General features: G+C 42.5%; 1 protein-coding gene across 1 annotated transcript; it reads left to right on the plus strand.

The window, feature by feature from the left end:
- Nucleotides 1–906: 906 nt before the first annotated feature.
- Nucleotides 907–150,423, plus strand: ofcc1 (orofacial cleft 1 candidate 1). The gene is made up of 24 exons (XM_076721595.1): nt 907–1,039; nt 75,066–75,196; nt 79,616–79,686; nt 80,075–80,250; nt 83,530–83,634; nt 84,279–84,362; nt 86,461–86,685; nt 87,001–87,098; nt 88,498–88,578; nt 88,884–88,957; nt 90,199–90,322; nt 94,745–94,987; nt 98,602–98,750; nt 98,976–99,090; nt 99,879–100,194; nt 106,426–106,517; nt 108,296–108,441; nt 120,761–121,012; nt 123,687–123,939; nt 124,346–124,509; nt 127,808–127,967; nt 144,532–144,729; nt 149,992–150,130; nt 150,350–150,423. Exons 1-24 carry the CDS (start codon nt 907–909, stop codon nt 150,421–150,423), a joined length of 3,603 nt encoding a protein of 1,200 aa, XP_076577710.1.
- The last annotated feature ends 137,935 nt before the right edge of the window (nt 150,424–288,358 follow it).

Consider the following 288,358-nt stretch of genomic DNA (forward strand, 5'->3'; position numbering starts at 1 on the left):
GTGACACCGATGTACAAGTCACTCTTTCAGGTTGCTGCAGCAGCACCACAGATCTGAGAATCAGTCAATATGAAGCCATACAAAAAATGTGCCCAGTTTGTCGATATGCTAACCTCTGAAGTTTAGTTTATGTGTGTACAGTTTATTTATTTGAATACATGGAGGAACTTCACAGTCAGCTCGAGCAGTGATAACAGCTGTGGTTGCACAGACAAAAACTTCCCAATATGCAGAACATTTCGCAGAAAATTGAGGGAAAAAGACATCACAGCCACAGCGAAACAAAACATCAGTGATGTTCGCATTGAAGATATCCTCTAAACAAAATGAAAAAACAAAGCAAAACATTGCAGATCTCATGGATTATCAGTTCTGCACCTGAAACCCTCTGGTTCTAGCCGGCTTTGGGCTAATGTGCATATCACTTATCTTTTACACTCTGATATTGTTAATCTGGCTGTGGCTCTAACGTGAAAATTAAATAGTTTTCTTTTTGGATCTGAGTGCTTCTTTCATTTGCACAATGAGCTTTGTATTTCTTTTTGTATGTTTTTCTTTTATGCTGAAATTTTGTGACATACGTGCATCACCTCAGAGGTCTCTTATCAACGTAGTTTCACATTGCACATTACAAAAAGTACAGTGCTTGTGTTGCGTTGGGGCAGCATTTGGGCTCAATGGCAGACATGCACACAGGGAGTAAGGGTAAAAATAGGAATTTATTGAATGAGCAATGAGTGGAGACTCCAGGTACACAGGACACTCATAGCTGAGAAGTCCTGAGAACAGCAGGTGAGGTACTGAGGTAGTGGTTCAGAGATACGCTGCAGCGCACAGAGCTAAGGTGGTGTGAGTGCTTGAGTTGAGGGCACGTGGTGGTGGAGGCACAGGTGAAACAAGGTGGTGATGGTTGAGGGCTTGAGGCCTGAGGCAGAGGGAAACAAGAGGCTGGGCAGCGTGGTGGCAGAGATGCTGGAGCTGGAGATCGGTGCAGAACTCACTGAGCAGGAAGGAAAAAGACAGAAGAGATCAAGTGCTGGTGATTAACGCGAGAGAACAAAACCTGAATATTCACTAATAGTCGTAGGTAGCGCTGACAAACGGCCAACTCTGCCACTAAGCAGCAAAAACAATCTGGCAGCAAGTCCTCTGCAGTCCACAGTCTTTATGCTGTGCTTGATTGTGATGAGTCCCAGCTGTGTTGGAGCCAGCTCACAGCCACCTGGAGAGCCACGCCCAGCTCTGCCAAAAAAGGACACACAGGAAACAAAGCCCCACACACCTCTCCACAGCACACAAGAGTTTTCCAAACCACCACAGTTTGTCCTTCTCATTTTTGAGCCATGTCCTCAATAATAACTTCACCCACACCGGCCAACACAGTGAAGTCATACTGAAGCAACCACTGTGGCCACAGAGCCCCTCTTCTCCGATCGATCAGCTGATTAACGCTCATTACTGATTGGCTCTGAGCTGATTGCGTCCCATCATCAAGAAATCACCTCTAGCCCCAAGGCATGTGTATGTGTGTGTTTGTGTGAGTGCATATGATGGGGGCTGCCACAGCTCACTCGATTACTGGGAGGTGAGGAGGGGTGTAGAGGGGGAGGGTTTGACCATCACAACACACACACACACACACACACACACACACACACACACACACACACACACACACACAAATGCACACGGTATCCAGGGTCAAAGAGGTGTAAACAGAAGGCCAGAAATCGTACTGCATGAGGAGTGAGAACATTTTTTTCTTGCAACAATCTCCATTGGTCGGCCACTCCTCTACCCTTTCTCCCTCCCTTCTCTCCCCCTCCCTCCTTCCCCTCCTTTTTTTGGAGGCAGATTTGAGCTGGGTCAAGCAGAAACGCTAGCCCAGTTTCCGCTGCTATGGCCGATAAGGCATTGTACCTTGGCCCAGTAAACAATAGGATGCCATCTGTCCATTAGTGAGAGCACAGTGTGAGAAGAGAGGAAGAGAGAGAGGACCCATTAGTGGGTCCAATGTGAGGGCAGCTTGAAAGACATGAATGGGAGAGGTCCTCAGTGAGGGGTCAAGCAAGTTGATGTAGCATTTTGGCTGCTGACGAATGAGGAACATTTCCATAAAAATGTTTCAGTTTTTTTTTTTTTTTAGCTGTGATTCAACCAGATGCTCATTTCATGAAAAATGAACAATAAAAACAAAACAGGTCTCAATATGAAAATAACTTCACGATCTAATTCAGAAGGTTCCGCGTGAATTTGGTCCTAAAATTTAGCAAAACCCATTCATCAATAATAACTCATCACAACCCCGGGCCCCTGAGGCTTACTCAGGTAAAGAGAAGACCACAAAGATGGCCGGGGGCGATGCATGTCTGCCTCCAGCCATGACCCCAGAATAACCACTGCAAAATATCCCCAGAGGGTCAATTACAGCTGCAACTAACATTCAAAAGGGAAATCAACGTTAAAGATCTTCCATCACAATAATACCAGACACATCAAAAAGAGTCTCACTGTAGTCCAAGGAGAGACATCACCGTCAGTCATGTGATTCTTTTGGTGATGGAGACATTGCTTATATGTGGCTGCAATCAAAAGCCTGGTGGTGTGGGAGTGCGTTATGTAAACTGACTGAGTGGGTTCTAACTGTAAATGAGCACATTTCAGGGCTACAAGAACAAAAACATACAGTTTCACAAAAACATCCCATACATCAACTGTTTTATTTACATTAAAATCTGTGTCCTTTTGTTACAATGCTCAGTACTTTTTTCAACGTGTTTTCAGAGACAGACCTTAAATGTATGATTCTTATCTATGTTAAAAGGTTTTTCCCCATAATAATGTGAGGTTAGACCCTGCTCCCTGGCTCTCACAGTCTTCTTATCCCCTTTCTCTGTCTCCCTCTGTCTGTACCCATCGTCTGCCTTCCTCCTCTTTTCTATCCACAGACATTTCTGTGTAACTCCCTTCTCTCTCTCTCACACACACACACCCAGGGATCTGCTAGAAGTGGTAGCTTCAGAGCTTCTCATCAGAGTGAAGGAGTAACGGGTACAAATGTCTGCTCTTTAGATGACACTGTGCGGTGCAGTCCTGGCACTCCAGGGACACTGTGAACGAGCTGCGAAAGGAACTGATCTGAAAACTGTTGTGTGCGACTGTGAGACTTTTTGAGAGTGTCGTGTGTAGATTTGAGTGTGAGCGTGCAAGTACATTCATGCATGTGATAGATGTCTTCAAACTGTATGTTTGTACACACATGCACAAACTTGGACTTTTGTGCATGTGTGTACATGCTTTTTTGTGCCTCGGACTGACTGTGGGGGGCCGCGCACACATCTCAGTTCCATCCCTTAGGCAAAGAAGTCCTTCCACAGTGTTTTCACTAAACAACCTATTTCTCTCTTAGGTTGTAATTCTCCCCAAAAAGTGTTGTTTTCTGCTGCTAAAATCTGACAGGGTGTAGTACACGCTTGAATCATGGCACACCTTGACAAGCCAAAGGTTGATTGAGCAGAACTGTACGAACGTTAAGCAGTGTGACACTGTAGAGGAGCATACAAGCTCAGCTAACACTCCACACATACATGGATATGTTAAAAAGGTCATAGGAATGGATTTTGTGACTGAAAAGCCACCACAGCTGCGTGAACCTTATTTTCTGTCAATGTAAAGTAACACAAGTCATGCTAGGTACTCAAGCAGGATGTGCAGAACTTCAGAGAGAAAGAGGTAGAAAGGGGGAGAAATATGTGTTGAGAGTAAGCCTGGAAAAGACAACCTGACAGAGGAAGGGGGAGAGACGGAGAGCCTGAGGGAGGATGGGGAAGGAGGGGGAGGTGGAGGGCTACCTGCTGCGAAACTTCAAAGTCCAACCTGTCACCTACATTATTTGACCTTTCACCCTCTACAAAACCCATCATCATATTATTGTCCCAGTGTGTTGTATGTCTGAACCACTTTCTGGTCAAAAAATTGTTTCTGAGGAAAATGGAATGCTACCAAAGACTTAGGAGAGGACAGGAAGAGGACAGAATTTGGGATCTGAAGCTGTTTCTCGTCCCTATATAGATTTACATTTCTTTATCTCTTTCTTGCTCTCGGTCCGGCCTTCTCTTTTGCTCTATTTTCTCTCTCTCTCTCAATCTCCTTCTATCTATCTTCTAGTGATGGTGGTAAAGAGAAGATGCCTTAAAATGATTAGAGTTAAATAAACGGTGGTGCGGCCTCAGGGCCTGGAGGCAGAACTGATGTGAAATCAGATGCTATCAGCCAGGTGAAGGCAGGCTCACCTGGCTCCACAACAACAACATGAATAATTGCCATGCACGTGGCTGAATTATCAGGATTTACATACATTCTTCTTAAAACCAGGACAGGGACCGGGCAACCCTGAAAGCGTGAGAAAAATTCAAGGCGGCAGCTCAACTTGCTTTCAACTCCATTCGAACCTCCCACTACCACACACGTACCCTAACATTTACAAAAAATACACTATCAGCCCTGATCAGATCAAGTCTTTGGCCGGCTTATCAGCGCAAACAATATGTGGACAGATTACCATAATTGAAAACGATCAATCTGCTGCAAAGCTCTATTTTTTTCTCAAGCGCAGTTTGCCGTAGAGATATTCAGATTGCTGATAATGGAGCAACAAAAGCCGTGCAGGCTGACGAGCTGCAGAGCCACTTAGACGTCTAAGAACATTAGGATACAGCAAAGGCAACTGAAGTGGTGCCGCGTCAGCTGCAAGCAGGTAAATGTGTACAACGCAGACTGGAAAATGGCAATGCATTCTTACATGTGCTCGAAAAAATAAATACATATGAAGCCTTTCAGAGTGCTTTAAAACATAGACTTGCATGAAAGAACACACACACACACACACACACACACACACACACACACAGTTAAAAATATTTCAACAGCTTTAAAATCCTTTATAAAACCATAATAGTTCTCCTGTTTGTGCGCCTGCATAATCAGTTTTTATAAGAAGGTAATCACTGATGATGTCTGATATCATGCCTGGTTTGTCATCTATCTACTTTGTGCGTGTGTGTGTGTGTGCGCATTGTGTGTATGTCTGAGGTCATGCCTGGATGGCTATCTATCTTTTTGTGTTACAGCGCCTTAGGGGAGATGACTGAAATCTGATAAGCCAAGCAGGAGCGTAAATACCTGACTGCTTTAACATCACTGCAAAGAGGACACACCTTGACGTGTGTGTCTATGTTAATGTGTGTGTGCACGAGTGTTAATCTTTATAATTTCCTGTGTCAGTGGCACTTTGCACCAAACTGGTACGTACATGTTCCATGTGTGTCCAGGCCGTGTGTGCACGCATTTGTGTGTGTGTGTGTGTGAGAAAGCACGCCGGAGACTCCACTTGATCTCATAAATGTCGTCTTTTGTTCATTTGGTGATACTCATCAGCAACAACACACCTGCCACAAACAGTGTGTGCACAGCATCTCTCTTTCGATCTTGCTTCTATATACGCTGCAACTATATCCTCAGTGTAACAGTCACATCTGTGGCTGTTCCGGTTTAAATCCTGATCTGAATGAACCAGTCTTCACTCCCACTTTCAGAACACAAACAGAGCAAAAACCTTTGAGTGTTTGAGCGATAGTGATGCATGCACAGAAAATGAAATGGAACACATTCTGTCTTAGGCATATGTAGGCAACATCTTCGCCTTTATTTTACAGTCAACAGTCGAGCGTAACAGCATGCATGACGCTGGCATCTTAGATTTGCTTTAAAACGTGCTCTGCTGAAGTGACTAAATCTCTTAAATTATATGCCGTGATCGAATGCGCTTGTGTGTGTCTCTGCATTTTCCTTCTGCAAAACAGAAACAATGTCTAGTTCATGATAAAGTTTCAACACTTTGTGAGCCTCTTTGTGCTTCATTGGGGAGTGCAGGAGAGCCTCATGTCTTAATAAAGCAAACATGTGGCAGAGGGTAACAAGCATGAAACCACACAGGGGCAGGTTTTTGCATTTAGGTGGCAGCGAATGAGAAATTTTCATCATTCTTTTCCAACAACTTGCTGCCCTAGTGAAGACTCGTCCAACTCCACTCTGCTCCAGCAGATCTGTTCAGTGGTGGATAGGCCATGACTGGTTATACTGGGCAGATCTCCAGTGGATATTGCTATGAATGAAATAAAAAAAAAAAAATGTAATCAGCTTTGCAGCTTATACAAACAAACGTTAGTTACTGCTGACAGTACAAAGTTGACTGGTATTTCACTCTCTTTCTGCAGACCTGCAACAACACACACGTGTGTGTACATCTAGGTGTGTGTATGGCGGTGTGTGTCTGATTGTGAGTCCGGGAAGTAAAATCCAGTGCCTTTTGTTTATCCCCTGCTAAGTGTCTAAATCCAGGGGAGCAGGCTCGGGCAGGCTCTTAAGACGGAGACCTTTCTCATTCAATCATCATTGGCCGCTTTGATGTGTGACCCCTGCTCCTCGCGCTGGAAGAGGAGAAATGAACAGCTAGGTGAGTTCAGACAGTCTTACTGTGGGCCACATGTAAGTGCACACAAAAACACACCCACACATATACATCCATGCATATTGTATGTATAAATATACAAATGCATGCTCATGGTGTCCTGTGGACACATATGTAAATAATCACACACGTCTATGCACACACATGGCTCTGGCTGGCATAGTCTTAAAAGATAAATCCTGTTTTTTATATTTGTAGTCAGATGGTTTATCAGCCTGGGAATCATCTGGGTTTTTAATTGTTTTAAATCACAGCCACAAACATTAGTCAAGGGGGCAGGAGATAATTTCTGGTTCAAATCACCTCCAAACTATTTAAATGAAAAACTCCTGGTTGGTTTAACAAATAAAGATAATGAAGAAACTCTGAACTGAAATAAGCTTCAGTTGCACCTTTGACTCCGTGTCATTTAGAATCGACCCTGACTCCATTTTGCAAAAGTCTTAGTGTCTCACTCTGCGATCCAGTTTTACCTGGTTCTCTGACCCCTCTCGGGTCAAAAAGTCAAATGGTTACTGCAGGAAAAAAACAGGAATTATCCTCTAAACCCTCTTTCAAAGCTGCAGTCATCAGTTTCTATCCAACAACTAAATACTTCTATTCTTCTCTAAGACGCAGAGATGCAGATTGGGTTTGGAGACATTAACTTAGTGCTGAGGAGCAGGATTTGTGGGGGGACATCTCTGCCTCTATCTCTGTCTCTTTCTTCACTACCTGACTAAGGCAGATGGGACCCGAGTATTACTGCGGCACTTGAGCGTGCGATGATGCTGATCCACTCAGAATGTGAACCCGACCTGCACCTTTCACACCCAAAGGCAGCATCCTCCCTTTTCGAGCCAATCCCATGACACATTTGCACGCTAAAGCCTTGCTATAATCTACCTTGGCGCTGTCTTAGACAGCAGCTATGTCTAAGAGCGTTTGGTGCCCTCAACCCCCTGTCATCAACTTTGTCATCTTTTCAGCTGACAGCTTTAAAGCACCCACCTAATCACCCACCCATAAACCCCTACCTAGCTCGTTCTGGACCGAATCGTGTGCGTGCCAAGTGTGCCTCTCCTTGCCGTTGCAAGCTGTGTCTTTGTATCAGCATTACTGAGGATTTAGGAAAGAACTCGGGGATGCCAGCGCACTTGATGTTGTTACGGAAACACATGTGGATAGTCCATGTGGCAAAGAGACACCGCTGACTTTTGTTTACATCTCTGCAGATGGCGTGAGGAACAATGAGGATGTATTAAAACCACATTGTCGATACATGCGAATGTCTGGCATGAATCGGGGAGGATATTTTCAATACTTACTTTGTGTTTGCTTTTTAGCCCTGCATCTTTTTTTTTTTTTTTTTTAATGATTCCCATGTCTGGCCCCACATAAAGCACTGGAACTACTTTTCTGTTGAAAACCTTAACTGCACAGTACTATTTAAGGGCATTTAGTGGTTTGTGGCAACTGACTCTAAATTGCAAAAACATTTGCACGGCAATACTCCCTCGCCTCGGAAAGTAGTTTCTAGATCAGGGTTTTATTGTGTTTGTTGATGACTGCCGTCTTTTTATGTGTTTTGCTCCATTGCTTCACTCCCTGTCCATTTTGGAGGAAAAAACAAAGGGAGGGGGAAAAAAAAACCCATTCCACTTGTTAATTCGCTGATCTCACCAACAATCGATTGAGATGCGTTTGTCACTGTTACGGCAGATTGAATGGCCCAAAAAAGAACATGGAAGCAGTAAAAGCAAGGAGGGTTTAATCTGAAGTTGTGAATGACAATATTGATTTGCCTTTGCTTTTTGACAGGCAGGATAGCGACTAAGAATCAAAGGTAATGGGGACCAGAACTGTCACAACATGCTGTTTTTCTTTTCTCCCCTCTGTCTTTCACTCTTTTCCATGTCTCTGTCTGTAGCTGCTTTTTCTCCTGTCTGTGGTGTGATATATTTTCAATAGCACATTGATTTTTATCAAGAGGAGAGTCTGTATATCAAGGACTGGTAACTGTTCAGTATCCTGTGCCATACATTGTGTGTGCAAGAAAGAGAAAGAAAGTCATTTTTCGGGAAAAATGTCAATTAAATTCTGTTCAATAACATTTTATCACTCTTAAATAATAGCGTAATAACAACGATGGTGCCCATATAACATAGCATCTACTAAATGTCTACTATTGATTTCCTATCTTACTGTAGATCTAATGCAAAGGGATCACAATAATCAATAAACATTAAATGTTACCCCAGTCTCCACTAACAACTGCCATTAACTTTAATTCTAATGCACACAAGTGTCGAAGCAGAGCAGAGCTCTGTGCAGCCTGCACCAGAAGGAAGCTCATCTCTGTGAGTGAGAGTAGAGGTATTTGCCTTTAGAGGGCCTTGTGGACACATTAAGGCCTATTTGCATGTCCATAACGCCAACAGAGAAGCCCATCTCTGCACTTCGGCTCAGTGGAGCCGTAGTTTTAAATATTGCAGGGAAGCAGAGCATTGAAAGCTGCCTGACTCTTTTACAGAACAAGTAATGAGTCCCCACGATAGCTTGTTTTGGATGATTTAAAACACTGTATTAACTGTCCACATGAGGGTTCTTTGCAATTCTTCTCTTGAAAGAAAGCATTGCCTCTGTTAGTGCTTTAGCAACTTGTATATACATACACACACACACACACACACACACATATATATATAATTATTCCGACAGGCCTTTTGAAGACAAATGTCCCAAATTCCGCGTTTTAAAAATTTAGAAAAGTTTAACAGGAATTCAAGACCAACCTGCGATACGCTTAACTGATCTCAGCGTGGCATCTCTGACTCTTGTTTACACAATTATGCAAAATTATGGCCTTTCTTGACCATTGGCTGAGCCCCTCCTCAGTCGCTTTTTAGAAAAATGTTACCCTTTTTTTTCCCCTCTTTTGTCCTTAGCACCACAATTAAGGGCCACGGCTCTGAATAACAAAACATGGGCCCCTCCTTGCAAGGTAGCCTGAGGTTGTGTTTACACGCCAGGACATCAAAGGCATTGCTGAACTTTTCCAAGCCCCTCCTGCTCAGGTAGTAATCCCAAAGTATAATCTCTTTAAAAACTGTAAAACCCATTAGAGTGACACCATCTAAATCCTCACAGAGAAAGAGAGAGCAGGAGAGGGAGCTGGAAAGTGAACTTTGCGGGCCTCCGAATTGTGACAGACGCCTATCAAGCGGATTTCTAAACGTTGCGAGGGAGAAGAGAGATGGCATGTTTACTCTCAAAATTTCCTGGGATATATTTGCAATAATTGCCGAGATGGATGGTTGCTTCCTGAGCAAACACGCTATAGGTGGTTTAAACAACATAATGTGTGTTTACAGAAGAGATGTAATGGTGTTAATTTGGCCTAACTGACTCTAAAACAACAGCCAAGCTAGTTAAACAAACAAATCTCCTTAGCTGCCCTGCCTTTAGGGGGATTCACAACATAATTCAAACTCAAATAAATACTGGAGAATGCCACCATCCTATGTATTTGGGATACAAGTGCAAGTACTACTTCAGTATGATCTTATTAGCTGTTTATCTTTGCTGTCTTACAACATTCCAATGAGACAGTTATCACAATAGTTGTACTAAATTAGGCCTACATGTGTGAATAGTTCTTGTCCATAACATTTCCCAGCCATTCATTGGCCAAAGAGGTCAGCAGTTGGCACATGATGTCATGGACGTGCCGCTTGAAGCCACCCACTTCCTGTCTTCTCCCTCCTGCCGCCCCTCTGGTTGTATTATTCCTTTCTCCTTCTCTCACTTCCTTTTACCTTGTCTCTCCTTTTCTCACTCAGCCTCCCTTTTCCTCCTCTCCCTCTCGCTCACACATGCACTCAACCTCACCTTTACAACACATTGCACCTTTCACAGAAATACACACACACACACACACACACACTCACACACAGACACTGTCCAATCATCCACTCCACATGCAGCGGGCAACTTTCTAAAAGCCATAAATCCTGCGGTGAAGAAATATTCCATTTCTACGGCCCCTTGCTGTGTACCGTCCCCTGGCCCGGGCTCGGCCATGCCATATCACAATCAATTCCATAAGCTAAACTGGGGTGTAAGGTGCTGTATGAAGGTCAGACAACCCACTTTGACTGCCTTCTGAGCGTGAAGCACTTACCCTCCACACCATGTCCAAACTAGCTGCCAAGCGAAACCTTAATATACCACCTTCCAGCACTGTAACTCTCCCCTAGGGTTCACCCAACACAGGTCTTTGAATGCCAGATCCTGAAAGCAGATACATTTATGTATTGATTTTTATTTTGTGTATCATTAAATTTGACCTTTTTAGTGCCAAACAATTACAGGATCCAGCAGAATTTTATTCATCAGGGTGAGAGCGCCTTACGCTACGGCAGACTAATGAAATGATTTTAGGTGGGTTAGCAGCTGCTTAAGGCAGGGTGACCCACCCCATTTATTCAATCGTAAGGGAAACTCTGGGATATGTTATTGCCTTTAGATGAGGAATTAATTTACAAAAGACATTGTTGAATAATAAATGACTGGAAAATTACATTTTATTGCAGGTTTTCAAACTTTTTATGTAGCTGTGGTCAAGAGGGTAAACTCAACAGATCAGAAGTGTGCAGTTTTGACCTGCTGATTACAGTATTTGGTGAAAGGTCAACATCGGCCTTTGGTTTTTGACCTTTATTCCCTTTATTTTTATTATCCCTCCTCAGTTTACCCTCTCACTGCTGTATATCTCTTGCTTATCTTTCTCCCTTGCTCTTTTCCTTTGGACCCTCAGCCTCTTCGCACATCTGTTCTACATACCTGTCTGCATCTCTTTCCTACCTTGTCCCAGTCTCCTTGCCCTCTAAAGCACAACTGTATGCAATGGAGAGAAGCACTGTTTTCCTCCATGTTCTTGATTAAACCAAGCCACAGAGACAGAGACGGAGAGTATTTTATTTAATGAGCGTGACGAACGCAAAGGTGTTCTCGTAAATCATCACATGGTTTACAAACTCAATAAGTAAGGGCTTCCTGCCTCAGCCAGGCAGGCCAGCGCACACCTAAATTATTAACGAAGCTGGGGGCCCCAGAGGCACAACTTTGATGATGTTATAAACAGGGGAGAGGACAAGGTGCCTTCTCAGCAAAAGATTACAGGACCTCCCACCCCCCACCCCCCCCCCGCCCAAATCCCAGACCCTGATGCACTCACTCCTAATTACCCAACTCAAATGATGAGAGGGAGATATAGAGATGGAGATTGAAACTTGACACATTCCTTCCCTCCACACTGGTCTGTAAACTAACTGAGACTGTACACTGGTGCTTGTGCATGCATGTGGGCAACCCAAACGTCCTGCGCTCATATTAAGTAATAAAAAATGCACCTACATTATTTTTTTTCTCACAGATCTGTATATATTTGTAAATCATGAATATGCTAATGTGGAGTGTGTTCATGCAAATTTGGAGCAAGGCACCCAAGACGATCGCACCAAGTTCCTCTGCCAGAAATTTTTTCGTCCCTCATAGGATAAATTTGTCTCTGGGCAATACTCCATTTTTAAATCCAAATTCATCAAGCTTTGATAATAGCTGATGCAGCATTTCATTGGGTTAGGTCGGGGAAAATGGTGGAAGAGGAGGAGGGGGGCAACTGTTGGTTAGGAAATACGCTGACCAAGTTGAGGTAATGAAATGTGAGAGACTTTCCTGCAAGAATAGAAATGGAGAAAGTGCATGGATTTAGGAATTGAAAGAAAGAAAGAGAAAGCAAAAATTGGAAAACCTTTAAAATAATTAAAATCAACATGCTGAAACACCTGATGCATGCATCAATATGTGGTTGTTTTAGCACACAGGACAAAAATACGTGTAAAATAATCTGCTTTGCATCCATTGCTTTCTGGTGTTATCCACTTAAAGAAGGCTACACTCTTTGTAGGCCCAGTTGCACCATAATGTTAGTAAACTGAAAAGCGAGCGACGGCGTCCCTGGTGAGCACGAGATGGAGAGGTATGATTTCCCCAGTGCAAATATGCTCCAAATTAAAAAACCAAAAAGAGGTCCCCAGTGTCTTCGCTCTAAATCTGATAGCAAGTCAGATGAATTTGTCATTGAGCAGATGATAATGTAGCGATTCCAAACTGACTGTTGGCCGTAACGAGGTCCCACATAATGCTCGTGTTTGTGTAAAGAAGTGGAGAGTGGCTGCGAAGCTAGTGCAGCCAAAGAGTGGATAAAATGGCGTAGCTGTATGACAGGTTGCAGATAGAGATAGTTTTGATAGAGTACGTTTATATAACTTACACCAAACCATTCGTCTGGCTCCTCATTTCTGTAGCTTAGCTTTCCTGCTACTTCACTAAAGGAACATCTGTTCCTTTCAGAACAAATGTTGTATTTGGTTGATTGTTGGGAAATAACTCAAACAGGGGATTCAAGTAAATGACAGCACTTGATGACATAATAGCTTGACACTGAACATTGTTGATTCATGAATGCCAAAGGATCCAAGGGTGGAATTTGCTGTACCCGTGAGGCAGCGACGCATAAATCACACTGAAACAGAATCAGATTTCATTGTGCTTTTCAATTTGATTACTGTGTGGAAGTGCTAAACACAAAAACACTGCTGGCACAGCCACAAAGACGTGCTCATTTCCAGCAAAAATAATCTGAAAATAAATCAGCACATGTGTTTGATAACGTTAATGCCTCATACTTTTACTTCCTCTCCTCCTCTGTCCCTCTCACTGTTCTGACATGTCTGTCTTTCAATGTCCTCTTTCACAAGGATACAAACTGGCGAGTGTTGGGATGGAAACAAGTGAAAACATGGAGAAACATGAAGAGGCCGTGTGACAAAAAGATAGTGACACGTGTTGGAAACAGAATTAGTCTTTCTGAGTGTCTCACATGTGACAAGTTCTAGATCAGAGACTGGGAGCGAGTAAAGGCCGATGCCATTTTCCCTCCTGCGTCGTCCATCTGTGGGAGTCTGGAGCGGCAGTCGTCGTTCGACACAGAGCCATCTGTGAGGGGGGATTCAACCACGCACCAAGCCTTTCGAAAAACGCACAGAGCATGCTTTCATACGTTTCCCATCACGGTCAAGCAGAAAATTGAGAAAATCGTGTCAAAGACGAAACACTTCCCAACCTCTGGTCTTGAACTGTGGCCGAGTAGGGGAAGGCAGCGTTGAGGAGTCATGGTCATACACGTGGCCTGATCGCTGCATAGCTCTGGAACACCAAAAAAACCCAGATGCCCCAAGGGGGTTTGGTGGCATACGAAAGTCTCTGTCTTTCTGTTCTCCCCTCTCCTTTCTTCTTGAAAATAAGCGTGGCTCTTGCATAATGGCATCAGATCAGATGACTGGCGGTGAAGTAAACATCCCAGTCTCTCTTGTACTTTGCGTGTTGCTCCTTTTTCATGCTTCCACACTTTTCTGATTTTCTCAGGCCAAACTGCGTTAATTCCATTCCCTCCTGTGGTTATATGCTTTAATCGTGATTGAACAATTACGCCCTGTGTGTCTACATGTGCGTATGAATTTGTGTCTGTGCGTGTGCCCATGTGCCTTTTTAAAAAGAGGCTTCAGTTTAACCTCACTCACAAGAACGTTCTGCATTCATCACGTGTGGCTGTGATGATTTCTAAATGACAGATAATGTGAGACAATTTGAGAAAAACAGAGAGATTGGAGCACTTGCTTCTGTTTTCTGGAGTGCACGTTACAGAAGTTATGATTAACCCCCGAGACGTGCATCCTCAAGTCAAGACAATCCCACTACAATAAGTCATCTGTTGAATTCCAAAATGAGGCTGATGACACAGATGCTAAAGTATGCACTCTGGGAGGGAAGTGATGTCACCGCTGCCTACTAAAACTGTATCTGTTCAAATCAAATTAGATCTACTGCGCCCTGGCACATTCAATTACCCGAAATACCACCAAAGACGCTGCCATGATTTGACATCTGCAAGAATAAATGGAGTGCTAACAAAGTCTTTTACACTGAGAGCGAGTCGGGCAAGTAGACTTCCTGTCTGAGCGGGAGCGGCCGACGGTTTTCCTCATCGTTGTCTGGGTCTGAGCGACTGTACATGCCATGGATATGATGATATCGCTTTAAAAAACAGAATGAAAAAATGGCTAAATTGTTGCCTGTGTTTCCTTGTCTGTTCATGAAAGGGACAGTGCTGTTCTCTGGAAATGAGGGGAATTATACATTTTTACACAATGACATGACACATTTTTCTCATATATTCTTTTACTTGCATATTATTCAACGCCAAAACAGGCAGTTAAAGCTGAAATGCTGACACTGATTGAACAGACAGAAATTCTTCTTGTTGTTCTACTTAACAAATCCAGAAAAAGCCAGTGAGCTCAGACAGATAAGCTTTTGATCATCTCAATCAGCTGATGCATTGATCAGTTGTCATTGTAGCTGACTTGACTTCCCAGCAGTGACACTGTGCACCTTGGGCAGGGTTAGGTGTGGGGGGGCTCCACAGCCATAATTAGCTTGCCATCCAGGGGAAAGTTAATATTTCTCATGTTGAAGTGAAGCCTATTGGTTTCCTGGACAGGCTGTAATGGATAACCCAGAGAGGCCGGCGTGCGCCGCACACACACATGCAAACGGCAGCACACAAATGAAAACGCAAACACATAGGTCCACTCCCCGGGAGGCCTACAGTCAGACAGACAGTGACACACAAATCTATCCCCATTCCCCACATGACAGACCGGCCGGCTGGCTGAGCAGCTGCCTGATCAATAGTCATCAGTGACCTCGTCCACTTGGCCGTCACTTAAACAACAAGTGTAAGACACAAATTCAGCATTTCTGCATCCTTTCAATGTATGTTTGGTATCTAGCACACATTATTATATATGGACATGAGTTCAAAATCTCGGTTTGGATGCAAAAAATCTTACCGGAATTAAATGTGCGTGCTTTGTGTGTTTGGACATCACAGTATTGCTAAATATGCATTTTTACAGCAACACTAACAGGGTGTCAAAATACGGTAATCAATTGTTTGCTTGGGTCACTGATCAATCGTCACATCTGCCAATCAAAATCTAATTATTCATATTTTACAGTTATTGCATGGACAGTCAGGCACACATGTACCGCACCAACGGCTCAGTCAACCAGAGACTCCATATGATTTACTTCAGACTGAGACTGTTGGATTCTTTGAGGCAATCCTGCACATTAACAATATTCTTGAATCCATACTTAAAGAAAAGATGGGCAGTTTTTCTATGTGTATTACCCTGAATGCTGTCACTCAATGCCTGCCTTTGTGGTAACTGTTAAGCAAAATTACTGGACTCAATGATGCAGAGTGAGGAAACAAAAAAAGGAAGATTTATTTAACAAGTCCATAACACACTCACACGGAGGAAAAAAGTGCTTAACAGGGAAGGAATCAGGACAAACTGGCAACCAGAGGTGAAGAAAGCCAGACTTACATAGTGCTGGTCTGACGAGCCTGACGAGCCTGATGTGCAGCAGGTGTGCAGGTGATTAGGCAGGAGGAAGCAGAGAGTGTAGGAGACCAGGTCCAGACTCAGACAGACAGGGGAACAGACAGACAGACAAATAACACAAAGGGACAGGGGGAGAGGAAAACACTATGGACAGACAGGTGAGAAGATCAAAAAAGTAACTGAAATAAACTTAATTAAATATTCGTTTTGCAGATTCAAATTTAATCTCTGTGCACCTCCCATAGATGACCAAATAAAAAATGAAATGATCCAAAATCCTGCCACAGTTCCTTTATAAGTATAGTTTTTTCCCCAAAATATGTATTCCAATATAGCACATCCACATAAAAGAGAATAAAGGAAAAAACAATCCCAAATTCTGCTCAAAATAAAACACGTGGTTGATCTTTGAAAAGCAACAGGCAGCAGGGACCCGGGGAGCTAGCAGTGGCACCACAACAACAACAAACAAATGTTTGCTGATAAATAAAACATATTCAATCAAAGCATAAATGCTAATGAAAAGAGAACCTGCAATCACAAGAGCTAAACGTGCGAGCTCTGGCACACACAAAGTGTGAGAGAGAGGTGTTAATTGCTGTGCTAATTAGGTCCTGATTGCATTGCTCTTGTTTTGCACTTGCAGGTGATTAAAATTTCAACAGAGCACATTATTTGGCACTGTTAACAGGTGCCAAGCTGAGCACACAACACAAACACAGAAACACACGCGCTGTCATAGACACAGAAATACTGAAACACACACTTGATCGCACACATGGCCACGCACCCCCGCATACACACACACACACACACACACACACACAGATACACGAATGCTGCAATAAAGGGTCATTATTAGCTCTGTTCCCTTTTTCTCTAAGCTGCCACATCCAAGCAGCAAAACATGAACTTATTTATTTGTTTATTTTGTGGAAAATCTGACACATGGATTTTAAGTGGAAAAATATTTCCTGTAATACATCAGAGACACGACTGTCAGAAAGCATATGCAGGAAATGTTGTACATGCTCCCTTCTCAGGCAATATTACAGCCAATAATATTGTTGTTTTATGGTCATTTATAGTGTTGTTGGCTTTGTTCTTTACAGCTGACTGTATTATTCACATTGAATTTGTCTTAATTACTAATCCCCATTAAAGCTGTAGGCCATGTTTTCCTCTTTTATCCACTAAGAAAGTTGCTCGTAACCGTTATGTATTTCTGTCAATGAATCTGACAGCAGATATGTTTTTATTACAGATTTAACATGCAAAATCAGGTTGCAAGTTAAATCCAGGTCGAATCCAAGTGTCAGGTTGCAAAAAGATTGAATTTGTCTGTAACACTAGGTATGGTTATCATTGTACATAATAAGGATACATTTCAGTATTTCAGTATTTTATTGAAGTGATACATGTTCCCATGCAAACACGCATTTAATCAAATAACCTCAAACCAATTGACACTGGCTGAATCGGCGGCCTCTGGGGCCCGGAACAATCATGCAAAAAAAAAAAGGAACAAAATGCAAACAGTCAAACATGATTATATTGTTGAATAGCATGTTGGGAGACTGGGATCTACGGTGCCCCCTCACCACAGTGGATAGCAGGAGGTAGCTGAACAGCGACTGGCTGGCTGGCTGGTTGACAAGTCTGGGGAGGAACTGCTGTTGGGACTACTGTTGAAATGACAGCGAGCGGAGAGCGTGTGATGTGTTCTGTTCCAGAACAGTTGAGCGGCTGTCCCCATTGAGGCAGGAGTGAGTGTGTGTGTGTGTGTGTGTGTGTGTGTGTGTGTGTGTGTGTGTGTGTGTGTGCGTGTGTGTGTGTGTGTGTGTGTGTCCCTGTATTGACGCAGGGCCTGGGAAAATCTACATCTGTTACTTGAGCAGGATTGCAGGGAGATCTGAACTGTCAGAGTGACAGGCTACTGTCTCCTTTTTCTCTGTGTGGTATCAGCTGTCCATCTATCCATCTATCCATCCATCCATCCATCTATCTATGAGCAGTTAGACAGACATAAAGGGAACAGCAAGAGCCGATAGACAGACAAGCTGTGAGGCAGACAGACAGATAAATATGACTTAATGAATGACGTTTGTTTGTTCTAAAGGACTTGGCCTAAAGCTGCAACCTTCATCACTGGTGACAGAAGAGTTACTCACACAAGAAAAACTACCAGGAGGCACGAACCCCCGAACTTCAGAGGCATTTTGTTTTAGTCATCGTATGTCAATGTATGTAACGTCCTCCATAACTCAACCTTAAGAATTTAACAATGTCAGAGCAACTTTAAAAGAAGATCTGTATGGCCTCTGATGCACTGTGATTGTTGCTGTTATGAATATTGATTATGATATAAACCAAGACATTAGGCAAACGTTTAATTTCCAAACACCATGGAGCCTGAGCGAGGACATAAAATTCATGGACACGTGGCAGCGACAGCATTAAATTTACCATTTTACTAAACAATCCTGATTACTTAATGTGATGCTTTTTACTTGGGAATCAATGAAGAAGACACAGTGTTAAGCATATGGACTTCACTCAGTTACACAACTATATTATGCAGAGAAATGTGAAGCCATCTCTTTTCCACAGAAACATAATTTGTGGGAATTATAGTAGAGGTTTTGGTCACTGGAGTACATTTTGTATATGAACAGATTAAGAAATTTGTCTTTTTAGTATGTATTTCCATAAACACTAATGTAATGTTGTAGGCTGCAAACGTGATCATTAACTTGAGGCAAGCAGTACTCTTTGGTCTTAATTAGCAATGCTAGCAGTAGTAACAACACTGGGCTTATACAGAGCTGTTTCCCCCTTAATCTGTGTAACCTTATACAGCACAGCGTGATGCAAAACCTAATGGTAAGAAAAAATGCAAACAAAGTCAATGGAAATGCACAAATGAACAGATACAGAGTTATACTCCACTTTTAAAGGGCAAAGCTTGGTACACCAGAAAGCTGCATGTCTAATGTCCAGTACTCCTGAGAGACGTGTTAACACATAAACAAAAAGTAGATGTATTTTGCATGAATATCATGTACATGCTTACATGGATACATCAGCTGATGTACTGGCTATAACAAATACTGGCTTTACTTAAATATAAGGCCTAATAGGTTAAACTACTTCCAACTGCTAATCCTCAACCAGCCATTGTCATAGTCTCATTGTCCCAAATTTATCCAACCCCATCACTAAGCCATATGCTGATGGCTGGATGAATTTCCCGTGACCAGACCACTCCCACCATCACCCTCAGCTTTTTTTGAACTGCAGTTTTCTGCCACTGTCACTGTCACGACATACAACAGTTGAGTTGCAGGGCTTGAACTCTGGTAGTTATATAGTAGAGAGGAAGAAGTATGAATAAGTAATCCCGAACCAACCCCCCCCCCCCCCCCCCCCCCCCACACACACACACACACTGCCCGAGGTCCCAACCAGCTGCTTTGTCTTCCAGAGAGGCCACAGTACTGGACCAGGACACCTGTCATTCTCTCACGACTGAGCGGAGGAGACAGAGAGAGAGAGAGAGAGAGAGAGAGAGAGAGAGAGAGAGATGGGTTTGTGCTTTGCTTTGACAACAAATACTGTTGTATTTCATGCCAATAAGGAATAGAACTGAAGTGAAGTGTTTTAAGTACGTTTATGCACATATGCAGTTAAAACAAACAAGTCTTGCTTTAGGGGTTTAATGTCATATGCGTACATAGGCTACACTTCTAGTATTCATGGTACTTATCAGGTGTGTTTTTCATGTATAAGCTTACAGTATATTCCCAAATGCTGTTAACCGAAACTAAACGGCCACTTTTTTTTTTTTTAATCTTTTGTTGCAGAGAGAAACCAAGGCATGATGACCATTTCTTGGGCTGTTAAAGCTCAGAAATCACACCATGAAATGTGGTAGTCCTAAAACAGCTGCTTCTGCATTTAAACCTCATTTTAAAAGAGTCAGTGTTTCAGTTTTATTTGAGTTTTTACAAGAATCTGACAGCTGGTTTGACAGATACTGTAGATATGTGATTTACATGTTTTATATATTTGTATCTGTAAAGTACTGGAGATGCAATAAACTCAGTTTCTGTTCCATAAACACGTTAATGTCCTCAAGAACCTGAAGATGGTGAGTGAAAAACAAAAACAAGACCTGACTTTACACATCTAAGCAGAATGGGTGTGCTGCAGAGACTAAGGCTAACACTACCCACATATCTTTTAGAAGCAATAATATTCTTTGTTTTACACAAAGTAACATGTTGGCAGATAAAGTTTTGTTACCAAATGAAACATTACGATTCAGAAAGTTTCTGCTCCTCCGTGGTCATTAAACATCTGTGCACTGCTTGCTTTCGCTCAAAGAAATGGAAGAAGCAACAAGAAACAGCTGCCCTATATTTGCCCCAGAAACTTTTAACTGCTGATAAAGATCAATGGCACTGCTGATGATATAAATTCTGAGCTGCTAGTTTGTATTGATCTGGCTGTAATGCTTTTGGCTCTCAGGATGGCAGAGGGAGCCAGCAAAGAACTTCGGGAAAGGGAAAAAAAAATTAAATAAAGATTAATGTTGTAGGCCTACTCATCTATAGTTTTGATAAAGAACTCTTCAAGCCAAATATACATGGCTGCAGGAAATATGGGCTTCAGAGGTGTCTGACCCTTTCAGAAGAAAGAAGAAATGATAAGACAGCTCACGAGTTCTGGTAGACTTTGACATTAGATGAATGTTAGGAATTTGACTAAAATAATGGTTTGTGCTTAAAAATTGTTCACAAACCTGGTGCAGGTGTGCCAGAAACTACAAGAGGAGCAGCCGAAATATATATTATCTGTGTCTTGTTGCAGGGGTATTGATTATATGTGTAAAGTTCAATTCCTGACTGGAAAATCACACCCATTACAATACAGGATGATGTTTTTGAAGGTCATTTGGCCTTTAGTGATAGTTTAATGTTTTGACTTGCAGTTTTTTTGTATTTTAGCCACAAATGTCTGCAGGTAGAAGGTCAATTTTTTTGTGCACGGCTCACTATTTGCCTTAAAAGAAATCAGCAATGCACATGAGATATTTTCATTCCAGTCCATTCCATTCAAGTAAATAAGTTGCGTTTAGCCAAAGTATTTGGCTAAATATAATATAATATAAGTATAAATATAGTATAGTATAAGTATTAAGTAAAGGAAACATAGGTGAAAAGAAAAATGTCTCCATATTCTGACATTCACAATTAGACATGGACGTTGTTGCACTGGTGTGTAGGGAAGCACTGATCTGGTATGCTGCATTGGCACTGGTACCAGGCCCCTCCCTGTGTCTTCCTCCTTCCTAAAGCCATCCTCTACCGGACACTTCGACTGGAAAGGGTTAGGGGTCGTTCTACAGGACAATCAAAATGTGTAGGGAGGGGTGTTTTATATCTTATATCTCCAAAACACACAAGCAGCGGGACAAGTGGGGACCGGTGTCCTCCTAGCCTCTTTACAAATAGGCATCATTGTGTAGTTTAGGAACATTACCCCCGCCCCACGCACTTACACAAACACAAACTGTAACTCCCCACCCATGTGTCAATATTAGTAGAATTGTTGTTTTGAATTAGTAGGTAATGGGAACTCACCACCAGCTAAAATGGTACACTATAGCATTGTCTAATTATGACTCCTTGGCAGAACACGGGGCTTTTATCCGCAATCGGATAAGTTAATTGGCAGCAATTACCCAGCCATTTACTCACAATGCAGATGTAGAAATTGTAGAACACTGCCTGCACCTGGATATGCTCGACAGTTGAGGATTTCAACTTTCCAGCACGCACACACACCTGAAAACACACCTGAACAGTCAACGCTGAGGTAATCATCGTCGTCACAACCCCCTCCCTCCACTCCTCTCGTCTTCTGTTCGACTTCTATAACTCATCCAGTCATTATCCAGCATTTGATATTCGCTCTCTTCCATTCGAAGTAACAGGTTGAGTTTCCCCTAATTGGGGTTGAATAATACCAAGGCGATTTACGAGCGCTTTCCCCCCTTGTGTCGCCAGTGCTGCAGCACAGATTCTGGTTTCATCCCGCCAGAGGTTTTTGAAGGTATCATTTCTCTTGACTGGAAAAGGCCCCTGTTGAGTTGTCAGGCTCATTGCTCAAGGTGCGCCCTGGGTTTCAGGAGGGCCCGTGCTGACACATTCATAAATATGACACCTTGTTTTGTCCTTCTGGCGTCTTTTTGGTTGGCGATGGCCTTTGAATTGGAAACAGGTAAGCTAATAGGGCTGCGTCTGATGCATGGGAACCGTGGGCTTTGGGAGAAGGCAGGGTGGCCCGAGGCGACACATGACAGGCAGATAATGACTGTATAGCTGTCAAGTCAAGGATACCTGTCTGCCGGTAAATACAGATTTGCCTTTTTGACATCATTTTTCCACCTCCTGGAAGATCAACTGAATGCAGCTTTCAGACTATTTCAGACTAGCTATCAGACACATTCACACACACACACACACACACTCAAATGCACATGCATGTTCCTGCACTCACACACAGGCCAACGCACATATACATGCTGACGAACACACTCATACACACACAACTGCAAGCAGGAACAGGAACAAAGGCACTCTAAATGTATGCGCTTATAATTGTGATTTTCTGCACCGTCCAACGTTCCCACGTAATGCTGCATGTTTGGGAATGCATGGACCGACTTAATATGATTCTATTGTAGTCAGGCATGAAAGATACGGAGAATGTGTGTGTGTTTCTACGTATAAATGTACGTGTGTGTGTCCATGCATGAGCGTGTGTGACTGGCAGGCCGGCTGAGGCCTGTGTTTTGCGCGTCGCCCCGGGGAATGCAGGTGAAAGCAATCTTGGTCCGTGAAAGCCGACGAGATGTGCCTTTCTGCACCCAGAGAGCTGGCGAGCTGATTTCTTTTTGATAGGCTCAAGCCCTGACACCAGCCCCCCGCCTCCCCCACCTCCACCCCCACCCCAAGCCCCACATCACCATCAAGCAAGGCCACGGCACTGGTCGTTCACATCTCAGCTATCTATTCATTAGCTAGTTGTTGTACCATTTTCTGTAGTGCATGCGTAACGCGATTCACACCCATAAACTGAGCATACTGTATACTATGTCTATCTTTCCCATAAACCACACCAGTTTGTGTGAACAGTCTTGCACACACCACAAGATAATCTCTTCCACTCTCCCTGTCTCTCTCCACAGCTGCCCAGAAGCCAGAGCAGCCAATCCGCTCAGTGCATGGCTGAAATGACGAAACGCAGCCTAAATATACCTCATTTGTTTACTATTTGGTTTCATTCCCTGCATGCAGAATGATTAGGAACAAATCATGTTCGGTTTTAATCGAGAGGTATTTATGGCTCGATGTGTGTGCTGGGATGGAGAGAGCATTAGGTCTAATCTCATAATAGACCAATTGTGTTAATTCTGTCTATGGAGCCAGCACTGGCTGTAATACAAAACAAAAGTCACTCCAGTGAGCAGTGGGCAGCTGTCCATGAGAATGCGAATTTGACTTATCGGGCTGGGTGTATTCTTTTGGGATTTATCATTGAGAATTAATGCTGATCTGTTTAGTATTTGGTACTGAAAGCAGGGCTTTGGAGAAATGATTATGCTTGTAATCAAGCTGGGGATATCATGTCTGAATGTGTGGTCTGTGGGTACTGCTTATCCAGACTGGTATTTTGGTAATCCAGTGCAATGTGTACCTTTTGTGAGCTGTGTGTGTTGCAGTGTAGCCTCTTGGGTACAGCTCAAACAAACCCATGAAACCTCTCCCCAGTGCACACACACACACACAGACATGGACAATGATGGTCTCTCTCTCTCACACACACACACACACACAGAGAGAGAGAGAGAGAGAGAGAGAGAGAGAGAGAGAGAGAGAGAGAGAGTACGTCCCTAGGGGTGAAAAACACTGACACTTATGACAGTTTATTATACAGTGACACTGCCAGTGAGCTGGGCTAAACAGATTACAATCTGTCTGAATACTGCCAGTATTCACACAGTCGCTAAAGACTCACTCTGCAATCTGAGTAAAAAATAAAGTGTTGCCCCACCACCAAAAATATGCATTTTTATCACTTTAAAAACAAAAACTTGATGTTGAATGAAATCTGGGTTTTTTTAAACATTCTGGGCCAATTATTATATCAGAAAACTTTAAATCTCACAAATAAAACATCTACATCTGTATCATTTATAATGTATACGTCTTACAGGCAGAATGCTTGCACACTGTCATGTTACGGTAAACTGAAGCACTATTTACATCCTAAAACTTCTAACAGAGGCTTTCTAAAGAGAGACAACCCTGCACTCTTCTTTCTTACAGCCATGGCAGTCAGTCACCGATCTCGCCAGCCAGCCAGTCAAACGATATCAACCTCTCTAGCCGGCCCGCTAGCTAAAATGGAAATTTGCGTTAGTGCCAGCAGTTGGAGACTGTTGGGGGACTTAGCCTTCATACTGTTGAGATAAAGTAGCAGGCCTAAGCCTCGCCTGGTGAAATGACATATCCCCCCACCTTCCCGTTCCTGTACAATCGCCATAATATTGTGTTTCTATGCTGGGCCTGTAACCTTTGATTAAATTAGTCCAGTATTGCCTCGGTCCTTTTCTAAACTGTAGGCACTGGAGAGCTACTTAACGGACCCTGTCCCTCGGAGGGAAGAAACTGCTTGAGCTTACAAGTGTACGGCCACGGAAATATCAAACCCCTCTCACTCAGATCTCTCTTTCTATCCCTCCCTCTCTCCTTCTCCTTTCTCCTTCTTTCTCTCCACATTTCCACCCTTTCGCCCTCTCTCCTTGTCTTTCCTGTAGCGTCTTTCCTCCGTGTGTCTACATGTTTGTATGTGTGTAGGTCTGTAAGTCGATCCATCACGCCCTGTCACTCTCCAGGTGAGGCACGTATTATAGGATGTCAAAGAAAGAGCAGCAAAATGACATTTTGTTGTTGTTATTTTTCAAGTCTATGAACTATTGGTGCTGCACAGTGAATGACAGCATAAATGAACAGATCAGAATTGCATTTTGCTCAAGGAAGTGGGATTAATGTGGGGAGAAGGCAAAAGAGACATGGCATTGGTCAAACGTCAATCAGGTGTAGACCTCGGTTAAATGAAATGGCACTTCTCGTCCACATTCAATGTGTTATTTACTGTACAGAGGCAGCAAAGTTTTCCTCAGGGGTCCCATATTTCCCTTGTGATGTGTATGACTTCATAAATTATACAAGGATTTTTCCCTCAGCCTTTCACTAATCCCATCATAAAGCTTACAAGATTTTTTTGAAAACTTTTTTCCCCAGTTGTTTCTGAAGCACAGTGCCCTCATTGTACGGTAAAGTAAATTATGTACAAAATGAAACCCTGCAACACCAGCTTAAGTAATTTTTATCATCATAATGGGTGCTAGTGTTTGTGCTGATGAGCTGTATTAATCTGCTGACAACTTAAAAATGATAAAATCCTAGCTGTAGCTAAGTCAATCTGAAATGAAAACACATTTTTGCTAAGAAATAAGTAAATCCTTTGTGTTTGTTTGTACTTATTTAGTCAAAATGACCAAAAAGAAGATATTTAAGCTCTATTTTTTAAATTGCTTTTACGGTGGCATCGCCTTCTACATTAATGTTCTCCACAGGATGTGAAATTTTGGTTTTGGCTGACACTGTTGGCAATACCTGTGTGAGTCGCTGCTACAAAGAGATTGTAAAATTACTTCAATTCCAATGGCCACACAGGTAGTTAGCACATTGTTAGCCGTTGACCATCTGTGATCAGCTCTCCTCCATGATGTTAGAAACTCCATGATGACATCTGAATGATGGAGTCACGTATGGAGAGCTGAGGTTGGGGCCCGCTGCAGAGAGTTTTGACAGTCGGATCATTTCACCACAACTGGATTCATGAGAGACAGCAAACGTGATGTAGACCCCCTGATTTGTGGCACTAGCATGATACTGAGTCTGCAGGAGCGACCAATGACTCATGAAGTGTTGAAATGACAGTGGGAGTAGTGGGAAACCGGTGTTAACATTAGCAAGCTAAGCTAAGTTAGTTAGCCTGTAGCTGGCTAGCTTCTACTTTCTGAGTGGAATACAAATCGGTCCTTCAAATTGGCCAATACGATAAAAGTTTAAATTGTGAACTGTACATAAATTATGTGGAATAAAAAATGTTTTTTGTTTTTTTAAATCAAAGTTTGTAGTCTTTACAGGGCTGTAATGTGTTCCAGTCAGTAGAAGCTGACTGTGTGTCGTGGTAACAACAGCCCTCAGTTGTCAGATGACTGTTGCCACGGGAAAACCCCACCTATAGACCTCAGAGTTTCCACAGATATGCACAAAAAAAGGTTTCATCCTGTTTTGCAAAAGGGAAAAAATGGGCACAATAGCTTCAGTATCATTATAGTTTATATTTCCTTACATCAAAGTGAGGAGAAGTGAGATTTTGGTTTAACTTTAATTCACTTGACTAAAGAGGGAACTTTACTGGAACCATTCAAAGGCTTCTCACTGATTCTCCACTTTGGTGCATTCTTTAAAACACCATTGTGGTTTTTGTGATACTCAGCTGTATACAGTTTCTGTCAAAATGTCTCCATGTGAATGGTTCACAAAGCTCTGAATTTGGCAACCCCCTCACCCCCCATCCCCCCATCACGAATTGAAAAGGAATACTGACACAAAATCAAATACCCTGCATTAACCTACAATATAGCTCGCAGTTATCCTCTTCTGATTGAGTTTGTTTTTCTTTTCTGACCAGCAATGAAAGCTTCCTCATATCTGTCATTGTGGTTACCTTCCCACACTTATCTTGCTGATTATTCCTGTCCGTAGGCCAGTTGGTACAGGAAGGAATCACTTGTCAAACCCCTCTGAATGACTGCATGAAGAGGGTGTGTGTAGTAAATGTATTTGTGCATCTCTGATTATGTGTGTTTTTGTATGTCTGTGTAATTAAGGATGGTGTGTGAAATCTAAAACTCAAACAGGATGCACACATAAATGACTTGCAGCCAGTGTTGTTGTCTCCAAGTGAAATTAATCACCCTGTCAAACTGTGGTGGTAAATGGCTAATAATAACTCTGAGTGGTGAGAGGATTCACTCATTTAAAGCGTGAGAAAGGGAGGAAAAATACGGAGGTGAATTACAAGTTAATCAGACACTGAAACTGCAGTGCAGGATATCTCGGGGAGCATTCCACAGTAGGGTCTCCATCTGAAAAGTGTGATATCTGCTCCTGCAAGATGACTGACAGCACAAATGTCTTCACTTGACATATTCCGAGATAATCATTTTACAGGCTGCATATCCTAGATTCCCTATTGAATGATAGACTTCAAGAAATGATCGCCTGCAACCTTGAATCTGGATTTTTTTTTAAACAACTCTAAATAACCTTGGTAAACCGTTGAATGTGTATTCTGATGCATCAAACATGCAGAACAACTACTTAAGGTTTTAATGATGTAATATTTCCACATAATGCAAACCCCATAAAGCACTATACTGTCACTCATGGCACAAGTCCAACTACTGCTTATGCTACACAGGCATGTGCACGTGTTTGGATACACACTGGGGACCTGGTAGAGTGAGATGGAGCACCACCCGCCTACAGATCCCTAATGGGAGGTCTACGCACCTGGGTCCACACACACACACACACACACACACACACACACACACACACACACACTGCTCACACGTCATATTTCATGTCAGTGGGCATTTGATTGCAGACATGGGATACCACAACATGACAAGGTGGAGCGGGCTTTTTCTACAAGGTGACATCACAGCACATACGACGAGATCTGCCGTGTGTGTGTGTGTGTGTGTGTGTCTGTGTCCATGTGCATCTGTGTCTGTTTCCATGCCCACACTTTTCACACATGTCAACACACAAAAGCCACATGGGAGGCCATTGAAAGCTGCAGCAGCTGTGGAATATGTTCTTCAAATGGTGTGTGACTGCGTGTGTGTGTGTGTGCGTATCATAGCATTAATATGTGTGTGTGCGTGTGTTATCATCTCTGCTTGTAGGAATAAACGGCACTGATGTGTCTCTGCGGGGAGCTTATAGAGAATCACTTACCTCTCTGGTCTTACTGTAGCGTAACAATGAGTGACTCAGTTCTTCTCTCTGTGTAGTATCAGGACAGGGCAGGAAAGATGGAATCACATAGCTGTTTAAAATGATCATAATGCTTGTGTCTCAGATGGTAAACACAGGGGAGTGATGTGAAGGTGCCTTATCTCGAATTAGCCCCTGCTGGACACCGTACACTCAGAGTGTGAATCTTAAGTAATGTAAACTCCCACTCTTGTTTCTCCACTGCCTGGATGGATAATTGAAATAATACTAGTTCAAACTTGACATTATGCCCATATGGTGGCTACAGCTGATGTAATTAAACCTTGAGCTATTATAAACCACAAACTAACTTTGACATTGCACCATATTTCAGTATTTCTGTCTGATGTATTTTGTCCTTTCCTTTTCTGGCAGATTATCCAAAAACTTGTTTCAGGCCTTTCGCTTCTTGCCATAAGCAGGTCCACTGTGAGTCTTTCGGGCTTTAGTTTGCACCAGCCCGTTTGGCTTCCTGCTGAAATGGGATGTGTGTGTGCGCATTGGTTCTCACCCCTCAGTGTGCGTGTGTGTTCATGTGTGTGTGTGTGCATGGTTGGCTCCCTAGCCTGTGTCTAGCCTTTGCGGCACGGGCCAGGGCTCTGCGGCTGCCCCGGGGCCACCATTGTCCCCGGTCTCCACAGCCCAGTGGCCACAGATGTTCCCCGTTTGATACCGTGCTCCTCACACATACTCCTCACTCCCCTAGATGTGTGGGTGGCCAAGCGGGGCGCCCTGTTGCGTGTCACATTCGCACGCCATTGGCCGCCTGGCGCCTGCACGTGACACTGAAAGGGGGAAGCCATCGCGTCTACAGTTTTAATCCCGCCACCATGCATAATGGAACAGAAGTAGCCCCAAGTGGAGAAGGAAGCTTTGCATGAGGAGGTGTTCATAAAAGGATCATGGGAAAATGGGGTGCGAGAGGATAGAAGGAGAGCAGAAGCACACTGAGATGTTGTTCAAAGCACCTCGAGGAAAAGAAAAAGACTTTGGAAGACAAGTGACATCTCTCCCCAGTTGTGCTTCCGTATCGTGTGTGTGTGTGTGTGTGTGTGTGCATTGCATGTAATGCATGAGGAGGGATTGATCTGGAGGTTCAGTGCGACAAACAAGGCGTTCAAATTGACGACAGATGCAACGATGAACGTCAAGAGACCTTGGCATCACAGCTGAAGAAAAAACAGTGCTCATAGGGAAACACTGATATGCTTGCTTTCGAAGCACAAATATGACACACATGCACATAGAAGTGTTTTCCTCTTCCTCTGTACCATCATGTAAAGATGAGTGAGCTTCTACGGTTCAGGGTGAACGCTTAGATAAAAACTCATTTTAGTTTTAATTATCCGGGGAAGAGCCTTGTATTCAAGTGTTGGCCACGAGTAGTTGTGAGTTTGTGTTAAGAGCGTTATTTCCTTTCCCGTCTGACAAAAAAAAAGTAGGTTTTCAGAATCTTTCATTGCTATCAAAGTTGCATATTGCTCAAGTTTTCGCCAGAGAAAATACAGGTGAAACATGTATATAGTTAATTATGCAGTTCCTCCTGAAAACACGTTTAAGTTTTACCTTATCTCCTGAACAATCTTTTATCAGCCTGCTTGCTCACAAACCGAACTGTTTGCTTTAGAGTTTCCGTTTTCCAGTTAAACAACTTACATACAGTGTTTGCTGATGTATGATGACAGGATTTCAAAAAAAACCCTGCCGCCTCTTTGAAAGTACAGACTCTACAACCGGTCCAGGAAAACGTCACAGACAGGCAGGTGCCTTTAGTTCAGTAATCCTGGAACGCAAAAGGCCTCACTGGTCATTTCTTTGTCTGAATGTGACAGACGTGAAACATGCTACACCAGTTTGGTTATGCAACAGTGTCCATTAACCTGTCACTTCAAAATTAAAACGCATACCAGAAAGCACTGGGAAATTGAATGGCAATTGATGACAGGCCTGCTTATGAGTTCCACTGCGCAAACTTCAAAAGGTTCAAAATTTACTGAGAAATTTACAACGATGACAGATGTGTGAACGCACATGTTGAATTATTGCATTTTATGGCTTGTAGTAGCAGCATTGCCAAAAAGTGTCGGCTAACTCGCAGTTGATAACGTGACAGGTGACAAATGATGAATGGTTGCTCCTTATGTAATATAGAGTTTATGTTATCTTTTTGATTCATTATCAGTGCATCGGAGAGATAGAGAGTGAGGACGACAGAGAGGTGGTCGTTTGAGAACGAGTTTGTGCGGAAAACGAGAACTCGCAGGGACGAACGCTGACAGAAACACAGAGAGAACAAGTTGGATAGAGAAGAAAGAGCTGCCATTTTCTCCTGCTCCAAGACACAGCTCAGTCTTAATCAAAATCCCACACAGGAAGAACACTTGAGTAGCTTAATCAAAGATCAGCCTGCTCGGTATTAATAATAGAGCAGAGTGCTGGAATGGAGTTTTACTTATTCAAGACTGCACTTATTCGCCTCATATACCTTTAGAGTATATTAGGACCTGGGTGTGGCAGGAGGGGGAACTGAAGCTAATAGGGTTGGCAGAGCCTTTACCTGTGTGTCTGTACAACAGGCGACCTTCCAGCCGCATACTAAGTGCACTGTGCATTAAGCATGCTGCATAATATTAAAATGCTCACTAGTGATTTTAATTCCACTAGCTGTTGTTTTGTTTCAATTTCCATCACATCGTTGTAAGACTTGCGCTTTTTTTAGGCCCCTATGTTAAAGTAAGTGTTAATTGTTAACATGATTACGAATGAATTCAAGTTCTTTATTTGTTTTTGAAAATCTCATAACATCATAACGAAATGTTAATTAACATGCAAAATGTTTGTATTTATTTATTTATTTATTTTACAAAATGTTCAGTGACAATGTGTTGGTTATGCTGATAACACTTGGTTTAGGTCAGGAAAAGACTGTGGTCTTGGCTTAATGCAGAAAAGATCCACAGTTACTCAACGCACGAGCTGTGATTACTTTATTAATGTTTATGTGAAACCAGGATCTTCCCTTAACCTTAGCCAAAACTAACCCAAATCCTGGTCCTCTGTGCCAAAGTCCTGTGCTTTGTATACCCACCATCCAACCTCCATCACAACTTGTGGCGTGGTGCACTTCCAACTCTTTAAAAAAAAAAAAAAAAGCTACCTCTGAAGATATTCCAAGCAGCAGTTATATTTGCTCCTCCATCTGAATTGGTTAAACAAATTAGCATGATATAAACATCATTTCTAGAAGACGAGGTTGGATTATTTGGTGGTCATGTTTGAGGCAGGATGACCAAATGAGCATATTACATGTCAAACCTCTGTTCCCTGAGCTATGCAGAGGAACAAGAAGTCCAAACCATAGATCTGATATGCACACTGCATGGATTAAGGCTCAGGAGCACCCTATGCACCCCATCCAAAAAGGCACTATTGGTAAGCACAATGCATGTATGTGGATCCTCCAGTAGACAACCACTGCATTAAACCGTTCCTGCAATGAAGCTGCAAGAAGCAATTAGCTTTCATGATGATTGACAGGGTCTGTTGCCTGTTTTGGTATTGTAGCTGGCTAAAAGCATCTGTTTCCACACTTTCCCAAATGCATAACTCATGCTATCGGATTATCTGTACATCTAAACCCCCACCCCATTCCCAGTTGCCTACACCCACCTCTCAGCTGCTCCCAGAGAGAAGAGATGACACCTCGCAACATCACACCTGCCTTCCCCAAGGGCAACATGGCTTGGGAAAATATCTGAGGTAGGCTTGACTTTCTCTCTCTTGACTCTCTCCCTCCCCGGTTTGCTACTCTAGAGGTGTTTTTGGAGTTCGACTCAGACCCCAGTAATCTAGAAAATACCGTGTTTTAACAATCTCATGACTAGTTTTCCCAGCCAACAGTCCAACACAACGTATTGGATGTTCAAAATAATAGACTTGCCCTCCAAATTGTTTCTAATTTTAAGAAGGTGACCTACATCTTGTCTGGGTCAAATAGAAGCACTTTGTGTATATATATATAGCTCAGTGTTTCAAATCAAAACAGGGTTTTCTAGTGTGTTTTTAAGATAATCTTCCAGACAGGGCTTTAAGATATGCACAGTCTTATTTGAATTCGTAATTCTGCATTTTCCTCGAAGGTTATTTTCAATAACTTCAAGTTGTGAACATGAGGCTTTACCTCTTAAGGCCTATAATTCCTTTGAAACAAAAGGCAAAAACGGAGGAATTTACAGGAAATCAAATATCATCTATAGAGCCATGTCTGGTCATGTCACTCCAGGACTCAGATCTAGGAAGCTAGAGACAAAACATGCAGGCGTTACATAGGATTATTGAAGAGAACCTGAGCAGACAATAGCCTGTACAGATACAGTGGGACAGAGATTCGTGCGGTGACAGCAACAATGGACATGTGTGGCGTGGAGATAGGCAGGCATCAGCTAATTAGCTCAGTGGGAACACCCTATTGTCTCAGGTTTGGGACAACTGCACTTCAATGGCACCTCACTTGTAGATCGGTACGGCGCAGACTGGGTTCGATGTGGCTGGGCTATTGTTGAGCTAAATGCTATTAACTTTTAAGCCGAGCGACACATAAAAGTGAAGCTGGTGTAAATTACAATTCCCCTCCACATAATCCACTTGCTGATGGAAGACATTACAGCGGCCTTGTGTCTTGACAACAGATTACGGCGACGGCTTTACCCGAGCCCGCTCGCAAACAGGAGAAGCCACAGGATTTCTGTTTTTATCCGCCCCATCCCTTCTTCATCTTCTTTCTCTCCCTCCCTCCGTAACTCCCTCCTTTTCTGTCCTCCCGTTCTCCCATTGATCTCACAGTGGTATTCAGTATCTGCCAATGGTGCATGCCTGCAGGGGGGCCACCAAATCCATTATCAGGTAGGACAACAGTTTCCACACTGTTTCACTCACACTGTATACTATATAGAGGGAGGGAAGGAGGGAGAAAAGACAGGGAGGAGAGATGGGGGGAGCTGAGGTTTGCAATAGCTTTTTAAACCAGATTATGAGCCAATGGAAATATAAATGAAACGCTACAAACAGCTGTTTATAAAGACAAGTGTATTTTAGACCACATACTGCACAAGGTACCCTTTAGCATTTGTATGAGACGCAGTGGGCTTTCAGCTAACTCCAATGAAAACCCATCCATGGCAGTTTTAGACTCTCAGAGCATGGTGTTGGAGTGGACAGGTATTTTAACTTACATACACTGGTGAACATCGGTAACGTGCTTTATTTATGGTGCGTATGTAAAGTAACATATAATGTACTTATTTTAACCCAAATGATGATCTTTTCCTGAACCCAACCAAGGTGTTTAGGTACCTAAACGTTAACAAACTGCGACCGTTTCGTGACATTAACCACACATTAGAGAGGCTTTCTGGCAGACAGGCTTTGTGACAGCCATGGCTTTCTGGCAGGCATCTCATACTAAAGGGTACCTTGTGCGTCTGTATGACGTGCCGAGGGGCGCGACAGTAACATCGGCAGTTGGCAACCAAGGAATGAAAATGGGATGGTATGTGCTATAGTGTGATCCTGCATAAAGGGAACATATAGCTTAAAAGCTCAAAAATAGCCGACAGGGATTTACATACATCTTATGTTTGTATCTCAATGTTCTCACCACATTTTCAGGCTTAACTTAATTACCAGTGTGGTATAGAGTAATAGATTATCAGGACATGTCTGCACAAAAAGTTGAGTAAGATCAAATTACTTAAAGGGGTGCGTGATTTATTTTGACACCTGAGCAACTCAAACTATTACCTGCATGGCTACAGACATAAGATTAAATGAAGCATAAGCATAAGGAATGGCATGTCAAGTAAGTGGCTGTTATCGCATTCCAATAACCGGATATTAGAAGACATAGCTCATATTTTGAGAGTCTTTGACAACTCCTTGTGTCAGGATGAAACAAGGCAATTTACGCAAACAGTTCCTGACTTAACTGCTCCACTATATTCTGTCCAGGAGAGTGTGTGTGTGTGTGTGTGTGTGTGTGTGTTTTTGTGTTAGGTGGACAAATTAGACCTCTGTTAATCTCTAGAAACGTCACTTCACCCAGGCAGAAAGCTACATCACAGTCTGGTGCTGTGGGTTTGGTGCTGCGATGGGTTCTGCTTGTTGAGACTGGCCAGAGACTGGGAACACTGAGACACCACTGGCAACTGGCAGCATTTACTAGATCACACACATGCACACACACATACACACACACAGGCACACTGTGGACTAACCAAGGGGCCAGTGTAGCAGTAGTGATGGCCAGTGTGCCAGTCTGAGCGTGAGTGTGTCTAATTCCCGGCTAATGTCGTCTACCCCCCAGGTCCACTGTCCTTGGCTGCCTGCCACTCTCTCAGTACTCACTACACTCCTTTAAAAGCCTTTCAAGGAAAAAGACAGGGGCATAAAGCGAGATAAAAAACAGATGGAAAGAGAACAACACAAGACCACTCTTTTTTTTTCAACATAGATATGAGGCAGGTATATTATCTGAGCAATATATAAGGGAATGGGTAATTTAGAGCATGAGGTCTAACCTGAATTTTTCCACCCCTGACCCTTAACCTTTGACCCTCAACCACTTTCATAACCTTCATAACATGTCCCATTATATGATTAAAGAATCTTACAGAAATCCTTTCATCTTGCTCTGCACCTATCTATGCCATTGCATCTTCGAGCTGCTGGTAGGTTTCGCAGTGCCTATATACCCACATTTATACGAATGTGTGTGTGTATGTGTGCCATCAGATGTGTATACTACTAAAGGCCTTCGGGCCCTATGGCTTAGTGACATTGTGCTAGAGGCTTCCCCTTTTGAAACCTGATTCCTGGAGCAGAAGCTCACAGATAGTCGGGTTGGGTCAGCCTGGGGGCGTATCACAGGCTACAGCAGGGTGAACCAACCAGTCAGGCCTGTGTTGCTTGTTGTTTTGTAGTGTTTTGCTGTGTGAGCGCCTGGCTCCTTGACTCCTAACTCCCCTCACATATGCCCACTCCTCTGTCCTGAAGGAACATGGACACAAATGAGCTTGCAAATGCATGCATATGCACAAGATATATCTGTTCACATATACTGTACAAACACACAATCCAGATGATATATTCTTTGCCTTGCATCTGGCTTGCTTGCATCCTGTGTTGGCATTAACAAGACGGGTCCAGGAGCACACCTATCAAAGTGTGTCATCTACGGCACCCAAGGCCTTTTTGAATGTGTCGCTCTCCTCCCTCTTATTCTCTGGTTTTGTTCTCTCGAGGAATCCAGAATAAATATGCCCTCTAAACTATTTGAAACATATTGTCATCACATTCACCCCCCAGATATGCATTTCAAGCAAAGAACCACAGGCATTTTTTTAGGAGATGCCAAAACATAAATGCTGCGCTTCAGGTAATGGAATAAGAGGGATATATTTAGAGCAGCGACATCCATGGTGGAATTTTAACACTTGACTCATTCATTTTTTTCTCCATTTTCACTTAATTTGAATTTGTGTTATCTACTGTTTGATGGCCCTAGGTTGCCTGAAAACACAGGCCATCTGCAAAGACAAGTATTTTATTTTGAAAGCGACAGGCTAATTTAACCATGATAAACACTGTTGGGGAAAACTGGAGCAAAGCAAATGCTTTTTTTTTTTTTTTAAGACTAAAGGTCAGATTCACACTCTTCGCTGTGTGAGATTTATTGAGAGAACTCTAAAGAGCAGTGTCAACATCACATAGTGCAATTTTGAAATAATAATGTTCTGTTTTATGTCACAGTCCAACTATTCTTCAACTATATTGAAGTAGAAACCTAGTCTTACATGGGTGTTGACAGACCGAACAAACTATTCTGATTTAACAAACAGTAAAAGTTGCACTTACGATGTGGATACTGCCCATGAGATATGTGGACTTATGATGAATCTGGAAAAAAATGCAATGATATCAAAATTCATCCACAATCATTATACTAACATCCCTGGGCATAAGTCATGTCTTGAAGATAAAATATTAGAGTGTTATATTTAAAGGTTAATGGCCATGGCTGTTCATGTGCATGTGCATGAGCATGTGCATGCGTGCTCTTGTGTGTGTGTGTATATGAATTGAAGTGAATATGTGCAAATGTCTGCTGACGTGAACATATCAGGCAAGACAGATGAGGGTGACAGATGTGAGTGTATTCGTGCATGGGTGTGTGTGGGAGGAGGAGGGGGGGAATTCGTGTGTGCATGATGGAAAAATGTCGAATAGACATGGGAGCACAATGACTGCTCTTTGAGTTTCATCCTTCTCCCCATCACTGCCTTCATCCCTCCTCCCCCCCCACTTTCCTAAAGGCACAAACTCTGCCAGTTGTCACCTTAGAGTATTGCAGGCCCGGCTGAAGCACTCCACTCCTCGGGAGGAGAATGTCAGCCCAGGCTCGGGGCAGTTTTGACAAACAGAGTATATATTGATACATGATAAAGTATGCTAGAAATCACCCGACTGCTGAGGGCTACTATAGTTTTAATATCATCATTTGAATTAACAAGCATTCTGTGGAGAAATAATGAGCTTTCATTATTCAGAACATCATCCTTACCCCGGCGGAGACTCGCAGGGCTATTAGTGCTTGAGAACTTAATGAAAAGAAGATAAAGAAGGTTTGAGATAAAAGTTTGAATGGCCACACTCGGTAACCAGAGTTAAAATTTAATGCGGCCCCAGTGGATGACGGATGAGCTTCTTATCTGGGGCCTGGGGAACGGGTAGACAGGGGATCCACTTTTGAAGGTGCCATTCTGGGGAAGGTGAAGAATGTGCCCCCCTCCCTCTCTCTCTGACAGGCCCAGTGTGGTGTACCAACCCGGGTGGACCCCCCACCTCTCCACCCAACCCAACCCAACCCATATATAGCTGTATGTCCCCTGCACTGAAAGAGCACTTTGAGATTTGGGACCAAAAACATTGTTGCTTTGCCAAAAATGATATCCCATTAAATTAACTTGGATTTGATTGCAAAATATGTCTGACTATCATTGTGCCCAAAGTTAAGTCTGCTTCACTTCCTCTCTATAAGCTACGGGTACAGTGTATTACATAATTAATGATTAGTTATCAACAAGAACAGATAATTGATGCCCACAGGAGTTGGTAGTTTAAGTGAAGACAGATCAGCAAAGACTGTAAAAAAAAGTAAAATATATATATTTAAAAAAAAAAGTAAAATCTTCTCATCTGTTCTATCTCATTTTTCACAACTACTATCTCATTAATACATGCAAGACTGCCTTAGGATAAAATCTCTTCATTCAGCCAACCCTGTGGTGACGCCTTTTCTCCAAAACAAGTATCGTGTGCTCCATTCCTTCAGTGTGCTTTGGCTGCAGTGCATTACATAACTGATGTACACGAAGTTGTCAAGGCGTGGAAAACAAATGAAGCCTGAAATATTTTCATTTTAGCCCAGCTAATAATAGTCCTGAGTGATCCTGCAAAGTGTGTTATTACAAATCTGACTACTACCTGGAGGATGATCTGTCGATAGGGAAACATACAGATGCAACAGTGCAGTAGCACACTTGTAAACACACAATACACATTGAGAAATACACACACACACACACACACACACACACACACACACACACACACAAAAGGAAAAAAAAAAAGACAGCAGCATCCACTCCTGGAGTCCCTCCGCTTGATGCTGTGTTTGTCCCAAGGGCCTTAAGGGAAGTATGTTTGCTTGCTGAACCATTGTGAAGTCTCCAACAGACATGTCTAGCTTGCTGCTGCGCTGTGCTGTGCTGTTCTCTGCTGGAGGAGATCTCTGTGAATGGGAGGGGAATGCATTGATTTGATGAATGAGTGCATATTTGTGGGAGTACTGGTGGCCAATGTGCAGTCTGGTGCGAGGAGTTATTTCTGTGGCTAGAACTTGACAACAAAGCCTTTAGCTCTAAGCGCAGACTGCAAGAATTACAGCTCAGTGAAAAGCTAGCACAGATGTTATTTTCTCACATTGTCTTTATCTCGAGGATAAGAGTCTCTTAGTGCGGCATCTCTAACAGTTTGGCATGCATTCAGCATTTCATGCATTGTGTTTTCATGTAAGTTTCTGAATGTATTAATGTAACTGTTGATTAAACATTAAGACATCATCTGCATAAAGAGAAACCTTTTACACTTCCGTTGTTGGATCGCAAAATCTCAGCTCTGCAGTGCTGAGGCTTAAGCAGCTGGCACAAACCTCAAATAAGGAAGTGAAAGTAAAACCAGTGTGTAACCCAGGCGCAGAATTTGGATTTTACAGCATCTTCCCGTAAGCTCAAGTGTCTGAGCCCAAAGTATTTCAGGCTGTGTTTCCATTTAGCAGTGTGTTGCACCTTGTCCCGTTCCCATACATCAAAACATGCACATATGCTGCCAATGTGCCTTTCAGTTTATAAAACTCTTCAGTTGACCAATATAATCTTTTTAAAATAACCAATTAATACTTCTACTAGGACAATAAAGTTTGACATCAAACCCAGGTGTTTTATGGAAAAAAGTAAATATCATTTGAATCCATTTTGCTCCGCAACTTTTACTATTCGTAGCCATGATGTGGTTCCTACTTCAAAGAAATGGCTTAATTTTTTAAGTTCCCATAAAGGTTCCGTATCCACAATGGCAACTCCATTTATGGTGGCCATATAACTTTAATTAAACACACCCATGTGTTGGCTGGTACAAGCACTTAACACAGAACGGCAACAATATGACCTGGTAAAAGACATATGAGGGAGAAGTGGGAGACTCAAACCTCTCTAGGGTTTCATGAGTTAGCTAGTACTTAAAGGTTAATGCTCGTCACATTTGGAATCCAAAGATGAAGAAGAAGTGGTTTGTGGTTTCCCTAAACAGCCAAGAATTTCTTTTTGTCGGGAAAACCAGTGAGTTTATGAAACCATATGTTATTCCAATGGTTTTTGGTTTTCCTAACACTAAAGCACTAAGAGCATTTAAAGTGTAATACCTAAACTTGAAAGGAAGATAATCACTGTAGGAATCCATGATTCAATCCATTGATTCAATCCATGTTATGCTTTCACTGGAACAAGAAGAGTAACTAAGTTTGGCATGTATCTAAAACTTGGATCATGCAACTAGTATTTGTGACAATGAGCATTTTCCCCCCAAATCTGATAGTCAACACCTGTTATACAGGTGACAACTGTATGCTAAACTTTCACAGCCAGTGAACCATTAAGACATGACCAGTAACAACAATGGCCCCGAAATGCAGGGACTGCACAGTGTATCGACAGCGTTATAATATATAACTTCTGCACATTTTGTCAAGAGTTCCTGGTATTCAGATGTTCATTAATACCTCTGAGTGCTGAAACATATCAAAGCCTTCTGTTATAAAACATTTTCACAAGGGTTAAATGTGACACAAAACAGCAGACTTGTATTAACCGTATTTAGTAATCTAAAGGAATTTATAGAGGGCACAATACTGCTACATTTACAGATTATCTCAGCCTCTTTAATTCAGTTCTATTGCATCATTTTTATGGGACGGGGCAGGGATAGCCGGAGGGTAAGGCTGGGGGATGGAGAGGAGCGTGGTATAAGTCCTGTGCAAGTATTCGCATGCCCAGAAAGCAGACAAGGATCATAAAAAATGGCTCACTAATCATTTCAATACAGCACCAAGGCAGGCAGGAGGATGGCTTCATGCACACAAGCACACACATGCATGACAACAGGTGTTATTCATGCAACGTGAAGGGCCACTGTGAGAACATGAGATAAGATTAAAGAGAAGAGTGAGGCGAAAGGAAGCCAAAGAGCAAGAAAGAGAATAAGTTCTGATCCACCAGAGAGAGGAAGACAAAGGAGAGTCTGAGAGACGGAGTGATGTAACAGCATCACACATCAGAGCCCGTCGAGAAGAAGGTGGTGTGTTTTTACAAGGTGAGTGTGCCTGAGACGTGGAGACACCTCATTTAGATAACTGGAGTAGTGAGCTGCTGTCATCTCAAGGGGAATCTTGCTCCTAATTTCCCCTGGAATCACAAACAGCTGTTGTTTAAACTAGATCACATCACTGTCACATGGCTGCAGGGGCCTGGAGTAGTAGCTCTGCCGCTACTCCCGACTGTCACCACCCGATAGCCATTTTTAACGCTGATCCCTTTCAGGTATTTTAATGTTCTCGCTGCCTCGTGAGACAGTGGGGGTGGAAAACGTTGCAAAGTGAAATCTGAGAATGAGAAATATGCATTTCTTTAATAAGCTCTGACCCAAGTCCAAAAAAGGATAAGCCTGCAGTCCGAGTCCTGCTAATAAAGATGGGATCTGTTTTGTCTTCTTTATACTTTTTCCCTTTCCTTCCCGACCCAGTGTGTATGGGCCCCGTCTCTCTCCTTTCTTTCCCAGGATCCCACGCTCGTGCCATGTGTTGTTGCTGATCACAAACATATGGTTTAATTCATGCAGACGGCGGGCAGACATAACAGCAAACACGGTCAGAAACGGTGAGAGATTTTTTTTTTTTTTGGAACCTTTTATCTCCATTCTTTTTTAACGATGAACCCAAAACTACTATTTTGTTACATGAAACATATGTATAAAGTATCTACTCCACAGCGTTTTCACTGAAAAATAACAACAGTCTGACTTGGGTAAGTTATGACGCAAGATATGAGGCATTCTTACTCCCCACAAAGGAATTTTATAGGGATTCCATTATACTAACTTTACACATTGCCTTAGCCGAGGTTGGGTAATTATAGTGAACACCTAACATACAGTCAATCGGCTTCTCTCTGCAGATGTTCACCAATCCCATACAAGTAGTGAAAACATGCACTGAGAGTGATATTCAGACTGGTGCTCTACTTGGACAGGAAACAATCTAGTTTAGATGTTGTACAGATTGGGAAACCCTTGGAGGCAAATTTCTGAATTTTGATTCTGGGCCTTGCAAATAAAACGGACTTGACTTTTGCTGACTGCTGAAAAATAGCAAGGTCGTTTTTACCACACAAAGATTATTACAGTGGCGGACTTTTTACAGCAACGAAGAATTTTACCTTAAGAGGCAGAGTATTTTATTATGTATAATGATTAGTTATTTTATTATGTCTAAAAGGGCAAATTGTGGCTTTAAATCTGGTTTTGGCCCCAGAAATCTGATCTCGATGTTGGAAGGTTATTTTCCCAGGTTGGAACTTCATATGAGAATATTTTTTTTTTTTAATCCAGTCATAGAAAATGCAGTGGAGATCTTTTTTACCTTACCTCAGTCATGTATCAGTAACCGTTCTAACAACTGTGTCCTCTAAACAATACTCCACATAATTATGGTGTACTCCAGCTAGCCTAAAGGCTTTACTGGAAGCATGACTTGTATTTACACATCTGACAGTTGAGAGAGAGCAAGACAGATGCAGAGAGACAGACAAAATGCAAGTGTGTGTGTGTGTGTGTGTGTGAGAGAGAGAGAGAGAGAAAGATGGCGGCGCCCTCAGAGTGATCCTCTGTACACCACGCTTCAGAAGACAGACACGAGTGTAAAGAAGCCGAAATGTAAATGAGCGCGTCCATCCATCCAAGGCCGCGCTCAAAGCTTTTACACGTGTGAACTTTAAATACCACCCACCCAGCTCTTTCCCACTGCCCCTATATCAGTCAGTGCCTGTCTTAAGAAAGGGCAGCGGGCTGAACTCTTTACTCATTGATTATGTGATTATGCTGGCTTAGTGCATAACTACGTCATTCTGCAGAGAGTCTCATGAGGAGTTCTTTTCCAGCACTGTGATGGACTGTGTGTGGGTTACTGTGAGTGGGTGTGTTCTCTCACATGTTTGTATGTATGATCAGCTACTGTTCATTTCACCTAACTCATCAGTATTGTGAGACAGGATCATCGACTTTCATCCAGTTTTTCTGATGCTACCGTGATGTGTTTAGTTCTGGCAACACGCCAGCTAATGTATTAAAAAACTTACATATTCTCCGGGATTATTTTGAGAGCTCAATTCTGTCTTTGAATCTCGACCCGTGAACTGAAAAACATTGTTGTTGTGTGTTGCTCGTTCCCTCCCTATTGTGTGGGATCTCCCCGCTGTGCTGATCACAAAGTAAGAGACAAATCATCAGGTGAGTCAGAGGGAGCAGCATTCCTTCATCAGCAGTTCCACTGTGAGCCTAAGAGTTACCACACAGCTAGACCCACATACATGAACACACTCGCACACACACACACCCACACACACACACACACACACACACACTCACTCTGCAGGTGTGCCATAAATTAAGTGCATGAGTAACTGTCTAGAAGAAGGAGAGAAAAAAAAGCAGTCCAAAGAGACATAAAATGCCAGCACACACTCGTAAACAGATGTCTGAAGGTCTCCCTCACACATACACTTCTTCGTACTTATGCAGCAATGTTATGTTTTTATGCAGAAATGTGTGCGTGTGTGTCTGTCTGTACAGTAAAACTAGTAGGAGCATTATACAGGTTTAGACAAAATATTGTGTCCCAGCAAGTGTTGTTTGGAAAATTTGGTTAATACGCTTATTGAGTTCTATTTTAAGACCACCCAGAATTGCATATAGTTTATGGTCTGTGTATATACAGCTTTAGGCCACTATTTACCGCGAGACAACACAACTGGGAGTCTAGTATCTTGCTAAACACATAAAAAATGTAACAGATAACAGAGGATGTTTTTTCATTCCCTTTTCATCATTTTGGTTTTGAACCGGTGGCCTTACTCACCTGTTCATTGCATGCGAAGAATGCTATTTGTGCACATTGATGGAGTTGAGAGCATGCATGCATGCATGCTCCATCGCATGACTTGACTCGCATGTTCTCAGAAGGCCTGTCTATGCCGGTGACACAGAAATAATTCAAAAAATGGCTTCCCGGTTGCATTCACTGAGGAATGTGGCAGATGGCAGTGGCAACTTGACAGTCCGGTTCTGCGTCGGTGTGTGACGAGCCAGACCAAAAGGTCACAGACTTCAAAGCCTGGAAGCAGCTTCAAAACAGAGCTCTGCACCTCTGACAGCTACATAATATTTGTGCAAGTGTGTGTGTATACCTGAGTGCGTGTGTCTTTGTGAGTTATGAGAAGGGGAAATTTTGGATCGTGGGTTTTAATGAAAGCCTGCCAAGAGAAGTGTTGCTTTGTGTTGATGGGTCAACACTTTGATAATTATATGTTACTGTAAGGGGGGCTGCTTAGTGAAGCAAAGTTGTGAGAAGAAGGATCTATTCAACAGTGAGTTTTTCCTTCATGCGAGCAGTCTTTTTTTTTTTTCAAAGTTGCTGCCCCAATTTTTGCATGTGCATATTTAATTTTGGAACAAAATTGAGAGGGAGGAAGACTGAGAGCTGTGCTGCACTTGACATCCAATGACCTACTGCAGGTTTGGCATGCTCTTGCTCTTGGGAAACTTGATTGAAAGACTCAAAGGAATGTGAATCTGTGAATGTGCGTGGGTTTGTATACGTAAATACTCATAGCTGCAGCCAAGGAAGCTATTCTTCACAGACGGATGCAATCGATACACAGACATCAGCACTGACTCGCTTTGTCTCAAAACTCTGCAAAGTCACATTTAACTTGGGCACTCACTTTATTTTTTTTCGAGGACTCTGAGAAATTAATTTGTAAGCCTGACACAAATAAACAGCTCATGCATAAATATGCCCATAACTTTAAGACAAAAGGGGAACAGCTCTATCTTCGTTGGAAGGGGGGATTTCTTTCCTTATCAAAGCAACACAGGGCAAGATTAAAGAGTCAAAATCCTCCCCACGTGTTTGTAGTGTGTGTGTATTCGCTCCTGCATGCCTGCCCCCGGACGTTCTCTCTCCTTCTCCTCCCTCCCTCTCGTCACTCTCCCTGTAGCATTAGGAGCTAGCTGCCAGGCTCTCCTCTTTAGCATCCATCCATCCCTCCATCCTTACCCCTGGAGGAGTCTGCATTAATCAGTCCTTTTCGAAAGAGGTCCTGCTGCAGTAGCTGTTGTGTTTCCTCCCATTTGTTACCATGCAGATGTGGCCTACAGTGAAGTCACATCAATCCTTATACAGTGGAATTACACGGCCAATCAATAACATTCAATAACAACAGGCCATTTGCCCATCGGCCTGTCCACTCTTTCATCCCACCCACTGACAGTGGCCTCAAGTTTGTATGCGTACTGCATAGGTTATAGATTACAATAGGAAAACACCAAAAGTACTCACAAAACGAAGCAAAACACTTTTTATGTTGTTTTGTATCTAATATTGTGGGGTAATCAGAATCATCATGGATTTACTTCTTCTCAAGGAAAAAGCAATACAAAATGTTCATGTATAGTTCAATCTTCTCCCAATAATACAAGAAACAGTCATTTATCTGGAGAGGAAATGTAGCGGAGTGATGAAATCAGCAAAAATCAAAGAACCTGTGTAAAATTAACTCTGCCTGAACACTTCTTTGTTTAACATAATAATACAAATTAAATATCAGAAAGGCAAATGACAACCTCAGCATGAAAGGGTATTATCTGAAATTTCACCATATGGATATAATTTTGATCAAATGTATGTACAATAATGGTTTAGTCTGAAAAATGTTTCCACCTGCCAGGATAATAAGATACATCATGGATTTTTTTAAAGAAATGCTCTCTTGACTGACATGTTTGAAAAGCCAATTTTATAGGCTTAAAATTGAGGCAGTAACCACCAAAAGTTAATAAAAATATTTTAGACTGTGTTCTTAATATTCTGCTAGTGTTGTTTACCACAGCAACAGGTACAAACTAGATGAGTTTTGTTCCTTAGTAGTCAGTGACATTGGAATATGTCAGCATGTAACTGAATAAATGTATAGCTGTGTATATTTTGTCTTTTCATAGATAAAGCCAGTATTGCAGCAGTCATTGTTCAGCAGTTTACAGTGCAGTGAAAAGATTCACACTATGAAGAGAAAAAGGTGTCAGTCCTTTTCTTGAACGCGGGATCTAAAAAATCAGAAATGATTCAAATCACGAAAATTAAGTGGCAGCCTGAGAATAGACAGAAAAAAAGAAATCTTTTATTCCCATTTTATTCCCAACACCTTTTGAAACAAAAATGTCGATTTACTTCAGCTTCAGGTGGAAGACCCACATACATTTGACACAATTTTATCACAAAATTAGCACGTCATTTAACGTAAACACAATAAACATATCACTTCCTCTTATTATTGCCCTGATATGTAAATTTACAAGTGTTCTGTACTAGCCTTCAACTCTGTGCTACACTGGGTCCAAATCAAGCTGTCAGCGAGTGTGCCAATGTGTCCAGAGGGCGTCACCACACATACGGTACTGAGCTCCGAACAGACACCACTTCATGCAGCGGGTTTACGGTGGTTGCCAAAGGCCAGAGAGGAGAGGAAAGGAGCAGGGAGGGCATATGTGGAGAGAAAATGTGGGACAGAGAGATGCAACAAGGAGGTGAGGAAGAGACAAAACAGGAAAAGTGAAAGTGGGAATGGGAATGAGTATACTGAAGAGAGGGAGTAAGAGAAAGGATGAGAGAGTAGGTGGAAGATGGCAGGAGGGCAGCATGCAGATTGCCCAGGACCTGACTGGCATATTCTTGGATGGCTAACAGACGGAGAAAGGGAGAGAGGAGGGAGGGGTTGGGGAGCCGGGGAAAGTTAGGGCCCTCAGGATGTTCTGTCCCACTGCCAGCCCCAGAAGTGTGGCTGGGAGATAGCAGGCCCACGTGCAGTGGTGCACCATACACACCAACACACACACACACACACGCACACACATGCACTGACAGTGACAGTAAGGAGATGGAGCAATGCACGGATCAAGATGGATAAGAGAAAGTGTGCTGAAAAGATATTCTGTAGGTATAAAAATACCAACAGATACTGTGGAAAGGAATGTAGGGGAGACTTTTCAAGGTCTGCTTGATTGACTCTGCATAAAAAATACTCAGTGTGACATTATTCAAGTGAGGTGAGCTGCTTCATTTCCAGTCATTACTCAGAATTTGGTAAACCCAGACTCCATCTTTTCACAGGGAGCAATATGTAGCTGCATCTTCAGTCAGGTCAGCTGCCTTTCTCTGCTTTACTTTCTCTATCTGTATCCTCCACTCTCATTGGCAATGTAGAGTGGAGGAGCTTCAGGCCATGTGTGCAGGTTTGGGCCAATTATAGGGATTCTCATCAGTGCTGGGCTGCCTTTTTGCTGTGGGCTCAGAGCACACAGACCAGCTGAGGGTCCACATGGGTCAGCCCTGTACTCCTCACATCTCTACGCAATGAGCATACCTGGGAGATGCAGCACTGCTGGTTTGGCAGATCTGATATATAAAAGACAAAAAAAAAAAAAAAAAAAAAAAAAAGAGAGAGATGAAATTATGCTCTTTGGGCTTAGATGTAAAAATGTGTTATTACTTTTCAACACAGGACAAAATGTTGTATTAGAATTCAACCAGTAACAAAGGCTGTGAAAATAAACTGAAGCAGCTGAAAACTGTTGAATTTCTTCACTTGATACAGCTAAAGACACGCTGTAGCCGACAGTATATGGATATCACTCACAGGCTTCGTGAAATTGGACTGAGCATCTGAATGAAATAAAATAAAACCTTCAGGAATCTCTTGCAGGAATCTTCAAACTCAGGAATCAAAACACTGACTTCAGCATGCATCTGTTGAGACACACGAAAACATCCTGAAAAAGACACTGAAGCAGGAAACTGTTCAAGCTGACAACCAAGCATTACCAGGAAGTTTTAAGATGCACCTTTGCACATCATACGTAGCTCAGCACTGAACTGCATCTCTAGCTGGTCAGCTGTTTACTGGAGATGCAACAAACATTACTAGTAATGCATTTCAGCTGCACAGCAGTGCCATCCAACAGAAGCAAAGTTGCACAAGCTTCCAGAGAAAACATGATATGGTGGAAGGATTTCTTGGAAATGAGGCCTGTAATTTATACAGCCCTCTTTTTACCCGAGAAGGGAAAGTAAATACGGATACCTGGTGAGTGAGGCACAGCATCTGCAGACGATATGGTTAGTGTTGGACTGCTGTCATGCACTGTCCTTAACTGTGTGCTCACATCTGCAGAGATAGAGATACTGTAGGAGGACTGTCAGACATGCACGCAAGTTCAAAAAACGGTGAACAAACTTTTTTGTGAGGTGTTTGGTTGCTTGTGCATTTGCCAGACTGGCTGAGAAAACTGAATACCCTACTGATCCTCTGTGGTTGAAATAGAAATGTGGAAAAAAGGTGAGAACAGTGAGAATGCAAGACAAAATTTCAAATGTCACACTGCGTGGCGTTTGGCTTCTCCCTTTGAAAAAAGAGGTGACCCAGTTAGAAAGAGTAGCGCAAATGTTCATAAATTGTCACAAAGCTAAAATGATACTGATCAGAATAAGGAAATAACCTCAGAGGAACACTTGATAAAAGCATGCGCAGCACTATAACAACATTATTCCGATGATTTCTTCATAGAGCTGAGAAAAACAAACATACGTAAAGAATGCTCTCCTCATCCACTGGATGGCTTCACTCAGGTTGGGTTTAACTTCCTCAATTTACCCTCAGGTTAACAAGGAGGTTACTGCACCCGATGTAAGGTCTATACCAACAGCAACAACAGCAGTACTGCAAGTATACACTTTATTCAGCTATACAGTAATTACCAGCTTGGAGGGAAATTCGGCTGAGAAACTGGATTAAGCATGACCGAATCTTCTTAAGTGGTTAGAAAATCAAAGCGCGCTGAATGTTTGCCCCATACACATTGGCTTTGGGATGAAAGGCTTGGCCGAGGTTCGTGAACCAGCGTCGACACCAGGAAGGTTTTTTTTTTTTTTTGTCAAATTATCTGCTTTTATAGTACCAGAACTTTGAACAGTGCTGGTCTGTGTGTTTGCTGCTGAAACAGAATCTCAAACATGGCCTGGAACTGTGTGTCTTGGAGAAGGAACCAAACTTGTGGCCTGTTTGGCGCGGTTGCAGCAGCGCAGCCCTGAAAGTGGATTGTGCTGGTGCTGTGGATTAGCAGAAGGCAGCAGCAGGCAGTGTGTGTGTGTGTGTGTGTGTGTGTGTGTGAATAAAGTATGTGTACATGTCTGTGTTGGTGCTGGAGGCTAGCGTGTGGTGAGGAGGGAGATTCGCACCTCCATGCACGCTGCTGAAAACCTGCTAACCGTTGCATTTACAACTCTCAGTATGGTGAGGTAAACACATTTTTAGTGAACCCCCCTCCTCTCTCTACCTCTAGAAGATTTTTAAAGGAAAAGCAGCAAAAACATATCCAAAATAGCAGTGCTATAGAGGAGGGACTGTCTTTGCCCCTAAAACAAACATTTTGGATTGCCAAATGATGCTTGTCATCCAAATGCAAACATTGCCTGATACCATCGCATCGACTTAAGCCTGTTGACAAAATGGAGAGAAATCTTGCGAGGTCACCATCCTCGCAGAAGCTTGCATGTAGCATGTCAATGAGCCCACTGAGATCCTGCTAATTCTTAAAACACTAATTTAAGTGCTCTCAATTTTATTAAAACCATAATATGAATACTCACGAGTATTTATCTCTCTCTCCTAAGAGGAGAAAAATGAATATCAGACCCAGATTTCTATCCCACAATGCATTTGGGGTTGTTAGTTGAAGAGGAGAAAAGGCAGACAGGGGAAGCTTTAAATCTGTGTCAAAAAGAGAGACATTACGCCTATGCAAGATGTTCATTTAGGAAACCTGGTGTGAAGGTAGGTACGTCGGTGGCCCATTAATTACAATAATCACATCGTAGGTGTTAGAATAATTCATTAACTCAGATTTAGTTAAGGCTTCATTTAATAAGTCCTTGTTGGTCAGGAGAATAAGAGACAGGAGAGAGGAAGGTGGGAGGGAGACAGAGATAGAAAGAAAGAAAGGGAGGGGAAGCCAGAGAGATACTGGGTGCCTATTAAACCACAAGGCCTGGATTGTCAATTTGTGTTTGAGCGTTCCACTGGGGGAACTGTTCCATCCTTTTTAAGAGATATATCATTTTATAAAAGACCAAAGGGAGGAGAAAGGAGACAAAAACTGGGGGGATGGAAGGGAGGTACTGATACAACGGAGGGATGGATGGAGGGAGTTATAGAGGAGGGGTGGTTGGTTAGGGAATCAGTTTTGCCTACTATATTTAACTGACCCATAAATCTGTTTTTAAATTCCCCTCCATTTAAAAACGCCCAGGCGAACTGAAGAGAAGTGAAGGCAAGGGAAGGGAGGAAGGGAGGGTTTTTCTTTTTCGCGCCGGCTGTTAAGTACCACAATCCATGCATAGCTGGCGCTACATTTATCCTAACAATGTAATTGGTCCAGCTCCCTTGGCTGGTGGCTCAGTTACTGGCCCTCCCTCAGGCCCCCCAATGTGTGTGTGTGTGTGTGTGTGTGAGTGTGTGTGTGTATGCGTGCGCAACCAAGACCCTCCCTTCAGCCCTCAAATGAAAAGAAATCCCTGGCTTCCATTGAGACAGAGACTCACTGGGGGGCATGGCGGCTAGGCTAACGTGGCTAATGCTAACATAAACTGTACACACCTGCTAACAACCTCACTGCAGGGCTATGAATGTGTGTGTGTGTGTGTGTGTGTGTGAGTGTGAGTGTGTGTGTGCGTGTGTGTGGATACTAGGAAGCCGGTTGGGAGTGGGGTTGTGGATTGCACCATAGGCAACAGATGAAAAGCAAAGGAGGCGGACTCACACAAACACCAGTGCATACGCACACACATACACAAGCAACCCAGTGCAACGCCACCCCCCAACCCTCTCCTCTCTTTTTTGTCTTTCTCTCTGACATGCGCATGTACAGTACACACACACACACACACACACACACACACACACACATTCACAGACAGCCACACAAACACACACACACACACACACACACACACACACACACACACTGCATTGAGCCTCGGTGCAATTACGAGGGAGAGGACAAAAGCTTCACAGACAGAGACAACATAAGGGTCTGCTCGCTGTTTCACCTGGAGCCAAATATCTAAAGCAGAGGGGAGTCAGAGAGGAGAGGGAGGTGTGGGGAAGCAGGGAGGGCAAGGGGAGGTGGAGAGAGAGGTGGGTGGAGGAGGAAAGGATAGGGGGACGAAAGGGGAAGAGCAGAGGAGAAGGGTGAAGAGAGGGTAGAGCAGGTGGTTAATCGCAACTATTGTGACGTTGGAAAGGGATTTTTTTTCCATTTTGTCGATCATTTTCCTTTTTATTCGAGTTTTAACTTGTTGAGATTGCTTCGGAGGAAGAATTTGAAGAGATCAGAGACACGGTTGAATTGGGGAGGTTACAGATTAAATTAGGGGAGCTAGATAAAAGTAAGGAGTGAAAATGAGGAGATGATGAGAAAGGAGGCTGGAGCAGCAGAGGGAGGTTCAGCAGAGAGGATAAGGATAGATGTCGGGTAGGGGTGAGGAAAAAGGGGAAGGTGAGACAGTGGAAGAAGGGAGAGTTGCGGGGGTGAGGGAAGAGGAGGAGACAGGAGCTGCATAATGAAGTGCTGGGCTAATTTGGAGAACTCCAGCTGGCTGAAGCCAGAGGGCCTGAGCTTCCAGAACATCTGAAGCACCTTAATGCTGCATACACACACACACACACACACACACACACACACACACACACAATACTACAACTCATACAGCAACACGCATGCGATATCTTTGCAGTTGTGCAAACATACACACTTTATACACTGAACATCACATACTGTCTTTGACCTGCACCTGTTTTGCAAACTAACCTCAGCCGCACACACACACACACACACACACACACACACACACACACACACACACACCCTATACACTACAAACACTATAAAACATCAATACACTGGTGTGGTGTGGCTCTGTGTGTGTGTATGCCTGTGGTGGTGTTTCAGTTGGGGATTAATAAGGTCGAAGAGTTGGTTGATTCTCTTTTGTGTGTGTGTTTGTGTGTGTGTGTGTGTGTGTGTGTGTGTGTGTGTGCGTGCGTGCGTGCGTGCGTGTGTGCATGCGTATCAAGGATGAACGCTGGTATCAGTTCCCTTTTAGCTGCTGCTCCACAGTTATGCGTTAAGACTTCCCATGCAACCTGTACATCATGCATATTTACGAGATATAGGAGTAAACATAAAGCCATACCTCCCATTCATATAATGACCTGTATGTGGCTCACTGATGACATGCATACACCTCGTCTAACTGACACTGTTCACGTGATGATGCAGTTTTGTAGAAATAGCCACACATAGTGAAGAAATATTCAAATATTCTGCTTCTACTGTATGTGTAAGCAACACGGAGCTGCATGCCAAAGTGAAGGCCTGTGATGACTAAATGACTAAGTACTTAAGCTCGTTTTATCTATTCCTGTCAGACACGATGTCACATACAGCATATTTATTTATGGATTATTTACAGACAGTAATGGCAAAAAATAACAATGATCGTCACTCACCTCTGCTGCTATAAATAGCATCAATCCTACTATAAGTACTTATACAGCACCTCTGAGCACTGCTGGCACTAGTATTTCTATTAGCAAGCTTTCTGCTGTTGTTACTACATTTCAATCATGATCAATACCACTATTAAGCAACTATTTCTGTTGTTGCCAAAACTGCTCTTTTACACAATGTGTTTTTAAATCCAGGTGGAAGGCAGAACGCACAAGCCAGCATATTAGATCCAGAAGATTTGGAATATAAAAGCTGAAAGTTTATAACACAGAGAATTGAAGCCTACTGCTGTGTGTTTTACAGAGTCCACACACATGTCAATTATGTTGTTATGGCAACACCTTACAAACAGTGTCAGGTCAGAGTTGTCAGTCACGCTCAGCCATTGGTCCCCTGATGAACAGAACTGCCACTGTTTGCCTTCAACATATTGTCAACCACATCATGAAGCTTTGAGCGGAACACGAAGTGCACGGACGCGGAGTAAAATTCCTTTTCTCTGAGGCTACATCACAGTAATGGCTCAAAACACAGCTGGATTAGAGCCTCTCAGGTTTACAACCATAAGGTTTCCCATCTGCAAAACAAAGCCCAACTCTATTTTGTTGCCCTCCTACATTTGGTTAACCTCAAGCCTTTATGGTTACCTAGGGGTGGCTCAGGGTGATGGCATTTGACTTAAGACTAAAGCCAAAGTGAAATGCTGACTAATCTGTAACATCTGGCAAATTTTATAAGAGGGAAGAGAGGGAGAAAATGATGCCAGGTTGGCAGGTGGAGGACTGAGGAGCACACACAGTGTGTTTATATAACCACACACACACATACACACACAGACATACACACAAGCAGTGACTAGTGTTTCCATTGCCAGGGTGTGGTGGCTTCTGATGCCAAGCAGCTTGTCTTTGTAGAAGTAACCATTTTATGGCCAAGAAAGTTAACAAACACACATTCAAGCCCTTGTCTCCATTACTGCATGCAAATACACCTATGAACACACTCCTTCTGCAGTCCCAGTGTACATTTCACGCACACACACAAATGAATACACACACGAAGCATTCGTGAGGTGTTGCAGACTGGCCTGGGCCGTTTTTCAATCATCGCCCAAGACCTCACTCCCAGTACACCGTGAGTCCCAGACCTGGGATCTGTCAGCAACTCAAATAGTCAAATAAATAAGGCGGACTGTTTGTGTGTGTGTGTGTGTGTGTGTGTGTGTGTGTGTGTGTGTGTGTGCGCCCACAGCACAGGTCCATTCAGTTAAAATTCAGAGGCCATTCAATGAAGTATGAAACAACAGGCCCACAGATGAATGCACAAAATTACTGCTAGAATTAACATTTCAAGTCATAGCAGGACAGTCTGGCTTTGGCAGGAGACTGTTTTATTTGGGCGAGTGCTGAACATCAATATGTCAGTTTGAGAAAAGAGTTTTCTTCCTGTTAAATGACACAACCTCCGTTTGTGAGATATGATAAAAGTGGCACACAAGAATGTGAATGTGAAGTTGGATCCCAACTGAGTGTGTGAATTTGTGCCCTTGGTTTAGGTTTCATTGAGGCTTCCACACGCGCTCATAAAACCATGGACGTACGCTTCTCCAGCACAGACACTCTACCTTCCCAACACACTGAATTACTCTGATAATCAGCAGAAAAATGAAACTGCTATGACACACAATACAACATGAAAAGGGGGAAAAAAAAAACATGCAACACACATTAACACAGAGTTTACTCCGTGTTCTAAGCTGTACCATGTAGCAATCACACGTGTGGTGCGCACCGGGGCGAGAGGAACGGCAACAAATTGGATTTCCCAAGGATGATGGTGTGATGAAAGATTGTGTGTTTTTCTCATCTACCGCCAGTGCTGTTAGAGCGCAGCATGATTAAATAAAACCTTGCCCAAGTTTCAATAAACGCATTATAACAATTGCATTTCCTTGACAAAGATTTAGGGACTGGTGTGATGCGATTGGATTACTGGGGAACATTGAGCTTTTTTAATGCTGTTTTTGCCCTGCCTTAAGTTGAACGTACACCTCCACTTGAGCAAGTTTAAGGGATTTCTCTCCTCTCAACATGTGGTTAGGGACACTTTGATGAAGATGATGGAGGTGGCTTTTGCTCACCCCCCTCTCTTCCCAGTCTTTATGCAATGGAGAAAATAAATGGCCAAGCTTCGCCTTTCACAACAGCAGGAGATGCTGATGTGTGTTCATCTACTGTTGGTGATCAGCGATGCATGATTGTTTAGCTAATTTCTCTTAGTAGCATCACATAAAGTCAGACTTATGCTTAGAGCTTTGTTGTTCCTGATGGATTACATTTGTATACATACCAAATGCAGAGAAATAATGGTAACTCCCGTAGAATTCCCGTACTGTGTGGTACAGGAGCACTGCAACACAACTGGTTGCAAGACCATACTCGTGTACTATATACTGCCAAATGAGTATTTATCTAAATAGTAAAGACAAATGTGAATCATAGCAGACACAATGCTGCAGAAAGAATTGAAGTCTGATATACTGGTGACTAACAGGTGAAGGTGACGCATAGCTACATGTGGAGATAGAGAGTGAGAGAGAGAGAAAATGACAGCTAATAACATCAAAAGTAGAGAGAGAGAGAGAAAGAGAGAGAGAGAGAGAGAGAGAGAGTGTGTGTGTGTGTGTGTGTGTGTGTGTGTGTGTGTGTGTGTGTCATCTACCACCGTGGGAAGACGCATAATGCTCATCATGATTTAAAGTCAACTGTCAGTCTTTTCATTGATTTAACCCCCAGTGTCAGGAGACACATACCGGTAAAAACACACTCAGGTATGGCCCAGCGCTACCCATCTGTGATTCTGGCAGGTGGCAACAAGCCGGTTAATAACGCCACACCTTCTTTTTTTTTTTTCCCTTCACCCCGCACTCCTCACACACCCACGCAGACACACACATACACTCATACACACACATAGATTGCACACTGATACAGAGGGTTCACTGGAACACAGTATGAAAAGAAACACATCTGTTACTCTCAGCAAAAACTAAATCCTGTGTTGTTAACTGTTTGCATGTGTGTATGGAAGAAGTGTAGTATTTCTATAAATAAAACACATTTTTATTTTTACTGCAAGTTTACTTTTACTTTGACTGTCGAAAGACACCATTTTATTTTGATTTCTTTAAGATACTCACCATTTAATTTAGCCATCTGGAAATACATTTGCTTAACCTGCTAGACCCCATGTCCAGCAGTTGAACACAGGTTACCTCAGACAAACTACAGCAAACTACTACGACAGCAAACATGTCATTTAATCACCAGAAGCTGACAGCATCGCGTAAAATTAATGAAAAGTTGAGGCAAAGTCAGCCAACACAGTCTTCTGGATAAGATCTGACTAAAATGACACACTAATCTGGGTCACCATATTTTGCATGGCCCCGTTTGAGGGGAAGGTAGTGGAAACCAAAGTGAACAAACTAGCATTCTGTGTAAATCATTAAGTCTTTTTATGTAAAATTAAAATCTACTAACATCTTGTTGATGCCAAGTTTCTGATGGGGTGTGACGATGTTTTTGCACACGCTGGTTGTCTAGTGTGATAATATTACCCAGAGGCAGCCTGTTATAGAAACCTTACCTTAAAGCAAAATGGCAGACAAACAGCGGAAGTTTACAGTAGACGAAAGTGTTTCCTGACAGGTAATATGTTGGGCTTCTGCAACCTAAACTACCAATGGAATACTGAGCATAACACAAGCACTCACTCTAACATACTGACTTCATAAGTGCAAATATAATGACTGGCAAAATGTCCATGCTGCTGCTGTGCTGACAGTCTGCAGAGTGAGCGTAGTTAATGCACAGGTACTAGTCAAATATCAAGATGCCACTCTGTTGTGTTAAGTGCTATTAGAAAGATTGACCCACTGCAAACAGTACTTTCGAGTTATATAACCTACTCCCATAGAAAAATCCAATGCAATCATCTTGTTCCCTCATTGTGGTGACTGTGTCTGTAAAACACACTCGAATGCAGAGCGTCAAGGTAACCCCAAGGTACCGCATTATCATCCATCAACTGCCTGGCATGAGCTGGCACCTCCACTTGATCACCAAAGCCTTGTCAGCGCACTCAAACCTCACTTCTATCTTTACTCATTCAATCAAAGACTGTTGGATGCAGACTGACGGAGTAATGTGGCGATGACAGCCAGGCAGACAGGAAAAAAAACAAAAAAAAAACAAAACAGAGGGATAATAACAAGAAGGATGGATGGTGAGTCGACAGTTTCTCCGCCAAAAACACAGTCAGGTTAATGGTGCAACATACAGACTGGTTGCTCAGCCAAGATGCTGAAAGACCAATAGAGTGTTCAACAAAAGAGCAGATGACGATGCTAAAAGAGGCACTTCGCTGCTACCCCGCCCCCCAGGAACTGTTTGGGTGACATGCCTGCTAAACAGACAGTTAATCATCCAAATGAAACCTGCATGCTTTTAAGTCTCAAACTGACTTGACAGAGAAACGCTGGTGAAAAATATGCAACTGTTATTATGGTTATTTCAACAGGCAAATATGCAACATTATGGAATATCATGAAAAATTGACATTGAGTAATGACAAAAACATGCAACAATATGCCAGTGTGGCAAAGGGTGCTGTGTCAAATCATTCCCAACTCAAGTGACATGCAGGTTCCTCAGCGCTAAATAAAAATAGAAAGCTGAACAGAATTATAATGAGAAGCGATTGTTTTATTAATGTTTTGTCTCTTTTTCTCTCCGTTGGAGGCATCCTGCATTCTCCTCAGCATAGCTCACAGTTCTTGCACTCTCTCCTTGGAGAGAAAGTCAAAAGGTTTTTCATTTATCTCAGACCGAAGACAAAGCACAAAACACGACTCCCCCGAGAGACCCACGAGGAAACTGCGAACACCTTGCCCCAAATATCTGATCTTGGAGGAGCAGAAAATAGCATGCACGTATTTGTTTGCCGGGACGAAGACTTCCCTCATTCCCCAGACGCTGTGTTGTCATTGAACATTTTGCCGCTGTGTGTTAGGCATATAAAAATACATTTCGATTTTTATTGGGGAAAGAAAACATGTCTCAAGAACAAAAGATAATTGTATTGATTTGTTCAGCATGTGGAGCAGTTCAAAATGTGTCTGTTGGTAATGTTTTGAGCTCTGAGATTGTGAATGTGTGTTTGTATGCGCGCAGGCATGTGTGTGCATTTGCTTGCTAACTGGATTGCGTCAGTTTGTGTATGTCGTATTGACTGAGCTCTCGTCGATGCTGGGTTTCAGGTACAAAAAGGATAATTGGGGTTTTAAACATGAGTTTTAGAAGGAGCTTTAAGGTATAAAAACAAAGATGAAAGATAAAGAGATGCAGGCAAAAAGTTTTGACCTCATTCTGTAGGCGTGTCTTAAAGCAGCTACAGGAGTTTTAACTGGTTATGAAACAGGTGACGGGTGAAAGCACGAGTCAGCCTTGGTCGGTCCTTTTTTGATCCTGACTTTCCATGCAATCCAATGAACAAGTACAAGATGGGGGATTTAAACACCAGTACATACTGCGCTTGCATTTGGTCTTTTAATATGAAATAAAAAGGCCTTTCATGGCTGCCTTCACTGCGGCATTTCATGTCTGCATCTGAACACAGTCTCTGACAACAGTTAATCAGAGTCACCAAGAGGAACCGGTAATGTCAGTTATGGCTGATGACTCAAAGAAACGTTTCCTCATCTATAGGCAATTACTCTGCCTCACTCTTGCTCTGTCTGTTGCTTGAAGCTATGCTAAATCAGATAGATCTGCGCATTGATAAAGGCAGCTACTGGACTGGAACAGCGTGAATGTCCACAGAAAAGCCAAAAAGCAAAATAGTAATTATGCTTTCTTTTCCCTTCATTGTATAGGCTGTTTGACTCACAAGCCTCATTCTCACACATAAAAGCACACATACATGTATGTAATAACAATAATAATGAGCACCTTGCTTCATTTCAATACTGTCACATGGTTGTATTTACATAATCATGTGAAATTGCTATAGTGATCTTTTTTGTTCTACCAAGGAAGAAGAAGCTGTTCAGGACCGAAACAGGATTCAAATAAATAAGTAAATAAAGAAACCAGGGATTTGAAATCCATCTGTTGCAGGCAAAAATCAACCTTTAGCTGATTTTCTGTCCTGTGCGAGAGAAAAGAAGAAGTGAGCAGGAAAAGTAAGAAACTCTCCCTCCTAACTGTCTTTGCTTTTTACCTGGAGGCAGTGTTTGATGCAGCAGCAAAGGCAGGCTCTCGCTGTGTCCAGCATACACAATGTGCAGTCTAGCACAGTTGTTGTGACTTTCCGGACAGAGACGTAGACACTATAAGTTCTGAAAGCATTCCTGACCAAGCATTCACTATCTGTAATGAATTCTACCTTTTTCTTCATTTCATCAAGCAGTTGAAGCAAGTCTGCATAAAAAGCTAGAAAGCTACAGTGCAACAGGTGTCAGATGTCTGCAAACATCACTTTACTGCCGCAAAAATATTTAAACACGGATGGTAATAGAATAATTGCTACAGAAGAGGAGTGCAAAATCCTCCTCAGGTTCTTTTGGAGGAGACCCTCGGGGATGCCAGGGGGCAGACTGCCAACCTCCTCCCAGGGATGGTGACCTGCAGAGGGAAAGGGGAGCAATGGACCTTCAAAGGCAGGTTAGTGGGAGGGATTCAGGGAGCAGAGACGACCCACGCCTACAGTAGATTAATGCCAAACCCACACGCATAAGAAACCAAGCAGAAAACTTGCTGCATTTTAGCACTCATACATAAATGTAGTGCACAAAGACATGAAAGCACCCAAGCTATGAAAATCAGAAGTATCAAGAAGAGCACATTAAGCTGTGTATACCTGAACACCAACACACATGGGACAGAGAATCTCACTTATTTTCACATTCTGCACACAGCAAACACAAAAAAATCCCTCTCTTCCTCTTTCACCTACACACACACACACACACACACACACACACACACACACACACACACTCTCTCTCTCTCTCACACACACACAAACGCTCACACACAAGAACTTTCAATCTGGTTATCAGCCTTGGTCTCTTGGCTACAGGGCTTGTGGGATAGCCCTGCTTCTTGGCAGTCATTTCTAACACAAGCTGGAAAAACAGGCTTCGGGTTTGTGTGTGCGTGTGTGCATCTGACTCATTCTGTATGTGAGAGTGTGTTTTGTTTTTATATGACTGTGAGTGTGCTTGCATCTTAGGCATGTGCATTTTATATGGGCTTTTGTTTGTGTGATAACTTGTGTCTGCATGCCTCCGTGTACATGCACATTTGCTTATGTGTGCAGATTGTAGGAGGCAAGAATGGATCTATAAATAAATAGCGACTGAAAAAACAGTAAAATAACAAATATATGAGGAGAAAAAGTTGGAGAAAAAGAAAAGAATGATCCAACCCCAACTTGACATGCATGGTCTCTAAAAAATGAATTCACCCCCAATGACTTTTTGTACGTGCAACAAAAGGATTTCACAATGTTCTTATGCATGGCTTTTTTCTTTTCTTTTCTTTTTTTTTTTTTTTTTTTTTTTGCTGTTCCTTCATTTTTAATCAAAGTGAAAAAGAAATTTTAGATTTATATATGAATGTATAAATGACAGAAAGGCGGAATCTAAATTTTAAAAGAGTTCAATTCTTTCATTTTATTTGGGCTAAATTGCCTCAGGGGCAAAAAAAAAAAAAAAAAAAAAAAAATCTTTAACATTTCATATTATGTTACTCAGACCCTGCCTTCACATCGTACAGAGTTTCTATATCTGAGTTATTGTAATTCTGTCTTTCAATATTAGCAGCTTTTATACATATTTGAGAGGGTGCATTGTATATTAATATACTATAGAAAAGAATAGCTCAATTTGTCAGATCGTGGTAACGTAACTCGTGTAATTAGGGTCCTGATTTCATTTCTGAGGCAAAGTTTAAAAGTATATCTGTTTACATCTCACTGACACGTTTTCCCAAGAACTCCCACATGCACTTCTAACTGCTGTTTTTACTGCCTCCTGTCTGGGCTTTCAGGTCACCTCTTACCTTTAATTGCCTCCATCTGTCCATCCCTGCCTGCCTTCATCCAGCTAATCACGCTTCCTATTTTACTTTTTGGGTCGAACACGCCAAGAAAGCCTAGGTTTTCTCCCTTTTGTGTGGTTGACTAATGAAATAATTCAGTCACTATGAGAGTTTGGAAGGCTCTCTGGTTCTGAAAGGGTCTGTATTTGCTCTTACCACCGGGGTATTATAATAGGCAGGATGTTGATTACAATAGTTAAGTATTGACATTTCCTGAACCTTACCCTGGGAATTCAAATGGAGAAAATATTCTCAGGTTCATGAGGAAGAAGCCAGGCCTGTGACACATTTATGGGCATCATTGGGCATAAATAATACGGTTAAAGTTGGGAAAGAATGCTCTGAACTGTGGGACTTCAAGGCAGGAGCCACAGGCCTGGGCAGGCGAACAATTCGAGGATCCTGATTCAGATCCTTTGTAGAAAACAACTTTGCCACTTCACGATCATTTACACTTTCTGTATCTGTTGTGTATCTAACCACAACATTTTTTGTTGTTTACTCACTCTACCACTCGCTTTCCTACATCATGTCTCGTCTCTCTCATAATCCTCACTGTCATCTACAGATTCAGATTTAAGCTTCCATTTCATCCTAGAGGCCACTGAAGATGAAACGTAGCTGCTAGTTTTGCTCATAAATGTCTCACTAAGTGCTGATGTGCCAGAAGCCCTCCTTAACTGGTTGACTGCTGCCTTAGCAACCTTCTTTGCAATACCAACACACACACACACACACCCTCTCCCATTCTTACTAGCACATTTGCACACAGAACTTGTACCCCCTTAATCCTAAAAAAGCAGATGAGTCGCTTTCATATTTGATTTATCTAGAGATAATATCATTGGTATGCATGATGTTGAGGGCGGGGGTGGGGGGGGGGGTGGGGGGAGATGGTGAGGCAACCTCCCTGCCAGCCAGTCAGCCAGTCAACCAGCCAGTCAGAGAGCTAACACTGCTGAAAGGCAAAGAGAGGGGACTTACTAATCCCCACCTGCTTGTCAGGAGATCTACAGGTACCTGCTAAGGCAGCCAGCCTGGAAGAAATCTTGGAACTGAGTCAATGTGTTTTTGTGCGTGTCTGTTTGTGTACATTTGCATGAACAAAGTAGTGAGTACAAAAGAAACAATTCATGTTTGTATAGAGAATGTTAGTAAGACAGTATCTGCAAAAGTGTGGGAAGAGCGTGTATGTGTGTGTATGCTTGAGAGCAACAATATGAGTTTGTGAGCTCGCAAATGTCTGCACCAAGGAAACAAACAAACAGAAGGGATAGGACGTTTTAATTTCAAATACATAAAGGTTGAAGATGAGCACCTCCCACAATAAAACAGGTTATTGAAGACTGTAATGACCTGGGAGGACTGACTACGTCACTGCCGCCTCAGACAACTGTGCTTTGCTGCACATTGTGTTCACTGGCTTTTGTCCGCTACAATCACAGGAAAAATGCAACCTGACCACCAGTCACAGGTGATAATTATAATATTACCAGAAACACCCATTCGCACACTCACAATACAGGCATACTCTGCAGCTGTGCATCTGACTGCAGCTCATGTTGACTCACATGCAGTTCAGCACTATAAAAGGACATCACTTCCTTTTCCTGTTACGCAAAACCCTGAACAGATCTGAACCAACTCCATGACAACTGAGGCAAGACTGTGAGATGTAAGCAATGATAAAAGCCTGTAAGTGGACTGTCAATTAAGATTATTTTGTGAAGGAACTGTGAGGATTCCATAGGAAGTGATATGAAGGTCCTGTCTTTAAGGACATCCTGTGCCCTTCTTACTGCTGTTACAGAGCGATCTTCACTGGGAAAAGAGTTTTTCTGAGTGCATTTCTTTCCATATAGCTGTTGCATATGTCACTCAATAAAGCCATTTTTACACGAATGTATGCCTGCATATACTTGTTGAAAAATCCACCACACAGGCCAGGAGTCTGTGTGCAATTCATCTCCACTGTCCAAAACTTGAAAGCATTCAATTAAGATTTTGGTGTGAAATGCGGTTGCATAATTACAGCAAACAGCTCTAAACTGCCTCCCCTTTAATAAACCAGGTTAGTCTGAAAATCTCCTTGACTCAAGTTGTTTAATGACCATAGCTAATGCCGCTGTGCTCTGCCCTCTCTTTGTCTTGTCTGTGTAGCCAGCCTAATCGCTGCTGACAGTCAGCTTTGCTCTTTTATTAGCTCTGCGTCGCTTGCAATCAGTGACAGTGAAGTCAGGCAGCAGGAAGGGCTTGTGTGAACTCAACACCCACTCGGACCCAACGTTTAGACACACACGCATGCACACACACACACTTGCAGAAATGTGTGTCAGTGCATTTTCACAAACAAACTTGCACTCTTCCTAAGCCAAGTCAACAGGCACACAACCTCTCACATGTGCACACGCAAATGTATATACGCAAACATTTGCTCACAAGAATGCCTATAAACCTCACAAAATGCACACACAGGCATGCATGGACAAAATTCTCCATGCACACACACACAGATACACAACTGCTTTTAAAATAATGAAACAGCCTCGACTAAGCAGCCACTGGCCTCACTGTATGTGGGTCAGGCCCATGCAAAGCTGTATTGATTTTTTGGCTGTGTGTCTGACTGTGTGCCGCCATGTTAAAAAGGCTGAATGCTAATATGACAGCTAGCAAGCATAACTAAAGACACACACACTCATTCACAGATGAGAGCTTCCACAGTTTGCTAGCCTCTTCTTGTCAGTGCCCCACGAATTGGCAGACAATGGACTTGTTTGATAAAGAGGAGGTCTGACATTCGAACGTGCAATTTGTGAGCGACGGGGCGGGAGAGAGGGACGGGGGTGGGGAGGGAGGGTCAGGAATTCGCTTCACTCTCTTTAAAGAATGTAGCGTCACCCATATGTCCGTCTGCCCTGGTGCATACTCGATGGAGTGGAAGGGCAGGGATGGGAGAGTGCTCTCTCCCTTTTTCTTCCTCTCTCTATTCCTAGTCTATTTTGCAGGGCTGACTAGCCTTTCTCCCCACTCTGGTGCAGAGCAAAAGCTTAATGCTGTTTTGTCTATTGCATTAAACCGTGCAGTGGCCATTTAGGACACTATGTAGGCCACAGCAGAGAGAGATGGCTTTAAAAACCTGTGCCATCCATAGCTGAGGTCAGAGCGGCGCATAGCTCAGTCACAGTGAAATATTTTAAAAGATGAAATGTCACTCATCCTGAATAGCCAGCATCCATGGTCCTTTGCAGTAAATGTGCTGCACGCTCCATTTAAGTGCTTTTGAACGAGCCCTTATTAATCCCCTTAGCTGCAGGTTTGCACCTCATATTTACCACAGCTGACCTTTTGACCCTAGCCACTGGCTAACATCTAATGTTGAAAATTGGCTAATTTGTGAAATGGCAGAATTTGGGGGTAAAGACCACTTAGAGCTAATGGCTGGCTCATCTGAATATAAGCGGCATGCTTAGGGGAGGGCAAGCACAGGGCAGCAGTGCTACCAGTGTTGGTGAGGTGTATTTGCAAGAATTGCCCATCTCAAGAAGCCAGATATTTCTCTCCCTAACATCAATCTGGATAGCTAAGACTTTCACTGCCTCCATTATCTTGCCATTTGTTATCCTTGTATGCTGTAGGCCTTTTCTCAATTACAGCCATTTATGGTTTCTGGAGTAATTACATCAAACTCGAGTCAGTTACCTGTAAGGTGTGTTCTACTGTAAATTAATTTGGAAGTTTCAGTCTTACTTCCTTTTCATTTGGTAGTAATGGGCTGTACTTGTTCTTATGCAAGACAACCAGAGGGCTGAATGAATTCTGAAGCAGGAAACTGACCTCACGAGGGAGGGAGACAGAATTTCAAGAGTTCAGAGCAATTTCCATTAAAGCCGGGAGACAGAACATGATATGTGACAAACGATGCCAGGCAGGCATATTGTGCCAAGCCAGTACATGAAGAAAAGCTTACTAATAGTCAGAGCTTATTGTCTCTACGTATGGACGAATTCACCACATTGTGAACACAATGATTTTGTTTTAAACATTATATTTTTGAATTTACTTCTGGTCCATTAAATTGCATACGGTGAATTTGTAATTAATAGGTTGAAGCAAAAATGGTCAAGAGCCAGTTTTCCCTGAGTTTTTTGTAACGAACAGCAAATGAATACGGCATCCCACTATTTTTATCAATCCCGTGAGACCGTTTTGGTTGTCCATTAAAGATATATAGTCAAATATAAATTTCCAAAATAGTTATAAGAAAAGAGTTCAAATTCTTTTAGAATTGTTACGGCACATTTTCGACGAAATTACACAAAAATGTGCCTGGTTCCAGCTATACCTGAGAAAACTCATTTATTCCTACTTTCTCCCCTCTCCGCTCACTGTAATTTGAGTATTGAATGTTTCGCTATCTGTGTTACCTTCAGCATATTTAGCCAGCCCTTCATTTGCACTCGTCTTTAAGGCTAACAGCTTATTCAGCCTGTTTATGGATGGCCCCTCAGAGCTAAATTAATAGAAGAGGCTTTGGGGACCAGAGAGGAAAGTCATAAGCAAGACTGTAATGCTCATTTGCAACGTAGAGGCTAATTACCAATTTGCCACTCTCCAATCTTGTTTCATAATACGTTCACGGCTCAACTTCTTTTGTGTTTTGGTGCCTGCGAGCGATGTATGACTTTTATACAACAGAGGATGCTTTGCTTCTGTCTTCTTTATAACTTCATGTGCTGGAGATATTGAGCTCTTACACTTGCCCCACACAGGCCTACATCTAACACCCGCTCATGTGAGAACAGTGCTGTGATTGCCTTCAGCTTTGACTGCGCTCTCTTTGGCTGCAATTTTTGTCTCGCGGAGAAAGAGAGAGCCAGAGATGACAAGACACATTCAAGGGAAAGTGCTCAATTGAACATCAGTCAATACTCTAAGTTGCTCCACAGTTATAAAGCTCCAAAAGGTGCTTTAGCATTGGTGCTCTCCATTTAAAGTGGGTTTTATGGAGATTCAGGAGAGATAGAGGAACATAAACTTAGGTAAGAATTTTCTAAGAAGGAATGTAAACAATAGACTTTAAAACCCACACTACACTTAAAGGAATCACTATACAACCCAACTAACAAATATTGTGTCAATTCCTAACACAGACCGTAGTCTGAGTTCTGATGGATGTTGATCTGAAATGTAGAATATGACGAAAACAATTAAAGAATTAGCAAGCCCGAGCTACACTAACATCATAATTCAACCGCATTAACACTGACTTCTGCCTTTTATGTACTTTTCATCTCCGCCTAGACATCTTCCACACAGGAACTGTTAATGCCGTTCATCTCACAGCAAATAGACTGTTCACCAACAAAGTCAGTGGATTATATGGCTTTAAGAACTATATTCTTCAGAATCTAGCTAGCATTAGTTTTTGTGTATGAAGCTTCAAATCTTCCCCGCTGAAAAAAACTGCTTAAACCAGCTTATGATGGTTGCAGGTTTTAGCTGGTTTGAAGCTGGTCTTGATGGTTCACCAGGCTGTCAAAGACCAGCAGGGGTCAGTGTTCCCGGTTCATCGCCCACTGTGTTCCTGAACATGAAAGAGCATCTGAGACAGTGTCGTTAGCTTTCCTGCGTTGTCAAGCTTGTCCACAGGTGAATTAATAATGATAATTATGATAATAAAAAACTGAAGCTTGGAATATAAATTGAGGAAGAGGAGGGATGGAGAGTCGGGGGTAAGTAACTGGACCTTAAGGTTTCTGTTCATGCTGTTAGCTAGCTAGCTAGCAAGCTTTAAGAGGCCTAGCTTAACTCAGGCTACTGTAATGTATAGTTAGCTGGCTAGCTCTGTCACCATTTATTAGCTTAGCTATTTCAGGTACACCAAGTTTAGCCTCTTTAGCCTCACATTTACACTTAGAAGATAGGTGTAAATTTAAAAAAAAAGACTTGCAATATTCAATAGAGAGATCACTCTCTTGAATATTGCAAGTCTTTTGTTTCCTGCTGTTTTGGCTAAAACTAAAATAGCTTAATTATCAGTAATTTCTGTTGCTTGAGGCTTGTGTTTTTTTTATGCTGTACAAAAAAACAAAAAAAAAACAAAGCTGCAGTAAACCTGCTGTTCAACATGCTGTATAACAACAAACAAGGCTCGGTTTGTGCACGGATTTCTGGAAGCAGTGACAGTGGATTTGTGGAGTTAGCATTGGGACATCAGTTGCTACTGTTGTCACTGTGGTGGTGAAAACGCAATTAGATTACAAAATTGTAAATGCTGAAATATACAGTATTCAGTGTGTTAAAACATGAGAAATGAGAAAGAGGAAAAGAGAAATACAGTGTTACCTCAGTTAACTTATGCATCTAAATGTGTCCTTGCTTTGCCTGTCCGTTAATATGTCAGTGCACACACAGTAGTAAACTTAGTGTTGAATCATTAACTGTAGGAAATGGATCATTAAAAGTTCAAAAGAGATCTAGGTTAAACTCACAGAGTGAACATTATACCCTTTAAAAACTTAAAAGGCAGGAGGCAGAGGACGCACAGTCTATGAATAGTTCAATGAGCATGCCCGAAGGGTCAACGTTGCGTGTCCATTGAAGACAAGCTGGAGTGGAGTTGGTCATTGAAGACATTTACATTTCAAACATTCTCCTAGATATTTAGACAGACGTGTGGGTTAGCTTGTGACCTGGGAGATCAGGGCTGATCTCATTTCTAGCAGCTAGGTGCTCTTACAGCAGGAGTCCATTCTGGACAAACTACTTCCTGGTCTGTTACTTCAAACTGCCTCATATCCTTGTGAGTGATCAGTAAATGAGCACGCTTATAAAGCCTCTCTATGGAGTTTCCTGTAGAAAGCATTAGTTGTTCCTGCTAACACCAATGCTTCAATGAGTATGAGTTTTACCAAAAAGTAAAAGAAAAAAAAAAAATCTTGTTCCATGTGGCTGCTTATCAATAAATTCCATAAATAAATGTCAAGGCATATTTTTTGACACTTATCAAAAGTTAGATTTTACAACATTACAACAGTAGCAACGTGGTTCGTATACCTGCCTGTGACTGACAGTTGCACTACTTACAAGGCTTTTAGATGGCCACGAAACTTTCCCAGTTATATAAAAAAGATAGAAGCCTGTGTATATAGAAATGTAAGATCAGAATTTAAATATGACTCCCGAGGTGCATTTTGGTAAGAAACATCCATTCACAGAGCTTCAAATGCTATTATGTGTGCATGTGCATGTAATGGCAGGCCAAACTTATAGATTATCCTGTTGATTAACTCTGAATACAGTCAACAGCTTGATTTCATTTGAGAATTCTGGGCCAATTCTGGATGAATCTACTAACTTTGGCATCACTTTTTATTCCCAAGTGCAATGTTGAAAGTTTTGAATTTGCTACAGCTCTGATTGTGTCTCTCATAAGGCATGAAACAAATCTATAATAATTATAACTGGTGGCTGTAACACACCACCAAAAAGGACTACTACTGCAACAACTGCCACTGTTACAGAAACAATCCTACCGTCTCGTGCCACCATTTCCAGAGAATTCAAACGGTTAAGTAGTTAGGGGCGCCGATAATCACCCTGCTTTTCAGCAAATGACAGGCTTGAAACATCGGCTTTATTGTCAAGTCAAGAAGATGAATGGAGCTGCAAACTAACTGAATTAATTTGGCTGGCAAAACACCCTCAATTGTGAACTTCTTTATTTAAAGCAGAGAAGCAGCAGATGTGAGTTTAAGAGAATATAAACTCTTAATATTAAAACATTTTAAAAAGCTTTCCCATAATGTAATTACTTGTCTTCATAAAGGACTTTTGCCATATTTTAGCACTCCAAATAAGATAATAAAGTGTAACATATACTGTTATACACTACATAAGAATTACCAGAATAAAATTTCAATTGATGAGATCAATGAATCATCAGTATCTCCCAGTTTTGTATTTTGAGTCATCACCATGCGGTTCTTGCAACTGATAGACTCGAACTCATCAGTTCGCCCTCGTAGCTTAACGTCTCTGACTGTATTTCATAACATATACATGCCGACCCTTGGCGCCACTGACACACCACCGCCCGTGGACTCTTGATCTTTAAAAAGGGATCACAAGACCTTCGCCGTGGAATGACATCACTGCATCTCAGAATGAATGACAAAGAAAGAAAGAGAATGTATTTATAGCACAAAGTTTCATCCCGACAATTGTCTAACTTCCTCAAGCGTTTCATGCGTGAACTCGAACTCAGCGTGCTCATCAAAGGGCAGTTTCATTGCCTGTCACAAGGCGCATAATAAATCCTTGTGATAGAGGAGTCAGTTACATGCAAGACGGCCATTGTTGGTCAGCAAGATGTTTCTCAAACATTCCCCTCTTGCTCTCAATTTCTCTGAGATCATGCCCTAATGATGACCCTAGGCCCACTTTTAATCACTATTTGCATTGCCCTTTAAACAATTATTCCACTCCCCTGCACAGTTTTAACTCTAGAAGCATGAGATGGATTCCTGTGATTGTTAACTGCCTTATAGACACAATCTTTTGGGGCCACGTCAGCTTTTCTCCTCTCAAGATATGATGCATTCAAAGGATATGATGGAAAATTTGACTTCTCCTTTATGTATTGCTTGTGCTGTATCATGCAAGGCAAGCCTCCTTCCACAGCATTTGCTCCCAAGTTTGACAGAAGCAAAGTTGAGGCTTACAAGAGTTTAAAAAAACAAAACAAAAAAAAAAGTGCCACTCACTCCCACTCTGACGAAGCCGCGTGAACTCTGTGGTCAAAGAGAAAGCAAAGCAAGTATGAAAAAAATAACTTAAGAAATTGAGAACCCAAAAGTTGAACTAAACGATACATGGACTCCTGATTAGAAACCAGAATCCAGAAACAACAGTAGTGTTCAGACAGAGCTACGCCATACCATAATACACACATAGTGCATGCTCAGGTCCAAGAAATAGGTTTGGAGTGCAGCCACATTCCTGTTTGAGTAATCTACATGTGAATAATAAAGTAGCCTTCAAGGTTTATGTATTTTCCCCTTCACAGTCGGCGTTATTAATAGCCTCATCTCTCTTGCTGCCTTAAATACGAGATGAAATATTTTGACATGTTCAATGCAGAGGGAGGGGGGGTCGAGGCCAAATAAACATTTGTTTTAATTAATCATTTGATTGTGAATTAGAGGTAGCTTTTCAGCCTACTGGCCTCTCTCTTTAACTCTGACATCACGTTGAGTCAAAACGTCTGCCGCTGCCCCTGTAAGTCACATGTGTGTCTATTTAGGGAAAATCTTTACAGAGATAAATTATTTTTGAGCAATGAAAGATGAATCTCCTGTGTTTTCTTTGACCTTGTGAGCAAACTACAAAAAGTGGAGCAATCGATCGCTACCCTCTGAAGATGCTGCAATATTGTATTTTGGAATGAACAGTGAAAAAAAAAAAAAAAAGGAAAAGAAAGAAGTGAAGCCAGATGAACAGCTGTATTGAGATAAACCGTCACCCCATATGCTGAGGGAAAACAATCTCTGCACATTATGGAGAGTGAAGATGAAAAAAATACACTTAATCAACTAACATTGATATTACTTCTGGCAATTAGGAGCATGCTGGTAATGATATGAGTTTTCAGCTGTAAATAATTATGCTGCCTGCGGGCCATACTTTAATTCTCGGCTGTATCTATAAACAATAATCAAACCAACAGCAGCAGGCTAAAAGTTGGAGATTTGTGGTTTGCAGAGCAGCGGTTGAGGAGCAGCTTATTGGAGCCCTGTGGTGATGCCAGTAGTCAGGGTCACCTTCAGGTGCTCTCTCATCTGTACACCAGCGCGCTAATGCGCAGCTCTATTGATCAGTCTGTGTGCGTCAACACATGCACATACACACACACACGCAGGTGCACAAAAAGCACATTGATATGAGCTCATATCTAGTAGCACATACATGAACACAAGGTTACATGTATACATAATTAAGCAGCTCTTATACATATGTACTGTATGTACACACACGTTACACCTTACATAAGAGGGTGGTAAAAAGATGCTTTAATGCCGAATTTGCTAATTACACCACATGCATGTGTTGTTTATTTGTACAGCTGTTATTTACCAAAATAACACTACAACAAATTTAAATGAGAATATTATATAGTATGTATCATATTTTTCTACACTGCTGCTGCTGCATGCAACGGCTTAAAAAGAACAAAAAAACTTGAAATACAAGAGTGAGACTTGACAACTAACTTTTACTCACTGTCAAACAGGAAGCGGCAGCGTGCTGATTGTATCAGGACTAAGATGAAGTGCATAATTAAGGAAACATATGAAAGCCGGCGCTGGGCCTGAGATTAATTAGGTGCGTGTCAATACCCTCATCAATATCCGATTAACTAATGACACATGGCCCAATGAGGGCTATTGATCTGCTCCAAGTCTGCTGTGTTAATAGGTTGAAGCTGACATTCAGTGGGAAAGCTGACAGAAAACTGCGAGGAGAGTTTCGCAGCATGCAGGGTGCAGGGCCCTAAACACAGCAAACCCAGAGACGTCCCCTCAGTCATAAGTAGTCAAATCACATCTGTGTAACACGGTCTCATGGGATTCTGGTGATTGCTGTGACCACAACTGAACTTATTCGGCTTTGCTACAATTCCCATCCTTTTAGTGATAATTAAAAATGACCCCAAAGGATCCCCCTCCCCAAAATAGAAAAAAAGGGGACTCAATCTAGATTAATGGTGATGGAATGGCCAACATCATAAGTTAGCCCCTTCATGATAATGATTGTAATGATAATAATGAACACTTGGATGAAGGATGAACAATCCCCTGTCCTGGAGTTGAATCCCTATACAGGTTAATTAGTAAAGATAACATCATTAGCCACTCTCATGCCTGCACGGAGAATTAATTGGATAAGATGGAGATTTAGGTCTATATTTAATCGCATAAACGATCAACGACAGCTTAGCCAGGTAATGGGAGGTCCAAATTGGTGGGCATCTTATTTAGATCACATTTAACCAGCTTAATGAGCAAAAAAAAAGATCCCAGTGGTTTTTAATATAGGGCCTGTGAGGATCCCCTTTGCACGCACTGCATTGATCAGAATGTGCATTAATGATGTGTTATTGTGCCTTGTTAACCTCTGATTGTTGTCAGCGTTATTGGAGGAGAGACTGTAATATGGGTCACTTGAATGAACAGAGCAGAGTTCACAGCATGAATCATAAACTTTACACGGACTGCATTCATATAGCATGCATATATGCTCACAACACATGTCAAAATTCATCCATTCACATACGCCTCATGGATATGACTTTGGCCAAAGTGCACCACGATGGTTCTGAGCTACACATTCAGAGATGCTGCAGTATTTTGATCGAGAACATTCGGACATGCAGACTGGAGGATTGAACCACTGACCCTCTATGAGTAGAAGAGCTGCTGTACCTCCTGAGCCACAGCTGCTTATGTACAGCATTGACTCAATATTTACAAAACAAATGAGGACTACTCATTGCTATGTACAATCTCTCTTCCCCAGCTGAAAAGGCCACAAATGGCCTTATGGCTTCGCAGTCATATATAAAGCACAGTCTGACTGTTGGTTCCAAGGGAAGCATTCGTTGGAGTTCATGATCTCTTCTAAGGGGGACATTACTGTTAATACGCCTTCTGCCAAACATGAGCGGGCCAATCCGCCGGGTGTTTTGTACCTTATTCTTCACAGCAGCTGTAAAGCTTGCTGGGTTGTCTTTGGCTGAGAAATACATTGTGTGCAGTTCCCCGCTAAATAATGCATGTGGGGAAACTTTTGTGTGAATTTTCATATACATAATGGAGGATTACAAAACAGTGGGAGTACTTTACCTTCAGTTTGGGGGAGTTGATTGTAATCGGCGCAGAGAGGTGATAAAGCAGCCTGTGATATCTCTGGCTCTGGTTAAACAATAAGTGAACGTCTCTTTGAAGGAGTGCCACGCCACACTCCCCATTAATAATGAAACATCATTTAAAACACAAACAGCGCTGCCATCTGGTACATGAGACACACAGATGAAACTTTTTCATGGCACAAGTCAACGGTTACTGTTCTGGTAATGGCATTCATTGAGCCGTGTCAGATATCTCTCCTTCCTCCTGAATTTAAACAACACACAGCTCCTACTTTTAACATTCTAGTTTTCCTTTTGCTTAACTTCATTTATAACATGGTTTATCCAGCAGGTAGAAACCTGAGATCTAGTGGATTTTAAACATTTGAGAGGTGTATCATTTAATTCTCCTATACTTTTTGTTTCAGGAAGTGAAAGTGAACACAAGGAGGTTACCTGACACTGTGTCTACCTGGATATGTGTGTGTGCATGTGTGTGTGAGGGGAACTGCGTCATCGTCACCTTGGTGACTGAGGTGTAGCTGACCATGAAGTGGAAGGATTCGGGCCTCACAAGGTAACATACCTCTTAATCCTAAACATAAACAATATGCATGTTTACAGTTACTAATCTAATGTGCAGTTGTTTGCGATAGATTTGGTTTAGAGTGCAGTAAGATCGAATGACATACTTTCATATCTAAGCTGTATTTACAAAGGAAGAGGAAGAGGAAGAGCACTCATAATTCCCATATATAAAATGCAACAGGCCTGCATGAATTCACTCAAATATACTCCACTGCTGCTCACTGGACTCCTGATATATGCCTTTGTAAGTGCACTGGAAAGTGCAAAGAGTACATTTAGAGTAAGTATGCATGCAAAATGTCTCCACTGCCGAGCGAAGAAGAACCAGCCTGCCCTTTTTCTACCCTTATTGTCAGCTGTGTCAACTCCATGTCTTTAGGGAGACTGGCTGTTGTCAGACACTAAGAAAAGGCCTCTGTCCACAAGCAAATAAAATATTCTTTGGTGCACGGTGCCCTGTCCCTCGGTGACTATTGAATTACATCCCTTATCCATGTTCGTGCAGAAGAAAAAGAATGTCAAGCGAAGATTTCAGGTCGCACTATGCCATAGAAGAGGGGAAGTGCCTTGTCTAGTGCAACACAGACCCCACTGTCATTCTGGATTAAGGGTTGATTGAGCTTAGCTGACTAGATGACAGAGGAGCTGGTCATTCTCAGGGCAGGAGAGGGAGACGGAAAAAAAAAAGAGTCAAATATAGCGTCGTGTCATTTTAGATGAACAATGTATAGACTTTCTTTCTGAGTAACTATTGTGCAATTTATTTTGTTAATGCAACTCATTATTTAGAGACTTCAGGCATAATAAATAACAACTTTCTCATTCACAACACTTTCATTTATGCAAACTATACAAAGTTTAACTAAAAAGGTCAGGGGATTTTAGGGTGTTTGGCAGAAGGCCAAGAAGCCATTTGTTAAGGGAGGTATTACACAAAATTTTGCATAATTTTGAGAACCTTTGAACACTGGTTTGTGCAGAAAGAAGGTCTAGAAGAAGTCATGGAGTGGCATCTTTAAAAGTTGAGATATTTCAGCTCCAAAAATTCAAAACAGCAATCAATTGACAACAGTTTGGTCTTTCTGCGCTTAAACTCTGACCAGATCCTGGCATGTTGCTGGGATTAAAGCAGGAAACAGCGCTGTGGTGTGCGGGTCAGAAACAAATATATTTGCAAGGAAACCCAGTATAGATAATGTAGCTGCGTGCTGACTGGTGTTGGAAGTGCGCGCTTTCATGAGTGTATTGCTCATGAGATAATTTAACTCAGCAGTGAACTCATACACGGCCATCTCTTTGGACTGATCCTAACTCAAGTCCAGCAAGTACATCACACTCTGCAGGATCTCAGGGCTGTGTTGCACTTACTGTAATATATTTGCATGTGACTTTTGACAGAAAGCCTGAACCTCAAGCAGAAAAGTGAGTCAGCCATTTATGTGGTTAACAATGGTGTTGGCAATCTCATTGGTTAGGGAGCCAGTGTTTGGCAGGAGGCGTGCAGTTTTAACAACTAATGTACTTATTTTTCTCACAGCATCACAGTTTTACAGCCTGGCTAAAGCAGACACATGCACGGATGCATGCGCAGCTCTATTAGTAACCCAGAAGTTCAGTTCAGCAAATGAAAAGCAGGGCTGTTAGGGTGTCTTTAATTCAATAAAATACACATGTAAAGGAAGTGCTGCAAAGTAGCTCTTTATCTAAAAGTATTATCCCTCTTTTGTGTAGCTGGTGATAAGCGCCATTCGACACAAATAGACACAGCTGGAAATATAGCTAAAGAGTTTTAGTCTCCACAGTTGTTTACACAATCAAGTTTTTTTTGTGGGCCGTGATAAGGTGCATGGATATCCTGTGGTCTTTGCCTAGTTAATGTGTACGGACCGCACACTGGCTCTACTTTCACTGAGTTATTACGCAGAGTGTAATTTGAAACAATTACAAAAACACTGGCCCACTTGTTACAACACTCATTTTCCCTCACATATACAAACCACAGATTCAATAGCTTTACATGTTTTTCAATCACACCCAGTGGAGCAGTGTTCAGTGTGAAAAAGTATAGCATTTCATCCTAGCTCGCATGGTATGGGATAATCTTTCACATTTTGCCTGGGGTTTGTTTTGCTATTTCAGCAGAAACTTGTGCAAGCCATGTGAATTACCATAGGAAAAGACGATAAAAATACCAAATGATATTGTATCAGATGTAAATGAATAAACTATTTGAATAATCAGGGCAAATAATTTGTTATCTGTGATAATAAATGGTGTTTATTGTCCTTTATTCTGTGAGATGCACTGCAGAGATAACAGTTTTAAACACACAAGCTGCAGGGAGGTAGTGTAACACTGCATGGAATGAAGGATTCTGTGCTGCACAGTAAGCTATTAAAAGAGCTCTAATAGCATCAACAAACTTTGAATTATAAGGCAAATTTAAAGTTTTACTTTTAAGTCAATAACAGATTGTCCTCGTGTGTGGTTCAGATTCCTGCGAGCTGTACAACTTTAGATTTATCTTGTTTGTTTTGACACATTTCTCACCGTATTTTCACACATTCTGTTTCGCAGGGCTTGCCAGAGTTCAGAGATCGGGGTCGGCCAGTGATGATCTTTCGCAGTTTGTGGAGATGGACACCTTAAGTAGCGTGAGTACAGTTTCACTTCTGGCCCCTCATAGCAGCGTAGCTGAACACAAGGAGGTCAGGCCTTGTACCTCCATCTCTCTCTCTCTCTGAAGGTGCTGCTGCAGTCTGACCATTGACATTTAGCATTCCTCTGCGCTGCCTCTGGGTTCTCAATGGGGGATTGAGGGGTGCAGAGGCCAGTGCCTGGTTCTCAAGGGTAAAAACAAAAAGGCTCTTGAAAATCCCAAGGAGTTCCCATGATCCTAGGAAAGACCTTGATCCGACCTGTGTTAGATTTCCATTCCACGGATTAGGGCACACAAAAAGTACATATTTGGCTGATTTATCTGGTCTTTTGCTCAGGATTTTGGACAATGAATTGCAATGTTTCCATGACAGGCACTGAAATATCTGGCATGGTGATTTGGCAATAATGACAATTTGTACAAGTTTGGCAGTTCGGCCAAGGAAGATTTATTTTTTGTTTATAATCATCCTCTATTCATGGTCTTCACTGACATTTCTAAGCCAGTGCAGAAGCTTGTAGTGACATTTTATGGTGGAAAGTTTTCAAAGTCATTTTTCAAGGTTTTTTCCAGTAACATACATAATCTGTTAGCATCAAAGGAGCACACATGCATAAATAATTGACTAATTCACTTAAAGGGGGCCAGCGTAGATTAATTAAGCTTGAATACTAATTATGTTTTCTGTCTACACCAACTGACGCGGTTGTTGTTTAATAAGAAACTGTTTGGTGGGTCACAATTACCGTGCACATATAAGGCTGCTCTATAAATTAAGATGGTTTCACATTTTAAGGGGGAGAATTGGCTTTGCATGCCTTTGAAGCAAAATGCTAACCTTATCTTTAGTGAGTTGAATAAGGTGCTTTGTAGATGTTTTCATTATACTTATGACATTTCATTAATATGGCCGTTTTTAACCCTGATAGATAAAAAGAGACTGTAAACATTAAAAGCAAATCAAGACATTTTGACTGGCTTTTATTGATTCATTGATTCATTGAGGCATTCTGGCTCATCTTTATTGTCCCCTCATTTTGTTACAACCCGTTATGACATACATTCACACATATATCTATATTAAGTCAATTTATTCACTTTAATTTCCATTCACATTCTGATGACACTAAGGAGCCCGCTGACAGAATCGCCTGAGAACAAACACAAACCTAATATCTCAGATTCTTGAGCACAAATTAAAACTCAAGGAAGAGACAAAACATGTCCAGGGATCTGTGCGTGAAGCTCGTAAAACTCCTGTCATTTCCAGAAACGCTCTTGTCCTTGACTCCTATGCCTGGCGCACAGGGGCGCTTGTCTGCAAATGGTAGCTTTAAGTAGCTCTGTGAAGCCGAGGTTTTGCTGTCTCTGCTCCCCTGGCAAGCAGCGCGCGCAGGGACAGAGGAAGACAGCTCAAAGCTGGGGCCTTGTTTACAGCTGCGTGGGGAAGAAAACAGGCAGACGTAAATGAGGGTTGACGGTTTCATGAAGCACAATTGGTTGATGGCAGATTCAATGTGACTGGGCTGAACTGGGCGATGATCCGTACAGTATGCAAAATTCACTTTCTAGCTGGTCTGTGCCCACCAGCCCCTAGCAGCAAGCGGTCTTCCCCAAGCCCTTCTAGCTATGCCTTTGAATGCAACAAGAACTGAACAAGGCATTGTTGTGCTCAATTCCTTTTGACAACAATCACATTTAAAAAAGAAAGAAAGGGAAAGAAAAAAAAAGTCATGGATGTTTTTTTTTTTTTGTCACCAGTTCTAAATGATTTTGCATTCTGTGTGCTGCACAGGAAAATGAGGAAAGTGTGACAGTTTAAAGGGGAGGATGCCTTCAGATGACAAGAGAATGAACTCAGGGGCTGCTGTGTTGTGCTACTGTATATGCATGTTGTAATATACCCACATTTCTTGGCATGTAATATTGGTGCAGCGTCATAAATTTAACATATTTATGTGCAGTGTGACTGGCAAATGATAAGAAATCTTACCCTGCACTGGGACAGTTTACACAGCTGCTATCGCTATTCTGAACTAGCACTGAACAGCCTTTCCAGCCTCTAAAAATCCACTTTACTTCATGAACCTCTGTGATACTTTTTTTCTCCTCAGGATTGAATTGTTGTTTATCGTTTTAGAAATGCAACATCTGCATGCTCCATCCAGTTATGGCACATTAAACAACAGTCCTTGTATTACAAGGAGCATGCTGTCAATGTCAGTGGGGTCTTGGGAGCGAGATGAGAGCCAGGCATTTTTCTTAGCTCTCAAGACAGAGAGGCTCACATGGCGCTGTGTGGATTAGATTTTTAGTGACAATGACCCAAAGCTTTAGGCCTGGGGTGTATGTACTGTACTCCTTCTGTGTACTTTCCCTTGTGTGTTTTCTTTTTTTTTTTTTCACTGAAACTGAACTTAAGGCAAGAATACATTCATAGTAATCAGAGGACTTATTGACATTTGCAGGACATGGAGCTAATTTACTTTGCATGGTGAAAAACAAGGGCGCAGCTAGAAATGAGACCAAAACAAAACGGTGCCCAGAGGAGAAGTAATATGAACGGATGTGACAATTACATAAGGAAGAGAATCAAACAGGCAAAAAAAAAAAAAAAAAAAAACTTTTGGAGAAATAAAATCTCAAGTCATCTTGAAAGTTTATGGCTGCTGTTACAGTGCAGCGTTGATGATATTCCAGATTATTCTGTGCAGTAATTAGGGTGATAAACAATGCATTTGTATAGCCTAAGATAAAACTTAATGTGATTTCTCCTTTGATTTTTGCTCATCTCTGCAAAGTGCCTTTAGCCCAAAGGGCAAAAACAATAATTTGCAAAATAAAGAGCGCTATCCTCCTTCATTATTTTAATATGATAATTAATTACTTGAGCAAGAAAACAGATCAATGCCAACAATAACTTTCACAGTATGTGCTATTAAATGACTGAACAACAATATTACACTATCAAGTAAAAATAGAATTTACAGTAGAGGTATATTATTTCCAGTTTGTTCATTAAGGCTTTCAGAATTAGCTGTGAGGTTCCAATAACGATCAAAATTTTAATACCACATAATGAATGTAAATGTCATGTAGCTTATTTAAACGGCCGCTTTAGTTTACAACACAATATTGTTAAACAGGCCGGGTGTAATACAAAGCAAATGGTGATTGTGTGCAATTTTTTTTATTAGTAAAATTACCTGATTAATTTTCCCATAATTGTTTCAGGGACTTTCTCAATTTGCATATGCACCCAAACACTATTTGTCTCGCACAAAAAGGTGCGTAAAAGTGGAGAGAAAACACAAGAAAACACAAGGAGACCATGTGCCGAATCTGCCAGTCTCATACTCCACAGTATGTGAAACTCAGAAAAACTGATTGGTACCCAGTCGAAAAGAAAATGGTTTTTAAATAAGTTACAATTAGATAAGCATTAATCTCAGTGGTATAAATGAATGTCTTGCTGTAGGGCTTGTTGAATGTAAAAACAGATTTACAAAAACTCCTCTTACCAGATTGGTCTGGAAGTAGTCCTTCTCTATTTTAATTGCACTGTCATTTAGAGTTGAAATAAGCCCCCCACTCATTCTGCCCCTTGATTTTGCCTTTGAAATTAAATATTGTATACAAATACATGCTGTTCATGGGCATGAGCACAGTTCATCATTGAAATCTGCATAAAATGATGCTTAAAAAGCTCCATACGCTTTGAGCAACAGAGCTCTTTTATATGGTGCATTCTTATGTAAACATATCCATAACCAAAACAACTGCTTATGTCTTTTACCTCAGCTTTCGTATTGTTCTGCTTGTCCGCAGAAACGAGAGAAATGTGGGACTGCGGAGTTTGTTCCACATACTCTTGATTTCAAAGGAACCCATACTTGCTTTCATACATTCCTCCTTTCTGTTTTCCATGCCATGCCATGCCATGCAGACCACCTACAACACTATGGCCAAATAACGTTGACTTAGCATGCAGATAGATAGATTTATCTCCAAGTTTCACAAAATACAGGGGACCTGGTATTTAAAGACTGTTTTTCTTTCTCCTTTTGAGATTTTTTTTTTTTAGGTTGAGTTCATGTGAATGGAAGTAATGAGGAGTGTGCCTGGATTTCCATACTCATTTGCACACCAAGTCTGTGTACTCTGATGCAGCCTGTGTAAAAATGCATAATTTTCCAGGAGAGAGTGTTGTTGCCCATTCGTTTTAGAAACAAGGAGGAAGTATTTTAATGTGACCTTCATTACACATTCATGTCAACTTTTCTTATCTATTTATGATTAAATTCTTTTCCACTCCTGTTGTTCAATTAGTGCTTGACCCCTTTAGCGGCGATGTAAATTAAATGACATTTTAGTGTCGTCCCATATTTAAAATACTGCGTTAGTTGCGGATCATAAATGATGATCTTCATTCTGCAGCTAATTTATTCATTTAACAATTTCCCTCCAGAAGTTACAGCAGAAGGCTCTGCAGCAACCTAAGCAGAAGAAATCCAAGTCGGCTGAATTTCTGATGGGTGAGTCCTGCTTGATGAGTTATTGCTCATAATTTGTGTAAGGATTAATTAACTAATTACAGACAAATGGCTTTGGGCTAAATTTTGCTCTTGCTTGTCAGGGCGCAATTTGTAATTATTTTAATCATTTCTTCTTCTTCTCTTTTTTTCTCCTCCTTTGCAAGATTCTGATTTAATTTTAACCTAATTGTGTTTTAGTGTCAGTCGAGTAGGATGCGCTTGAACATTTTGGGGCAGGGAAATCACCAATAACGAAAAGAAAAACGGCTGTCATTAAACGCGCTTTGTTGCTTTTTTTTCTTTTTACGAGTCGCTTTGACCTAACTGTTGTATTGCCCCTTCATGTCAGTGTTTGTATTTATATTTATGTTTCTACTTATTTTGTCAGGCAGAGAGGAGAGAGCCGCTCTGGTAGGCATAGAAAACCCAGCCTTCGATGGAGGAGGAAGCACCGAGCTTTCCGTTCCTCCGGTTTGGCTGAGGAGAGAAATTCGAGGTGACAGGCCAGATAGCACCCTTGCAGCTCACCAAAAAAAAATGGAGCTGCAAGCCCCTGCCAAAGAAAGAGGTGAAGCTTCATTCTTCATTAGCCTCAAATTTGTTGACAGTAGATGTGTTCCTGATCTAACCTTTCGCTCACTCCCTCTTTCTTTCTCTCTCTCTCTCTCTCCATTTGGGGGGCCCTTGGTCCCTGCATTCCAAAGCAAGCGTGTCCTAACAAGCAACCCTCGTATAACTTCTTCCTCTGCTGGAGAACGCTACAGTAGTGGGTGTTCTATCTCTATCTAGAAGTACCCTCGACACAATCAGCCTTGACTCCCACTCTCGGCTACATGCCTTGTGGTGGGCTGGAGTCATAGGAGAGTGCATTTACATACGCTACTACGCTACCAAGCCGATCTGCTGTCTGTGTGGTGTACTCACAACGCCCCCGAAACACGGCTTAAGGCCAATCAGGCATACGAATATGCCCCCTTATAATTCAGTATGTCAGGGAGAACTCTTGAGGAATGGGATGGTAAATTAGGATGCGTTCAAGGTTGCGAGCGTGCCAGTTTTCTCAGGGATGAGTCACATGTTAGATTCTTGATTTAATGTGGTTTATTTTGCTTTTGCTGTGCATGGCTAGTAATTATTATCAATTATTGTCATGATGTTTTATGCACAAGAGGTAGGATTACACTTTGCCTTGGTGCGTGGAAGTGACCAGAAAATGGACAAAAAATATTTTCCATCAGGTCAAGAAAGTCAGACCGTAAACATATACAGTATGATATAGTGGACGAATGGTAAATCTGAGCCAGTGGTTAATAAAAAAAACTTTTGCATTAGCTGACGACAGCGGTCATTCCAAACTCACTTCAACAAATCGATCAGCCATTGCACAAGTCAGAAGCCTTATGTCACATTTACAGTATTTAGGTGTCGATAGCAAGGAAAACATGGATGCCGTCCAGCGTGACAGTGAAAGTCTCTTTTTCCCTTGATCACATCCAAGATTCAAGACTGATGGCATGATGTTCCCTCTGTTTAAGGGAGACATATTTCGCTGAGCGTAACACTGGAATTGGCAATGGGATCATCGTCTTGTGATGAAGTTTCTGGTCAAAGTCTTCTTTCCGTTTAAGAAAAAGGCTAGTGAAGTTTCTTCTCCTTCGAGTACATTTCTGTGTTTGTTTGTAGGAATTTTTAATTTCTGCATCAAAAAGTTGAATAGAAAAAGAAATTTTTAATCATGGCGTAGGTGTAAAAGCAGCATTGCAGGAAATTGTTATCACCCACCAAAACATGACTCAGCTCAAAAGACAAATAATGAAATGAAACATTTTCATAAGATTTTCTGTAAACATCGTGTTGTCTGAGTTTAGATTATTTGGACATTTGGAAGGAAATATAACTATTGGTAGCTAATTTTTGCTGTGATTTTGTTACAAAAAACTAAAAAACAACCAAAACAGAAAAGAAATCAGTGATCTGTTGGTTTACACACTGCAGTCATATATTCATGGTTACATTCCACCACAAAACCCAATTTAAAGACAGAATACTGTTCATCAAATTAAGAAAACAAAACCACGGCTAATTCTCAAAAAGCTGTTTTGACTCTACAAGACTTTCTATCTATAGTGCACCAATATAGACACTTTTTTCAACATATTTTGGCATGCTGATGATCAGAGATGAGTTAAGTTGCTGATGTTTCTCTCTCCTTTTTTATTCTATTAATTGGAAATGCAAATTAGGCCTCTTGCTAGGCCCTTAAAGCATACAAAATGAACTTAACCATATGGTAGTTTCTTGATATTAGAACTCAGGAAAATGTGATGCAAGTCTCAAAGGGCATTATACACGTCTGCATGTGATGCTATGTATTTTCTAGGTTTAGAACTTTGTTTCTTTGTGGTATTTGCAATGAATTATGGATTTACATAAACAAAAAAAAATCCAAAATCAAATCACTAGCATGCGTAACAGTTCAGTGACTCATGTGCCTTTATTGGAAGATCGCAAAGGCAGATTGTTCCGTGTTTGTGACACTTCCATTTGGCCTTTACTAAAATCTTTCATTATCTCTCACTCTCTGTTAACATTAACTCTGGCTGGCAAGAAGTGCAAGTTATTGATATTGTGCATGTAAGAACAGCGAATTGAAATTTTCATTAGGGAGATGAACTGGAGGACAGCCAGACTATTTAGGTAAATCACAGATATGATTCAAACGGCGATCCACGAAGCTAGCACCATTATGCAAATTTGTGTTTGAAAAAAGGGTTTCATAACCTCAGAGCTATTTGCAGAGAAATTGTTCAAACTCTCTGTTAACGATGTAGAGGGATTTAACATGTGAATTTCACAGTCAATTTATGGCACCGTTGAGGAGTCATACTGCTGCTCCTCGTTTAATAAGTATTTCAGTCTGACTGTTTAACTTAGAGTAAGGACAGAGTGGGGAAACCTCGTGCACATATTTCATATGAGCACGAAAGGATCCCAGTGAGCTTTTTCGGGTACTGCTCCAGTGGGCCAGTGGTGTTCCTATACAAACACACTTAGTCACATTTTTATGCGTCCGAGCGCCGATACCCTCAGACATCTATAAAGGCAATCCTTGTGTGGAATATATAACATCATTTAATGCACCATGCATATTTTTGCCCCACAACCTGAGAAATACAAGTAAAGCAATTTATATTGGAGTGAAATATTCAAGGCCTGTAATGAGAATGATTTGGGGTTAAGAAAGCTGCTTGGTTGGGTGTACCCTTAATAGAAAGACCCTGGAGCCATTGGATTCCCATAAACTCTGTGGAGCAGACTTGATACCCATAGGTCAGTGATTGCTAATAAGAAGTCAATGAGACATGGGCTCAGGTTATTTTTCCTTTGGATCTGCTCCTCCAAACTTGCCCGGTCCTCTAGGCCGCTGACCTCGGAGTATTTAGAAGGTATTGTCTTTGAAATTCCAGGTACTTTTGAGCTTGTAGACTTTCTCATTAGTTCCTTTTGAACACGGCAAACATATGGCAGTTGTATTTAAGAGATTGCCTGCCGTGACCTTTTGCGGCATGCTAATTAGGCCCCAGAGCACCGCAGGCCGTGGAGAGGTGCACTGAGAAACCCAGCAGTTTCTTTCCCACTTCTCTCTCTCTGCCTCTGTACTCCTGTCTCATCTTGGCGCTGCCTTATCTGGTAGCAGCGGCTGCCCCTGCCCTTCGTCAGTGTGGGTTTCAAAATTAACATTTTGCTTCATGTGCTTCTAATAACCACTAACCTGAACCTGTACAACTCCCTTCTCCTCCCCCCCCACCAACCCCTCTCATTCTCTCCCCTCTCGCACTTTCCACAGGAAATAAACGTGCCCAAAATTACTTTGACCCATTGTCGGCAGAGCAGACAGACCCAAGGCATCGCAGGACGGCTGGGGTCAGCGCTGAAGATGAGCTGGAATTAAGTATGCCATTCTCTGTCATAATAGTTCTCCTCGGTTCATTAAAGTGAGGTTAGAGAGATCACTGGTAGCAGGCCACCATTTGTGACGGTGGGACGGTCTATGTAAATACACCAAGCGATGGCATCACTAGATTGGCTTCCCAACTCGCTGTCATTGACGAAGGTCACGTATCATTGGTCAGTTTTCATTTCACTGTGGATTCTTCGTTCCCCTGCCAAATGACACACGCAGAGCCATATCAATAGTTTGCAGCCCCCTCCTAAAGTAGGCCTATTAAAAGCGAGCTCTTGGGAGCCAGGTAATATGCATGTTATAATGAAACATGGCTATTAATGGAGAAGCCATTTCACCTGTATCTTTTGGATATCACTGCCGTGTAATATCAAAGGATTCGCCAAACCAAATCTCATCACATGATGACAGGCCGGCTAACAGGCATGTTAATACTCCTATTTCATTACCCCTCTGCATGCTCTTGATTTTCACCCTTCTCCAGCCACGGCTAATATCTCCGGTTTGCATGTTAAGATGTGGTTTAGATTGACTGGTCTGATAAGTAGAAAGTAATTTTGAAGCACACAAATACATGTAATTTTCCGGTACCTTTAAGGGTGCACTCATTGTATAATTGTTTTGACTTGTAGCAATATTGAACGCTGATGAAAACAAGCTGTATCAAAGAATGGCTGCATTGCTGGATGAGGACGACACCTTCATAAATATACCTGGTATGTATCCCTGTATCACAGTTCTCATGTATATTGGTTATTTGAAAGCAGTTGCATAATAACACAGATACAAATTACTTCATTTTTACATTACTTTTAAAGCATTAAAAACTAAATCTTGAGACATGTAATGTTCTTTTTTTTTTTTTTAATTTGCATAGTGATACATTTATTAAAACCAAATTACCATTGTGACTATTTCAAACATTGACCACAGAGTTATAAATCAAGCAGAGTAGAACTGTCTTTCGGTATCTTTAGGAAAAGCTCAAGACAGTGAAATCATAAAAAAACCCAGACAAAAACAAGACGCAACACTGAAATCAACACTAACACTGAACAAAGAATTAAACTAGAAACGGACCCTCACTAGTAGTCAGTGCTTTCCAAGCACAGCCATTGTCTCACAGTAGGCGTGCCTTTTCTCATTAGCTCTGTTTCATTTAAATACGTAGCCAACCAGGCAACATTGAGGTGGTTTAAGCTTAGCATTGTTCTGGGTGAAGACAGTCGCACCAGATCCTGTTGACATGACGCGCATCTCCCTTGTAATTCCAGCGCACAAGTGATGGGTTTAGGCCCGCTTCAACACGGTAGAATTTAGCCGGCTTGTATTATTTGCCATTGTCTTGGATTTAGCTGTACCACCGAGATTAGCAGCCCCATCCATTGTCTTGGAATGTTCATGAAATCCCACAGAAAAAGTAAAGAGGATCTTGGATTAACAGTTCCTCCATGCAATAGGCTGAGACACAGGGAAGGAAAGAGAGAGAGAGAGGAAGAGAGACAGAGCTCCTACTTCTGTACTGTTGGAGTCCAACTGCAGTGGCTGCCAGTAAGCACTTCACCGAGCTACAATAGACTTCAAGACAATCACCTTATACTGTTGTATGGATGCCTCCCACCGGTGTAGGCCGCACGTCCTCTTTGCAGCTGCAGAGCCGGCTCAGTGTATGTCAGTTCTGATGCTGACATTCTGCGACTGCTTCTCAGGCTTTTGTCTTTGCCTTTACAGCCTACCACAAAGCATCATACACATTTCACAAGAAAGAGCACCAACATGACAAAGTATTAATGAAATGGACAGTAGCCAGTACTGTAGACTTTTTTTTTTTTTTTTTCAGGAAAAAAAAAAAAAAAATCCTGGAGAAATCCCTTCTGTCTGTCTAAGATCTTCAGTACTTCCTTTTTATCTCGATAAATTCTATTGCTTTGGCTCGCCGATGAAAGAACACAGAACTGGCATTCTATTCATTTGAGTCCTCTGTGAGGCGTTAGGCATTGATATCTGCTTCTATGTGAAAAGCATTAGGCAGTGATAACAGCTTTGGCCGTTACACATATTGGACTGCACACGTCGAATAAACAGATGCTCAAAGAATACCTCATGCTTTCTACCAATGAGGCGGCGCAGCACTACTGAAAAGACACACAGCAAGCAGGTTAGCTACTGCTTCTCTGCTTTCAGTGACAAATTCTAGGTTACTAACCAGAAACTAGTTCACACATCGAGCAAAAGAAAACTTTCTTTCAGTGTATGGGCTTAATCACAATGTGCTGTGACGGTTGGTGATTGAAAACATTGGAATTAGCTTAAAGCCACAGCCACTTGCAAACACTTAAGGAGCAGATGCTTCCTATGATTGTTTGCATAGAATAGATAATCCTTAGAAATAGATACTGTAGATGTCTTAAGTGGAGTTCAACCTTATGCACCCTGCTCTACAGTTAGAAATCTGTTATGTATTTTGTCTAATTTTCGCATGATTCTGAATAAATGTCATGTGATATTTCCATTGTTTTAATAAACAACTGTGAGCGTATTAGCAAAGACTTAGCAGAGCAAGCTAATGTGGTCCATGTAGGTTCTGTCTCAGGATTTGAGGAATAAAAAGGCTTTAAGAGAGGGTGTGAATATGATGCTGTGGTTTTGTGAATGTTCATGTTGTGTGTTTGTGTGAGCGTGAATGTCTGTATATACAAACTCATCACAGTGAGCATGTGTCTGTTTCTGGATGTGGTAAGTATGCGCATCCATCAGTATGTGCGCGTGTGTGTGTGTGCGTCTGTGCATGCCCACTGATGCGTAACTCTCCAGGTACGCTGCTAGCCTCCAGGGATGAGGAGGTGTTGGAGGTGAAGGCGGGTGATCCGGTGCTTCAGCGGCGACTGCTGCTCCATGGTGGTGGTGATGCCTCGGGCTCCAGGCCCTCCCAGGCCCATACCATTGCCAAAACCCAGGCTGGGGTTGGTGCTGGGCTGGGAGGAGAGGCTGGACTCGAAGCAGGGAGGATGGTAATGGGCAGGGAAAGCGCTGTAAAAAGTAATGCTATGCTTTATTTGTTTTTATATTTGATTTTTTATATGGAGAGGCATTGTGTTACCAGTATATTATTATGAAGGAATAAAATGCATGTTCTTTGCACACGCATGATATAAAACCAATCATTAAAGCTAGCAAGGCATCATTCCAGGAAGTTGTTCACATTTTTGTTAAATAGCTCAATATTTTATTCCCACATTCATTGCTGGAGTGACATAATAAGACGCACACAAAGAATGCATGCATGGTGCCGCAGAAACGTTTTGTTTTTGATAAATATTACAAGGTTCGATGCCATTGCATTATTTCTTGCAGTGAGGACAGCTAAGGAGGTGATCCCCCACTACGCCCAGCAGCTGAGGGAGCGTGTGCGGCCTGACATGATCACGCTTGGCAGCCTTTCACTGCAGCAGGTCAGTGCTACAAAGAGGAATATCTGTGTCATCTTCCCATATTCACCAGCACATCAGCCATGTCCATTATGCTGTGTATCAGTGGCTTTGGCTAATGGACACAGAGTGTGTGCATGTGTGCGTGTACATTCATCTGCGGCTTTGTCTATGTGCATACGTTATGTGTGTGTGTGTGTGTTACATTGTCAGCTTGCTAATTTTCTGTCTTTTTCTTTCCACGTTTGCTCTGTTGCTTCACTTTTTGTCCCCAACCTTTTTCCCCACTGCTACCTTTCTAAAAGTTCTGCATTTCATTTTCAGTGCAGATGGTTTTGAATCTCAGCTGAATGCACTCGTATGAAATTGCTTTTTGAAGAACATGCATTCAAGGTTAGATAACTCATTCATCCTCTGCTCAGAATAAGTGCATGGATTTCAACGATGTAATCTGTGCTATAGGTATGATATCCTGGCACAATTAATTTATTTGCGGAAACCATTTTGTTCTGTCTTTGAACTTTGTTGTGCATTATTATGCATATTTGTTTCTGACAGAAGCTGAATTTCCTTGGCTCCTTGCTCGAGTCTTTTCAGGAAAAATAGAGCGTGACTACTTTTTATTTTGCAACTGGGGAGCAGGGATATTGTCAACTAGCATCAAGATCTAAAGCGTCTTTCAAAACAAGTGTTTGTATTCCATCAGTCAGAAAAGAAATGGGAGAGGATACAAGAACATGGGGTTTTCATTGTGCTGGCAGATCTAGATTGCAAAGAAACCCAAACATTAACGCGTGTGTAAACAGAATGCAGAACTTCTATCCACTGTATTTTTAGTTATAATCTCGCTTGAAAAGAGAGTAGGAGTATCAAATTATATGAATAGAAAGTCAGCGTAATTGGGAAAAAATGGTTCAACAATGTCTCAATATCACTTGGAAGCCACAGCAACAGTTGACTCATCCTCCCTTACTGGATAATCAGCGGCATCTACTGTGTACTGTATCAGCACTGGGATCAGTGTTATCTTATTCTGCCATAATATGTATGCGCTCTCCTACTGTTTCCACACCCACCTCCCATTGAAAGCACATTATCCACCAGAGATTTCACATCTATTTTAAAAATAATAGTGTTTTTCTTCTTTCTCTATTCTGCCGTACAAAGCCTCTACAGGGCGAGACGCTGTCACTTAGCAGTGTCAATGCGTCTGAATGGGGAGTGTGAATGTGCTGACTGAATGTAAAACCGGCAGAAATACTCATCAAACGCTACATGTCTTTAGGGCCTGGCTCAGTATCGATTGCCTGCAGATTGCATTACAGTTGCTCCTTGTGCTTAATTCTGCCATTATGGTGCACTGCACTGTTTCATAAAGCTGCATCCAAAGAAAGTGTGCATGTGTATTTACACGTATTTGCAGCAAGCGGCTCAGAAGGGACCGCTGAAGAGGAGTGAGTGGGCAAAGAGAAAGAAGAGACTAATGGCCTTCTTCACTGGGAATGTTAAGGTAAAGGCTCATGTAGTGTGCACAGTATATACTGCATCATGGAGGTGTTGCTTTTGTTGTTACAGAAAAATAACTTTGAGAGTCAACATATTCATTCTGTCATACCCTTTCCTATTCAGTTAATCCATAACATAAAACAGCCAAATTCTAATGCTTAAGAGTTTATTTATCACAGCCAGCAAATAGTTTAACAATATCTTCCATTATAATTTAGACTGATGTTGTTTAAATGATACTATCAATTAGCTGATAATTACAGTGATGGCTACCGCATTAATAATGTTTGCTAACACATCCAGCCTCATTCACAAAGAGACCGTGATGAGGGAGTAAGAGAAGCACCCCAACCCAGACTGAACACACTGCTCCAGTGGTAAGTCCAGCCCATTTCATATTTCGCTCCATATGTACAATTGATGTCGCATGACTGTAATCATTAATTGTGTGAAAAGCATTTGTATTCCCACTGACATTTGAGAAGGCATGTAATTCATATGTCCTCTGCATGGCTTCTCCTGTCGGCGGGCATTGCATTGTGGGTAGTATGGCTCCAGGGCACAGAAATCTGTCCATGTCATTGGGCTCGGAGGCGCATCAATTCTTGGTCCATCCACTTTAGTCAGAGATCACACATCAAATCTCATAGCGAGAGCCCCACGGGCAGTCAGCTTAGCATGTTTAAGTTTTTAGTAATTATGGACTACCATGCCGGCTGACATGATAATATCAAGAAACCACTGTACACATCAGCATCTTCTCTTGTGTTTGGTTGTTTTATGGGTGGGTGGTAGTCGGACACCAGCTCTGTCAGATGAATGTGGTTCGGAGTTTAGCGAGATGACCTCCTCTCGACAGCCTTGAACCCTGTAAATTCCTTCTGATATCAATGGTGGGTGGCTATTAGACATGGGAGACTTTCTATGCATCACCTAGGGCTACATCTGCCTGAAATTTAATGAGAAATGATTTCACTTTTTCTCTCCCTACGCTATGAAAGAGAAAAAAAATAAAGAGAAGAGACGCAGAGCTGACTTGTGGTTTTTGTAACAAATGTGTAATTCATTTGTTTCCACTGTTTCTGATTTAATGGAGGTCGAGTAATTGCATTAGGAAGCACATTGTGCCTTGTTGTGAACTGATGAAAGCACATGTAATACTTTTGATAGGCGAACAGAGAGGAGGGAGAGAGGGAGAGAAAGGAGAGAAAGACCCAGTGCCTGCCTTTGATGCCGAGCATTTATTTGCTGAATTATCCTTCCTTTTACAAGCATCTTATCCCCAGTCACAGGCAGGCCAGGGCCCCTGTGATATTGCTTTATTTTGAGGAATTAAGAGAGGTGGCGAGGAGACAGAGCGAAGCAACCGCTTATTACATTACCACTGATAAGATTGAAAGGCCGAGAAAGGCAGAGGGAGAGAGAGAGAGCGAAAGAGAGAGAGAGAGAGAGAGGGACCCAGTGGAAAGTGTTTTGTTGTGCTGTTATTAGATTGAGCTGCTGTTGGCTACAGAGTGGAACAACAGAGAGTCCAAAATGCAGGTGGCTGTTAACAGGGTTAGCTTGTTGTGTTTGTGTGTGTTGTGTACGTGTGTGTGTGTGCTTGTACTTGTGGCAGCACAACCATTGAAAGCCCGTCACTCAGAGCGCTGGGGGAAGGCCAAGAGGAAGCGATGGCCAAATACGGCGGGATGACAGAGCTCCCAGAATCCACCTCCACGGCGTCACGGCCCTCGTGGCAGGTGAGATCTGTTGTCCGCTGTGTCTGACCGAGACATTTGAAGGAAACAGAAAGCACGCAAACAGGAAGTGACATCTCGAGGAAGGGTTTTTTTTTTTCACAGGAAGAGATATTGATCCTGAAGTGTTTACAAATCATCATCAAAAAAAAAAAAAGAAAAAAAAATGACAGTGTTGTTTGTTCAAAAACAGTCAAATGATGTAATTATGTGCAATCCTGTGATGAATGGGAGCTGTTAGAGAATGGGAAAATCATATCTTTATTTTCTAGTTTTACAAATTCCTTCACTCCTTTCATTACACCGATGGGTACTATGTGTGCACATGCCTACACAGACATTCACAAACAGGCAGTATACAGCACTGAGCAAAAGGCTTCCACATACAGAATGCTAACTATCCAGCCACATTATTTTTATACAGTGTATAAAGATTTTTTTTTTCCTGCTTTGTGTGGATGGTGTCTGTGGTTTTAGGAATCTAAGTAGGAGGGATAAGGAGTCTTTGGAGATGAAAAAGGGGAACATAGGGAGAGGAGAGAAAAGAGAACCAAGTGGGAAAGAGAGAAGGAAGCTGCAGCTTTAGCGGTAGCATCACCAGCTGTGGGAGGAGTGTGCTGTTGTGTTGCATCTGGGGATGAGGCTGCCATGCCACCGTGCTGGCTTAAAGATGTAATGAATCTTCAGTCGGGGGCTTTCCTTCCAGGGTGACAACTGGCTTTGAGGAAGGTTGTAAATGCAGGGGAGATTGTGGTATAATTCCTCAGACTGGCGTTTGTGCCCCCCAGTCACCATTCGATTATCTCCCAAATTGCTGTGTTTCACTGAGATAAAGATTTTTTATGGCTTGCTGACTTGAAACAACCGGCACAGGCAGAATAGGGGGCAAAAGAGGGAGAGGGAAAGAGAGAAAGAGAGAGAGAGAAAAAGCAATGGCCAAACCTGCCACGCATAGTAATTTCCTTTGGTAAATGACAAAATCTTTGTTTATATGACATTTCCCTAAAATTACTGCAGCGAGATGAATCTGAAATATAAAATGTCACATTTGGCATGCAAAACTATGAAAATATATTTCTGTGCAAAATTCATGGAGGCATTTAATTTAGAACGTGTTTAATAACTAAGGCAGCCTGCATCAGTAATCCTGCCCGGAGGTCCCAAAAAGATTGTCATATTTATTCTCTCCTTTCTTCACCCCCCTCCTTCATTCCGAAGCCAAAAAATTTTAAGGGTAAATGTTCATTGTTAATTAAGATTTACTAATTAAAATGAAAATAATTAACGAGAAAGCTTAATCTCTGAATATTAGCCCATACTTAGAAAGAAAGGAAGTTTTTGTATGTGGCATTTCCTGTCTCTATTAAGAGTGCATTTTGTGTGATCAGTCAATGTGTGGAAAGCCCTGAAAAGATATTTCAGCGAAAGGACAGCTGCTTGCCAGCAAAACCACGGAGGATCCCTTGCTAGAGCCTTTGATCTCATCTGTAGGAGTGCTGTAATGTTATGGCACTTTAGGCACAACTCAGGCTTGGGGCAAACAAACCACCTCTGATATGGAAAATTGGCTCACTTCACCTTTTACCTTCGCCTTGCTGTCTTGACTGTCTCTTACAACGCCTGTGCAAGCATGTGGGCCAGATAATAACAATACCTCTTAAACACATACATAGTGCAAATTGGACACTGGTGTGATGTTATTGTTTTTTGTTTCTTTGCCTCTTTTTTTCTGCTTTCTCCTCCTCCTGCTCTTCCTTTTCCAGTCTGCATGCATATATCTCTTCCAGTGTGGGGGTTTGGAGGCCTCCATTACCTCCTCCCAAATGTGAGATGTGTGGGCTAAACCGCTTTGCCACCAATTATACTAATTTCACTTCTGCCTAAATTGTTTTTGTTGTTTCGGTATGCAAAGATGCTCACAGTGGGGAGATTGAGGGGCATTACTGCCAGGCTCAGCACACACCTTCCCCCCTCACAGACTGGCAGAGCAATGGGCACCGCCAGCTGCTGCTAGGTGAATGTGTGTGTGTGTGTGGTGTGTGTCTGTTCGAAGGATAGGAACAGCCTCAGCTTGTTTGGTGACAACACTGTGAACAGTATACTGTAGAACAGTGGGTGCAGCGTATGAGTGCGTGTGAGCACATGTAGCCCCTGAGTGCTACGATGTCATTGATTGGAATTGAGGGCTTTAATTGCCAGACACTCAAAATTTGCCCTGGGGAGTTGGTCAACACGGTGTAAATTCAAGCACATAAAATAAATGGGCATTAAGAGATGCAATTTAGATAATCAGAGAAAAATAAATGCCTGCACTCAAGAAAGGGGGGATAGGATAGGATATGATTGGATAGGATGGGATAGGGTGGGATAGGATAGGATGACATGGGATAAGATAGGGTTGGATGGGATGGGATGGAATAGGATGGGGTAGGAGGATATGGCATGGGATAGGATGAGATAGGATAGCATTGGATAGGAAAGGGTAGGATAGGATGGGATAGCATATGGTTGCATAGGATAGGGTAGGAAACATAGGATAGGAAGACATAGGATAGGAAGACATAGGATAGGGTTGGAAAGGACAGGTTGGGATAGAATGGGATGAGATGTGATAGAAGAGGATAGGTAGGGTATGATAGGATGAGTTGGCATTGGATAGAATAGGATAGGGCTGTATAGAATGAGATGGGACGGAATGGAATGAGATGGGATAGGAGAGGGTTGGATAGGATGAGATGAGATAGCATAGGATAGGATAGAACAGGATGTTTTGAAATTATTGAAATATTTGCTGTACACAAGTCAAACTGTTGGTCTGGTGAAGGGGTCATCAAAAATACCAAGAATTATATTATGATGACACTTAATGTCCATATAAATGTCAGGCCTAGATGTCTAGATGAACAAATGGAAGGGAAAAAAAGTCCAACCAGCCAGACAACAGACCAACCAACATTATTACTGTTTTAAAAAATGTAAATGATGATCAAGACCAAGTGTCTCTGTTTAAGCCAGATTGACTTTCCATTCAGTGCTGTTCAACAGATGCCATAGGGGACAAAAGACTGAATATGTATTCATATTGTTGACTGATTACGTTTCATAAAATAAACTAAACTGTCTACCCAGCTTACCCTATTACTCATCCTAAGCCCTAAAAAAGAGGCACATGTCACCAAAACAAACAAGCAAAACAACAAGTGGGCTGATGTAGCCTGAAGGTTAGTGGGATGAGCTCGCTACCGGAAGGTTGGCATTCTGAAACCTTTATCTGAATGGTAATGTGGACAGTGGAAATAACTGTAATAATAATAACAGTTATTATTTATAACTTAGTTATTAATAATAACTTTTATAACAAGGAATGCTGTTGTGCCCTTGAGTGTGGCACTTAACCCCTAAATGGGTGAATGGAGATCAGTAGATGGAAACCTGCAGCTGTGTTGGGCATGTCTATGAGACTGCTTCACTGCAGTCACATACTCCTCCATTGTTCACCAAACGCAACTGAAGTTAAAAAAAAAAAAGATGACTCCACCCAAAAATGGGGAATTACATTTTCAAATTGAATATTTTTCAGAGTAAAAAAAATATTCACTGCTATGACAAGAGCCAAGTTGTGTCTGCTGCAGGCTGAGTGACACAGAAAGCCAGACTTTTTTACCACTTTATTTACACAGAGCATTTCCAAACAGTAGCTACTTTACAGACATGGTGGTGATGGGGGCATGCAGATTAGATAACATACCAGCGGCTTGTCAGTATGATAGCCTCACACTGTCAACAAAGTGTTTGTCTACGAGGCAGGTTAACTATTAACCACACACACAGGTGTGTGATGTGGTAGTTGGTGTTTAAGTGGTAAATTGCAACATGTAAGTAACAGGCGTAACAGCACCAGGTCGATACAGTTGATGAGAGCAAACAAATACTGACACTACTGTGATTATGAAGGGTTTTTCAGTGTATGCGTCTCTGTCAAGCTACTTATATTGGCCATAATAGTTGGAGACTATCCTCTTTCCATTCAGATATGATTTGAGACAAGACAGAATCTCTGCTTGTTTGGTGAGGCTTACTTCTGTGCTTCCAAACTATATCACACAGGGTAAAAACATTGGTTTGACGAGGTCTATGTAAAGTGCGGCATGTACGGTATGTTCACAGCAGTCCTCTGTAATTGTGAACACGTAGACAAGGACTGCATCAATTGGTGCAAGATTATTAATCATATGTACATTTGTGTCTGTGTCGTTCATGAGTTCACTCCAGTGAGATGACAAATGTGGCATCCCATTAGTTCAAGTGTCCACTGTAATAAAATCACAGTTTCTTAGCCTCCACGGAAAAAAAGGTGTTAAAAATAATGCAAAACTGATTAAATACGGCAGCCAACCCTTTTGTTCTGCACTTTGTGTGTTATAGGCGAAGCAGAGCACAACTCCCCAGCCTGTGGAGGTGGTTGTGTGTTGCTTAAGAGCCACCAGAGACAAATTACCCAGAGGCCTCTACACTGTCAGTGTGGCCCTTCACAGCCGTCTAGGGGGTCCAGCTCTGGCCTGGGGTGTCGAGAGAGAACAGCAGCGATGGGTGGTGTCCACTGAGCCGATCGAGCATCGGGGCCGCTTCTACGACACTGACCTGCACGTTAACCAGAGCCTGTTCATGGTGAGGATTTTTTGATTGAAATCGCTGCCCGGAAGTGGCTCAACATAACCATAAAAAAGTTGAATAATGCTGTCGTCACTACAAGTGTGCTTTGCAAGGCTGCCTGTTTTGTCAGAAAACACGTGAAATCCCTTGCTAGTAAACATACCTTCAGTATCAACATTTTTGTGACTTGCCAGAGGGTTTGGGTCAGCGTTAAGGTTAGGCTCCACATGAATGATTCTCACAGTGAAAAAATTCAGAAATTACAGTATTTTAACACATTTTTTTGTCCACAAAACATCAAAAATACTTTGCTATTTAATCAAATTTTGATGAATTATTCAAATTTGAGTGACAGCTTCAGCTTGTTTAAATATTGGGTGTGGTAAAGTATACATTGGATAATTGCAGTAACACAAACATTTAGTTCACGCACTCCAAACACTTGCAGCCAGCACTGGCATCCACAATTGAGGCTGCAGCATTAAAACAGAGCAGAAGTGACTCTGCCAACTGCGTCGATAAATAAATGAATAGAAATAAAGAAATAACAAATGAAAATAGTAGCACAGAGAGATCTGCATGTTGCTTTCCATACTGACAGTAATATGTTTTTATTCAACAAGGAAAGGATGGAGTCAGGTTGTGATTCGTGACTGTACAGTTTTATCTAATACAGCTCCTTTATTCATATGCTGCTCGGAGATGCTGCTTTCAATATTTCTTTCTTTGTTTTTTTTTTTTAAATAAATCTAAAACATCTCTTATCTGAAAGCAGTTTTGACACCGAGAGACCCTGGATTAAAACACACTTTGATGTGAGAATTGAATAAAAGATTTTAGTAGAATGCAATCTTAAAAACAAACGGTCCCCTCAGACAAAAGCAAACAATAAAACATGCTGTGCTAATATGACAGAATCCACCCCACTACATATTTGGTCTTTGTTTTGTTGCCACAGTATTTCCAAGTTCGTCTTCCTCGTGCTGTTTTCCTTAGTTTCATCAGTTGCAGTGAAGACGGAGCAGTTCCAAGATTGAAAGGGTTATGAGAAGTTATATTGCTGTAAAGACGGCATATGAAAATATGCCACACGCAGCCTCTAGGTTTCTCTCCAGGGATCTCCATATGAATAAAACAACAACTTTTCAAACATGACATTTAATCCATGCATGTAAATCAAACCCAAGATCAATTATTCATTTATATAAGGAAGTAATGTTTTATTGGAATGAAAATGAAGTACAAATGCATTGAAAAATTTAGTGTCTTTTCTACAAGTCTTTGAGCATCTGTGGAATCGTTGAGCTGGATCAGGGGGATGAAAGAGGAAATAGAAAACTTAGGCGGAGTGGACTAAAATGTAATATTTTTGAAGAGTGTTAAGAATCTCAACCTCCATTCCCGACGCATAATAAAGGACTTAACATGTTTTCACATTTGGTCCTTTTGATGAAACAACACAGCAGATTACATTAGATGAAATCTATGCACATTTCACAGCCACTTTCCTAAACCTCTTGATATGAGGGAAAACATCCTCTATAGAAACTGCGCTAATCTTAAAAAACCCACGTACTCGTTTTGAACGGCCGATATTGACCAGTGGATTAGAAATCTCTGTTTATGCTTCTTCATTGATGATGTGCGCACGGTGCGAACGACTCACAAGAGAAACCTTCAAACAGAAGCCACTAAATCCAGTGTCCCTCCTGATCCCATAGAGTTTTGTACAGGCTCAGAAAGGGCTTCTTCAGTGTTCTGATGGCAACTCTAAAGGCCTTAGCTAGAGCATTTAGCACATGTGGACACTGTCTATGTGCTGGTGGGCGTATTCAGTTAGCTAGAGCATCCTGATAATATTGTCTCCGGCTCTCATCAAACATAAAGGACGGGGTAAAAGCTGGCAGAAACTGAATGCGGACCTGGGATCTGATTCAGAGGTAAAAAAGGTTTAAGTACGGCGTGGTAAATGCCTCATGTCACTCTTCCTTCCTCCTCTCCTCGCCAAACCCTCGGCTGCGCTTTATAGACAAACCTGTTGTTGTTGTCCTCATTGATAGCGGTGGAAACGCTGATCAGATTTGTCTGAGACTATCAGGATTGGCTTGGATGTTTTCTCTCTCTCCTCTTGCCCACACTATAGCGTGCGATTTCAGGAGTGCTTGCAGTGCCTTCTAAGAGGAAATGAGGAATTAGTGATGGTAAGAGGAAGCCAGGAGCTTATTTTCCTTTCCTCCCTCTCTCTCCCTCTTTTTTCATTCACCCTTTGTTTTGTGTGTCTGGGTTTGGATTTAGACAGAAACAGTGCAGTTCAGTTGGAGATGTCTTGGATATGCTGGCAAGTGGGAGCACTTGAGAAGAGTCTGGCCCACAGTCTTTGTGCAGTTTTTACACCAAATGGGAAAATGCATAAGATTCCACATTTTAATATTAAAAGGGGGGGAGAAGAATGAATGAGGAAGGAAAGAGAAAAAAGATTAGGTCCCAGGAAGTGTGTATGGAGATCAATGTTCTTTCCCCCCTTTTTAATCTTTTGTTGATCGCTGAGGAAGAACTGAGTCATCTTGCACCGTGATAGTCACTATTCTATCCCTCACTCCTTTTGTGGACACATGCGCACTTTATTTAAAAAGGAGAAAACATCAGTCTGGTTTGAATTAAACAGCATATTTCTAATGGTTTAAGCAGCTCCTCCAGCAAACAGAGGAAGTGAGAAAACCTCTGAAGCACATCATCCAGTCTCGCAAACCTCACAGTAACGCTTTCCACATACGCACATAAGCCAGCAAGCGCACGTGTCGACATGCAGGCACTTCACACATATGCGCTCGCACATGCACGCAAATGACTATTTATGCAGGTCATATTTCTTACAGTAAATGAATAATATGAAATATCCTCAATATCCATAATCCGTGATATTATGCCATAAATTTGTGTCCTGAGTCAGACACTACTACCCATCATTTCACAGGTGCATACCAAAAGCAGATTATCAGGGGGGTTGGAGGGATACACATGATTTATGTGTTAAAACAAGTCCCCTGCGTTTTCCATTACAACTAATAAAGGGATAACATATTTCCACCCGGTGATGGATGAAGTGGCACACACCTCACTGTCAGTTCATTTTTTAAGCAAACCCACCGTTCTCTGGGTAAATAAGAATGTATGTGTTTGCCATCAACTGCTAACCACTAACACTTTTTGCTTCATGCAAGATATCCCTTAATATCATCAGTCTGATTGATGGTGGCCTCGCAAATTCACTAACTGTCAGCTCATAGACTGCAACGGCAATCGCAGCTTCTCCTCCACCCTGTGTTTGATGCCAACAGTCTTTATCACTCCGGCATCTCCTTTTAGGCAGTTTGGACGGGTAAGATTGTCAGTTATGAAGGCTCTAAAGAGGACACAGAAACAAGTTAAAGGAGGATTCAAGTCAAGGATGTAGATTAAGGAGCTCCCTGAGGGCTACTGTCCTGTTTGTTACACTCTGTGGGTCTGTTTGTCATTGACTTTGTGGTTGCAAGCCAAATGTCTGCATACAGGATGTGTACATATGTTAGGCATGTATGTCCACCTGAGTAGAATAGTGGGTGACCTTGATCCTTCCTGTGTGTCCACAGATCCTACCTGCAGCCTGTCAAGTCGTCCCCTCTGCGGTTCTGGTATTCCAACTGATTGCACTACCAGGACACAGCAGCCACATCAGGTCTGTGCTGGCATGGGGGGCATTTCCTGTCTGTGGGTCGAGCCTCGGTCATGTCCAGGGCAGGTAGGTCAACGGCAGGATGAAGGTGGTTGTTGGACCTCAAGGAGTTTGTATTTTGAACAGTGTATTTGAACAGTTCAGGTCAATAAACGGCTGTTTCCCGTAAAATCGTCGTCATGATTGATTTTCAGAATAAGTTTGAAAAAAGTGGAATGTTCATGGACACTTGGACCTCATCATACATCTGGTTGTACGGTGACTATTACCGGTTATGTGTCATTGACCCAGGTTCAAAACCCCTCTGCTCAGGGGGGAGCCGGACACACAACTGGACCAGTTTAAAAAAATTGAAGCCCTCATCTCCTCTGATCTCGACCACTGGCTGTGCAACCTGTACTTTCAGGTGTGTGTCTGTTTTTTTGACACACATTTTGACTGTGTGCTGGAATGAGCTGTGGTTCTGAATATTAAGTGACATGCTTGTGTCTGTGTGTGTGCATGTGCGCGTGCATCTTCCCTCAGTCTGACCCTCCCCTATTATTTGGGAGGCAGGATGGTGGATCTGGGTAGATGGGGGTTGGATTTTTGGATTTTCTATGATAAAAAGCTTTTGCAGAGCAATTGGAAATTGGCCCCAGAGAGCAAACAAGAACCACATCTTTACCCAGCAATTCCGGATGCATTTGAGCTGATGCATTGATTAGATTAGTAAACATCTTAATTGAATTAAAAGCCAGAACAAAGCTTTCTTTCTTGGGTTTGTCTCTTTTATTTGTCCCTTTGACTATGACATGTTGTTTGTATTATGCTGCATTATCATTACTGCTGCCTTGATTTCTGGGGGATGTAAATAGCCACTTTTCATACATCTTTGCGGATGTGCAGCACAAGAGGATGTACAATATTCATATTAGTCACATTTAATGTCTTAATTGAATTATTTTATGCCATTGTGGCACATTATGACAAATACTAATAGTTGGCTATGTCTGCAGTTTTATCACTAACACCTGTAGTGTAATTGCACACACATGCTGTTTTCCCACAAACAATGGTGATGCAATGGAATGATATGAACATAACTGCTGATGACATTAACATGAACAGGTTATTTTTATGTTCACTGAACCCATATGTAGACCTTTAACACACACAGTCAGACCCTCATCCCTCTTGTTTGTGATCTTTCAGGTAAAGAGGCTCCCTTGTGGAAAGTCTGGGGGGTCAGAGCGCGTCCCTGACCCCCCTCCTCCAAACCCACCTGTCATGCCCCAACCTGAGGTCCTTCACGAGCAACCTCAAGGCCAACTGCCACTCCAGCTCCAGCTCCCATCACAGGCCCAGCCCCGTCCTCAGCCCATTCAGCCCCAGTCCCACTTATACCCCCAACAGCAGCCACATGCAGGCCCCAGCAGCAGAGCAGGGGAGCCCGCTGTGGTACATTCTCACCGGGGGTCTCCTCTCCACCTGTCAGCTGATTCCGCTTGCTCTTCCTCTTCTCTGCCAGGTAGGGGTCCGATGTTAAAACCCCCAACTATGCCACAGTGGGGAGAAAATGTCACCCTAATGTCACAAGCACTGGGACGGGAAGAATGGCAGGCCTCATCCACAGCAGCTCTGCGCTCAGGTGAACATGCTTGAGGGTAGGGTTGGGTATAGACAGCGGGCCAAGCTCGGCAGACAGAAGTTACATCAAACAGAGGATGTTTTCTCAGTTAGATTATATGCAAAATCCCAACAGGTCGACTGTAGCATTGGTGTTAGTTCAGGCAAATACACTTGTAACATATTCAGATAAAGCTTTTCGACAATACCATTTAAATGAATCAACAAACCCTCCTCAGTGCGAAGACACAGAGCCGTGCTAATAAAAAGACTGCGTTTTGAATTCAGTCATTACATTTATATTTAAAGTTTCTAATTTTTCTGTTATTGTTGTACCAAAAACATGTGTTATTAATATATACGCTGCAACACACGTCACTGCTCGTAATACTGTTATCAAGCTATTCAAAAAAACAGTTTTTGTAAACTGGCAGTGGCTGCCGGATTTAAACTCCAGCCAAACTTTTCTTTTGCCACTTAGATGTTCAAACAGTGCATTTGGGAAATATTAGCAGCCTGAGTCTAAACTACACAAAGCATTTTGACTTGGCAGACATTACATACTGTATAAGTGTACTTTGACACGCTGCAAATTATTATTATTCTTTTAATCTTTGTAGACCTTGCATGGGTTAGGCAGCGTGCAGTAGAGCAGCTTTGTTCTCTTTCTGCCGTTTGATTGAGATCCATCAATCACGCTTTTCTGATTACCTTCTTGAAGTTGTTCTCTGTCCCATAATCCACTAGAATACTCCGTGTTGCTTCTTTCCAGAGGCACTGGGATACAGAATGAAATTATTTTACATAGAAAATGAACTATTGTAGCAGCTGCACAGTGATTCAGCGGTAAGTGGCGCTTCACAGAAAGAGAGATCGTTCTGTGTGGAGCTTGGATGTTCCCCTCCGAATTTGTTTGATTTTCCTCCAGGTGATCTGGTTTCCTCTTACAGTCTGGGGGACATGCAGGTCAGTCTGATTTGAGACTCACATTCCCAGGTGTGAATATGATTATGTTTCCATGTTTCAGTCCTGTGATGGACTGGTGCTCCTTTCCTTTTCTTTCAGTGCGTGTTGGGATAAGCATCAATGTGATTATGTGATCAGGTATAAGTGTGTCCATCAGACGCACTAATGAACTATTCAGATGTGGTTGCTTGTTTGGGTGTCCAGGCAAGGTCGTCTCATCATCTAGAGGTGGGTAATGACTTGTCTTAATAGTAATAAGGATCCACTTCCTCATTTTAAAAACATACCGTTCTTGTTTCTCACCTAGTTTCGAGCCACGCTCACGTGCTGGCCATCGCCAGAAATCAAATACAGGCTCATTTGGTATTGATCGACTACAAAGGCAACTGGCTAGCGTCTTTGTTATTAATACATCCCCCCTTTTTTTTTTCCTTTTCTCTTTTTTTGCACGCACAGCTCATCTTTATTTAACAGTCCTCAAAAGTTTCTGGGGTGCTCTGCTTTAAACATCACACAGGCTTTTTAATTACAAATGAGTTGTGACAGGTCTGCTGGGTAGCACCCTGGCCCATTTTAAACGTGATGCCGGCTGACAGCTTGGCAGTGTTCTCCCAGCACTGAAACATGTGGAAGAAATTGGTCTTTTACATTTCACAGCTTGTCGCTTCCTCCGCCGACTGACCTGTGACCCCCCACAGAGATCCTTACGCCCACAAGGGAAGTGTCCCCAACGAACTGACTGCCTTTCCAGAGAGAGAGAGAAGGAGAGCGAGGGAGGGAGGCGCTCACTATGAGAGATTTATGTTCTTCCACGTAAGGCAAAAGGTACCAGGTCTCTTGGACGCACACGCCTGCTTACAGTACTCACACATTCTGGAAGCCAGGTGAGGAGGTTGCTCGGGAAGTGAACCTGATCCGTAAGTGAAATAACGGATCAAAAGGTGTCCTGCACAACACCTCATCCACGCCGTTCCCTAAGCTGACCTGACGTCTGTGCCTCATTTGCATACAGATCCATTCATTTTGCATTACCTCTGGAGCGAATTATGGCATTCAGATGGGGAGATTACGTCAAGGCTGAAGGGATCGATTGGACGGACAACTTTAACCTAGCCAAAAATGGAAATCCAATTCAACGCGGAGAAGAACAAATTACCCCCTGTTCCTCAGTCCTCTGTCAAGTCTGGGGGTTTCAGACATTTCCTTCCCATTTCATGCCTCTCTGTTTCTGATGTGTGCTGTGTGGAGATCGCTTTCTCTGCGCGTGTGACGCCAGGATTTTCCTCATTACCCATTTGTCTCAGAATCAGGACAAGTATATGGAGACCTCTTGTCACTGCAATAACGTACACACAGCAGAGCTTGACAGTGAGAGTGGAAGTTTGTATTCCTGAGGCCTTAAGTTAATTAATCCCCGTAGAAAAATCACAGTGCGTGGTGAGGTGTCTATTACAGAACAAAACCTGACATCCCAATCCAAGATGATAACTCTGACAAGTTTTGATCGAAAAATCTGAAGATTACTGTAAGCGCTATTGTGTGGGCATGGATGTTTTTTGTGCTTCAGATTCTCTTGCTATTGGATGATGATAATTGTAATTTACCTCAGTTGACTCGTCCGAGCATAATGGAGTGCATTTGGCTTTGTAACGTAGAGATTAGCTACAGGCACACTGGGTTAAGTGACCTTTCACATTAACTGAATGATCCAGTTACATTGGGTTTGTTTGAACCCAAATGACTAATTAGATTAGTGTCTTGTTTCATGATCGCCTTTAGTGGATCACTATGAGCACTCAGATGATTCTGCCACAACTGTATCACTTGCTTCATTTTCGGCTTTTTTTGGGGGGTTATTTATTTTTTTCAAGTGCATCGTAACATCCATCCCCTTGAGCACCGATGGTGATTTCGAGGATTCCTCCTCTAATGTCTCCTTTGGAGCGCTGCCCTGCACTTTCAGGATGTGCTCCCCTCCAGGCCGGTCCCAGTCATCCTGAGTTTCAAACCACAATGTTACATCATACCCGCTCAATCAGCCGCTCTCTGCATCCCGCCGATTAATTCAACAATGTCCGGATTCCAAATGGATGGATTCAACCTTTGAAGCCTGTTTGCAGAGACACACACATAAACCCTCACAGTGGGTGTGGAAAAAACAAGCCTAGAAGGCTGCACGTGGGGGACAAATACAGAGCGTATGGGACAAACACACCCAAAGGTGACAGCGTCTTGCCTTGCACTGAAAATTTGGTTTCATTTGATAAGACAATTGCAGCCTACGTGTGTCTCAGTGAACATGATAAAGATTGACTTTCGAGAGCGACAGACTGCACCAGTGAGAGTAGAAAAGTCTTAAAACAGCATACAAATATCTACATATTAGTATGCAATACGCATCCGCTGTCATTATAATGCAATGGATTACAAGAAAATGAACTCTTGTGTGAAGCGACACCGAATCCTTGCAGTATCATAGCAACCTTACCACAAATCCTGACATGGACCCAGGGGTAATCCGTGAGTCACTGACCTTCGATCCCTCTGTAACTTTGGACCAGTCATCAGGCAATTAGGGGCCTAGGTGAGCAAGAGCCGCCATCTCAGCCGGGTTGCATCTCACCGGTAACACAGTGATGGGGTCTCGACAGTGTTACGGCCCTCAGGCTTTTCTCTTTCCTCGGCCTGTTTTTGTGTGTGAGCAAGAGAGAAAAGAAGTGTGTTGAGTTATGCGTTTGTGAGGTACACTCATTTGTATTTCTACCCTGGAAAATATTTGTGCATGTATGCAAGTGTCTACATATTAATGTCTTTGTTTATACGCCTTTCTGTGTGTGGGTGCATCAATTCAGTGTATGCACTGAATGTGTGCGTGTGTGTGTGTGTGTCTCTGTCTTGTGTGTGTGTGTGTGTGTGTGTGTGCTGGTCTGAACACAACTCAGAGCGCAGGGGGATAACAAGGAGTTTGTTGTTGGCCTTGAGTGCCCGGAGAGGCTGGAGTTGTGGCAGCTCCAGCGCTCTGAGTTCACAGACGTAGCCCTTAGCTGTCGAAGCTGTCGATGATGTCGAAGCTGTCGATGCTGCCTCCGCGCTCATTCTGGTTCCACAGCATCTGCGCATTAGCAAGTGGGGCCTGGTGTAATGAGTGTGTGTGTGTGTGTGTGTGTGTGTGTCTGTCTGTGTGTGCGGTTGTGGAAAGCATCCTAATCCACGGTGGTCCTCGTCTGTGAGTCCGTGGCTGTTTTTGTTGTTTTTTTTTTTCGTTAATCGAGGTTGAGGTGTGTGTGTCTGTGTCGGTGTGTGTGTTCATTATAGCAGCTGGCCAGGGGCTGCTTTGCTCTGTCTGCACGGCAACACACACTTTGCTGAAATGTAATATTTGCTCAAGTGCACTTCTACTTAGATTAGCCATAAACTATTAAAACAATGCACTACAGCTTGAATGACAAATAGTTGGATTTGGGTGTTTTAAAAGTTAGGAATGCACAGCGTTTTCTGTCTGGGCGAATACACACGGAAAATCTGCAAGGCTGCTCTAACATTTTGTATATTTGACACAAAACCGTCTCTGACTTCGTGCCTCTTGATTCGATCTGTCTCCCCTCACTTTCTAAGTGCTTTTTCCGCTCTTGACATTTCTTCGTGGCAGTCATCTTTCCTTTTTTCTTCTTCTTCTTTTTTTTTTTTAATGCACTTTCAGAGTGTGTAAAAATATCTTGTCCTCAAGTCCAGGCGTTAAGATACAGCACGTTCACAGCGTGTAGGCTACAGAAAATATTTGGCTGATGTGAGATTATTGGAAGCGTAACGCTGACACAAAAGTGAATATGCAGTTATGTAATGTCATGAAAACGTAGAAAAATAATAAAATATTTTATCCCGAGAATAGAACAAATATAACCTTATTACCTTGTAACTGTAGGCACTCCAAATGCTTACCAGCAAAGCAGTGGTAATTAAAAACTACATCTGTGTTAGGATGAAATCTGATTTCAGACTCCCTTAAAATAGCAGCGAGCAGACTCTCCCTGCCATTTAAGTACATTTTAGCTGTCAGAAGGATTTCTGATGTGTTGCCTATATTTAAGTTATTATTACTGATATATTTAATCCCGCAGCAAGAGAAAAATTATATCATCGCAGAGGCTTCCATATGTATTATATAGATGTGACTGGTTCCACAGGGGGAAAAAAGTTTCACATAGTGAGATTTTTACATGTATCAAGCTAAGGTTTACTTAATTACAACCTTCAGGCAATGCAGGAACCCTTTTTTAAATTCTGTGAATGTTAATATGCTAAATAATGCAGATCTCCGACTCTTCAAGCATGAGACACACATCTGGCGGCTTACCATTTAAATTACAGCAAAAAAAAAAAAAGAGAGAGGGAGAGAGAGTGAGACAGATAGAGAGAGAGAGAGAGAAGAAAAAAGAGGGTTCGGATGAAAAAATACTTCAAAAGTAATTTTCCAAAGAAGAGAAGAATGGGGAAATGTATTACAACCAAACTTAATTTCTTTTTCGATTTTTCATCATTTCTAATTGCATACATTAGAGCGTCGAGGCTGGGAAGGTTCAGCTCTGAGATTGTGGGAGACAGAGATGACTGTGCAGTAGGAGCTCCATAAGTTAACACTCCTACTTCTCTCTGTTCAGAGTGAAACCAGCCTTTGTTGCTTTTGCAAGTCTCCAGATAGTATAGCAACAACATCTTCACTACCTACCTAGGAGTAGAAAAACAAGACAAAAGCAGCATTCGCAGTGTGTTCACAAATGCAAAGAGTATTTCATTTGCTTTCTGGGTAAACCGCAAACAACGTGTTTTTTTTAGTTCTTCTTATTTTAAGCGCCTTTACAAACCTGGATTTTTCAGCGTTCTAACTAAATTCTAAATTTTTTGTGCTAAATGCAATTTTTATCATGGATTATTAAACAATTCAGAATGTAAAATCTTTACATTTTTTTTTATCCCATTATTACTTTCTTAGGTAGCTCATCAGCGCTATAAAAAAAACTCATAATCAATTGGATTTTGTAATATAAATATTACTCAGCCACCCTTGATCCTCGCTATGATTGCCAGATGTGGTTTGCAAAAGAAAACAAACATGAACCTTTCTGTCTTTTTCACGCTCACTGCACATTACTTCTGTTTTGGGATGCAGGGAAGAATTCCTCCTCGGGAGCCATTTCTGGAAACATGGGAGAGAAGAGTGATCCATGCAGGGAGAAAGCAGAGGGTGGGATTCACTACAAGGTAACACTGTGATTTAAGGGAAAGTGTTCCCACCCTTGAAATGAGCACCCTCTCCGCGCTCCCATTCCCTTCCCTTCCCGCCCCTCTCTGCACCCCTACACACACCTCCCCGGCTTATTATCTGAGATTTGTCAAAATACATTTCACACTAACAGGTATTTTTCAGCCTTCAAAGCCAGTTTTGATCTGCTTGACAAGCCAAAGCAGCTCAAATTCTGTGAAATCAGCAAAGCCAGCCAGGCCTCCCTTTTTTTTCTCCAAGCCGCTCTAAACACGCCTCTTCCTGTGCTACAGAGGACTTAAGCTAAATTAATCAAAGCCTGCATGTTACCTGCCATACTTTGAAGTGGTAATTGCAAAATTACTCTGTGTGCTGATCTGGCATTGCTGCCTCCCGGTCCGCCCCTGCCATTGTGCCTCCGCTGCGGCCTTTTGTTGTTGTGATGTTATTGTTGAGGTAGTTAGAAGCCTATGAACAAGCCTCCGTCTGTCACACACATATACACATCCTCCCCTCCTGCCGCTCTGCAAGTCTTTAGTCTTACTAACCTCCTTCTACTGATGTACATGAGGCTCCTCAGACCACCATTAATCAGAGATGACCTGTTAAATAAATGAGTTTGTTGATATGAGGTTTTATTTCTTGCAGCCTCTGTAGACCATGTTTTTTTTTTTCTTCTTCTCCTCTTGGCCCTATCTTTAAAACCTTGCTAACTCTGTCAAATGTCATGGTGTGGAACCCAGTTGTCTAATGATTAAGTGGAGTGATCTCCAACCTGCCCCAGCCTGGGAGCGCAAGGGATCAGATTTCAACCCTTCAACCTGCAGTGCAGGCCTAATTAAAATGAATTTTCTCCAGGCGACCACTTTGCCCACAGGGCAGGAATCCAGCTATATACGGAATCCGCTCTTAAGGTATTGCATTAAATTTATTGTGGGGAGACACCAGAGAACATTGTGGTTTATATATCTCCTGCATTTTTTCTCTCTGCTTTCTTTCCCACTCCTTTCCACCTTTTTATTGTGATCATCACTCTGGAATCCAAGCTTGCTTTGGCAAAGATTGCCCTATGAAAACGAATGGAGCTTTTATGGGGCCCTGCCCATTTACTACTTCCTGGGCCTAGTTTATCTCAGAGGGAGAGGCAGAGAGAGAGAGAGATGGAGGAGAGGAATAGATGAAAAAAAAAAATGAAATGGAGAGAGGTAGGATGAGACAGGGGCGGAAGAAAGAGAGAGGTTGCTTATTCCAACTGTGGATCTCATTAACATACATCAGTGAGTATTTCACAACTTCAAGCAGAAAGGCACTAAGCCCACCCAAGGGCAACACAGGCAGGGCTGACAGGGCCAGGGAAAGCAAGCCGTTAACATGTTGGCGGCTTAACAAATAATATCTGCTCCCAAGTACCTTGGTGAAATATTTAAAACCCCACTTCCTAACTCCATTTGACTGTGTTTATGACGATGACAGTAAACGACTTGTGTGGAAAAAAACTGTGCCAGATGCTCAAATTTCCCATATTTAACACCACCGTCACTGTACGCATGTTTCCCAAATGAACTCAACTTGAATGATGGCATGCCGTATGCGATTTTGCCGTCATTCTTGCCTCGTGTCAATTGAGGCGCGGTTGAGATATAGGAGAGGCTCCAAAGTGCCACGCACACTGTCACTGTCACCGTGTGCATCCCCCAAGATAAATTCAGAGGCCTGTTTCCTGCTTTGATTACAAATGACATCCGCATGTGTTCTCCCCGATTTCTGCTCCTCACAGAAGAAGCCAATCAAGAAGACAAATAGCTGCGGCCCCAGCATGAGCGGCAGCAGCGCACCGCCTCGGCAGGCAGACAAACAGAAGATGCAGCCTTCAATGGAGAACCTCTCCACGGAGGAGATGGAGGAGTATACATTCTCCCTACAGTAAGTCTCACCACTCATTATCCTGCCTCAGTCTTCTCAAAATTCAAACGTGGAGAAAAAAAAAAAAAAAGAAGGGAAAACGTGGGTGACAACCGGTTTCTGTGCCTCACAGACAGTGATGTGCACGGCCTCAAGCAGACAGACGCTGACAACAAAGTGTGCCTAGAACACCTCCTGTACTGATAGAGATACAGTAGTCACGTGTCTTTCAAGGGAAATCCTAACTAAATAGAGTTTGCATCTGCTATAGCTGTAATCTTGTGTAGCTCAATTGTAATTTGTCAACGTAAACAAGTCGCAGGCGAAGGAAGTTTCAGAGCCCCGTGGCCTGATCTGTCCCGAAAAAAAAAGAAAAGTCACACTGTGTGAGAACTTTGTTAGAAAACAGGGAAGTTCGGCCGTCCGTAAGAGCTTAAATTTGATATTTCACACTTGAAAACATCTCAACTCTATCTCAACTTTTCTCCTTTTTTTTAAAATTAATACAGCCTGAAATATTGCAAAAAAAAAAAATGTGAATTATAAGTCCAAATTTCACTTTGTGGTTTACAGCTAAAAAACAAAAGCCGTATTCAAACTAATTTGGTTTGTAACAAATCACATGTGTAGCCAAACCAAACATTGCTCACCCATTATGTCACTATGTGGTTTATTTGTGTCCTCCCCTGCACAACAAAATGCAACAAAAGACGTTTTGTAAGAAATTTGTTTTCCTCCTCATCGTGGCTTACAGCATTTGATTTTAATGAGAAAACAGGCATGTATGAAATATAAACAGAGCGGGAAGCAGAGAATTTCAAACGCCTTGGCCAAACGTGTTAAAAGCAACAAGGTGCAGCCCCGTGTGCCCATGGAGCATCAAAATAGGCTGAAAGCAAAATTGCTTATTTCAACAAAAAAGTCACAGGTATTTGTTTTTATTTGAACGTCAACTAAATTAAGGGGAGGGGATTACCACACACACTACTACACTAGGGGGAGAAAGACAGAGAGAGGGAGCCTATGTGTGTGTGTGTGAGAGAGACTGAAAGAGAGCTCTCCCTGGAGATTTAAAAGTACCCATGTTTCCTCATTTCTGGGAGTTGGTAATTTATAGCTGCTGGTCACATATTAAACAAGATCAGAGACTACTCCCTGACATCTTCTGAACATACTGGGGGAATTCAAATGATTACCAGCGTATCCTGCCAACAAATGACGACACAGGGACTATCTTGAGGGAGAGTGAACACAAAACGAACACAGAACCCAGGCAGGCTGCGCACAAAGGGACACAATTAAATGGTTTTCACGATTATTCATAGTGCCGCTTTTTACCTCTGAGCAGTCGCCGGGTTCCGTGAGATGAGACGTTTCTGTCAGTTATAGGTACGGATTGTATTGAGTTGGAGCCCTGGCGGTTCCCTGATGCCCTGTGAAGGTGCTGCTGCTATTGATTTCATCTTTACAAGCACACACATTACAGTATCTCTGAGCTGAAGGCTGCTTTTTTGCCCTCGCCTAATCAGAGCATTAGAAAGATACGGTGCCAGTGTTGGCTTTCACGCTGAAGTTAAAGACACTGCATTCTCAAAGTCATACCCTCACCCATCTCTCCCACTGCGCTGTTTGACTTATTCTGGGCTTCTCCACATTACCTGAGGACTGACGGAGACGCAGACGAAAGGGATTGTTTACAGATTTTTTTTTATTTTATTTGCCGTAATGATGTCATCTCCATTTCTTCTGGCATTTCGAGAGCTCTGTTTGTGTCTTTGCGTGTGCGTTTCTATGCATTTGTGCATGCGCGTGGGCGTGTGTTTGTGTTTGCACGTACATCATTTCTCGACTGTGTCTGCGTACACCATGTGTGCGTGTGTGTGTGTCTGTGCATGCATGTATTTTATGTGAGATGAGGATTCATACTGCAGTGATTGAGGGATATTACTGCCATCTATTGAGCCACAAGAGACTGAGCTCATTGAGATTTTTATAGGGCGTCCCGACACACATGTGCAAATCAGATGCTCATGAATTATTAAGCAAACACTTGGAAACGGTGGGATTCAGTCAGGACAGTCTGAGAATCACACAAAACCTTGAACACAGCGCATTCATTTCCAGGACATTTCACTTTATTCAGCAAGTAAAATGAATGCAAAGCTCCACAGTGTGTGCAGTAGCCATGCTTCTGACAAGAGTCAGCCTCATGGATGAGCACTGCAGGCTGTTGCTGCAGGTGTGACTTCAAAGTCTGACTTTCTGTTGTGAAGTTAATGTCTGAAAATATGATAAGATTGTGATGGCAACTAACCGTTTGTGTGAATGCATCTGAGGACATGAAGATGTCAGTTGCATAAAAGTTGTCATAATGTACGATAATGTACATTATTGTACAATAATCATCTGTTCAGACTATGAGAACAACTGAGGAATACATTTTCTGGAAGCTGTGTAGGTGTCTGTATGATTTTCAGCAGAAATTCTATTTGATCTTTAAAGTTTTTGTTTCAGTGGGTCCAGGATGAGCTTCTTCTGTGCTTTTTTTTGGAGTTTTGTAATTTGATTATGTTTTTTTTTATTCTTATTATTATTGAAAGTTCCTGTTTGATGAGCTCAAAGGCACATCTACCCCCCTAGTAAAGACAAAAAGAAAGAAAGAAAAAGCCTTCATGGTATATGGAATCATAATAACCTTAAACCATAAATTACAATTTCAAAGACAACACAGTGCTCCTTTTACTGCATGTATTGACAGTTGCAAGTCAATTCTGGGCAAATGAAAAAGACTATGAAAACAAGCCAGGAATGATTCTTTTTTCTTCTTTTTTTTTTTTTCCTCTCTTTTAGTTCTTGTGCTGCTGCTATCTGTTTGAACATGCATGAAAGACTCCTGCCGACCTTCCAACTTATTTGATGTCTACAAGTGTAATCTTAACCATCTTTTTTCTCACAGAATAGCACTGAGCAAAATCAAAGCACCTGATTCAATACGGCTGTTGTAATTCGATATGGCCAATTTAATGCTTTCGGATGGTGCAGCAACAACTTCTAGAAAAAGTAAACATAGTCAGACTGAATTCATTTTACACCTTAGAGGGTACTTTAGCAGTACTTTACACAAAGTTTATTCAGCACGGTGATAAGTTACTGTTGCTAGCTTGCGTTTAAGCTTTACAGACCTCATTGCATTGCAGATTTGAAAAAAACACATCCTAACAAATACTAATAGTGAAGAATTTCCAGGTGTTGTTTTTTAGGAAAATCTGATTTTCATGCATTCTTGATTATTGCCAATTAGCTTTAGTGTTGTGTCTCACCAATGTCACCCAACTGTTTTTTTTTTTCTACTCTGGTTTTGAGGAGAGAAACCTGTTTTAATCAAAGTCATTCTCACATAGCAATTAGATCTAATTAGTCCAATTATCAAGATTCTAATTACATTGAAATATACCCCCTAAATCTCATATCAATTATAGTATGTGTGACTTGTCCTGATCAGGAGACATGAAGAGGGAGAGAGAAAGAGACAGAGTGAAGACAAAGCTGGGTGGGAGGTAGAACAGAAGAGCATCCACGTCCTCCGGAGGCCAAATGACTGCAGAACTGACTCCATCTGTCCCCAAAGCTTTTATTCCAAAAGACTCTGTGGCCATTTGGGGATAAATGTCACTTAACTTTTATTCGTTTTTTTCATACTCAGAACTATTTTGTTACTGGTTATCATGTTATGATTAGTTACATCCTAGTTTTCTGTTTCAATTAGATGACTGATGAGTTGAAATAAATACAGTTTCAGCTTTCTGGTTGTGAGCTAGTTATCAGACACTGTTGTTACGTCTGGATTAAAGCTGCGGAAGAAAAAGCGCTGGAAATAGTTATCGGCTGTATTAAAATCAGGCGCGACCTTTGGTAGCATATTCACTCACATGCTAACGTGCGGCAGGCAGTGTACCCAAATGTGCACACACAAGCACACACAGACCTGCACAATATGTTACTATAGTGGTGCAGTATCGCACTGTAGGTGCACTGGCAAAACACACATGCACACACACATGCACAGCCTGTTCTTGTTGTGGAGTCAGAGGGAACACACTGACCTAATTTCCCCCAGTTAGCTCGCCTCGTTGGGGACCAACAATCCTCTCCTCCCGTTTTCCCCAACTGAGCCTATCAGAGCACTCACTCACTGCGCGTCTCTGTCTGTCTATCTTTCCGTGCCCTCCATCTGTTTGAGTGTGCGTACGTGCTCAAGATTAGCAGTAAAGTGTACACTTATATTGTTCATCTGCATTAGTCCGTTGTACTGATTACACAGGGTCATGCGCGTAAAACATTCATAACATGCAGTGTCATTCCTCTGCTGAAAAAGAACCATCGTGCAGAGAAAGAGAGATCGGCCTGCAGTAACAGACGGAGAAAGAGAGAAAACCACCTGAAATAACAGCGAGTTCCAGGCTGTCAATCCTCTGCATACTGCGGCTCCGAATCACAACTCAGTGCAAGGGTCAATCAATTCTGATGTAATGCTGGTAGGAGAGGTGGGTGGAGATGGCAGTGCTGCTCACCCCTGGGTCTCTAGTGCTTTCCAGGGCTCTTTCCTGTGCTGAGGGCGCAGGAATGTGTCTGCGCGCGTGCGTGCACCAGTGCGTGCACGCGTGTGTGAAAGAGAGGCCCCTGGCTACCTCGGCCCGAGTGCACGTTTGGGTTTTCTGCGGCCAGACGCGCCCTGGGTCACTTCGGATCTCACAGGCACACACATACACAATCAACGTGCTGCTTCCTTTATGGAAATCGGAGCTGTCAGCTCCCTGACAGGCTGGTGTTGCCATATGATTGGTTACTCTGGAGTGATGTGGGTGTCAGTCAGAGCTGACTGCGGTCCCATTGGCGGTGTGGGTCAAGGGAATGTGTTTCCCACAGACACGTAAGAGAGAGGAGGGGAGGGAAGGGGGTTCAGATCAAGAAAAAATCACAGGAACTATATGTGAGAGCGTGCGAGTTATTGCATGTGGTTTGTATGTGTTTGTGTGTGTGTGTGTGTGTGTGACAGAGAGAGAGCGAGACAGAGAGCTCGACCAGAGGTGACACTTCCCTCACTCTCTTCTTTTTTCATCTGTAATTACTTGTTCCCCAGTCTGACACAAACATCTAATAAAGATGGCAAAAGTCAACAAACAACTCCCGAAGAATTGAAAAGTGGATTTTGACACTCAGATACATGTTGGCTAACGCACTCCAGCACAAACACGCGCTAATGCAGTGTGCCCTGTGCAAATAAATATGAACCTTTAGGAAAACATCACTGACAGGCAGCTCTTATAATATAACCGACAGGATGGAGATGTTGATGTAATCAGAATATGATTCACGGTGTAGCATTTGTGTATATATGAGCATGATGTCATCAGCACGTATTTCAGCCGCTTAGAACCAGAGCATGTTTGATTGATAATTGCACTGACACTACAGTTAACAGTTTGTGTTTGTCTTACTCTTTATTTGTTTGGGGGCACACATTCATGAGATGTGAGTGACGTTTATAAAAACACATAGAAGTTCAGTTCACCAGAAACCAGAAGCCCTTCAAAGATACTCTGGTTGAGTCTTTTTACATCATGGTTTGATTTTGTGATAGAAGCTGTAATGCAGTCGTTTTTTGTGGAAAAACCGGGCGACACTCTCAGCAGCTGCATTTCACTGGTATAGCATTCAAAATACGGCATCACACTCAGAAAAAAGCAAAAGCGACAGTCTGGCCAGGTCATGAAGGAACAACAGTTTTAAGAGGTCCATTTCATCCTGAATCGACGGCTGACAGATCAGAAAAAGAGAAACTGACAGTTAATCTGCCATGTGATGCTGGGTGGCATTTCAGGTCGGGTCTTTTTTTTCTTGCTGTCTTTTTTCTTTGTCCATCACCCGCTTAATTGCTCTCTACACACACACATATTACACATAGTTAGTCTCCCTGGCTCGTAATTATTTCCTCTCCCCCTCACAGTCTCTCCCGTTAATTCTGTCTTCATCTCTCTGCCTCTAATTTTCTCCATCTTTCTCTCTGCACCCATTCCTCGTTCTCTCTCTGTCTCTATCTCTCTGGTGACAATGTCCTGCAGTTATGAGGCAAGGTCAGAGAAGTGAAATCCATTTAAATACTGATGCAACTCTCTGGAGGCCCATACTCAGCCTCCGCAGCACCCCTCCCTGTATGCCTCACCCCAGCTGATGAATGGATAGATCTCCTTAGAACCGTCGTTATTTGTCCTGCATTAATCATTCAATGTATTACACATCTACTGGCACCATGTTTTCAGTATTTTCTCACTGCCCCCAAAAAAGTTTATAGAGAGAAAAACAACCTGTTCTTCATTGTTGAGGACTGTGGTGGTAGTTGTAGTAGCTGAGTGTGTAACGAGGGCCTGGGAAGTCCCTGTGTGTTTGTTGATCCCAGGTGCATCTGCATTTGAAATGTTTCCACCCTAGTTTATAGCGCACCAAGGGACCTGCCATTTCCATGTTTTAATCCCCTCTCGTGCTAAGTCAGGCGCTCCATAAAAACGCCACATGTTGCATGGCAATGAAACAGCTACCTCATGTATACTTCTAAACTATTCCAAGGTGTGCATGGAGGCCAAAACACATTGTTGCAGGAGGGATTGTTTTGCCAGTGCAGGAATCACAAAGCTGAATTATCACTCATCGAATTGGAGATCTTGAATGGTCCTTTGGCTTGTCGCTTTAGAGGTTTGCCATTAAACAAAGAAGATTTGTGTTTTGGATACACATCCTTTAATAAGCTTTGAGTTTCATCATCATTTGTGAACACATTTCCATCATATTGGAGAAGTGCTCTATTCCTTTGTTGAGGCAGAGGCAGAGGGACGGGATGTTAGCTGGTTGCTACACAATAAAATTGTTCATGTGTTTATAGGTCAACATTGTGGGAAATACTTGTTCACTTTCTTGCCTGAGAGTTGGATGAGAAGATCGATATGCTCTTATATCCGGTATGCAGTAAATACGAAGCTGCAGCCAGCAGCTGGTTAGCTTTGGTGGGCATAAAGAGCGCAAACAGCTAAAACCTGGTAAAGGTAACAGTGAGCTAGCAAGGTGATGCTACGTTGCTAAACAACTAGGCAACTTTTGCACCTACAGACGTCACACATCCTGCTCTAATGACCACCATGATGCTGATGTGAATGTTTCTTCCCGGTCTGCCACTTTGTTTGACATTAAATCTCAAGTAATCACCAATACAACACTTCCATCAGCTTGTGGTTCTGTGCCAGCGTTGCATCTCATCCAGTGCTCAGTGATCAACAGCACAGAGCGCTTGTGGCCTTCTCCATTGCCCTTAAATGCTTGCCTGCATGTGAGAACCTCCCTCTCGTTGTAAAAACGAGCAGCCAACTATTAGTCAAACATGGATTCCTAATTAAGTGAAACATATTTTATTTTCACTGCTTTTGATTATGTTCTCCTCCGTTCCCTGTCAGCTGCAAATAATTCTGATAATTTGGTGGTGCATCGTTATACTATTTTAATTATATGATGATGGACTCCAGTTCTGCAGCTGAGTCACTGTTCCATAATTCTCTTTTAACTACACCCCAAATACCTGCCACTGTGCTCCCATTTTGTCAATGAAACTCATTTATGTGTATTCTCGCTTTGCCAGGCGCTCTGCAAAAAAAAAAAAAACAACAGTGCTTATAAAGCCCCTAAATGTTAACGTAATTGTTCTTGGAACAAATAAAATTTAAAGAAAAAAGAGGGCAGGGAGTGAGAGAGAAAGAGGCAGCACAAAGTTAAATCTGAAGCAAATTTTTCTGTTTTTTTTTTTTTTTCAGTATAAATAAAACTTCTCTCAAGATGATATAAAAATGACTCAATTATCTAAAAGCCTGGCAGGCATATGCTGCTCTGTTCAACTTGTTTTTATGCACACACACATTCAAGGTGCTTTGCAAAAATGATACTGGCTTAGTAACCAATGATTATCATTTAATACATCTTGGGGGATCGGGTTTCTTTGTGATTTCCACTTTGTGAGGTTTCGTGGCTTCCTGCTTTATATTTGCCCCACCTGTGCAAAGCCCTGCTTCACTGCCAGTCATTACGCAAACTTGTGTGCTTTTGCGTACATGCAGTAAGTAGGCAGTTAAAGCTTAATGTTTCTACTGTGAGAATGGCCGTAGCATCTGGACATGATGTAAACTCTGATGGGCAAGCATACAGTGTGCACATTTGTTCATGTTTACACACCGCAGAGTTTATATAAATACACACTGTCCTTACGCAGGAGCTTGTATGCTGTGTCTCATATCTGTAAATATATGGAAGCACATGTGCAGAGGCAGCCAATGCACTGAGCTCGACATACATGCAGATATACATGATCATAACAGGAATAACTCTAGACGATGGTAAATGGTAAATTAATGGCTTTGACAATTGTACACAGTGCTGTAAAGGTCATTCAGTGTGTGTATGTGTAGTATGTATGTGTGTGTGTGCAGTGCATCTCACCACTGACAAGAGCATCATTGTTAAGTGCTTCACTGTCTAACCTGTGACTGTGGACTGATCCTTTCAGTTGTTAGTGCAAGTCTTAGTCTTGTAATACGTTTTAGGAGTAATATGACTTGTTTCTTTATATTGCTATGAAGCTGCAGTGTCATGTTGAGTAAAATTAAACTCTGATGACTGACTCTCGCTGGGATTACTGTTGCTAACTAAAGACACAGTAGAGACAGTACGTGTCCTGTCCTGAGAAAAGTTGCAGAGTAGAGTTGTTGCTTCACCATAAAGATCTTTTGCTCATGATGTTTGCTTTGGGTTTCTGTTACACGCCATTAATTAGCCTGTAAATGAACTCTTTTTTTTCCTGAAGTTAGTCATTTGAACTTGACATTTTGCTTGAATGCTCAACGCCTGTTGCCATCTGTGCACATGTGTTTCTAAGTTGCAAAGCAAAATGCATTTATGCATTTTAAAACAAAACATATTAGTGTGGATGAAGCCTTCGTTGATTTTTTTTTTTTTTCTTTTTTCACCCAACTGCAAAGCTTTAATAACGCCTCAGAGAGGAACTGGTTTTGCAACCTACAGAGGACAGATGAAAGATACTGTCACAATCCAAAACAAATGCATTATCAGCATTCTTCCAAAATGAAATGCAAACAAAGACGCGGTATCTTCAGTCCTATCTCTTGACACCTGAGATAATCACACTTCCATAATCACCACAAAACTCATGCATCTGGGCCACTAAGAAAACAATAACGTTATCTGTCAATCTTTTAAGTCTATTTTCACACTGTATTTCTGCTTTCTCTATTTCCCCAACAGCAAACCATTCTTCGACTCTGTCGGAAAAGATGTGTGGCTTTAGTGCATTTATAAACAATGCCGGTGGCCCAAATAAGAAAGTGACAGAAAATAACTTAATCCTCAAAATAAAGGGATAAGTCCAATACTTTAAGTGGCCTTAGACTGGAGGGTTTAAGCCATCAGGGCATTGCAGAGGGATTCTGAGGGTTACCTTCACTCTCCTCGGCCCTGCAGCCTTCTCACCATTAATCTGCTATTTAAAATGTAACACCCCACTACACTCCTCTCCTCCCTCCACTCCCCCGTCTCTCATTACCCATGCCATCTCAAAGGTTTAATACTTGTCTGTACTTGCTATTCACTTTGTGCTATTTTTAAGAGCGCAGCTCCCGTTTGTTGTCATGCCGCACAATGATGAGGGACGCAGGCTGAGAAAACCAGTCCTGGAGATGGTTCTTGCTCCAGTGGTTGACAGATATATGCTAGTTAAATCTGATTTACAGGCGTTGGCACTCTGTGGCAAGGTTTAAGGATGATGATGAGTCCTTTTGCAACGTGCTTTGATGACATGGGAATGAACAACAAACATATCAAAAGATAATGAGGGAACAGCTTCTGGCCCAGATTTCACAGAATCGTATAAACTACAATTAAAATATAGTATTATGTGCCAATGCATGCCTGTTGAAATGGTTAGTTTCATCTCTGGGCTGCTATGCCACATGCTATCAGTCGTGTAGGGGACAAGCTGTGATATTGGAATGAAACATCCTTCGTTCCTGCAAGATAAAAAGCCCACACCTCCACCCCCTGCCTTTCCCTCTTTTTCTGCATTGTACTTTTGTAATTGGAGGTGCCATAATGAAATCAATTCAGTGGCGATAACAGATTTCACATCATGTTACCAGTTTCCTTTGGAAGAGGCCGCCACATGAAGACGTCTAAAAATATTCCTCTTTCATGCATCATCATTATCTTCATTATATGAAAGATGGGCGTCAGGTTGTATTTGCTGTTTTCGTTTAATGTCACTTGACAGGGTAGCATCTTGCCTGTGTCTGTGACACACTGCTTTTTTGTCTACTCTGTAATTCCACTTTTGCAGACATGCGGAAAGCAGTTTTATACCACACAGGGAAGCAAGTCGTGATAAAGCTTGGAACAGAATGTAAGAGCCTTTGTCAAAATCATAATAGAGAAGTGGAGACACACACTCGCCCATACATTATCATCTCTGTGTTTGTGTTACACTTCACAACCTTGTATAAGCACACACTTGACTCTGGGTGTGCACAGGTTTCAACATATCTCCTGTAAATCTAAGTGTCACGCATGCTTCTTTGCTTCATGGAATCAGTTACTCTAAAGATTCAAGGTAGTGATTTTAGTTTACTGTCAGTCCTGTTCATTCATATGGAGGCCGTGTCACTGCATTATAGGTAGCTGCAGAAGCAACAGCAAACAGTGCTGTCAAATTATTTAATTTACATGGAAAGAATAAGCAATAGATGCAAGGCTAAAGTAGTCTCCCTACATCTCTATTACATCTATAATCTTGCATGTACAGCATCTGACTGACCTCTGTACGCATGCACTGGAACACGTGGGATACATGCTATAGTTTAAAACCTCAACCACAGCACTGACCAGTAACTGACTTCTCTGACAGATGTTTATTCTCTCTGCTCCAGTTTACTTCAGCCGGGCTATGAATATTTATCAGCTCAAACTGTTGACTGAGCGTTTTTTGAATGAACGTCGAGTTCTCCCACGTGTGCTGTACGCCGCACCGCCGCTCTTGTGCGCATCCACTGAGGAACTTGATAACTTCAAATAATTTAACACTTCAGAGAGTGTAGAGCCCACCTCACAGGAGCAGCAAAGACGATCTCTTTTTGTTTTAAACGCAACTGTGTGACGGTTCATATTTCAGCAGCCATACGGGCAGAGGCAAAACACAATACTGCATTTTAATGTAAGTCTAGCCTAATTATTTGGGGGGGGGGGGGGGGGGGGCAATACAATTGATTCTGTTTTTTTCTTGTTTTTCGTCTTTAGGCAGTGTACCATTTTCCCTAGATACACACTACAAAGTGAATTCCAACTGTGCTCTGGGACACAGTGGTGAGACACAGGGATGTCCACGGGCAAAGGCCTTAAGTCACACTCTGTGATGCTAACCATAGCTTTACTGTATACACCTACTTTAGCGTTGGTCTAATTACTGTCAGCTGGGACGATGGGGGTCATCAGTGTCTGCTTGTGTTGACATGTTCAAACTATAATAAGTGGGATGTCTATGCATGTTATTATGCACACTAATTTACTATACACACAAACACACGCTGTATCCTCCGCTGTTACCATCCTATTGAAACATATATTTAATTTGCCTCTCCTCTCCTCTCCTCCTCTCCTCTCCTCTTCTCCTCTCCTCTCCTCTTCTCTCGCCTCCACTATTCCATCTGTGCCCTCTATATGAAAGGGAATAGTTGAGCAGGCCTGACAAAGGGCGGCACAGAGGAGGCAGAGGTGCTGAGGGAAGCTGAGCACTGCTGGAAGGGATTCCTATCTGTTTGTGTGTGCGTGTGTGTGTGTGTGTGTGTGTGTGAGAGAGAGAGTATTTGTGTGCATGTGCGAATGTGTGGCGATTTGAAAACTGCATCAGGCAATTGTAGTATTCAAAAACCTGTAACGTACTGGATGCATTTCATGATGGCGAAAACATGCACTGGAATACTCTTTGTGATACAGAGCAAAGGAAGTGTTTGCACTGTGAGTCCAAAAATGCAGGTCATTAGATCGAGTGTAGGAACTCCAGCTTTAGGTCCACCTAATATTAGCTTGTTTGATAGTTTAAGGATGACGCCCGTATAAACTGTTGTATTAAGATAAAAATTCAATTAATGCCATTGTTATTGTTGTTAGAAGAAGAAGAAAAAGTGAAAAAAAACTTTGTTGTCACGCACGGTGCCTCTGATTCTCCTCTGTCTAAAACCAGATCGGCACCGACTGGAGCTGCCTGCTGCCCCTCTCGGCTGTCCGACCGAGCCCGCCTGGCGCTCCGCATGCTGCCGTCCGAGCTGGGCCTGCCGTTGCCGTGGCAACAACAGCCGCATAGTAGCTGGCGTGGCTCCGTTCGGCAGCTCGGCCTCATTATGCCGCTGCTGGCTTTGATGTGGTTTGCGAGGCTCTACCTGCATTACTGCAGCCAGTGGCTCTACCTCCAGGCCATAGCAGTTCCTGTCAACAAGTGAGTTTGCTTCCTTTGATATCGCCCTGAAAGCGCACGCACACACACACACATGTATGGGCGGGGGGAGCGTATGGATATGCACACACACACACACACACACACACACACACACACACACACAGAGCAGAACTACATAGACACCTTTGGAGCGTACACATCGCTGCTGACATAAATGCCGTTACATGGAGGGCAGATACATACTTAGATTACCGAACCACAGAGGCAAATTGCAGATACACACACAAACACACACAACACAGACAGTATGCAAGATCTAACACACACGCACACGCAAAATACAGTTGTGGTGAAATGGGATGGGATGGGTAGGGGAGGATATGCAGTGCATCTAAGTGACTGTGTTGGCAAATGTGCGCACACACACACACACACACACACACACACACACATTGGATACGCCCAAATCATCTGTTTGGAATCCCCCCATTAACATTTTAACAAGACTCTCTCAATATTAACAAACCATTGCAGGGGGAGTTTGTTGATTTCACCACACGTCCCAAAAGGCTACATTATTTGGAAGGAATTTATTGTTATTATATGGTACACAGCATTGATAATAAACAGCAATAAGATACCGCAGAACTGTTAAATCACATCTCAATGGCATATGGTGCTGATTTAATTCATCACAATAAAACAAGCTGGCTGCAAACATGCATACATGCAGGTTTTTATTGCAATAACATGGGGGTGCAAACATCACGCGTTAAATCATGGAAAGTGATGGAGGAAGGCTGAGGGAGGGAAAAAATGTGGCTGGGTTGAAAAAAAAAACAAAAAAGGATGGACTGGGGGGGTGGATGGGAAGTGAAAAAACAAAAATGCGAAAACAGAGGGGGTCAACGTCAGATGACAACTTCCACATGTCCAAATCTGCTGCTCTCCCTCCGAGCATTTCTCTCTCCATGCAATGGCCAGAGCTGGTGGTGCCCAGTGAGAGAGAGAGAGAGAGAGAGAGAGAGAGAGAGAGAGAGAGAGAGAGAGTGACAGTCAGAGTGGCTAGTGTGATGACAGGCCTCCCTCCCGTCTTGTTTTTATCGCGCTCTCCTCTTTCCTCCTTTCTGACTCTGTCTGTCTTTGTCTCCTCCTTCCCCATAATCCACCTTTGGACTTCAGTGGACAGGAAAATGTGCCCAGGAGCAGCGGAGTCTCTGGCCCCAGTGTTGCTTCCGTCACCTATGAGCTCTCCTTTCTTCCTCCCTATTTTTCATGGTTGTTTTTTTATATGCTGACACAAGTTAAAGTAGCAATACAGTTTTACAGAACTAAAAGTAAACACAAAAGTTGTCATTTCTCCGTATTGACCCTGCCCCTGGTATGCATATATTGTTATATATATTATGTATTATTATATATTTTGTTATTGGACTTTTATTGCTGATGCATCAATTTGTAGCTGGGTCAGTTGGGGCCAATACTAACTATTTTCCTGTTAGGTAGTTATGTGCACTTTATTACAGTATATAATGCATTATGTTATGTGCTCATCATAGATTTTAAAATTTAATCTGCTAAATAACTAGTGACTGTAATTTTCCAATAAATAGAGTATGGAAAAAAATACTATACATCTCTGAAATACAGTGGAGAGGAAATATAAAGTAGCATAAAGGGAAAAGAACAAGTACCTTTAAGTTGTCTTAAGTACAGTCGCACTGCACATGCTGAAACCATCATAAAAGCAACCACATGCAGTTTTGACATCTCAATCTCAGCCATATTTGAAGAGACACCAAACATGATTTAATATAGAATGATGCTGCCATCGTCAATATTTGATATGGAATGATGCTGCCAATGTCAGAATGCAATGTCAAATTTATTTATCTGGAAAGTTTCATTTGTATCATATCGAGATTCACAAATGAGATATTTCCCTGTCGTTCCTGGAATGAGATTTAACAGTGCAATCAATCTGGAAAATAGAAGCCTACAGTGTTAAAAATAACATTAAATTTGTGTGTCTGTGCCAGCCGATCGGTGAGGTAATCTCTGTGCCAGAAAGGGACTTCTGGAGGATTGAATCTGTGTGTTAGGAGATGTGCCTCAGATAAAACACCAGTGGACCTCCACTGTCAGATTAATGGACAGAATCTGAGAGACGCTTGACTCTTGGAGCAAATCAGATGGAAATTAATGAGCAAAAACTGGACCTCTCCTCTGCCACCACTGGCTCTACCTCCTCCTGACTGATGGGAAGATTAAGAAACTCATGAGGCTTGCGGTAAATGGGGGAGTCGAACTTACAACAGAAACCAAGAGAAGCTCTCTCAAGTTTCCATCTGATTTGTATCAATACAGGTGTTAAAACTGCGACTTGCAGCATCTGTCACTTTTATTTATTTCACGCATATACACATTATCAAGCCGCTAAAAAGTTTTCTTTCAACATATCACATGTGACCAGTCCGGCAACACATATTAGTAAAACAGCCAATTGTAGTGCTAGTTGTCATCAGCCTAATTAAATATGATTGAAACACAAACAATAGCCACAGACAATATAGTGTGTGAATTGCTGGAACCAGTTGCCCTTGAGCTGCAGAGCATCACAAACATGCTCCATGCATATTGCCACATGCGCACACTTCACACTTCAGTCTACCCACACGCACACATCACTCGCCTCTGTTTCCTCTCCCGCCAGATTCCAGTTTCACGCGCACACGGTGGACCTCGTATACCAGAGTTCGTTGCTCCACACCCGGGAGGAGCTGGCGATGGTGGTGGTGGGACCCCTGACCTTGAACGCAGTAATGTTCCTGCTGGTTCTGATCAGATGGGGCTGTCAACAGATATTTGGCTCACTCCCTTCCTTCACGTCAAAGTTTATCATGGCTCAGGGAGTGTGGACAGTCCTCGACCCCCTGGCAGTCTTTGCAGTGGACGCCGTCCTCGGGGTAAGTCACTTAAAAATAACTTGGACACTTGTGCACTTTAAATAGGAGTTCACTTTATCTTGGCAAAGTGACTTTAGATTACAAAAAAAAAAAAAAAAAAAAAATGGGGGGAGGGGAGAGGGTGAGAACGGAAATGTGCAAGGTTAGATGGCTGCCTTTTTTGGCAGTTGGATTTTGTCAGTGAGGAAGACTGAAATGATTTGAACTGTTGTGAATCAGCTGACAAGAGACAATGTCTACATCCTCGGTAAACAGCGCTGCTATATTTTCTACAAATTCCTCTTCAGCCATCACGTGATCCTCTTTTGATCAATCTCTCTTCCCCATATTGCAAATGTCCAGTCTTATACATGTAACATTGACAGATTTGACTTTTTCTTCCCCTTTTCTTTCAATCTCTCCTCAGCGTCTCGCCTATAGCCCAGACACACCGGTGGGCGACGCGGCAAAGCTTTACTGGCACTTCCATCGAGCCGACCAATCAGGTGCAGCAGGAGTGGTCATCACTCTCTTCCTCTACGCAGTCCTTTTTCTGCTCTCCATCACCATCGTCTTCATTTACCTGCTCAGGTGAGACACACAGGGAGATGACAATGTGATCCACTTTCATTGTGCGGCCTCAGAGCTTCTCAGTAGCAGAAAGCAACCAACTTCACGTTAGCACACATCATAATGATCCAGTGGATCCAGTTCCGAGTCCATATAGCTTATGCACCCCTGACTTTGAGCTCTGTGTCTGACCTTCCTGGTGGCTGAAAAACATAACAACACAGCTCAAGCCAGGAATTATCATTTGGGTATTTCTGAATTGACGCACCCTGTAGGGACAGTCTGCCAATGAAGAGGAAGACCCTTTCTCTGGCCCTCACCAGCCTACTATTCTCAAGCACTTGTTCAGAAATAACTCCAAACCCTCCACCCCCGCAGCTCCGTGCCATGTTCCACCCCGTCCACCATTTCTTTCCCTGCTCTGTCCACAGAAAAGCACAAAAAAAAAACCCCAACAGAAAATGAAAACAAATGTTGATTTAATCCATTTTGATTTTATGGTCGCACGGAATTACTTATGCAGTTATGCATCAACCTCACACATCTACACACAAACACACATAGAGTTATCAGACACAAAAGCAGAAATGCACACGCTCGTCGCGTGGTTGCCTTTTTTTGAACATACCATACTCTGCAATTGGTTGGAAAATTGAAAGCATTTCTAATTCAAAAGTTAGATGTGTTTTGATATAGCGTGAACATATAACCCCCTTACATTATCCGATTAGGCTGAATGTTTTGCATGGTTGGTATCACTGCAGGTCTCATACATACTGAAATGGACTGCATATACATGGTGGTGAACACACATACTCTATCTTAATGCGCGGTGTGTTCCACTCATGTCTTGCAGATTGAGGTCACTCATGCTGAAGCATTCTCTTGCTAGGTTTGTATTATATTTTAGTACCTCAACACCTGAACCAATTTTTCTACAAAGCCTTCGTGTCCTCTCTGAAGCTGTTAGAAGCTTCCTGATTGGTGGCGATGAACAGGAAAAACAAAACAAGTGTGAATCTCTCACAGCCTGGATTAAGAAGGCTGGTCCCAAACTGCTGAAGCAAACATCGCCTTTTTTCTCAGTTGTAGAAAATCACAGGACATTGACACTGCGTTGCAATGTGAGGGCGTACTTAAACACACACTGCAGAAGCGCTGCTTCCAAATTTCCAGCTTAAAAGATGACTATTGCACTTTTTAAATAATAGAAGGACATCATTTTTTGCAGCATGGAAGTGGAAAAAAGTGGAAGGGCGGGTGATAAATTACTGAATAATGTAACTCAGTATTCATCCAAGGTGTGTTCTCCCACCCTCATATAAGACCAAATTCCATTAACGGCTCAAAATGTAAGAAAACCCTTATTGAATTAATCAGTTTGAGATTGGCGGCCGAGGAGAGGGTGCCATCTAATTTCAGTAAGCGGGACGCTTATCGGGCTCCAGCTAAATGGACAATATTAAAACAGCAGCCGGGAATAATGACTTCTGCCACTCAACCGCCACACGGGTTTGTATTGAATGTAGGCCACGAGGCTGAAGCAAGGCTGATAATTTTATGGGTTACAGTTTCCTATTGGCTGCAAGGAAGGGGCTCTGACACAGAGCGTGACCTATTTCTAAAAAAATGCCTCGGGCTATATGTATAGATAGAATGGACTGTTATCCGTTTTTAATTACATTTTAGGCGGCCTTTATTCACTGGCTGCAAAAATACACATCAGTGATGTGTTTTACACCTCTATCCTCTTTGAAACTTCATAAACACAAAAAAGAGACGATGATGTATTGATAGCGGTGCAGCTACATCCAAATGATTACAAGGTTCAAGACTAAAGAAGATAATGCAGTTTGAGTTCCCTCACACGAACACTGTGTTTGTGTGGGTTTGATTGTGTATATATGTACATAGAACATATAGTTTAAACAGAGATGTAGGGGTTAGGGGCCAGCGAGTCATTGATCACCTCTTCTTAAAGGAAACATGCACTGATTGGCTGCCATATCATTTGCCAATAAAAGAGTAATTTAGCATTGAAATTCAGTTTGATTATATTTAATGTACACAGGTTTCCCACACAAAAATATCCTTCCCTTTTTATCCACCGTGCTCATGTTGTCATGAATATTCTGTTGAAATGTATTCCATTAAGTTTATTTCCTTAAGGTGACCCCCCCACACTGAAGAGGAGCCGATGAGAGCCTCATCATCCATGTCATAACACAGATATAAGAAACACACACTTACATTCAGGGCACTCCCAACACCAAGGAATTGAGCCAGTTTTAAAACACAAAGATACAAAGATGGTGAATTCCTCCAAGAGAGAGACTGCATAAATGAATGAGAAGCACAATTCAAGTGTAGGATGAAAATGAATGCATGCTATTCCTGTGTCTGAGGTCAAGATTTTACAAACATGCCTCTCCCAAGAGCGATGGGGAATGATGCTAGGTTCAAAGCTCCGTACCAGCTTCTTGTCAAAATCCCGGTCTACTTGATGTTGGTTTTATTTGAGAGTTGATTACCCTCTGACAGACTAGAATCTCTATGGAAGGGCACAAGGTCTTCTGGTTTTGATGGTCAGCCAAGGCATTTGTTTACAGACATGGTGATTCTTTTTAGGGGTTGGCTGCATGCACCCTTGTGTGGCGAAAGAAAAATAACACTTTGGTGATGTGTGCTCATCTGGAGGTATGAATCAATATGCCTTCTGCTGTGCCGAACGTTTTCTTGTGACTCAGGCCGGTCTCTCCAGACATATCTGCAACCAGCACGTCCGTTGCATCTGCCATCTTTGAAGCTCAGCATTAACACTGAAGAACATCCCGGCATCGGACTCCCACACATTAACAGATGTACAACCACGCAGACACACAGCCAAACACAGACATCGCTACAGTCAGCTTGTGTTAACAAAGTGCTTCCCACTCACAGGCCAATTTGTTTGATTCCTTTTGCTCTTTCATTGTGTTTGAATTGATGTATTATACTTACACTGCACACATGCTTTGTGTAATCAATAGAAGATTCGTGTCTTGTTCCAGCGAGCTGGGATCACTGTGATTTGACCTGTTCTATAAAAGCCAGCCAATATGACAGTGAAAAAGAGGCCATGATGCTGTTTGGTATAGAGGTGGCCACACAGCTAGTTATCCACAATTATCATCTGTGACACAAGGCGAAGATGCATGCATTTCCTTGCTTTGACATTTGACCCCGCGTGACCTTTCCGGGGCAAAGACAGTGATTCAGTATGGCGTCAGTAAGCTACCACCTCCCCCTCCTCACTTCTCTTTCACGCCACACCTTGCAGATTCCACAACGGTGGTCGCATGCTGGACGTCTTTCAGCGGCTCACAGCCAAGCAGGGGACATACTTCCTGCCTCAAGACCTGGAGCTGTCCAATCAGGAACTGAGCTACATTGTCAAGAAAGCGGAGCAGTGGAGAGGCTTCAACGGGGAGAGACGCAAGGTAAACATCTCACCACACTGCAGCCTCTCCTTTCCCTCTAGACGATGCTCTTCTCCTCAAACCCTTGGAGATTAATTGGGCTAATGGATGTTTTCCTAACGAGAGAATGAGCCAAAAGGTCACTGATACTAATCTGTTAGATTGGTGCGTGTTTAGGGGAGGAACTGCAGTCAGTTGTTTGTAACCCCGGGAGGTTTCTGCCATGTGGCGCTGACTGAAAGACTGGCTGGGGAAGGATGAGTTTGATACTGAAAGGAACATGTAATGGCAGCCCGTGATGGCATCACGCTGTTCACCAGTACCACGTTCAATCTGGTCACTTTAACGAAGATATTACATCTGAGAGGATGTATAGAATAGGCTCATTTTGTATCATTGCATTTTCTTTAGTTACATTTCAGAAAGCTGAGAATTCATCTCAGAGGTCTTTAGCTTCATTCTAATTAGTACAAGATAATTACCAAAACAGAAACTCAGCTAGCGGGCTGCCTGATTAGTCTGTGGAAACCAATTTCTGAAGATATTTCATTAAAGAAAGACTGCTCAATCAACACACATACCGGGGCGCATATGCTGCACTGGGCATTCTCTTAATGTGGACAACTTGGTGTCACGGGGAATGCAGGATTCCAGTTCACATAACTGCATGTCCCCATGAAATTACTGTTGCTGGGGAGAGGCTGTCGCGTGTTTGACAGCACAGCGAAGGTCGATGGTGATGACACAGGGAAGGGCAGTGTATTAGCACCGAGCCTACACCCGATGTAAAATCTTTGCATAGTGATTGAAAATGTGACTTGTTGAGATAAGGGAAATGGAACACAGCGATCAAACCGCAGCCCACTTTAATTTGTTCTCTAAGATTTGTTAGTGGCACACATCGCTCGGCGTTCTCTGTGTTCATTAACTCCGTTGCTCTTTGCTTGCACGAGTTCACGTGGCCGTAAAGGGGTAAAATGGAGCGAGAAACTACAGTAGATTCTCCGCTGCTGGTGACAGATGGACTGACTGTTAAGAAATTATGCACAATTTTGTCTTACAAGGGAGTGAAAACAGGCTAGGCTAATCCAAAATATGTTCTGTGAGGGTCAAGGTAGTACATATTTGTATGACTGCAAAAATCCAATCACACGAAAACCAACTTCTCCTTTGTCAAATCTTCACAAGTGTGAATGGAGACGAACCACGTCTTCCCAAACACAGACATTTCAGTACTGATTGACAGAGTTTTAGCCGATACATGATTACAACTACTGAATACAAGATTGTATTCCTTGGAATTTGTCACACACGTCACACAAATGGGACTAGTGATTGCAGTTCATTAATCAGTGTCTGACAAGTTAGTGTTGAACAGTGTTGATCAGCTGCTCCTCAAGCTTTACTGAGCCTCTGTGTGCCATCATGGAAAGCTTAATAATGCTACAACAGAAACCATCATTTGACTCACTGATCAAAACTAAGCTCATGAAAAAAACAGAAAACGATGAATATGTGATGCGAATCTCACTATCTTATAATTTGATATTAAACTCACAAGATGATATTTGTGTTAAGCGTAACTACATGCAAACACAAAGTCCTTTTTTTTTTATGTACCTATCTTGTAAGCCTTAATGAATTGCAGCCCCGGCTCCGAGAGGTGACTACACTACTGCTAATGGGATGGTGATGGACCTGTTTACTGGGAGGAAATTGAAACTCCCAATGTTTGGAGACTTCGAAAGAAATTACACTCCTAAAGTTTGTGATTAAGCAAATGCTTCATTTGGCTGCTGATGGCCTCCCGTTTCGGTGGTACTGCTAAATCATCCGTGCATTAGTGCACATCTCCCTCCACAGCAACACTTACAGCATACTTCATATTGTCTCTAATTTGGCATTATTAAACTGATAAAAGGCTAACACGTTAACACATTCCCCAGCATGATGAAAATTTAGGGTTATTGCATTTTATGATTTTTACATTATTCAAGCCGGCCATTTTTCATCAAAATAAGATGGGCCTTGCCATTATTTCATAATTATTGTAACAATTTCTCCTGTGAAAAGGGTCACTTTCCTAACTCAGCAAAGACATATCCCTATTAGACTAATTTGCCTACATGCAAATTTTTGTCATTTTTCCCTCATTAACTATTTATCATAGACAGGAAAAAAAATATATTCATGAAGGCGAGCAAAGGAGCAGCCCGACAGAGCTGAAACTAATATTTTGCAACTCTAATGATTTTTTGCATCCTTAATTAGATAGAATAAGGTTGATATGATTAGGTCAGGATGTAGTGTTTTTCATTAAAAATACATTTCAGAAACTGTATTCCAAATGTGCCCTTGCAATTAAATAATGAATCCGACGCATTCCTTATTACGGACCCAATTAATATCAGAGGCAAGGGCGTAATTTTAATAACAGTGGGCCACGAGGCCTTCATTAGCTGAGTGAGAGAAAGGAGGGATGAGGAGAGGGAAAACAAGGTACTCACAGGAACAGCAGCAGTCTGATATTGAGCCAATTTTAGAAAGTTATTGAACAGTGCACTCTTAAAAGGATAAAGTATGACATTTTCAACAAATCAGATCTGGGGCAACCAGGAGCAGCAAATGCCTCTTGTTTGTTTTAGCCTAATGTGATAGCAGCTGTATGTCAGGTGCCAGACAGGGCAACTGAAAATGGAAAATGATTTAGAGAATCACAAGTGAGAGTCTTTTAAGGTTAATCTGCTCCTTTAATTTAGGTTATACCATGCTGCAGCACCCTATAGAAGTGTTTGCGCTGCACTGGATCACAGGTAGCAATCTGTTGCTTGATTGTGCGTCGGTCAGGAAACCCTTAATAAAAGCATTTCAGAAATATGTCAGCCAGTTTGCACTGAGCTTGACCAACCAAGACGCTTCACGCCTGGAATTTCAGGGTCTCTTGTACCTTCACTTCCATCACTGGTCAGATCACCTGCAGTATCAACTATAATGGGAAAACACACTGGTGGTGCAAGAAGATGCAAAAAAAATGAACCTTAATGTAAGATATACATAAAAGAACAGGCTAAAGGTTGACGTTAATTGAGTGTTTGCAGTGTGCAGAGCATCAGAGGTGTGACTTTACTGCTGTATATACTAGGCAGGAACATAACAACAAGGTAAAGATGAAGCCAGCAAAACAAAATGCAAGATTTTAATCAATCAGGTTAAAACTAGTCTTCTGGATGTGCTGTATGTGCTGTAACTTAGAACTCAGCAAAACCTCTCTGACGCTGTATCTCCCCCTAGCACTGAAACAATAAAAAAAGAATCCACATTCAATAACCAACCTGCAAATGGCCTATTATTATCAAACTTGTAATTTTCACAAGGCAGTCATAAAACATAATCTAATTTTTACTTTCTCACCAATTAACTTTATATTATAGATTCCTCCATGCCATATGATCATTGGAGTTGCTTCAAGGTTTAAATATTACTCTCAGGTTAAGATGTCAGCAGTAGAGCTGACTGGCTAAGCTAAGAAGGTGAATGAGTCAAGAGCCCATCTACCTGTGTGCTCTTTAATTTGATCGCAGGAAGGAAGGAAAAAGAATGAGTTTCCGTCAAAGATCATTAGCCCCAAGTGTTGTGGATAGAGGCTGGGGGGAGGGGGCGGGGGCATTACCTCACTCACCAATTATGGCATTTTTCATAATTGAAATTCTTTAAGACTTACCTTGCACTTTTTGAACCACACTGCTATTTACACGTGTAGCAGATGTCACACCTTGTACACTTAGTGGGCTGTTGCTCCTTCAACCACAAGAGAAACTGTTTGGAGATTATGGTCTTGACTTTGTTTTTGTTTTTTGTTAATGTAGTGTTCTTAGAACCGTCTGGTGAAGTGTGATTGATTGGTCTTTGCATTCATTATCTGTCTATCTAAGACATGATTACTGTATTAAAAGTCAAAAACATGTAGAAAGTCAGATTTCAGCAGCAGTCAGCTCTCCAGAGCAAACTGCCAGTGAAACTTTAATTAAGGGAGCTGTGTCCTTTTTAAGATATTTAGCATAAAGGCTAACCAAGCCTGTGTAATAAGACAATCAAAAGTTGACGGATCTTGATAGAAAACTGCACTCGACACTGCAGATGAATCAATTAGACGCAAGTTTGACAAATGAAACAAACAAACAAGAATCTCTACTTTCCAAGTGCTTTTAGTGCTATCATGCTCTGAGCTAGTGAGTGTGCTAGCATGCTCCACATTATACTGGTGCTTCAGTAATGAGCCCCATTAATTATGTAAAGGCAGTGATGCAGATGGACCTAATTAATTGTCTCCCGTCACCCCCTTGATTACTGTACCTGGAAGGGAGGTGTTAATTTCTGTAATACTTAAGCAGGTACGCAAACTGTTTTGTCAGAGCCACTGCTATGACAATGACAGAGTAGAGCGCCAGCTTACCCGCTGCAAAGCTCTTTTCCTGTTAATTCACCAAAAGGAAACTTTCCCAGTGGTGGTGGTGGTGACATTGTGATAATTGAAGGAGAGAGGGAGAGATTAAAAGAAGTGAGGGGAGGGAGGGAGGAGGGAGGGGGACTGTGTGGTGGCCCTGGAGATGTTTTCGCAACCTGATTGCATCAACATTTGCGTACCTTCGTGCCGTTTGTCTCCGTATGTCGAGGTAATGGGTTACCAGCGGGCGAGTTTGGGAACACCCAAGGTGCTTTGCAACAGCATCATGGTTGGTGGGGAGTAAACCTGTTGAGAGTCAAACTGCACAGATTGGAGAGGTAATGATAACCTGAGTCTGGGAGGCTGGCTGTTAATCATGAAGGATGTGTGCTCCATCTTAAATGACAGCAGCGACACGATGGTACCACCTGACCAGAGAAATACCAGGGGTCGTCCTTTTTCCTACCAATTACCTTGTGACAAAAAAAAGAAAAATTGTAGCTTTAATCTCATTGCAAAAGTTAATTCAGAAATCTTCTACACTGCCTCGCCTTTCAGACAAAATAATAAGCTGCAGCTACAATTTGTTGTAGAACATAAACTTGTGAAGCCCTGAATAGCCTTAGGAAGACACACCTCTTCCACCTTACTTACTATAATTTCATGTAAGCTATCACTATAAGTGAGGAGGTTTGACATCATAAAATCCGCATGGCATGTCCTCTAAACTCTCTACAATAAAGCAGTTCAGTTGAAACTCAAGACAGCGACACACAGTACTCATAAAGCAGCACTTCAACTGGTTTGCCCATCAGTCTTTGTGTCCAAATAGTACAGTAAAGCGAGTGTGAGGCCACCTGAGATGCACATCTACACTCAAGTAAAGGAAGAAGAAGCACATGAGAGGAAGGCGGACAGAGGGAGCAGTCGGCCATGACAGGATACACAGGAACCGCTGTCACACAACAATAGAACCCTCAGCTCCTGAGCAGGAACCCACAACAGCAACACAGGAACACCAGGAGAGGAGAGGAGGAGTTGAGTGCTTCAGTAGTGCAGGAGGGGTCGTCTGGAGTCAGAGGGCAACTGCTGGTCTGTGGTGTGTGTGTGTGCGTGTGTGTAAGTGTGGGGTCACTGGAGTCCTCCCAACCCCCCAGTAACCCCTACCAGAGCAATGTGGTCAGTGTGTGTGCATGTGCGTATGCGTGTGCATTCATATGTTCAGCCCGTGCGCAGTGACCATTTATACACTGTCTGTGTGTATACCGTCATGTGTGTTTGTAAGTGTGAGTACATGCATGCAAAACCTTCCTGCGCACTTGCACGTGCACGTCACATCAGAGTGGCTTCTTCGATTACAGCGGATGAGTGTTTTTTTTTGTTTTTTTTGTTTTTTTAGTGGACAGCGCTGAGGGCCCCAACGGCCCCAGGCGATGGCAAGCGGGCAGGCAAGGACAGGAGCGACGTAGCAGCAAGCACAGCTTCCACAGTCAGAACATTAGGGAGCTCAATATGAGATATGACTGCAAAGGCTACATGCCTGTGTTCCTGAAAAGGTCACGGACTTTGCTGGGCAGTAATGTGTGAAAGCGGTGCACAGTGGTTTAAAAAAGAAGAGAGAGAGAAAAAACAGAGAAAGATCAAACACATGTACACTCACCTCCTTCTCAGTTCATGAGACACAAAACGCAACCGTGCAGACTGACCCATTCAAAGCGGTGCCAGAATTAAAACAGAATGAATTCAGTCTCTGAGGGAACTCCACCGAAGTGATTTTCTTAGAATTGTGATTCTGGAATAACAGAGAGAAGTCCTGTTAATAATCAAATAACTTCGCCCCTGTTGGATCCACGCATTGCATGCAGAGCCATTGAAGTATGTGAGCATTCACTTTCATTCAGTGACTTAAAAAAACAACTTTTCCCAAAACAGCTCTTTTAAGAGCTATTTGCAGCATTTACCTCTACCTTAAATAGAGCTATGGGAGGTCAGCTGTTCTCCATCAGTCTTTCCCTTGCACCCTTATTTCAGTTAGCATTGTTCTCGACGATACACATGCCTCTTCTTTGACCTCTGTTTAGCACCGTGCACAGTAGCCATACATAGCCTCCTCCAGAGACGAGGAGGGCGTGTGAGGGCATGGACACTTGAAGCGCTATTAGCAGTGTCTCAGTGGGTCTGCAGACACTGGTAATTTCGGTTGTTTAACAAACAAAAGTTGACAAATAGGTGATCACCATGACTGCAGGCTAATTTTCTATATGCACTGTATGTTATGGTTCACTCTTCTCAGGTAGTGTATGACTCATCAGGCTCTGTAGTGTCAGGGTCACAGCAGGGTTCACTCCTTTAGTCCATAGAGCCCTGTCAGAGGGCGAAGCCTCTCTACAGTGGGGCAATGGTTATGTATTATGTATTATGAGTTTTGGGCTATTGTTTAGTGTGTTCTGACACCTTTGCTTTATTATAGATTCTAGTGATTTCTAGCTTCAAGAAGGAGAGAAAACGTCATGTTGACTGTATTTTGTTTAGCAGTAAACAGATCAGATTAAAGTGTAGATCATTTGATTGATTTATATTGATTAGTTTTGGCATATACAATACATTTAAACAGTGTTAAATACATTATACCTTATATATTTCTTATATCCAAAAGCAGGTGTTTTAAAATAAGGGGTCATCTTTTAGTAATAGTTCTATTTTTGTCAGGCCAATTGATCACTCTCGTTCTATGAACAAAGAGAGCTTTCGGTTTCATCCTGCTTTTGTTTAAATCCCACAGTGTGATGCACTCGCTTCCCTCACAAACATGCCACTGCAGTGTCTCATCCTATTTCTAAACAGGCCCATACTTCCAGCTTGGTAGACGGAGAGAGAAAAAGGAGAAAGTGTTCCAGTATGAACTCGTCGGTGTGAACAGTTTAATTACAGGGAGTGTCAGCCCCATTGCTTAATGTGTCCCTCACAATTAATCCAGGGAGAGGATGTCATTATCTACCAAAGCCTGGGCCTGGGCAGGCTTTTCTGTCAGAGTGAAAAGAGGGAGGGAATGAGGGAGCGAAAATGAGTCAAAAGAAGGAAGCGCCTTTCGACGGCAGCCGGCAGTATGGTCAACCTCCATGTCACACAGAAGGATCAACCTAAGGTTCTTAGAGATTATATCCAAATATTGTACTCTTCAGATTGTTTCGGACACTCTCCTCTTGTGGCTCCATCAACGACGGAGAGATTTCGTCCTAAATTTCTTTATAACGTGAAGCTTTGCCCGTCAGCTGTCAAAACATGTCCAGCTGGAAGAAGTTAGATTGAAGCCAGGTTTTCACCACTTCGAGACTCCTCTCCATCCTTCCCTCCTTCTCCTCATCCTCTCCTTCCCCTCCGTTCTCCTCCATAAGGAAAAGACCTAAGGAGCCTGCTCCGTTTCCTTCCCTTAATGTGAAACAGAAGGCAACAAATTGGACTGCTGAAGAGTGAGAAAAGATTTTAGCAATTCTGCACACGGAACAAAAATTAAGAGGACTCATCTCACGGCAGAGGTTTTGCCAACAAACCACCTGGATCGTATCTTTGGAGTGGGTCGAGAATGTAGTTTAACCAAAATGTTTCACTGATTAATGTTACAAGTGGAGAGCAGTAGGATGTAATCATTGTGGAAAGAGAAGTTAATTTTGTCAGCAGAAGGAATGTTACGTGGCAAGCAGCACATACGCGGACACAAACAGGCCCAATGCTGTATGTAATCCTCACATATAAAGATGCACATAAAGCCTCTGACTCCGCAGAGGTTTTACAGCTTGAACTCGACAGATCTGATTCTTTGTGACTGTCCGTCGTTAGTCACTTCTTTTCCCCTTTCTCCCTTCCTTTCCTTTAAAGAGTTTGACCTTGGCCGCTTCCTGCGGCCCGGAGGGGATGAGGAAGGTCTGGTGATTGTGACAGGTGTCGCGTCTTAACAGCCCCACATGACATCCCGAGGAGAGATAGACATTTGGAAGGTTTTTTTTTTTTTTTTTCATAAGGGTTTCACTCATAACCTTAAAGAGACAGTGCATGTGTGTGTGTGTGTGCATGTACATGTACAGTATCTATTTAACAGAGAGCGTGTGTGTGTGTGTGTGTGTGCGTGTGCGTGCGTCTTACCACTGATTCCCAGCTCTCATTTCGGGTTATTGGCTTGGATACTTATCACCTCCAGCCTCCGAGGCCTGATTAGGTTGAAGCTACTCCAAAGTCAAATTTTGGATATCAAAGGCAATACTCAACTTTGGCATCTGTCTGCAGCATCTTAATACGAAGTCTGGGCTCCTGACATTTTGAGAATTGAGCACAACGTCTTAAAATATGTGTTCCGTACACTTAAAGTGATAAAATACGTTTTGAAGGATTACCAGAAGGAGGCATGTCTACGAACAGTGAATTAGTTTGATGTGAGGCATCATGGTTTGATTAGTGTAGCCTTTAAAAATACTAAATAGTAGGACTGATTGATCTGTGGTAGCAGGTGGAAATTAACTTAAGTGTCAATAGAGGCATGCACTTTAATGTGCATGGATGCACGTGCTTCTTATTAATCCTTTATTTCAAGTTGTTGCTAATATTTCAGTTTACACAAATGCAGATGAAGTAACATATTTGCAGGTGGAGTCCTTAATTTGTTGTGTTTTAATCAGCCTTGTACATGACTCCTGACTTGAATTTAGATTAAAGAAAGTTGATTAAAATATTATACATTTGCGAGCAAACAGTAGAAGAAGCAAACAAGATGAACGCACAGTTTCCTTTGTTTGATAAAGTTGCAGGTAAACTCCAGCATGCTTCAGAACAAACCTGGAAAAGTGATCTCCTTAGGGCCCAGGGTGACTCAGACATGGTGTTGAAGATGGGCTACTAACTGAGTTGTTTACTGTAGGCTGGGAGTAGGCTTTATTTTCTGCTAAGGAGATTAGTAACAGTGAATTATGCATATCTTACTTTATGGATTATCTCAGGCACTCAGAGATATTATCTCACGGATAATCTCTTTTAAAGTTGTTCGGTTTATTCTGACTGTAAATATAGCCATTGTTGCTTGTTTATCCTTTTTCTCGAAGTCCAATTTGGTCTGTGCTACTTTTAGATGAAGTGTGTTATTGCACTTTGACTATGATTACTCAAGTTGAAATATTTATAGACAGTGATCCTTGATTTATACGCGCAGTAATGAGAGGAGGGTGGATGAAAGCTACCGTAGCATACTAGCCATTTTGTCACTCTGTGTGTGTACATGTGTGTTTGCATATGTGTGTGTGTTTGTCCCTGCATGCAAATATGAATGGGTAGCCTGTCTTGTCCAGTGGTGCGTTTAACCAGACACAGACCTTTGCCTCAGCCAAATCAGGCCCAACGCAGACAGTGTGCATCCATGCCATTTTCAAGCTGCTCCAATTATATCTGCCGACCGTCCACATATTGGCCAAATTTACAATAATAGCATATCTATTTCCATCCTAATGGCTGACATTGCTTGGCTTATCCATGCATGTATGTCGGTGGTCATTTATGCTTTGTGGTTCGGTCTGTTCCCAGCCATGTGCAGTGTGCTGTAGCCTGTCTTGGCCTTGTGTGTGTATGTGTTGCATTACCATCGCTGTGAATGAGCATGTGCATTTGTGCAGTGTGACCCCTGATGTACGAAGCTTGTGCGTCAGTACTACAGTATATGTGCCTGTTATTTCATATTGGTGCGTGAGTGTGTGTGTTGGTGCGTGTGTCCATGAGCCCATGTTGGCACGCGTGTTTGTGTGCCTACATACAGTCCGTGTCTGTGGCATGAACCCAGTGCTGAGCGAACAGGCCTTGAACCCGGGCCAGCTCTCACAGACCGGGCGGTGGTGGTGGTGGAGTGCAGAGATTGACCCTCTATAGCTTAGAGAGCCTCTGCACAGTACACACTCCTCTCCCCCCTCCTCCCCATCTCCCCACAACCCTCCCTCCCCTCCCTCCCCCCACTCCCTGCTGCCTAGCCCCGAGCACCCGCAGGCACTGGAGATGCACGCATGCGTTGCCTCACTGTGTGAGGCTTTGTCTGTGTGTGAGCATGGATGTGTGTGTGTGTATGTGTGTTAGCATGTAGATGAGTGTTACTGAGTGTGTGTGTGTGCATGTGTGCGTGTGTGGATGAGGATCTGTGGACAAAAGAAGCAACCATGTCTACCTCTTCTCTCACTTGGCAATAATCATTGATGCTCCTTTCTGCTTTATCTGTGCTGTGTGCCCACTGCGTTCTCATGTTATGACTGCCTTTTGTTTTGAAATGTGCAGAAAAATCAGTGTCAAAAGGCTCCATCTAACAACATTACAGTGACAATATAAATACAGGCTGTAGGATGAGGGAGGCCATTAAAATAAATGTTTTTCAAAAGCAGCGTTTGAACGGTTTAAGGTACAGTAGATTTCATGCAGTGATTGATAGAGTTGAGCAAATAAGACATTTCTTTTAGGCGTACAACTCGAATGCTGATATATTACCATTGCATCACATTTGGCCATAAAAATCCTGTGGTGTTAATCACATATGACCTCTATGACAGCATCCCTAAGCAGTTTTCATTGATGTTATATTTGCTTGATAGAAAAGAATGATCTTTTCCCCTCTAAATCTTCAGTCATTCATTAATGAAAAGCATCACGGGCACCATTAGGCCTCAGCTGTTGATGACTTGATTACCTGGCTCTTACATGCAACAACCAGAACTGCTGAAATACGTATCCCAAATAATTCCAAATGCTTCCTGCTGTGACTCAGATCTAGCTCTTCTTTGGTACAACAATAAAATTTAACTACAGAATATTTTTGAAGGACCTGGATACTGAAAATACCCTTTCTACCGAGGAATCTCTTCTTAAAATCATTTATTATAACATGCTAGTGCCAAACCTCTACACCACCAATTGTCAACTGGCCGCCTGCAGGCCACATCTGGTCCACCAAAACTTCCCATCTGGGCCGCAGAATATTAATCAATCCAGAAAATACGCTCACCTAAAGTTATTTACCAGTGGAAGAGTCGACTAGTTGCCAACTCCTGGCAATGAGCCAAAAAGTCTGTAGTTCATGGTTCACCATTCTTAAAAAATGGGATTATTCTCCAACCCCATCCTCTCTACTCTGTGGACCCACCATCAAACCGCCTGCTCCCATGCTGACCATTCCCTGGAGATGGCAGCAGCACACACTGGCTGGACTACAGGAGGTAACTCTGGAGTTGTAGTAGAATCACAAAGCTTGTCTTTTAGACACAAGAGGCATCTCTTTATTTCCAAACCAACACCATCCACATCCAAACTCCCATGCCCACACCCAGCCGTACTTCACTCCCTGCTCTTAATATAGTCTCCTTCAGGTATTAGTACTCATACTCTTCCCCATCCTCAGCTCTCTCCTCATTTCAGCCACTTCAGACTCCTTTCCCAATCCCGATGTGGCCCTTCCTTAGAACTAAAACAAGCCTCAACCTCATTCCAAGTACCAGTTCTAGAACCATCCTCACTTTTCTTACAAATCTAAACCCTCAGTCCACAGAGCTCCAATCCCTTCCCTAGTCTCAGTCCCAACCATTGTCCCAGCCACAGCCGGGGCTTCCATGTGCGACTGACACATAAATAACCAAGCCTGTCCGCCACCCAGGCAAATTCAAATGCACCTGTCAAAGTGATGAAGCACCCGCCCGCAGGGAAGCATTGTTTACATTTTCACTCCACTCTTCGCAAAAGTGAGATTCTAATTATTTTCCCACTGTAAATTAAAGCCAAGTGGGACAGAACTACAAACCAAAATGATCATGGCAGTGGCAGGAGAAAACCCCAGCCCTCCTATGTATGGACTGCTTGAAGGGTGGGAAAAGGTTGGAGAAAGTGTGTGTACAGTCGACAGAGGGAAGGTCAGCAGCTTTTGTCTTCAAGAGGCGAGATAGCGAGAGAGATGACGAGGGGAGAAAATGGAGGTAGAGCATTCAAACAGGCGGTGTAGCCAGTCTACATCTGTTGTGCTCATTACAGGCAGGGTCTAGAGAACTTCAGCTAACTGGAATACATTATGCCCTCACATTTCATACATAATAATGTGCCAAAAATGTGCTGCATTATTTTTCATACCAATGGACATGGAGAGGGAAAGAAAGACAGAGGGTGAGCTGGAGATAGGGAGAAAGGAAAGATTTAATTAGTCCATGGGAACATGCAAATGGAAGGTAAAATTAGACAGAGGAAGGGAGACCTGGGGAAGAGAGAGTGCACGAATGGTAATGATGGCTATCTAGTTTGGATCAATCATTAAGGGATCAGGGGGACTGACAGGCCTGTTCGTGCCCACGCCTTAGGCTCCTGTCCTGGACAGTCGCCAGCCCGGCTCAGTCTGCCTGCCCATTGAGACGTTTCCTCCTCTCCTCCCTTCAGTCACACACACAAGCACACATGCGTGCTCATCTATCACACACTAATGCAAACAACTTAGCTAACTTAGGTGGACCCACACGTATAATCACATTATTCCCAATAAAAGCTTCATATTTGATACTTGTGATAACTCACTCTGGAGCCTTGTTAGTTTGTGTTTATTAGTCAGTGATGCATCCCCCCTTGTGGTAGCGTTATGAAAATGGTGGATCAAGGCATGCATTAATTGGCTACGGCTGACTTCTAATGTGCTCTCCAGGCCTGTGATTGGGTCCCACTTTGACACTGTGTTTTGATTATCATCTGAAAATAGCAAAGTTTGCTGCAAGGTCACGTGGTCGGGGATTTGGGAACTGTTTTGGTTGTCAGCGGGGACATGCTGGACGGGGTCACAGCAGGAATGCCCCTTTTTAATAATGGTCAGTTCTAGACACTGTGTTTATATCCGACATGTCACAAAATGGAGGAAATGTCAGACGCTGATATTTGTGACAGTGAAGGACGTGTGGGATAAATTCATCAAACACACTGTAGCTCTCCCAGACACAGCTATTACTAGACCAGCCTGTCACCCTGTGGAAAATTACTATTTAATTCCCAGAAACTGTCTGCCCTCTTTTAAGCTGTTAAGTTGCAAGTTTAAATCCTAATTTAGATATGAATATGGGTCACTTTTTAAATATAACACAAAAGAATTTCCCTTTTAGAATGTGGTGCATTTATCCTTTTATCTCCGAGGCAGTGATGCCTATTTTTTGGCCTCAAACTAACAAAACAGCAAAGGAATTCCAAATCCATCTCTTGACAGACTTTCTATTTGCACACACTTGAATGAAAATGATTGACAGGTCAGTCAAATTTTATTACAAGTCACAGTGGATTTTTAAAAAGAAAAGCTTTCCACAGGCGCCTGTATTTAAGTGCTGATTGCTTTTCTTCTGCATTCATATGTGGTATGGTATGATTCGGTAGGTGTGAAATCGCATCTTCTCCCAGAAAGACAGACAGACTATATTTGTGAACCATGGAGCCATGTCTGCAGCTGTGCCATCCCCACTTCCTGTGCCCCTGTCCCTCCCTCCCATTCTCTGTGTGCATTTGCGGTAATGTCTACAAATCCTGAAATTTATGTCCCTGCTGGAAAACATGGTTTGCCGTTTATAGTCCTCCGCTAAGAAATAAGGCCCGTCTCTCCTGATGCAAGTCAAGGGACTGATGCAGACTCTATCAGATTTCTAAATACAGACCCCAACAATAAATCCCAGCTTGATTGGGTTTGAATTGGGTTAGCTCACTTGAATGCTATCTGCTTAACCCACAGCTGGCCTGTCTGCTCCATGCAGGCATTGAACCTAAATCAGTCACTTAGTGCTATCAAATGGAACAATGGTGGAGTGGAGAGAGCACTCACGCTAGGGCTAGAAGCCAGGCTAGCACCATAACGCAACACAACAGACCAGAACAGAGTAGTGTAGAGCAGACAGGCCCTCTAATGCTCTTTGCTTTTTGTGTCTCAGCAATGATACATCCTGAGAGCCATGGTGCATTGCATGAAATGGCATCACCCAAACCGAACACACAAACACCTTTTCAAGCTTTTGTCTAGTCTTGTCAACTGGATTTCACGTGCTAATTAGCGTAGGATGGTGGCATGGCTAACATCAAAAAAATCTATTTTCATGCAAGCCAAAATACATACACATGCACACCACACAGGGAAATTTAAGCAGGTGTGTTTAACCAAAGTGACTTAGAGTACAGAGGCTGAATCCATGGTGTTTCTATCACCACCGTACAGCTTGGTTTATAAAATCCTGGACTGGGGCCTTAACCGGGTCATAGGCACACTTCCTGTGACCAGTACAGCGGGAAAGGATGTTTTCTTACTCAGTTTCTTTCCCACATTCGTGACTTCAAATGTTTGTGATTACTTACTGTATCACGGACCAGCCAAGAACCCCGACATGGGAAGAGACCTAGGATTTTCTGCACACTCCCACTTGTGTTTCCTCAAAAAGAGAAAAAAAAAGGCAGCAAATCAACATACACACACTATCCAAACAGACTGATTGCTGCCTAGCAGAGGTGCTGATTACTTAAGGAATTCAGGTAATCAGTTTCCCCCAGTGTGAGACGAGGCCAAGCTAGAGGCAAGACGCAGTTGAGGCGATTTCACTAATGAGCGTCTTAATTAGCGTTGAAGAGATGCATCCCCGCGTCCCCACCTCCCCCCTCACGCACACACACAACTTCTTTAAATGTTCTTAGCTAGTCCGCTCTCGCGCTGCCCTTGTGACTCTTTGACATTTTGACAATAAGGTCCTTTCTACTCACGAGGCTGTCTGGTTCGCAGTTTATGCAACGTCTCTAATTACAAGTGGGGTAATGGCTCCCACTGTTTTCTCCATGAAGTGCCTACAGTTGTGTTTGGCTAACCGTTTATAAGTGCGGGGTGACATCGATACACCACCAAATTAAACCTCTCCTTCAGCTTGACCCTGCCACTCATGGCCCGCTGAATGAGTTTGCCTTTTTTCCTTTTTCTGTATTTTTAGACGAATCATAATTACGCAGCCAATTAGGGGGTCACCTTGAGTTTTACAAATTGCTTGAAAAACTTCCTCCTCTTTGTGACTGACTCTGTGTGTGTGTGTGTGTGTGTGTGTGTGTGTGTGTTTGTGCGTGCGTGCGTGAGCGTGATCGTGAGGTTTTCACTGGTCTGAGTCTGTGGTGTGGCAGTTAAAGTTTGCATCATGGCCCTCTATCTATCTGTAGAACATGCACGTACACATATGAACACACACACACACACTCACACACACACACACACACACACACACACACACACACACACACTTAAAAGGTCTCCCACAGACTGGGGCCTATGTTTGTCTGACAGCCTGGAACATGAATTTGGGATTTATGTTGGACAAAACAGTTCTGTCCTATTTTCATTATATTTACTGTGTGTGCATATGGATTTACTACTTTGTCTTATAAATAATAAAGCGTATATGACCCAGTGTAATGCATGTGATCAGACACTCAAGCCTTCACAAGCAGACACTATCAGAAAGGCAGAGAGCTTCTATGATCTTCACACATGGATGACTTCGAGTTACATGACCTATATAACATGTTACATGCTCTGCTTGCTCCACGTGTCTCACCCTAACACAGAGGGGCAGCGCATTACAGGTGTGTAAGCCTCCAACACACACACACACACACACACACACACACACACACACACACAGAAAGAGTCATAAACAAGCCTGCCACCAGGATTATACATACGTGTGCATGATCACAAACACAACCTGTCTCTTTACCTGCCACAGATCAGGCCCCATAGGACTCATGCACTGCTAGGAATTAGCACGCTGATGTACTGTACGCCAGTGGTGCTTATCTGGTGACTGCAGTTGTATGTAATTAAAATGAGCATCTCGGCACTTTACAAGGTGCAATTCAAGCCTGATTTTAATACGTCGAACGTTGATTTTTGAAAGTTACTGACACTTATTTTTGTGTCATTTGAGGATTTTTCCCACACGTGCTTCCAGTATTTTGTCACACACTGAATGTCTGCAGAAACCTTTTTACTATTCCCTTCATTTTTTTAATGCTTTTTTTAATGTCTTCACTTTGCAGGCTTGGATGTCCCCTGCTCACAGTTGTCATCCCTTTATGACTGTGTTTCATTAGGTGGTGGTCTATGACTATATCTGGACAGTGGAAGACCCCTTGGCAGGCTCTGCAGCCCCGAGCGAACCCCCAAGAGAGGCTGCAGCCCTACCAGAGGGAGAGACCAGCACCCATGTGGCAATCTACACCCTATACTTGAGCGGGCTGAAACAACGATACAGGCACTTCCTCCGACAACCAGATGGGGCTATCATTGAGGTGGGATATCAACATGTTTTATACAATGTGTCCAAAAAGTTACAATAAATACAAGCTTGTACTCCTGGAAACATGTGATTGACAATATTCACGGTAATTTTGACTGTGTGATATTAGCTGTGGGATTAAATACAATCAATTATTTGACCATTAATACAGAGAGAGCACATAACCCTGTGCCTGGATGGAGGCATGAAGAGAAGAGGACAAAGGGAGGGAGAGGAGAAGGGTGGAGAGATGGGTTGGACGTTCACAAAACACTCCCTCCTCTCCTGCCTCTCTTTCTCCTCCCTCTCTGAAGAGAGTAAGAAGGGGAGAGGGACAGACGAATGCAGCAACTAGTTCATTATTCTGCTTCCAGAACAATAAAAAGACAACAGTACAGCTCTGTGGTCTGAAAGGGTGAATGACCGTGACAGATTTTTAGTTTTTCCTCGGGTAAAGCTAGATTCAAATTATTTCTTCTTTTCAAATGGGAAATGACAGGATTTGCCTTGAGAAATAAATCAAGACTTCAGTTCATCATGCGAATGTAGCTGCTACTCACTAAAAGTCAGCAAAACTCACCTTTGTGTCGGCCTCCTCTTCCCGTAACAACCATTTACAATCAGTATGGTACAATAAAAATTCCAGCGCCCCATCCTGTTTAACACTGTGTTATGACTTATGATGAAATGCAATTTGAGACAGCGCACAATGCTGCCTAACTTTGCCGTGCACTGCAATTATTGCAACTTATATTTAGCTCCTCGTCCTCCAAGTCCCTGCAAGACAGGCAGGTCAGAAACAGACTGGTTCACAGATTGTTGCCTAATTAAAAGTAGTGCTTTCTGACAAGTGCTGCAGTAGCAAGAAGTCATTCCTTTCCTCAATCATTCTGTCAGTCGCCCAAGAGCAACCTGGATCATCCCAACAAAATTAATATTTTGAAGTTTGAATGTCAGAGGAATGAGGAAGGAGGGGTTTACGCGCTGACAATTAGCTCTTAGGCTCTTTTGCGTTCTAATGGTTCTCCGTCATAATTTGAGTGATGTGAGCTTATGTGAGTAAACACACAGCATGGTATATTTATTACTGGTGTCGTACTGCCTGTGTGTGTGTGTGTGTGTGTAGCCTCTAGACCTGTGCATAGCAGATGAGACATCTGGGGGGGGATTGTTCATAGCCAAACAGCACACGCTTATTGACACCGACAAACACACTTCACTTACTGTGAAAAGAAAATCTTGTGGTAGGCACAAAAATGCTTATACACACAAATGCAGATGCCGACACAAAATTTACAACACTCATAACCCGGACGCACAGAACCTTAGCTCACTGGGACTGAAAAAATGAATTCCTGGCATCTCCGCAAAGCGAGATCATCGCTATTGTGCTGACTCTCTATTCTTTAAACTGTGAAGGGAGTTTCATGGAGGCCACCGTAAGTGAAAGATAGGTGTTACTGTCCTTGGGAAACACATTCACACACACATACTCTATCTTTCTGTTGCTCTCTTTTCTCACACACATTGTGTCCCTTGGGTGTTGCTGTCTGTTCGTTGCAACTTAACAGGCAGGGACCTCCAGTAGCAAGAGATGCCGATGGCATCCTCTTTCACCCGCTGGTAGTGGGGAGCGATAACACCGATGCTCAGCATCGCCAAGAGAGCACTATGCCATTCCCCTTCGCCTCGCAGCACGGACCCCCACTTTACATATTCAAAGCTAATCCTCCCCTGAATATATAGACTGGTTTTATGTATAGAGCAAGATCCAGGAATCACCAAAGGGCATCCCCAGCACTCGGAAGAACACTTGAGCTGATTTTATTAGTGCTTTATATAATTCTGGCAGCGATATACACACTGTGACGGGGTGCTGTGTACAAACTGGCCTTCAGATGTAAGGTGACAGCTCCTCAGAGAGAAATAACAGCCGTAGAGGCACTTCTACAAAAATTAAATAGATAAAAAAAAAATATAGATTGAAATAGAAAAAGCTCTACTGTGAGATGCAGTGACCACACTAATGCGGAGAAGTTGCCCTCTCCTCTAAGATTTATGACATTTTAAAGCAATTTTATGGGCTTTCCCGTATAGGCTTATTAGGCCTACTTTATTCACTTATCTGAATAACAGCACCCTTTATGGTGATGTGGTTACACTGCTATGTTACTACACAAAGTATTATGTAGCACGAATCCTGTTTGAGCATGAAAAACTCATGTAATTTGTTTTACTTCATGCTAAATATGCTGAGGTACATTTGCCATTTTTTCAGAGGCTTTCTTGCAACATATCGTCACCTTTAACTTTTCAACTTAGGACATGCATTATTCACAAAGAACCACCGCGTGTTTGTCGTTTTCCATATTCTGTTTTAAAATCCCGATCATGAGAGCGGATGACACTTGAAACAGGGAGATGGCAATGACAAAAAACACTTTATTTGACTGTGTAATAACGTGACTCCATCATCCAGTTACTTAAAAGACTAATCCTGCTACTTAAGAAGTCTGTTTCCATTTACTGAGGAAATATTGACGAATGGCTCATTTCCTTAAAGAGCTCTGTTTTCACAGGCAGTGTCCTGGACACCAATGCCCCCGAGGACTTTCTCCTCCCTTAGACTAACATGACCACAGCTCCAGGGGCCAGCAGCTTTGCATAATACTCTTAAATTTACACCCAAAATTTGTCTAAACGAACACCTTAAAAAGCAAGTCCTGGAAGAAGAGCCCTGAGCTATAGACACTGCTAGACACTGTTTGGAAGGAACAGAACAGCGAGGTGTGTCCTGTTTGATCTGCTGCAGACTCAGAGTCATGAGAAACTAAATATTTCTGCTGTTTATTCAGCCATTATTGAACCAACGATGGTGACTGATTCTTTTCTTTTCTTCTCTGCGTTGCATCTTTGGCAGGAAGTGGGAGTGGAGGGAACTGTGGGTGTGCAGTAAAGAATATAATGATAATGAAGTCTTTATTTGACTTGCATATTGAATTCTGGTTAAAGAAAGTTAATATTAATGATCCATCATATGCTCTCATTCAGCGTGTTGCCCAGGGCAGGTGTCTGTAATATTGACCATGTTGAAGGAATCTTCCAGCTGAATCACAACAATACAAAAAGTTAAAGCAACGTTCCCATCAGTGTGCACCAATAAAAGACATTAAAGGTAAAGTGAGGTGTTGCTTTTCAAACACTCATTACCTATAAACAGATGTTCCCCAGCTGCCAACTCACAAAATGCACTGCTGACAACAACTGTTCGGGCTCATATTATGCAGGGAAATGCATCTATATAACCTAGGACCTTCAGAGAAGGCCTCATAACCACTCTGTCTGAAGAAACAAGATGGCTGATGAAGAAATTAATGCAGGCAAAGTCATTATCTTCCCTCCTAAAACCACAGTGGGTTTATGTCCCCCTGTGTCGTTTTTTTCTCCGGGGCTAGCATTTAAGTGTCGATGGACTTATAAAAAGATAGGACAAGCCAACTGTGCTCCTTTTGTCTCCTTTCCTCCATATGGGAGGCAGCAGCATATGCAAGAACTGGCTCAGCTTCTGTAAAACTTCCATTAAAGATGCACAACTAAGGCTCTGCCAGCTTGAATATTACCTCTCTGCGCAAATTATTTATGGCTCGGAAAAAACGCTGATGATGAGCATCTCCAGCGACTTGTATAAATAAAAACACTTTTCTCTGCAATTTCAGCTGCGCTTTTTTTTTCTCCCTTTTTTTTGGGGGGGGGGGTGCTTAACCATTTGCAGAAACAAAAGGTATGCAGTTTATTCACACGGTAAGGCTTTAACTGTGTTGCATTTAATTATCTTATGGCTGTGTTGTATTATGCATGGTTTGTATAATTAGGAGAGGATATCCCCTTATAGTTTGTAGATTTTTCTAATAATGTGACAAAGCTGATAAATATGAAGATGAGGGGTAGTAATGACACTGATGATGATGAATCGAGAATATGAGAAATGGAAGGCAGAGCAATGCGGAGTTGTAAAGCACAAAGAGGCTTGCGCTTTCACGAGGGACACCTCATCATCTTGATATGCCATCAAACCTCTCATTAACAAGGACCCTTTGTCTCGTCTTTGCATGACTCAGCCCACCGTCCGGCTGCCTGTGACGACGACTCTTCGCCGGACCAATATTGACCTAATTTAGCATGCAGAGAATATGAAGAAGTTAACCTTTCGAAAAAACACCTTGCAGCAACATTAATTGACAAACCGCATCAATTCTCCCTCCTACCCCTCTTTTGTAATTACTTTGCCGCACGTTTGATTGCCGCTGCGGAGCTGAGGACCCACGCTTCATTTGCCGTGAGGTCATCGGCAGCCCTCAGAAATATGAATATGATTTATACAGGAAGTGAGTGTGCTCTGTATGCTGTGGGTGTGTGTGTGCCGTCTCCTCTGTATGTGGTGTGTGTGGCTAAGAGAGACGCAGACATGGGGGGGGGGGGGGTGTCCTTGGCTACGTACTGTATGTTGCATGAGGAGATTAATGCCTCCCTGGCAGCCATATCTGCTTAGCAGGAGGACTTCTCCAAAGTACACCGCATGTAATTATCTGGCAAGTTTATACTAGTTTTAGATAAAGAAGCACTCTGTGGCACATTTTTTTTTAAGTTTGCTCAATTGCTGCTCTATCTGTGTAATTTGCAACTTGTGAAAAGTGCCAGCCCACCTTTTCGACGCGACTGCTTGATGCTGCCGTAATGAAATATAGATGTGTGGAAAGAATGCAGAGGTAATTTTGACTCAACCCGTCATTATATTAAATTTCCGCTATTATTTATCTATCACAATTTCATCGAGTGCATTTTTGTCGGCAAAAAATGTGTTTGGTTTTTAGAGAAAAAAACGACAATGTATCACTCCATCATGGCTCATACCAGCGAGATTTAAGTTGTATTTCATATCACTGTACATAAGTAGGCCAACCCAGAGTTGTGAGAGCTGTTTCCCCTCTGGGACCAGAGGTAGTGTGTCATATAAAGTCTCCATTTCTGCTTCTTCTCCAAGTTCACTCTAAGCACCAGGACAGAGGCAGAGACTATGCATGACAACACTACTCACAGGCCTCGAGGAAAATAGCAGTTCTCCTGCCAATCTCAGTCACTGTCATCCAAGTTCAACCTGTACTTTGAGATGCTTGATACATTTGGCCACGGGGCATCCTGAAACAGGGTTTAACACTGTTCTACTGTTCATTTATTGTTAAGTTTCCTTGCTGACTCTCTCGGGTTTTTTCTGAAGGTGATTGGTGACGTAGGAGTGGTGGACAACGCAGCGGGGATGGTGCCCCACCAAAGTCAGGGCTCTGCCAATCAGAGAGAGGACAAGGAGGGTGCAAGTGCTCCACGTCTGCTACGGAAACGGAAGAAACTATTTGGCCGTGAGTGATTGCCTCTACGTAAAAATCAGCTTTCTTGCTATAGCAAAAGTATGTTTTTGTTGCAGCTCGCTCGCTGCGCTCAAGCGCACACAAAGAAAAGCACACATTCAATAGTCCTCGTCTCCTCATCTCACACGTGACCCTTTTACCTTCCCACCCTTCCCACCTGCTGTTTGTTTAGCAGAATTTTCAGTTTCATCCAATGTTTCGTTCCCTCAGGCTCCCATCGTGTTGAGCCAGTAGGAGGAAGCGGGTGTGGCTCCAGTTTTGCGCTTCAAGACCTCAACCAGTGACATCAAAGCAAAGGAGGAGATAGTTGGACCCTAATGTAAGTCATCTGATCAACCGTCTGTTTGACTTATACTCTCTGTAATGTGCTGTGTAATCCTTCTTCTCAACAGCTTTTTCTCGGCCGTTAAACGTGCTTGTGTGTGCTGTGGATTTGTGTGGTGCTTTCTGGGTACTGTACCGTGAAACGGCAGAAAGAAGAACGCTTAAAATCGTCAAAAAAGGAAAATGACTCATCACAATAAACAATAAAGTAAATGATATTGCTCTTGCGCGCCTCTGACGGTAAACAGAAAGAGCATATGTGAACCGCTAAGCTATCGCTAACCTGATAAACAATGTTCAGCAGCACTTCTAATGAATGCTGCTCGTTCGATGTTCGGCGCTGCCTCAACACAGAGAAAAATGAAGATTCTAAAAGTCACTAATCAGAACACGAGTGATAAAATATCAATATTGGCCTCACATTAAGCAGGATAATATTCAGGCCAGCTTGATTTGTATTGAATATGTGTCTGCTAGCCGGTGCTCAGTGTAATGAAGTGGCTCACAAATCAGGCCATAATGGCTGCCTACTTACACATATTGCTTAATTAAAGGTTGTGAGCTTATTAGCATGTGTCTCTGGCACAGGGCACTGGGAGATGGGAATTGGGGCTGATGTCGTTGAAGGCCAGGCTTTAAAGGTTTTATAGATAGCTAACCTATCATACTAAAGCCATAGCCCCCCCCTAAAATCGGATCTTAATAACCTGTCATTTTCATTGATGATGATTCTCCTTTATGGGCAGCCATTACGGATCAAGTTCTGGGTCTTGTTGGATGGCGATAGTGGCCATTCGTGCTCGTCATTATCAGGAACACACCTTACTTTGGCCTTGAAGTTGCTCCTCACCTCCATGTTTAAACCATCAGAGTCGTGGCCCTGGGGCACAGTGCGTATGGACACACACACACACAACACATTCGCTCTCACACACACACGCACACACCTAACACCTGATCCTCGGAGCTCTGATAGAGCCACAGGCCTTTCCCGCCTAAAAGTTCCCATAAATGGAAGAGAAAATTTAAAGGAAATTAGACGCCATTTTTAGATTTATCCGTCCACCTGTGATAGCACAACATGTTTCCACAGGGAGTTCATCGATTGTGTATCTGCGCTGTATGCAAACGCTCTACAGATAACGGCATTTTGTTTATTTCGGTGTATCGGCGGCGCTGGTGGGATGCGTTAGACCCTCGTGTTGCATCCTGTCCTCCTCTCTGCCTTTGACACTAGCCAGAACCTATAGAGCTAATGTGCTCCAATTAGAGATCACTCCATTAACAGTGACAGTGCTACACCCCCCAATTCAATCAGCCTCCTAATGAACATTAAGCAGGGACGGTGACTCTCAGAGATGACAGGAAGCTCTTCTCTCTCGCTCTCCATTTGTTACCTTACAACCTTCCTATCTATATTTTTCTTTTTCTTTAACCCAGCTCTTTCTGCTTTCTCTGTATATCTCTGTATGTGTGCTGGTATGAGAAGCTAAAAAGCAGAAATATTCCTCTGGTCTGTGTATCTGTTTTGATATGTTAATATTATGATACAAATCTATAATTCTTGATGAATGGCCTTTGTTTCTCCTCCTGCTTTCTCTCGCCTGTGATGTTTTCTGAGAGTATCATCAGCTTTTCATTTCATCATCATCAAAACAATGCCCTGTGCAGTATTTTCCAACTGGGGGCAGAGGGGGCAGATACAGAGGGGGCAAAGGTATTTCGGTGGTTCAAATATTTGATTGTTAATGACAAACACCGTTTCACCACAATTTAAATTTCAAATTGATCCCTGGGAGCAATTATTTCTAGGGGAGAGAAACACGCCGCTAGGTCTCTGCTCCACACATTTGCTGATTTAAGTTAAAAGAAAACCTTTTTGCAGAGCTATCATAAGGGAGCTGCAACTTTTTGAAGTAAGTGCCTGCATCTGCTTAGAGCCAACCCAACCTGGGGATGTTGCTGGAGAGTGAGAAAAGAGGGGAAAAATAAAACATAAAAAGAAAAAAATAACACTTTGTCTAATTCTATATTTATGTAGCCCTCAGCTTGAGGTATTCACATAAAACAGTTTGTATTCAGAAGTGCTGCGGTGATCGTTATGCTGCACATTGAGATCGGCGACTCTTCGGGCAGGGTTGGCGGGTGCAGCTCTGCCTGATTCATTTGAATTAAAGTTACCCAACTAAATAAAAGGGATTCAAATTCCCACTTTTGCTGCTTTGTGTTTCTTTTCTTTTTTTTTTTTTTCTTTTCAAACCTCTTACGATTTTTAAGGCATTTTTACAGCATTTCTTTTGATGAAGAACTTTGTGCATTTACTGTCTTTGCATACATGTCTGTATTTCCTATTTACCCGCCGTCATTTATGGCTGCTTCTTGTTTGATGTCGAAATGTAATTATGTTTTGTAAGGCGTCGAGGTGTTCTGATGCTCTTTTGATCAAAGAAAACAGACAGTACAATAGCCATCAGGGAGGTGTGACAGTACATTCAGCTCACTGGAATGCATGTTCACTACACTTCTCATCCATATTTATTCTTCTGAAAAATGTCATCTTGAATATTAAATAAAAGCATATTTTTGCGATTCAACCTCTGTCTTTGCATACACTATGTAAAAATGTAAAAATATATATATTTTTCCACATTGGACTGTTAATAAATGCTCGTTCCGTGACTCTCTTTTTTGTTAAATCTTTTATTTCAATAAATTATACAAAGAAAACTTTCCTCAGCATCAGATTAGGCCAAGCAGCTACATGAAAGAACTGGTCTAATCAGCTCAGCCACACATCTCTCCTCTGTGACATGAATTTTAGTTGTCCCCAAATATGCGTTAACCTGCGACACCAGTGTTACGGTGGCATTTGTGTCACTGTGTTAGAAAATAATATGCAAAACAGATATACATTCCAGACCTCTGTCAGGTTTTTCTGCCCGAGCTGTATTCTTCTCCACTGACCCCGAACATGATTTCCTGGTGCTTAAACCGCGGAAAACACACACGGTCGGGGTGTACGGAGATGTCAACATCGTGCCATATTTCTGTGGCATCTGGATAGATCATGTGCCTCTCTGCACACATATTTATTTATTTTCCCTCTTCCAGAGCAGTGTCAGGGAGGCAGATGTCCTGCTCACAGGAAAAAATAATTTGCGGTGAAAAAAAGGGGAGGGGAGGTGGAGGGAAAAAAATATATGAATATGCAAATCTTGTCACAGTGTGGAACCTTGTAATGAGTGGGAAATGTTGTCGCCATCTTTCATTATGCAGAGGTCATTGCTTAATGCCAGGCAGCTGGGCCCAGCTTCTTCTCTCTGCGCCCCGCCCCCCCCCCCCCCCCCCCCCCCCCCTTCCCCAACCTCTCCTGTCATCTCACAGCAACTTGAACCAAACTGCAGCTTGGCACGAAGCAACAGAGAGGTCACACACACACACACACACACACATGCAGACACGCACACATCCATCCACACGAACACCTGCATATGGCTTCAGTTTTCTTTTTGTCACCTCACTTTAAGGATTAAGACAATTTTTGAGACTCCTGAGCTTTTAAGCCACACTTACTGGATAAATAAAAAATGTTTGTCTTAGCTCGGATGTAAATATACTAAATACATCACTAGTCACTGAATCTTCATGTTTGGAGCTGCGTGTTGCATGTGCTGTGCCGGAGAACTTTGCATATATGAAACCTCATTGCACACTCGCTCTGACAAAATGCAAAGGGAGATTATTAAAAATTTTCCACCAGGTAGAACTCGTGTGGACGGTTGTGCGAGAGTTTGTTTGAGTTGGAAGTTCAAAAGTAGGCACAGCCGACACCGATCACATCGCAGTTGTTGTTGTTGTTCCTCGCCTTCCTTTTGATCAACCCGTTCGTGTTTTGTAGATTGCTGAGACAGCTCGCTGCTGTTCTGTCTCTTCTCGCAACAGCTTTCCTGAAATTTCCGCTGGCGTCTGCCCGACATTGAGCTATGGGGCTAATCATTAGGTAAACCCGTCTCCCGCTCTCTCATGCACTCTTCAAATAATCCTGGGTTTGAATGCTAAAAATGTAATGAACTTCACGGTTCATTGTGTCTGACATTGCTTAATTAATGGGTGCATTTAAAGTACATAGGGCCTCGGTAATTGATTTATATGCATGATTTGCACATACAGCTGTTGGTTCCTGTAGGAGACTCATCACTCAAAAAGTGGCTGTGCTGATGATAGGCTGGCTAGGTAATATCAGGATGTTCTGTTGGCCAGTCCAGCCTTTGGGAAAAAAAGACCAATTTATAAGTTACCATATTTTCCTCTGGGATTAGCAAGAACTACTTAGAATTTCAACTTGGGCATTTTAATATATTTTCAACCAAATACTTTTAATAGACTCACCCGGCAACATTTTTTGACAGGGAAACCTTTTGCCTCCTGTAGCATATTTCAATAAAATGACAAAATATCGTTGAGAGGCTTTATTTTCATTAGGCTTTGCCTGATGATGAGGGTTGGACACAGTTAGTTTTGTGCCACGCAGAGCAATTAAACCTCCTCACGCCAACATGGTGCTTTTGGCTTGGCTGTCTCTCTCTATCAGTCTGTGTGCCTGGTCGCTTTCCACACACACAGCTTGCGATACCGCACCTGCCAGGACTGAGGTGGACACAGGCATCGCCCACAATGAAGGCGGTCTGTGAGCTAAGGTACGCAACATGCATTGGACATAATGTCTGTTTCAATCCGGCTTGAGAGCCAATGTGCCCTTATGGATGGCAGAATGCACACATTCCTCCTGATCTGAGTGAGTGCTCTTCAGTGTTGCTCATGCATTATGCAAGGTGCTGGAGAGCCAAAACCACTGCAACCATGCTTATATGCATCCAGCCACACTGAATATTCATTATGTAATCAGTGCAGTATGAAGTTATCGTGATGCAGGATTCAGCAGAAGACATTTTAGATTATAGTCATCATTAAATTCTGTGATAATGAGACTTAATCTGATCATGAATTAGCACTTATTTCTAGTAGTTTTAGAAATAAGTGTGGGTTATAGATTACATTGAAAGCAACAGCTTTGATTGATTTGACAATGATATTATGGACCTAATTATTGTTTAAAGCTCCAGTTTTTCTCAATGCTGAGCCTCCACCTTTGCAGCGTTAGCATTTAGCCTTCATTGACCGTGGCCTTTATGCTTAGTCCAGGCATACATGGCGAGGTTATAATTATTGTTTTCTGTGGAGATCTGGAGGTCGCCGGCCCCTAACCATTATTTGGTTTTGGTCCGACCCCTCTGCGGAGCTCAGATCAATCTCTCACCTACAGAACATTCTAGCATATTTCTATCACCAGCATATTGATTTTTCCATGAGCAGGCCCCTGTTGTATGTGTGAGGTGTTTTCATGCACGGCACATGGGGGTGCAGCCTGCAGCGTGCACAAACACACCCGCTTGCATGCACTGTACATGAGCTGGCACAAACAAATAGACACATGCACAGGTGTGCACGCTTGCACACACACACACACACACGCGCACACACACACACGCTTTTTCATTTATTCATTTCTGTAGACACCCATAGGCATTTCTGTGTGTAAAATGCACGCATCGGCATATTTAGTGGCTTTAGATCTCAAACACACACACTCACTCACTCACTCACACACACACATACACTCCTTGTTAAAGCAGACACCAAGTGAACCATGTCCTCTCTGGGGCCAAGTGTCTCGCTTTCTTTATTACACACACTAATCAATACAGACTGGCCTGTTGTTGAGGGCTGCCATCTTTCCATCTTTCCTCTGCGGCCTCCCTCCCTCCTTATCCCTCCTTCCCCTCCACCTTCTTCCATCATTCATCCATCCATTCCACCTTTCCTTTCATCCATCCACCTTCTGTCTGTCCCTCCACACCTGAATTCCACCCATCCATCCATCTGTCCATGCATCGATCATATCCCATATCCCTTCACCTTACACTCCCACCATCACTCCATTCATGTGATTGTTTTGGCATTTCTCTGGTTCAGAGGGAAAAGAGAGGTAAAAAGGGAGGAAAAGGAGGTGTGTGTGTGTGTGTGTGTGTGTGTGTGTGTGTGTGTGTGAGAGAGAGAGAGAGAGAAAGAGAGAGGCAGCAGTATTGTCATCTATAACATGGACGGACAGGGGAGGGTGATTTGGATTTAAATAATGTATTAGATTTTCAGAGCTACCATCCACAATGCCTCACAACACTATGAAACATAATAACTTAAAGGTACACGTGTGTGTGTGTGTGTGTGTGTGTGTGTGTGTGTGTGTGTGTGTGTGTGTGTGTGTGTGAAGGTGAAAGCGAGAGAGAGGCATACTATATGAAATTGCATGTCTTTTAGATGCAAATTGAGTTGGGTGTAAAATGGTTTGATGCAGACTGATTGGGTCAAGTTGTATTCCTGCTGTTGTTTAGCAATAAAGGAAAGAGTCTTTTATTGTCCAAGTGTGTTACAAACACACACAAAGTCAGGCTGCAGAGTGGAATTGGAGCTGAGGGCTTTGGCACCGGTGCTTTGAGACAAAAGAGGTGGCCGGGCTGAGCGCAGTGGCGGGGTGGTGGTGGCGGTGGAGGGGGGAATAAAAGATTGCGCTGGAATTTGTCAAAAGCCAATAATCATTCTGGTGCAGAAGAGGAGTACTATATCAGAGCGGCAAATCAATATCACATTACTTTGAGTATGGGAGTATATACAAGACTCATCAAATTGATTATTTTTGATGCTACAATGGCAGTTTCATTTGCAGGGGCCCTCGACAACAACTACTGTTCAATTACCGGGGCTGTGTGTGAATTGAAAAGAAGAAAAAAAAAAAAAAGAAGAAATACAACAAGACAAATGGATATTTATTTGACTAAAATAAAGCCTTGCTTGGAATAGAAATGAGGAATGGTATGTCACAGTCAAGCTCTGGTTAAAAGATGACTTGTTTCATCGGACATTGAAATTTCATGAATATATTTTCCGAGAGCCCTGGAAAAACAAGAATTCATCATGAAGTTTGTACAGGCCATAATGTCACAGTGAAGATTAGTCAATTTCCTAATGTATTGTGCTTGTAACTCTGACATTGTTAAGCATATAGTTTCCCCTGACTTGGCTGCAGACTGCGATGGCGTCTGTTCACAAAACTATAGCTCGGGCCTCTTTTAAAAGCATTTGGAGCCTCGATTAGCAGCGCACTGCATACTGTTAATTTTAATTAATATACATTTACACTTGCAGAGGTTCCCTTACTCATTTTTTTCCTGAAGTGTTGATGTTTGTATATCTAATATTAAAAAAAAATTATATCAAACAGCAAATGATTTTAAGTCTTCTAAAGAAAATAAAGAAATTAAAAAAAATGTTGTTTTTACTGTTTCATCCCCAATTTCAAACTCTCTCTGTTCAGTTTGGACTATTGTGCCCTGAAACGTCGTCTCTTTAAGCAACATCAGCCCAACTGTTGCTAAGAACGGCCTCTACCAATGAACTCCTCCTTTTAATGGCTCTAAGTCTTCAGTATGGGGCCATCAGGAGAGACAAGGCGCAGCGGCTCCTTGGATGATTAAAAAGTCATTTCCTTAACTGTCCTCCCAGGATTTGCGAGCTTTTTTTGTAAGAAAACATTAAATTGCTCCAATCAAGCATAAACGTCTCCTGCTTGTGGTGTAATTTGTACTGCTGTTCGCGTGGTGGGCGCTTATTTGTCATCCTTTTCCTTTGGCGCTTTTCCCAACCGCCTTGATCAACAATTAATGGTTGAAATTGCTTCCTTGTTACTTATGGCTGTGGAGACAGATGCAGCAATGCAAAAAAAAAAAAAAAAAAAAAAAAAAGGGGGGGGGGGACTTTAATTGAGCAGCAGAAATATGTTAAGATTGGTTCAACTTTATTCATACAGTATGGAACTCATTTCTACTACGTTCACTTTTTCATATAGTTTTGCAGCGCACTCTAACAGCACCATACATTCCATTATTACAGAAATACAGTATCACAACAGCAGCAGCCCACTCTTTCTTTCCCGTCCACTCTATTCTATCCCTCTCCACCTCTCTGCTCCTCTGTCTCTCTTTCCCCCACTCTGTTCTTTTACACAATGACCTTTAGTGCTCTTTTCTTCATTGCGGGGACAGGCCGGGGCCTGGCATCTGATAGAATCAATATTCTATTATGATAGTGCGTGGAGCGTGTGGGGCTTTACAACTCCGCTGTAATAGTCTCTCTATTTCATCCCGTGGCAGCCATGGCCTGAGGGATCATCCAGGCTTCTCCAGGCTCTATGCTCCCAGCATCGCCCCATTTCCATTAACGTCGCAGGCCTCTGCCTACCAGGGGACAATCTATGTGACCGATGGATGGGGTTGAGAAAGAGTCCAACCCCGGTGCAATGTGTGTCAATAGACTGTGTAATAGCCAGACCTGGGTGAAATGTTAGTTAAATGGCTTTCCAGTTTTAAAAGAAACAAGAGGGATACTTGTGCTATTTCTTTTATTTCATCTCTGTGCTTTTTCCCACTATTAAGTCTCCCTGGAGGTGAAATCTAACTAAATCAAGTGATATTTGAAAACATTATATGACTGATAGGTGGGAAATATCCAACCAGCATGAGGATGTTAACCTCGCTGGAAATGTTTAGATAAATTGCCAGAACAAAGTTATCCTTTATGGCTTTCAGTAGAAGCAGAGTGTCGTCCTTCGTGGTGATTTTTCGCTTTGATAGGAAGAGAGGCAGGGATTTTAAAACAAAAGGTGCACTGGATTTGGACTTTGGTGCCATGCTGCCCCCTGCACCACCCTCCAGCATGTAAAACAGTTGTTTATTAGAGGTGTGTATTAGCATGGAGGGAGTGCTAAAGTGAAATGTTAAGCTATTAGAGATCATGGCACCGGGCAGACCCCCATAAAAGATTCATGCCATTACATCTGCCTTTCTCAAATAATTAACTAAGTGAGTATTTTACTCAGCCAAACGCAGTTACGCTTTAAAAAATCCTTGCATTTAAATGTCATTTGGGCGTGGAGTTTTCATGTGAATTCTTAATCTCGGGCAATAAACGTTATGAGGTGAACGGGGCGCGCTGAGGGAGGCAACGCGGTGTCGTCCTGAGAGGCTTCCATCAAACCCGTGCTCGAATCCATTTCGCTCTGAAATGTCAGCATTCATTGTAAAACAGATTACAGCTGCTCTCAGTCGAGAAGTTGTTGGAACGCATAACATTTGTAAAGTCACGGAAGTCAAGAAGAGGCCCTTTAAAGCTTATGGTCAGTGCAGTCGGGCTCTTTGCTGTCCTTTTACCTGCAACACCTGCAGTTTTTATCCTCCATCCATACTTTTCCCGTCCCATTCACTCCTGATGCATGTCTCCTGCGCAGGAGTCGTCCCTGACAGCGTTCATGTTCCTCCTTCCCCTAAACTCCGCCCCCACCTCTCCGTTTGATTGAGCGTCGGGCGACTGGAGGTGCGTGATGAGGCCCCGCTCGTCTCATATTCATCATGATGTAACCGTGAGCAACCCGGATCTAAATTACCTTCGTCTGGCATCATTCCAGCACATGCTATAAATGAGGTAATCGTCCTTGACTATAAAATTTGCATTTTCAAGACTTAATTGCTATCATTACATTTTTTGCGTAATTCTATTAATTTAACAGAATGGGGGATCAGAGGCTTTTTTATGGTTATAATTTGCAGTAAAACAATGCATTCGCAGAGTAGAAAAAAGTCTTGAGTAGAAAAGGGGTGAGCGGAGCATCAGGATCACTCTGGCCTCTTATCTTGAATTTCCATTATGCCTTTCCATTTAAAAAAAGGGGGGGGGGGGGGGAAATAGCCAACAATTACTTACAAAAAAACTTCCACTAACATGCAGTCAGACATGAGGATGCGCGTTTGTGTGGGCCAGCATGAAAAGCTCTCTGGGACTGAAGACAGGAAGTGCATCAATTATATGTCATCATCACATTGTGTGGGCTAACTGAAGCTTGTGTCTTAATAATGTCGGGCTGGGCTCTATTTTTGCCACGCTTTTTTAATACCGCCTGCCTCCTTTGTGTATACATGCGGATGATGTCAGCTGCGCTCAGTAGTGCCATCCCCGAATAGTATGGTGGAGAGCACGGCGGATGACACGGAACAACGGAGCCATCAACTCCCATTTATGCTTCCTGCGGTGACCTTGCCACAGACGTCTACGAGGTTCAGAAGCGCGCCAAGCTAAGTGCCAGCAACATTCTGCAACCCGCTGCACTTCCTCGCACTCTGCTGACCTTAAAAGTGTGGCCTCAATTTGGTGGAAGGCTGAAAACACACACAAGCATTCTGCTCCTCCTCTTCTTTTGCACTTCTGTTGCAGTGCCCTACTTTGATCGCACTGCAATTGTTCAAGATTTTGATTTCACTAAAATGGATGCAGATTCACTGCAGATGCTTCGGATCAACCGGTCTTTCGTTTTCCTCCTGTAAACAGCAGAGAGAACCGTTTTTCGTGCCCTGGGTGAACAACCTTGAAAAACGTTGGTCGTGGTTGTGCATTTGTCACATTTGTGAATTAAAAAGATGCTTTTTGAGTTATTAGCTATGTTTCCAATGCATTTATATGTGCATTTTGAGGCATTTCATTGGAAAAGGTTGATGGAAACGTCAGAAATAGAAACAATTTCGCCAAAAAGTTTTCGCGCTTGAGGTGGTTTTTACCTTTTCTGAAAAAGCATTAAGACACTTCATGAGGGATCGAAACGCTTTTTTGGGAATTTAACTTGCGCGATTAATCCTCCGCTTTCACTCCGAGAGAAGACGAAGAAGAGGAAGAAGCTGTAAACCCTTCCTGGATATTCCTGTAATGTGCAAAAACCGTGTAGACCAGTGAGACCAATTTATTCCTCGGTCTCATCACGTTTATTGGCGGTGGGTAAACAACTGCTTTTCCAGTTCACAATCTCTGCTTCTTCTACTCTGTTTATTACAGCCGTGCACGCTTTCTCTCTGTGAACCTGCAGCTTTGCAAACTTGTTTTGGTAGATTAAGCCTGGAAATAGCATCACTGACAGGAGACTTATCTAACAACATTTCACTTCCTTCAAAAACACCACAGGTTGACAGTATAACTTGTATCATCCGCATGTTTACATGGTTTAGATTAAGCCCACGGTCACATTATGATGCATCCCCTTGTAGCCGTGGCCTGCAGTCCTATTATTATTCTGTACAAAATGCATGCATGTGGCACAACTTTAGCGATCAATAAATAGTAGGCTGACACAATGAATAAATTTTATGTTTGTAACTTCTTAAAATGCACCAGTAGCTCGATAAATAAAAAAATAAAGAAATAAAATTGCCTGAGGGCGTTACATGGCGTTGTAGCCTCAATGTGCAACCATTTAACAACAATGCAGACCAAAAAAAAAATAAGCAGCAGACGAAGAGGATGAATGAATCTTGTCAGGGCTTTACCTCTAATGTGTGTCCCAAAACCAGCAGCCATTTAGTCCAGGTTCACATTATCATACTTCAGCTATATGGCAAAACATAAACAAGCATTTATTTGATGCTTTAATCCAGTGATTTACAGTAAAAGCAATGAGCTATTGTCTGAATTAAGTGCAAAGGTCAGTGTTTAGGACAGTCTAGCAGGGTCCAACAGTACAACAAGTTGCTCTTCTAGAACAAAACAATCAATATTTGTGAAAATGGACAACAGTTTCCTGAAGCAATACAGTACAGTTGGAGTATTAGAGGATACAGTGTGCCTTTCTTCCAGGTCTCCCTCCCTCTTCGCCTTCCTCCTCTGTGCACGCTCATGCTGACTTCTGCTGACACTGAGCAGGTGGCGTCGTCACAACGGGTTCCCATGGAGCCTTCGAACAGGAAGCAGGTAAGGCCTGACAATTCAGCCTTGATGCTTAACGTAGCGGCGAAGAAACACCGAGCTTTGTTTTGACCGTGTCAAGCAACATCAGCTCAAGCTCCGGCATCAGGCGCAGGAGCCCGCTTCCTTCTCCGGTCTCTGTTTCAGCATCTCGAGTGTGAGAGTGTGCGCCGTGTCTCCATTGCAGACGTTAGTTGGGAGAAGCTGTCAGGTACATACGCACGGGAGGTCATCGGAGCACTACTGACAGGGGCACTTAAGTGTGTGTGTGGATGAAAGAGAGGAGGGTTGACTCACCTCTGGACAATGCTTCATGGCTCAGGTACAAGTTAAAGGCCCAAGTTTCAGTGAAAAACATGTTTATGTACATGTTGTGTTACAGTGGGTTGGAAAATAGAGCTTATTCTCTATCAGGAAGATGAATTCAAGACGAACATATTTACAATTTGCAGTCAATAAATAGGACTTGTATCAATCCCCATATGAAGCATTTACAGGGCCTCTAAAAACCTCTTGAGTAACCTTCAGCAAGCAAAAAGTTGAGTGCCGCAGCCTCGCAGGCTATCCTCAAAAGCTAACAAGGAGTGCTACATAGAATAATCGCGGCCTGCATAAGGCATTAGTGAATCCCACGCTTTGTTTGAGTTTGGATTTGAATTCCTCAACCATGTGTTGAGAGGTACAACTGTTCATGACCACGATGATAATCTCCATCTATCAGCGCACTAAGCTCGCCGCATTGAAATGCTCCAGCTCCACTGATTTGGTTCATTTTTCGCTCAATGACATTTGTCAGTAACGGCTCAACACTCTTCAGCGTCAGCCGTCTGCCTTGTGATAGCTGGTGAGCGACCACATTAGTCACTCCTGGCCCATTCAAGCTGTTTGCTCAAGATTAAGTTGAAAACATAAAGGATACAGTAGAATTAGAGAAATCTTAAGTTGACACAAGTGGCAGAATGTTTAGATAGTCGGTCTTCATGCCCCCCTGCACGCAGCGCCGAAGTGTTGACAGAGAACAAGGTCAAACTTTTAAAAGCTTGAAAGGAAATCTGTTTGAGGTTTGTTAATGCCGGAGCTCATTCGACTTAGTGAAAGCCCGCTCTTTGCATACTGAAACAGAGGGGCATTTTGTTGATGAAGCACCGTACTTGACATTCATCTGTTGTGCAAATTAACATTTAATAGCCATACACATTTGAATATGCTCTTTCTTGACACAGTGAGAAACCCGCAACGTCGACTACATACGCGGGCTGAGGAGGACGAGAGATGGGTTTTGGCCGCGAGCGCTTTTGCCCACCGCAAGCAACAATAATTGTTTTGCGAAAACTAACTGCGGCGCCCATTTTTCAACATTGTTTCTTGTTTTGTTCCCTCCTGTAAACAACTCTTGCCTCACAATTTGTTCATCATAACCCGAAACTGGACGGCAGAAAGAAACATTTCCCGTGCCCCGGAGTAACGACCTTGAAAAAAAAAGGCTAAACAAAAGCACCAGTTGGAGGATGATGAAGGCAGAAGATGGCTACGCATTTGTCACTTTTATGAATTAACGAGATGCTTGTTGAGTTATTGTTGCACAGCTGACCTGCAGAGACTGCCAACATGTGTCTCTGTTATGCACAAGAGCGCACTTTCTCCAGCCAAGCCACCGAAACCGTCTTTGAATACTGAAGGACGCACACAAACATGAGCCTCACAGCTACTAAAAGCCGTGTGCACACACATCCACCTTTTCTCTGGAAGGTGTTATACCATAACTGGCAACCCACGTTGTTTGGCTGTGCCTCCCCTGTGCTTCAGCTCAGCAGCGTGACACCATCTGTCTACTGGGTGCTGTTTGTTTGGTGCTGCTTGACTTCAGCTTGAGAGGAATCTACTCTGCCACTCCTCAGGTGGTGTACACAGTGTTTTAGAGGAGTTGTCATGAAGCGTGCAGAAGGTGGCAATAAGCCAAGGTGATGTCATCAGGAGTTTTTTTAGCTTTAGACAAGAGGCCCTGAGTGTTGTATCGGTGTGTTTCTCCAGAGCTGATCGCTGTCTCAACCTCAGGTGTGACAGATGTGACAAGCGAGACAGAACAGTATTTAGCACCTGGAGGTCAGGTGGAGCTAGACTCAGCAAAACCTCCGGTCAGGATCAGGTGCTCTCCTTGGGGATGAGAGCTGAGGAAATACTGATACCAGCCCTGACCCTGTATTAAGTGGTGTCTTTGTCTGTGTGTGTGTCTGTGTCTGTGTGGGCACCAGAGAAGGGGCATCTCCTCCTGATTGAGACTGATGCATGCCGATTGGTTGCCAGGCAGTGCTCAGCGGCGGCTCGGGCAGTGTCAGGTGAAATTAGCAGCCGTCAATGAAAGACCCTCAGACCTGGGGGATTCATTAGGGACAACCTCCCCCATCTCGACGCACTGACAGCCCTTCACACTTACACACATGCGTAGACACAAACACACACGACGGACACACGCCATTCCCGTCTCATCCCACAGCTCCGAATAATGACTCCCAGCTAAGAATCTCGCAAAGTCCGAAAGGGTTTCATTCCTCTGTGTGTGTGTGTGTGTGTGTGTGTGTGTGTGTGCGTGTGTCGGTCTTCTCCTTCTTTTCCCGAGCGGATGTGCGATGCTCCAGGGCCATTTTAGCAAACACCATGCAAACCACAAAGCATCATTCACCAGTATCTTCTTCAACAATCCAACCAGCCGTCTGTCACTTTGAAAAATATCTTTTATGATGGTGATTGCGATGTGTGTAAATGTGCTACATTTTCATGACAGTACACCCAAATTATATAAAACCACATGTTCTCATACTGTATTCTATTTAGCCATGAGTTGCGCATGTTTGCAGATGTCCAGCAGTACATATCACACACACGATTTGGGTGATCTGTCTTCTCTGAAAAGACTGGGAAACATACTTTTCACTTTCTTGCTTGCCCGTCATATGGTGTCATGCTAACCATGGATGCTAGCTGTCCCCTTCATCCTGCATCCACTTGGAGATGTAGATGTCTGTGTTCACAAACGTGTGTTTTCGTTTGGTCCCCCTTGCTTGCACAGGTCTCTGTAGCCAGCGGGGGCATGTTTCCCTGCACAGCCGCTCGGGGAGGGTGTATTAACACATTATTTGCATTAGAGGGGAGCCTGCTGTCTCCAGCTGGACACTGGCCTCACACTACCTGTGAGTTTGGCATTATCCCAGATTTGCTCTGGCAGGTGAGAAACTGCTTTCAACTAGCCAGGACGACTCAGTCACCTTCCTTTCCTTTCCCTTTCTGCATATACAGTACGTGTGTGTACATTTTCACTCCCATTCATCCTCCGAACTTGCACGGCCTCCTTCTTTCCTATCTTACTTCTCTCCGTTATCTTTTTTCTGACATGTTCTAAATGCCACTCTTATTGGGAAAAGTGTCAAACTGATGCATCCAAATGTGCCTAAATGTGCTGTGGCAAATTTTGTAACACTTCCGTGTCATCATAATGATTTTAACAGGATGAAAGTGAGTGTGTTCAGCCACATATACAAAAGTACGACGGTAGAATCATTTGTTACATGCTTTTGTGCCAATGTGTATATCTGCATGCCTGATCAAAGCTGATGACTTTGAACTCGGGTCCATTTGCCCTCATGAGAACTCTCTTAATCCAGTGCTTCCCAGTTTAGGAGCATGTAGCTGCAACACAGAAGCCCCGCTCATTAGAATTAGAGACATTAGTTACGACCAAAGGAACTCTATTTCACGCACATCTCCCCGACGGACTAAATGAAGCTTTGCAAATCCTCCACAGCTTTTAATAGCTGCCACTAATATTACAGGTCACAAATGATTGCACCCTCAGACTCAGATTTGGCTGATCAAACACGGGCTGAGATTATCAGTGTTATTTACGCTTGTGTATCACTCTGGCATAAACACGCACTTATGGAAATGTGATCCCTCTACGGTAATGCACTTTATAATGATTAATGCTAGAACGATTCATGGAAAATGTGGCAGCACAAGCCGCATCAACCCACAATCCAATGGGATTTTTTTTTTTTTTTTCAACCCGGCATTTTTCTTCTCTTGTGTTTCACTGACTGAAAAATTTCACTTGTAAAATGTCGCAAAGCCTCGGTTTGTGTTTTCGGAAGCACAAGAGCGGTCTGCACTATAGCATGATGGCTCCACCTTTACAAATCAATTATAAAGTCTGGAGTAAATAATACGATGCATGTCTAATTACCCAACAATCCAGAAGCTTTTGGGGGCCTTGCCAAGGAGAAACAGCGCTAACACATGTATTACCACTCAAACAAACACATACACACAAACCTATTCATGCATAATTCCATCCATGCTCGCACACACACCTAGAATACACACAACTCAAATAAGCATGTAGTCACAGGTACTCAATGTATCGACCAATTAAAATAAGGGATTACTATGTTGACTGCATGTGTGCCTCTGCGTGTAGATGTGTGTGTGTGTGTGTGTGTGAGTGTGTGTGTGTGTGTGTGTGGGCACTGCTGCCACGTACACAGGCAGGCAGGCAGGCAGGCAGGCAGGCCTCACATTGCCCACAGCTACTCGGTAAGGATTCCCGATAAGGAGAATTAGTCAAAACTTGGGAGCTGCCAGTCAGCGCCAATTAAACTTTAATCTTGGGCTGAAACAGGCACAAATAAATTAAACCCTTGTGAGCGGCAATGTGCGCTCTCCTGATAATAGGGGATTGAAGTCGTCTTGGAGCGAGGCTGCATGTTCCCCAGCTCAGCCATGGCAGGCAGCGGTGCAGGGGGAACAGGGGTGAGGCTGGCGTCAGAGCAAACTAAAAGGAACTCTCGAAGTTGACAGAAACACAGACGCTGACACACACACACGGACAAGAGCACATCAATGACGAATCATTGGCGCTGGACAACACTCCATTCTATCTTTATATCCTCATCTTGCAAGCTTATAAAAAGGTTTTCAGTGGTTTGCATGCCTGATGATTTAAATTACAATACAGAAGTATTAGTCTTCCATATACATCTGCAGACTTCCCCTTACTATACATGCACTCACACTGTTAATGGATCTATGCAAATATCAATAGAGATCCTTACACCTCTTCCCATGGTCCATGCCTAAATACATTATCCTTATTAGAAATGCCACCCAGGCATGCAATTGACCTCCGTCGGTCCAACACTTTTTTCATAGTAAACTCTGCATAAACCCAGTATATTTATTGTAAATGTCTTTGGACAATCTTGGGGTGGAATCATATTGGACCTTCCAGTGTGTGTTGGAATTTGATAACCAAACCATGCATGACGCTCCCAGTACCAAGTGGAAATGATATTTTCAATCATGCTCAGGCATGGAAAACAGCGTACAAGTATCAACCAATATAATATTAATAATAAAGAAAGATCTACCCTTCATATCAGCCAGAGGAAATACTTTTAATGTTGCAATATTCAAAAGTATGGTTGTCTCCATGCGCACTGTGTAGAGGGGGATATTTCATTAATATTTTTTAATGAATTAGCATCCTTATCTCTATTTCCTGTGCCCGACCTGTGCTAGCCTGGTGTTTAATTTCAAAGTAATTTTCTTGCCATATGAGCGTGCCGTTTATGTATTAATGTCATGGGCCTCGTCAGCCAATGCCATGATTTATTCCAGAGTAGCGGTCACATACATCCTAATATCTTAAAAATAAGCCCCAGAGAAATGCTGTAATGAGAAAACAATAACATTAACAATATTAGCAACAATAATGAAAATAATTGCCGCTGAAGCAACAATGGTAATCACACATAGAGAAATACCTCTGTGTTTGACCGAATCGTACACAATTATCATGCATGTGTATATAATATAATTAATTCTATGTCTGAGCCCCTTAGCCTGAGGCGATCAGCATAGAATCAGTTTTGTATGTATAATAGATCAGAGCGCAGTTCATGAATAAAACAAACGTGGGGAGTATGCAGCAGTGACTGTGAATGTTTGTCTTTGGACAGCAGAATCAAAGTGAACATGTAATATTGTGATAATCCATACTTGATGAATTCAAGGGGCTGACTTGCCTTAGCTAAGTTCAGCTAATTTCCAGACATGGCTTGCCTCCGTAATTGAGTTTCCAATAACATTATGATTATTCCAGCCCACATGATAATTGAATTCAAGGTATTTTTTTCTTAACACTGCAATATTGTAGATGTGTGATTATTATGCATTTGCATGTAGATTTCAGTGCCTTCCTGAAACTCATCACTTTCCTCCTAACTGGATTTCCTATATTGTAGCATACATTTGGCTCATAACAAATGACGGGATCCCTTCTCGTTATGAGCACAGAGTCAATTATTCCAAAAAGTTCATTTTTATATCAATTTTACCGCACATAATGATATTGCAAAGAAGATCCCCCCTCCACCCCCCCACCTAAAAAAGTCTCCAAAAATCTGCCCAGCGCCGACCTGTTTCTCATTCTCATTATACGTGAAAAGTGAATATTTTCACTGTTGAACTCATCAAATTCACATCACTGCCAACACTCCTCCCGCGCTTCCAGTTTGATCCTGCTTAAGAAATGCTATCAAACTTAGACACCCTGGCCCCAATGCTCATCTGTTGCATAATGTAGGCTGTATAGGCAGGAGTGGCGCGGGTGTGAATGTAATTTTCATTAGGCTGATCGAGCCCCCACAGATTCAGCCCGTGCATAGGGGTACAGTAGGGGCACAAAGCAGAGCCGGCTGCTGAATATGGGAGTGCTGCAGCGTTCTTTTCAGAAGCACAATGCTCCAAATCCCCCTTTCCTCATAGCTCTAGGTGAACTAGATGGCATCTTCTGTACCCCTCTATAAAATGAATTTTTGACAATGCAACAATGAGAAGCCGGTGCATTCATACATAGCAACATAAGCTAAGCAGTCCCCCCCCCCCCCCCCCCGACAAACCCCCTCCAGAGTGGGAAATAATTTACCGTATAGCCCTGCATCTCAGTCTGCCTCAGACTTGCCCTGGAAAGAGCTTGTGAGCGTGATGCTGAGCACCATCAGCACAGACACTGCGAGTTTACTGTGAGAAGCGGGTGGCGTTCAGCATTAGCGTAGCATTAGCCGCTCGGTCTGAGTCGTGCTAGCTGTCACATTGGGGGATGACTGGGCAACTAGTCGATGCTCTGAGCTACTGGGCACACATGGATGGCTGTGAATGGAGGCTCTATCCATTCTCATCATTTGGAGTAGCCACAGGGCCCGTACAACGAGGATGGCACCAGCCAAGACATTATGCCAGAGTTTAGCTGTTGTTTTGCATAAATGTTGAATCATGCCAGCGTCCTTTTAGAGTGCAACAACAGCCTGCATTGATATTGATTTAATGCTCACTAATATTTAAACTGCCCTGAGGGATCGATGCTGTTGAACATGATTTAATATGGCCTACTAGTACAGATATAAATACAGCCACATAACACTGGAAATCGATTATTTGGTGTTCTTCTTTAGAATGTTGGTAAAACGGACATCAAATCAAGTGGGTTTTACTTCAAATTGAGGTATCAATTGCTTTCAAGAAGTGACGCCTTCTGTTACAAATTAACTGATCATATTAATCAATGCTCTGTTTGAGGGCTAGTTATTGAATTAAAAATGATTACACAGTGTATCCTTCAGATCTGGAAATGATCAACGTCAAGTAATCTGTATATATTTTTCTTTTCATTTCTTTGTGTTTCCAAAATGAAATGTATCATTTTGGAAGTGAACTGACTCCCTGCCAGAAATAAGTAGGAAAGAAAGGTTGCAACAACTTTTAACAAAACATGACACGCGAATGAGGGCTGAGTCCTCATTTACATATGCTGACATTTTGCAGAGAATATTTCAACGTTAGGCTGAGCTGTAATGAACTCCTGCCAGGGAGCAGTCAAGGAATAATGTTTCCATAAAGGTAACCTGTCCACATCTCCTCCAGGAGAAAGATGTGGAGGAGGAAAAGAGACATTTTTTCTCTCTCCCCTCCATGTTGGGTGTTTGGTAACAAAGGGGTATTTTTCTTTCAGCGGGCTTCATCCATCTTGGCCGATACTGATTTAGTGTATTTTTCCACCCTTTTTACAGGCTAATTGCACACAGCGATGGTGAATTTGTTAGTGGTGACACCTTGCCTACCCATTGGGAATGCATCTCATTACCGGACGCAATGTCCAGGAACATCAGATATTATTAGCTGTCATTAATCTGCCATATATAGTGAAGGGGTGGGGAGAATGGGGGAGAGAAGGGCAACAAAGGACACAAAGAGACAAATATGATGGCTGGCAAGGGCTGTGTGGTAAGGTCAGAGTTCACAAAGGTTAGCAAGAACCCAGCTGGACGAGGCGAGGTGGAAAGTATGAAAGATGATATTTGGATATTGTCTTAAAGTAGCAACCTACAAAAACCAGACACTGCAAACAAAATCACTCATTTCTCATCAACATGTGCAGATTGTTTTAGCCCTGACAGCTAGAAAGAAGAACTTATTGAAAGACAGATTAAATAAAGTGGACAAATAGCGAGTGACAGGTCAGCTACACAGAAATTGGTTTTGCCTGGCAACATCCCAAATGTCACAAATCGACAAATGCATGACTGTACCAAACCAGAAATGAGAGTCTGTCCAAAAAAAAAAAAAAAAAAGGCTGAGGAGGCTGGAGGTGAACTTCAGCTGGGCGGCCGGTCTGCAGTGAAACCAGGATGAATATCATGATAAACGGTGATAAAAGTAATGTTTTCAGACACATCACACGTAAGAGTAAAATGTGTCATGTTTAAAATAATCTGAATGAGATCGATGTGTTCTGAACAATTGTGGAACCTAAACCTTAAATATTATTGAACAATAAAAATGTGTCTAATTTCAAACTTGAACATTTATACTGTAATGTGACTTCTGTTTTTTTTTTTTTTTTTTATGGTATATATTGAAATATCTAAACTAGTCATATTTCAATGAATGTACGTTATATCAGTGTTTAAAATGAAACGCGTTTCATTATCTTTCATTCGAGCAGCTCTGGTCCCACAGTGCACACACTGAATAATGTTTTTGTAAACAGATCAACTATTGGGCCCGTTTTTGTCATGTTTCAAACTGCGTTTTGTTCTCAAATCCCATTTGACTAAAATGAATATGACAACCTTAAACTAGATTTTCAGAAGAAATTCATTCTCTTTCAATGCACACTGATTGTTGCCCAAAAGAGTGCGCTTTTTTTTTTCACACATATGTTTAATTTGATACAGCATCTTTGGCTGTTTTTCCTGCACAGCCCCGCCTGAAGACTGCTACATGCATACTAGATAGGATTACACCTTCTAAGCAGATTTCGTTGACGAAGGGTTAACACAGATCCCCCTGCTTTGCTGAACAAACAGGACACCATCTGAAGACACAGGAACTAACTGGGCTCTCATTAAGAGAATTTTTTCTGCTCTGGAGTCGGGGGGTTCTGTCCTGCTTTTTTGTAGAAGAAGCACGTTGCGGCCTCCTGCCGCGTCGCCTGGCTCTTTGAGCGAGATGGAGTATATGGCCTAATGACTAAAAGTTCCTCTATAAAAAGTATACAGCGCAGCTCCCTGCAAATTGAGTTTCCTCTTTGTGCCAATTGAGGGTGGTTTATATAGGCTGCGGGGAGTTCCTTTGAACTCTCATTCCAAAAAACTCCAGATTCCTGGGTCAGTCCCCCCCCCCCACTCCCTTCCTTCTTCTCTCCCACCAATGGTTGAGATAGAGGAAGAGGCTGCTGTCTCAGACACCCAAATTCATGCCACATTGCACATAACAGTCTCCCCAGACAGAATGAGAGAGGGAAAAGAAAACACATCTCAAAATGAGGTTAAGGTGGCATGAAGCAGGTGTTTCTCCTCTCCTTTATTGGTAATAAATGAGTTTGTAAATTGGACTTTACTGGATTAAACTTTCTAATAGTGTTTACATAAGGCCAAGGTAGCACAAAGTCATTAGACTCTGCAGCACTTTCCTTATTTAAAGTGGCATCTTTATAGAGGGCCAATCAGGATGCTTTAGTTTCTTTATTAGAGAATATGATATGACCCTAAATGTTACTAGCAGGCTCAGATGAAAGGTGGAAAGGTTCACCCTTCACAGATATGACAGGGAACACAAGAAAATGCTGTAATTTTCCTTTAGCAAAAGAAAGAAATAAACTGAAAAATCTAAAGCCTCCAAACTAAAATTTCCAGGTAAGTGGACATACTCTTTGGGACAACAGTTGACTCCAATTTGTCTAATGTTGAGAGTTATCACAGTAATGTCAAGCAATGCTTTTTGGGTTAATTTCTTAACCCCCAAAATATCTCCCCTTGTACAACTTCTCACTTATACATTCTCTTGTTTTTAAGGAAAAAAAAAACAACTACAAATTAAGAAGGCCTGCTTGCAAATAAGAATTTGCCAGGAGGTACTTGCTGTCTGTCTTTTGTCCTCAGCTATCTTTATTGCCAAAAGCGAATGTTGGCGGCATCCCATGTGGAAGCAAAGGGGGCCTGGATGCCCAGGACTCAGCCAAGTGGCAGCGATTGTTTTCCATGTCGGGGGCATGAAAGCTGGGCTCGTTCTACACTAATCAAAACCCCCAAAAAGGTCTCAGTATAAATCCCGAGACTTCTTCTTCTTCTTCTTCCTCTTTTCCCCCACCCCACCATCTTCACAATTATGCACACACATTGCCATAAATCTAATGCGCTTTCATGATCTGTGGGAGCGGAGTACATAAAACGTGTTTGCCGGATTTGCATACAAACATACTTATTCTAAATCCCCCTCAGAAGTTGTAAATGATTGTCTTTTCCTGAAATACATCTCAGCAAATTGTATTTGGGCATGTTTATGAATCCTATTATGGCATGGGTTTTATCATATTTTGTGGACAGTGATGGCTTCTCAGCATAGCTGTTAAGAAGAAGGAGAGAGGGGCCTTGGGCGATAGACTTTGTCATTTGTTTCAGATGGGCGCTGGATTCCCCTTCATTGCTTCATGACAGGTTCACGGTACCAAGATGGATCTCTGCGAAGGCCTTTCAAGAGGAGTAATTCAGTAACCACTGTCTAGTGAGTGAAACTCAGCATTCATTTTGGTCTTTGATGCAACACTTTTTAAGGCTTTATTTTCATCTTAACATGATGCACTAACAGCAGAATCTCTCTTTGATTCTGGCCTTTGCAATTCTCCATTTTTTGCACACCCTGTAAACACAGTGACATAATGGACTGGAATGTTGCATAATATGACCACAATAGAGCAGTATTTATCAAGAGCTGGAGAGCTGCTGGGCAGGGAAGAGGAGGAAGACTTTGTTAGCGGTGCCTGAGAGGCCTGGACTGCCAAAGAGATTATAATATCATGAGCCGTGTCTCCCTGTAGCAACTAAACAGCCGCGGTAAAATATGCACTACGTGGAAGTAAAACCAGGCCAGGTGGCGATAGCCTTACTGAGATTCAAATAGGAGCACCTTCTCATTTCTCTGGTGTTAAGAAATATTTTTCTCCACCATATTTCTTCCTCGCTTTGCCTCTAGGACCAGCCGAGCTTGTGGACTCTTGTCAGAATCAGCCATTAATTGGTGGGACAAGCTGCTGAGTGGGAAGGTCATAAACATTTCAAGAGTTATAAAACTTTCATTAAGTTCTCACGATAACGCGCCAGTGAATGACCCTGTTGCTCTCTCCCTCTCTTTTTTGTCTGGGCGGTGTTGAAGAGGGGAATGATTGCGAACAAGCGGCCTCTTTGTGGCGGAGGGAGCCTTTTTCAAACTGTCTCGGCCTCTTGACTCGTCCTAAGCCAGAGATCAGAGCTTGGAAAGTGGCAAAACAAAGGGCCGATTTAATGAGACTGTAAAACAGGCTGAGGAAAAGGAGGGGGTTACCAAATAGCCAGACTGCCAGCTCTGGTCCATTTCAAAAGGTCTTTTCAGGATCTCCTCTAAGCCGCCTCAATATGAGCAAGAGGGGAAAAAAAAAATATCAAAGGACTCCAAATGCTCTGACAGATTTTGACATGAGGAAGATGTGGATATTTGTCTGCTGTTTTCCACACAAAAGGGTTGCATTCCTGAAAAAAACACGTTTTCACATTTCACATGTTGGAAAAGTATCCCTCCCCCCTCTTGGGAATAAAATAGTTTTTGCTTTAAATCATCAAATGAGACATTTAATTTCACTGACAGTTGCATCTAAAGGGCTGCACTTTCCCTCCAACTGATGAGCTGTGAAAATAAAAATGTTTTGAAATGATGGTGACTGACAACAGATAAATCAATAAGAGAAATCAATTGCACTCAAACACATCTTTGCCTCAGATCAGTGCATTTGGCAAAAGAAACACTTGAGTGAGGGGAAAAAAAAATGAGTGAGATCTGGGGTTGTGATCTTAAAAAAAATAAATAAATAAAGCTACCAATTATGATAGTCATAAGGCGGGACTTCTGCTTGTTTACACACGCTCCCTATAAATAGTACTGGCACACATCACAAAGGAAACAACATTGCCATTCTTGTCCCCGGCTTCTGAGTTGCTCTTTCTAAGTAACGCCAGCGTCACGTTTATCGCGATACATCTGTCACGTATCTTCTCCCCCCAAAACTCTCTGTGGAATTAGAACATTTAACCCTCCTCAGTTGTCATTAGAGGTGGTGGTGAGGGGGGCGGAAGGAGGGGCAGGGGAGGAGAGGAATGAAAACAAGCCAGAGTTAAAGAGATAACCATCAGGGTCCTAAACCCATTATCTGGCCCCTGTCCACTGTTGAGTGTCAGGAGTCACACCCAGGTCCAAGTTAGCCTGGAGCTGTTGACCTGATGGTCTCTGCTGACATTTCCATTCAGATGAATGGCCCTTCGCTGCATGCTAGGAAGTGTCCAGTTTGACCCTTACCTGCCCCAAGATTCCCTCCCTTATTAACTGGGCTGTGGCCCTCTGTCTAACCTGTATTCTATTGCCTATCACCCCCCCCCCCCATCTCAGAGGCTCTGAAGGCTGAGCCGTCTTCAGTAATAATGGAGGACAAATGAAGCCAGCCAGCCCTAATCGTGGTGCCTTTTAATGACACTGAGCTTTTGTGCTCTTTTCATTTAGACGAGGAGTGAGAGATGAGGAGGAAAACCGCCGCAGCACTGCGACAGTAAAACTGCGGCAAGCGGCGTGCCCTCGTTTTAAGGTTATAGGACACAGTTAAGTTCCTTCCGTGGCACAGGCAGGCGTGTCAGTAATGGGCTCGTCGGGGGAACTGCGCCGCACACAGCTGTTTCTTTTATGTTCTTTAATTTGCTCGGAGGAGAAAATAAAGCGTGTGAGTGTGTCTTTAAGGAGGCCCGTGGACTTGAGAGACCAAATACCAAAAGGACCTTCATAGGTGCACTGTAGTTAACCAATGTAATTAGCAAGAACACAAGTAATCAGTCCAGGGAAGTGTGTCATTAAATGGCATCCCCCCCATGATTAATTTGCCACTCGTAACAACGAAATGAACCTTCTCGGTGTCCTTAATGACCCTGGTTAATCTTTTAAAGAAACAGGGAGGAGGGAAGACAGAGAGAGAGAGAGAGATAGGGAGGGAGAAACTGACAAGGAGAGGGACGACATGTAGATATCAGCACATCAATGGAAGTGTTTGCAGTTATGTAAGTTTTCAGCTGGGCCGTTTTGAGTGGTTTTGGAGTGGTTAAGTAGCAACAGACACTTATAAGACACAATAATCTTTTCTGTGGGATAAATCCCTTTTAGAGCCATTAAAGAACAGAGGCAGCACATGGTCCCCAGCATCTGACACCATGCTCTCTAAAGTGGAGGTGGCAAGGAGATTAGTGCAAGGAAAAGAGCCCCTATTATACGCCCTATTGCATTATTAAACACACCTCCACGTAATTCATTCTTCAGTGGAGTACATATTTGTCTTGGTAATTTTTCTTAAGCCATGATAAAGCAGAATTAACCATTTGAATTAATCATGGGAATTAACGCTTTGATGCCGGGCCGGGGCCCTCGCGTCCAGCCAGCTGCACTGGCCTGGACCCGCCTGCTTAACACCAGAAGTGCCAAGCATATGCTAGCTGGGAGGAGGAGGGCAGATAGGGAGGCCTGGGTGGGCAGGGAGGAGGTCCCTGTGGAGCCCTTCACAATGAAACACAATATCCTCCTCCTCAGACGCGTGCAATGACTTAAACACTCCATTGTATTAAATATGAATGAGGTTCCCCATTGTCCGGGTGCGGGCGAGCGGGGAGACAGTGTTGTCGATTAGCCACATGATTAAGCAGACGACACGGTGGGGGCCACAGAGGTAAATAAAGGCCGCCTTCTGTCATTTCCTTGTCCCCAAGGGGCCTCCGTCAATGGCTCCTCACAAAACTTAGCACGGTTAAAGCCAATTGACGGAAAAAGTGATAATGTATGAGTGTGAAAACAGCTGAGTGATCGAAGGGAGGGAGCGACAGAAAGGGAGGGAGGAAGATTAACAGGCCGGGAAGTGCACGTGAAGGAAGGGGAGAGAAAGTGAGGAGAGGGGAGGAAAGGCACGTATGAAAAGGGATGCAGAGCGAAATACGAATGAAAATGAAAAAGACAGCACAGAAAAGGAAAGAGAAGGTGATGAAATATTAGAGAAAGAGGAAGGTGACAGGGAGGTTGGGAGCTGCAATAAGGAGCGCCTTTGATTAAACAGGCAGGATAATTCAGTCATGCTCCATGTCAGGTGTTTATTATCACATTGTAGCATTTGCATGTGAAAAAGACACTAGCGCCCGCTTCGCCCGGCTCTCGCTCCTGCCTCGCGATTGGCTGATGGAGCATCTGCGCTACTGTTGCAAATCCCCCCTGTTAGGAGTGTGTGAACCCAGTCACGGCTATTCACAGTGGGCCCAATATGTCAAACGGTTATTATTAGCTGCATTAGCCAAGGAAACAAATAGAGGCAGAGAGGCTCATAAGGAAAGGGAATAAATTGTTTTAATCAATTCTCATTAATCAATTTGGGGCAATATGTCAAAGACACAATCCCAGTTGATATTGCTGAGGAGTCACACATAATATTGTTCTGTGCAGCTTGCACACACAAGGGATCATTGAAGTTTCATGCTGCTTTCATTGCCTTTTTGTTTTAATTTGCTCATATATCGATTGATTCATTTTTAAAACATCATCTTAACATTTATTTTCTGATGAATACTGGTTACACATAAAACCTCAAATTCAATAATTTGGGCTTTTTTCAGATATTTTTTCTGTACTAATTTGCGACTCTTAACTCTCTGTACCTCAAATGCCCATGTGGTTGAAAAGCTGTCTTTTGGGGATTTCCATTACACTGCTGTAACTATGATCTCTCCCACTTTAATGATACGAAGTCGCTAACCTTAGCCGGCACTCCTGCATCCCACCCTCCCCCTACGCCCGGCCCACCCCCACCAGCCCCCTCCTATCCCGTCGCGGGACATTCAGGTAACTAATCTGCCCTTAAATATGTCTTGAAGGAAGCGCGGCTAATTAGTATCGGAATTTACTGCCTTCACTTTTATTGACTTGTCCTACTTCTCCGATAATTAACTAATGAGTAAAGTAATGAGCTATGTCGTTCAGTCGTGCTGTTCAATTAGAGTGCAGAATCAATTATTGAAAATGGTTTCTGATGCCAACGCCGCCTGGTATGGTGAGTGAGAGTGCGTGCGGAGAGGGGACAGTAGTGATTTGACCAAAATGGAAGAACTTTGAGGTGTTTCTTAATTACTGCTTTGCAGACAGGAAGTAAGCCTGGAATACAGCAACTTTACAGAGGCTTTTCTCAATCATAATATCCTGTTACATGATGTCAGATGGTATCATTTCTTTGCGCTTTCAGAACTCCTGATGAAACATGAACATACACCAGGCCACTGCAAGACAAAACCCAACACAAGCTTCCCCGCAAAACCCAGTGGAGCTGGGATGAGGTCCCTCAGTAAACAATGTGTCATTGAGGTATTTCCGAGCCTAACAAAAACATTGGGTTCATTATAGAAAATTAATTAGAGTAACACACTCCCAAGTGTTTTGGCTGATAATGAACTCTCTATCTTGTCAGGCCAATTTAGTCTGACGCTCTTTGATAATTATGTTTACATCAAAATCAATGCCCCTTGTGATTAAATACGTCAGAATGTATCATGTGGTTCAATATTATAAGGGAATACAGAGAAGTTGTGTACTTCATAATAACTATGTTTTCAAAAGTTTGAGTTTTGATATTTATGCTAACAAAAAGCTGTTTAAAGGCCCTGAAAACTACATTTTCTTAATCAGCTTCTCATTATGAACATTTTTTGGCAATTTTACATGAGAGATTTTCAGATTTTTATTCTAATTCTTTCTCTTCATTTTCACTGACTTCACGTGTACGGGGCTCAGTTGGAAAATTTCCATGCACCAATCAGAGTCAAGCAGGGTTCGAATCCAAACATGATGACGATTGTGGGCTCGTTTGCTTACATTGCTCAGAAATTTCATCAAACCTCACCCACACAGTCCCACTGAAGCAGAATAGCCATATTTTTGAATGTTCAATCTTGATAAATAAAGGAGGTTCATCTCCAAACTTCTGCTTTGATTGCTGCTAATTGAGTCATAAATATTTAATGTTACACAGGAATATTAAAGATTGGAAAACAAGTCTTCAGCACAATACATGAGCATGTTTAAAAGCAGGACAAACTAAAATTTTACTCCCCCCCCCAAAAAAACAAATATGCATTGTGCAATTGGATTTCTCACCACAGCATATGGCGTTTAAACACTCGTACGCTTTACTGCTGCTTTGTGGGATCCAAAATGAGCCTGGGAAAGGAAACCAGCGTCAGTTAAGTAATATTATGAGAGGGTTTAAAGCTCTTGTGGGGTCATGCCAGTACTGGTTGGTATAACTGCTATGGCGGAAACATGAATAAAGATAGTTGGACGAGTTCCCAGTTTCTTCATGGCTGAGTCATTGCTTTTAAGAAATGTCCACATGAAGGTACATGCATAGTGTGGCTTATGCAACAACTGTGACAGAGGTGGTAGTGCATGTAAGAATACCTGTGCGTGTGTGTCTGTGCGTGTGTGTGTGTGTGTGTAAACAGCCCAGTCTCAACCTTCACCCAGTGAGCTCCAACTGACCATAAAAACTTCTGCTGATAATTGAAGCATTAAACACACCTGTAGTTTTTGCTTAATTAATAATTAATTTAATGATGAGGAGAGGTAGTAAAAACACTAATTAATTGGGTTCTGCATAATAATAGAAGTGTCAGGTTTTATCCAATTATGAAAAAGGAGAGCATAAGCACATAGACGGAGGAAAGGAAAGGAGGAGGGGGGTAAAGTCCTGCAGAGAGATAGGGGGGTAGAAGACATGAGAATCCCACCGCAGTGTTTTGGCGGTATCAATATTCTATTAATATTCACCATGCCAGAGGTCCCGGCTGGTATGCCAGTCAGTGCTGAGCCGATGTGACAGGCTCCCAGAAAGACGCTAAAGCCAAGGACATTAAATTCCCTCTGACAGCAACCTTGGAGACCGTCCCAGGCACGCGTCGCTTTGACTGCGGTAAATCAGAGAAATAAACTCAAAAGAACATAATGGAGTCGGCTCTCATCATTATTATGACAAGCAGGTTTATTTAGTGTACAGTTGGCTCTGCTTTGGCTTGTACGCCTGTGTGTGTGTGTGTGTGTGTGTGTGTGTTTGTGCTTGCCTTGCTGAGCTCTAACAAGACAACCAGGGGTGACTGTCAACTGTCAAAAATTCCTGTAAGCCGAAGCTGCTGTTGGACTGTACATGGAGTAAACCCAGAAGATTAGAACGAAAGCTACTCTAATTCTGCGAGAGAACCGCACTCACAAACAGCAAGTCGACATGCTATGACAAAATGAAACGAGCAAGTGCACTTGAACTGTTTACTCACAAGGCAACGTCAAGTAGATTGTACATATTCAGCATGGGTGCACTCCACGAAAAGCTTAAACGCACAACATGTAACATTTCCAAATTAAAATCACTAAACCTGTGTTGCATATTTTGTTGAGTTGTGCACTTAGATTATCCCAAATGTTTCCAACAAAGTTCTAACCAAGAGAAATCTGTAAATTTGTAACCGTGCATTTCATTTGGTCGCCTCAAACAGCAACACAGGAAATGACAGAGTGAGGAAGGAAGTCATCAAACATGACTAAGCTTAACGGGGATAAAACTTACGACCGTGAACATTTCTGCCTGAGTCACGTCAGATAGATTTTCATCAGCGACAGTGGTTGTTACACAATGAAGACAGCAACTCCCATGATCCCACGGTACTTCCCAGCATCATTAAACTACATCTTATGTTTCCATTGTTTTGATTGAGAGACCCTTAGCACGGAACTTACATGCTGTGTGTGTGTGTGTGTGTGTGTGTGTGTGTGTGTGTGTGTGTGTGTGTGTGTGGCTATCCAAAATATCTAGTTATTCTAAGCCTTTCTGACAATTGAGAAATCCATTTAGCATTTTGTACATTTATATAGATGGCATTTATCAGTCAAATACACTATTGTTGTATTTATATGACTATATTTTGGACTCTAATATATTACATATATATTGACACTGTGTATATGGTGAGGTATGGATTTCACAGCTATCTGCCGGAACAACACACAGGCTTAACCTCTGGCCATACTCTCATAGATCCAAGATGACACATTTCTCTATAATTCCTCATGTAGCGTACAGTATGTAGATTATGTGATTTCAGAGATGGGGATAACCCTCAGTCCTCCCTGCCAACTACATACTGTATTTGTTCTTCTGATTACATCCACAAAATGAGAAATAAAACAACAGCTTATGGCACTGCAGACAGCCTGAAGCGAGCTATCTGGGGGCCCTCTATCATCCTTGTCTTCCATTACCCCTCCTTTATAGAAGCCTTGGCCAATCCTTATCATCATTGCTCCCATTTGAATAGTATTACAGACACGCCGGCCAGGGGAGATGGAGATGTCATAAAAAATTTTATTGATTTTTTCTCCTAGTTGTCGTCATACATTAATATCACCAAATAACTGTACGGCTCCTGTTTTAAGCACGGCTTTTGTGGAACGTGTCACAGTTTTCTTCTACCCCCCTCAATATGTCGTAACAGATTCTGGTGACGTTATCTTTCCGGTACAGCGTGACTGATCCTTTTGCATCTTGTCAGGCTTCTCAGAGAAAGGCCTTTTTGACATGCACAGCCACGCTGTTGCAGGATTTGACGTGGCATGATGAACAGTAGACTATTACTGTGGGTGACCTCCCAGTCCCAACCAAGGTCTGTGCTACAGTGGGTGTACTGGAGTGTGTGCATGTGCACATGAAGACGTATGCCTGCATAATGGCAGGTTTGTATTCATGCATATGTTTCCACGTGAGGACTCCGGCATCACTCCTTAGCACTGAGACTGTATCAGCGTGTGTTCCTGTGTGTGCGTGCCGTGCCAGTGTGTGTCCTGGTGTGTCTGTGATGTTCTATAATGACAGATTCACACCTTCATGAGACAGCACCAATGTCCACACGCTTAGGCTGTTGTCCCCATTCCCCCTTCTCCTATCCCAGATTCTTCTCTTCAACTCGCCTGCCGTGACCAGGTGACAAGCTCTCTGGAGGTGTGAGTGTGTGTGTGTGTGTGTTTACCTTTAACGCTAGTCACACACATTCTGTCAGGTGTCACTCTCATGGACAGGGTCGAGATTGAGCTGAGAGTGAAGGGCCCGCAGTGGGTGTGTGTATGTGAAGGACTATTTAATCTGTGCATATATACCCACACACACGCTATTTTTTTAGGTTGTGTTTGTTCATGTGCTCAACAAGTGAGTGTGTACAAAGAGTTTGTGTAGGTCAGTGTATGTACTCTTCAGATAGCACGGCTCTGTCACAGCTTCTTCTCTTTACTTTTGCAGACAATAACCAAACAACCTGACTGCATGCATGCGCAAAACAACAAGTATACTGCTCACTAGCATTGCTCTAAACAAAAACACACGCCCTATACACTACAAGCAACCTCGTCCTCCCTCTGCAGCCCCCCCCCCAAACAAAACTCAGCACAAAGTCGTGACACAAAGAGGCACCAATGAGGAAGTCAGCACAAAAAAAATCGGAAGGGGTCAGCATATGTCCAGTCAGCGTACGACACCTCGTTAAGACAACTGTCCCAGCCAAGCAGATTGGGTCTCTCCTACAGCTTTGGTGTGGTGTGCAGCTTTGTGTGTATGCATGTGATGCACTTTACTGTACCGTGTGTGTGTGTGTGTGTGTGTGTGTGTGTGTGTGTGTGTGTGTGTGTGCGCGCTACTCACCCGTGTCACGTACAATACCACACAAGTGAAGATACGGCAGAATAGCAGGAGAGCTGCATGAGCAGATTTGGGTGTTGCCCCCAGGGTGTGAACTGTAGTCTCCATAAGTAGTGACATGACAGGGCCTTGGACCTGTATTTTTTAGGGGGCTTCATTATACTCCAGGTCCAGGTAATGAGGTTAGAGGGATAGACCTGAATTTAATGTCCAACCTGAAGCTTTTTTAATTCAGAAAAAAAAAGCTCTTGACACAGTTTTTAAGACTTAGAAGGAAGACAAAGAAGTTAGCATTAGCAATGCTAGCACAATCTATTCTCCGGCAGTTTTGCTGTCACCTACTTATGAAATGTCATCCTTGAACACAGCTTGAAACTTAAATTAAGAGCAGGGGGTATGAAATGCTCAGACCAAAGCTGACCTGAGCTATACAGTGCATTTATGTCCTTTGTGCCTTATACTGCATGCATTTTTAATATGTTCTGCAATGCTGGGTATTACCCACAAACACAAGGTGCAGCTTGCAAAAATATTCTTTGTGCTTGTGTAAGTTGTAAACAACAGTGCAACAACTTCTCCTCCACAGCAACCCGCTGACTGCTTTAATCAGTCCGTTGAAGCTGCGTTTGGTCTGACGAGTGTCAACAAGCTTTTCAGAGCCTTAAAGGTGTACCGTGTTGCAATCCTGTTCTGTCTGCCTCACATTTTTCTTTATCTTTTGAGCTTGAAGCTGCCGACAGTGCAGCCTGGGCTGGAGCAGCTCACCTGTGTCTGCCTGTCCTACGCGTCACTGGCTTATTCAAATCTGGGGGGAACAAATCACCAACCAGAGCATCTCCAGAAAAGCCCCTCTGAATTAATCTGTGAGAGCTATTTGTGCTACGTTTAGGGACACTTGTTAAAGAATACATGAAGTACGTGGTCGGTCATTTTTTGGAGGTCATTTATGTTGTGGTCTTGATTTTGTGCACTGTTTTGTCTCTTGCCCTGCCTGCGTTTGTCCTCCTCCCTCTGTTTTCTCCCTTCCCCTCTCGCTCTCCCTCTCTGCAGCGCTGGAGTGTGGAAGGGGGCGGGGTCGATCTCCTGGCCACTTTGGAGACACACCTGAACGGCATCAGCTCATCAGCCGCTGGCTACTTCAACCAGCTCTCCCACCTGCTCAGTGCCGGAAGATTTTCTTGGTCTGCTCACACGTGTCTCGCCACGCTGTCTGCCTTGCCTCCTTCCTCGCGTCCACCTCCAGTGCCTCTCGAGTTCTTTAGTTATTATTTCATTGAATCGTTTTTTCCCTGTTAAGGTGACTTTTTGTTCCTAGAGAAGCTCTGTTTTTTTTCCCATCATTGGAGATTTTGTGTTTTTCTATAGTTATTCCCTCAGGCTGCAGTATTGCATTTTCAGTTAAGTCTTTTTAGCCAAATTTGTCTTTTTCCCACATTGTGCAGATTTTTGTTGCTCTTTTGTTTGAACTTTGAGTTTTGATAATAAACTTCATTACTTAATCTCTGCATCCTGGGTCCTGGCTGTGCTTTTGCCACACAAACCATAGCAGATAACAGGCCATGTTTTGTTGTATGCATTTCGTTTTCTTTAGCATAACCACTACATCTGTCCTCCTCCACATTTAGAGAACTTTTTTATAATTGAAAATATTGTAATTAGTCAAATGACCTGTGCATTCTTGTGTTCACCTTTATGTCATCTCTATTTCAGTATAGTTGTTTTGTTACTGTCTCTGCCCAAGCCACCAGTCAAGTCATGTCACTTGAGTCAACATTGGTTGGGTATGAAGTCCTCAAACCCTGAACATGTGGCAGTTTGGAATTAGAAAGAAGTGCGCTTAAAGACCACTGTAGCTGCTCCTCATCTCTGCTTGAGGCTACCTGCTCCAGGCTACGTTAGCTAGCATCACATCTCTGACTGAACTGTCAGTGGTCGAGTTGCATTAAGGATTAAGTAGGCACCAGGTTTTGCCAAGGAAGTGGAATGCGTGGGATAAAAGAAGACCCTCTCTCTGGTTTTCCTGCATTGATTTTTTTGGCTTTTTAAAAAAACTGTCCATCATGAGTTCCACAGTCTGATAGGAGTGTAATGATAAATCGGTAGAGCACATTTTAAAAGGGGACATTTGGGGAACAAATTTTGCCTTTAAAACAGGAAATAAATTGAAAAAAAATCTTGTACAATGTGGTATTTAGTATTTCATTTATGCTGTGCATGCCCTGGAGCAGCTAATCTAGTACAAATGCCTAAATAAAACTGGTGACAATATCCATCTATTAGGCGTCTTGTAAGACAATGATTACGACATTGCCTTTGTCTTGATAATCAAATCTGAGTCATCATTTTTGTCTGTGGCATGGTGAACATCAATGGCTGCGGCTCACTACAGTCATGGATGTGGTTCCCTGTTTGTTGTTTGTGTTCTGCCTTCCGCCACAGCCACTGATCCATCCAAAGTTAATCACTCCAAACAGCATTACAATTAGTGCAGTTTGGAGTCAGACATCCATCTCCTGGTCTATCTATCACCATTTTTTTCTCTATGTGGTAATATTCCCCAATTAAAGCATTATTGTAGCCTACTTCATCAAGGGCTAAAGTAATCAAGATTAATCTCAGTGAGCTGACACGCGCTGTTTGCTAAGGAACACACAGAACAATTGCTCTGGGCGAGCATCATTAGGAAATGCAATAAAATTAGGCAAACTGATTATATTTCAGAACTGGGGAGCAAAATAAAAACACAACTTGGGGAGGGCTTCAATTATGGCGGCTGCGCTTGCTTGTTTGAGCATCAGCCATTAAACCACTTTACAGTTCTAATGCTTGGGCACAAGTTTGTTGTGTGTGTATGTGTGTGTGTGTGTGTGTGTGTGTGTGTGTGTGTGTGTGTGTGTGTGCTCATGGACGTATATAGTTGGTGCCTAGGAATGTGGATGTTTGTGTACATCTCTGCATTCCTGTAAATGCTATATGTGTATTTTCTATTCACGTTTGCAGATTTGTGTGCGTTGGTGGGAGGAAGGTTGCTGTTCCGGGTGGTGAAGAGGGGGCCAGCCTGTAGCCACATACACAGGCTTCCAGCCAGCTATTGACACTAACTTGGTCTTAGCCAACGGCTGCAGCAACCATTTTAGGCTCCGTTGTCAATTGGTATCTAATAGGGGTTAAGTGTTTTGAATTCTGTCTTTTGAAGGAAAAAAAAGCCACCGGAAGGCAAGTTTTCATTTAATTATAGCTCAGATGGGAGATGGGATATATGTGTTGTATACTGCGTGCTTGGTGTGTATCTCCTGTTGGTGTGTGTGTGATTGCCACACTGCATTTGCATGTACATTGTGTGAACTTCTATAGGTAGAGTACTTTGTTTATTTATTTGTTCCCGCCTTCAATGGCTTGCTGGTGAGGTATACCAGGGCAATCTATTTATGTCATTCATGGCCACTCAGTAGTGAACAATACTCTGAAACACACACTGTGATTTGCCGGTTAGCAGTGAAACCGTTTTAAATGCTTATTAATCTTGCCTGAGGCCAAACTCTTCCTCCTCCTTCCCCAAAATGAGAAAATGAATGAAAATACATGGAAATATGAAAAATACCTTATCTTATCACCGTGTGGAGGTAATATTGTGTGATCCCTCGCTGAAATAGCTCTGAACATTCCATGAATATATTTTGAATATTCCCTTCGCCTGCGTTTGAATTGATGTACAGCAGGGCGTATATGCATTCATGTCGTCTGTCCCGTGTCACGCGTCACCCGTATCACAACATTTTCCCAATCAACTCTGACAAGAGGGGCCACTTTCCATTCATTTGGACGAGGGAATAAAATGAAATGGCCTTATTGTTTTCCCTCTACAGATGGACTCTCGCTCATGCCTCAGATTATTGTGCGAGGCGACAGATAGAAACTAAGCTGAACTGACTGACATTAGTGATAACAGGCAGAATGGAGATATCGTATGTCTGTATTCAAAACCTACCGCTTTCCCCCAGGTGTGGTCCCTATCACACCTGCTCCGTGTGTGTGAGGGAGAGAAAAAGCAGAACCAATAGATGGAGGTTTACTCACTAGATGACTCTCTCACTGTTGCTTGAAAGAAATAAAGAAAGAAAGAGCAAAAAAAGAGTGATGGTGTGTGTTACTCGGTCTCTTACAACGATTGAAAACTTAGATTTGGTCTAACTGCACAGTGATATCATGCAACTGTGACATTAAAATTCAGGGTTTCAGCTGAATTTTAAGAAAGTCTCTGCTCTAACAGATCTACTCCGAAAAACTGAAAGAGGCAACAATTTATCTCTGTTTCATGCCTGGCTTCCTCATTTGTATTCTATCTTTAACTGTAACTAGTTTTCTATAGTGTTGAAAGTTAAAACATGAATGATGCTTTCCACTGATCCACTCCCATTGGCCAGTTTTTGACTAGCTTTCTTGAATATTGTAATAGCCGTTTATTTGGGGTCAATTTGATATTTGCAGGCCACATATGGATGAGAACTCACCAAATCAATACAATAAAACACACATATGCCACAATGTGATATTCATTGTTCTGAAAGCATAATCAATATGCTCATAAAAAATCAGGACGACCTTTTGGTACTCTGTGACCCTCTTGCTTCTGATTAACCTTGCTCACATCGCGCCACTGACCTGTGCCTATAGACCTTATGAATTATAAATGCACTTCATTATCATACTCCAATCGTTAAGAGATATCATACCCTGCATGTAAGTGTTTGCTCTTTGTCCCAAGGATGATTTTCTCCCTCATTGTTTTTCCAGGGTTATCATATGCAATTTGTCCTCTTTCTTCTTCTTCTCTCTCTCCCTCCCGCCTCTCTACATATTGCCAGACCTCCACGGATGGGGCAATTGAAAACGGAGGCAGGAAGGAGAGAAATAGTTAACAAACTCTGCAAATGATTGATGGGCTAATTTCAAGCCCTGAATAAAGCAGTTTCTGAAGTCTGTTGATTCTCCATTTATTAGGTAATAGAAACATTTATCAAAAAAGTCACATTTTTTGCTTAAGCAATAATTGCATTTTTAAGCCCTCATTAGGCCTTCCATGCATACATAATCCAATTGAATAAATACACTGTTGGAGTGAAGAATTAATACCCCTCCTATATGGTAAACTGAAAGTTGGAGATTCTACAACTTGACTCCTGTTCATATGAAATAGTACAGTGAGAAATGCCTATAATTTATGTTCTAGCTCACCCAGGCCCTTCCATTGGATTCATTTAATATTTACCACGACTGTAATTTTCCGTGTTGCAGTGGTCAGAGCACAACCATGCCTTGCACTGATGGAGGGTGAGCTATAACCAAAATGTAGCTTGCTCATCTTTGCAGACAGGCATTAATCTGCTGTACTGTATTTAATCTAAATTAATATTATTCATAATAGCAAAAAATTATATACCTTACATCGCAACCTGGTATCACACCAAAGCATGAAATAAACCCGCCAGTCAACTGTGTTAGTGTCATGTTTTGCCTCACCTAGACGTGGAAGGAATACGATCTTATCCCACATCAAATCAAATAAATATGCAGCGTCTGGTTAAACTTTCAAAATAAAGCTTGGCGACAAGCATGTCAGGTGATGGTCGAAGTTTGGTTGGCTTCAGGCACCAAAAGTACTTGGTTAGGTTTAGGATACCCTGGTCTGGGTTAGAATAAGTTAGTACATACATACATTTATGGCATTACAACCGTGACATTATGTATGTAATGTTACATATGTGATGTCATGTACGTTACATATACAACATCGCATACAAGACGTTAGGTACGTAAAATGACGTATGTCACATTACGTATATTACATTACATACGTGGCATTACGTACGTAATATTAAGTTAACTTATGTATGTGAGGTAAAAAAAGTGAGTGCTGACTTTTGATGTCACACAGGACACAAACCCCGGTCTCTAAATTCTACATTAATCCTTTGCTCACGTCATTATGGCCCCCTGCTGATATTCCACCTTCATACACGTGTGCCCTTTTCACCCCCAGGCGAGGCAAAACATGACACTAACATGTTATCCTGTAGTTGACCACCATCTATTACAGGCTTTGTTTCGATGCTGGCTGGATGTTGACATGACGGTTTCCACCAGTGTCAAAAATGACATCTGGGAAGACATATGGACAACATAGATGTCATCACTACTCCTGTAAATGTATACATATATCTGTAGAAATGGGACTTAGATACATTTAGCACTGTTAATGAGCCCCATAATGAAATTAAGCATTTTTTTTTTATTGTTGATCAATATTTGGATATAAGTAGACAATGCTCACAAGATTTTCTTTATATCGGTCCTTATATGTCTTATGATGGCCACAGATTAGAGCTTTAGTGGAGCTCTTCAGTGTTATATGCGTGCAGTAGCTGCATTGTACCTCAAGTGACTGAGGGTTTTTACTTGCTGTATTGCCTGGCCAGGGACAGAGGTTTTCCACTTTATCTCCAGCAGCCTACTGTAGCTTTAGCCTTTTGCGTATGTAGCCACATCAAAACAGCAGTCATGTCTTGTTACCTGGCAACGGTCCCACTAGCCGGCTAAGGCTCCTGCTCCAGCAGAGAGAGCCAGTTTTAATCACCTAGCAAATTTCCAGCAGTGAAAACAGACAGGGCCTCAGCTTAATCTTGTTAGCACGATGAGGCCGTTTTCAGATATCATTGCTAATCAAATCATCCCAAAGGCTTTGAGCCCGGGGTTTTTTGGTAGGAGACGTGGTAGTTGTGGTGGTGGTGGTGGTGGATGTAGCAGATGTGGGTGTGCATGGAGGGGGGAGGTGATGAAGCGGGTGTCTGTGTGTGTTTGTCTGAATACATGTATGTGTGCATTCATAGGGTGGGGGGGGGGGGTAGTTTGTGGTTTGCAAAACGACAAAAGGGGGAAATACAGCGGACTTTGAATTATCACATTCCTCTGCATTATGCTCACCGGCACCATGCACATAAAAACACCCATATACCCTTGTATATATGTACATGCATACTCATCGAAACCAACACCCCGTTCCATGCCTTCCCCTCCAAACTCCTTCTTTGGTCGTGAGCTCACTTCAATTTGAAAGGCTCCTCCACTTCTCCCAGTAGATAACCTGCATTTTTTTTAATAGCCCAGAGCCACTCACCAGCACCCAGAGAGACTCCCCAACCCAGGACCCAGGAGAGCCCACACAACAGAGAGAAAAGGAGAACAAAGCCAACCTGCAAAGTCTTAAAAAGTTAAAACGTATACTTTGATAGCCTCGGCCTACCTATTGCGGCGGCGCTGATCCGACCCCAGGGAGACTGACAGCACCGCAGAGAAAGAGGGAATACAGAGGAGAAGGAGAAGAAGTGGGCCACGGCAACCCCAAACTCTTCTCTTCTTCTATTTTCCATATCTACACACACACACACACACACACACACACACACACACACATGCGCAAGAGTTTGATACAGTATATGCCGAGCTGATGGTTTCGCTACTGTTTTGCTGCTGTTTTCCAATACCAGTGTAGTCCAACTATTTTCAGCATTAGCATATCTATCTTTGAACAGCGCAGTGAGTGAGAGACGGGAGCTGTACGATGCTATACACTGAGCAAAGCACAACATTTAAATGTAGTGATTGTGCCGAGGGATTTGCTCTCGCTGTCACAACTTGAATTTCCTTTTCCAAATCTCCCAGAGCACATTAGTATTGTGTAGTGACATAAGCACATGCCTTATGTAGTGTGCTTGTAAGCTGCAGTGGTGTCTGAAACTCCTGGATGAAGATCTGCAATAACAATAGAATAATGATAAGTCATTGTCACTTATTGTTTGGGCAATTTCAAGTCAAAGCAGGCAGTTTAGTATTATAAAATCAGTTTATGCTGGCTGATTAGGAATCATGGTGTTTTCCAAACCACCATCTTCCCTGAGGAAGCTCATGTGGAGCAGTTATTTAAAGGTGCACTCCCTGATTTTGTTTTAGAGCCACCAATTTTGGGCTTCCTTGGACAGAATTCTGGTATTTTGGAGAATCTTAAGCCACATTTACAGTGTCACTTATGTAATGAATGGGCACACTCAACCTATAGGAGCGTTTTTGGAATTTATTGGCACACCAAAAGACCCAGGAAACCATTGGGAAAAGGCCTGTCACTCAATTTGAGTCCATACCATTGCAGGAACAATGTTCAGTTCCCTCCCACCTACAGTGTAGCTACAGCTGAGCCCAATTTGTGCCTTTCCTTAATTATAAAAATAAATACCCAGTGATTTTGAATTCTCTAGTGATAATTTTCATATATGTATGTGTGTGTGTGTGTGTGTGTGTGTGTGTATATATATATATATATATATGTAACTTACATGAAATAATTAATGGAAATAATCACTGTTTTAGAAATACTGACTTACATTAGTCAAATGTTTCTTATTGACACCTTTCAGATATGATCAAACTTCCATGTGCAGAATCATCCTTTATGGTTAGTCATGAATCACCAATTAAAGAAACTCCCACATGAGGTCTAACTTAACATCAAATGTGGCAATTTGTTGCCCACAGTGTGGCAATTTATTGCTGTCACTGAACCTGGTGTTGGGCCTTAAATCATCGACCTTATATGTCAGAAAACCGTGTGTGTCTGTGGTGACAACAAGCTTGGAGCATTCCTTCTTTGCAATAGCGGGAGGGTTGATGAACACTAGTGTGTATGGACACAATCCCTCACACACACATATACACAGACACACACATGCCTCCTCCTCCTCCCTGTTATTAAATTTGCCTGTTAATTTTCTCTAAGGGTTTGATGTAATTAATGGACCAGTTTAGAATGGCCAGCGAGACCCAAGCCGCCGTCACTATCCTTGTCCCCGTGGTCAGTCATGAAGGGCCACTCCAGAGGCCCACTGGGGTCCCCTCAGCGCAGGCGCCAGGCCCTGTCAGTCACATGCCCACCCTGGGACTGGAGCCTGTCCATCAGGAATGAAGAGATGGAAAGATGGAGGCAGAGAGGGACAGTATGGTTGGCTATGGCAGCATTCCCCTCAAGTGGCTGTGGTTGTGCTCATTACTGCCCATTTACATTTCATCAGCAGGCTAGCTAGCCTCACACTGTTAGCACCACCAACTCATTAGCACTAAGGGGGGAGGGGGGTTCAAGAAGGGAGGGAGGAAGAGTGAGGTGTGTAAAGGCCTCAGGCATCCAGGATCTAAAATATACCAGAGGGAGGTTTCAGAAAAAAGAGCAGAGAGGCAGCAACAGAAACACACATGGAAGAGAGAGAGAGAGAGAGAGAGAGAGAGAGAGAGAGAGAGAGAGAGAGAGAGAGAGAGAGAGCAGCCATTGTGCCTGTGTCTGATCAGATAAAACAGAGAGGAAAGGAGGAGGGATTTAAATCGATATGTAATAATGTCCAGTGCTGTCTCTGGCGCTGCCCTTTCCTGGATGAGTAAGAGCATGAGAGTCTCTGTCAATGTTTGGCTGCATTTACACACAAACAAATGATCTGCTCTTTGTGGCGCACGTCTCATCTCCCCATGACTATCTGTAGAAACAAGACGTCACGCTCCAGTGAAAACTGTGTATCTCCAAATTTGGTGATTTTGAATTTTTCAGATAAACTGAGGGATTAAGTTTCCCTTTTGGGTGAAGAAAATACTTCTACTTGTTAAGCTAAACAAACCATTTCAAAACCCAGTGGATTTTTGGAAAAAAATTTGTTGTCAGAAAGCTTTTTTTTTTTTTTTTAGACCATGAAAAGTTTGACGATGGAGCAGGAACAATTTGTTCCAGGACAATAAATAGATAAACACATATACCTGTACTATATGATGATGAGCTCACGTCTTTGACAGAATGTTAAAAAATCTCATTTTATGCTCATGTACAAATTCACAAGGTGTCATTTTAGGACTCAGACCTGACAAAAACAGTTATGAAAACATGGTTTCAGCTATTTGCAAGATATTCACAAGACACAGAAACCAGAGACTCCGGCCTTCTCACAGTGCAGTCGATTCCATAAAAATACAGTTTGCCTTTGTCTCATAGTGTGAAACATCCTGAAGAGGCAACAAAAGATCACCTTTTAGATACACACTGGTCAATCCATTTGTCTCTTCGTCTCAAATCTCTACATTTTAAGCCATTTATATTTGCTAAAATGAATGTTTCTGATAATTTGTGGTTCAGGTTACTCACTGAAAATTACAGATACATGTGTACATAGCAAATATTAAAAGCAAGATGACTGTGAGTTAATAATGTGCCCAGTGCGAATAGAACAGTGATGCAAAGTCTGCAAGAAACTCAAGTTATGAGACAGGAAATAAGTGTTTCAGTGTGATTGGTGCAGTGTAAATGAATTTGTAGGAGGAACGTCGTCAGAACTGAACAACTTGTCAATATCAACTTGTAAGACAATGCTACCTGTATCTGACCTTTCTGTATTGTTTTGGCCTTCAAAGGTAAATATGAATAGTATTTGTTTATGTCCTCTAATAACAGCACATATGGCTCTATGCAGTTAGAGCTAACAGTATAGGTGAAGTAAAGGTAAAACAGTTTCTCATTTGTGCCATATCACAGTTTTTTTTTTGTTTTTTTTTTTTTTAAATTTGTGCTGCCTCCAAGTCAGATTTTCTGAGAAGTCTGACTTGGAGGCATAAAATGTGCAGATGCAGCACAGAGACTGTCAGTCCTCTGCTAAACAGCCTCGACTGCGTAGAGTAATTATATTTATATCAAAATGAAATCAACACAACTAAGCAGCACTCACATGAAAAACATCAGAATTCCTATCAGTTAATTAGTATAATGTATGATTTTTGCTTTATGTATCAAAACTGAAGTAGTAAGAGCAGAGGTGAAAGCAATAAACTTCTAGATTTCACAATTCCATCATTACACATACAATAATAATAATAATAATAATAATAATAATAATAATAATAATAATAATGATAGAGTAATGCATGTACAAGACAGTTGTAACTGTGCCACAATGTTTGTTTATGAAGAGTTGTGCTCACTTTCAGTGTCCAGTCTCAGTCACCCTGCAGACACCAGGGACTTGGCTGGGCGGTGTAGTGGGTGAGGGTGGGTGGGGGTCAGAAATTCCTCCAGACTATCAAACTACAGACACCAGAGAAAGAGAGAGAGAGAGGAACAGTGACAGAAGGGGGGGTGGGGGGCTATATAGAGAGAAGATGTGTAACGGGATATGAGATTAAATACAGTATGTCTGCCCTCTTCTGGTCACCACCGCCACCATCCTCACTGACAGTCCCCACTGGGGGAGGGTGGGGGGGGGGGGTCCAAGAGGAGGAGGAGGAGGAGGAGGAGGAGGAGGAGGAGGAGGAGGAGAGGCCGAGGGAGAGAAATGTAGAGGAGGAGGTGATGAAAAGCAAGAAGCAGATGAGGGAGAGATGAGGAGGAAAGGAGGCAGAGCGACAAATTTTCTGTACTTGTAAAGCACTTCTGGCACATAGTGGACAACAGATGATACATCCATGTGAAAATAACACGAAAATCATGAGGCAATTTCCATTACTACTTGTTATCTTGTGTAACCCTCATCATAACAATTAAAATTGTTTGTTTGTGCTGTGGTTATTATCCTATTCCCTTGTCATATCCACGAGGAAATTATAATTTCATATTATGTACCTCATTTACTGTTAATATTAATCCAATATCATGTGAAATGACATTTCCAAGTGACTAAAAACTCCATGATATTCAAAATGTAATTAAACAGTGCTGCCATATCCTGCTATTTTCATGATTATTAAACCAATTGCTTGATTGCGGGGAAAAAAGAAAATAACAAAATGGAAATGGTTTGCCACTGTTTCTTGACTGACAGCATTGTTTCTAATCTCATTAGCGTCAGGAAATTGACTGCAAATGATGAGTGCACATTCCTAATATTACTAATTTACTTTAGCGCGTCGGTGTTTCTGCAGCACCCGGTGTGTATTTGTTAGCCATAATTGCCACGGCTCTGACGAAAGGACAGTCGGTGAATGACACATAAAGTGGGTGTGTGTCTGCGTGTGTGAGTGTGTGCAGGAGTGGCAGGAGTATGTGTGATGTGAGTACACATACTCAGGTTTATACATAAATGTGTGTGTGTGTGTGTGTGTGTGTGTGTGTGTGTTCTCTTGGGGCCCACCTCTGCCTCTAGGTGCTGTTGGGGCAGGTGTGTAGCCAACAGGCAGGAGTGATGGCTAGTTAGCCAACTCAGAGGTGAGAGGTTTAGTCTTAGAAGAGCTAGTTAGTGGTAGGCAGGATTAAGCTCTTTATGTCAATAGCAGATGACTCCTTATTCTTCTGCGCTGGTTCAGGTTTGTTTGGGGAAAATTCAAAAATTGGTCCCACTGAGCTACACACATTTTGCGGTTATATCTAGGCCTTGGGCACCTATCTGAGGCAATGTGCTTTAGATGGGAAATTCTGTCAACAATTATAATAATGTTTCTTTTGGCCCAGATTATTCACAGGCCCACATTTGAAGCACATTGCTTCTAATAAATGTATCTGATTCAACATCATTGCGAGGGATCGATGTAGGACATCACTTCATCACAAAGTTAGCGAAGTGGAAATTGTGCTTATCAGCTTACTGCAATGATAATAAATAAATCCTTAAATAAAATGAACCTGCTACATTTCCACACTAATAATAGTGCTGAAACAGACTGACTCAAAAAGCACTTTGCTTGTTTTTTCAGCTCATGTATGAACTTGCTGCGGTGTTTTCATTCATGCCAGTTCCACTGTAATGTCTCCTTGGCCAGTGTAAAAGAGATGTCAATCCTTCTGTGACATATGGGTAAATAAAGATTAAATATGAACGAAAAAGTGAAACTATCGATTTGGTACAGGGTTTATTTCTGAGAGTGCACTTACATGTTTGATGTGATAGTGAGCTCCTGTGCCAGGGAGTACCAGCAGGTCTGTGTTTGCGTTGGTCTGTGCTTTACTATGTTTTTGATACTGTGCCAGCCTGTGTGTGTGTGTGTGTGTGTGTGCGTGTGTGTGTGTGTGTGTGTGTGTGTGTGTGCGTGCTGGTGAATGAGTGCATCCACCTGCTTTTGTGTTTTCTGTTTGTTTGCGTGTTCATATGTGCACTGTACATGTTTGGCTGACTGTGCATGTGCCTGCTCGCCTTTGTGCATGTATTTGAGCTTGCTTTCCTTCCAATTGTGTGTGTGTCTGTGTGTGTGTGTGTGTGTGTGTGTGTGTGTGTGTGCGTGTTCCCCTGGGCTTTCAGGGTAAGCCTCCGTGGCCTTGTGCTCCTCATCAGACTCTGTGTCTGGGGGCATGGCTGTAGGGTGGGCCTCCACCGCGGGGACCCTGGGACCGATGGGGGACAATCACTGCTGCCTCATAGCTGCGAGGAAGGAGACAGACAGAACTGCACGGATAAAAAGAGCACGAAAAAAAAGCATTTTCACTCCTCTCCATCCTTTTTGCCCTAATCCCTCCTTCCTCTCCGTAAGGATCTGCAAGGAGTTTCACAAGATATCACCTTTCACAAGATTGTGTTTTGTGTGTGTGTGTGTGCCTTATTATATGTGTATTTTAAGGGAATCTTCTGTCAACACTTCTTCATCTGCCTGGTCAAATGATCTGGGCCTGTCACACAGCGAGGCAGGCTTTTCCTGTCAAAGAGCTCCGGAAGGATAAACCTTACCTTCTAAAAATAAAAAAACCCACACAGTTTCCCTACATTTAGCACTCAAGTATTGACAAGGCTGGGGAGGATAATTTTACACATTGCTGTTACCTGCTGCCGTGCAAGTGCAACTATTGGCTTACTAAGTAAACGCCTAAAATAAAAACAAACAAGGCAAAAATAATAGAATAGAGCAATACAGTATTGCTGCTCCAGGTGTAATATATTACATCTCACCACTGTGCACTGATACAAACCTAAGTTTAAGTAGATAAGACTTGTTATGTCTCAGAAACTAAACAACCCACTTTAATATTTTTTAAATTATCATGGTAAGTTTTTCCATTGATGATTTAAGGTGTGGACATACAACACCACAAACACAGAACTAAATGCCGTATTGCTAAAAACTAAAGGCAAGCTCTCCATCTGACCTCCTACTCACTAATAGTTTCTTTGTTATTGTTTATGAACAAATAATCCACAGGCAGTTGTTCTTACTCTCTGGCATGAGAAATGACTGTTGCTGCTAATGATGTTCTATGCAAACAACATAATAAGGCAGGTTAATCAGGCCGGCATGATTTTCTATTAGCTTTGTTTACTCATTCTGTGAGGACTTCGGGGGCTAGTTTCATCTTAATAACAAAGGATCAGACTCACTGCTCTGACATTTGTTGCTGAAATCCGCAATGTGAGCCAGTGACAAACTATGATAAACTGCAGAGAGGAGCTGCACCAGTGACAGGCCCGTAGGTTTGAGATAGAATCTGATCTCTACAAACATCTTGCCAAAAAAAAAAAGTGTTGCGAAACATGATAGGTAATCATGTGAATGAGTGAAGCATAGCCCTAAAACAATTGTGCTGAAACCAAATATGGAAAATGATTGCTTTAGACTTCAGTCTATCACCTGACTGTTTCAATATTCCCTCTCATGCCATGACCTCATTTAATTACCTGTCTTCTCTGTCTGCAAAGCCTTTTGTTATGTGTTGGATGCAGCATTTGTTGTTGCTCTTTGACTTTTGAAAGTGTTTCAAAAGTAACACAATTACAAAGCGCTGCTCTCTGACACATGACAGACTCAACCGCACACTCGTCACTTCTTCTTTACACCGCACCCTGCAGCCTTCACAATGGATTCTGAATCTCGACCGGTGACTTCACCTAGATCGGATTACCTGCTCCCCTCCTTCAATGGGAGGAAAAGTAGATTTCACCTTTGACCTCTGAGTTCTGATGATAGGTGTCGCAAACATCAATGCTAGCTCAGGCTCAACTTCATGCATAGTTATGTGCTTCTTGTCATACAACAGACAAATTTTTAACAGCAAAACAGGCTGAAAGCCGTGTGCTGATCTCACACATCTGGGAAACTGGTAGAACAGTACATTTAGAATGATACACCTAAGAGGCATTAAGGGAATTTGAATAGATTTTGATAGACAGATAGAAGATTTTGTTACCTACGGTCAGAGTCCAGCTACCTGTGTCCCCTTGTTTTCAGTCTTTATGCTAAGCTAAGTTAACCAACTGTTGGCTGTAGGATTTTATGCAACAGACAGATGTGAGATATGAGGGTGGTATCAAACAATGAACAAAATGTCAAACTGTGGATTCAAAGCCTGGTTAAATAAATAGAGCTAAAATATTACATAGATTTAAGACATCTGCATGTGTGAATGCGAGCACTGTCAGCCTAATACCATTACCACTGCAGTTTTCCACTGAGTGACGCAGCAGGGGTTCCTCCATGGTCTGTCTTGTCAGGGAGCGAGGGATGAGAGGCAGGAGGGAGCGTGTGGGTGTGTGCCCGCAGAGGGGAGAGATGGAAAAACTCAAAAGACAAAAGGTTGTGTGCCATGTGCCATAACGGCGACCGCTCATCTGCTTTTGGATTTTGGAAAAGAGACAGCAGAGACGGAGACAGACAAACCGACAGAAGGAGAGAGAACGATGGAGAGAGAGAAGGAGGGATGATCAAAAGGATTGCAGCCATAATGATGAGGCGTCTGACTGGACGGACGCTGTCTTCATCCAGTTTGCTCTCATCAATGTCAATGCTCGGCTGACAGACACGGCGAGGCGAGCAGGAGATGGACGCCTCGCACTCATACGCTCCTGTCTGCCCACACATACGCACACACACTTTTTGACATCACACCAACGCCTGTCTGCATAAACGCAAAGCTAACATGAAGCTACTGAGGGCTAACGTACATTTTCCAGTTTTGTTTGGTGTGTGTTATATTAGGTATATTATCATCCGCAATTGTTTGCAGCTTGTTTTGAACAAAATGTTTACCTTCCTCTCCTGTCTCTGAACTCCAAAGAACCCATGAAAATCACAACAACTTTTTTTTATTATTATTATTCAAACAGGATGGCAGTAACCAGATCCATGGCTGTTGGGATGACACAACACAATATCCTTCAACTGATTCTCAGATTCATGTCAATAGGGACGTGTCCTGGAAATCCCCGTCACAGATCCCCCATACTGTCATGGACACCTGCAGCCACATCCTTAAATTGTTCCAGACAGGCCTTGCCACATCCCTACTGTCACACAAACTTCTGAGAGTAAGCAGTGGTTAAAGGGTAAAAGTCCTTGAACTGCTCGTCACATATTACATAAACTGTGTGATATATTATATGCAAGACATAATATGTTGATTTGACACAACTTTATAGGGCTGATAATTTTTTCTAAATCCCTTTAGAGTATTTAAATACATAATTGTAGGTGCAGGATGCCAGTAACACAGATTTTGCTTGGCAATACTTACACAATACTGTGTAGTGTATAATATAAACTATGTTTTAATTATTCATGCGTTTATGTAGTGTTGCTTTAAATGAACATGGTATTTTGTTGTTTGTGTATGACCCCTGAGCCATGAAATTCATTCAGAACCTGTTGCAAAATGAAAAAAATGGATGTTTGACAAAAATTTTTCAGTTGTCATGTACTGAATATTCCACTTTGATAACTCTACACCTTTTAATGCAACCGCACAATCACTAGACATGCGGTGAAGTGCACTAGTTTTAGTTATAGTAGCAGTGACATGATTTTGACAGTTTGAGTCATGGTTGAATTGATTTAAAGAACATAAATCATGCAGATATGACTTTCTAAATAACTATTTTGCACAAATCCAAAATACTGCAGTACTTGATCCAGTTTTGTAAACAATGTAAGCAAGTGTTCAGACCAAAAACAGCTCCACAGAAAAGAAATGCTGGGGGCTGCGACAGGTAGTAGTGAGAAGATACAGTAATTATGTGTAAAATAAAGGATTTTACAACTCTGTAAAGTTTCCATAACAATCAAATCGAAGGCCTTCAAAAACACTCAGTCATTATTGTGTTTGATTGAGTAGAAATATGTTGTGGACTCCTCACAGTATCCACTCAACCTGCTTGGATTCAGGCTGTTTAACTTCAACAGCTTTCCAAGAAGAGATTTTCCAGTTCTGATAGACACCATCAATAAAGCCCGCTCCCATAATGAAGTGCTGTTTAGCATTAGCCATTCATAGCTTCAAGTGGGAAGCATAACATCCCGTGGGTTGCTTTCACTCTTAAACCACAATAATGGCACTTTCATTTAACCCCTTAATATATGTTAATCCAGGGATGTCAATGGGTTCTCTTAACACTCATGCACAGGCTGTCGGGGGCCGAGAGGCCGACGAGGAATGAGCTGAACTGACAGACAAAGGCTGGCTTGAAAGGCGGCCCTGATATTTGATTTAATAGGAAAGCCTTCTTTAAAACAAAGGCACATTGTTGGCTCCATGTGCTATGTTTGGTGTGTGTGCGATGGAGAGGGGATTGCTTGTATGACTGCATGTGTGTGCGAGAGAGGCTGTGAGTTTTATCCACCCACTTGCTGGTCTGCCCAGGCCCTCTGTTTGTTTCACTTCTCCTGGCTGGGTTGCCAGTTTGGGAGACTCCATGCCTCAAACCGCCAGCAGAAGGGTTTAAAGATAGGGTGGGAAGAGGGAAAGTGATGAATATTTAGAGCCCATTGAAATGAAAATCCCAGCGGCCCCTGGAGAGGAGGGCTTAGAAGTCATTGCTGAAGGGATCTCCATCTGCTTTAACCTTTCACTCTATCTATCTATCTATCTATCTATCTATCTATCTATCTATCTATGCTTTTTCTGCAACATGGTAACCCATATCTGTGGCGTCAGAGGTCTGCTCACATGTCTGCAGTGACACACAGATAAACATTGTGCTGTGCATACCTGCATGCAGATCGGTGCACATATATTGTTTGTGTGCATGTACGTGTGTGCGTGTCTGTGTGATTGTGTGTGTACGTTTATTGTAGTATATGTCTCATAGAGGCCTGAGTGGTGCCTGGTTTTGACACAGGCAGCCCACAAATCAGGAGTAAATCAGGACCTGGGGGCATGCCGGCTTCACTGAGGGGGAAGTGAGACATATTCACTGAGACCAAATCAGCCTCAATCTGGCCTCAGAGAGCCCTGTATACCACTGACCAACAACCAACAACCACCCCACCCACAAACATGGGTTCTCTGTATTTGGGTGGATGAGTTGTGTGTCTGTCCTTCAGATAGGTATGAGACCTATTGTTTGACTTTCTTTAAGGTATTTCACTGCATAATTAGATTGCATTACAAAGCACCTCAGACAGAAGATGGTAGTGTTAATGAGGCAGGTGCTTCAGTGAATCCAAACCTCAGTCTTCAGTTATAAACCAGTAGACTGTTTCTTTGAAGCGTAAGTGTTAAAGGCCATCCACACCATCCAGTCTTCATGCATACTCTGCAGGAGTTCATAATAAATGTTTATGTACGAAACACACACAGAGCCAACAGTGACAGACAATGGCATGGACACAAGACTAAAACTGGTTCAAGGACTGTCTGGATTAAAAACTAGTCACCCAGACATGATGAAATGACGCGGAAACCGACGATATAAGAGGCTTTAGATTAACTGTACATTCAAGAAGAAGATCCGCAAATTCCCAGACACCTGCAATAATACCTGCTTTCCCTCTAAAGTGTGGAGGTGTTTGCAAGAGCAGCACGGTTGCTTTGGACTGATATCTTTGTTTCTCCTCTCCTAAAACTGAATAGACAGACATGATACATATAGGCCTACGGATTGAGTTGTAAAGGATACATTTTGCTTTCAAAAGCAAATGGAGGGATGGTTGGTAATGGAGAGACATACTGTGCAGGCTCGTTGTACAGCTTAGTACATGTTTGACTGCCAACTAAACAGGTTCTGCAGCGTCTATCCAGCTGCTTTTGAGCTTTCTTGGCACCAAAGTATCAATGTATCACATCAAAACAATAATAGCCCACATCCTTAGAAGTCCCTCACTTCTCTTTGATGGCAAAATTCAGTGTTTGCTTTCTAAGATCTCATCACAGCCTTAGTTTTACATGAGATGAAATGAAAACTCTCATCTTTCAGAGGCTTTGTACAGCCAGGAAGTGCAAAAAACCTCATTAAGGCTTAAATATCTTATCGTTAATAAACTTCTTTTTAGTTTTGTGGAGAAAGCCAACAGTCACGTCAATAACGTCAACAACAAGGTCACGATTTTGATTAATGAACTCATTTATTTATTTGCAATGAAAAGCAGTTTGAATAGAATAAGAATGAGCCCCATTGTCTTTTTCAAAGTAACATTTCTATTTGGGTTGAGTGGAAACTGTCAAAAGACGTACCGTGTTGGTGCAGCTAATTGAGAGAACAAACATTTGAATTACACGATTCTGTATATCCAGCTCAGAAGTGAGACTGTGTTACGAAAACATGCCATTAAAAAGATGCTGCTGTCAACATGGGATGAGCACTTTGATGAGCACAGATCATTTGAAATTTTGACATGTAGGTACCGCTCTGATCCTAAAGGGCACAGCATAAGTCCTGACGTGGCAGTGCTAGTTTGTCGTTTCAGTTGGGTGTCAGTGGTTTTTCAGGGAGCCAGAGGGCATGTGGCAAATCTGAAGGGCCTTGTGTTTGCCTGCTACCTCTCTGCCAGACTCAGGCCATCCCAGGTCACCGCCACTCCACAACCAATCTGTGTCATCACCACCACGTATCTCCCACTTTCCTGACAACGTGTTACACCCCCACACCCCAATCCGTCCTCCGTCACTTTCTACCCCCCTTCGCCTCCTTGCTTTTTTAAATCCCCCTCACTTTTTCCTTTCATCCATTCTCTCTCCCTCTTTCATCCTCCTCCTCACCCTGCTTTATTTTTGTAACCCACTCTCTCCAATTCACTGTTTTATTCTCCTCTTAAACCTCTCTTTCTACGGTGTCTCATCCCTCTTCCTGTTCTCATTACTCTCCCCTTTTCCTCATGCTCTTGCTATGCTTCCGCTCTCTTCCCTCTCTATCCCTCTCATTCTCCGGCGCTCTCCTCACATCACAAAGTGTTGGATTTTGACATCTGCCTGCAGGAGCAGTGACCCATGAAGTAATTAGAGGAGGAATCTCGCCTTCTCTTTCTCCCTCCCATCCCTCCCCTCCATCTTCTCCACTCTCAGTCGGCTCTGAGCCGAGGATCATATAAAAAGCTGGTTATGTTTACTCCCTGATCCATCTAATTTCTGTAACGAGGGCCGAGCGGGCCTCATCTCCTTACCGCGCCACGCTTAAGCCAAGGCGTTGGGCTGGAGAGGCGCCCCAGGCCCCCGCAGGGCAATGTGGAGCTTCAACCACACCGCTCAGCCACGGAGACGAGACTGGGACCTAACCGGATTAACTCCCAACCAGCACAGGTGGAGGGACCCGGCTTCAAACACACACATAAACACACACACACACACACTCACATGCATACATGTGCACACAGACCGAGATGCAACTTTACACCATTTAATGTATCATCAAAAAAAGTGCTGGGATGAGACATCTATGTGGGTGTATTTGTTTGTGTGGGTGTTATGTGTGTGCTGCACGGAAAATAAATAAAAAAAGTCAAAATTCCAGCTGCTGCAGCATGAGATGAGAGAACACAATTATGAATTGCTCTGGAGCTTACGGCCACTCCAGTGATAACCCTCAAGTGCTGTGCGATCAAATTGCTAGAGCATAGAAATCAACCCCACCCCAACCCACAATTGAAAATATTTGCCCCTGGATTGCAAATGTAATATGCAGGGTAAGGGTTGATGTATAATGCAACAAAGTGAAGTCTGAAGGCCATTCCAAAACATGACAGGCTGGGATGTCAAATGTTTTGCTGGGCATCATTAGTGTTTTTCCATGTCCTAATTTACAGATTATTCACTTACAAAAGTCTTGAGGGATTTTGCTGAATAGTTTTTGTCAGTGCTGCTGGTAAATATGGTTCAGCACGCCTCATATGTCAGTGTGTTGTACAGTACAGTACACAGTGTTTATAAGTGTTCAGAAAAAAAAGTGGGGAAAAAGGACAGGATACGCAATCCCAAGATAATCGCTGCTCAAAAAACACTAGTTTGGCAGATTGAGGCGAATGGTGCAGAGATGGTGCAGATGTTTTTGGACAGAGGCAGAGATTACAGCTAAAAGATTTGAAATATTACATTAGAAGAGAGCATGAGTGGACATCATGGGTATAACAAACCAACACGTAAGATGTCACATTGTAAAGATTTAATGCAAGCTGTGTTACTCTTTAAACTGTCACTAGTGGCTACAGTTGTTGCTGTTCAGTACGCAGTATTAGTCTCCTGATAGGAAGTTCTGCAGTAGACACTACTGTCTTTTAAAATATGGATAGTAAACTCCAGGCACACTTTGTTACAAAGAGGCAGCTCTTGCAGAAGATGTCAGGACTTCAGTTTTCTATTCAACAAAATACACAAATGTTGAAGTAAAAGGCAACCCAGTGTGCTTAGTTTGTGGTGACATGCTCATAGTGACGAAAAGGCCAATCTTAAGCGTCGTTGAAGCTCAAAATATGCTAAACTGGATGCACTGCAGGGACAAATGCGCTTGGATGGAGTTAATGCTTTTGCAATGAACTTTGGGTGCCAAACAAGGAGTTTTCAGAAGACCACATTCTGACAGAAACTGTGTTTTGCAGGCAAGTGGTGGTGGTGAGCGAGCTTATAACCTGCTCTGAATATGCCGGTGAGTGTGAAAACTCCTTCAGGCATTTGCAGAGAGGTTTCATGACATGAAAAGTAAACAAAGGGAACTGAACATATTTGTTCCACTGTTTAATGTGGAACCAGCTGGTGTGTCTGACAGCCTACAACACAAAATCATTGAGTTGCACAGCAATGACCTACTACTGTGAGTCAAGCATGATCCTTACGAAGACTCGGTTCCTCTGAGGACTGACTGACCCAAACCTGGAAAACCAGCTGCGACTAGCATCATCATCACTGCCATCTGACATCACAGCCCTCACCAAAGAGAGGTAGTTCTCGCCATTGCATTAAAATGTGATATATGTGTTGAGCAATTTAGTATGCCATTGGAAGGATGTTGAAAAATTGATAAGAAAAGATTCCCCAACCCTGTTCTCCTGAGCACTTTTGACATCTTTTACTGTAATATAAAAAAATCGTTTTGAGAGAATTACCAATCACAGTGTCCGACAGTGTCTCCACAAATTACCATCAGTGTGGGTACAAGGTGTTCTGTTTCTGCAGTCCAGAAACAGTTTATGAAGCACTGGCAAAGCTAGCACGAGTGTCTGTCTGAGTCTGTCCGTTCCTGTGCCCGTCCCCCTGACAGCTTCAGGCCAAAGACACTGGCCAGAGCAAGGCCACTCTAACCCAATTGGACCATCAATTACTACTGATTAGCCTCAAAGTAGCATCTGTCCCAGGAAGCATTTAACCAATATATTCTCCATAGTGACATACGGCAACAGAATTAACTGTCATATGTCAGTGTGGTTTAATAGGGTTATTACATTTTTGACATGTTCAAAAGCTTGCAATTTGGCTAATGGAATGGCAAACAGAATCCAAGGGGGCACCTGGCTACTGCAGTTCTGCATGTCTGTTTTCCATTCAAGCTAAGAAAATATGAAGGAAAATTGAAATAATTTAGAATGATGCTCCTGAAGCAGCAAACGAACATCCATGCTTTGTTTTTATGTACCAGAACAAGCGCGCTTTGTGTTCTTCATGTCGTAAGGATGTTGTCAGATGATGAAACGACAGCTAAACTTGTACAGAGTAGCAATTTTTGCCACTAAAGACGTGAGGGGAAAAAAAGCAAATAAGACTTTAAGGAATGATAGTTACCCAAAGTGCCACCTGAAGAAAATGTCTGCTCTTTATTGAATAACAAAACTTGCAGTGCCAAATTGTTAGAGTGTATTTACCTCGTAAAGCGGGAGCTGGGAGGATACCCAAGAGAATAGGTGTCAGTCAAGCCTATAGAGTTGGTAAAACAATCTGCCAAATGTGATTTTGTGTGCTTGCAAGCATGTGTTTACGTGCGACTGTGTGTGTGTGTGTGTGTGCGTGCATGCATGCAGCTGCATGTTTGTGTGTGTGTGTATGTGTGTGTGTGTTGGTAAAACAATCTGTCAGTGTTTTGACAGCCATGTCACACGCCGCGGATCAGTCTCGGGGGATGCTGCGATGAGAACTCCTGATTACCCCTCTATGCATGATTCCTATATTTAACCCCGGCAACCGTGACTTACGTGTGGTACGGATGACTTGCTTTGCGGGGGGAAATTGTTTTGCAGCAGGTGCGGAGGGTCGTACGGGGCATGAAAAAAAAAAAAGTTTTCAAGGTGACACCAGGCACAGTGGTGTAGCAATGAATTCCTTTGCCATCTGTCTATCATTAAGGTAAGTTGTCTGCAAACAGCATCGCTCTGGCACAGAACAGCAAGCAAGTCACTTAGTCAAACAAAGGTTGTCAAACAAAAGGTTTTCGTGAGACACTGCTGCTTGAATCAAGTGCTCGTCATGCAGGAATAACAAAAAGGCATTTTTCACACCTGCATGCTGAGCTTCAAAGTGTCACCACAGTCTTATGCTATTAGGCAATGAGCAGTTTTCCTGCAGCTATTGGAGGTCAAGTGCCTTGCTCAAGGGTATCTCTTTAGTAATTGTTGAGGGAGGGTAGGGCATTTCTTAACCTACGAGTTGGGAACCGGAATGGGTGCCCTGATGACATGAGCGAAAGTTTTCTTGAGACTTGGACCCACGACGAGGATAAATTTCTCAAATTTCAGTTACGGCCTGAGAACGAGCTCGATGTCGAGTATTAATGGTTCAGTAGGGGATGCACACAGTAATATAAACCCTGTGTGCTGTTGAGAAAAAAAAAAAAAAAAAAAACTGGTGGTTTTCTCTTCTGTGTGTTAATGGCAGTGGCAGGGTGACATAACATAACTCTTGATTTATAAGGCTATTTGAAATGCCATCGCTCGCGGGGCTGTACCCATAGAGCAGGCAGGGAGGATCGCTGACAGCTCACTGACTACAGGATGGTGAGACAGAAACGCCTGGTGCGTCTGTCTGTCGAGCTCTCCCTCCTTATCTCTCGACCATCTTTTGTTCTGTCTCGTCTGTTTTGCACAATCTTCTGCACGTCTCTCATCTTGCTCTCCGTGAATTTGTCTTTTATCCCATTGAGGTGGCGAAGGGTCATAGCACCGTGGGACTTTTACAGCTCAAACACTCCAAAGCACCCATTAAGTTCAAAAGACACAGTGTGCTGGGAACCTTTACACTAGGTGGAAGCTAATACTTTTTGTCACCAAAGAAGTTAAAGCTCTTCAGGAAAAGCAAAATGTGGCCAGCGTAATGGTGATATTCATTTCCCCACCTTCACCTTTCACATCGCTCTACGCTCGCCTTTCAGCTACAGGCCATTTTTGGAAATTTTGAAATATTTAAGCCTGGCATTAGGATGATTGACTGTGACATGTCCATACAGTATAATTTGGGTATTGTTAGCTAAATGCACTGAGTAATGGCTGAAATGAAGGTGGGGCGGGGGTGCACGTTGAGGTCAAGGCCGAGAGTTGTGTGTAGGTATGACAGTAATGTATTTAGAGACACACACACCTGTTTAGCCCCCAGGACCAAAATGTAGAAGAGATGAGTGAAAGCAATCCATTTAGAGCATTTCAAACGCTATAATTATCAGTGTGTGTTTGTTTCAGTGTAGGTGTGTGTACCTGTAAACTAAGCGGTGTGCATGTGCGCCTGTGTGCACGCATATTTCCACAGAAAGCCGGTAAAAGAACAAGCAGGGGAATTTTAAAGGCCGACATGTGAGAAGTTGCAATGTCAGACGCCAAATCTCTGTAGCAGCTAAGACAAAAGACCAGGTGGGGTCAGCCATTGTCATGCCCATAAGTGGACGTATACGATAGCTGTTTGTTAGCATGTTCACATTACCGAAGACGCTTTGGAAACCAACTGCTGTAACGTGATCGCTGAAAAATAGTAGCGAGCACAATGTGAGGCACAAGCAGGTTTGACTGGGTGGGAACTGAGGTAGCGGCAGTGCTCGGTGGGGGAATTCCTGAATGAAAACAAATCCCTACACTGTCAAACAGGCTTGGGTGTTTGTGTATTTAGGTATGTTTGAAGAATGTTGCCACTGTACATTGTCACTGCTGACAGCGAAACTGAATGCTGCATTTAACAGCAAGGGAATATTGGCAAAGGAAAACAGATAGGGGGTATCACTGCATTGAGAATGTGGCTACTGAAGGAAAACCACGAGAGTGCTTTAAAATGATACTGATTCACTGCAGCTCTTTCATTTCTGACACAACATCACTAATTCAGCTCAGAGAGGTGTAAGCCGGTCCGGATGCTACATGCAGCTGCCTAGGTCATTTCTGTGGCGGCTCAAAAATACCTTTAGAGGTATTCACAGAGTCTGAAAGAATGAATCTATTCATTTTTGATGTACCAACATGAAGGAAATGTGCGGGCCAAAGACTTTGGTAAAAAGTAGCAACCTGTGGGAAAAGAGAGTGTGTAGCCTGTAACTGTGACTCATGCAGTCTGCCATTTCTGTGGTTAGCGTAAATGCTCTGACCTGAGCATCAGTCACCATCAGCCCACAGACAGACTCTCCTTTTACTGTCTGAGGAATTTACCAGCCTATTCAACGCTCGAGCTACTGTAAGACTATACGCCAGTAATCCAAATCAACAGCAATTCTGAATTATCTCAGCAAATGTGAGCTGTTGATGGAAAACATTCATCTGTTTTCATGAAAGGCGTATAGGTGTGCCATATTTTTAGGTTCTCGTCCTTGTAACATTGTCCCTGTCCTGGCTGAGTTTTTAATTATTGTTTAAACTGGAAGCCACAGCCAAATCACGGCGATGAAAACAAATCCCTGCACAGCCAAACATCACGAGGGACTTCAAAATTGTGTTGCATTGCTTAAAATTCTGGTAAGGAATTAAGAGAAAAAGTGCAAACAAAACACATCCTGGGTAAATATAGTGGATCTGTGCCAGTTGCTGCCAACATTTGAGGCTGTGCCATGAGTCATTGCTGTCTGGGAGGTAATGTTTCAGCCAGATTAGCTGTTACCTCATGAATGTCTGTTTCCCCTGTGATTCAGACCTTTGGCTTTTGACTTTGTGGACTTCATGAACCCTACTCTCCTGATTAACATGAACTTGCACCTTTAAATCTCTCTCTTTCTCTGTGTGTGTCTTTGAAGGAACACGACAACTACCCAGCCAACTCTATAGGAACCCGAATAACATCAGCTCTGACTTCTGAGCTTGCGGCCCTCCCAAATCTTCATGTATCCAAACATCTCTCCCCCTTCACTTTTTCTCTAAACACACGGCCCTGTTATCACCCTTGCTTCCTCTTCCCTCCTTCCCACTCCCTCCTTTATTTTTCAAAGCATGAGAACGGGGCTGGGGCGATTAAGGAATCCTAGCCCTGGCTAATCACCCCGGACTGGAGCACTTCCGCTGCGCTGATTACCGAGGAAACCATTAAGGAGAAGAAAGTGGCTGGATCTTTCATCCTGGTCGGCCGGGCTCAGGGGAGGTCAGAGAGGGGTGTGTTTGATAGGCCATTTACCCTTCCTGTTCTTATTATTCCAGCATTTCCTCTATCTGGACTCAACACGACTGCAGCAAGCGGACCCCGGGCCCGTCTTGCCCTCCCTCCCAGAGGGCTGTAATCATTGCCATACTGGTGTCCTGGACTCACTGGTACGTATGCATGACACGACATTGATCCACAAAATCACGCACATGTAAATGCACACACACAGCCCTCATCACACTCACTATCGCACCCTCACACACACACACATTATACTGGAACCTCAGGTTCACTTCAGCCTTTCTCCCCCCCGCCCCCTTCCTCCATCAATACAAGGTCTAGTTGAGCAGCAATGACCCTGGAAGAAACAGGGTACGCACATGTACAAGTAGCGCCCCTTCCTCCCTCATTTTCCACCCCCTTCCCAAAAAACAAAACCAGTGCATTTGTGCGCACCAGGGCCTCATGGGTACTGTCACAGATGGTGCTAATGACGTGTGCCCCAGCAGAGGCAGCGCCCTCGTTCGCGCTAGACTGGTGACATATGCTCAGTCGCAGGGCCATCAGCGGAGCACGGCAGCCCCCAGTGTCCGAGAGACACCCCCGTAACCCCGCTACCACAGCAACACAATGACAGAGACAGACCATAAACAAACAGAGAGCCCGACTCTGCCTCCGTCTCCCTCTTCATTGTATTTCAATCTGTTTCTTTCTCAGCCCCCCCACCCCCCACTGCCTGTTTCTGTCTCTCCCTGTTACTTCTCCCTCCCCTATGTTGTTCATCCCTCCTCTGCCTTTTCCCCTAATGTCCCCACTGAGCCTGACTTGATGGATGACCCTTTGCTTTGGCGATTAGGGTCCCCGTGGGGGCCCCTTGCCTCCTCTGTAGGAATCTGGGTATGGTGGAGTGACAGAGCAAGTTCAGGCTGCCGCCTGCCTCTGAGTGTAAGCGTGTGCGTAGCAGATATCAGGGGGATTTGTATAGAAGGGTGACAGGACGTATCAGCTGAGTGGAGTCTCATGGTCGGTAATGGGCAAAGCACTCGCTCTTCTCTGTGTCCTGTGGTCTTCCCCTCCACTCAAGCCACTTGCCCACACTGTAGCAGAGGGACAGAGATGAGACCAGATGTGCTGCCGTGTTCTGATTTTATTTCTCCTCCAGGCTTTACAGATGCTGTATTTGCTAAAAAGTGATATTAAATAAGAACAAAAAACTGAAAATTGAAAATGAGATAATTAAATCTGACACTGAATTACATAATCATTAATGATTTCAGGGTAATTTTCATGCATTTCAATACAGTATATTGTTACAGTATCCAAAGGTGACACCAATGCACTGACACCTCAACAAAAAGCCCCAGAATGGGGGGAATTCCTTGAACATGAGGGCAACTAAAAAGACTATTGGCTGCCATTATCCCTGTAACCCAACCTCCTCAGTATTACTGTAACTCCACACTAATGCACCATGGGTATGAATAAACCTCCAGAGACTTTTTGTACTGTACAGTGATGCCACATCGGCCTTTTGTACAACAGCATTCCTTCAAAAAGTTGTAAAAATGCTGAAAGGTAGCTGTGGACAAATTACCAAATTACACCGAAGCCTCTGGGGAACACAATGTGGAATCAGTCGAAAGTGTTGGAGGAAAAACACTGTGTCATGTTTCTGTAACCAAGAAGATGTAACCAAAGACGCCTTTTGTTCAAGATAAAGCAGAAGGCCAGTTGTCTCACCATTAGTTTAGGAGGAATGTTTAGTTGATGAGCTCATGCAGAGATTCACTTTTCCATGTAAATGGATTAGCCACAGGACGGGTGCAGTAATTCTAACTCAGCAATAATAGAAAAACATGAATACTAGAATATGCATGCATGGTAAGCAATGTTTGTAAAAAGTTTGGAGGGGAACTATTAGCATTGATAATTGTTCATTTAGTCTCAGTTGCCTAAATTATTTATTGCTAGCTGTGCCTTTTCAAAGTGCCGAGCTTTGCCTTTGGTCTTAGGGCACAGTTACACTGACAAGAAACAAAATGTGACCTATTGTAAGAATGGCAATCTACAATCAACAGCAAACAACAAAGGAGTGGCATTTGAGAAATCAATTAATTTATCAGGGGAATTGCAGATCTGATGAATTTATGGATATGAACTTTGAAAGTTGAAACGTCCACAGGAACACTTTACTTTACTTTTGTAATTGGCAAACAGAGGCATTTGACTTTTTACTGTGGGACATGTGCTCCTACCCCGACTTAATAAATATGCAATCTAAACCACATGGACAGCCAAGACTTGTTGCTTCCAGAGGGTTTTTTCTCTCTCCAGCTTTGTTGTTCTGTCATTAGTATTTGTGTTTACTTCAGACAAAAAAGACAGGATTTACTCACAGCACAACAAATTAGGAAGGCTAAATAAAGAACGGCACATTCTTTAGAAATGTAGCTTCACAAGCACATTTAAATACATTTAAAGATATATTAATCATGGATTTCTTTATATGCATTATCCAAACAATCCACATCAATCATGATATTGCATTACAACTGCAGTAATATTACGATAATAGCCTGTCATTTAAAATCCTACTTAAGTGAAAGGACAAATGTGTTGACAGGATATTTTACCTTAACTATCAAAAGTAAAAGTATTCATTCTACATAAAAACTACCCTCCACTGACACATTATTATATATTAACAGATTGTTAATACTGTAAATCGCATGTAACTGTTGAAGCTTGTGGAGGGGGAGCTAGACCCGAGAGGTCAGGCCAAAGAGTCACAAGATAAATCTGAAGGGGTGTAATATTATTGTTATAGCTACACAAATTTATATTGTGGTTTTTTTTTGTTTTTTTTTTTACAAAACATTTGTCTCTTGGGTGGAATTGCTGTCAAAAAGGTTGAAAAACACTGGTTTAAATATACAATACAGGTATAAGCTTATTATATTTGAGATGTACAAAGTAGCAGAAAATAAAAAATATAGAAATACTCAAGTAAAGCTCAAGTACCTCAAACTTGTTCCTAAGTGCAGTACTTGAGTAAATGCACTTTCCACCACTGCCAAAGAAACATGATGATAGGTCAGGATTGCGTCACCACACTGAATAAATGCAGCACGGTCAGAAATGTTCCTGCTACTCTTAGAACTATAGACAACTATAATTGATCATTCTGTAATGGAAAATTAGATGTAGATATTATACAGTATTCCATTACCTTGCCAAAATAAAACCTTAGAGTTTTAATTCAACCTTTGTAAAAGGAAAAACATGTCCACAATAAGGGCAATGTCAGTGAATCAAGACAAGACACTCCCTTGGCATTTCACCTACTGCCATGAAGGCATATTTTATTTCATGTTCTTGCCAAACAAAGAAGTATCAGATTCTCAGTGTTTGCGTGCTCATGTTTACACGCATGGAAAATTTAAATTCCCAATCTGCAAAAAATTAATGAAGAAGAGAGGGAAAAAAAAATGCAATCTAAATTCTGCTGGCACTACAGAAAACCGCCTTGGTGGTCTTAGCCGGTCATCATTTTCTTGCTTAAGAGTAATGGACACCATGTGAGGAACCCCTGGTCCCACAGACAAAGCAGTGGGCTGAATGAAAAAGAGGAAAGAAGAGGTAGCGTATTTATGTTTCCCAAAGAGCTCACATCCGGAGATAATCTGCTGTATCCTTAGATAATCTTTAGTATCTTAAACGCACCGGCTGAACTTAAATTAATGACAGGGAAGCTATGACATCGTGACCCAGGGATATTTGTCCTATCACTGTAGCACAAGCTGGAGCCAGTCCCATCTTCTGCTTCTCATTTAAAGTTAATACAGTAATAGACATATCGGCAGAAAATGTTCACTGGGGACACCTTTTCATCTTTTTTTTTTTTTTTTTCTTTGATTGTAATTCAGGAGGTCTTATGAGCTACTATCAACCTACATCCCATGAAAGCATCTCACTACGCAGACCATGAAGTATAAGCTCTTTAGACAGGAAAAAATCTAGTACAAATAACCTAAAAAGTCCATGAAAACACAACTTAAGATAATGCAGTAATTCACCATTGGAATTGTGTTGGGTGGGTTCTGCCCGAACTCACAAAGACATGTGAGGTGTCTAAATTTTATTTTCAGCAAAAGCTTTCACATGATTAAAGTTTTTCTTTTTCTTCTGTATAACATTAATTGTCTCATTTTGTGTTGTTTCTTTTATGATGTACTCACTATTATCACCACTTAGGACACCTGTCCCTTTATCCATAATAATGACTTTATTGTGTTGAGAAAGTCTTTGTTGCATCATAACCAATATGTCATGGACCGATGATTCACAGTATGTGATCATCTCTCTGATAACAATCTGAAGCACAAATATACCCCGGTTTCTGCTGTTACATGTGCTATAAAACTTCAAGTATACATGAGGCAGATAGATTCAGACCGTCAACTGGATGAGTGTACGGTCACCCCACACTGTGAGATGTGTGGGAACTCTCCACCGCAGCCGCAGCAGCTCTCTGTCATGCCGGCTCCAATGTCTGGCCTTGTCATTTTTCACCTCGCTGCCGACACCACCGTGGAAGGAGAGAGGATGTGTGTGTTTGTGTGAAAAGCACACCTGGCAAAGAAGGAGACCTATAACCCCACCCCTCCACCAACCGACCTCAAACCTCCCCCTCTCCCGTCTCCCTGCTCACCTCCTCCTTCTCCGCCCTCCATCCCACCTTCTTCCCTTCCCTCCTGCCCAGGCCCCCGAGGGCAGAGATGGATCTGTGTCTGGGGCTGGTGATGTCACTCTTGGCAACCTGAGGCTTTAGAGTTCAGAGGAGTGAACTGGAGGAACTATCTGACTTTGTTTACAATGCATGCAGACTCTGGTATATTCATGTGAAAGTTGAAACAGTTTGTGTATACAGGTCAGGTATTGTATACAGCTTGTGGTCTAGTCCTTTTATCATTTGCTTTGTCGTCAAATTTATGCAAAAAAGTACAGTTTTGAGAGGGGTTTCTTTTCTTCATTTACAGTGGGGATGATGAGAGGAGCATAGTGGAAAAAATACAGGCAAACAAAACTTAATGGAGACCAGGAAGGACATGTGTTTCCAGAGGTGGGGATTAAACATTTGTGAATCAAACCTGCCAGCCAGGCCAAATTTTCACTACAAGAGCCAGAATAGAACAAATATGGCCTACAAAGTCAAATCAAGTTGCATGGGAATATTTAGAGGGTCAAGTGTCGTCAGATTATAAAAAGAAAGAGGAGAAATGTGTGCATTTCCTACATGTTTTCTTATAGAGCATGAAAATCAAGCAGGGAGCGCAATGTTGATAGTTAATCAGTTCAAGATATCTCAAAGTGTGTACCCTCCCTGTGAGGAGTCCTTAAGAGATACCTTATGTGGTTTACATGTGCGCTGCCTATATGTAAACACATACATCAGGACATACAGCCTCGCAATGCCCAAGATGCTTCATGTGGCTGGTTTTATTTTTTGAGGATTTAGGCCTTGTGTTCTGCACAGTCGAGTGAAGACACGCAAGAGAAGAAGACAGCCGAGCACATGTCATGGAAGTCAGTCTGGATGAAAAGGCTTGTCTCTCTTTCCTCAGTCAACTCGTCATATACTGTGCAGTCATGCTGCAGAAGTTTACGGATTTTAAAAGTCTTGACATTGTCCCATCAATTACAGGACACTGATGTCATAGGCCTATCTGAGTCTCTGTGAATACTTTCAATATATGCAGTCAAAGTCAGAGCAGTCAAAACATATTCCAAGCACATCTTTGACGCCCTCACTTCTTCCATAGAACTGTCAGCAGCTCTCCTGGACGTGGATGTATCAGTATTCGTGTGTGTGTGTGTGTGTGTGTGCTTGTGTGTGTGAGGCTGAGTGCGCATGTGCCTGTGTGTGCACATGCAATGATTAACACTCTCGTCCTGATGTCAGATGAAAGCATGAAAAATGGTATGGGGTCCAGAAAAAAAAAGGGTGTCTCCCTCGCCAGTTGTAGCTTTAGTTATCTGATCAATACCATGCAATTACAGAGATTTATGTCGCCCAACATTCCAGGGCGAGTTCGTCTCACAGCCACCTGTGGAAATATGATCTGTTTTTAACTCATCTCAGAGTGGGAGAGAGGAGAGGTGAGCTACAGTAGTTAGTTTCCACTATAAATACGTCTCACCACACTCATCCTTCAGGAAACAGCAAAAACAAAACATCTTTAGGGTCTGCCAACCAGCATGCATTCCCAAAACAACATACGATTACAGTTTGACTGATAGGATGTGAATGCTTCGGTCAGGTTTGATGGGTATCTCAAAAGCCATTATTTCAAGTGTGACTCAAGTGTTCAGGATTAAAAGGGTCCGGAAACCCTCCTGTCCTTTGGGTCATCTACAAATTTTGAGACAATTTCAAATGCTGACAGTAAACAAAGCCTAAGTGTATGTTGACACTAATATTCCAGTATATACATTGTAAAAGGCCTCACTCTGGTGTCCTGAGACCCTTGTATTTACCTGTAAATATCTCAGTAGAACAGATTGGAACCTGAGTGCGTAGGCCATATTTTAAATGTGGAGTTTTTGACAAGAAGTCTTATGTTCATCTTGGATAAGAACATAGAATACTTGTCAATGATTTAGCTGTCACTCACTCACTTCCTGTCTTGTAAACACATTTGTCTTTGAACCACTTTGAATGTAAAGTCCAAGTGTCCAAGTCCAAGCTGAGATAACCTTGATGACATTATACTTGCATCACGGATGGCTTCCACTATCCAGCCTAAAATGCATGCAGTGTTCTAAACAGCTCATGATATTCTGAGGATAAATGTTGTCTCCGGTCAGTCCCAATGTCCCCTGCGCTCCTGTTTTAAGGCTTATCCACTGAGGCGCTCCTTGCTCCATACGTGGCAAAAGTGATTCTGGTTCCAGTACATGGGCTCTGTAGGACACCACATGCTTGTAAAGCTCTAATTCAGGGATCTGGCTGTGAGCTCCTCTCACACTCACAGCCCCAGTGGAGGGTGGATTGATGTCCATTTTAACATTTCTAGCATTTTTTTCACCTTCCTTATGTTCTCCCTCACTGACTTTGTCCATTTTCTTCTTTTTCCATGATCTTTCTTTCCTTTCTTCCTTCATCACAGTGACTCATATAGGTGGAATAAACAAAACTCTTCAGCACCCACCGGTGCTCATCCACTCCATTTTACAGTTTCATGGCAGTGTGAGTAAGGAACCTTAAAATCTGGTGCTGTGGCCCTCTATAAGAGTAGGACACATCGCATCCCATCTCTCAGACGGTGAGTCTAAAATGCGTTGTTTTGCTCTAATATACGGCTAGTAATTCAGCCCAGATAGGTCCTGTCAAAGCAGGTTTGCTGTGTAATTACCTGAAGTGCTCAAATTTGATCAGATTCATTTGCAAAAGGTCAAAGCATCAGACTTTGCTCCGCTCCAAAGGGAATTACGGCCAGAGTAGTTTTACTTCCACTGGACAAAGTGATCTGTCAAGCCTTTAAAGAGGCTTTCTCCCCACCAATAAAACATAACCTTCAGTCTCACAGAGAAGAGGGGTTTTTTTTGTTTCTTTTTTTTTACCTGTTTTTATTCTTACCTCAAACTAAATTACACTGAAAAGGCCATCAAATCCAGAGAAGGTCCGACAGGTCCTGCACAAAATTTGGTAATTTTTTCTTATCTGGTGAGTATCATGTGTTTATTCAATCTGTTTCAAAGGGTTTTCTGCCATGCCTGAAGAGAAATGTCTTAGAGAAACACACTGACCTGAAGCCTGTTTCAGATCTCGTAAGTGGAAAATTTCACCGTAATAAATTACTGCTGACACGCTAAAAGGCTTTGTGGATCTGTCATATTCAAACACTTCATCAGACAATGGCATCCGTACATGATGACACAGCTTAGGTCAAACCATTCCAGACCTGGTAACTGTATCTCTTATTTTCTCTCCCCACAGAGCTTCTTAACTGGATTTACTGCAATGTGATACAGGAGCAAGTATTGAGTGTGGAGATGGTGGTTTGTGGTGTGTGTGCACTTGTGTGCAAGTGTGTTCATCAGTATATATGTGTGCCACCGTGTTTGTGTTTGCACACGTGTATTAGTGCATGCATATCTGTGTGTGTGTATATAGATGTGCGTATGTGGACACACTGGTGTGTTTGAGTAAGAGATCAGATGTTAGCCTGGTCCATCTCTGGGATGTTGGAGGAGCAGAGGACGCTGGGATATGCCCGGCCCGAGGGGATCCTCTTGTGTGCTGAATGGAATTGAGGAATGCCACCATAGACAAACACGCTGCAAGCTATGAAACAACCGCCGTACAACTGAAATCAACACTGTGCGTCCCTGCTATCCAACACAAAAGAGAAGTCAATCCAAGAAACTGAAGGAGAGAGAGCAGGAGAAAGAGAGGGAAAGAAAAGAAAAACAAACATTACAAGGGTGCCTCAGTTTCGCCCAAAGGGGTTTCAATGTAATGTCACAGCAATGCTTAATATGGAGCACAGCATGTAATGAGTTGATGTAATAATAACACATGCACTTCTTTTTTTAATTATTGAACAATATCTGTTCATAGTCTTACAAGACCCATGTGTGGTCAAGCCCTTATCACTACCATGCAAGCTAGAACCCCATGTGGTGTAGTTTGAAAATATTTCCTCAAATGCTGGTAAAGCTGCAAAAGGCAAGAAACCTGGTGCTGTCCCTACATTCACCTCCACCCTCCTGTCTCTATCATCCGAGCCTTTTTTTTTTTCATTTACATTCAGTTACATAGTGAAACCTGATAAGAGACGAGACAAAACTGATCGTGTTGTGCGGTAGCTGCAGGTGTTCTGTAAAAGCCTACCTTTAACCAGTGAGATTTTCTAAATCATTCACTTGTGCTTGTCTGATAGTAGGTAACTAGAGATTTCCTCCTGCCTGGGAAGGAGCCTGACCCGTGCACGTGCATAAAGATTATGCTTTTCACTTCTGTATGTATATGGGTTGGCTGTAGCCCAGTTGGGAGAGCGTGTTGGCCATTTATCACAAGTTTGGTGATTAAAGGCAGAATGAGTCAGATTTATAGGTTGTAAACAACAACATTCAACAATGGCCCCTCCTTCATGGCTCAAAGGCTCCTCTTGGATGTGTCCCGCCCTCACACCCTGCACGCTGTTATTGGCTGGGGGCTACACACCCACTACCCAAAGGCTGGCGCCCAGAAATGTCCCGAACACAGCCAAAAAAAAAAAAGAAAATATGGACAGAGGGCAGGGTCTCTGCAGATACACAAACCGAAACACCCTTCTGGTGGGTCATAAGTGATGATTGGGTTATTTTTGTACATCTATACATTGTTTTTAAGGTAAATCCTACTCATTCTGCCCTTAAGGTTCATCATTACATCAAATAATTGTAGACATCTTGTAGGTAACATTACAGTTTAAATTGATTTTTGGAATAATTCCTGATGCAAGGTTAGTATGTCATGTTTCTTGGCTTCTGTGTATGATGAAAGACCCGAGCACTCGAAAATTCCACAATGAAGGTCTGTTCTACTAAGAATGGCTTATGGACTTGTTGCACGCATAGAAAGCAAAGCCCTAGTGTAATAGTACTGGAGGATCTCTTTGGTTTGGGGTCTTCTTCCATGTTGTTTACCATGTTTGCTTTGTGTAGAACACCCACAATTCAAAAAGCTTCCTGCTCTGCAAGGGGTTTATGAGGTGTGGGAGCTTTTTCTTTTCCACATTCAGACACATAGCATTACCATAAGTGTGCGTCTTGGATCCGCAACATCAACTGACAATTGTACTCGTATACTTTCTAATAATTTGGGCATGCTTGGCGGGATATTAAGCAGGCTTACGGGTATGTGAGACGAAACGATTTTAAGTCGTGTTGTGGTAGAAGGTGTGCATGTGTGCGGGAATGTAATTGATTTATTTATTTTATGACAAGGATGCAAAGCAAGTGTGAGATTTGCTACTGTAATGCGGCTTCGGAGAGAGACAGGGAGCCATTGTGGGATGAAGGTGGGGGAAGGTAGCTTCTCATATGTGGCGGGCCCTCGCAATCCTTCCAAACCTTCCAAGAACGTTGATAAGCAGATCCCTGAAATGAAATCTTCTCCAGCACCCGGCTGGATCTGCCCCTAATCGTTTTATTTACAGTCACTGTAAAAGACGCCTCCCTTTTAATGGTGCTGTGAAATAATAGGCAGCCGAGGAACAATTGGTACAGTCCTAAGCGCATTCCCCCCTTCCATATTCACATTAGGCTAATCGAGGCGAGGGGAAGAATATAAAGACATCAGTTGTATGAAATGAGTGTAATTGGAGAATAATGTAGTTAGTTTGCTCTAATCTTCTGCATAATATTAAAATGTTCACAATGTACCCCAGCTGCAAGCAATCACTCTGCTCTGAGGAACCTGGGCGACAATGTTTGGAGTGAGGAAAGATTGTGTGAGTGTGAGATTGAGAAGGAGATATATGAGAGAGCAGGAAAAGGAAAGCAGGAGAAGCAACTGAGAGCTTCAGTAGGAAGTCCAAGAAACTGTCTATGAGGGCCTTTGCCTGGATAAACTGAGCCTCCCTCTATCTTTTTCCTGTCATGGAAAAGCCATCCTTGCACCCTGCTGATGGCTGGCTAATTTGTACTGGGGGCTTGTTGGTTGCCAAGACTGGTTATGGTGTTGTTGAAATCACAAACAGTAGGGACCAAAACTGTCAGCATGGGTTTCAGAGGTTCATTTTCTCCATGCTGAGTACAGCCTGGTACAGCCGGCCTGTTTTTTTTTTCTGCCAAAAACCATCCTGCAGTACACCAGTTTACAATGAAACCAAAATGTTCAGAGCACTTCTGAGAATTAACAAGTTTCCTGAGTGACTCGGGTAGAATGAACTGCTTTGTGTGCACAGAGACCAGAAATGATTAAAGATCTACTCCAGGTGTGAAAACATCTTCAGCTAAATGTATTAAATTTTGTGAAACTTTAATGGCCTTGAGATTGGAAATTGAGAGGTCATCAGTCACTCGGTTGAATGTGGTCTCTCATACCTGCTCAGTTTTTAAAAATGACCGCTGCCTCCTCAAGCGCCTCCAATGCCAAGCCAAAGAGGCTAAATGAAGTTCTGATCATCCCTCTCTATACAATTAGGACTGTGGAGAAGTTGTAGCGTGAGCAGTCACAGCAGTAGCCTCACAGTGGAATTAAGGGTGAGGTTCATTAGTCCCCCTTTGGCTTAGCCTTGTCTGTGATTTCAAGGCAAAAAAAAAAAAAAAAAAAAAAACTCGCTCTGAGGCGGCTCTTTAACTGGTGTTATTGTGCAAGAAAATTGTCATTAGAAGGTGGAACAAATAACCTCGAAACGTCATGGGTGTCTTTGCTAGGGATCTAAAACAACAACAAAGAATTAATCAAATTAAAAGGAAGCCTTGTTATGCGATTTCAATTTAATTTCCACAACCAAGCCCTCTATTTAGTTTTGACAAAAACTAAAAAAGGGCAAGTCACAGTGTAGGGGCTCAGTAACAGTTTTATATTAGTGAAGAATTATCAATCCTTTAAGCTAATTTGGATAAGTTGGGGAGCCATAAAGTGGGCTATGAAAATGGAGTAGTCTATTTGTTAAGCTCCCACCCCCTTCCACACTCTTTTTATGCCACTGGGGCACTAATGCACTTTTGTTTTCCCTTGTTGATCATCTGCTATTTAAGGCACATTAAATCCTGCAAATTAATATAAATCTATGGAAGCTATTAATGATTTCCGCCCCGCATCAGGCACCCACACAGGCCTGCCTATGAGGCCTTGAGTGGGTCCTAAATAATAATCACAGAGACATAAAACCCTGCCATCAACTCTCTTTTTTACACTATAGTTTCAACTTTTAGACCTCACCCGGTTCCTCTGCACTCTTTCCACCTCTCCTATTGTCCGTTCTATTCTGTGTCTCCTCAGACCTTCCTCTGCTGTCTCTTCTCCATTTTCTCCCAAATCCTCTCCTCTCTGTTCCTCATAGCCAAGCAGTTTAGGCAAGTGCCATATGCCCTGATTAAAGCTAGCGGCAGGCCAAGGAGCACAGGGAGGCTGTTTTGTCATTAGCCCCTCGCGCGGCTGAGGTGGAAACTCATTTAGCCCCATGCTGGACCTTCATTATGATAGACTTGTATCAGATGGCATCTCTGGCTGGGATCTCTGGCTCCTGGCTAACGGATGGGGAGATGCTGTGGCTTCGGCCCCTCTCCAGCCCCAGCAGGGAAAGAGAAAGGACTTTAAATGGGGATAAGGCTGGAGGAGAATGGTTGTGGCTGGGTAATAGGAAGCGAATGGGAATGAAGGCAGAGAAGAATGAGAGAGTGGTGCAGGGGGAGAGGAACAGGTCGAGCCTGAGGTTAAAGGCCTCGAGGTGGGCCTGGAAAAGGTTGAGACAGGAAGAAAAGATTACGGATAAGAGATTTTTGTTGTTGTTTTTAACTCTTGTTAAAGGCACTCTGCACTAACAGCTGCTGACTGCTGCATTCATTTTTGGGTATGGAGCTGGATGACAGGGACTTGCAGAAAGACTGAGGCGAGAATCCGGGGTTAAGAATCCTGAAGAGGATTGTGAACCGATTGGGTTGGAAAAGAGGAATGACGTCGGGGCTACAGGTCCACAACTGGTAGAGCACACATCAGGGTGCCTGCAAGGTCATCTCAATTGTTATTTATTGATTCAGTTATCTTTCTTATCATTCTTATGGTCTATTGGCACAGAGACAGTAGCACAGAATAACTAAAGTTTGCGTGTGATGAAATATCAAGAACATAAACCTAAAAATAGATGCTTGTGTTTGACTTATAAACAATCCAATGTGCATTGACTTTAAACAAGGGCCTGTATCTAACTCCAAAGCTTGTCTTGAGACTTTAAGTTTCTGTTCTTGGAGATGTAGCTTTTCTCTGTGTTTGTTCTGCCATGGTGGACATGAGCGAGTTCTTCTTCTATTTAACAGCCTATGGAGCAGTGAGAGGATTTCTCCACCAAGGACCTGCTTAGGCTGCTTATAATAGAAGACATGAGTCTTTCTTATGCTAAAATCACAATTGTGCTTTATTAAGCACTAATCGCAAAGAAGGCATCTATTTATAATTATACAGACTCTCATGTATTTACTTGAAGCTGAGGTTAATATTGCCCTTCTGTATGAATGCATGGTGGAGTCCAATGGCATTTGAATGGGAGGAGGCTGGAGGAGAGGCATAAGGTGGGAGGTGTTGAGAGGCTGATGTTGGTTCTGCAGCAGAGGAGGGAGCCGAGGCTGTATGGAAAGAAAAGATACAGGCCTGAGGGACCTTATTCAGGGTTACTAACATGGTTTGGTGTGAAGACAGAGAGGTATGGGGCGGGAAGAGCAGAAGAAGACAGCTGGGCCTGGAGGAGAAGTTGATGGGGCTCTGGTCTTGAGATGGGGCCGTGGAAGGATCTGGGTCTTGCTCAGCCTGGTGCCTCTCTGGCAGATGCTGCAGCAGACTGGATGAGGGGACCACCACTGACAGACTGCTGGCGGCTAGAGCTGTGTGTTCCTGGTAGACCGAAACCACCTAGCTGTCTGTCTGGCTGTCTCTCTCTCTCTCTCTCTCTCTGCCTTGGTCTCACTGAGTCTACCCCTCCCTCCCTCTCTCTCTTTTCCCCTCTGTCTCCAGTTCTTCCTCTTCCTCCTCCTTTTCATTGTACCCTCTACCATCACTGCTTACAGCTGCACCTCCTACACACAAATCCACATACACACACAGCAAAAACATGCTTGCTGCTGACACACACAAAAAAAACGTGCACACAGTGCGCACATGGAGTATAAAAATTATCAGCTTCAAATGTTCCAAAGCAAATGGCTGAAACAAATTTTTCCCTATTTGCTGACAGTTGTGCTACCTCCTGTAATAAAAAGTCAATGAACCAAGGGCAGTCAATATATTCCAATAACAAAGAGCGAGAGATTTGTCATTTTCCCACTCTGCTTTTTTTTTGATGAAAACATGCCTGTCTTCTTTAGCATGAGAAGAATGGGGGAGGTGGGAGAGCCACACATGCACACAAATGCAGTCACACTGGCTCTTAAAAAAAGAGAAATCTAGGGGAAAATGCCGGCGCCCCCCCACCAGACGCGACCTGAAGAGAAGGCATCTGACTGTGACAAACCAAATACGCTCCGTAATAGAATTTTCCATCTCTGCAAAACTGATAAGGAAGAGAAAACATAACAACAGTGAGTGGCACATATCTGAAGGAGGTGATTTCAAAGAACAACACCAAGGCACTCCAGATGCCTCCTCTCGCTGAGTTCTTACATAAATATGCCGTTAAGCGATATGATGTATTATTATTACCTGAAAACATGCTATGAGCCCGGGTAGGCAGCATATAAGCCAAGCGCCTTAGCTCCCCAAAGGAGATTGTCTCGACATCACATATCAGCCTATGCTATTGGATTCCCTGACTTTTAACTGGGTTAACCCACTTCCTGGTGAATACAAATTCAATTTTAACTGCCGCAGTTTTTTATTTGCCATGTGCGCCCCCCCCCCCTTCCCTTTTCACTTGCCTTGCTCTCAATAGACTGGAATAACCACGTAGAAACAATTTTCCTCTATTGAGTATACACAAGTTATAAAATTAAAATGAAGTGCTATTACATGTCTGCAAAAAAGGGAGAGGGGGGTGACTGGAAATCTCCTCAGCAAAGAGAGAATGATCCCTGTAGTTTCTTTGATTTCTTCCATCCATCTATCTCTGCCCATAGCTGTCTTTCTCAGTCGTCTCCTGCCAATCTGTGGTGGCAGATGTTGATAATCTTACATGCTCTGTTTCCTGGGTCTGGATTGAGCAGCCATTTGAAATGGATACGCACTCACCTTTAACCACACTGTAAAAAAATAAGGTTCCCGGAGGAATTTTTGACACTTTCACCAAATACAGTTTTAAAGTTTTGCACAGATATTTCATCACCTTATGCTGTATATTGTGTACTGCACATGGTGTTCTTTGGATACTTTGTTTTCTTTTTCTTTATCTCTCCAGGTATTTATTCTCACATCTATATTTTTCACATTTTATACCTGTGGTTCCTTGTTAAACGGCATTAAGAGTGGAGGGCAAAGAAAGAATTCATAACATAACAGATACAAAAACAGTTACTCAGATATACAAAAAATGACATACATACATAAAATTACAATTACAATTTGTCATTTGGCAGACGCTTTCATCCAAAGCGACGTACATATGAGATTTCATAATAGTAGAATAACACGTCCTTCAGCCCTTCCAGCTGTGTGCTTGTCTGGGTCACATCAGGGTTAAAACAACACATACGTAGCAGTTATGTGTCATGATGACATGGTGTTTTTTTTTTTGTTTTTTTTTTTTTGTAATAAAGGCAAGCCAAAGTTAGTTAGTGTGGACACTTGCAGTGATGAAAAAGGCCAATCTTGAAAATCATTACAACTCAAAACATGCTAAACTGAATGAGCTGCAAGGACAAAAGCACTTGGACAAGATTCATGGTCTTTGGAGGAGTTTGAATGCTCAACAAGCATCTTTCACAAGACCACATTCTGACAGAGACGATGCTATTCAGACAAGTTTGGTGGTGAGCAAGCTAACAGCTAAGAAGCTGAAACCTTATTCCGAAGGAGAATTTGTGAAGGAGAGCCTCGTTGCTACAGCAGACAAAGTAAACTGAAAAGGTTCATTAAGTGCAACTGGAAAGAGGTAACACTGTGCTTTTCCTACACTGCAAGAGCAAAAGCCTGCAATGGCATCTGAATATGCTGTTGCGTGTGAAAGCTCCTTCAGGCATTTGGTGAGAGGTTTCAGGACATGAAAAGTAAACGAAAGGAACTGAACATATTTGCTGATGTGCCTGACAGCCAACAACATGAAATCATTGAGCTGCAAAGCAACGACAAGCTCAAAGTGACGTACAACAACCTTCGTCTGTTTGACTTTTTGAAACAGTATGTACGTCCTGAGGAGACATGACTGAAGTTGCGTCTCTGTTTGGGACAATCCACTACTGTGAGCAATTCTTTTCAAAACTGACTCAGGTCAGGTCAAGCCAGCTGCTTGTGGCAACCTCATCACTAACATCTGACATCAGATGCCTCACCAAAGAGACCCAGTTCTAGCATTGGAGGTTAGCGTGATATATGTGTTCAATAATTTAGTATGGCCCTTGAAGGACAGACATTGGTTCCCAATACCTGAAACATGATCAAAAAAACTGAGGGAACACACAAATGCATATCGTACAAAAATGGTAACTAAAATAAAATGAATCCTGAAAATAACGATCTTTAGATGATCTCAAACCATTCAAAGCGCCACAAAGAAACATTTAAGAATTGCAGCAACCAAGAACACTTGAAGGGACCTTGGGGCACCTCATAAGCCCTCTTGAAGGCACACTGAGGGTTTTCGAAGCACCACTGCACAGTGTTTTTTAACAGTGCAGGCCTGTCTTCCAGGGCCTGTGTGACTGTCTTCTCAATGGGCTAATGGCTTTCCTCAAGCAAAGGGAGGGAGAGCAGGGCCTAAACAAAGCCAGATGAGAGAGTCAGGAAGCCTTTCAGGACTTCATTAGGTCTTCTCTCTGAGAGGGGAGGTTAAGAGCCCGGCAAGCTGGTACTGTTTAGCTGCTTAACGTCAACAGGAATGCTCACGCAGCTGCCCCGTAGACCCACTGACGAGCACGCACAGGGCACGGCAACGTGAAGCAAACACACACATGTGCAGAAAAGTGCACGACATACTCCATGGACACATGTAGACAGATAGATGACCACAGATACACACCCATGAACATATATAGACCCCATGGTTCAGACAACACGCACCACGAAACACCGGCTGGTTAGCATGAGGAAAGAGGCCACACAGGGACTCATACAGGCTCTTCCTTTGGTTGCTACGGGCACCAACCACACACACACACACACACACACACACACACACACACACACACAATATGGACATCAGGACTTTCTTCCGTTTTGACGTACGATGACATGTTTACTTCATTGAATTGATATTCTGCTCAGTTTTGCTGATGTTATGCTCCACAGACTATGGACAAGGAAATACATCACAGTATTGGACTTTAACATTTATCATTTATAAGTTGCACAATTTGTCCAGTAAACAATTGCTGCAGTAACAGGATAAGATCATCATGCAAAGGAAATTCACATCAGAGCACCTTCAATGAGCCAAAGTTTTGTATTGTATTGAAGTAAAATTAAAACAACTCTAAAAGAATTTTAAAATATTTGTGAAATCAGTAGAGTGCCCTACTTTCTGATAAGCCTGGTAATAATAGAAGATAATCAGTGCTGTTCAAGCTAATATCCGCGACCAGATCATTTTGACAGAAATTAATTAATTTCTCTCTGATTGACCTGGCCTGGCCTTAAATCCTGTCAGGGGAAGGTCACAGGTTCCTTTAAACACTGCGTTGTAGGAATACATATGAAAAAATAATGCACTGCCGATAAAAATGACAATGAATGTTATAGAGAATAAATAAATCTTGCTGATTGGTGCTGATAATGAGCCCCCAAATACATCCTGTAGGTGGTTCAAGCGTTTGACCAAGAGAGTTGAGACCAAGCTCTATTTAGGCTGGAGGTGTTTAGGATGGATCAGTTTTATGTGAAGAAGCTGTGTGTGTGTGTGTGTGTGTGTGTGTGTGTGTGTGTGTCTCTTTATACATGTGTGCTTTCACAGGTATTGTGTTGCAACTGTCGCCTGCCCCTGAAACACTGAGCATGCTACCAACCCCTTCCTAGTCGTTCTGAAAGGAAACAGAGGAGAAAAGGCCAGATGATTAGATGGATATCACAGCTTTAGACACGTGTAGCTGAGACTTGATGAGTAAGCTAGAGAGAAGTGTATCTGTGTGTGTGTGTGTGTGTGTGTGTGTGTGTGTGTGTGTGTGTGTGTGACCACGCATGTGTGTGTGCATGTGTGAAGGCAGGGAGGAAGGGGTGAAAGGGAAGCTGATGAATATCAAATGAACAGAGAAGAGGTCTGTAAGTTGAGCCTTGCATTTTTTTTTTTGCCTGCTTTGTGTGTATACATGTGTGTTTGAGCGTGTGTGTGTGTGTGTGTGTGTGTGTGTGTGTGTGTGTGTGTGTGTGTAAGGGCAGGGGTGGGGGTGTTTTGTTGTCGTCTCAGAGTGAATAGAACGGGAGTTGATGATAGTGTGAGTAAAGAGAAGTGTATGTGTGTGTTGGTGTGTGTATGTGTGTGTGTGTCTGTGTGTGAGGGCTGTGTTCAAGCACCACCTAGTGCTCGAGAGTGGCACCCCACCTGTGAAGTAAATCACCTCAACTGTTTCAGTCAGGAGTTACAGCTTGACACAGTCTCACCAGATGAAACATTAATTATCAGCATAAATCCGTTGGATGTTAAGATCTCATTCATTTAGAAACTGTTGAAACTGTACAAATATTTAATGTGGTAATAATACTGAAATGTAGGAGCAGGTTGTGGCAACATTATATTATTTCTGACTTTTTATGTTATCTCTCATATAGACGCAACAGAACTGTTACACAGACATGCAAAATATCAGTATTGCAATATCATAGCGTTCAGTAATTTGTCTTTATAATGTTCAGCAGCATTATAATGCCGCAGACACATTAATGATGTGACATGGCCCTTGGAGAGGGAACTACAACAGAAATGGCTCCCACATAACACCTTCTGACTATTGTAAGATTTAGGGGCTATTGTGAGAGGGAGATAATGTCACAGTCGATTCTTCACTCGTCTGACAATCACCACCAGCCACCAGATAAGAGGCACGAGGAGAGCCCGGGATAATTATGGCACACATGGCTTAGCAAACTTTCCCCCGTTTCGCCCGCTCATTTCAATGTGCCCTTGAATACAGTACACTGTCAACACACATCCATCGCAGTCGGCTTACTCCAACTTAGCACCACAGCCCCATCAAGCCCTTCCAAACAGGCTGGTGACAGTGATGTGAGGCTGTCGTGCTGGATCAAGGTAATTCAGTCTGAGCCCCCGCCCCGTCCCCCGCCTCCCCGCACTCCAACCACCCCTCACTCCCCCCACCACCACCCCCATTGTCAGTCGAGCGCGGCGTGACCCTCGGGCCCTCAGATTCAGCTCCCCAGACCTGTTTATTTTTATCACAACAATGAAAATTAGCATGATGCTGAACGCCTATGCACACTGCACGCCTCCAAGGCTGTTTGTGTGTGCGTGTGTATATATATATATGTGTGTGTGTGTGTGTGTGTATTTCTGTGATCAGGCTGTGTGTGTGTGGGCTGGAGTGACAGTGTCACCTTCTTATCATGGGGCCAGTGTTGTGTAGACAGGGAGATTTAGCTGAGAGATTGAGGGGGCTTGGCGGTTACTACTGTGTGCTCTGACAGGTATCACCAATACGAGGATTATCAAAACAAAGATTCCATAAAACTGTCAGAGTGAGCGAAGTGTCCCATGGCGGTTTTTGCAGAAGAAATGTCAAATTTACTGATCATACAGTTTCTTTGTACCTTATCTCATTTGGTTTTAATGTCAAACTGATTTCGTTCACATTCAGATATGCATCGTGGACAGAGTTTGTGTCAGTGTGTGCATTTGAAGAAGTTTACTGTTTGCATCCACACTTTGAACAGTTTAATGTTGATGGATGTGGCCGCAGCAGCACTTCATTTAAAAAGTAGGTTAACTACAAAAGAAAATCTTTTTCATTAGAGTTTAAAAATTGAGGCATTTCCTCATTTTATTTCATTTTTAAAATAGAACATCGGTAATTGACTCTTCCTCAGAGAAACATAATGCACCAAACAATAAGCTTTAACAATCAGAACTTAAAAGAACCTGAAATTGATTTGTTGTACTGTGTCTATTTTACAGTCCTCTGTAATACAATTAAATTCAATTGCTTCAGTGAACTGTGAGATATGCTTTTCTGGCTTATTACACACCGATGTTTTACCCAGCTTCTGTTTTCACTCACACTCGTTTTGTTAAATTTTTGCGTTTACAGACGAAAATCTAAACGTTGCATAATTTTTGGTTTCTGAGATTATGTGGTCGAATTTAAGGGACCAGACCCATGGCTACAACTGCTTACATGCAGGAAATAACAGATACGCTGCAGACTGGGCCTTCAGCATGACTTCAGGAGTGTTGAGTGACACAGTTTTAAACATTTAGTCTCACTAGGGGCTGAGAAACACTTCACTAGTCAGTCTGGCTGGGTGGATGGAGCTGGGACAGATGTTTAACGCTTTGCTGGACTGCACACACACACACACACTCACAAAACCATACTGGCCCTGCACAGATGTGCATGAGCTCATAGGCGCATGCTCTATCCTTCATTTTGCAACACACACACATACACACACATACTCCAGTGGAAGCATTTTCCAGTGTGACTGACAGCAGTGATGGAGGTGAAGATAAGCCTGATTAATTGGGAGGATGGGTGGGAGTGGGAGGCTACACAGAGGCTACGCTGCAGTGCTTCAGCAATGCCTTTGTGGCATCGCGTGCCACTACTCAAACGATTTGTCAACACCGCTGAACGACATTTATTGACTGCACCCATGCTCTCCATTTTGCAAAGTGGTATTTTGTCATGGCTGAAAAATGGCCTTCCCGAATCAACTTTGACACCCAGCTCGAAAGTTTTTTTTTTTTTTCCTCCTCTTTTCTTGTTGCTGTCCCCTGTGCCAGGTTCAGAACATCAGACAGCCAAAGGTCAACGCAACACACTGTCTTTATAACGAAAGACACATGTGGCTTTTGCTTGAAGACACTGGCTCAAACAAGCTTTCTGCCCTCCCATTCCTCTATTTACAGTAACCTGTGATAGAACTTGACATTAATGCTGCAGTCCAGGGGGACCTCACACAACCTGGTGAATCTCAACAGGACCATTTAGGACTGAGTCGGGTCAGGCTGAAAAAATTTTACTTTACCGTGAGCACCAATGGGCTTTTCTGATGAAACTTTACACACACAGCACATTTTTGAATAATGCTGGCCTTAATGTATTAGGCCTGAGAGCTCTCACCAAGACTGTGGATGAAAAATATAGTGATGCCTGAAGTCTAATTACTGGTAATACTGGTAAACCTTTCAGTAACTCATATTGGTTGTTATCCTGCAGTTCGGCACATTTTGGAATTGTTAAAATATTGTTAAAATATGTTGTTAAAATAAAGTTTCATGACATATTTTTTGAATGAATGCAAAAGAAGACAAAGTCCTTTACTGTGTGTCTCTATCGGTCAGGTTGGGATGCTGTCTCATGTTTTTTTTACAGGTTTTGGATATTATCTCGATGATTAAAACACCCAAACAAATACAGCCAAGAAGATGGTTTCCATGGTCTCAACACATCTCCATATACAGTCATTAAGACAAAAAGGATGGCATGCAGCTTGGTCTGGGATAAGATGATTTCCTTGCACCGTAATGCAAAATTGCCTTCAGTGTTTTAAAATTGTGATTTCTGTTATCTCCTATCAATCCCATTGCCCTCTCTCCACTGGCAGCCCTATCAATTCAGCCTTCTGTTCATGCACGCACTGTGCTGGAGAAAACTTTTCCCTCTAAACATATGTCCAACAAACACAATCCAGTTGTGTGGCTTCACTGTGATTCAAGAATCCCTGAGAGCCCTCATTCAAAACTGCAGGGAGAAAGACAGATATGGCAGAGCAGCGAAGATCCATTCAAATATGATTAGAACTGAATTAATAGACATTGACGTTTGTGTTTGTTCCAATGTGGTGAACAGCCCAGCATTTCCTGCCAATGGGCCCATGGATGACACTAATACCTTGTAATCAAAGGAAATGTGTATAGCTCCACAACCATTACATTCAGATTTTGTCTCTCTCATTTTCTTACTTCACTCTTGTTTGTTTCGGTGTAATGCTGATCAGTTCTGGGTTTATTTTCTACCCTCAAAGCTGAATCTTTTATTTGATTTGCGGTAGAAAAAAAAAAAAAAAAAAAAAAGAAAGAAAATCATCATCCCGGTGAAATTACATCCACATGGCAGAGGCTCTGAGCTCGTACTGTAGCCTGGTTGGCATTGACGACAGCCATGCCAGGATGACAAAACAAGGTTAGGAACAACTCAGGAGTTGTTTTCCAAAACACTGAGCATCTATTTTAGGTAATAAATTATTAAATGACTCGTTATGTTTGAAATATAGAAACATTTAGAGCGGGAGTGTTTGATTCACTAATGCGTTAATACTTCAACTCTTTTTTTTTATGGGTGTTAAGGCAGGCAGTTAAGATCAAAATAGCCCAACAGACTGTTGCTAAAAACAAAACCTTAGAAAGTGTAAAATTGTGAAATGGTGTTCATTTACCCCTTCAGGCTGTGCAGGTATACCATTAAAACAGTTATTTTGCTAACTCGCTTGAATTGATGAAGACAATTATTTTCTTTGTTCAACATGCATATATATAGAAAGGTTATGTATAAATATTTATACATAACAGCGGCATTATAAAGTTGCAAGGCGCTCCCACTTCATCATTCATTGTGTCCTCTTCACCTCAGGATGTGGTTGACACGGCATGAAGGGATCGAGATGCGCTCTCATATCTATCACTGAGCGACTTTTCTTCCTTTTTCTTCTCTAATGCCTGTGAAGACAGTTCAGCCTCGGGAAAGAGGCGGCTACGTTTTCACCTCTTCCGAAAGCGGAGGGGGGAATTAACCAGTTGAAAGGTTATGTGGTAAGTCAACATTAGCTTTTGGGCTTATCTCAGTGATTGAGCCCTGTAATTATATGACACAACTCTGAGCGCTCATTGGTGGAGTCCTTGTCTCTCTTTATCCCTTAACTTTGGCAAAATAAACCTCTGAAGTGACTTGCTTTTCATAAACACATGACTTTTTGTTTGAACTGCTAATTTGCTATTGGGTGGGATAAGTAATTAAATACGTATATATTTGTATTTAGGGACGTCCTGCTAATATGATGGACTGGGCTCTGTTTTCTGTCGGCTTGCAATATTGTGGTTTCTTGACTTGAGCTTTTGTATTCCCAGTAACTGTCACTGTTTAGCATTTAATCACACAGAAATGCCTTTGGGGTATTCTTCCAAAAAAATATGTCTGTATAGGGGGCCATGGTAAAAGCTTAAAACTCATAATGGGACCATTTTCTGAACGATATAACCCTTATAATCGAATTTTTAGTGGATTTACCATACGACAATGCAGGGTAACTATACAGCCTGTACAGAGCTCTTAATCCTTGAGAAAGCAATCTTGGTACAAACGGAGTCTGTATTATTGCTAATATTTACTATTTACCTTAGAACTGGGACACGATGTCCCCCGCTGATGCTAATCCACAATAAATCAAGATCTTTTCTGTTAATATTTACAAAGTCACAAAAGAAAGAGGTCGGTGTCCATCTGGATTTAATAGAGATAGAATTTTCTGGCAGGACACACAGTAGGATGACAGAAACCACCCCTGCCATACCGAAAAAAAAAGAACATTTGTTTGTTACACTTTTTCACATGATGAAGGGACGTGGGATATTCTTTCAGCTGAGTGTTTACAGCAACTCAAAGATGGTATGCTCTGTCTTTTTTCTGTATTTTTACCTAGTCAAATGTGTTAGCGTGTGTGTGTGTGTGTGTGTGTGTGTGTGTGTGTGTGTTTATTCAGTACCTCATGTTGCCTTGACACCCAATAGACAACCAATAACTGTTACATTTTTTTTTTTATCTACGATGAAAGTTCATCCAAGATCCAACAGGAGCTTTTCCCAGCATGCAGCGGGTGAAAGGCGGGGTACGCCCTGTACAGGTTGCAATCTATTACTCATCCCAGTGTAAATAAGAACATTGTCAAACAAAGCACGCAGTGTGATGAGATCAAATTACATGTAATTATCATATGGTGTATTTTAATTGTATTGGCAATAAATATGGAACACATGTCGGTTAAAAGTAAAGTTTTGGGCGTGATTTTCACGTTGAGGGTACTTCAGTTCAGACTCGCCGCAGCAGACAGCGTGCAGTCAATCCACAATCTGTTGGAGACTTCTGCTTGTACTCCATTACCTTCTTGCTGCTGAACATAGCTCATTAAATCTCACTTTTCCATACCACTTGTCCCAGTAAATAAAGTTGTTGTTGGTGTACGCTGCCTTCATGATCTGCTCTCTCTCTCTTTCCCTCTCTCTCTCTCTCTCACCACGCAGTGTTCTGAGGTAATTGAAAATGTGATCCATGAAGTCACAAGCGCAATTTAACTCAAAGCCTACCCATGTTAGCGCTTCCACTCGTAACAGGTCAAAGAATGAAATTAATTTTTAAAAAGGCGACCCATGAAATTGCACTATGATAGATGGGGTGTAAAAGCAACATTTTAATACATTTATGGCTATATATTTTCCGTCCCCCCTGACGTGGAAACACCGCTTTCTCTGTGTTGAAAGACAGAGTGTTTTTTGAGTCCATTTGGAGAATGAGAGGAAGTGGAGTATCAGTAGGGTAGATTTTAAGGAAATGAATACATTCTTGTGAAAGAAGAGCTGTTGCAGTAGCATTTAAACCCCTTCACTCATTTGAGCACATTATCAACTCTAACATGAATATAATGTGCACAATAAAATGGAAATTTACACAATATACAATATGCACTTTACATACACTTATATCACAGTTTTCAGCACCGGTACAATGCTAAAAAATGCTAAACTCGTAAAATAGCTGGGTACCTATGTGATACAGGTAGCAATGATGGCATTTCAAGTTGGGCATCTGTTGTTACAGTATATCGCCACTCAAAATGTCAGCTAATATTCTGTTCTCTGTTTACCTTTTTGCTAAATTCAGACCATGTGCACAGTCTCTACATGGGTTCAAGTCAAATGTCAGAAGGTCCAGGGCAGAGGGAAAAAGCAGCAATTGGTCAGTCATGTCCGTTGGGAATAAAAAGGCCCAAGTACGTCAGTAAGTAAGCATGACATATCTTAGAATAGCAGTCCACATCTGAGGCCATTCGCAGCTCTTAAGTTCACATCACCGGCCCAAAGAAAGCTCTCCAAAGCAGCATTCCTATTCTTAGAAACATTTTTGCATACCAGATCTGGCTGGTACAAGAAAAGCCGGAGCCAATCTGCAAACCTCTCAAAGGTCCCTCACCAACTGTCACCTCCACACCTCAGAGAGGAGGCAGGGGCCACGCAGAGGATTCTGGAGGAAGACCGAGGTGCTGAAGGGGCAGCTGCCTTCGCTTCGGTCTGACTCCTCTGACCCACTTTCCCACCTCTTCCACCTCCCACGAATTCCCCTCCACCATCTCCTCTCCCGCTTTCTCGCTCAAGATTAATGGTGTGAACCCAAACCTGCTGGCAAACTGGATGTAAGGAAGATGTCTGAGGTAAGCCCTGACAGAAGTTTGGAGTGCAGGAGAGGGGCGCTGTGTACGACCACTTTGTACTCAAATAAATATGGCAGGTCCACGGGGACTGTCCTCACAGTGAAGACATCTTGTTGCAGGAGCTGTAGCTCATATTTCACTCTCTCTGAGCTGCAGAGTTCCCTGTCTTTCACTCTTTCTGTCTCTCTGCCTCGGTGCCTTCAGGGGGAAAAGGCAAATTCTCAAGGCCTGAAAGTATGTGAGAAGACTTGGTTGGACAGAAGTTCAAGATGTCATAGGGGAGAAGTTGTGTTTCGACACGAAGCCTTGTTTGTGCTCATCAGCAAACCTGTCAGGCGGCCGTTTGATGTTGTATTTGGGTGATGTCCTCAGGCGCTGTGTTTGTGTTAGCTTCCATATGGATTAGCTTCATATAACTAGGCCTTGCCTGCGTTTATCTATCAATAGAAGATGCAGCAGTATCCATCCACAGTCGCTTATATTCACATATATTCCTATGCACAGGAAAAGAGGTGCCCTCAGTGGGATTAGAATTAATGACAAGGTCCAAGAGGAATTCGTCAATATAATTACTCCGGGGGGGAAAAAAGTTTTCTACAGAGCAGAATGTTTCTCAAATCACCACCATACCTCCACCTGAATAATTGATAGAGTCCTCATGATTAAGCTAATGAGGCTCAGAGCTTAAGCCCTATCCAACAGCACCTAATTACAAATATGTAATATCCCCCCTCTGCTTCAATTAGCATTAGAACAGAAGGTTAAAAATCATTCAATATTCATGTGGACGGTGAACTTCAAGGTTAAGGAGACTGGTCATTTAACCTCAGCTTTAAGATAAAAGTCATTTTCGTTAATTGTCTTTGATGAGAGCCACTAACTATATAGCTGTGGGTGGTGCTTCATCAACTTTTACCCAGGTAAAAACGTAATATTATTGCCTTAGCTTTTGTGTTCGGGGGACGCTTCATCTTGTTAAAGCATCTTGAGAATATATTATACACTTTGAGATGAATTACTGGGTTTTGTCTTTTAGATGTCTAAACACCTACAGGTGTGGCGCTTTTGCTTGTATTCCTTTGTTCTCTACCACTTCACATATTTTCTTTAAGAGTACCTGAGCCAAACAGGTGTGTGACGTAAGGTAGCTGAGCTGTCAAACTTGTGGGGAGATGGATTCTGATTGACACCCCTGGAGGCGATAGGTAAAATGGTGCATCATGGGAAAGCTCTCTACAGACTTGTACGGACCTCTCTCTTAGGTGATGAACGCTCAACGAATGAGGGATCAAATGTCAAGGTGTGCAAGTGCAGGGATTTGCATTTTGAGCAACATACACTTGTACAGAGGATATTTTTCTGCCAAGCTTTGTCTGCAGCTTCGATGTTGAGGGTACATTAAAATGGGTAAAAACAGTTTAAACGTGACTATAAAGTAATATATGAATTAAGCCAGTCTTGTCAGTTAACAATTGTAAGCATTATTGCAGTTCATATTTATGGTTTGTCTATAGTGACATTAGAGTCGCATGGTTCAGGAGCTTTAACTTTAGTCTTGCTTGAGTCCACCTCCTCCAGAATGTGTCTGACCATTGACTGGGGGTTTGATAGGGGACTGCATTGGCCTTGTGTCAGCAGTGGAGACCGCGGAGCAGGGTCTGGGACTCAGAGACTGGGCTTGGAGCCCATAGCCTGGAGGCTGTAGGCCCGGGACTGCACCCGATGGCCTAGACCAACCCAGCCCAGCACAGCCTCGACCAGCCCATCCCAGCTCTGCTCAGCCCCCTCCTCCCTGTGGCCTCCCTGCACCTTCACCAGCTGCGCTTTTCTGGCTCCAGCTGCTAGGTGTACGTATATGTGTGCATGCTGCCTGCCCCATCCATACCCCCTCTTTCCCCTCCATCTCTTGCTTTTTGCTTTTTCCCTCTTTCTTTTATTTTCTCATTTTTGATTTGTCCTCTGACTGTGTGTGTGCCTCATCCTCTCTTTTTTTATCCTCTCTGCCTCTCATCCTTCCCTCCCTTGCCAGACACAGGGGTTGTAATAGTGCCCAGCAATTACTGAGTTGGCATGTGCTGCATTGTTTACTCACAGTCCTATTCCTACTGGACTTTATTAAAACACCATCTGCCGTCAGCTCTGGAATGGCAGAAGAGGTGGTGGAGGAGGAGATGGAAGAGGAAGGCAATGAGAGAAAAGCGAGAGATTTGGCTGCAGAATGGAAGGAGAATGGCTGGACTCACGTGGAGAGCACGGGCTGCCACGGTGGTCTCTTGTCGGAGGGACATCAACAGTACATGAGACCGAGGAAGCTAAATGAGATTTTTGGTGCAAAAAGGGTCTGGTAATGGGAGCAAACTCAGTGAGTGTGAGTTCCAGGAGACAAGCATCCACAATTTTGGAACAAATCATGCACAAGTGCATGAAAATATGAAATCTGTAGAACATTTTTAACCAGTAGAAAGTGTTTATTAGTTGGCGATTGTCAGATCACGTTTGACCAAAGGGACATAGAGGCAGATGACACAGATCCTTCATCAGTCCTGTGGGTCACTCAGAGCAACTCAGGTGCTAAATAACATGTGGAATAATCACGCCTGTTTATGAACACTCACATTACCAATCTCTCTCTCACACACACACTGCACATATAGAGCCATGCTGGGTAATAATGCTGTGGGCCCGCCCATGTAATGACATTCTGATGGTTATTTCATTAGCTGTAATTTGTTATGGGACATGCCATTTCGGACGAGAGCCCGGATTGATTGGACAGTCATTGAGAAGAGGTGGCCTGGATACACTACAAGCTGGATCAATTAGTCAATTATTGCAGAGGCTTGGTGTGAAGAGTCCTGGCATATTGTCAGTGTGTGTCTGTGTGTTGTCAGGTGTTTCTGTGTTGCACTGTGTGTTTTGCATGCTCAATATGTGACGACAAATCAATATTTAATAGTATAAGATGCATTTCTTGAGCTTACCATGATCCATTTGGGGCAAAAAGGACCTTATTTTACAGTAATATTCATAAGAATGAAGGACTGATATGAATCCCAGGGATAATTAAAAAAAGATAGACAAATCAAACCTGAAATTTTGTGGTGCAAAAAAAAACAAAGTACAATATTTGGTTTCCAGTATTTGCGGCTGCATCTGTAGCTTTTACTAAATGAGGCCCATAATAATATGAAGCAATGTCTCGTTATGTTGCGTAATTTATACCAGGCACTGGAGCAATCATTGTCAGGCTATTAAACTAATGGCATGCTGGTCGTTTAACAGCCAAAGCTGATCCTTCATTCTGTCCATAGAGGATAAAGTCTAGTGGTTTACAGTGGATGTTTATTTGCGCTCCAGAATTGTCTGTGGGGATCAATGAGGTGGAAGACACAAGCGCACTCACACAGATACACGTGTAAACATAATGCACAGTTATAGGCTCCTTCTGGATGGGGCCAGTCTGCTTCACAGAACTCCCTTATTGTAATTGGGTGCATATTCTGCAGGAGCCTAAAGGCCGGTCAAGGGAAGATGAAGTGAGGTTAAGGAGGGGCACTTGTTTAGGAAGCTGAGCTGTACAGTGAACACAGGGCCTCATTTGTACATTGCGCACTGTAAATCAGCCCCGTGCCTCTGCTGATGTTTGCAACAGAGAGAATCCGTGCAGCACGAGGGACACTGAAGAATAATGAGGGGAGAAATATCAAATCCCACTGAGGGACAGAACAAACCTGATTCTGCAGAGCGGCATGGCAAGCTTGTACTGTTGCAAGATACAGGTAGCACACATTACAGCATGCTAATGAGCCCATTCTGATAACTAAGACACAGTATTCCTTTCCTACTCTGTATATTTAATAGATTATTGTTAAATGCGCAATATCATTTTGAATTCTGTGGATATTTTGCACTAAACTGTAGAGACGAATCCTTAATTTTCAATTGTCACAATCATGAAATCTCTTATATTTAGTGAATTCTGCTAAATTAATGATGACCAAAAAGGATTTTCTAAACTGCATGGGAATATTGACTTGTGTAAATACGGATAATTGACTTCGCCATGCACATCTAAAAAATATCATTTTACTGTAACCTATATGTAAAACGTGATTCAACTATTCATATTTTTCAGTGGTCATAGACTTGTCAGACTGCAATTTGCATCCAGCATGTACACATTTGCCGTTTTATTTACAGCAGAATATAATATTCCTGTAGGGGTTTGACCAGAGTCAATGTTCTGGTTTTATTGATATGGATATATTCAGCTTCAAATGAGATAAAATACAGATACAAAAGACACATTCAGCGGAAACAAAAATCTCATTTGAGGCATAGACAGCAGACATCATACTTGAAGTCATGAGTTATTCATGCATTAGAGATACTGTGGATTGACAGCACAATTATGTCAGAGGGTATTACGCATCAGCAACCATGTCGTGCCCCCTGGACGGGCACATACACCACACTGCAGACAGAAAACAGAAGGGCGTCTGAGGTGAATTCTTTCTAGCTGGAAAAACTGTCATACCCTGAATACTAAAACCAGCCAACACACAAATACTGACAAAACCGTAAGAAGCTGGGCAAAGCTGTGATCAAATCTGCTCCAGTATTTTGGATTGACACCCGAGGAAAGATAGAGTGAGGTGTTCATTTATCTGAAATGTGTCATCTTTTGCTGCAACATTTTGTGTTTGTTAATAATCAGAAGTGATAAAGCATTCTGCTTCGACATTACAGAGTGGGGGACAGCAGCTTGTGTGTGTGTGTGTGTGTGTGTGTGTGTGTGTGTACCATACCACACAAGCAGACCCTCTGTGGCAGCCCTCAGCTGGTGATGTTGTCGGGGGTAGGAGGTGAAAGGTCAGACCAAGGTTCATTATGGCCTGCCATCTCTCAGCTTCCACAGACGCCAACACCCCACTGTCAGCAGCACTGCAGGACACACAAAGATCAAATGAAGGCTTATTGTCATTTTGACACAATAATTGAAGAGGTTCATCAACAAACAGTGAAACTACACCAAAATATTTGCTGGCAGAATGTGAATTGATGATTTCTATACACTATTAAGATATCAAAGAAATTAAAAGAAATCTTCCAGCTGAAGATTAATATGAGAATAAATCAGTATTGCATCCATGCATCATAAAGTGCAATTCGAGCAGAAAAAATTAAATACAGATAACTTATATGAACTCATTTGATCAAATAATAAAATAACATTGGTGAAGGAGATTCACCTGCTCCTTGTATGGAAAATGAGCAGCCATGCCAGGAGAGGACACGGTGCAACGCAGAGGTGTCGTGCACTTGTGTACGGTAGACTGCAGTCATCCTTAATGAGAGTGAAATCACTGTCTCTTAAAACAACACATACTGTTTTATAGGTCACATCAGAGCTGCGTTCAAAGTAAGCATCCACCACAACAACAGGATGGACAGCGCCCCACTTCCTCCCCTGGTTTATTTTGCTTCCTCTATTAACTCTAGTTTTATTTACTGTTAGGTCGTCATGGATATCGTGTATGATACTTGAAGATAAACAAACAGGGACGTCTGCATGAGTGCTATGAGAGTTACATAAATCAGAAACACGATCATGTTTTCAACACATTCAACTGAAAAACTAAGGAAATCCTATCCTTAGTTAGTTGGTTATTTTGGCAGAGGGATAATATTTGTGCATAATTATGAATGACATGTAATATGATTAGCTTTCAGTAAAACATCATTATGCACCTATTCTGACATTAAATGGATTTATGCAGCTGCTGTTAAGACATAAAATGGGATTCTGAAACTGTACCTCTCTGTCCTCTCCTTTGAATCCACCAAAGTAACCATTTGCTGGAGATGTAAAGGTTTATATGCATTCATGTTGTGCTAAATCCATCCCTGCCTCTGTAGCACCACGTCAGCATTTCTCTGTCCTTAAGGAAACAGCGAGAGGCCGGCTGAGCCAATTTTTGTTGCATTTTTATTTAACGTTGTAACGTGTCAGACGCAATTTTAGGTGAGAAACTGCGCTTTAAGGCCGGGCATTAAAGACAAATACAAGAATTCAATTATCGCTCGGCGCAGTTCATCAAGCGGTGGGACAGGGAGTTAAAAGTAACAAGGCCGGGGTGTCTAGCACGGTGTCAGCATGTCTCTATCACCTCGGTGATGGAGAGGCCAGCTGAGGATGGACTCTTGTGGCCTGGGACGTGTTCCTCCAGCCCGTCGCTCCCAACCCTCCCCTCCCATCGTCCCACATGCCCTGCCTCCTACAAGCACCTTTTGTGTGGGCTAAATGGGGCTGGATGCACCCCTTTAACTTTGATTTCCATTTTCCATTGTCCGCCCATTGACGGGGAGGGTGACTCCATCTGTGCCTGCCTTGCATGGTGCCACCCTTTCAATAGGCATATGCTCCACATGTAAGAGCCCTAAACTAGCAAAAGAATGGGTGGAAGGAATAATGATATACAAGACGGGCCCCTCACTTCATAGAGCGAGACAGAGCTTGAGAGACTGAGGAAAAGAGAGAGAGAGAGAGAAAATGCTCATTCATCAATTTATTGTATGGCCCCAAAAACTCTTCAGCCTTTTTATGTATATTCAAGAGCGCAGAAGAGATTAGACAAAAGCCCCTACTGAACTGATGGCGTTTTAAATTGCGGTCAAGCTGCTCCACTCGCCTCCTGAACTGTGCTCCAAATGTGCACGTGTGTTTTACACGGAGGGGGACGCAGCGTGCCCCGTCACCGGACACAATGAGAGCCCCACAGAACAATTGATAACTGTTAAGTGAGGTGGCGCACCGGGTCAGTTTTGACTTGGAAATGTGCAATATGCTGTGAAAACAGCCCCTTGTGTTCGCTCTCCCCCTTCAGATCTTATCTCCACATGTGATAACACCACTTAAGATCTCATACAGTAACACACATTAAGTCATTTCCCTCTCCAAACAAACTGAAGAGGAAAGTCGGGGAAAAAATAGAAAGTGAAATTTGGTACTAGGTTGTTATTAGCTGCTGTTTTTTTTTCTGCTGATTTTTATCAGCAAGCCTGATTTTGATTTTCAGATTTTTTTTTTTTCATTGTATTTATCTTGAAACCCAATTTAGCAGAAGAAACAGCCCAACACAGGGTGGGAGCGGACGAAGCTCATGGCTTAATTTGCCTTCCATTCCACTTCATTCACTTACTTATTCATTCATTGCCCCTTTCTCCCTGTCCATCAACCTTATCCTAATCTCTCTCTTTATCCCTCTCCTCCTACTCTTTCCTTGACACCCATGACGCCGACTGCCCCCACACTCACCCCAACGACGACTAGCCCCACCCCTCGCTGCTCCTCCTGTTCGCTTATAAGGCTCTATCGATTACAAGCCTGTCGTACAAAACGACCTAATGGAGGGTCAGCTTTAATGTGCGGGGGCCCCAGTCTTGGTAGGAGCCTGGTTTTAAACACCCCTTCTCCTTCCTTCTCCTCCTCCTGTGTCCCCGCTCCCTCCTGCTGGGCTCCACCTTGTCCCTCTTAGCCCCTTTCCATTGGAGAGCGGGGGCCATGAAAAATCAACAGCGGAGCCATCAATCCCCCTTCCACCCTCCTCCGCTCTCTTTACAAGGCCCACCGCCGGCTGCAGTGGCTGCCCATGTGCGAGGGTATTTAGTGGGGGCCTGAAAGCTGAAAGGAGAAGGCCTGGATCAAATGTGCACGGGGGGGTGAGGGAACAGAAGGAGCCCTCTCAGGAGGGGTGCTGAGGCCCCGGCTCGTTTTATAGACTCCCCTGAAAGAACGTGATTACAGATCATTATCCAATTGAAGCAGATTGATGGGCTGGGGTCAAAGTAATATAGCTCATGGTAGCTCAGCGAAAGGGGAGGGGTGATAGGAAAGGACGGAGGGCAGCGGAGAAGTGTGGGGTGAGGCAGGGGGGGTTTGCAGACAGGGCGAAGATGGTATAATGACCGGATTGTCACCACCGAATGGAGTATGGGAAGGGGGAGCGGAGCAGAGAAGGACAGGCAGGAGGAGGAGGAGGAGGAGGAGGAAGACCCAGACTTGTCGAATGAAAGACTGGGGCTTTTCTTTTTCAGGAATGAGTTGAAGTAGTACAACAAGTGCTGATGGAGAGGAGAGATGCTGGATTGGCCTTGTCACTCCAGAGGGCAGATAAAGAGATCTTTATGTAGAGGGGAGGCAGGAGAATTTGTCCACGGTAATTTGGCTGTGTGTCCTCTTGTACATAAAGTGGCTCACTGTCTTCTTTTGGACTGAAAGAATCAAGAGTTGTTAGAACATGAGACAGCTGTTGGACTTTAAAATGGTACATTTAAATGCTTTGGGAATTTAAGGAAATGTTATTTACTTAATGAGAAAATTGGTGTCCATATATTTAGGCATAATTGTATTAAACTTAATGTTTTAGAGGGACAAGCAAAAGTCCGCAAATCATTATTCTCTCTTGCATTAACTATTTTCCAAAAGCTATTTTAAGCACAGGCGAAGGCAGTTTTAACATTATTTTATTTTTTGCATTCAATAAATCAATTACTGCCGTCAGCCAATGCCCTGACCTCTTCTTTTATGATCTTTCCATGGCTTACTAGCCTGTGTACCATTTGCCTCAAACTGCTCTCTTACATAATGCAGCGCATTACAATGCATGATGTTCCTGACCTTTCCCATACACCGTAAAGGTAGAGCTCAGATGATTATCACCATTCAACAGCCAAGAGCACAGATCCGGTTCTCCTGCTGCTTGAATGTAGGTGATGATGGTGAACCTGTATGTCTGTTTAGAAAACCCGACGTGACCTTGTGTAATTTTTAATGAAATGCACAATAGCAGTGGTAATAATAGAGTGTGTTTTACACTCTGGAAGCCACAGTGTTAGTCATAGGTTGGATATGTACAGTTTTATTGCCAAAGGCAGAGACATTTTGACAGTCGGTAGAAGTGAATTTGAGATTTGATGAGCTGTTTTGTCAACTCACAACATAACTTCCTGTAGTTTTGTGATAGCATACTACACAGTAACAGCTCACTCACTCACACACGCACTCAAGCGAGAATCACGCCAACATGCCATGAGTTGGTATGTCACGGCGATTTATGTTACATCTATGAATCCGATGCATTCATCAATGGTTCGTTAGCAGGATCGTGGTTCTGTAGATGTGCCAGTCGTCTGGAGTCTTGTGACACGAGCGTCTTCTTCCACAATAGAGGGCTTATGGGTAATGGCTATGGCACTGAATGGCCTTTTGATATTGGCTGAGACAAAGGGCCTCCGAATTTCCCTCTCTTTCAAGATTTGCAGATGTAAAAAAAAAAAAATCCCTTGAAAACAGCATGAGCATGTTTTGGATCATGCTTGACATTTCATTTGTTCGCTTGGGATGTTTTAAACAAAATGGATCCTAGATGATGCAGAACTTGGGGACTTTAATCGGACTTGACAGATGCACATGCTGTCCGTGTTCACTCGGCATGCGGGAACTGGCACACGGTAATTACAGTGAATGTGTGAGAGCGTAAAAAAAAAACAAACATCTTAAAGGTTCGACCTTGCTCTGTGCAGCCTTTGCGTAATTATAGGATTAATGAAGAATGCGCTCATCAGCAGCAGCTGTGACGCATAAAAAGGGGCACATACTGTACATTTAGGAAGCGCTTGATGCATCGCCTGCTCCTTTTAAGATGAGGTGAACAAGTTGAATTTGGAGGGCAGTGCTGGTTCAAGTGCAATTATATGCGTTCAGGAACAGAACGCACAACAAGCTCCTATACACACATATCCCTCATGCTTGCATGCTTTGTTGTGGGCTAAAGTCCTATATTGCATGCCATATAATTTTCTTCTGAGTTGTAAGCTATGATTTATGAGGAATCTTTGCAAATGAATGTCTACTATGAGAGAAAAGTCGATCAGATTGACAGAAATGCAGACAGACAGAGAGTCACAGGCTTTTAAAGCAGCTAAAAGCCATGCTTCCTCTGTTCCTCGCCAGTCTGGGAACTGACACTGAACAGACTGACCCATGTGACTGCATCCTCAGAGGCAGCGTGTGCGTCTGCATGTGCAGATGTACCGTCTGTCGCGTGTGTGCGCCTGTGTTTTGGCTGTGCACGTCCATGAAGATGCTAATATTTTTTCATGTGTGTTGTGGAAAGAGAGCTGGTGACTCTGTGTTAGTGTGTGACTCAGCCCGGCTTTGGGAACCAGCCTCACCAGGTGGATCTGATTGAAACTTCATTTTGAGGCAAAAGGCGAAAACACTGCTGGATGACCGTGAGGGGAAGATGTTTTCTTGATATTTGACGACAATTGTCTGCAGTTAAAATGGAAAGAAATGACTTCACATTCGTTCAATTAAATCTCTGTCCTCGTCTAATTCTTCAGTGAGCTAACGTCTCGAGAAAAGGAAGAACTTCAAAAGCGTTCCATCGTTTCTCTTCTGTCGGCAACAATTTGTAACTCACTTCAGTTTACCGCATTTTGCCATGAAACCCTTGATTTGTTTTTGTGCTGGATATTCATACAGGGAGGGAATAAATGATCGAGCGTCCCCATTAGTTCTGTAAATTTGATCTTCAGAGCTGCTGTTGCTGTTAATTTACCTAGAACAATGTGATGAAGATGACCTGGAAGGCCAGGATTGTTCAGGTTTGTAGAGCTGTTTCTGTTTGAGACATAAAGGCCCGAAGCATCAGCAAAATCAGACCGCACTCCGGATCACAGCAGCAACCAAAGTCCATATACTCTAGGTGTCTCATATTGTATATGCAGGGGAAACATGAAAAATAAGAATTTATTCTTTAGTCCTTAACTGTGCCTCATTTTCACTAGGTTGAATGAAGTTCTCATTGCAAAAAAAATGTCGAAACACAAAGTTAGTCAGTCTGGTAAGTCAATTAAACCATTGCGTAAACAAGTTGTCTTTGAAAACACCACACACTGTAGCTACAGCTCTGCGACCTGCATGCTAAACCCAGTTACAGGCAAGAGAGGAAGCCCTGACTCCCTCTGCGTTACACTTAGTCAGATAATTGGAAATGCGAGGGCATTAACTCCAACGGGATTAAGAAGGGGAATTAAATATGTTAATCCCCAAAATAGGTAAATAGCCTCAGTGATACAATAACCAATTTCTAGGGTTTTCCTCCCCCGAGGACACGTCTGCCTTTGAACGCAACACGCTCACACACACAACCAAGCACACATAGACGCGCACTAACAGACGCACAACTGAGAGAGCTGGAGAGAGAGTCTGGAGTGTTCCAGAAAGTTCTCCAAGGTCACGCCTGTGGTGTCGTGTGGCCCTGTGGCTGACTCTTGAACCTGTTCTCCCAGGTCTGCCTCTTTGTTCTAGAGATCATTACCTCTGTCGCTCCGCTCTGCTCCGCTCCCCTCCCGAGACCGCTTTGTCGCCATGTGTTCATCTGCCTTGTAATTATAGCACGGTCCTGGATGTCACGGTTTAGGGACTCTGCCTGGGTGTGAGTGAATGTGTGTGTGTCAGGGGACTGAGCGAGTGTGTGGCTTATATTGTGCTTTAATGCACGAGTGTGTGGGAAGTGTGTGTGCGCCAGTGATGGAGCGTGGACAGTGGAGTTTGTGAGAGCGCGTGTGTACGCGTATATAATTTCAATCAACAAAAAAAAGGGGCATCGTAAATTGAATATAGTGCACTTTCTCTTTAAACTATTCAAGCAGAGGCATCGCCTTTGGAGATGGCAAGAGAGCTGAGTTTTGATGAGCTACTGTACTTGTGTCAGGGACATGAAACAACTGAATAAAAAGTGTATATTCAAAACACTGACACATAAAGAGTGCCGGGGCATCAGTTGTGGGCAAAAATCAAGTTAAAGTTCCCCACTGAGTTCAAAGTACATTTTTATACACAATTAGTGGAGTACAATTTCTGTTGGAACTGAAGCATAGCGGAAAAAAAAACAAAAAAACAAAAAAAAAACCCCAAGGTCAATTGCTGATCGCCTCTGAGAAACATTATTTTTATGTCTCTGTGTCCAAAGATGAATGTCTTAGAGGGGAAGAGAAAATAAGAGGGAGAAAAGAAAACATTAAAAGAGAGAAGTCAATCATTCAAGAATGCAAGAGCGTAATGCACCACAGTCAAATTCAATAAAGTCATTATTCCTGGCTTAGCCATAGCAATAGTATTTTCCTGGATATCCTATACCGCTTATCCCAACTCCTTTCTCTCTGTCGCTCTTTCTCTTTCTCTTCCTCTCACCATTCCTCTTTTCTCAGTTCTGGCTACAGGGCATGTAGGATGGCATCAATACTCTCATTTTGCAACATGAAACCCTCTATTTACTCCAAAGATTCATCTGCGATGGATGTCATTCTGCAACGGCTACCTCGACAAAAGGCAGAAAGCAGCTTCATCGTGCCAAACCTCTGCGTATTACCCCTGACATATTCTATTAGGCCGATTACACATAATGATGCCAAATAAGCAGCGAATGAAGAGCTGGGGAGTTATCGCTGCCCTCCCCTCCACGGAAAAGAGAAAGGGAGGAGAAAAAAATGCTCAGCAAAGTTTCTTATCTCCATCCAGCTGAAGGAGGAACCACACACACACACAGTCCAAGCTGCACTTATCAGTCATTAGGCATTTAAATGCTTGCCCAGAGAGAAATTAGATTTCTGAGGAGTTAAGAAGATAACCAGTGGCACGCTCTTGAAAAACGATGTCGCACTTTCAACACATTTGAGTGGAGACAACACACAAGTAGCAAGTAATATCACTGAGGCATGTGTTGTAATTAGCACAATTTGAACTGACAAGTAACACAAGATGAGTTGTCCCGACATTCATAGAAAAATAACACTAAGAAAGTACACAGCTGCTCAATTTATGAGCCCAAAACAAGGAGGTGAGGTTGTAGGACCCACTTGTTAATCTTCATTGGTTTGGAACAGTAATAGTGGGATATCTACTCAGATTACAATGAAATTTGGTGTCACTGTGGTCCAAATGATTAGATCCTCGGTGCAAATTCAGATCCAGGAAATGTTTTTTAAAGGATTTCCTTAAAATTTGAGATACCGGACATCATTTTTTGGACATGAAAAAGAAAAAGAAAAAAAAAAAACAAGTGTCACAAGATTGTCTGCCCCAATATGTAATTTGACGTAGATCAGGATCCAGATGCAGACTGAATTTTTTCAAATATTATCTGTTATTAAAAATAACAAATTTTAAGGATTGTCTGGGCAGAGACGTGCTTTCTGAGTGCTTATACTTCTATTACGGTCATTTTAGTGGGTTTGAAAATGGGTTCCCAGAAACCAGCAGGAGTCTTGGGGAGTTCTAGAAACCACCACAGATACAACCTAACTCTCCATGTTTAACTGTGCAATGATATGTTTCCATCTCACCACTAAACACTGAAGCTTTATCCCATGGAAACCGCAGCAGATATCATCAGAAATCCTTACATATGGCAGCGCCGGGCACATAATCTCATCAAAAGAGTTTGCTGTCTGTGCCACAAAATGACAAAAAAGAGCCAAGCTTATAACATTTTGTTCATTTTTTCAGTTTGCGCAAAATATTTCCCGTCCATAAAACATGGAGCACTGCTGAGTAGTTTCGTGGCCCTTGACCAGTCTGTGAAGTGTGTCATCGTTCTTGGATGAAGTGTGTATTTGTTGTACACACTCCCTGCTGATAACTACAGCACTGGAAAACAAGACCCTTGCTCACACCACCTCGCCCAACACTCCAGGCTCAGTTGTTGCCAGTGGAACAAATTGCAGAGTGTTTACCAAACTTTTATTAGGTTCACAACACAAGATCCCATGCCATAGATGTGGGCGAGGGGTATTAATTTAGGGAAATGAGCACAGGGTAAATAAAGGCTGTCTGGTTGCCGTCCTAACAGGAAATACTATGCAGGGGACCGGTGAAGGAGGTGGGGGTGAAGATGGGGGGTGGGAGGGAGGGAGGAAACAATTATGACCTCATTTAATAGTCTCTCCCTCTCTCTCTCTCTCTCTGTCTCTCTCTCTCTCTCGGCTCCCAGGCAGAGATTGGAAAGGAATGCCCACTTTCAAAACCGCAAGTCACCTCTGAACATGGGAGCATTTGGCCTAAGTGTTTCCTGTTGCAATAAAAATGTATGTCAAGTATGTGAACCGAGGTTCCTCTGTGCTTAAAGCCTGTTGAGCACACTCATATGCCAGGCACACACACACACACGCACACATACTGGGAGCAGAGTATTTTGGTTTGGAATCCGCCACAGCAGTCCATTATGAACTATACAGCCACTACCCGAGCTCGACTGTGTGATTAAACCAGGCATGGAGTGTGAGGCTAAATGTGTGTGTGTTTTGGAGTGGTATTGTAAAATGGGTGGGGGTTACTGTGTGATACAAAGCTCATGCCGCTCTGGTGCCGGGCTCATGATAAGAGTTTGGGAAGTCGTCGCATGGTGATAGCCACAGGCACAAATGTGCAACCGGGCTCCAAGTGCTAATTTTATTCATTTACCTCCCTCTCTGGATAATTGTTTCTGTCAACCAGCGACGGCTTGATAAAGGATTTCACGCCGCTGAAAACAGTTACACGGCTACTTTGGAAGGTGATCGCCAGAGACGATTATATTTATCACCTGCTTTAATATCCATAGTGTGGTGTAAATTGATTCATTCTCCAAGGATCGCTGTCACAGGGAGCAAAGTGTGAAGAGTTCTGCACCCAAATAAGACATCTGACATTTGACACCTGATACTGCAAAATGAGCACTGACTAAAACCATACTTACAGTAATGTGAAATTATCACTGATACTATTATATTACACTGGAAATACTGTCAAAATGCACCCAGCCTCAGTGATGTTTGAATTAAATGCATTAACATTTGTGATCTCATGACACATTTGCACAAACACTCTTAAAACATGCTTTCATACTTGCCTTATTTCATCAGGCTGCAACACAATATCTGTAACCACAGGTGTGACAATATTAACTTTACTGCCTGCATTGTAGTCCAGTCAAATTAATATTCAAGAACAGTGCCTGTGGACTTGCTAATAAAGCAGAGTCTTAATGTTAAAATGATTTGTGTTCAATAAAATAGTTAACCTTTCTATATCTGTTCCTATTTTAAAGTTAAAACTACATTTTGACATATTATCATATTAAAATTGTTTGTCATTGGTTTTGCTTTTAAATTTCTAAGTAAGTATGAATGTAAGTACAACAATTACAGTAATAAAAGCATTGTATATTTTAACCGTGACAGTAAAACTCCACTTAGAATTGAAAAAAGCTGCCTTTTATGAACTCACCGTCACCGAGAAACAACTGTCAACTTGCCAGATTTTACAAGACAACTGTCAACCGCAACTGATAAAAATCTTAACATATTCATCAGCCTTGGCCAATAAAAAAAAAAAAAAAAAAAAAAAGGAAAAAAACAGTTGTTAGAAGTTGCCCTCAAAATGTCACTCACGAAGCTTTAAATTCCACAGCACACCTTTACCTCAGTACCTGACAGATTCCCACCCATTCAAAAGAGTGGCCTGGAAGCCTTCTTTCCCCCGGAGTTCAAAAACATGTCGCTCTGCCTCCACTCGGGGAAGCCTGCTTTTATTGGACCCTTTGTGGAACATCTTTTCTTCCCCCTCATCAAAAGAAGGAAAATAAGTCAAGGCGTAGTCGCATTTCCCCCTTCTTTTATTACTATTCTAATAATACTCCATATTTGTTCATGCCTTCATCTTTTCAATGCATTCATTGAATGTGTGTGTGTGTGTGTGTGTGTGTGTTTGTGTGTGTGTGTGTGTGTGCAGGACTATAGTGAGGCAGCACCACTTTACCGACTGCATCTGCACTCTAAGCTTCAGTGGGCAAATGCACTGGATGGATAGAGAGGACTCAGCCTTCTCATTCTTTCCCATACCTTTACTAATACAGTATGTCTGAGTGACTTTATACTCAAGGTCATATAAATGAAAAGAACCAATTGAAATAGTACATGTAAGAGAGAGAGGAAGATAAAAAAAATATATTTATCTGGCCTTAGTTCCGGAAATAGTGGCTTTTGAAGGAGATAGAGCAGAGGGAGGGGGATGGAAGGGGGGATTGGTAATACAGTTTCTGTGTGTGCACATGTGAAGTGTGTGTCTGAGTGCAGAAACGTCCTGTTAAAATCACCCTCTGTTGCAGCAGCTCAGGCCCCCTTTGCTCCACAGAGGCCTGTAGAAGTGGTGGTAGTGGTGTCTGTGGAGGAAAGGGAGGAGGTGAGGTGGAGTGGTCGAGGGCAGTTCCCTCCGCTGACTGGAATGAATGGTATGGCGCAGTAGTGACCAATCATGCATGCTCCTTTACCTCTCTCTCCCACTCTCTGCCCATTTGAGAGTTTTAGGTGCAACAGCACCGAGAGAGATACGACAGAGAGCGAAAAGGGGGAAGGAGATAAACAAATAGGAGAAAAGAGAAGTCAAAGAGGGCTGAATATGGTGAGGAAAAGAAGAGGAGAAAAGGTTGAAGAGAGAGAGAGAGAGAGGAGGAGAGGAGGGGAGAGACGCAGGACTGTAGTCACTGGGCCACTGGAGTTGGAGAGCAGCGCAGCGTGAAATAAGGGAGCGGAGCAGCTGAACCAGAAAGAACCCAGGCTGCTCATTACAAAGGCCTAGGCCTGACTTCTACCCTCCACACACTGTAACACACGCATGCACGCACACACACCGGGGCACGCATGTGAAGATACGCAGATATGCACAGGACACAAGGAAACAAAAAGAGGAACTCACGCACATCATAACATATGCCATTTGGTGGATGCTTTTATGTGGCCGTGTGCACGCAGACATGCAGCACTGTACATCTGCATAGTGGCACACACACATTCATTCACAAACACGAAAGATTTCAATTAAAATGTTGTGTGTGCTGTGAATGTATTCCGTAAACAATAAAATAAGTAAACAAATTTTCCATTTCTGCTTCAGAATACAGAGAATTTATGCAAAGATGTAAAGAATGAACAGTCAATAAACTAGCCAGGAGCTGACTATCCAGAGCTCCGTCTTTTTTTTTTTTTTTTTTCACATATTGACTCCATGAACATGTTACACTCAAAAAACTTTGGCAGGCTTTCCAGAAGCACGCAGGGCGACAGAGAGGAGGACGCTTCCATCCTCATTGTGTGACCCTCCTTTCGCATCGTGACAGCTGATGAAACATTTGGTGCAACTTGTTTATTTAGATTTGATTTCCTCCCTGAACATTCGAGCAGCTGCCTCTCAATACACGGTTCACAAACATCTCATTCAAGGGCACAAATAAGTGTGTCGCCAGGCTGGATGATATCGACTTGTAAGCAGAGAGCGTGAATCTGAAATCAAATCGCATCACTGTTAATGCCATGCATCAGGAAGGTGCTTTGTTTTGGCTAATTTTACATTTTGAAATAAGAATTAATTACAGATAGATATTGTTTGTTTATAAGATATTGTTTTGCATTATTTTCTGTTTTTTTGCAATGTACTATAACCTACATTTTATGAAATAATTTGTCATCTCTGATGAAAGCAAGACTGACAGCTGTACTTGCACCAATGTCTGCCAGTGAACCTCGCACACAGGAAATGACTCCATCTGTTTTAACAAATAAATTGACTCTTGATGCAGCATATTACTTCGTCAACATTACAACTCACTCTTTCATCTTTTAAACACACACTGGAACTGAGGGCCAGTAGCGGTATTCAATCCAGCAGGGACGTGTAAATATCAAATCGAGACATATAGAGATGTAACAAAGAATGGGATGACAATATGCTCCTCAGATATTCCCTTACAAGTTCTCATAAGACCTTTTTTTTCCAATTCAAACAGGAGAAGCTGTAAACCAGTGCTGCAGCGGCTCCTGATAATCCCCCACCTCCCCGCTCGCTGCCACATATTCTGTGAAATACTGCCATCTCTTGGTGCTTCAACTGAGGGCTTTGACGCACAGGGAGCCTGGGTGGCTCAGACCACTGAGGCTTCAATCATGTGTCAGAGGCCACCAGAGGCCAGGTCTCTGATGGGCTGAGGACAAATAGGAAATTAGATCCAAAGACTGATTAGAAGTGAAATGCAAGAGGATCAGAGAGCGACAATAGACATATTATTGTGTATTTATTTTTATGCATGTCTCCCATAACCTTTTCTCCAGCTCACATTATGTGCACCATCAGCTAAGAATAATGCTATTTAAACAAAATTGAGAGAGCATGCCCAAATGTAGTCATGAATAAAAAGTTAATACATTAATCAGAATGCAGTGAAACACAGATATGAGGGAGCTGTTCTTTTTTTAATTTGGTCAAACTATAACCTGTGCGCATGTACTTTCCTTGTGAGCAAAAACCTTAAATTTTACGTTCTCTGACGTGTTTGACCCTTCTATAATTTCACTGAAAATCATTCTGTGCAAGGATGACAAGGCCTTCAGTCGGCTGAGAAAATGATTACATTTTGGTCATTTTGGGGTTTCAAAGGACTCCAAAAAAGCCCCCAGAAAACAGCAGTTCCTGAAAAGCAGTCATGTAGAAATGCATGATTCACATCCTCCCCATTGAAGCGGCTCAAACTGTAACATTGCACTGTTGTCCTTTGAACACCACCTTTAGGGACGAGCTAAATATCAAAACTCAAGTGCAAAAAGCGAGCGTGCATCTCGCTAAAACGGTAACACAAATCATTTCTTAAGTGGTTGCCGTTGACTGTGCCGTGCAGCCGCTGCACACACAGCAAACTGGGGTAACCAGTCATGATGTGGAGGTGCGGTTCAGCACGTTGCACGACTGATTCAGCAGGTTTGCGAGAGATAAAAAAAAGGCTCGATTTGTGTCTGTGTGCCGAGGTTGAGACACGCACATGAAAGTGACATCTCCTGAAAGGGGAGTGAAAGTGTGTTTCTCTTGCTGCTGCACAGTATAGTAGAGCTGTAATTCAATACTCCCCAGTCAGTGCTTTGCAAGGTTTCTACAGAGGACTGTTGTGTTTCACAGAATGTATTTCCAGCATGGAACAGGTTGTTCATCACAAGGTCTGTTGATCTTAAACACACACACACACTGAGCTGGGAACTTTGAAGTGTGAAAATAAACATTTTCACCTAACCACTAATCTTCTCTCTCTCTCTCTTTCCTCTTTCCTCAGCTCTCTCTCTCTCTCTCTCTCTCTCTCCCTCGCTTGCCCTCCCTCTCTCTGATCTCAGGCATTTTAACGTGAGCTTCATTTACAACTTTCATTCCAATTTGTCCCGTTTGTCCATATGTTATTGTAGCGGAACCAGCACCAGGGCCTCTGGTTAGTGAAAATGTCAGATTCTTTGATTTGATTTTATAGGATCTCAGCAGGGACCGAGGGGCTGTGTGGTTCTGGCCCTCTCCTGCGAGTGGACCGACTACTGTTTGCATTTAAACATCCATCTGAGGCAGCTTCCCCAGAGGATTCGTTTGTTTCACAGAGGGTCAATTACCTCTCACCACCCCAACCTCCCTCCCTCCCCCGCCCCCCAAGTACAAATAAAAAAGATCTGCTCCTTTTTTTTTTTTTTTTTTTTGCAGCTGCAATTAAACAGATTTTTCCTGTTTAGGTTAGGTGTAGGAAGAGGGTGCTCGGCCGGGGTCAGCTTTTTAATTAGGCACTATTTAAGACCAATAACGAACTGATTATTTGCCAAATGGCTCTTGCATTGGCATGTTGAGTGCTACCCAAGTGCTTTCCCTCTCAACTGTGTTCTGAAAGGCACCAATGACTACAAGGTGGGGTCACAAATCCACTTTGATTGAGGTTTCTATGGATACCGATACATCCCCGCTGACTTTTCTCTCTCCTAACCTCACTCTGCCTCTCCCTCTACCCCCTGTGCAGTGTCATTGCCGAGCGCTAAGTAAATACGTGCTCTTTATGTTCCTCGTTGCCTTTCAATATTTGGCAGCGTGGCAGCGGGGGATCAAAATGTGTGTGTCTGCTAAATGTCAGTGGGTAAAAGGGGTTGAGTTTAGAGCGGCACACACCATGAAGCACCTGCTGTAAAGGCGAACAGCAGGGGGAAGTTTCATCTCTGTTTGATCCGAAATGGAAAAGGCTATGAGCACCACGTCGACATCAACAGCGGCCCCCACACGCCGACACCCCCCCTCCCTCACTCCTCCCTCCCCAAAAGTCTATTTTCAATTTAGCCTCATTCAACAGATGGTGGTACAATACCTCACCTTGGCATTTTAATCAGACTAGAACACAATTTGGAGTTATTATGGAGATTGTAAGCCATAATCTAATGCTGCCATTGATTATCAGTTTCCTAAATATTGTTGTTTATCCTGACATTAAGGTGGATATCTGAAGCAAAAGCAATGAGTCACAATTACCATTATTTCGAACTCACCTTAATCTATCGCTAATCTGATTAGACTTTATGGAAGGCAACCCACGGAGACATCTGTGTCCTCTTAAAAGACTATCATGGCTTAATGTATTAAAAATGCAGTAATTGATAATAATGTTGAAATCTGAAATTATTAAGTTTTCATGTCTGCAAAATAGAGGGTTGACTGTGCAAATAAGAGCACTTTCCGTAAAAGCATCGCTCAGTTGTTTAATAAAAACAGTTGCCAGGGAGGGGGAGCGGGCCTGGCTGGTTTGGGGTTACGTCTGACATCAAATAAGGTTTGGATTCTATGTGAAATGGTCTGGATGAGCGTGACCAGCCATGGGAAGTATCTTTGGCCTCCAGGGACTGAAAAAAAGACAGGAAGCCCTGAAGAGCCACTGCAGGCCATCCCTCCTCCTCCTCCTCCTCCTCCTCCTCCTCCTCCTCCTCCACGCCACTTGGCCTTTGTCTTTACTTGGCATGGATGTGTGTGTGTCTGTGTGCGCACCCCTCTGACTCAGTGTGTGTAAGTGCGTGTGTGTGTTTGCATCTGCATCCTGTCCTTGTAGCCTGTCCCTGGCTGCGCCATTGGAGGCAGCTGATGCTATCTCATGGCGGTATTGTGGCAGCCCCTGCTGCGAATAATCAAAGGCAGCTGTTTGGAAAATACCAGAGATGCCTAATAGGAAGCACTGATGGCCTGGATTCACTCTTTACCCAACAAGCCCCTCCATGTCTGAAATGCAAAGCACCAGATCAATTATTATTCTATGCCTCCTAATGTTATATATTGTCCTTGTGCAATTGTCATTAATATAACAAAGTTTACAAAGCAACAGAGTGAACATTCATTTGGCTTCAAAGTGAGTGCGATTCTTCGTTTCTCTTCGTCTGAATGTATTTTTAGCAGAACTACAGCTGATAATTCCTGCAGTATGAGTGCATATCCCTGGGTTTTTGCAGGGTAAAGAGAGGAGGAAAAGACCTATTATTTCTATTATTTGGATTGTGCACCGAGGCAGCTTTTGGGGTTTGATTGTGTTTTGTTTGAACAAGTCAGTTAATGAACGCCAATCGCGGGATGCTGGTAGTTCTCGACGCATATCTGCTGATCTGCGGGTCCCAGCAGATCTTGGCCAAACACTGGGCAAGGCAAAAACAAATCTGTCTGTCAGTATGGGGTTAGGAGTCCTAATTAGGGGTCCTGACTCTCTGTCCGCGGCTCCAAGTCAAGCGTCAGCTCTCCCTGATTGGTACAAATCTCGTTTTTCTAAGCCTCAAAGGTTCGCAGAGAGGGTCAGCGGCTCGCCATGATGGTGATTCGCTTGTACCTTTAAAAGGCCATTGATTACGTAATTAGAGAGGGAAAATGTTGCACCATGGGCTACAAGGAGGGGTTTTGATAAGTGGTGGGAACTTTTGTGAAGTACCTACATAGTTAAGTTTAGAATATCCATCTGTTCTGGAAACTGAGTCACCACCGATTTACTGTGCGAGAAGTTGCTGTGTTATATATATAATGTATATATAGACAGTATATTTACACCAAACATTCATCCTGCTGGGTTGGCCAGCAGGTTTTCTGCTCAGAATCAGTTCTGGCCGTTGATGCCAGTAATGTTGATTCTGCTCAGAACAACCTCTGAAGGACCAGTTAACGCTGCTTTACTTGGACAATGTCAGTGAGGAGAAAAACATGTTTATGCAAAAAGGGCCACCAGCAACAGCATGTGCAGGACTAGTATTAGCGGAAATGAAAACAGATGAACGAGGTGGGAGTTTCTCCTAAACTTTAGTGTCACACTGCCTTTTTGATGCAGCACTGAGTTCCTAACAGTTCCTTGAGGTCGACACAAACAACATCAAACCTCTTGGTAACCATTAACGCGGGCTTCTCATCTCACAGATCATTTCTCCCGTCTGACTCACAGTGGAAAGAAGTGATCTTAGCAAAGGTACTTCTGGGAAACGCAGCCTGGTCACTTTTACATGATAACATCATCACCCTCGCTGCAACAAACAGCGGCGACAGCAACAGGGAGACTGTGGTCAGGTGTGGCATCACAAACAAAAACATGAGTATCATGTTTGGCGGACGTTTATTTCAGATCACTGCGCCATTACGTAAGAGCGCGTTGAAGAGGGTGAGCTGCAGCATGCGAAGTTTTTAAGGTGAAAAGTAGAAATGAATGCGCGCCATGGTCCTTAAATTAGATGCGTCACTTTAGTTTCCAGCTAAAATGCTACGGCGCTTTGTGGAAAGCCAGCTGCTCTGTGTGTCTGTCTGTGCGGGTTATGGATGGTCTGGTCCAAGAACACTCGCTGGGAGCAGAGGCCACATGCACAAAGCAAAATAAACTGCAGGGGAAGGAAGTGGTTAACATTAACAAGGATCCAATAAGAAGATTAAATGTAAAATGCTGGCCCTGGTAATTGATGTGTTCCTAACTGTGTGTGTACGTGTGTGTGAAAGTATGTTTGGGTCTGTGTATAGGTGTATGTGAGTGTGTGTGTGCGTTGTAAATATGGGCTCTGTGTGTGTGTGTGTGTGTGTGTGTGTGTATGTGTGTGTGGACGTAATTGCTCCCAGATCTGCAGCATAACTCTATGGGTTGATTAGCAAATGTCTCTACTGTAAAGAGTTGCCACTAATCATGCAACACCATCGCTGTTAGCATAACTGGAGAGGGCAGAAATGAGCAGAAGAAAGAAAGAAGCCTGATGTTTTTATTTTTCGACGCTACATGCAGTCACAGTGATGTAAAGGGATTCACAGGGTGTAAGATGTCCCCCTATCAAGTTAACCTCCAACTGGCAAGGCTATCAGAAAATGTACTCTTGCCATCATGTTCGTATTGTTATTTTGGACTTGACGTGATGGAAAGGAAAGATTAGAGCAAATCTTGATGGTTCATTTCCTTGTCCACCCATAACCAGCGCAACTGAAGGCAAGACTGTTGTCTCCTGCTGCCATACTGTAACTTATACAGTTTGTTCCTGTAAACAAAGATTAATGAAACAAACAGTGAAGGTATAATAGAGTCATTTAACTTTATGTAAATGTAATGAAATGATCCTACATAAAACTTGACTCATGCTTTAATCCCTTTCTGATGTTTCCAAAGCTGCTCCAGTACTCTGTCACTGAGTATTTCTGCTTTTTAAACCCCTCTCTGTATGAAACATGTCTCACGAAGATCACGTTCATGGAAATCACAGTATTTTCTCAGTTTTTTTTATCTGTTATTTGAACAAGCAGTTGCACCTTTGTTCCACCCCTTAAAATGATTTGTTTAGAAAAATGGTGAGTGCAGCACTGATGGACAGATGGACAGAGATTCATTGGATATAACACAGACATATACAGATGCTGCGATGTGGTGTTAAACAGAGATGGGAGTGATGATAGAAGTCGTTCCAGCGTTCAGCTAATGCAGGTTTTTGAAGCAAAACTGTCTGCTGACAAAGACATTCAGAAACACTTCACTTATTTAATCTTTAGTCTAGTTTTAGTCAATATAAATGTTAATCTTTAGGTTGTTTAAAACTTCTGTAACACTTTTCATTGTACTGTATTCATTATATATTTCATTATTATGAACAGAATTATAATTAACCTCATGACCACAATATAATATGGTCCCATTTTTCTTTTCTTTTTACTCATAAAAATGTATTGGTGCTGGATTAACACTAATTCAATTTATGGACTGAAGCTGCCAGTATCAAATAGTTTATACTATTATCTGTGAACACCATTTTTAGGTTCAGTTAGCACCTGAATTGAATTTTTGCCAGCGTTTCAAAAAGCATATAACCCACTCTTTACAGGTTTCTTCTAAATGTAGAATGAGCTAATCAGCTATTTCAACGAGGGTAAGAAAATGAAATATAGATGTCAATGTCATACCATTCAGGTTTGACAGGCTTGTATATACTGTATCTGTGGACTTGACACGAACTGGTGGTCAGAACATGTTGGCTAATAGCAAATATCTCACAGGTGTAACATCACACCAAATCAATGTAGCATATAATGCCTTTTCTTCTTCTTAAAAGCTTTTCTACATACACTGTAACCCACACCGGTTTGATACTACCATGTAAGCTGTACTGAGATCAGATGTTAGTAAGCCTCCTGTGTGTGCCTGAGAGTGTGTGCGTGTGTGCATTTCTGTGGGATAGTAGCTGATCTTGGGTGCATTTCGTGTGATCGCTCTCCACTATATCCCTGGATGTACATGAAATCCTCAAGCGTGGAGTGAACCGCATGCAGACTGCGGCTTTTCATTCCACTGTGTGAAACCAGCTGTTTTTGTTCACGTTCATTGCAGAAATACAATAACACCTTGAATTCGAGCTTCTCCTGTCAGCCGGGTTTATTAGGGTTTATCAGTTTCAACCGAAATACGCCTACATGCACAAGACTGAAAGCTTTAATGCTTCTATTGCTGCGACTTACAAATAAATTGTCTCTCCTCCAATGTAAACAAAATGCTTTTCAGTTCTCATAAACAACCAGATAGCGTGCTATTCCGTTGCTTTTAACATGCTGCCACTTTCAGCGCAGTGTTAGGGTGACAGAAGCCCAAGGCAAAGTTAGAAAGCACTAAATATATGCCATTATGGTTAATAGATTGAACGAAATCCAAGACACTCGGAGATTATCTATTGAGACGCTGTCAAACAGGGACAATGCATGCCATTGCCATTCCCATACACTCTGCATTACTGTAAACCCATACACCTTGGTGTGGAGAAAAAAGCAAGACATAAGGAATCAGGGAAAATGAGGATAAATATAAATATAGGGTAAAGATAACCTAAGGGCAAGGCGAGTGGATTTAAGCAAGCGTTTATTCTCCTCTACATATGTTCCTTGTGTACTGTACATCTTAAATCCCATGTCCAAAGTACTATACAGACTGTGTGTAAGGGTATGGATAGTGTCGGAATGTTAATGGTTTTCCGATAATTACCGCTATCTGTGCGCTGTAATCCATCATTCAGAGCAGCTATAAACAAAAAATGAACATCTGTTTATTTTCCCGTTGACAGGCGCAGCAGGCTCAGTGCAAAGGTTGATACTGTAGAAAAGTTTACCCGCTTCTGCTAGATAAAACCAAGGTAATCTCCGCTTTGAACCGTGACCGGCGTCGCACGATACCGCGTCTGAAAAAGTACGATTATCGGAAATAGTAGTGGAATTGCGGAAACATGAATAAACATGGCCACCGCCCAGTCGACACTGGGTTTTACCCTTTTTAGAAAGGCGGTACAGTTGCCTCTTGGTTCTTAAACCGTTTTTGCAAAGCCATTGGTTGAGTTGTTCATTTTATATATTAAATTAAACTGGAAATTTTGACAGCATCTTACGATGTAAATCACGTGGATAGCTATAGTTAGAAATGTTAGTTGCTTTAGTAGAAACAAAGGAGCTACTTCAATTGATTTTGGTAACAGCTCAGTAAACCAAGCGTGCTCGTGTGTCTTTATCGCCATATTTCCTCAGCTGTATGTAATTATTAAATGGCTGTCCACTGATTTAAAAAAAAAGCAGCACATGACACATTCATTTATAAACCCGTCCCAGACATTGGCTTGCCTGCTGCTAGTTGCCAAGCTTAACGCGTTTAACCTTTTGCACAGGATTGGCCATCTTTGCTTTCAACTCAGTGACACAATGTCAGCCTGGTAGTAATGAAGACAGGGAAATCAATCGATTGATGAATGAATGATTGGTCTATAGACAGAAAGCTAATTAGAGCTGTTAGGCCAGAATGAAGAGCAAGCCCAGATGGATGGATCCCGGCTCCATGATCAGGATATACTTCATTTGACACCTCGAGGAGCATAATTGAAATAGTGATTTTATTGATGTTTTGAACGTTGGTTATTTGTAAGGATGTGTGGCAACGTCAGTGTGTGTGCAACATATCTGGGCATCATAAACTGGTCTTTCTTTATGTTGTAATTAACTGAACTTTTGGGATTACTTTATCACCACGACTGTCCTTTGATGATCATGCCAACAGAGACATTCAGATTCAAAGCCTCTTATGCTAATGGAAACATCCACCATAGCAGCTCACAGTTGGGTGCTACGTACTGTAAACAGCATGTGCTGGGGAGGATGATGTAGAGCATGTGCATTTGTCTTCCTCATTTATTGTGTGATATCCAAGAAAAGCGACATGTAATGTACATAATGCAATTACATGGACACGTTCAACAAAAAAACTGCATGTTCTGCAGAGCATGCTCATACGTATGCATTGTAGCATACGCATTAACGCCTCCCCTCACATGCACATTGTAAACACTTAATACATTAGTGTTGATTATCACACCCACACGCTGAATGACTGACTTCATGCATCCCATTGAAAGTGTATGATTAACTACATTATGGCTGATCTGCAACACAGGCCTCCTTAGCATGAGTAATTGATTTGAGAGTATTATGGCTGTACACTGTCTTTTGCCTATTCATTAATCATACAGGCGTTGTTTGAGTAAAACAATGTAGTGAGTAATGATATTGATGAAGTCTCGTCTGCACACAGTTGTCTGGGGAAATGGAAATATAAAGCTTAACAGAGCAGATGTCTCATAATGCCGGAATTAAGTGATTAGAATAATCGCCTTTGTGCAAATAATCTCAAACTGCAACATCCGCTCTGCCACAGCTGATTGTGTGCTCCTGTGATGCTGAGAAAACACAGGAGCGTGCCTGTTTTGTCGCCGCTTCAGCTAATTTCCCATAATCCACTCTGATAAGGCCCCGTGGTCCTCATCTACCTATGCTGCAGAGCGATGTGATGCACATTAGTCAATTAATAGTGTGTTAAATGACAGAGGTTCCAGTCAATTGAGTTTCTCTTGGGAGCAGGGTTGCCATTGTCCTCCAATTCAAAACAGAGAGAGATGAAGACAAAGACACAGCAAATATAACTGCACACACATGATCTATGTTATGTCCCAAATAATTTATGTTTCCTCATTTTAACTAAAGCTATAGTAGCCTGCTTTGTGATACTGTCCCCTCTCTCTTTATAATTACATTCAAGTGCAACGTTGACCAACATTATTAATACCAACCCATTCAACTGCAGGTAAGTAATCTTTAATAAGTTAGCGGCTATGAATGACTATGTACAGCAGTTCTTATATTCAACCATCCCATCCCCCAACCTCATTCACCCCCACCGCCTCAGTCAAAAGGGTTGTGGCCCACATATCAAATGGAGATCTTTAGAGCCAAGCATTCCCGCTGGAGAAAGAGAGGAAAATGGCCCCCTATTATGCGACCCACAGCCGAGGCCTTACCTCATGACAAGGGTATTAAAATGAAATAAATCAGCCATTAAGAAGCAGGCGCTGGCAATTGAAACCCTATTAATGCGGCAGGCAGAGAGAGGTAGCCCCAGCGTGATGTGACAATGGAGCACCGCAGTGCCCCTTTAATTGCATTTCGGCCAGGTTTTTGTTCCCCAGACTGGCTGAGGATGACAGGTGTACGCAGGAGATGAGTGTGTGTGGACACACAGTCATATACCCGCACATGTGGACACACACACGTATATGGAGACACTAATCATTACAGTGAGTTTTGAATGTTAAAGCCTTCCCACAGTCGAACATAATGTGCATCCACGTCATTCCTTTGTCCGTTTCATAAGCCAACACAGCCATTAATAGTGATGGTCACTCCTTCAGTCAGCCATCAATACCACTGTCCATGAGTTGTCGGCGGCCAGGCCCCATCAATGTTGCATAGGTTCCTTTCTCATTACCTTCGCTGTTAGACTAGACACTGGGTGATGGATCATGGCCCCGACTGGACCTCATTTGGGTGATGTATCACTAGTGTTCCCCTGTGAAGTGTGTAGGTGATTATACGCAGACACAAAGACAAACACAAACACTCACACAGGGCGAAAGACAACAAAACGGTCCCTGATATGAGCAAATGTTGAAGTAAACTAACCTTCCTGACACACCAGTCTGCTGGTATCATATCTACTGTATATGCAGGTCTGACCACGGTGACATCAAATAAACAGTTACTAAGACAACAGGCAGAATAAAACAGATGAACAGTTTCTAAACTGTGCAATTTAGAATCTAAAATCAAACTTTCTTTTTCAAGTCTACAAATGCTTTTCATTGGAAAAGCCTTAACATTAAAAAAATGCATTTATAACACAACTCTTGCTGTTAATTGTGTCATTTCTTTCCTCGCTCTGGCAGAACGTTCTGTAGTAAAACAAATGAAGGCATCCAGAAGAGGTGTTAAAGCTTATGTGAAATTTCGTCAGGAGTACTCCTTCACCTGTCACTGGTTATTGATATATTCATTAGACGGCCCTATTCTCTTTCTCTGGTATCAGTTTCTCTTGACAGTAGCACTGTTGACAACATCAGTCAATGAATCACTTTACAATTATGATTGTTGATGGCCCATGACACAAACTTGGAGGGGATGTCATTATATGAACATTAAAGTGATACACAGGGATGCTGGGATGGAGGACCAGGGTGCTGCAACCCTCCCCCCACTCCTCTGATGCCTTCATTTAAAACAAGGCCCTATCCTGTATGGCTTTATCCCTCAGGATAATGTTATTACGTCTTTTTCAATGGACACACTGTAGGACTTGATCAGGTAGTGGTTGATGTACAATAGTTTGGGTTATTGCATTGATTTGTCTCATAATAAATATCTACATGCTGTGTGAGTCCTCCATTAAAACCAGAGGTGTCTTTAACCGGAGGCTTGTGTTTTTTGCTGATGTTCAGGTTGAAATTCTTGAAATAATCTGCATTTTCAGAGGCTATTCTGAATGATCTTGTATTAATACCACATTTGTGTAGCCTACCACTGTACTGTCTAATTAGTGGTGACCATCTTCAAAGTCCTTCCTGGCTGTATTTGCATAACATGCATAGACTAACCCAGGTATTCATATTACAATTAGCCCTTAAGGTCAAGGTTACATTAAAAAAAAAAAAAAGGATGATAATGATCATGGTCATGATCTTCAGTATCCATAATGCTATTAACAAGGTCAACGTGTGGTCTTCCCAGCGCAGTTGCCATAATAATATGTTGGCATTGTATGTTTCTGCAGAGCATAGATATGTTAAATTCTTATGATTCATACATATCAGTGTTTCTACAACAGGTATCAAAGTGACGTATTTCAGATCATTCACATCGTTACAACAACTTAGAACTGAAAACTGGAACCTAAGGAAGCACAAAGCTCCAACATAGATAGAGAGATAAAATGTTCACTTTCAAAAGTTAGCTATAAACATGAAGAACTAACAGAGTAGGAAGTATATTTTTTATACAAACAACCAAAATAACCTCAGTGGCTGGTTGCTAAATCTCCATCTATATGTTTTTTTAATGGATAATTTGGATTATATTTGCTGTATAATCATTTTTATCTGTAAATATACAAAGCTGCAGAAGTGCTAAACTATGAAAGACTGTGCTGATTATGATTTTCTGACAACACAGCTCATAAGAGGACAAGAGAGATTCACTAGTCACTAATAAACTTTGCATGCTCTTCGCCAGTGACAAGTGTTACTTTTCCACCTCAACACTGGTTTTACGTAGTGTTCCTGAGCTCATGTAGTAACATCCTTTATCCAATCATGTGTTCACAAAGTGGTGAACCTTGCTCCATCCTTGCTTGTGAACCACTGAGCCTTTGGATGATGTCCCTTTCATACCCAATCATGATACTATCACCTGTTACCAGCGAACCTGTTTACCTGTGGAACGTTCCAAACAGGTGTTTGTGGAGCATTCCACAACTGTCCCAGTCTTTAGTCGCTCCTGTCCCAACTTGTTTGAAACATCTTGCTGCCATCAAATTCACAATAAGCATATATTTACAAAAATAAATGAAGCTGATGAGGTAAAATATAACATAACTGTCTTTGTACTGTTTTCAGTCGGGTATATGTCAAAAAGGATTGTCAAATTAATCAGCATTCCCATCTTTTTTTGGAATCAGGGTTGTACTTTAGTTCATGTATTCCCGTATTTCCCATAATTAAGCTACATGCCTGGTCTTGCAATAATCATTATGTGTAGGTTAAGACCGGTAAGTAAGACGGAGTGGAGAAGCTTTTCCACATGAACTGCGCCCCTCATTCAGAATGCAGCACGGCTTGTAGCTGCAGTGCATTCTGGTGTATGTCAAAGCTACTATCAGTGAGGAAATTGGTTTCTCTTCCTCTTCTGTGATCTACATAACCACAAAAATGGTGAGCGAGTTCAGAGAGAAGCTCTTTGATTCTGGGGGACCAGCATTTGTGCTAACATTTGGCCAGTCATCACCACGACTGGTTTATGGTTTCTAGTTTCCCATAATAAGGGCATGAGCTAACCACGGTAACTCTGACCAAGTGTTGATATTTTCAATGTGTTGACCTAAAATCAGGATGAAAAATCATGTTCAGAGGGGAAATCTCCATGTATGTAAACATAATCAGTGTTGTCGAAATATTCACAGGATGAAAAGTTGAGTTCTTGTGGTCAACATTTGATCTCTCTATGGGGTCTGTATATTTTACCCTGCTATTGCTGCGAGTAAATGTGTACCCCTTTGAGAGATAGACTCTCATCTCCTTTTGCCATTGCTCTCCTTTTCCCAATACTCTAACTGCAGCGGCGCACAAACACACAAACACACACACAGAAACACATGTGGCTGGCCTTGTTGCCATAGCAGGCTAACGGGCTGCGGTAGCGGCAGATTTGATTGCCTGCCTGGCGCTGAAGTGAAGAAGAGGAGACAGGACTAAATGAAACTCCATCCATCTTAATGAAACACAATTATTTTCCACTTATTAATCATTGAAAAATCAATATGTCTCTTCTCGGCCCAGTGTCGGCTGGATTTGTCATTTGAGGCTGAGCTGTTATGTATCATCCTCTGACGCCAGGACAGTCATGGGTTCAGTCACCTGTGTCCTTTAGGAGGGGGGGGTTAGAGAAAAAGAGAGAGAGGAACATCGCAGGAGATCGTGAGACACGGACAGATACAGAGGTGGGTATGTGAAAAAGAATTTTAAGGAGGGAGAGTGAGCAGCGGGCGAAAAAGGAAATGAATGAATGAAATGGAGAGAAAAGGAAGGGATGAACGGCTGCTCACTCTTTCTCTTCCTCGCTCTCTGAGACAAATGGGAACTCATTAGTGGCTGTTGGTGATTGCGTGTTTCTTCACAGATCAATTTACTAAACACATTGTTTAATGGCTCATTATTAAAGTCTAAGGCGCCGTATTGACTGGGAGAAAGAATGCAAAAAAGAAAAAATGAGGTATTGTGATTAAATATGATATTTCTTATTAAAATGCAATTGATTTGAAAGAACATATGTTTGTATTTATTACCAACCTGTTGTTCAGGGTTTGTTTGCCAGGACATTGCATAAGCTTCACTATCCAAATTGAGCAGCGCATTCAAATGCTATGACGAAAATCGATTTCCTCATACACTAAACTTTCTGCCGCTAACATCTCCTCTGACACTGTCTCCTACAAAATTACATTTATAGTCTGCTAATCTGCTACAGAAAACATGTTCTGAAGGAAACAATGCCACCAGGATTATTATTTCATTTGCTTTTCCTCCAATCGAAGCGTGATTAAACTTTTTCTTATATTTATGTTGAGGTCAGGAAAAGGTGGAGGTCTTTTTAGCAGCAACATTTAGCACAAGACACAACATGCTTGCTTTATTCACGTTTAACCAAAACCACCAAAACCAAAGTGCTTCTGTTGCACAGAGAAAAGTGAGGATGCAGAGTCCTGTCTCAGGAGTCCTGCACTGTGTTTGTCCATTATTCAGCCTGACCACCCCCCTACAACACCACTGTGGTACATGAACTTAGCTATGCATTCCTTGGAAACATAATCCAGGCAGCAATTATGTTTCCTGCAAACCATAATTTGCAAAATTGATGAGTAGTATGGAAAGTAGCGACACTGTTTATCGAGTCAAAGCAAGTTTATGATTTAAAAAAAAAAAAAAAAGCAACGTTTTGCAGGTGTACCATTTCCTAAAAATGTGTACGTATGTGGGAGGAATGACGAGAGAACTGATTTACACTGGGCAAGAGCTATTATTGTTTGTGTGCTTTCTTCATGCACGACTTATCGTTAGCCTCATTTGTAGCCAAGCGGCAAACAGCAGAGAAGCAAGACGTCATCTGTGTTCCATGGACAATATTTAGATATCACTGGCAATCTTGGTATAGAATAAAAGATGGTCAAGCTACATTTCATGTTGATACTTTATAATAAGCCACAAAAGCCTTTCATCTGACCATACCTTGGATAATATATGTTAGTGCAGTTTGTCAACAATTAGTCATGATGTCAAAAACTCAAATATTACTTCAGGTACTTCTAGGCAGTATGTGATAAAGGTATTCCACTATATATTTTTCCAAGGTTTTGAATTTAAATGTTCAATATGTTCACTGTCTAGAAGCATTGCATCTCTGCATATAAAGAAGGATGTCAACTACGCAGATGTTTTCCTGAAAACACATTTGTCCAACTGGCTCGATAAATAAAAAGCACTACAACAGCTACTATTACTAATACTGCTACTATGATCGCTTGTGCATGGAAATGCACAAGCAAGCATCTGTCATAAGTAACTTTCTCAAACTCCTGAAACATAAAAAACCTTTTGTGCATCTCTCTTGTTTTTCTCCTCAGCGGAGGAATGAAATCCATCAATCTGCCATTCATCAATTTTATCGCCCGCTCTCTCCTCCTCTGCCACCCCAAAACCCCAAAAGGAAAGCTTTTGGTGCTGGTTTGAAAAATCGTCCCGAGAAAAAATGATTCCAACCGGCTCAACCCTTTGTTTTCCCTCTCAATAAAGCAAGCGACAAGGCCGGCGCTTGATGTACGAGCGTCGTGGGCGCCTGGGCGTGCAGCAGAGCGCATAAGCAAAGCCATGTTTCACGGCAAACAGAGTGTTCTTTACAGTCACCACGCCACCAGGATGAGAATATAATGTTCTACAGCACATAACTGCTTCAGGTCAATACTTGATTTGCTCCAGCATGTTGTAGAGCCTCTGCTCTGGTAGGGGTCTGGGGATGCATTAGGGGCCCCAGAAACAGGACACAGAGGTGGTGGGTTGTGGAGGGCTGCTTCTCAGTGTCAGAACTGGGGTGTCAGCTGGGCCACATTCCCCCGAGTCCTTGAAATCATTTCCAGGTATGTGAGTCACACGTGTGTGTGTGTGTGTGTGTGTGTGTGTGTGTGCGCGAGATTGAGATGTACTGCTGTTGAGATCCATGCACACATGCTGCATATGGGCACATCACTTCAGACCAGTTATGAGTAGATTGAAGAAAAAGGTAAAATGTTCCCCTGTGGCAATCCTCAAGCAGGAAAAAATATCATCTGATCATCATACCAGCCAGGTAGAGGGACAATTAACTCAACATGCATTTCATCAGACCACTTGGTCCATAGCCAATGATTTGCTTACATTTGCAGGTCCCCAGCAGGGCGAAGGCTCATCAAACAAGGAATCAGAACTAACTCCATCGGGAACAGTCACCCACGAGCATCTCTGCCTTTTCACTATATGGGGTAAGATTTGGATGCTGCCTGTGTGTCACCCAGGGACAACAATCCGTGAGTGTCAGAAAGCACCCAAATAATGGATGAGGTAGAGACCGGTCGCCAAGGTTCCTTAAATATTAATGTTGTTGAACCGCAGTCCATCTCAACCCTGACACTGCGGTGAAAGAAAATCACTTGCCCTTTCAATGAGATAAAACACACTGTAGACATATCCGTGTCCATATGACACTCTATATATAGACAGATGAATGACATCATCTCTTGTGATGACACTGGTGCTGATTGACACCTTGCTTCTGAAGATTTACTGTCACGTAAAGAAAAAAAAAAAAAAAAGCCCAGGGCAGAAAGTGGCTCTGCAGGATAGGGTACATGCCACAAGCTTGCAATGCTTGGAGTCTAACTTATGACTTTTGCTGTTTGTCATCTCTTTTGTCTTCAATCTTTATCACTCTTACACTATCCAATAAAGCAGAGGCACCGTGAGAAATGCATATATAATACAACCACAATTTCAAAAGAGTTGGGATGGTGGGACACACTTAATGTTTTGTCTTATCAAGTTCATAGATTTTTGTAAATATATGCTAATTCTGAATTTGATGCCAGCAACACATTTCAAACAAAGGGCAACAAAAAAACTGGGAAAGAGGTACATGCTCCACAAACACCTGTGTGGTAATCAGGCTCTTTGATTGCAGGTGATAGTATCATGATTGGGTATAAAAGGCTCAGTCATTCACAAGCAGAGAAGGAGAGAGGTGCACCACTTTGTGAACTCATGATTGTATAAAGGAAATTATTACATGGCTTCAGGAACACTTTGTAAAACCACTGTCAGTAAACACGGTTCATTTACAAATGATTGCATTTGTTTTTTTGTTTTTTATGCAGTGTCCCAGCTTTTTTGGAATCAGAGTTGCAATTAAATCAACTCCTCACTTTAGTTTTGAGTTCGCATTCACTCTGAGGAATATGCCTCTTATATAAAAAACCACCGGATTACAAATAATTAACAGGAAATCATGTTCGGTAATGTTCCTACAGAATAATCTAAGAAAAAAACATGAAAAAACACTAAAATAGCAACATTATGTCTAATAGTTCTTGCCATTTTTAATGCTAAATTAATGAGCCTACTCTGGAACAAGTTTGCCTTCTGGAGGAAACTATTAATTTGTGGTGTTGGCCTGTGAAGCTTTTTTTTTTTTTTTTTCCTTTGGCTTTTTTTAAACACAGCTTGTCACAGTGCAGGCTTGAAGCTTGCTAAACCAAGTGCGGGAGCCTGTTTTTATCGTGGCGCTAATCCAGAGCCCCTGGGTCCCCTTGCCACATTGACCAGATGAAAGGCCTTGCTCAGATGTTTACAGCCTGTGAAAGTGGCAGGGAGCTGGTGTCGGATGCTGGCACAGCGCGCCGACAGACAGAAAACAAGGCAGTAAAGCCCCACGCTGTTTATGTAGAGTTTAGGAAACAGGAGGAAAGAAAGCGTGTCAAGGGGAAATGATGGAGTCGTAAGATTTGAAGAGCACGCAGGTATGAGTGTTTTGTGTGGGAGCACGTGCAGCGTTGAGGTGCTGTTCAGTGTGTTATAGCCTATGAGACGAAGCAAATAAATATTCAAATCACTACACTGCAATGCCACACAACAAAATCCAACCTGTAAAATTCAGTAAAAGTCATGCACACAGATCTGCAATCTGTCTGATGTGCACAAAAATACACAAACATCGAGTTTGAGCTCAGTTGGTTCAGGTCGCAGCTCCTGGAGGTGCAACCTTGACCCCAGTTTGCCAGATGGCACTCACAGTGGCACTGCCATTCTTAGCACATTGACCTCTGTGACACTGGTGAGAATGGGTGTGTATGTACCTGCTTGGATGCATGTGTGTGTATGTGTGCATGTCTATGTGAATGTGACACTGAGAAGTCTATAGCCATGCCAGTCTGTCTAAAGCCCAGGCCATCTGGTGCCCCCTGTCAGAGAGCTTTTATTTAGCTTGCTTTGATGAAACCTCACAAATACTGTATGTAGGAGGCCAGATTTTCACTGCCAAGGTCAGGTCACAGCACTGCGGATTCCAACGTGAGGCGAATACTTAAACAACCATGTAGTATTTTAGCATTGATAAATGTTAACCAGATTAATTTGCAGAAGCTACAATTTGCATTTCAAGGAATGGCAGGGTTTCAGCTCAGAGGAACTGCTTTATGGCACAGAACAGGAAGAGAGCTACTGTTGAGGGGCTGTGCAAGTGATGCTAAACCTTTTGGGTTCTGGCAGATGGTGATACAAGTGAAAGGCCAACAGAAAAAAAAAAAAAATCTCCCTGCATGTTTATCATTTTCAGTAGGTAAAGCTCTTTCTTTTGGATTTTTAATAATAGTTACCAAAGACAGGGACAACAGCCACCAGGAGAGCTCAAAGCTATTAAAAAATACAAAGGCCAAGTCCCAGTGCTTGACTGCGAGAGGATGCAAGGACCCAAAATGGTATAAAAAGGAGTGAGTCATCACTTTGTGACACATTGCATTACCATGGACTTTTTATTTGACATTTTTTACTCTCTTCATGGCACTTGAGGGGCCGGCTGCCTGATCTGAATGCCTTACAGAGTAGATGAGAGGTAACTGTCAAATAATTAATATACTTGTTTATGTTAAAACAGCATCATACACTTACATGTAATCTTTTTTCCTTGTTGTTGCTCCTTCCATGTTTGTTAATATTTTTATTTTATTTCATTTACACTTCCTGACTTCCCCCGTTAACCTTGTGTTTAATGTCATATTGCTATGAACTGTGGATTCTTCCCTCAGGAAAAGTCTGCAGAAATACGGACTTACAGAAAGTGTCCATAAAGAGTTCAGAAAGTTGACAACTGAGGCGTCATGCACTTGACCGCTCTTGATTTGACAGTGGGACAGTCCATGAGTGTGGACATTGGAATTAGCCTGAAGAGACTGCACTCTAAATCTTTAAACATTCAAAATAAACTCCCCAAAAATAATAATAATAATAATAATAATAATAATAATAATAATTGGCCCATAAAACAAGGGGCAAATAAAGAAGTGACAAAAGTTATTGTAGATGTCACTTTCCACTGCTTTCGACTGTGTATTCATTTTTGGAAACAATGACTTTTTGAGCACCATGGCAACAGCAGTGACAGAATTACACAACAAGCCGGACAGTAAGGCCACAAACTTCCTGAGTGCAGATCAGGGGTTTCAATTCTGCTTCAATGTTCTGTTTCTAAGCAGGATTTCATGACGTATACACAGCCTTATTAACCTCGACACTATTGACCTGATCCTGTGTTTGAAAATTTGTGCAAGGTTTAGCCTCGGGGACTTTTAGTTAAGCGTGGAATTATGTAGATGTTGCCTCATTATTGCAATAATGTTTTGTGTACACGGGGATGCTAATAAAGAAATGAATAAACGGTGTTCAGGAGGGTTTCGATGACTTGAAACAAAGCAACACTCGCACCTCTTGCCTCCCTTCCACCCACTCCAATTAGGAAGCCTCTCTAAATGAATGTGCTGTGTGTTGCTGGAGCAACAGTGTCTCGTGACTTAATCTGGATTGAGCAGAGCACCCTTTTATTAGGTTACGCACGGCCGCAATGTGTCTTGTCACTTTGCAGAGACAGCGGCCGATAAAATCCGTTGAACGGAATTAGATTGTCATTGATGTGTCAGTGAGATCGTGAGAACAACAGATCGATGGCCGAATCACTGCGCGATATGTGAAGATGCAGACGATGGATAAATGAACAAAAGGAATTCAGAGGGGAAAGTTTGAGGAGTCGTGCACAGCCTACATCTAGGTCTCTCTCTCTCTCTCTGTGTGTCTCATGAAAACACACACGCACATGCACACACAAACAGGTCTTTTCTCACACTTTAGCTTGGAGCGATCTCACAACGCTGAACAACAGAGAGTCAGTGAGAAAGGGAGAGAAAAAGAAGCCAAACCAATTCCAATACAGCACTAATGGGCCACATCATGCCAATACAATAAATAATGGCCCTTTCAGCTCAGTCAATAGTGAGTAAATGAAAATTTAACCTTTCATTAAATGTGGTCGTATTATTTCCCCCACTTGCTTCCCAGCTCTATTTCCCTCTGACACTTTTTTCTCTCGTGTACAAGAACCATGTGCAAATGTTATGATGTAGGGCTGTGCACTGGTGTTAAGTGGTGTATTGTAATATAAAGGTCTGGTTTACTGCTGTCACAGGTAGTGAGGTCCAGGCATCATACACTTGGGTATTGTTATCATACTATAAAATGGAAGACAGGAGACGTGTGCTGGTTGTCCTTACTGACAAGGCAGACGGGCAGTTATATGAAGCTCACAAGAGATTTAAAAGAACTGTCTTATTACAGAAGCTAATTCTCTTCCAGTACAGTTTCCATGTGTAGCATACCTGTTCCTAAATCTCCACTGATTTCTGCAGGCTGTGCAGTGGCATTATTGGGAGAGGAGGCGATAAGTCTCTAGGCATCCTGTCTGGTAGTAGATGAAAAGGCTCAGGGCCCGCTCTCCACTGTGGCCAACCTGCCCTCTTAATTAATTAGCGCTAGCAGGAAGCACTGGCCCACAGGGGAGAGGAGGGCCCTCCAGAGGACTGGACAAGGTGATAATGTCCTAAAGGGGAGACCAAGTCCTGTATGCTCGGATAGCTAGCTGATGCTTTCAGGCTCTAAATGTACAGTAGGAATCATGGGCGATGTTTCCCATCGCGCATGTGTCCTGCAGCTGCTGGGTAGGCCTCAACCAATCTGCAAACTTTGTAATACGTGTGTGTGTGTGTGTGTGCGCACAGACCTAATAAGTGTATTGTCAAACAAGAGCATAGATATTAGCCAGTTCTTCAAAAATCCTGGATTACTTCCAATAACCTGTGTAATGACAGTTTTTACTGTATAATATCAGTGCATGGCAACTCCAGTGGGATTAAGATTAGGGAAGGATGGTGATTTTGTTCCCTGGTAACATTCTTCTAGTATAGGAAGAGGTACAACTATGTACCACATGCAAGTCATAGGGAGGTGGTTGAGGTACATGGGGGGCCGACAAAGTTTAGTACTTTGACTCTGGGGTCTAGGTCTCCTTTGACCCACACGTTGAAGCTACAAAAGCGCTTTGGTTAGAAAAAGATTGTGGTTTCAGGTAAATGTTGGTGAAGTAAACACGTTTCATCTCGTGCTTCAAGTCATTTTTGACAATATTTTACATACATAACATTTTCTATTTCAATATTTAACCAAGATCATGATAATAATGATTTCTGGGAAACAGGGCTGGGTTCAGGTATGGTTAGCACAGGACACAAACAGCTGCTGCATGAAAATCTGATGCATCCACCCCAGCCCCCCCCCACCCTTACTCTCTGCTGCGCTACATAAAGGGCACACTACCTCCTACGTTGGCACTGAACGTTGGAAATGTTGGATCCTGAGTTGAATTATTCCCGGGGATACTTGGCTGATAAGTAACAACCTCTTCATGGAACTGTTCCAATGCTTACATCAAATATCAAAGTACTGTAGCATAATGCATTTAAGCTCTCTCGTTTCTTTGGCAGGGGCTGGAAATGAAAGGGGTTGTAACGAATAAAGAATGAGGTTAGTTACAGTAAATGCACATGTGTGATGCCGCAGCATGGTATGGTAGATAAACCTGTAATTTAGCGGTCTTAGTAGAAAACTTCGAGCAGATTTAAAGTTGGCAGGTCGCGTTAGCTTTGTGTCTCGGTTTACTCCAACAGATTAGTTACTCTAATTGTCATTTTAGTACAAAAACAGTCGAACATTCACACCATTCATGTTATTACCTGACCCGTTTCCACAGATCCTCATGACCCGTGTACTCTTAGCATATGTGTGTTGTTGCGATTTATCCTTGTTTTGTTTGTGTGTGGTGTGTGTGTGTGTGTGTGTGGTGTGTGTGTGTGTGCGTGTGGCTTGAGTGCGCGTGTGCAAACTTCACTCTCCTTCTCTCTGTGTCTCCAATAATGAGCATGTGCACCTTTTCTGCCCGGGGCCTTCATACACAATTTAGCCAGAAAGCCATAGCTGATCATGATTTAGCTTTTGACACGGCTTGCCCCGAGGCAGGGGGGGACTAATACAGATATCTGACTCCCAGACTGCGATGGAGGGAAGGAGAGAGAGAAAGTGAGAGGCCTTTTATTGACTAAATGATAAAGAGGTTGGTAATGATAAATAACAGTCATTTTATTGTGGAATTCCCAGAAAAGACACATTCTACACAATATATAAAAAGAGAAATAATAGACGAGGAAGTTGCTCGCCGGGGTCTCGACGTGCTCGCTCCCTACAGAGCCGCCCATTGTTAAACTCCAATATTCCTCTGCTGGGGTGGAGGTCACAAATTGTGTTAGAAGGACCTGCTGCTATGAATACTACATAAGGCTGATGCAGAGTGGCAGCGTCATCCCTGTCTCTGGCACAAGGAGGAGGGCCCAGGCAAGACAGCGCCAGTCTTGCCCATGGGCATCTCTCTCTCTCTCTCACTATCTCCACTCCGTGATCCTCTCTCTTCCCCTCTCCCTCTCTCTTCCTCTCTTTTTCCCTCGCTCCCTTTCTGTCTCTCAGCATGGTCCTTGCACTGTTTTTCCCAGCACATCAGGGTGGCAGGGGAGCCTGTCTCTGCTGCTTTCGCTCTCTGCAGCCTCCAAGTCTCCGGGCCTCAGCTATCACTAAGACAAGATGGCTGACCCTCTAAGGACAGCTAAAGTCCTCTGTGGTGCAGCGTGAATGACATTACGGGCGGGATACAAGCTCGGTTGGTTGGAGGAGCAATGAAAGGAGATGGCATCGCCTGCGTTAATGCAATTTGTGAAGAGCAATCCCTCTGTTTTCGTGTAAAATAGAGAAAAACACAGCTAGTGTAAACACATTATGTTCTTATTACCTCCGACCTATGATGGATAATAGCGTGGGCTGACCATCACCTAGAATTAAAGATCTTCGCCTAACATTTTGTTTCACTTGATCTTTTCATATCACCCACATTGAATGCATAGGATTTTAAAGGCGTCTCCAGTTGTCCACTGTCTGATCCAGCTGTGGTATCTAGTGGGAAGTTCCCACCTCTGTTGGTGTGAGAGACTGGTGGCAGCCAGTGTGTGTGTTTGCCTCAGGATACCTCTGCAGCTCTGCAGTTCTTGAATACTGAGTGGAGAGTGGCCCAGAAATGAGCAGTCAAATCCAATTAAATTACTCAAATTAAATTGTACAATGGTTATGGAATACCTGATCGAATTACTCACATTCAGGGGATTTCGACAGCAACCAATTAGTTCAAAGTATAAAGTTCACACGCTCAAATTAACACCAAGAGAGGACAGGGCCTTTATTTGAGGGAAATGATACATCATAATTACATCACGTTGGAAAAATCACAAATTATACAGCATGCATTTAATAAGAAAATGGAAATGGTTAATAGGTCTTGATAAGACAAATCTAGCCCTGTCAACGGCGCGACGTGGTTAGGTTGGCTAAATTAAAGAGGAGAAGTTATTATTGTTTCAAAGGAGCTTAAGGGCCAATTGCTGCTCAGGCAAAACACACGTATACGGAACGTGGCCCGTCCATCAAAAACAACATAAAAAACTGCATAAAAGGAAAAAGGTTGTTTAAAAAAAAAAAAAAGAAAGAAAGAAACGTCTGCAGTCTGTAGTTAACTCTCCTCCTCTGGTAATTGAGATATGTTGAAGAGGCTGGTCCGACAGTTAACAAGATTTAATTTTGAAGTAGGTCTTTCTCGTTAGTTTGGCCAAAATAGACACTTTGTCATTCCCTCAATAATGATGGAATTCTTTAGAAACTCCTGGCTTAATTGTACGAGGGACTTCCTGACCTTTTTTACATTTTAAATTTAGCTTCTCAAGGTGCCTTTCCAAGGTGAAACACGTGAGTAATGAGATACAAAATCAGCCCGTTAATTGACTTTCAGCAAATTTAGATCTGCAAGACCAACGTATACATTTCCCTCTTTTAAAAGTGAACCATTTTAGCTAATAAAGTTATTAATCTTGCCCATACAGTAATTATCTCTGTAATTATGCTGTAATTGCACATACATCAAGGCCACCTCATATACCAGGCAGGCGTGAGCTTACGCCTTGTGATTTTCTGCACATCACGTAAAGACAGTCCTCACAGAAACTGGCTGGAGTTGGCGTTCCCATTGAAATTTGCATTTATTAGCACGGTTTGGTTTAAAGGGGTAAGATGCAGAATTTCAGGTGTTTCATGCACTGTTTGTGAGGATTAACCCGAACTATATCCCTTAATCGATTCTATGGCAGCCATATCAGCTTTATCAGAATAGACCTCAGCACTCAGGCACACCCTGAACTGACCTTTCTACAGACTCAAATCACTTGATCGCAAGAACACACAACCAAATGATCTCTCACTTGCATCCCTGCTTGCATGGACGGCATAGAGCTGCAGCAGTACCATAAACGGCGTAACATGATAATGCTGCTTTAATTACCCCTTGGTCAGCCCACTTACAAACCTATTGCCGCAGCAGTCAATATCCCCAAAGATCCATTCATGCCTCGGCTGATGGTTAACTTGGGAGCCTTTGCTGAGTGCTTTAGCCTAATTGATATCCTTATTTAGCAATGAGCCAGTGGGAGTCGGAGGGGAGTTAAATGGAGCAGTTTACCAGGCAGCGAGCACGCTACACCAGATCCCTGACACCACCACCATGGCTTGCTGCAGCCCGGACGATGATTTATGCCGGCTAATTTACTGTTTCAAATTGATTAACGCCACTTTTGTTTTGTTTTCACTAATGATTGCTTTCACCATTTGTTCTTTTCTTTTTTCAATAATACACAACCTCGAGCAAGTTTAGCCAGGGATATTGTTTTACAGCAAATTACACCTATTTATGACAGTTGACTGCTCCCAGGCCACTAACTAACACTGAGGCCGGGTCACAGGAGACTTCAGTAGCTTCACACACACACACACACACACATTCACACATGCAACAGATTACACTACCAAACATGATCAGCAGCTCCTCATTCTACATGTTTTCATCCATTGTCTCTGATTTATTTACACATGATGCAACGTTTGCGACACCACTGCAAACACTGTCCACAGAGCTCCAGGAATTCACTCCGTCCACTTTCGGCAGAGCAAAACAACAGGTATAACCCATCCTAGAATCGTCCGCAAGAGAACAATGCATATCCAACAGGTCAAACAAAGCCATCGGGAGCAATGGGAAAATCAGATTCTTCTTTTAAACTGGGTTTGTAGGTCTCTCCCTCCTGCCTGTCTCCCCAGATATGTCTCCCTTAACAGCTCAAAGTAATTAGCAACGACCACATGCCAAAGGTAGGGTAGCTACCGTACACAGAGTAGGCAGACCTTATCTTTAATTTGAGACAATGAGATGCTCTGTGGGGGCTTGAGGAGAGCTGGGAGCTATAAGGTAGGCAGGCAGGCTCCCCCTCCCAAGGTCGCTTCAGTGAGACACGCTAGTCTGGGGACAAAGGATACCCGCTGTATGTGAGCGCACATTATGACAGTTTAATTATCAATTTCAGAAGCAACCCGTTTTTCGGCAAAAGCGAAACTTGAGTCTCGCTTGCCTTGAAAATAAGCATTTTAAAATCTTAACACATCTGTTGCCAAAGTGCACGTGTAAACACAGGCCTCTTTCTCATTGTTTCAAACTTTGTGTTTGAGTGATACCTCCGAAAGTCCTGCAGGGCTTCCCATTAGTCACAATGTTGAGCACAGAGCTCAGTGACAAAATGGCCTCCAATCTTGGAAGAGCGCCGTCAGCCCATTCTTTATGCTGTCAGGATGAAGAAGAGCATAAAAACTCAGAGTCAATAAAGTCATATGAAATGCTTGATATCGAAACACGGCGCGCCCCGGTGACTGATTAAGCGTCGAGGTCCGGTTGCGACGCTCTCACATCTCGGAGGAAGAAAAAAGGGAGGGAGAGAGGGAAGGAAACAGAAACCCTTTAAACAACTGGAGAGGCTTTCTGTTGTTATGTTATGTTTTGCTGTTCCGTTCAAAAATTGACGCAGCAGTGGTGTAAAGATTGTCTTTAAGCCTTATATTTTTGATACTTGATATTTGACTGAAACATTATTATTTTGCTTTTGCTTGATTACAGTAATCGGTGCAGTCAATTATGGATGGTATCTTCATAATAACATCCAGAGAGAAGGATGGGAAACGCTGGAGCAATTCCATACGCTCTTGCCATGGTTAAAACATACCAATTACTGTAACTCTACTTCCTTTGTCTGAAAAATGTCTGGCAATGGAGGTCGCAGCGCTCGGCTGTCGAGTCAATACCGACTCAGACAAAGACGGTGAGATGAGAAAAGGAATGACAGAGATTAAAAATGAAAGAGTGCCACTTTTTGTCCAGATAGTGGTTTTAGCCTGCAGCACCTGACTGGTCTTTTCTAGCTGAGATACTCTTTCAGCACTTGATCAAACTGAAACTTAAACATGCTTTATGCCTCAGACAGATCGCCATAAGTTAAAAGGTCTTCCAAATGAATGTCTAAACTTAGGTAAAAGTTGGCTATGGCACTTTGAATTTGCCTGAGAAGATATTGGCTTCACGAATGGAGAAATACACTGTTACCACTATGAAAACTGAGTCCAAACATGACAGGAATTTTACTGTTTTAATGAGCCTGAGTCAAATTCAATTTCCACCTCAGAAAGTTTGAAACCACAGCTATAATGTATTTCAGCACTCCAATCCGATGCCATGATCTGATAACTGAGAACTCGATATCACCTTTGCTATGCCCCACGCAGTATTTGGACGGCATTAAACTTCTCAGAGAATCGTGTACAAACACTCTCTGTCAGGCTGCAGCTCCGATTTGACATTAACACAGAAACACTCCTGACTTGAGTGAACCACCAACTTGACATGAATGTTTTTTTGCACATGCAGGAGGAGAAAAAGGAATGAGAGAGATAGAGGGAGGGAGAGAGTGCGGTGCGGTTTTGGACAGACCGTGTTAAGATCAGTGCTCGGGGCTAGGCAGGTTGCTATGCGCTGAAATGCTAATAAGCTTCCTGGCTCTCAGTGCAGGTCGGCTAGCCTGTGCCGACTCGTCTTGACACTTCACACACACGCTGTCTTCCACCCTTTTTAATCATTTTTGATAGGCCTCCCTGGGATGCCATCCATTTAATTTGAAAGGGTTGAGCCACCCAAACATTTTCACCATCTTTAAATAGAGGTCTGCCTCGACATGCCTGCTGCATTGTGACCTGACAAGGTGAAAAGCAGTGGAGTAAACTGCTGTTTGGGTTTAGGAGGATAATATTAGGCCAACACTGGTAGCGGCTCATAGGAAAGATGGGTGAGTGATGCCGAAGTGGGTAAATAGAAGAGACAGGGGATTTTTTTAACAATACACAAGCAGTCAGCACAGGTGCAGATGTGTATCCCCTGTGATACTTGTTTCTTTTTTCAACCATTTAAACCTGGGTTTACATATAAAGGGTTTAACCTCTGAAAACCTTCAGAAAATCATTAAAATAACATTAGAACTGGAGTTAAAATATTAAAATGTGAGGCAAAATGATTCAGAGGGATGTAAAACTGGCAAATCGGCCGTAAACTACTACCATCCAAGAGGGAATAAATACAATATGGGTCAATTATAATATAACCAGCATAATGTAGCAGTTAAGGCTTCCAAATCAGCTTGCAAAATCATTTTGTTTTTGGGAAACTGCTTGAGACTGTGGACTCCCTGACAGAGTTTAACAACCACTGTCTTACTCCATATATCTTCTAATTCTCTCAGAAAAATCTCAGAGCCTGCAGCCAATACGGCATGGTCCGAAATGAAGCCCAGCCATGTTGTATGATTCATCGAGAAGAAATAACATATTTTATTGGAGTCTGAGAGATTTATTTACTGGCATTGGGGTGGCTATGTAAGGGACACAATCACCAGGGATTTCGCCATCCAATTTGCCAGTGTACTCTTCTATAAACATCAGTCAGAAGAAACGGGACAAATGCTACAGAAAATAATCATAAACAAACCATTACATCGCATTTTGGAAATTGTCAGGAGACGCTCTTGACGATGACTATCCGCTCGGAGTCAAAGGCAGAAAAGCCCAAAAGGCAAGTGGGGATGTCTGTGTGCTATATGATATTACCGTGACTCTCAAGATAAAGATATCATACATTATTGGTTTAGACTGGCAATGAAAGAGAGAGGGAGAGACCAGTGCAAACAGATAGCGGGGGCGAGAGACAGACACATATAGACAGAGAGGGAGAATGCTGAAATATATTGCCTCTTAGCAAAGGCACAGATAGCTTTGAGCCTCTTCTATGCGAAACAGCTGGAGCTCTCCATGAAAAACCACACTGAACTCCACAACAAGCCTGCTTGTTAGTTTCTAACAGCGACTGATCCCGTTTTATACCCTCTGCGCTCCACTTGCACCCTGTGCAACATGTACAGTAAACCATCATTTACTCCAGTCTAATTCAGCTGTGTGCATTTGCATGCGGAGAAGCACGTTTTTAAGACACAGTAAACAGAATTGCTGTGCACTCTTTCATACAGAAAAAGAAAAAAAAACACGGTCGCGATCATGGCCACAAACCAGCATGTAACCAAAAGCTGGGAAGGAGGAATTGACATAATTATTAATTAGTCAATATTACTGAATGGAAAAAGTCTGTCTTTGGTTTCCTCCCTAGAGCTTAATCGAACGCAGCCAAGATGAAGCTAAGCTAAACAACACCAGGCAGTTAATCTCCCCTACCATACAGTTCAGATGCTGATAATGTCCACGGGTCTTAAGTGAGCGAGCGGGCCCATGTTTTTTAGATTTACTTGTTTGCTGTTGTTTGCCGTCTTTAAGTGGTCTTTTATTAAAGCCAGCCATCTTCCATAGAGTCCTAATGCATTTCACTATTCCGATGCTAATGACGGCCTAAGAACGCATTATTCAGCATTAGTTTCATTTCCCTTTGAGCCTCAAATGGCGACAAACTGTCTTGTAACCATTAGAGTTTTAACTTGCATCAGGCACGCCACCCGCAACCCGCTTTTGACAATGTGGCGCAAACGACAGTGGAAGCATTTCAATTTACGTATCAGGAGCAAATGGAGAAAATAAAGAGAACAACTTTCAGCATAAAAAAACGACATTTGTCGCATAAGTAAATACTTGTAGTCAGTCCTGTTAGCAAAGAGATGACCGAAAACAAAGGAAGGGGAAGTAAAAGTTGGGCTCTGCAGTCTGTCTTCTCCCTGACATGAGTGGGGGCCTTCTGGGGTCTTTGCACACGTGTGTTAATATGTTATCATGCTCATGTCTTAAATGCATGCAGGTATACACGCTGTCTGCATTGGTACGTGCTCGTACGTACTCTTGACTGTATTTGAATTCATTTGCAGGACATCTGTGCATGCATTACGTGTATCATATACCTGTGTGTACTGCTTCTGCTGTTTGTGTGTGTGTGTGTGTGTGTGTGTGTGTGTGTGTGTGTGTGCGTGTGTGTGTGTGTGTGTGTAGGCTGAGGACTCCCCACTGACCTGCAGTTTGGCTACAGACAGCCAGAGTGGAACTGGCCATATTACTGTTCTTACCCTGCCATCTGCTGGCTCACATCATTCTAGGTCCTGCATCCATCCCTCCGTCATATCTACACCCCTCTCTCTGTCTCTCTCTCTCTCTCTCTCACACACACACACACACACACACCTCTCCCTTGCTGTTGCCCTCTGTTTATCTCTCTCCTTCTCTGTTTCTCTTTCTCTGCATTACTAAGTTTGTCTTTGTCTTTTCATTTCATTTCTCTTTACACAGGAGCATCATCTGCCCTCCACGTCCCTTCATGCCCCCCCACCCCCACCCCGCCTCCTCCTTGGAGAGAGAGAGAGAGAGAGAGAGAGAGAGAGAAGAGAGCAGAGGTAGAGGGAACTAAAGGGGCGCGGCGGACGATTGTTATCGAAAAATAAGCATGGTGTTTGAAAGGGATTTTAATTGAGGCATTCGTTATATTTGAAAAGGTGAACTCCTGAGGGGATGGAGGGAGAGGACTGGTGACCCTATTCATATCCTCAGACATTCATGAAGAATGGCATCTTTTGACTTTCCCTTTTAAAACCGTGCAACCTTAAATGGCCTAAATATAGAGGAGGGGAGGCAGACACGGTAATTCCCTGCACCTTGGGGGGCGCCACCAGAGTACAGGATGGTGGGATACAGCTGAGGACTCCAATTAACAATGAGGGAGGGTCCAGCCACCCAAAATAGAGGGAAAATGTCCTCTCTACAAGCCCCTGAAGGGGATGTCAATCCATCTCTTTTCTTTGTAAAACCTCTCTGCCTCATTCTTAGCTTTTTTCCTCAGTTTTTGTTTCCTTTTTACACTCACTTCTCTCTTCCTCTCTCTCCCCGATTCTGTCTGTGCAGTAATTATGTCATTAATAACGTGAGGATCCGATGATTGGCCCACTAATACCACTTGTCCGGTCTGTATTTCCACAGCTTAACTTCGGAGGAAGTCGACAGGGAGCTCATTTGTTGTTGTTTGGTAAGCTCGGCTCTTTATGAGCTCTCCTCCCAGTGAAGCAGACGACCCGTCATGTTTTCTTTTACTATATTTTTGACCGTCTGACCACGGAGTTAAAGTTGGATTGTTAGTTTATTGTAAAGTTGTTGTAGACGGACAACAGCTGGAGGCTACATACAGTAGGTGCGTAGGTATTTGTCTTTGCGCTGTCTCTCCAATTTCATCCTGTTTGGAGATGTGCGTCCTTTCTGAGGGAGATGTCCACATGTGCAGTTCTGTATTGACAACGGTGATCACCCTTTAGCATCAAAACTCCTTCCTCCTGTCATTTGATGTCTTATGCAGTTTTGCTGTGACTAAGTGATGAAGTCTCGCCGTATTATTAGTAAAAAGTTTTATCCTCACGCTTTGGGAAATACCCGCAGGCACTGCTCTGCGTTAGCATCCTTGATGATTTATGCAATGTAACTGTTACCAAGGCGGCATCCTTGATGATGAAGTTATAAAACTTTGGTGGAAGTACCATACCCACAGAACCTATTTATCATCAGCCTTCATTTTTCATTGTCAGGATATCTACAGTATCATACATCTGTGAAAACTCATTAGATCAGACATTGAAATGCAGTGAAATTCAGTGACAGCCACTTGTTGATAAAATAAGGTTCTTTGTTCTTTTGTCCGTTCTTGATGGGTAAATTAAGATATCGCTCCAGCAGGAGAGAAAAAGGGATGCCAGCTACATGAAAGAGCTTGACTGCTCAATATTTCTTCCAAGCCTTGGTTTTCTGCTCACTGACTCCTGATGGGGGGAGACTGGTTCAATTAATGTGTGTGTGCTGCTGTCAGTAATCTCCAGCTAAGATTGTTTAGCTTTAGAAATGCTACTTGGCATTCCATGTTGGATGGGATACGGCATGTTCAGCCTCATGACTGGGGTTTGACTGGTTAAGTGGTGCGGTGTCAAACGGAGGGTGAATGAAATAATGACAGCCAGATTAGAAAGCACACCTTTGAAGAAAGCAGCGCATGCTATCCGTGCACACATGCGTGCCGACGTACACACACTGACACTGATGCGCACATGCACAAACAGACACAAATATTTGCTCTGATCTTACAAAATCCTTGATAACAATGCTGATAATAATCACGGCTCAGTCATAATCACTCATAAAAAAAAAAAAAAAAACCAGCATCAGTTATTCATTGAGCTCCCCGCCAAACAAAATCCATTCTCCGTTGCATTTACTTTTGACTTTTATAGTGAGTCATAAAAACCTCCAGTCAGAATCGGAGGGATGACAGCCAAATCTGACATCCACTGGTAATGATTGGGGTGTTTGTTTTGAGCCTTGTGGGATGTGGTTTAAAACTGCATGTCTAAATAAGGTGCAGATTATTGGTTAAGATTTAAATTAATGCGATTAGAGGTTTATTTGACCACTATGTAGTTATGTGTTGAGGAAGAACATTCTGTGCAGTCCTGACCGACAGCCAGAGGCTTACAAGAAACAACAGTCTTGCAGATGACAAGCACACACACACACACACACACACACACACTTCATGCATTCCTTACTGTAAGTGTGTGTACCTATTTCTTATTGTGCATAAGCATAGATTCACAAACCTTAAGCATGCAACAAGACACGAACAGTGTATGACACACGCGCACACACACACACACACACACAGACTCCCTTATGCAGTATGCATGCAGGGACATTGATGTCGCTCCAAGCAGCCCTCCAACAGTTAATCTGTCTTATAATTATGCAAACAGTGCACACAATTTTAACAATTTATGTACCAAAACTAAAAGTCTCGGGTGATTTGTTGTGTGGAACATCTATAATAGTATTTTCTACTAGTATAACAAAAACAACCTGCTGAACTGGATTGCACAGCCACACTCATTTGCAATAAAGGCACATTTCTAATATCAGGGAGCACGTTCTGAGCAAGTGACCAAGTTGAGGTGTGATCTGTTATTTAGACAGGTTGGATGCACTTCCTCACAGCCTGAAATTTCCCCCGGGGCTCTCTTCCATTTCTCACTGTCATGGATTTGAATCTTTTTACCACTGAACTCTTACAATTACTGAACATTCATCACCTGCCTACCTTCTTAGCTACCTAGATACTGTATGGAGACCAGAGATATGGGGCAGACTGGTGCAGTCGGGAATACCAAGTAACACTGCTGCTAGCGCAGTAATGAATTCTTATACTCTGGGATGGCAGGAATCTCTTTTTTTCCTTGTTTTCTCATCTGTGTGTGCATGTTTTTTCAGCTGTGTAAAGATTTTGAGAGGATTAAGCTCCTATATTTTCTCAATATCTTTAAGTTTAACGTTAATATTGAGCACTAAAAATCACTGGGTCAGAAATTGACCCAGTTTGGTTCCCAGTTTGCACAGATGCAACACTGGGTTAACTTAAAAGGTTGTTTTCAGCCAATGTTGGTGATAATGTGTGTGTGTTCTCCACGTGCAGTCAGTAGTAACATCACACATGTGTTTTCAGTCATTGATTTTATTTCTCTGGAAAAAATAAAAAATCTCTCAGCTGTACATCCTGTAAAATAACTTGAAATGATCTTTGATATCATGCCCACTGCACTGCAACTACAATGACTTACAAGCAAATACCACTGCATATATCTCTGCAGCTTTCCCCCTCATGAATAAAAGGCCCTCTCTGTGAGGTGAGAGAATCTGGCCCCCATGGCGCTCCCAGTCGCCCCCTCCAGTCCCTCTTGTTACTCATGCTCACTTGTAGAAGTCCCTTAACGCTAACCCTGAAAGCATAAATATATTATAATCTCATCACCTGTCCATTTATACAGGTGTCACCCTGCCATGCAACTTGATTTCCAGAAGGGCAGCAGTTTTTCCTGTGGCAGCGATTGAAGTCACAGCATTATTATCAGGCAAAATGTATTCATGATAGCAGAAGTCCGAGTGCCCTGTGGGCTTTGTAATATAATACCAGACCTCTTTATCAAATTTAACAGTTTATTGGAAACAGCTTGTACACATGATTTAGGCACAGGACGGTGCGGCAAGGCTCCGGGTATCCTCCTAACACACTTCCCATACACACACAACCAAATGCACGTACAGTGTACACACACACACACACACACACACACACATGCACGTTATGGAAACTCACAAACACATGCCGTACACTCGCTAACACAGTGACACTCAAACGCGCACGCATTTAATCACACATCTCCCTCCTCCTCCTCCTCCTCCTCCTCCTCTACAGTGCCTCAGCTCTCCTCCTCTCCCCATCATATCTAATGCAAACCTCTCATTGGATGAGGCAGCGGTTTTTCTGTGGAGGTCTTTTGTGCACTTTGTTGTTTGTTTTCTCTGAAGAGCAGCGCGATAACAAAAGCGTGACGTGACAAATGGACTTTGTGCCCCGAAGCCAGATTTAAGTGATAGGTTACTGAATGGGAGCTACCCTCCTATCTCATTTATATATTTATATATATCCTTACATACAAATGGGTACACAACACTGACACTTGTATGCATGCAGGCCCCTGTGCAGCCTTAAAAAACTGTAACTTTTATTTATTATTTCACTTTATTTCTAATTTTCCTCGCCATGCATTTAAAAAAGCTGCCTTGTCACACAATTAAAAAATATGGATTTAAGTTTTTTATTTATTTATTTTATGTACATGTGGGACCAAAATACTATCTGGCTTTGAAAAACTTCCTATTACCAAATAAATAACAATGCTGTGCCATTAAAAAGGCTGTATTGTCCTGGAATCAGATGCATTAATTGCACCTTTTTATAGCTTTGTTTTAATATATATGACTCTGAATGAGTTAAAATATCATTCTTTTATTGAAGTTAACTTTTAAGGGTCCAAGGACGAACTTAATACGACATATCAACCCCAGTGTCACAACATCCTCATAAATAACAAGCCTCCCTCTCCTCTTTAAGATCTCCTATGGGGACAGTAAATAGAAACCATGCGTTGGCCGGCTAATGATTTAAAGGGATGGTCAGAGGTCGTGCGCGGGCTATTGATGATCCCTTTTTAACAAAAAGCACGCGCAGGATCCGTCCAATCAGAGGGAGTCGAGAAGTCACCTGGGGCCTCGAGAAGAAGATCTGTCTGGTTAAAGTTAGACTGAGGAAGAGCAGAGGCTGAGCGATCTGCTCTGATGTCTGTGTATGCATACTATGTGTGTGTGTAAGAGCGTGTGTGTGCAAGCGAGGAACAGGTCAGTCAACTGCCGAGCAAAGTGTGTGAAGGCATGCGCGAACATGTCCAAAAACGGTTTGATTTTATGTTCACTTGCTAGTTGTATTTACACCTGTATATGTAGATGCCCCCATTATATATCAGACACTTTTCACATCTTTCACATTCGTAGTCATTTCATGTTTTGCTGTAAAAACATGGCAACATGCTGGTTTGTATCTGCCTTTTATCGGAGCACAGTGTGTTCTTTCAAGCACACTTACATGTTCTTAAAGCAACAAGAGAAACCTGCAATATCGTGTGCAAAGCAGGTATTTGGTGCTGTGACGACTAACATTTGTTTACTTCCTCTTTCAAATCTGGATGCACTCTTGTTAAAAAATAAATAAATAAATAAAAAATTCAGTTTGCATTTTAAAAAAAAAAAAAAAAAAAAAAAAAAAAAAGTAAATCACTGGAGCTCCAGATTTACCAGACACCA

The sequence above is a fragment of the Chaetodon auriga genome, chromosome 21, assembly GCF_051107435.1.
Source record: "Chaetodon auriga isolate fChaAug3 chromosome 21, fChaAug3.hap1, whole genome shotgun sequence".
NCBI classification, from domain to species: domain Eukaryota; kingdom Metazoa; phylum Chordata; class Actinopteri; order Chaetodontiformes; family Chaetodontidae; genus Chaetodon; species Chaetodon auriga.

What these genes read in the sequence shown, in the direction of transcription:
- ofcc1 (XM_076721595.1), top strand. Translation starts at nt 907, where the DNA reads ATGGTTGAGGGCTTGAGGCCTGAGGCAGAGGGAAACAAGAGGCTGGGC. An exon ending in CTCTTCCTCTTCTCTGCCAG is followed by an intron (nt 100,195 to 106,425) that starts GTAGGGGTCCGA and finishes TTTGGGATGCAG; the next exon opens with GGAAGAATTCCTCCTCGGGA. An exon ending in GTCTTCATTTACCTGCTCAG is followed by an intron (nt 124,510 to 127,807) that starts GTGAGACACACA and finishes CACACCTTGCAG; the next exon opens with ATTCCACAACGGTGGTCGCA.